Source organism: Phocoena sinus, chromosome 5 (genome assembly GCF_008692025.1).
Source record: "Phocoena sinus isolate mPhoSin1 chromosome 5, mPhoSin1.pri, whole genome shotgun sequence".
NCBI lineage: Eukaryota > Metazoa > Chordata > Mammalia > Artiodactyla > Phocoenidae > Phocoena > Phocoena sinus.
In genome coordinates, this window is record NC_045767.1 from 1,011,371 (window position 1) to 1,221,319 (window position 209,949).

Consider the following 209,949-nt stretch of genomic DNA (forward strand, 5'->3'; position numbering starts at 1 on the left):
AGGGCGAGGGGAGGGAGGAGCGGGCTGGGCAGGGAGGTGGCAGGACCACTGCGGGAGCAAAGAGGCCTGGGGGCGGGGAGGGGAGGGTGGGGAACGGTGGCTGGGAAGGGAGCCCTGGCCCGATAAGCCCCCTTGATCCACGTTGAGGTAGCACAGACGCTCATCCTGAGATAACCTTGGCCTGGGGACCCTGGGGCTCCAGCTTCTGGAGGGCTTCCCACCCCCACCCACCCTAGCCCTGGGCTGACCCTGGCCCAGAAGGTGACTGGTCCTCAGGGCAGGGACCCTGGAGGCTGGGGCGGGGTTGACCCGAGTCAAGAGGCCGCAGGGACCCCCCGTGGGGTGGGCCTGGCAGCGGGAGGGGCGCCTGGGCTGCTCACCTGCCCACGAGGCCACCCCCACCCTGACCTCCCGGGATCCAGCCCTCTCTGGCCCCGCCTCTAGCTCAGCTCCCTCCCACTTTCACCCTGAGCCTGCTGGGTGGCCCTGTGTGACCTGGGTTACAGACCAGGGTGGGCACAGGTATGGACCCGGCGACCGCGGCCTCAGTCCCTGCAGGGCAGGCCAGACGGACTCCAAAGCTGTCAGCGGCCTTGGGCGCTGGGGCCAGCACGCAGGGGAGGGGGGTTTTGGGAGGCCCCTCAAAGACGTCTCTATTGGGGGGCCGCAGACCCTGTCCCGCCCGGGGCCTCCGAGAGCCTGGGGGAGTGGACCAGCGTGGGCAGAGGTGGCCCTCAGGCCCAGGGCAGACACGGGGCTCACAGTGCACCAGGGCCCCCTGTCGGCCCCTAGGAGGGCGGGCCCACCAGGCAGAGGAGCAAACGGAGGCTGGGGCCTGGGTGGTGACGAGGGGTCAGGGCATCTGCTCTCCCTGCCCTGGAAGGCCTCCCTCTGAGGGGGACTGCCCTCGGCACCACTCTGCCCCAGGCCCCGAGCACACCCTCGGCAGCCAGTGCTGGGATAGACCCCTCGTGAGGTGCTCCAGGACACTGTACCTCAGTCCCCATCTGCAGGACAGGGCAATGCTGACGGCCTGGGCGACTTTGGGGCTTAAATCCACATGCCGCCCCAGTGCCCACGTGCACAGGGGTTCCAGGCATCAGGGTTTGGGGAAGCTCAGGGCCTGGGGTCCCAGAGAAGCGCCGATTTCCCGGGAGGTTAGGACTGGAGCAGCCTTCCTGCAGGAGTGCGGTCTCGGGCCATCACGATGCCCATGCTACCCAAGACCCCACACGAACAGCAGTGTCTCTCCTTAAAGCCCCCGCAGGGGAGAGCCCTGGGCTCGGGGAGAGGTCCCCAGGGAGCAGCCACCCCCCATCTCTCCTTGCAGGGGGTACAGGTGGGAGATGGGGTACCATGGGGGTCTGGGATCAGGATTGGCAGAGCCCTCCCCTCCCCCAGAGCCAAGCCCCCACTCTGGGATGCCCAGGAACCCCACGGGCCCATATCCCCCCACGCCCGTGCCCCCTCGGAGCACCTTCCCAGCACCCCTCCCTCCTCCCTGCCACCCTCGGAGCGGGCACTATTAGTGCCCCTGGACAGATGGGAGACCCAGGCCCTGGGTGAGCGGCCACTTGCCCAACACCGTAGAACTGGGCTGCAGGGCTGCTGGGCCTGATCCAGGACTCTGCCCCAGACACCAGGCTTTGACCTTTCACCCCCAGCCCACTCCCAGGCCAAGAGCTGCTACAGCCTCCAGCCCGACTGCCCAGCGTCAGTGGTGTCAGCTGGGCCTCGGGGCAGCCTACAGTGTCCACCAGGCTGCGTTCTCCTGAGCAGATGGCCCGGCCAGTGGCGGTGGAGGGATCGTGGCTCGCGGTGGGCCTGGCTGAGGGGTGCACACGGAGAGTGGGACCCCTGACAGTGGCTGCCCGGCGAGCCGGTGGTCTCTGCCCAGTGTCAGCGAGTTCGCTCTGCAGACAGCCCCTCCTCCACGCAGCTCTGCGCAGCCTGTGGGCCGGCCCTCCCTACGACTGCGGGGCACCTGCCTGAGGCTGGGGGGCCTAGCCTGCTCTCTGGGTGCCCTACACACTGCAGAGAACACCCACCTTTCCCAAGCTCAGCAGAAAGCTCCCCAGGACAGGGCAGCTGCACCCACCTGGTCACAGTGTCCCTGGGCAGGCCGTGTGCCTGTGTCCCCACCTGTCAAACAGGGCTGATGACGGGGCTGGTGTGAGGATCCGGCCCCTGCGGGTTCTTTGTCAGGAGCCACCATCACCTGAAAATTCAGTCTTTCTGTTCCCAGACCCACAGGATGTGGGTCGCCCCAACCTGAGCCTTGGGGGGATGCCCTGGCCCCAGCCTGGGCTGGATGGTGTCTCCAGCCTCCAGCCAGTCGACGCTGAGGCCCCCACTATCCACTGGACCCAGCTGGCCACTCTGACCTCGCAGGCGCTGGCTGGAAGCATGGCTGAGGTTTGTCCACGGGTGACCTGTGCAGGGGCTAGCAGGGGCAAAGCGCAGGGGCTCGAGGCCCCAGGGAGGGCATCTGAGGCTCAGGGCAGAGCTCGCTGGGGTTCCTGGAGCAGGTGACACCCACCCGGAAGGGTCAGCAGGACCCAGAGGAAGTGGCATCCCAAGAAGGGTAAAAGGTTGCTCAGTGGCAGGGAGGAGGGCATGACGTGGGGTTGGCCTGGTGGCCTAGGCCTGGATTCCTGATTCAGCCGGAGCCTGTGGAGTCAGCCTTGTTTATTCTTGGCAGCAAGGCTGGTGCTGAGGGGCGGGGATGGGGGGGCGGGTAAAGCCTTTTCAAAAAATAATAATCATAAAAACGCTCATTTAGAAGGCTCCCAAGATGTGCTGAACTCCAAAAGGGTCCTGGAAAAAATGCTGAGAAGGTTTAAGTGTAAATGGACCCAAAACACCATAATTAAATTTACCAGAGTTTGGGGTCAAAGAAAAAATAAAACTTAGGGAAAATACACTTGAGGTTTCAGGCAAATGCCAAGTGCTTAGGAAAATAGATTTCTGAGCTGCTCAGCGGCTACCGGCCTGGCCCCCGCCAGCCCCGGGAGCTGTAGAGGCCTTAACCCCTCCCTGGCCAGCAGTGGCCGCCTCTCCACTGCCCTCATTCCCAGGCCCACCCCCTTGGGGGCCTCCCCCACCCCCTGGCTGGCCCTCCCCACCCAGACTCTCCCCCCACCAGCACCTCCTGCCCTTCTGCACTGGGGAGCAGCCCTCTGTGCCAGGCTCCAGGCCGGGAGGTGGGCCCCCTGCTCCCAGCCTGGGGTGGTGCCCAGGAGAAGCCTGAGCTTTCATCCCCACCTCCCCCATACCACCACTCTCCTGTGTCTACAGACAGCACTGGTCTCCTTTTTTTGCTCATCTGGGAGCAACCACATTTTCCAAACCTAAAGTCAGGATTTGAGGTCTAGCAATCTGAGTGAACCAAAGGGCAAAAAGGCCAGAACGTTTGGACTGGGGCTGTCAGAGCACATCTGAGAAGACAGGCTCCCGACCGCACATGATTCATGGTCTTGCCCTTTTTGCTCAGCCTGCTGGGAAGCTCAGAGCTAAAATTAAGGATCTTGTACAGCAGTTAGTGTTGGCCAATGGACCTTGGAATATTTTCTCTTCTCCATGTTCTTTAAAATTTCTGTTACAATGAGCAGATCAATTGTGCTTTTTCTTTTAATCCTCCTCAGATTTTCTGAGAATGGATCTAAAAAGCAGAAATTACCCACAATCCACAACAGCCATGGTGTCTCTCAAATCTGCTTATTCTTCTTTGGGGGGAGGGGGCCGCCAGCTCAGCCCAGTTCAGCCGGGGGTCCTCTTCCTCCATCCCTTGGTGACCTGTCCTGGTCCCTGGGGCCCAACCCCTGGACCCTGACAGTAGTGGGGAGCTCCAGGAAGACCAAGCAGCCCCCCACTGGGGGTCCCAAGAGCCTCCTGGAGAAGTGGACTGGGCACAGGAGACCTGAAGCCCCCTTGGGGCCTGAGTCTCCCCCATCCCTGCACTGAGCCTTGTGGCAGGGCCGAGAGAAGCTCCCACCAGCAGCCCCTCCCTGGGCCAGGCACTCCATCCTGAGTCCCTGAGGGGGGCTCAGCAGGAAGCTCTGGCCAGGGCTCCCCCTGCCCCGGTTCCCAGGCCTGGCTCCGGCCTCGATGGGCACCTATCGGGTACCGTGGCGACCGCGGCCTGCCAGGAGCGCTGAGAATGGCAGGCGGGGTGGAGACTCCAGTCCACACCAGGAACATCCCCATTGCTGAGTGCACCACTGCCGTGATCCCAGCGTCAGCCCAGGCCTGGAAGGGGAGGTAAGGAAGGGCAGATGCAGGGGTGGCTGCTGACAGCCTGCTGTGATCCCAGCGCCCAGGGCACAGAGCAGCCCGCTCACCACCACAAGCCCCAACAAGCCGGGCCGCCCAGCTCTGACTCACCGACCAGGCTGGGCTGGGCTGGGCTGCCCGTCAGACCCCCACTCTTGCCTCGCCCTCAGCCTCACCTCCGCTCCCCGCGCTGCGGTCCTTGGGAGATGGGGTGGGGACTTCGCGGGGGAGTGGGGGGCGTGTCAACACCACACCTCGGGCTCCAGTGGGCCCGAGGAGTGCCTACCGCACCGGGGTGCCAGGAGGACTGAGCCAGGCCATTCCAGAAGGGTCTTGGGGGAAGTGCTCTGTCAAGAGGGCCATGATGAAACAGTGGCTACTAACGGCTCCTTTAGCGGCGGCTTCGCCCGCCCCGCGTCTGGGGAAGGCCCTGCGGAACAACTGGCTGCAGCTGAACGGGCTGACTTGGAAACAATAATTGTGAACAATAAAATTATTTTGTCAAGAATAATAAAACCGCCTTCAAGCAATTCCCTCCCCCCGGTGGCGAGGGTGGGACAAAATGGGCAGCGACTCCTCCGGGGTTCGCAAGAGGCAGTGCTCAGACCCTCTGGAAGCAACCGGGCAGTCAGCAGCCTAAAGCCGTGCAAATGCTCCTGAACTTTGACCTAAATGCCACCAGACAGTGCCACTGGAAACAGGCCGTAGTGAAGGGACCACTTCAAACTGTGGGCGGCACCAAAGAAACCAGCCACTGTGGGGTGTATGAAGGGCAGGATGGGGGCCTCCGAAAGGGAGATCCATGTCCTGACCCCCGGAACCTGGGAATGTGACCTTATTTGGAAAAAGAGTCTTTTGTGGTCATTATGTTAAGCTCTTGAGATCAGGAGATCAGCTTGGATCATCTGGGTGGCCCTACATGGATGACAAGTGTCATTATAAAACAGAAGAGAAGCCATGTGACCATGGGGGCAGAGATCTGAGTGATGCAGCCACAAGCCAAGGGATCCAAGAACCACAAGAGGCAGGAAGAGGCGGGAAGGATCCTCCCCTAGAGCCTGGGGTGGGGCGGGGGGGGGGGGGGGTGGGGGGGGGTGGGGGGGGCGGGAAGCAGGTGGGAGGAATGGCCCCACCCTGATTTCAGACTGCTGGCCTCAGAACGGGGAAAGACTAAATTTCAGGCAACTAGTTTGTGGAAATTTGCGACAGCAGCCCTAGGAAAGGAATCCAGGGTGTCTAGTACCCAGGGGTCAACCGAGGCCTGTCACTGGAGGAAGAGGGGGGCTCACACCCACCCTTCAGGAACAGTGGAAGTGCCCGTCTCCCTCTCGTGCTGCCCATTGGCCAGACCCACACAGAAGCTGATGATGCCCCTGGCCAGTCTGGGGGACATGGGTGTGACCAGAGCAGGCAACGAGGGCAGCATACAGCAGAGGCGCTCATCTGTCGGGTGGGCACAGAGGAGTGGGACCTTCCAGGGTCCTGAGGTCTAGCCTCAGAGGCTGGGGTGTCTCCAGGCTGCACCCGGAGCTGTGGGATGGCAGGAGCAGCAGTTCACACAGGGGCTCTCATTGTCCATTTCCCTGATGAGCAAACTGAGTCCAAGAAGCCACAAGCCAGGTGGGCCAGAGGCAGTTGGCTGGGGCAGCACAGAGCCAAGCCAGGTCACCCTCTCTCCTGTCTGGCTGCTGCAGGTCCCCGCCCCCCTGGGCTTGCCTGAAAGTGAGAGAAGAGCTCTCTTCCTTGTGAAGGGGGACACAGAAGCCACAGCCACACTGGGTCCTCCTGCCCTGCAGCGCCCCAGGACCCCGCACATCCCTGGCAGCTCAGGCTCTGCCACCAGCTCCCCCCTCGGCCTTCCTCCGAGCCCTAGGGTTGGCATTCCCCCACCCAGGGCCCCCCAGCGCTGCTCTCCATTCTGATGCCTGGCGAGTACCCCATCTCCAAACTTCTTCCTCCTGGGGTAGTGGGGGTAAGTGAGCCTCTCTGGCGAGGCACTCACGCAGCTGAGCTCCAGTCGCTTAATAAAGCGTGTGCAACAATCGCTTAATAAACGCAGGGGCGAGCCCGCAGCTTCCGGAGTCCCCTAGCGTTTCAACCCCAGACGGGCAGGCAGAAGTGTCCTTCGCCCCCAGGCTTTCTGTGCTGCTCACGCCTCCGGGCTCAGCCTGTGCAGCTCCTTCTCTGTGAAGCCTCCCTGACACGTTTCACCCACAGAGACCACCCCTCTCTACACCGCCCCCTCCCTCCCAGCCTTCCGGGGCCTGAGCCACTGGTGGGCGGCCGGGTGCTAACCGGGACTGCGCGCTGTGCAAATAGAAGCCTGCGCTCGGGCTCTCTGTGCGCCCGCCCCGCGCGGGGCCGCCCTCAGCGCAGGGCCCAGCGGTGCGACTGGGGGCCTCGCCGCGGAGCCGGGCTCCCACGCCCTCCGAGACCGCCGGGCGCCCCCGCCCCGCCCCGCCCCCTCTAATCCCCTCCGCGGGCAGAGGCGAGGCAAGCCGCGGCCCCGCCTCCGGACCGCCCCCGGGGAGGGGCGTGTCCCCGCGCCCGAGCGGGCCAGAGCGGGCGTGGCCGGGGCGGGGCGGGGCGGGCGCAGGCCGGCCCCCACTGGCTGCCGCGCGCCGGGCAGCCCGGGCTCAGTGCGCGGCGGCGGCGGCGGCGGCGGCGGCGGCGGCGGCGGCAGCGGCGGCGGCGGCGCGGGCAGCTGGCGCCGCGCGGTCCAGCTCGGCCGGGCGCACGGACGCACCGCCGAGCCGACGGCCGGTGGGACGGGGCGCAGGCGCTGGGCCGGCGGGCAGCGAGCGCGAGCCAGAGCCGCGCTCAGTGAGTCGGGCGCCCGCTGCTGCCAGGTCGGTGCGTGGGGACCCGGCGGGCGCGAGGGGACCAGGCGGGCGCGCGGCAGGTCCAGAGCGCGCGGCGGGCTCGGATCCCGAGCGGTCTCTGCGGCGGGGCCCGGCCGGGGCGCGGGCTTCCAGCTCTGGAAAGTTTGCAGCCGCCGCCGCCGCCGCCCTGGGAGGGCTCTGCAGCAGCCAGGGAGGGAAGGGGGAGGGAGGGACCGCGGCGGGGAGGCGGCGGCCGGCGCCAGGCGGCCCGGGAGCCCTGGGCGGCGGCGGCGGGCGGGGCGGACGGGGATCGGAGGGGCCGGGGCGCAGGAGCCCTGCCACCGCCGCCTCCGCCCCTGCGCGCCCGAGTAACGAGTTGCCTGCCTCCTCCAACAGACTCCCGAGTGGCGCCCTCCCGCCGGTGCCAGAACCGGGCCATGGGGGGCAGCATGCTGGCGCGCGCCGCCTGAGGACGTCGTAACACCCGCCCCAGCTATGGGCGCTCCGGCTTGCGCCCTCGCGTTCTTTGTGGCCGTGGCAGTCGTGATGACCGGCGCTGTCTCCGGGTCCCCGGGCATGGAGCAGCGCGTCGTGCGGAGAGCAGCAGGTACGGAAGGACCCGACGGGTGCTGGGGAGGGCACTGGGCCCCGGCAGGCAGAAGCGTCGGGGCCGGGGAACGGGCGCCTGGGTGGGTGTGGGGCGCCGGAGATCTGAATGGGCCCCAGGGCTTGCTCTGGGCTGGCATAGCGGGGCCAGCGTCCGGGTTTCTGCCGCCCTCCCTCCCCGGGGATCGGGGCCAGAGCTGGCGCGGCAGTTTGTGGGGCGCCTGGAGCCGCAGGGCTGCCACCCAAGTGCGAGGCTGCGGCGGCGAGCCGGGCACCGCGGTGGCGTCCGCAACCCCCGCCCCCAGCGGTTCCCCAGTGGGGCGCAGCCTGTTTCTGGGCGCTGTCGGGGAGGGCTCGGGGACTGCGTTTCCACGATTCCTATTGTTCCGCGGGTTCTGCACTGACGGACACTTTCTGCTGTTGGTGCCTCTCCCCCAGCCCCCTTCGGGCCCCAGTTCGTGGCCAGCTTCAGCCAAAGCGAGAGGTTGGACTTTGGAGGGAGGGTATGAGAGTGCGTCAGCCCGGGGCCGGGCCCCAGCCCCTCAGTGGCCTGCATGACCAGGTGACACCTAGTGCCTCCGTTTCCCCCCACCCAGCTCTCATGCCCTGTGAGTTAAGATGACTGCCCCCAGGGGTGTGCAGCGAACGCCAGGCGGGGGCCGGGAGGTGAGAGGGCGGATGTCCGAGCGATGTGGAGCCGCGGAACCCCGCTGGCGGTCAAGGTCCAGCGGGACGTCGAGGGTCTGCGAGGAGGGCCCGTAGAGCCTGGGCAGGGGCGGGGCGGGAGCGCGTCTTCGCACCGGGCCCTGACCCGCACACGCACAAGGCCCTCGAGGTGCAGCGCGCGCTGACCCACGCTGCGCCCGGCCGAGCGCTCCGGGTGCCCACGCCCCGCACACGCGCTGCCAGGCCCCCGGCGGCGGCCGGGCAGAGAGGGGAGGCCGTAGGGAGCCCGCCCCCTGGAGACCGCCAACTCCGGGGCGCTGGCGAGGACCGGCGCGGGCGAGGGGGCTGCGCGCACCGCTGTCCCCAGCCCGGCGGCGGCGTGGAGGAAGGCCTTCGCCCGGTGAGCTCACGCCCCACCCGGGCGAGACCCGAACAGCCGCTCCTTTGTACCTCGGCGCGGCCACAGACCGCGCATTGATGGCGGCCGGGCCTCGCGGGGAGGTGTGAGTCGAGCGGCTGCGGGCGCGCAGTGCCAGGGAGGCGGCGGCCGCGGGCTGGACGGAGGCAGATGGCGGCCCGCCCCTCCCTGCGTCCCCCGCGCCCCTTCCTCCGGCGGCGGCTGCGGCCTCTCGGAACAATGTCATTTTTTTATGAATGAAAGTGGGCTCGGCGCTTGAATGTGCGTGTCATTCAGCGGCGTGACAGAGGCCGTCGGGAGGTCAGGGCGCGCTTTTAGCGCTTGCTAGGGCGGCCCCCGCTTCCAGGGGCGCAGAATAGGCGGCCGCGGGGGGAGCCCCGAATTAGCATTTGCATTCAGATAAAGATATTACTCCCTACGGCCGGGGAATGTCAACTAGCCCCGGGGGAGGGGGCGGTGGGCGGAGCTCCAGACCTCCCGGACCCCCTGCGGCGCGGAGGTGGGGCAGTGGCCCCCTCCTTCCCCGCCTCGGGGAACTGGCAGCGCCCCCACCAGATGCGCGCCTGGGGGAGAGCGTTCTGAGGACCCCCCCAGGGGCTGGGGTGCCCGCTCACCGGGGCCCCTGTCCCCGCAGTAAAGTTGGTGAAACAGGTAGTGAGTTGATAGGTCAATAAACCTAATCCGGTTCCTGAAGGAGCTGGGCCACGGGCCAGGCAGTAAAAATACAAAGGCCTCGTGAAATTTACAAAGGTCCCAGCCTGGCACTTTCCCGGGGACCATAAATTACGGAGCCGGAGCTGGCAGGGGTCACGGACACTGGGGAAGGTGTCCGCCGCTGGACTGCCCTGGCCACCCCAGGCCCCGCCAGGGCGGCCTCCATCTCCGCACGAAGCCACTGGCCGGGGGGGGGGGGGGGGGGGGGGGCCCGCCAGGCAGGAAGGTTGTTGGGGGCCCACCCGGCCAGGAGGGGCCTGGCGGGGCGGTGAGGGCACTTCCCAGGAAGGCGCTGGCGGCACCCTCCCCCACCTGCTCCTCCTCAGGGCTGGACTTTGAGCCCCGCGGGCCTCTGGGTGGTTCATTAACCTGCGCTGAGCCTGAGGCTGGACCTCTGGCCTCTGAGCCCCTGCACTGAGCCAAGGGTGCCCCCACCCCCCCAGGCCCTCAAGTCCCACCTGGGGCCCTATCTGGGGCCTGGTGCGCCCCATTTTACAGTTGAACCTAGAGAGGAACTAGGGGTCTCCTTGAGGAGGTAGGCGGGGCGTCTGCCCAGGTACCGGTTTGGGGGAGCGGGTGGCCAGGCCGGCCTGAGTGATTTACAAGTGAATGAACGGTGAGGAGCCTCTTCAGGCTGGGGGACCGGGGGGCTCCCTGACCCCAGGCCCTGCTGGGCCTGAGGCTGCTGGCTGCCCAGCCTGGTTCTGGTTGCTTTCCTGCAGCCTCAGTTTCCTCGCTCGTGCAGGATAACGGAAGGGCTGCTGGAGGATTAGGCTGCATAATCCTGTAAGCCCTCATTAGCCCGCCAGGCCTCCGGATCCCACCCCTTTCTTTTTCTCACTTTGTTACGAAACTTTTCATATTGTTTCCGGGTGGGGAGGGGACTGGGGAGGCAGGAAGGCCATGACTTCACAGTCCCTTTGGGGCGCACCTCCCGGCCATTTAAAGCATGTACCTGGCATCAGAGACCTTCACCCACATCCAGAGCCAGAGGGCTTTGCTCTTCCTCTGTCGTCAGGTCCAGACGCCTCCTCTGAATCGGGTCTGGATTTGATGCTTGTTCCCTGGGGTCTCCTCCAGGCCCCTCTCGTGGAGGGTGGCCCGACCCCTGCACACCCCACATGCATTGAGCGGGTCTCAACTAGTGACCCCAAACCGGGAGCGAGTTCCCCCAGCAGGGGTCGCGGCCCTCCGGAGCAGGCTGGCTCCACTCCGGCTGCGGCCTGGTGGACATCAATCTTGGGGTGTAGCCCTGGGGCAGGGGGGTCTCGCGCCCCCTATTTTCACCAGCTCCAGTGCTTTAACTGCTTGTGGTGGCCCCCTTGGCCTGCCAGTGGGGGAAACTGAGTCACGGGGCCCGTGAGTGGCAGATTCAGGAGGATTCTGGGCCTGGGAGACGCACCCGAAGGCCCGGCTTGGCCCCTCCAGGACACAGTACCCCTTGGCGGCCCCCTCACCGAGCTCAGGCCTTTGGCGGGGGTGCAGGCTGGAACAGGTGCTGTGGGACCCACGGGGGCGGACATTCCACCTCTGCCCACCCCCGCATGGCACGTGGGCACCCACCGTGGCACAGAGGACATTTGTCTTCCGACGTGTGTGGCGCCAGTGCCTGTGTGGGTGTGGACGGGCCCCCTTTTGTTGATCAAGAAAGCCTCCTTCCTGAGGCCATTGTGGTGGGAGCTGAGGAGCCCACAGCATGTGCCCTCACCGCCCCTAGGCAGAGTGCCCCCTCGGGCCCTGCCCGTCACTCTGTCCCCCCGCCTGACGCCGCCCCCCCTTGGCGTTGCCTGGTCTCCCCCGGGTCCTCTGTGGTGCAGAGTGGATTGGATCTGCAGGAAGTGGAGGTGCTCCTGCCGTCCCGGCCCTGGTCCGGAGGTCCCTGGCCTCTACGGCCACCTAGTGGGGCAGGGTCCTGGGCAGGTCCGGGGCTGGCCCTCGGCGGAGTGCTGGGTCCTCCCAGCCCCCTGCTGGACCAGGTTGAAGTGAATACTTGTGCGGATGGCTTGACCTGCCTTTGCCACCCAGACCAAACCGGAACCAACCACTGTTGCCCTTGGGCCAGGGCCTGGGGCTGAGGCAGCCACAGCCAGCCTGTTCTCGGCCTTCTGGGGGGCCTCAGCCGGCTCCTGGCACTGGGTGGTCCCCACATAACACCGTGGCCGGGACTGGGGGTCTGAAAGTCAGGCCAGGAGCCCCCTGACTGTGGGGACCCTGGGAATGCAGACCCCATGGGCACTTCAGGGACCCTCCTGGTGGGCGCCGAGCTTGTGGAACCTCCTGAGGTGGGGGGCAGAATGGGGCCCGTCAGAGGAGCCAGGGACTGGCGTGGCCAGAACGGGCAGCTGGGCCCTCAAATCTAGGCCGTGCGTCGGCAGAATGACAAGTAACGGTGTGACCAACCCAGCTGGGTCTGCGTGGTGGGACCACCCACCCCTGTCCCGGGCCCAAAGCCCAGGCTGCCTGCCTGCGCCGTGCATTGTCCAGCTCTGGCAGGGAGACTTGGGGGGGCTGGTCAGCCCCTGGGTCCCAGGCCTTGTTGGCCCCTTGGGATCTGGGCAGCCACTGGTCAGGGGAGGGGCGCAGGGGCCACAGTGGACATCCGCCCTCGGCAAGGACCCTCCACCCCGACTTCTCGGCACCTGCGGGGAGAGGTGGGCTGGGCCTCCTCAGCCCGGCCTGGCGGTGCCTGCTCTGGCCTCGCCGCCAGCCGAGTCTGCAGTCTTCCTCCCCTCGCCTGTGTCCTCATCTGTAAGATGAGGGGTCCTAAGTCCCCTCACCCCACTGGCCTGTGAGGCCCCACTGGCCACAACTGGTACCGTGTCTGTGTATTTCTAGTCTCCTTCTGGGTATGTGTTCTCTCTGATTTACTGCGGAGGTGTAGTCGGAGTCGGGGCTTAGGCCGTCCATGCCCCTGAGAGCCTCCACTCTGGGCTGGCCTTGCCAGCGTCAGCTTGGGGCTCTTGTGGAAGGCTTGGGGGTGTTGTCTGACTGCGGCGCTCCCTTCTGGGGCTGGGCAGGTCCCGAACTGGTTTTGAAGCCAAGATGAGGGGTGGGGGGCCCCAGGTGGGAATCCCCTCCTGGGATGAATTGTCTTGTCACTACCCCGCTCGTCCCCACCTCCGAGCCTCTGTTTTAGCTGAGGTCGGCCAAGCACAGCACGCCCACCTCCTGCTTCGCTGCTGCCCGTGAGGTCGGAGCGGATGCTGCATTTCTAAATCACTGAAAAGAATCAAAGGAAAATTGGACACTCGGAAACTGGAGTGTTCCGGGTCTACAGACAGTGCTGGACTGGGGCGGCCCCTCCCGCTTCCTCACGTGTCCTCTACATAAGCGCTACCACAGCAGGGTCGTCCTCGGGACGGAGACCTGGTGGCACTATGAACAGTGCCCGTGCCCCGGCCCTGTGGGACAGTCGGCAGGACCACAGGCTCTTCCGTCTCCTGGGCCCACCTCAGCCCCCACAGGCCCCAGATGGCCCCTGGCGCGTGCGGTGCCACAGTGCGGGGTGCGGAGCCCCCGGCGCCCCTGGTTTGGGGGGCGCCTGCCTCATGGGCCCCCATCTTGCCCGCAGAGGTCCCGGGCCCTGAGCCTGGCCAGCAGGAGCTGGTCTTCGGCAGCGGGGACACCGTGGAGCTGAGCTGCCACTGGCCCGCGGGGGCGCCCTCAGGGCCCACGGTCTGGGTGAAGGACGGCGTGGGGCTGGCGCCCTCAGACCGCATCCTGGTGGGGCCGCAGCGGCTGCAGGTGCTCAACGCCTCCCACGAGGACGCCGGGGCCTACAGCTGCCGCCAGCGCCTCACGCAGAGTGTCCTGTGCCACTTCGCCGTGCGCGTGACAGGTAGGGCCCGCTGGGGCCCACGACGCTCCCGAGGGTCCTGGTGGTCTTGGGGGAGGGGAGGCCCCCGGGAGGCGTCGGAGCGAGGGCCCCCTGCCTGCTCGCAGGGCCACCTCCCATATTTCCCTCTCGCCTGCGCTACAGATGCTCCGTCCTCAGGAGACGATGAAGATGGGGAAGACGAGGCTGAAGACACAGGTGAGCCCGGGTTCCAGGCGCGCAGGGCTGCCCAGGGCTGGGGACCGACCTGCCACTGGGGCCCTGCTCACCAGCCAGGGGAGAGACCGAGGTCTGGGGGCCACCTCCGTGGGGGCCCCTTAGCGTGGGGTGGCGGCGATGCGTGCCCAGCTCTGGGCTCCGGGTGGCAGGTGACGGGTGGGATGGGGCACCGTGCTGTGGGGAGGGGACCGGGGACCGGGGCTCCAGGAGCAGCCGGGGGGCCGGTGTGGCCGGGGCTGGGGCAGTGAGGCCTGTGGGCGAGGTGGCCCGTCCCACGTGTGACTGAGACAGGGCAGGCGGCAGCGGACAGAGGGGTTAGGGCCGGTGGGGGGCGACTGAGGCAGTGCGGGTGGGAGAGGGGCGTGGCGCTGAGCAGCAGGGACAGCAGGTCCCGGCACATTCGCTGTGAAGGGGCTGCGGCGGTGCTTTCCGGTGACAGGCTGAGGGTGACAGCGCCTGGAACAGTGAGCAGCATGGGCTTTGCCCAGCGGGCGGGGGCCGGTTCAGGGAGGTGGCGTCTGGTTTTGGAGGAGCTGAGTTTGAGATGCCCCGAGATGTGGGACGGGGGTGAGGGCCCTGGCGGGCGCCCCGCCGCCTCCCGCCTGTCCCCTGTGTGTCCCGCTCACTCTGGCTGTCCCAGGCAGGGGGTTGGCGTTCTTCTTCCTGAGTGGGCTCAGGGGCCACTCAGCAGGGTTGCTGGCAGAGCTGCCTTCCTGAAGGCATCGCGGTCTCCAGTCCCAGGGAACAGCCCCTCCCTGCCGGGCTCCCTGGGCCACCCTGGGGTCTCTGACACTGGCCCCCGGAGCTCTGGAGGCGCCTCCCCCCGGCGCCTGCCCACACTGCTCCCCACCCGGGCTTCAGCACCCTCTCGGAGGTGGCTGCACGGATGGCAGCAGGGTCGCGGGGAAGGGCTCCCTCCCTCCTGGGGACACCCACCCAGCCTCCCCGTGGTGGGAATGCAGCCTCACCCCAACCCCAAGGGAGAAAAGCCAGTTGGGCTGTGAGGGTGGGGGTGGGATGGTCCTGGAAAACAGGATGGGGGAGCAGGGCCTCCCAGACACCCTTTCACCGCGTCCCCACCTGGTGCCCATGGTGTGGAGAGTGGCTCCTGGCCGGTCTCAAGGCTCCGGGTTTTGCGGGTGGCTGGGTCTTGCCTCCTGGTAAGCTCCCAAGGCCTGGCCCTGCCCGTGCATCCAGCCGGGCTTCCTAGCCCGGCGTGACCTGGTCCCTCTGCGGGCTGCGTCTCCCCTCTGGTGGGCCTGCCTGGGTGGGTGGGTGCTCCCCTGGGAGGACACCTTTGTGTCGTGAAGGCTCCTGGGCCGTAGTGTGGCGCCCGGGGTCCTCTCGGCTGGAGGAGGCGCTTGAGGGAAGTGGACGGGAAGGGAGGGGACCTGGCTTTTGAATGCCGGGAGGTGGCACTGAGGCCACCGAAGGCTCGTCCAGCCCAGGCAGGGGTCTTCGAAAGGCTGACCTTTCCTACACAGGAGGGGAGACTGAGGCTGGCGCGGGGCAGGCAGGCCTCTACTCCCACCCTGGTCACAGCCTTCCCGTGCCCCTCTGCCAGCAGGGGCCCCTTACTGGACGCGGCCCGAGCGGATGGACAAGAAGCTGCTGGCCGTGCCGGCGGCCAACACGGTTCGCTTCCGCTGCCCAGCCGCCGGCAACCCCACCCCGTCCATCTCCTGGCTGAAGAACGGCAAGGAGTTCCGAGGCGAGCACCGCATCGGGGGCATCAAGGTGGGCCCGGCGGGGGGCGCTGGGGCCTCGGCGCCGGCCAGCAGGGCACAGCCCGCCGTCCGCTCACCCGTGTCCCCCTGCAGCTACGGCACCAGCAGTGGAGCCTGGTCATGGAGAGCGTGGTGCCTTCGGACCGCGGCAACTACACGTGCGTCGTGGAGAACAAGTTCGGCAGCATCCGGCAGACGTACACTCTGGACGTGCTGGGTGAGGCCCGGGCTGGCGGGTGTGGGCGGCAAGCGGACGCGGGTCAGGCAGCCTCTGAGCGCCCCCTGTCCCGCAGAGCGCTCCCCGCACCGGCCCATCCTGCAGGCGGGGCTGCCCGCTAACCAGACGGCGGTGCTGGGCAGCGACGTGGAATTCCACTGCAAGGTGTACAGCGACGCGCAGCCCCACATCCAGTGGCTCAAGCACGTGGAGGTGAACGGCAGCAAAGTGGGGCCCGACGGCACGCCCTATGTCACGGTGCTCAAGGTGGGCCCCGCCGCGCCGCTGGCTGGGTGGGGCAGGCGGGCTGGGGCGGGGGGGGGGGGGGGTGCTCCTTGCAGGTGAGCCGTCAGGCCCGGCCCCGCGGGGGCCCCCTTCGCCGGGGACAGGGAGGGCATCCCAGGCAGGAGGCCTGTCGTGTTTAAAGGACGGGGGTCGCGGGGCACAGGCTTTGGACCTGCGGGGAGAAGCAGCGGGGGGTCGGCTCGGGAGATGGAGCCCGGCCCGGCACGCCAGGACCTACAGTGAGCCCTGTGTCCTTGCGCCCTTGTCTGCCTTCAGACGGCCACCCGCCCACCTCGCTGGGCCCTCAGGGCAGGACCACCTGAGCTTTGTTCCCACGGCCCCGGCGGTGGGGGACCCCCGAGTTGGGGTGATCGCGACACTTGCAGCCCAAAGAGAAACATCTGTTTAGAAACGAGATGGGCCTGCGGGGTGGGAGCAGGGGTCCAGACTAGCCGCGGGGCGGTACCCGGGTGCTCTCGGCCCAGCCGTGTGGCAGCCGGGGCCCCCGCGGTGGGCAGCTCCAGTGCCCTGGGAGGGCCTCTCTGAGCGCCACCAGCCAGGGCTGCGCTCCGGGCTGTTGGGGTGGATGAGGGGAAGGCGCATCTGCCGAGACGACAGCCGCCGCTGTGAGGTGCCTGCAAGCCGCCTCCAGGCAGCCTTCCTAGCTGGCACAGCCTAGTCTGCCCATCCATTCCTTGGGGGTCTCAGAGCCTCAGAGCCTGGGGTCTAGACAGGCCCGCTCCTGCGCGGCCACTTCCATGCCCGGCGGGGCTTCCGCGCCTGAGCCGGGTCTCTTGTCCCTGCAGTCGTGGATCAGTGAGAGTGTGGAGGCCGACGCGCGCCTCCGCCTGGCCAATGTGTCCGAGCGCGACGGGGGCGAGTACCTCTGTCGAGCCTCCAATTTCATAGGCGTGGCTGAGAAGGCCTTTTGGCTGCGTGTTCACGGGCCCCAAGCAGGTAACAACTCTGTCCCACGCCTGCCTGGCACGCCGAGCTCCAGCTCCGACGCCCTGGCCCTGCGCCCACCCGCACGCCCCGCCGCTCGTGCCCCGTCCCCGGCTCACACTCTGCTCCTGGCGTGGCCACATCTGCGCCGCCGCCTCTCTGGCCTCCGCCGTGACGGCCTGCTTTGAGCCCCCGTGGCCTGTGCTGACCCGCCTGCACCCCCCCCCCCCCCGCCCAGAGGACCTCAGCCCCGAGGCCGGGCCGGAGTCCGTCTTCCGCTGCTCTGGCTCTCGCGCTCTCCCTCCATCCCTCTCTCTGGCCCCTGCTCCCACTGCGGCTCACTTCCTGCCCGTCTCCGTGTCGCCTGCCCGCCCGCCTGCCCCTCCTGGTGCGCGCTAACCCCTCCTGCTGTGCTGCTGGTCGCACGCCTGGCTCACCTGGGACAGAGGACTTGCCGGTGGAGGGACTGGCTTCGGGCTCGGTGTGGACGCACGAGGCAGGGGGCCCCCGGCCGCCATGGCCGTGGCCGTGGTGGTGGTGGCGGCGTTTTCCTTGCAGCCTGGCTGGATCGTCGCCGCGTGGACTCTGGCTGTGGTGCCCGCGGGAGGTGCTGGCGCTCTCCTATCGCGCTCTGTTCTTTCTTTGTAGACGGCGGGCGCTAACACCACCGACAAGGAGCTAGAGGTTCTGTCCTTGCACAATGTCACCTTTGAGGACGCGGGGGAGTACACGTGTCTGGCGGGCAATTCTATCGGGTTTTCCCATCACTCTGCGTGGCTGGTGGTGCTGCCAGGTACCAGCTCCTGCTGCACTCGCTCTGCGCCTGTCCTCTCGGGGCTGCAGCTCGGGACACGCCAACGCCATCGGGAACAGGCAGGGGACTGCAGAGCCCCCGAGCCAGGCCCTGTGCCCGGTATGGGGACAGAGCCCACACGGCCCTGTCTTGGCCCAGAGGGCCTCCCTCGAGCGCCCCATCCCCACGGGGTCCCCAGCAGCCGATGCGATGGCTTTGGTGTCTCCCGGGTGGCGGGTGAGGGTGCCGCTGGCTCCGCTGGGCTCTTTCTGTCCTGGGTCTGCCCCTCCTGGCCCAGGTATTTCTGGCTGCTGGACCTTCAACGAGTAGGCCCTTCAGGCCTCAGCACTCGCACCAGGGGAGCTGAGCCCCCGGCCCGGCCCAGGGTGGCCCGCGGGGGCTCCTGAGAGGCTGGGCCAGGCCCCCAACGCCCGTGTCTTTGCAGCTGAGGAGGAGCTGGTGGAGGCTGGTGAGGCTGGCAGTGTGTACGCAGGTGTCCTCAGCTACGGGGTGGGCTTCCTTCTCTTCATCCTGGTGGTGGCCGCTGTGGCCCTCTGCCGCCTGCGCAGCCCCCCCAAGAAGGGCCTGGGCTCGCCCGCCGTGCACAAGGTCTCCCGCTTCCCGCTCAAGCGACAGGTAACAGAAAGTAGATACCAGGTTCCGAGCCGCCCGTGCCCCTGCCCCGGCCTCCTGGGCTCCCACGCTCAGTCCCCTTCCTAGTGTCAAGGCCCGGGGCCTGCCGGGGGACAGCCCCTCTGCTGTGGGGGGTGCCGAGCCCTCACTGGTCTCTGTGGTCACCGCACAGAGCCGGGTCACTCTGGGCACAGGACATTTTAGAAGTCTTCGCTCAGTGCTGTGCAGGAGTCAGGCAGCCATCCCAGGCCCGGCCTCGGCCTACGGTCCGAGGGGGCCGCACCCTCGCCCCTGCGCCCCGGTCGTGCGGCCCCGCAGCACCAACCTGCCCCTGCTGACCCAAGCAGGTGTCCTTGGAGTCCAGCTCGTCCATGAGCTCCAACACGCCGCTGGTGCGGATCGCCCGGCTGTCCTCGGGGGAGGGCCCCGCGCTGGCCAACGTCTCTGAGCTCGAGCTGCCCGCCGACCCCAAGTGGGAGCTGTCCCGGGCCCGGTCAGTGGTGTGCGAAGGCCTGGGGCCCTGGCCCGGGGGGGCGGGAGGCGCACACACGGTGGGGGCCAGTGGTGGGGAGGGGCCCCACTCAGACCTGGCTGCATTCAGATGGGAATCAGGTAGGCCACTGCCGGAGATGGGGCTGGGGCGTGGCGGGGAGGACCCGCCCCAGGAAGTGCTCTCATCGGCCCAGAGGCCGGGGTCAAGGTCCTCCAGCATGAGCACGGTCGCCGGGGCGAGGGTGGTGGGCTTCCTGGAGGCGGTGGCACTGCACCTCAGGCTGCCTAGGACAGTGCCTCGAGCGGGCGGGCGTGCTCATCGCTTCTCTGCTTTTGCCGCCAGGCTGACTCTGGGCAAGCCTCTCGGGGAGGGCTGCTTCGGCCAGGTGGTCATGGCGGAGGCCATCGGCATCAACAAGGACCGGGCTGCCAAGCCCGTCACGGTGGCGGTGAAGATGCTGAAAGGTGAGGGAGGGGCGTGGCGAGGGGAGCCTGGACAAGGCTGGGGCGGCCCAGCCTGACAGACCCCCTCCCCGCGCAGATGACGCCACAGATAAGGACCTGTCGGACCTGGTGTCCGAGATGGAGATGATGAAAATGATCGGGAAGCACAAGAACATCATCAACCTGCTGGGCGCCTGCACGCAGGGCGGTGGGTGCTGGGCCCGCGGCGGGCGGCGGGCGGCCCCCAGGTGCAGCCCGCTCTGAGACCCCGGTGCTCGCAGGGCCCCTGTACGTGCTGGTGGAGTACGCGGCCAAGGGCAACCTGCGGGAGTACCTGCGGGCGCGGCGGCCCCCGGGCACGGACTACTCCTTCGACACTTGCCGGCTGCCCGAGGAGCAGCTCACCTTCAAGGACCTGGTTTCCTGCGCCTACCAGGTGGCGCGGGGCATGGAGTACCTCGCCTCGCAGAAGGTGAGCGCCGGCGGGGCCGGGCCGGGCGGGGGGCGGAGGGAGCAGCCGGTGGCGACCGCCTCAACCGCCGTCCTGTGCCCAGTGCATCCACAGGGACCTGGCCGCCCGCAATGTGCTGGTGACCGAGGACAACGTGATGAAGATCGCGGACTTTGGCCTGGCCCGCGACGTGCACAATCTCGACTACTACAAGAAGACCACCAATGTGAGCCCGGCCTGGGGGGGTGGGGGGCTCAAGCCGGGAGCCAATGTGAGCCCGGCCTGGGGGGGTGGGGGCTCAAGCCGGGAGCCAATGTGAGCCCAGCCTGGGGGGGTGGGGGCTCAAGCCGGGAGCCAATGTGAGCCCGGCCTGGGGGGGGTGGGGGCTCAAGCCGGGAGGGCGCCTGGCGGTCAGCAAACCCCGTTCCTCCTCCCAGGGCCGCCTGCCCGTGAAGTGGATGGCGCCCGAGGCCTTGTTTGACCGCGTCTACACCCACCAGAGTGACGTGTACGTGGCCCCCCGACCCGGGCGGGGGTGGGGTGGGGAGCCGGGCGGGGCACAGGCCACACCAGGGCAGGGGCCGGGGAGCTGTGGGGCAGAGCCGGGCACCATCGGTAGCCCCCTGCGCCCCACTGGGGCCTGTCCTGTGGCTTCCGCAGGCACGGGGGACCGCGGGCGGCAGGGTGGGCTGACGGTGCCGCGCCCCCCGCCGCCCACAGCTGGTCCTTCGGTGTCCTACTCTGGGAGATCTTCACGCTGGGGGGCTCGCCGTACCCCGGCATCCCCGTGGAGGAGCTCTTCAAGCTGCTGAAGGAAGGCCACCGCATGGACAAGCCGGCCAACTGCACGCACGATCTGTGAGCGCGCCCTGCCTGTCACCTCGGGACCCCGCTGGGCCCCACTGAGCCCCGCCCCCGGGCAGGGGGAGGGCCGGCCTCGAGGCTGTTCCCAAGGGAGGGGGACGGGCGCGGTGTGCGGGCGCAGGGCAGGGCCCACCCGAGTGCTGCCCCCAGGTACATGATCATGCGCGAGTGCTGGCACGCCGTGCCCTCCCAGAGGCCCACCTTCAAGCAGCTGGTGGAAGACCTGGACCGTGTGCTCACCGTTACATCCACCGACGTGAGTGCGGGCCCCACCGCCGCCCCCCGCCCACCCCCCGCCCCGGGCCTGAGCGGCTCGGGCGTTGGAGGTGGTGTAGCACTGACCGCGCCCCCACCCCGGCCCGCTCGCAGGAGTACCTCGACTTGTCGGTGCCCTTCGAGCAGTACTCGCCGGGCGGCCAGGACACCCCCAGCTCCGGCTCCTCAGGGGACGACTCCGTGTTCGCCCATGACCTGCTGCCCCCGGCCCCACCAGGCAGCGGGGGCTCGCGGACGTGAAGGGCCGCGGCCTGCGGGCCAAGCCCCCATCAACGTGAGAGCGGACCCCAGCCCGCCGTGCTGCCGCTGGTGTGCCGTGACCAACGGGTCTCGCCGGCCTGGGCTCAAGACCTGGAACTGGTGGACAGATGGACAGACAACTTCCACATGTGTGCACTCGTGTGTGCTCTGGGGTCCCCGGTGTGCCCGCCCTGCTGTACGGTGACCTCCTGGCCACCTGGGCCGGCAGCACCGGTGGACCGGACGTAGAATGTAAGGGGCTCCTCCCGTGGGGCTCTCAGGGCAAGGAGCCGGGCCCCTCCCCAGGCTCCCCTGACCCCTGCTGCCACCCCACAGGGAGCATCGGGGCGGGCCGGGCTCCAGTGTCCAGAGTGGGCTGAGGCCCCCCCTCCAAGTGCCCAAGCTGAGCCTACAGGGAAGCCCCCGTGTGGCGCACCTCCTACCCAAGTGGCACCTTGCGCCTGGGGTGAGTGTTAGCGGCTCCCCACCTCCAGGCCTCCCCACTTCCCACCTTGACCCTCAGAGACTGAAATTACGGGTACCTGAAGGCGGGAGCCTTTAACTTCTATCCGAAAGGTTTATTCCAGAAATGAGTGTACATTTATATAAATAGATGCGTGTATATGATATACACATACATATATATATAAATATCTATATGGAAGAAGGAAGGCTGGTACAACTGAGGCACGGGGCCCTGAGGGTGCAGGGGCCGGGGTGCCCTAGTCGAGGGAGGCGCCCTGGGGGCTCGCTGTTGAGACGCAAAAACCAGCAGAGGTTGGAGGGGCTCTTCTGGCACCGCAGTTTTGTTTTAAAAATTGTTCCTGGACCTGTATGTTTGTAAAGCTATTTATCGACCCCCAGAGCCTGTGTCCCCGTCACTCCCCAGGCTCCTAGCATTCAGCCAGCTGCACGGCAGAGGCTTAAGTTTTAACTTATTAACAGTGAGATGGTTTATGCTTTGTTTAGGGGCATTGCTGAGGGTGTGTCCAGCCCACACCCCAAGGCCAGAGCCAGCCCCCTGATATCCTAAAGGGTCGTTAATAGTTTGAGATGATTCTGAGGGGATATTTTATTTCCTTTGGTCTTCTTTTGCAGGAGAAGTAGATTTCTATAGGATTTTTCTTTAGGAGATTTATTTTTTTAGACTTCAAAGCAAGCTGGTATTTTCATACAGGTTCTTCTAATTGCCATGTGTTCCAGGCGGGGAGGCAGTTTCGGGGTGGAGGGGGCAGCCCTGCATGCAGGTTCAGATGTTATTAGATGTTACAAGTTTATATATATCTATATATATAATTTATTGAGTTTTTACAAGAGGTATTTGCTGTAGATTTAACACTTCTTACGCAACGCTTCTAGACTTTTGTAGCCCGGACCGCTACCTTTCAAAGCTTGGGAGAGAAAGCCACAAATGCAGTTTTGTTACTTTTTGTACTGTTAATGGCCCTGAGTTTGGGCGGCTGTTCTCTGCTTGTCAGCGGGCTCGGGGTGGTCTCGGTTCTCAGGGCCCCCAGCCTTCTGGGGGCCAAAGGTGTTGGCCCAAACCAGCAGACGTGCTTTCCAAGAAATAAACAGACAACTGGTTCAGATCCATGCTTTCTTGTCTCCTGTCCTGGAGTCCCGGGCAGCTCCCGGGTACTCACTGCCCACCTGGGACAAGTCCTGTCATCTGTCCCCCTAGGAGGGAGGGGTCACTAGTTGCTGCTGGAGCAACAGCTGCAGGGGTGGGGACCCCAGACTAGACTGGATGCCTGGGTCTTGCGCTCTCCAAGGCTTTCCAGCCCAGGTCTTTGGCTCAGAGACGATGTGTCCTGGGCAGAGCTAGGGTGAGGGTGATCCGGTGTGCCCAGCTGCACGGGGGCCCGACGCTGGCAGGGTGGAACCTCAGGGTCACCAGTGGTCTTCGCTGCCTTGGTCGGGGGTCTCCAAGGGCAGGGAATGCAGGTGATGTGTTTGTGGGAGGGGGCAATGGGGAAATCCTCTGGGCCTGCCCATCCCCTATCTGTCCCCAGCTAGTGGAGTTCAGGGGCCCTGAGGGTCACATCCAGGTAACCTGTTGCTGGTTCCGAGGCCTCCCTCTCCTCACCCTGCCTCCTGGTGTCTGCCTACCCTGTCAGCTGGGGAGGGGGACGTTTCTAGGTGGGTCCCCCCCATGGAGCCCCATGTAAACAAAGCCCTCACCTGGCGCCCTGATTCAGTCGTCTGCACTCCTGGCCACACTCCTGCTCCTGGCTGGCTTCCCACCCCCTCCCGGGCCTGGCACCCGCCTTGGGCCCCACCATTGCCCCCTGCGCTCCGCCGCCACCACTCCTTCAGCTTTGGGCAGGTGCTGCATGCTGATGCCCGGCTCGTTGGGGTGCTGAGGACCCAGTGACAGCATCTGGGCCCGTCTACTGCACATCACAGCCCGAGGGAGAGGGAAGACCGAGAAGGGCACCCACCCAGCAGTGGTGGGAGTAAGTCTGGGAAGGCTTCGTGGAGGAGGCAGCAGTGCCCAGGCCAAGTGGGGGACTCGGGTGGATTCAGGGACAGGTGGCTATGCAGACTCACACCCTCCCTGGGACCCAGCGCTGCCCAAGGCTGGCTGTCCCTCCCCCCCAGCCCCTGCTTTGCCACCTGGTGCCCCTGCCTCTGTCCCTCGTGCCTCACGGTCTTAGACGGTGTGAACTTTTACTCTGGCTTCTAAGAAACTCGCTCCCCTTATTGCTGTGTCCAACTCACCTTCCAACTGAGGGGGTTTCTGGGGCCTCTTTCTGGAGAGCAGGGGAGGTTGCTAGGAGCTTGGTTCTGGATAACGATGCCGCCCAATACCTGACCCAACTCGGGAAAGCGCTCCCAGCCCCCAAGCCCCTCCAGCCTGCCAGAGACCCCGCGTTTGTGTCCAACGCTCGGGAGACACGCAGCGATAGTGACGGGGATGGCAAGGAGGCCAGCGAAGGCCAGAGCCTGGAGGGAGGCCAAGGCCAGGAGGCGGGGATGCGGCGAGGCGGGCGCAGTGCGGGGTCCTCTAGCGCAGGCCGGGCCGAGCCCCAGCTCTGCCCCCGGCCTCTCTCCTGCCTCAACCCGGCTGGGCTCCGGGTGCGCGCTCTGGACACCGAGGGGACTGGCTGCGGGCGAGGCGCGGCTTTCCGGGACACCGGACGGAGACCCGGGGGGGGGCGCTGGCCGGAGAGGGACGGGCCCAGGTGGGCAGGTTGGGGGGCCCGACAGGGGAGCCGCTCAGTCCTCCCCGGAACCTCCCCGCCCCTCCCCCGCCCCGCCCCTCCCCTCCCCAACACTGCCACGCCCCCTCGCCCGCCTGGCCCCGCCCCTCACCTCGGCCCCGCCTCCACCCGCGGCCCGGCGTCTTCTCAGAGCCCCAGGGCCGGTGGGGTCCGGCCCAGGCCCGGGGGCGGGCTGCTGGGGGGCTTAGGGAGCAAGGCGCCAACACTCCGCCCGCCCTCAGAGGGTCCGGAGCCCCCATTCTCAGACCTCTAGGTCCGGCCTTGCCCTCTGCCTTCCCCTCGCGGCCTGGGGTGACTCACCTGGTGTGTACGTCTGCACCTCTGTCCTGGCCCCCTGGCCTCCGGAATCTTGTCCCCCCCTGTAGTGTCGCCAGGCTGGACAGCGACCTCTCGGTGTCCTCTTCCCCAGGCGGGTGCCTGAATACACTCTGACGCAGTTGTCTACCTCTCGGCCCCATGGTCTTCAGGGGGCCGCATCACCACGTGTAAAAACACATGACGCCACCGGGAACAGAACGTCCCCAGTCGCCCCCCCACCACAGTTGATGCAGGTTTTAAAGGTTTTAAATCAGGACCCCATCTGGCTGTCCCTCCTCCCGCTACGTGTGGCTTTTGGAGGGGGATGGCCATGGACGTGCTGGTGGCTCCTGTGGGGGGTCATGAGACTTCCCCGGCTGGGTGTCTGGGGCAGTGCCTGGGGCACACAGCCAGTGGCCCCACACACCCAGCTCCCCACCCCCGCCCGTGACCCCAGGGTAGCTATCCGGCTACCGTCTGTCCACCACTTGGAATTCTCCCTGAAGAGCTTCCTGGGATGGGCTCTATTTCCTCCTGAGAAAACAGGGTAGTCCCCAATTCTTTCCTGTCACCTGTTCTCGCTGTTTTAGAATCTCCATCAGCAGGGAAAGACTTTCCTGAGGATCAACTGGGTGTGTGGATTTTTGTTTATGATCGATTTTGTCTTTTTTTGCTACTCATTCTGTCCTCGCTTTGGCCCGAAGTGTCCCTTTAGGTTGGCTGTGGTGTCCCTGGACTATATATAGCCCCCTTGCCCGCCCCCGCCCTGGGTCAGCCTTGCCAGAGCCCTTGGTGACCCTCGATGTAACCTTCTGAACCACAGAAGTGAGAAGCCTCGAATCCTGGGGCACCGGCTTGAACCTGAAGACTCGCATGGCCCCGACCCCGGCCACCTTCTCCCGGGGCCCGGCCTGAGGAGGGTCCAAGTACAGTGGACACACTCAGTCCTCAGCATGAGGGGACTGGGTGCCTGCCGGGGGTGAGATGAACCTGGACAGGAGCCACTGAGGCCCAGCAGCCCCCTGCCCGTGCCTGCACCCCCAGGAACATCTCCCTTCCACACGGGTCACGACCCACGTGCGAGCCCGCAGAACCCCTGGGGCAGACTGTGGCCAAGGCCAGGCTCAGGGAGAGATGGGGTGCAGGTGAGGACGTCCCTGGGCAAGGGGTCGGGGCTCAGCAAGGGTAGAAGGAGCCCCCACAGGACTTGGGGCCGGTGCAGGGGTGAGGCCGCCTGAGACAGGCTGGACGTCCCAGCTCACGGGGGGCGGTCTGTCCACGCTGGGAGGACGGGGAGGTAGGACCCTCTGCCTGGCGGCCCTCCAGCTGGGCCTCAGCTCTCTGCCCAGGGTAGGCCCCCCCGCCCCTGGAGCCCAGAGATGAGGGCCGGGGAGGCAGTGGGCGCGGGGCGGGGGGGCGCTGCGGGCTGGCCCCCGGTCCACACACCCCGTCGGCTCTCTGGGCCCTGCCCTGGTGTCGGGGAGACCGCAGTTCCTGAGGGCCCCCTCAGACAGTGGAGGGCACAGCCCTTAGGCAGTGCTGTCCCTGATCCCAGGGGCCCTCAGTCTCTCAGAACAGAATTCCACCCCCTAGGGCTGGCCAGGGTCCCAGCCCTGCCCACCAGGGACCACCCCCCGCCCCGGGGCCTCTGAGGGTCGGGGAGAGGAGAGCCTGGTCAGGCAGTGGCTGCCTCGCCGACCTGACAGACCGTCACAGGGAAGACAGGCCATCACGACAGCGCTTTATTCAACCTTCTCCTTACATCAACTCGAGTGCCTAGTCACCAGCACAGTCTGAGGGGACGGGCAGGGCACGCGGTCACAGCACAAGGGGACACCAGAGGCCAGGACCAGAGCGCTGGAAGGCCCTCTCGTCACGCTCTCCTGCCGCGAGGCTGGGACCAGACGCTCAGACAGCTCTGCCATTTCCCGCCCTGACTGCCGGTGGGCCACACGGTTCACAAATCTGGTTTTGAGCTGTTACAGGAACACGAATTTGATATTCTAATAAAAACACTATTTCTAAACAAGGTGTTTACACACAGCCCGAGGCGGCGGCCCTCAGGCCAAGCCGGCCCTGGGCCCCTGGCGGACACGCAGACAGAGCCGCCAGCGGCCCAGGGCCCGCCGTGAGGAGCACCGCCTAGAGGTTCTTCTCTGCAAGTTACCAGGTGCCCTTCCTTCTCAAAGTCTGGATTTGGATATTCCAAAGCGACTCTGGAAGCCACGTGCCAACTTCCTGAATCCCTAATGAAGAAACCAGTGTTTAGGTGGAGCGAAGGAAGAATTCCCATTCCGCGTCACAGATCCCGAGGACGTCGGCCCTGACGCCTCGCTCGTCACATAAGACTCTCGTTCCCAGAGCCGCGTTCCATACACCTGCACCCGGGCACCCCTGTCAGCGGCAATAAATAAATTTCAGGACAGGAAAAACAAGCAACGCGAAGGGGGAAGCCTGCAGCAGACCGTGGCCCACGGTACAAACACCAGCAAAGGATCCCGCTGCACCGGGGGCGCAGACACGCACGATCCGGGAGGGCGGGGGGGGGGGCGGGGTGGGTGTGCGACGGCAGCGACGGGGACGCCCCGGGCGCCTGGCGAAGGCAGCGAGGTGAGGACGGAGGCGGGAAGGATGACCCCATCCGCGGCACGCCGGCTACCACGAAGTTCACGAGCAAGCACGCTTCCGCAGCGGAAAACCAGGCCACTAAAACACGTGTGAGAGGACCCGTAAGTGTCAATTAAGCACGGGGAACGTGCCTCTTGAATAGCCGAACGAGGAACCCTTCAGAACCCACTGCCCCTTTACGAAGGTTTACACCTGAGAATACAGAATCTTATCTTGTCGAGTTTCTTCTTTAGCGGCTGGGTAAAAAGTTTCAAGTAACTTGGAAGCTATCATCTCGTCGTCGTCCTCCCTCAGCTCATCTGGCCACTCTAGGCCCACGTCTTCCGATTCCTATGTCTGTTTTCCCCCAAAGAACGTTCTTGCCGTACCTGACCCAGCCTTCGCGTGGGCAGCCGGACAGAGCTGGGGCCGCAGGCCGCCCAGCACCCCCACCCCCACCCCCGCCACGGAGCACCAGCCTCCCCGAGCTGCCGGTTGTGGACCCATCACCGGACACGCGGCGAAACCCGCTCCAAACACCCAAGGGGGCGGTGAGGCGCTAACACCCCAAATGAGGAAACTTTCTAAAAGCATAACAAATTACTGCACCCGAGATGCTTCATTTTCCAGGGCTTCATTAGCACCTCTCCTGGCATAATTTACATTGGATTTACTCAGGTGGGCAGACTGTCATGTGAGGAAATTCTGTACCAGTTAAGTGGTTAGGGTTAGGTGAGAATCAAAGAGAACTCAAGAAAGAGCTCGGATACACACGTCAGAGCAAACTTCCAGGAGACCTGACATCCGCGTCAGAGAACGCGGCCCTCCAGAGGCCACGGAGATGACGGGCGTGTTCGCTCACTCGCTGCAGGTGTGAGCTTGGGAGTGTGCACGAGTGGCTCCTGTTCACACTGATCTGTGGGAATCCAGACCCACGACTCACGAAGCGTCCTCTCCAGGCCGAGGCGGCTGTGTCTGCACGACCCCAATCCCGCGCCTGGGGCTCCACGGGCACAGGGAGTCCACGCGGCCGGTCCTCTCTCCTCCCGCAGCAGACACCGCCTGGGGATACGCGGGGAGGCCCGAGCCGCCTCAGGAGCCCAGGGGGCTGTGCGGGGCCACGACCCCCCGCTGCCGGCAGGCCGCACACTTGCCTGCCACAGCTGGGACCACACCAGCACTGGGCCACCGCGTGAATCCAGAGCAGACTCCCTGGAGGGGTTCAGGGATCCAGACTGGCTGAATCTTCGTGGAATGATGGAAATTTAAAATTACTGATTATGAAGTTTCTGATTTATTCCAGACAAAATATTAGATCTGTCTCTAAGAATCACTTCAAAGCAATAACTGTCACGTTAGGACCACTGCGGCAGACGCACGAAGGGCCACCAAGGCACCCGAGAGCCGGCGGGCCCTAACTCTTCACTTCTGCGGCCTCTTTCTCGGCCTTCTCCTTGGCCTTCTCCCTCTCCTCCACCTTCTCCTCCTTCCCCAGCATGGCCACAATCTCAGCCACCTGGCTGGTGGAGATGTGGATGTCTTCTTTGTCCACCAGCTCGATCACCTGCACACACGGGAAGGGACGAGGGCCTCAGAGGTGGCTCTGCCCCTTCACAGCATGAAATCTCCCCTCAGGACACGGAGGGCAGACGGCACACGGCCACCAGGCTGGGATGGCCTTTGGTACCCATAGGCCACGCTGTCCCGCCGGGGGCCCTGGGTCCTCCATCTGCCCCGGTCTTCTGAGGGCCAGACCCCCACCCGCACGGAGCCAACAGGCTCCACAGCCCCAGACCAGGCTATGAGCCGCCAGGGAGCGGGCCCAGGTGAGGGCGCCAGCTGTGCCTCCCTCGGGTCGCAGGGCTGCAGGAAGGTGGGATGGACGACACAGAGAGGCTGCCGGGCTGGGCCCTGCTCGGGCAGAGTGCCATGAGCACCAAGGAGGGGCCCCAGACGACAGGCCCCGCCCAGCCACTGCTGCCGCTAGGGTGATGGCGCTCAGCCCACGAGCGGGGAAGGCCGTGCTCCCGACCAAAGTGACGTCCACTGACATTCTAGGTAGACGTTTGAGTGGAAAGTCCCCGACGGGCTGGAGAGACCCTGGAGCCATGAGAGCTGCCGGCGAAGGCGTGCTCTCCACAGGAACGCCAGAGCCCGCGGCCATCCTGTGGAGGCGGAGCCCCGTGCAGGTCGCCTGGGCTGCCCAAGCTCCCGGCACCCTCTCAGGCCTCCGGCCACCCCCAGGGGTCCCGAGGCCCAGCCCCGAGGACCACACGCGTCCCCTCCGGGCTGCCATGGCCCAGCCCCCCCAACACCGTGCTCCGCAGACCCGGCCAGGGCTGGGCCAGGGGAGGCCAAGCAAGAGCCGGTGGCCTGCTCCAGACGGACGGCCTCACTGCCCTGACTCCACTCTGTTTGCGGCGAGGGCGAGACCAGCCCCAGGGGCCTCTCGGGTGGACGCACAGGTGGAAAAGGCTCCCCAAGACCCCCACGACCCACCTTGACGAGGTCGTCGATGTTGACCTTGCCGTCCTTATTCTCGTCCAGGGCCGAGGCCAAGCTGATGAGCTTGTTTTCGGGAATGTGCTTGATTTGCTTCATGGCACTGATGAGCTCAGCAACGCTGATGACGGTCTCCCTGGGGAACACAGCCCGCACGCGGCACAGCTGGCACCCCTACAGCCTCACTGGGGCCACGTGGGTCAGACCTGCCCCGGACAGCCCCTCCCTCCAGAGCTCCCTCGCCCCATCCTCTGGGAACACCCAGCCAACTTGGACACAGAAACAGAAACCACCGCCCCGTCCAGGGTCTCCTGTGCGTGTGCAGCCGCCCAGCGAGCCCGGCCTCTCCAGTGGGGACGAGGCCAGTGGGTCCCTCAGGCCTGCCTGCGCCCTGGACAGGGTGGGAGGGGCTGAGTATGGCCACACTGCCCTCCGACCAGGCGGAGGGCAGTGGGCCCACACAGCACAGCAGGTCAATCCAAGAGGGGACACTGGCCTCGCCCGGGCAGAAGGGCCGCTGACCTGAGGACAGCGGGGGCCCTGCAGCCAGCCCGCCTGCCTGCCCCCTGGAGACGTGGGCGCTTGTGGTGCGGTGTCTGGCCCACGGGAGCGCCGAGCGTCAGTCGCTACCACCTGGGGGGGTTTCATTTGCCCGGCAGCCACTCACATGACGCTGGCCCCCGCTGGCCGCTGTCCCAGGCATGTGGGACACACCAGTGCAGAGCCGGCCCCCACGCAGGGGGTCATTATTGAGTTGCCTGTGTGCAGGGGTTCAGGAAGAGGAAGGAGGCTGGAGGAAGGGGAGAAGGGACAGGGAGAGGCTGGTGGTTCCCCAGGGAGCTGTGATCCGAAGGACACTCTGGAAGGACCGGTGACGACAGCCTGGAGAGAGCTGGGGGAGGGGCGGTGGACACAGGAGAGCAGGCAGCCGCAGCCAAGGTCCTCCAGGCGTGGGCTGGCAGCGCTGCACCGTGTGCGCGTGTGCTTATGTGTGTGAGCACGCACGCGTGCAGGAAGACCCAACTTGGGGCCGCTTCAGTGACAGTGTCGTGGAGAAGTGGGGACACCTGGGTTCTGGCTGCAGCCGCCAGGTCAGAAGGGCGGGGCAGCTGGTCACCAAAGCTGAGAAACGTGCTCCGGTCAGAAAGGCCCTGGGCCCCCCGGGCTCCAGGCCCCTGGCGACCGCGTGGCACACTCACCCTGCAGGCGAGCCCTCGGCGGCCACGCCCAGCTTGCCAGCCTTCTGATCGGCCTCCAGCTGCGTGAGCAGGCTGTCGATCTGCCCAATCATCTGCTGTACCCGCTTCGTCAGCCTCTTGCTGGCTTTAGACTCTTCCACGTAGATTTCTTTGCCAGTCTTTGAAAGTTCCTTCTTGATCTCCTGCAAGTCCTAATAAAATTATTTGCTTGTAAAAAGACTGCCTTAAAACTAAAATAGAAACCTTAAGTTCACCTTGCAGAAGTAACTGGATTAACCCAGACAGACTCCATCATCAAGGTGGAAAGGTCTAGGCTGTGCGCGGAGCAGTCCCATGAACTCGAGCCACAAAGCAGCAGGCTTACTGCTGTCTATCATGCAAATTGGTTCTCATTGCAAACTCAAGCACTGTTTTTGTAGCAAAGGAAGTGAACTCTGTCCTGAACCCCGACTTTCTTCCTGACGGTGAAAGAATCCAGGAATGGTGAGTGCCTTCTTAAATTCCAACTTGTGGTTTTCCCTACGAGCAAGCGTCACAGGGAAGAACGGGAGGTGAGGTGGGGACTGGAGAACCCACACAAGAGGGCTGCCACGACAAAGTTCAGAAAATAACAGATTATTTTTACCAATCTTAAAATAAATAAATAAATAAATAGTATGTAAGAAAGAAGTCTCTTTCGGGGAATCATGAACAAAAATAAGATTTCATATACCAAGTGACCAGACTGTTTATCTGACACCTTCATGTGTTTAGAAACTAAAAAGATATATGCGTGTCATCGACAAGGGCGAATAGCCGGCATTCCAGGGGAAAGTGAGAGTGGGATGACTAGAAAAGCTACTGGATAAGATTTACTTAAACTCAGTTTTCTCTCCAAAGACCATTTGGCCAGCTTTTCCCTTATCTGATGGAGGCATCACTGAATACTCGGGGCGATGCAGCCTGGGTTTACTCTGTGTGTAGCCTCAGCCCCGCCCCCGCCGCCCCTCCCCCCACACCGCACCTCGCTGTAGTCCTGGACGTCCTCCTTCAGCAGCTCCAGCTCCTCCTTCTCTTTCGTCAGAGATTTCTTCTGACCCTTCAGTTTCGAGCAGGCATCACTGAGTATGTCAATTTCCTCCTGAGTTATTTCCTCTTCCTGGAAAGAAAATAAACAAACAAACCGAAACCCTACATGAAGGGGAGTAACTGGCTTTCCCCCGAAGGCTTGGCCACTTTTCTATCCGTGTCCCGTGTCCACACTGCACGTGCCAGTCTTGGGCTCTGGGCGAGGCGACAGGCACCTGCAGTCACCGTCTTCGCTGTCCGAGGGGCCTCCTGCACCCGAGCGCACCTGTGCAAATGTGTCCGGCAGACGTGCATAGCCACGGAGCGACGACCGCCCGACAGAGAAGTATCGTTACCCTGAAGGTTTCCTCGTGCCCACGTCCCCACCCCCACCCCACTGGCCTGCCTTCTGCCACGACAGCCTCGTGTGCTGGAATTCTGACAAACGGTATCACATGGCTTGAGCTCCGTCACCCTGAGATTCACCCACGTGACGGTGTGTTCCTTCTGACCGCCGTGTACGATTCCATCCGCAGATACGCCAAACCTGCTTCTCTCCATCGTCGTGGCTATTCTAGGTCCTCTGAATTTCCATATATGTTTTAGAGTAAGTTTGTCAATGTCAACAACAAAGCCTGCTGGGATTTTGATGGTGTTGAATCCACAGATCGGCTGGGGAGAATTAACAGCCTACCAACACCAAGTCTTCACATCCACGAGTGCAGTGAAGCTCTCCATTTAGTTACTGCTTTAATCCACCTCAGCAACACTTTACAGCATCCTGTACAGCTCTTCACATCTACTTTCAAACGTATCCCTAAGTAGTTCACTTTCTGGATACCACTGTGTGATATGCTTCTTAGAACTTCAACTTGATTGTTCGTTACTAGTACAAACAAGTACAACGACCTTTTAGGTGCTCACGTCATCCGTGAATAAACTTTCGCTTCTGTGTGATTTTACTTGTTTTTCTCTAACCATCCTGGCCAGACCCGCAGTCCGATGCTGAGACGGTGGTGACAGCAGACGCCCATGCTACCGTTAGGGATCCTGTGACCGCAGGTGCCACTCTGGCTGCTTTAAGTGGGGTTGAGAAGGTTCGCTCCCACGGGTTTGCTGAGAGACCTTTTCAATTGAGAAGAGATGCTGTATTCTGCCAAGCGCTTTTTGTGCATCTACTGAAATGATCGTACATGGTTTTTCTCTTGAGGCTGTTAATGTGCTCGTTACATCGACTAATTTTCTTGTATTCCTTGGACAAACCCCACCAGGTCACAGTGTATTATCCTTTCTACAAAACAGCTGCATTGGGCTTCCCTGGTGGCGCAGTGGTTGAGAGTCCGCCTGCCGATGCAGGGGACACGGGTTCGTGCCCCGGTCTGGGAGGATCCCACATGCCGCGGAGCGGCTGGGCCCGTGAGCCATGGCCGCTGAGCCTGCGCGTCCGGAGCCTGTCCTCCGCAACGGGAGAGGCCACAACAGTGAGAGGCCCGCGTAACGCATAAAAAAAAAAAAAAAAAAAAAAAAAAAAAAAAAAACAGCTGCATTTCACGTACTAGAAACTTGTTGAGAATTTCACACCTGTGTTCAGGACAGATACTGGTCTGTAGCTGTCTCGTACCCATCTGGTTTTGGCATCAGGGGATGCTCATCTCAGAATATCCTCTTCTCAACTTTCTGCCAAGAGCTTGTGTAGCACGGGAAGGGTTTATTCTTTACATGTTTGGACTCACCAGCAACTTCACCCCTGAAGCCATGTGGGTCTGGGGCTTGTGGAGAGGTTCTTCAGCTACCAACTCAATTTCCTAGAGCTATTCAGGTCTCTGTCCGAGTAAATGGTCAATACCAATAAGACCCAGCCTTGTGCTGCAAATAGGAAACGGCGGTGCCCCGACTCTTTGTGGCACCTTCCCAACAAACGAAGGTTCTTCAGTGTAAGCTTTTAAAGGTTTGTGCTCCTTGCTAAGAAATTCTTGGCGATCCTTAGTTCATAAGCTCTCCGGAGAGTTTAAATGTCCTTTCACGTCTAAGTCTTGAATCCACTGGAAATGGAATGCATCTGTTTCCATGGAGACAGCCAACCATCCTGGCCCTACTGCTGACGAGTGACCCCTTCTCCCAGACCACGCTCCATGGGCCCGACCAGGCCCCGCCTCTGTTCAGCTTCCTGGCCTCAGCCCCAAACTGCCTTCAAAATGACCCTGGTACCTTGGTTCCTGACCTTTCCCAGGGTCACCCTTCAAGCCTAGGTCAGCCCAGGCTCCCGGGACCCTCCTCCTCTCGGCCTCTTATCAGTGACAAGAGCGTGTGGGTCTTCATCTGTCTCCTGGGCCATCACCGGGTGAACAGAGGCTCACCGGACTTATCCCAGGCTATGCCAGCCCCTTTCCACCACAGCACACCACACCAGCCCTGCAGCCCACAGCTCCCTTCACCAAGACCCCCGGTGTTGATGCTTTATGATTTCTCTTCTCATACGCACAGGACTGGAGGAGGCTCCTCCCTGAGGCCCTGCAGTGGGGCCCTTCCCTCCACCTCCAATGACCCCCGCGGGGCCCATCAGGGGTCAGTCCCCATCCACCCGGCCCTCAGGACACGTGACGAGGCCCACCCCTCTACCCAGGTATCAACACACTCGACTTCACACGCACCCCCCACCACAGCCTCGTCCCCCCTCTGACCCCCTCTGAATGCGATGGTCCCCCACCCGCCCCACCCCGGGACCTCGCTGGGAATCCCCAGACATAAAGCTGCCGTCCTGGTTTCTGTCTCCTACTCCAGCTGCCCGACGCTGCTGCTGCCCACCTAGTAAACACCTCCTGCCCCCAACACGCCTTCAGAAGCTGTTCTGCCCATCATGCTCCGTGTGCCAGGGGCCACCTGGCGGTTCCCCTGGCGGAAGGCGTCTCACGAGGAACATGAGCTACAACCACGACGGCAAGGCTGCCAGAAGCGAGCACCCCCAGCGCGCAGCGCACATCGGGCCCCCTGCGCCGGGCAGCTGGGAAGGGGACAGCAAGGGGGGCTTCCCCGCTGGGGGCCCTGCCACGCGGAGCACAGGGGCTGCAGCCAGGGCAGGGCCGCCTCACCCTCCCCGGCCTCGCTCTCCTCGCCCCTCGACCATCCACCGTCACCCCGAGAAGCCAGGCTGCGGCCTTCCGGCCCCGCTTCCTCGGGACCCCCCCCCCGCTGCAGGCGGGCTCTCTGGCCCTGCGGTGCGGCTCCAACACCGCTCCCTCCAGGCGGGCGCCATTACCTTCAAGCCCTCTAGGACGGGTGCGCTGTCCGTCAGGGCCTCGGACGGCAGGGTCACATCAGGCTCTTCCGGCTGCGGCTCGACCACCAGCCTCCCAGCGGCACCTTCTGCCACCACTTCAGGCTCCACTTCCTTCTGAAACGCAAGGCCGCTGCCGGCTCAGCACCAACCGTCAGACCGTGGCCTTCCCAGGCATCCACACCGGCAGACGTGCCGCTGGCCGGAGGGCCGCCATGCGAGGGGCAAGGTCTACAGAGCTCGGCCGGCTGGCAGTGGGGTCTGCCTCCGCCAGGTTCCGCCGCAGGACCCTCCGCATGGGCGCAGCGCGTGATGAGCGCGGTCACGCAGCTTCTGCATCCGCGCCCCAGCATCTACGGGCTGCTGGAGGCCTCGGGGAGGCCGCCACAGCCTCGAACCCCAGCTCCAGGGCCTCAGGGCCGGCCGCTTGCGCTGACTGGCGCCCGAGCCGCAAGAGTGCGTCTGCCTCCCCGTGCCCCCACCCCACCCCACCCATGGGCCCAGCCCTTCCCCCGCCCCGCTGCCCGCTCACCGCCGCCTGGGACCGCCTCTGCAGCTCTTTCTCGCGGTGCTCCTGCTGGATGGCTGCCTCCTCCTGCAGCGTGGCCTCCAGCTTCGCCTTGTTGTCCACCTGCTCGCCCTCCACCTCGGCCACCTTCACCTGGGCCTCCTTCGCCTTCAGGGAGGGGACACCCGTGAGCACGCTTGGAAGCGGGGCAGGTGCGCCCCCGCCAGAGCAGCCCACACGGCGCCCGGCCCGGGTCTCGGGGTGTCTTGGCCATCAGGGCTTGCTCTCCGAGGAGCAGGAACCCCGGCTGCTGGGAAACGCCCTGAGGACCCCAAGGGCCACCTTCTGCACGCACCGCAGGGCCCTCAACGTGCAGAGGGCAGACAAGAAAGGAGGGGGCGAGTGGTGGGTCCGGGGGCTCCCCCAGAAGGGAGAGGGCCCCCGGCAGAGTGAGCAGCAGAAGGGGGCCTTGCAACACGCACCACAATCTCCGGAAGGGTCTGCAGGGTGGACTTGAGCTGGTCGGCGGGAGAGAGGGTGTCAGGAAGGTACATGGCCCGGGACAGGATGAGCAGCGACGTCGGGATCTCCTGGTGCAGGTGCAGCTCCAGCCACTGGAAGTGGGAGGTGGAGACCCAGACTCACCTGTCGGCCTCGTCCCACCCACATTTCCTGTGACCCGGGCAAGGGCTTCTGGCCCTGGAACTTCCCTCTCTGTTCTGGTTTGCGTAGGGGAGCGGAGGAGGAGGACACTGGTGGCAACAACCACGGCGGCACCTGAGTGGGCGGACCCGTATGTACCCCGAGCAAGTTCTCCTGGGAGAGACCCCGCAAGCTCCGAAGGGCCTATTTACCGCTGTGCTAACGCCCACTGCCCGCCTCAGTCACGTGACACCCCGCAGCGAGGCCACTGTGCTAACGCCCACTGCCCGCCTCAGTCACGGGAGCGGGAGACACCCCGCAGCGAGGCCGCAGGGCTTGTAAAGCACTGAGCGAGACGGCCAGGTCCTGTTCCCAAAGTCCTTCACCTAACAATGGCACAGAAAGTCCAAAGGTGGTGCTGGTGAATTCATTCGGCGTTTGAGGTTTGCACAGCTACCATGAGCTGGGCACTGTTTGAGGCTATTTTAGTGACACAGACAATGTTCAAACTGACAAAAGAGACCCCGACAATGCTTGGACACAAGGTAGACACAGAACAAAAGATGGGGCGAGAAGAACTCTCAGAATGGGGAGAAAACACCGAGCACAGGTTAAACGACGAGAGAAGGAAGACACCTGAGCCCTTGGAAACCGGAACACCCCGAGTCCTGACATCCCTCGGGCACAGTGCCCCACACTCGAGTGCCCCAGGTGTGCTCCAGCCCAGGCGGACCCAGGGCACCCCCCACAGAGGATGGTCTGCGAGGAGACCCTGTCGGAGACAAGAGCAGTGAAGACAAGGACAAGAATGCACTGCCCACTAAGCACCGTCTGTGTCAGCAGGGGGTGCAGCGGGTGTCAACAGATCTCTGTCTACACTGGGAAGACAACCCGAGGGGGTGCCCAGCTGGCGCCCTGCCCCTTTTGATACGAAGGCTGAGTTGCTGTGAACATTGCCTACCCATCATCGCATCCACTCAGACCCATGCCGGCGGGGCAGGCCTGTGGCCCTGCAGAGCTGGCCCCTGGCTTCTGCCCGAGGGCCCTCTGAGCGGCCGGAGAAGCAGGGTCACTCAGACCCAGGCTGCCAAGAGCAGGAATTTCGGAGGTCAGCCTGGCCTGGGTCCTACTTCCCCAAACCCCCCTGGCCTCAGTTGAGAGTCGTACTGGAATTTCAAAGGAAGCTGACCTCGTCCTCGTGAGTCCACAGAAGACGGGGCGGAGGGAAGAGCAAGCACAGCAAAGGCGACCAAGAGCCGGGGAGGGAGATCGGAGCGGCGCCCAGGAGCGGCGGGCAGCCACCGCGTGCGGAGCGCACACAGGCCCCGGCCCAGGCGGCAGCTGAGCCGGAGCGCCTCCCGCCCCCTGCTGGGACGGAAGGGCCCCCCACCACGCCGCAGGTACGCACCTGCTTCAGCTGGCCCCGCAGACGGTCTTCCGTGACGCCCAGGGCCCGCATGCCTCGCGCCCGACACGCTGCCTGTAGCTCCTTGACGTTGAGGCTGTCCACACCCTCCTCAGCGATCAGCTGTTAAAGGAAGCCAGCCAATTACCTCCTGCAGGGTCACTACGGGTCTGTGCTGTGTGCATTCGCACGCTTGGGAGCTAAGTGTCTGATTAGAAACCACCTTCCTGGGCTTCCCTGGTGGCGCGGGGGTTGAGAGCCCGCCTGCCAATGAAGGGAACATGGCTTCGAGCCCTGGTCCGGGAAGATCCCACATGCCGTGGAGCGGCTGGGCCTGTGCACCGCAGCTGCTGGGTCTGCGCTCTGGAGCCTGCGAGCGACAACGGCTGAGCCCGCGTGCTACAGCTGCTGAGGCCTGCGCGCCTAGAGCCCGTGCTCTGCAACCTCCCGCTCGCTGCAACTAGAGAGGGCCCGTGCGCAGCAATGAAGACCCAATGCAGCCAAAAATAAATAAATAAAATAAATACATTTATAAAAAAAAGAAAGAAACCACCTTCCTACTATGCTTTGCCAAACACAAGATAAACCCCCACTACCAAGGCCCCGATTCCAGGTTTGCAGCGATCAGACCTTCTGACAGAGGGTGGGACCTTAGGGTCAACAGCCAGGACCCACCCCGACATGCGAAGACACCCACTCAGGGCCTGCTCTCTGCCCACGGAGCAGCCCTGCTGCCCGAACCCCACGCTTCTCCCGTCCTGCACTGTGCAGGGACGAGGGGAGAGGAGAGGAGGAACAAAGGGCAACAGTGCCACCTTCTCCCCCCATTTAAACCCCCCAGTGACCCTGTGAGGAGGACACGACCGCTACCTGCGTCAACTGTGAGACAACCGTGGGTGGACGTGCAGCCACACGGCTCCTCCCCGTGGCTAACACCTTGCGACGTGCAGTATCAAACCACCGCCGGAACGCGATGCCGAGCCAGTCCAGGCAGAAGACACCTGTCCCCACGAGGACCTCACAAACACTCCCGCCCGCTCTTGACCCCTGGGAACCACCCACCAATCTGCTCTTCATCCCTGTGATTCTGTCACTTGAAGAGCATTACAGGGATGAGACTGCACAGCGCACAGCGCACAGCCTTTGGGGACTCCTTGAGGACCCACGTGGTGTGTGGAGTAATAATCCACTCCTTTCCTTAGTGAGCACCCTGCATGGTACAAACGTCCTGGTTTTACCGTTCGCCCCGTGAAGGACATCGGGGTTGTTTGTTTCCTTTCCCCATCTTCCCGTGGGGCACGTGGATCCCATCCGCACTTGTCTCCTGCGCTTCTGAGCACACCTCTGCGGCCATTTTCAGGGGCTGCTCTGGTATCACATGCTGCACCTACCTCATCATGGAGGGAACGTGGTGGCCTCCCCCGTTATCCTCCGCGACTGGTCAAGCTCATCCTAACGTCACCTACTGACACAGCCACATCACACAGTGCCCATTTCTAACGTCACCTACTGACACAGCCACATCACACAGTGCCCCATTTCTAACGTCACCTACTGACACAGCCACATCACACAGTGCCCATTTCTAATGTCACCTACTGACACAGCCACATCACACAGTGCCCATTTCTAATGTCACCTACTGACACAGCCACATCACACAGTGCCCATTTCTAATGTCACCTACTGACACAGCCACATCACACAGTGTCCATTTCTGCCTCCACCGTAAGACACACGAGCAGAAGCAAAGCCTGGTGCTTGCCGTGTCCTTTCTTCCTGATGCCCTAAGGTTCCTCTAGGCCCTGCTGGTGACAAGGTGTCGTAGTTTTCCTTCACCTGGGAGCGTCTTGATTCCTCCCTCGTTTTTATCTTTAATTTTTATTTTTGCTGAATCTAGGATTGAATTGACCGAGTTCTTTTTTTCAGCACACGAAAAATACTTTCCAGTTCCTTCTGGCCTGCATGGTTTCTGATGAGAAATGCACTGTCATTTGAATTGTTTTTCCTGCAGGTAAGATGCCATTCTCTCTCATTGCTTTCAAAATTATTTCTTCTTCTTTTTTTTAAAAAATAAATTTATTTTTATTTTTGGCCGCGTTGGGCCTTCATTGCTGCACGCGGGCTTTCTCTAGTTGCGGTGAGCGGGGGCTGCTCTTTGTTGCGGTGCGTGGGCTTCTCACTGCAGTGGCTTCTCTTGTTGCGGAACATGGGCTCGAGGCGTGAGGGCTTCAGTAGTCGTGGTGCACAGGCTTAGCTGCTCCACGCCACGTGGGATCCTCCCGGACCAGGGACCGAACCTGTGTCCCCTGCACTGGCAGGCAGATTCTTAACCACAGGGCCACCAGGGAAGCCCCTCAAAATTATTTCTCTGTCCTTCACGTTTGTTCACTTGACTGTGGGTCTCTGTGTGGACTTCTCTGCGTTTATCTGCTCTGAGGCTCACTCAGCGTCTTAAATCTGCAGATGTATGCCTTCTACCGAATCTGGGGAGTGGCCCACGGTCAGAATGGCGCTGGCACCCACTGCTTGTCTTCTTTTCATTCGCTTTGGGGTCCTCCTGGTTCTCAGCACGAGGAGTGATTCTCAGCTGAAGCTGGACATTCTGGGTATAACTCTGGGTATTACGCTATGCGATCCTGGAGCTCACTTCCATCTTCTGTCCTAACTGGTTTCCTCTTGACAGTGCTCTGGCATGGGGGTGTTCTACCCAGCGTTTACAGGTGGTGTACCTGACGATCTGGCATCTACGGATCCAAACTAATGGACAAAGTTGTTTACGTCTCCCCTGCTGCCTGGCTTTCCTGGGCGTGCTACAATCATATTTCAAATCCTCCAACCACAAACTCTGACCTCTGCTTCACGTCCTGCCCAATGAAAAACGCCTCCAGCTGACCACTCCCGCTGACCAGTGATGAAGGCTGTCTCGATTCCTCCCTCCCCTCACGTCCTGGTCCCCTCTTCTGGGGAACTGTGGGCACAGCTTCCTTCCAACGGCCCTGAGCTCTCTGTGGCATCACTCAGTCATTGTAAATTATATCCCGGAACAGAAGAGATCTGGCCTCCACTGAGGCCAGGGGGAGAGGTACTTCTGAGTCTACTGGGAGGGGTCTGGCCTCCCCGCTAGGCTCTGCATGCCTCCCTGGCTGGGAGGGGCGGGAGAACCTCTTACTGGCCTCTCCTGACACCACTCCAGCAGGGAAGTATGGAGAGTGCCTTGAGACTGTCGGGTGCGGGTGGAGGCCAGGCCCCCTGCTGGTCTCTACTGACACCACAGGGGGCAGGGGGCAGGGGGCAGGGGGCAGGGGGCCGGGGATGAATGAGCCAGCTCCTCGCAGCCTTCCCCGATACCATCCCAGCTGCTACAGCCTGAGGGTGGCGGCCCCAGCCCCACCGCCCCTGTGTGTGTGGGGGGGTCCGGGGAGGGTCGGGGTGGGGAGACACTGTTTCCTGTGGCGTCTGGCTGGAGCAGAGCCATCACTCTTTGAAGTCCTCTGTCCTGCTAGGTGGCCCCGTTCCTTTCCTCTGACCACAGGATGGGATTCTAAAGTCTGTCCTTGTTGGTGATTCTGGCTTCTTCAGCCCCATGGCTGGATCTATGAGGCACAGAGACCTCCTGTGTCATTCCTGGGGTCCCAGGGGCTTCTCTCCACTTTTCAGGATCTCCTTATGTATGTTTTTTACCATTTAACGTCCACGGGAAAGTATGCCCCCTCCACTTTCTCGACAGCAGAGGTCTGGCCACTGCCCCACCTCACAGGAATCTGAAGCACTGAGGTGAGGTGACTTGTTCAATTTCACAAAGCTAATGAGTGGCTGGGACACAACCCAGGCCTCCTGCCTTCATGCTGCCTCTCCCGAGGAGGGGCAGCCGCACGGCAAATTCTCCAGCAGAGCAGAGAGACAACTTCTCTTCATCCTTATAAAATGCAGTGATGATCTGCTTCTGGAGAACAAGAGAGACAGTTTTACCTGCAGACGGAAATCTTGGAGGATGGGTTTAAGAGTGATCAGACCAAGAAGAGAGGATAAGTAAACCACACGTACAAAAGGATGTAAAATACAGGAAGAGCATATGTGATGCAGGGACCGTGAGCAGTCTAAGGGGAACATAACCCATGTCGGGGGGGTGGGGGGGTATTTAATGAAATGATGGAAGCACCACAACCAGGAAACAGGATAAGCACAGACACAGACACGCCTAGGGACGTTACTGTATAGCTGCTAAAATCCAAACAAGATGTAACAAAATCCAAACATGTCGGATGCTGCCGGAGAAAGATGGACACCTTCAAAGGAACAATAATAGGCCTGCCAGCTGACATGCACTCAATGGCATCTTTTTTTTTTTTTTTTTTTTTTTTTTTTGCGGTACGTGGGCCTCTCACTGCTGTGGCCTCTCCCGCTGCGGAGCACAGGCTCCGGACGCGCAGGCTCAGTGGCCATGGCTCACGGGCCCAGCCGTTCCGCGGCATGTGGGATCTTCCCAGACCGGGGCACGAACCCGTGTCCCCTGCATCCGCAGGTGGACTCTCAACCACTGCGCCACCAGGGAAGCCCTCAGTGGCATCTTTAAATGTAGAAAAAAGAACTGCAAGCCTGGAGTCCTACACCCAGCAATACCCTGCAGAATGGAAGGTTAATACAGACAAATCCATACAAACAGCCACTGAGGGGACTCCTCAAGTGGAGGAAACGGTCTGGGTGGAAACTCAGGAAGGAAGGAAGGGGGTCAGGAGGGTAAATACGTGGTGCACACACATCAACTCAGCAGCAAAAGCGCGTGCAACGCAGAGGCGGGGCCGGCGAGTGCAGCTGGGGCCTGGCGCGTGGCAGGAAAAGCACTCGGTCCCGTTAGACTCCTGTGTGTCGAGGAAGCTCGTTGTAAACTCCAAAGAAATTGCTATAACAATAAATAAGGAGCAAGCTAATGGAGAGCGGATGGAAGAGTAAACATTTGATTAATCCAAAAGAAGGCAAGAAAGGAGATAAAGTGGAACATGAAACACACAGGACAAACAGGAAAAGAGTATGGACTAAATACTACAACTGTAAGACAGAGGGTCTTCAGAGCAGAGGAAAACAGTAACAAACACAAGGCAGAGAGGACTCAGGAAGCCTGTAAGTAACAAGAGGGAAGATCAGCCCCAAGGCAAGCTGGTGCAGCTATCGGAAGACCGGGCGCCACAGACTTCAACGCAAGCAGCGTCACTAGGGAGAACGAGGGACACTTCGTGACTTCCTGAGACACACACACTGCACGGGGGCAGGCAGGCGGCACAGCTCCGGAGCAATCTGGTCACGGGCCAGGACTTGCTTTTGGCCTCCTGCCCTTTTTACTCAGGAGCCGCAATTCTAGGTCACTATTTTTATAGGACCTATCAAAGATCTGGGGCATAATTCACATTAATACGTATTTATTAGAGGGTTCTTTAGGGTCGCAGATTAGCTAAAGTGACGGTTAATAAACTAGCACACGTTCATATGATGAAACATTAGGCTGCCTTTAAAATCCACCTTTTCAGCGACTACGTCCCACCACGGGAAGGTGTGCTGTCACAGCGGCTGGAAACCGTGTGATCCCAGCACTCACCCCAGGAGACACAGACGAGCCCTGAGCAGGCCGTGGGTGCTCACCTTGTCGTCGGCCTTGATGGAGCGCAGCCTCATGGTGAGCTGGAAGCGCAGGAAGTTGTTGGTGCCCATGGACTGCAGCTCCAGCAGCTTGCACAGCGCCACCAGCTGTAGGCGCGTGAGGTTGTCCAGGGTCAGCTCATCCTCAAACAGTTTGGAAAACCGCATGATTTCCTCGTTGCTGGGTCTCTCACCCGTCTCTCGGATCTGCGGGAGCCATGGTAAGGGTCACCACGGGTGGGCTGTGTCCCCCGCACCCCCATGGCCTCGGGTCACACACCTCAAGTCAGGAAACAAAGCAGAAGGGGCCACCCACACCCTCCCTCAGCTCTGCTCACATCTCCTACCGGGAGTGGCCCCTGCGACCCAAAGCCCTGAGCGCTGCCTGGCTGGGCTCCTGCGAGCGAGGCATCCACGCAGGGGATGGCATCCGGTCCCTGGCCCTTGTCTGCTACGCCAGCGGAGCCGAGGCGGCTGGCCGGGAAGAGGCTGGGGCCTCTCCATGCTGGGCTGGCCTCCCACACCGTGGGCATGGCTATGGGGCAGTCTGCCCCTCCTTCCCAGCCCAGCCCCCTGCTGGTCACAACTGTGGGGTCTTACGTCCCTGCCAAACTCTACCTCCCCCAGGGCTGCTGCAAAGTCCGGAGACCCAGGCCAGGGTAAGTTCACGTTCTCGGGGCAGCAGGCTTGACCTCCAGGAGCCCCGCCCCCATCGTGCACAGTGAAAAGGAGGGAAGAAAGGAGACAAGGCACGCTCCCCAGATAAGGCGGGCAGCCCCGAGGCGCTAACCAGCACTGGGGACCGACAGGGCAAGGCCTCAAGGGACGACGCATCACAGCACCTTCTGGAAAAACACGGCGAAGTCTTTGGTGGCGTCCCCCTTGGCTGCCTTGTTCTTCAGGGCCATCTCCTCGATGGTGTCCTGCAGAAACTTGGCCAGCTCCAACTTGACCCTCAGCTCCTTCTTCAGCCTCTCTTCCTGCGAAGTCAGAGAGGGCACTGCACTCCTGGGTTCCTGCCCGCACGGCTTCCTGGACGGCACCGGCCCGGCAGCTGCTCTGAGCCCCAGCACGAAGTGCGTGTACACCCAACCCAGCGCCGTCACATGCCTCCTGAACAGCGCTCCCTCCACCCACGAGCTCTGTGTGACCCTCCCCCCCACCGCCAGAGAAGGGCCAGCAAACTCCATAAAGGGCTGGTCTGTAAAGCTTTCAGGCCCTGCGGGCTGAGCCATGTGAAACGTGAAGGCCACCAGACAATACACACACGACAGGCAGGCATGTCCCCAGAAGGCCTTACTGACCAAAATGGCCCGTGGGCTGGAAGTCTGCCAACCCTGCCCTAGACCCGTCTCGTCCCCCACGAATGGGTCTCGACCTGTGGCTCAAGGAACACTGGTCTAGAGAAACTAGAATTTAAGACACATTTTAAAGAGAAGCAAACCTGAAACCAGCACCTATTAAATAATCACAGCACAGCATGACTGAATTATGAAGAAAACATAAAATTTAAAAACATCTAACATCTGAAATGTCAGTCATAAAACAATGCAGCCTTGTAGCTGCTTTCAAACTGGGTCAAAACGAGCCGGTCACCTTGATGGATTGGGTCTCGAACGTGGACGGTAACATGTTGGGGAAGAGCTTTACGGCAACAGGAAGCAGGAACTCCATGAAGGGCACCACCACGAAGACCAGGAAGGGCACCAGGCGGAAGAGGTCGGCACAGATCCGGAGGAACTGGAAAGGGGTGGAGGGACCAGAGGGTGACTGGGGAGCATTTCTTGCACAGCCGTCCGCAGGAACACCAGCAGGCACCTCGCAGGGAGCAGACAGGGCTCTGAGGCCCCGAGGCCAAACCACATGGGGACGGCCTTCGGAAAAGCTGGGTGGAAGCTACCTCCCTGCGTGGAGAGGCACCCATCACTGCATGCTGCCCGTGAGCCGCCCCGCAGGGCGTCTGCCAGGTGCCCACCGGCCTGGCAGACAGTTGGACAAGACTGACAGACGGAGGACCGGCCACTGCTGGCAGCAGCGAGGGCCTCTGGGGAAGGCTGCGGCCACACCACGCACTCCAGGCGCTCTGCGGAAAGGAGAGCCGAGTGCTGGCGGGGCACTTCTCTTGTGTTCCCTGACACAATCGATTAGATTTAAGACTATGTAACACAGCAATGATCGGGGAAAAAATCCAAGTGCCTCACTGATGTAAACAAACCACTGCTGAAGACATTAAAGAAACGTGCGACTTGAAATAATCGACAACCCCTGAGAACAGCGGACACTGCCAGGCCTCCAGCAGCTCACCTGCCCCTGCGCCAGCGCCTGCTCACACGTGCTCCTTCCACTCGGAACCGCCTGGGTGCACGGCAGCCGAGACTACACTCCCCGCATCCCCAGCTGTGCTTCCACCGTGACTGACGAGACTGTCTTTGGAGGAGTGACGTCATTTCTACTAAGGGCCTCGTTTCTGGCTGGCACCACTTTCCATGATGGTTGCCCTCCCCGGGGGTCAGGCGTCACCCACCCTGCGACAGTGGTCACTGTGATCACCTGGACAGGCTGTTCTCTCCACCTGTGAGGGAACGCCCTGAGAGCGCGCAAATAAACACCCACCTCTCTCCCTAGACACATTCATCACGGTTCCTCCCAAACCAGCCTCTACTCTGATGGCCACAAAACGGCAATTTCCTAACTCAAGCCCATCTCCCCATTTATCGACCTCGCTTTGCACCTTCATTTTTCTATTTATTACCAAAATGGACTCAAGGATTCCCACGTTTTTCATTTGTTTATAATTCATTATCATCTATATATATATATATATATATATTTTTTTTTTTTTTTTTTTTTTTTTTTTTTTTTTTGCGCTATGCGGGCCTCTCACTGCTGTGGCCTCTCCCGTTGCGGAGCACAGGGTCCGGACGCGCAGGCTCAGCAGCCATGGGTCACGGGCCAGCCACTCCGCGGCATGTGGGATCTTCCCAGACTGGGGCACGAACCCGCGTCCCCTGCATCGGCAGGCGGACTCTCAACCACTGCGCCACCAGGGAAGCCCTATCATCTATATTTTTATGCTCAAATGATCCCAGATATGACCCTTCAAGTTGGTGCCTATGTTTTTTAACATTCTTCCATTAAATTATTTTTAGCAGTTCTATCGAGGTTTAATTTACGTACCGTAACATTCACTCATTGTAAGTATGTAATTCAATAAATTTTGGTAAATTTATAGACTGAAACCATCTCTAAAATCCAGTTTTAGAACATTTTCATCGTGACAAAAAGTCCCACTGTGTCCCTCTGCAGTTAACCTCCATTTCCACTCTGGGGTCTAGGCAAACAGGGATTGGATTCTTTCTACAACTTTGCTTTTCCTGAAAATTTTCCATGCACAGAGCCAGCGTCCAGCTTCTGTTACCAGTGTATAAATGTCTAGGAATATCACGTCCTCTTGGCAACCTGACCCTCTCGTCACCATGAGTGACCTCTTCTGCCCTGGTAATCCTGCTCTAACGTCGACTCTGATATTAACGTTGGCTTTCCTGGACTAGTGTTAGCACCACTTACCTTTCTCCATTCTTTTACTTTTAACCTATTTGTGTCTTTACATTTAGATGTGTTCCTTGTAGAGTGCACAGAGTTCAGTCTTGCTTTTTTATTTAATCTGACAATATCAACCATTTAGTTAATAAAACTAGAAAAAGAAAACACCATACGACTATCTAAATAGACACAGAAAAGATAAACAACAAGAATTTACTGTATAGCACAGGAAACTATATTCAATATCTTATAATAACCTATATCATGAAAAATAATCTGAAAAAAATATATACATAATTGAATCACTTTGCTGTACACTTAAAACTAACACAATATAGTAAATCAACTGTACGTCAAAAAAATTAAAAATAAATAGTAAAAAAACTAGATGCAGAAAAAGCATCTGACAAAATCCAAAATCTGTTCCTGATAAAAAGTCTGATGGAATTTACAAAAAAGATACTAGAACTAATAACTGAGTTTGGTAAGCCTGCAAGATACAAGATCAATGTATAAAAATCAACTGTATTTCTATATACGAGCAATAAACAAATGGAAAATGAAATTTTTAAAATTCTATTTACCTACAACAGACAGAATGTGGAAGCAACCCAAGTGTCCATGGATGGATGATGGATAAACAAACTGTGGTCCATACACACAACAGAATATCATTCAGCCTTAAACAGGAAGGAAATTCTGACACCTGCTATGGCAAAGGTGAACCTTGAGGACATTCTGCTCAGTGAAACCAGCCAGTCACAAAGGACAGATCCTGTGTGATTCCACTGCTATGAGGTCCCTGAAGGGTTCAGATTAAGAGAGACAGAGAGTAGATGATGGATGCCGGGGGCTGGGGGCCAAGGGGTGGGGAGCTGTTATTTAACAGGTGCAGTGCCAGCTTAGGAAGACGACAAGAGATGAAGAGTTCTGGAGACAGATGGTGGTACCGACTTTACCCCAGTGTGAATGTACTTAATGCCACAGCCTGTATACTTAGAATGCTTAAAAAGGGTAAATTTTAGGTTGTGTATTTCACCACAGTGAAAAAATTCCATTCACGATACCATAAAAAATATGAAGCCACACACTATTGCTGAGGGAAATGGAAAAAGTCCTGTCTTACTCCCCACTGGCCATCCCCAGAAGGGCCCCCATTGTTTATTTTCCAGCCTTTTCTTATTTTCTGACACAGGTTATTCTAGTACCACTGCTGTCCCAGCCCTTGATCAGTTATGTTTCCAAACAGCCCCGGTTCCTCTTCATGGGGGTGGTTAGATGCCAAGGGCCGGGAGTCAGGGGTGCTCATTGCTACTGGGGTGTCACTGCTGCTAGGCTGGGTCCCCAGACTGAAAGGGAGCAGAAGGTTTGACAGCATGAAGGATCAAGGATCTGACGAGAGCAATTTAACAAAGGCAGAAACTAAGTCACAAAACAACAGCTTCATCTGTGACAACTCAAAGAAACTGTGGGGTAACTTTCAACAATGCACTTGGCATAAAAGGATGGATTAGCAGTTTAATCATTCTAAAAGAATCACTTATACGGTGAGGGTGCCAATCCTTCAACATGCTACACCTTAAGCAAGCAATTAAAGCTCCAAAGGAGGACTTCCCTGGAAGCGCAGTGGTTAAGAATCCGCCTGCCAATGCAGAGGACACGGGTTCGAGCCCTGGTCTGGGAAGATCCCACATGCCGCGGAGCAACTAAGCCCGTGCGCCACAACTACTGAGCCTGCGCTCTAGAGTCTGTGAGCCACAACTACTGAAGCCGACACGCCTAGAGCCTGTGCTCTGCAACAAGAGAAGCCACCGCAATGAGAAGCCTGCACACCGCAACGAAGAGTAGCCCCCGCTTGCTGCAACTAGAGAAAGCCACTCGCAGCAACGGAGACCCAATGCTGCCAAAAATAAATAAGTTTATTAAAAAAACAAAAAAACACCCCCCCCCCCCAACAAACTCCAAAGGAGGAGCCGTGAGTACACTTCAGGCAGAGAACAGAGCCCCGGGGAGCCCACCAACGTGGTTACGGCTGCACCTCCTCTACAGAGCTGCGTGAGCCCAGCGGAAAATCAGGAACCCGGAGGCGTCTGAAAGAAACATTCAGCTAACTCAGGCGAGAACTAAAGCTACTGCAGGACAATCTCTTGCTGTGACTTTAGACACTTAAAGCAACTGACAGGTGACCCCAGCGGGGGCACACGCCCATTACCTGCCTGCGCTCTCGGCGGGTCAGGCTGTGGCCATGGAGGATGCGCCAGAGCATGCGCGCGGCGATCTTGGTGTCGATCCAGAGCAGGCGGAAGCCGTGGTAGTAGTGCTTCAGCTCATCCAGGACCCGCTGCCCCAGGGGCTTTCTCACGGCCGCCTCTGCGGGGGGGCTGTACACGGGGCCTCCTTCTTCCAGCTTCTTGCTCTTGTCCTTTAGGGACCGGAGGGACTTCTCCACCACAGAGTCATCGCCCAGCGGGGGCGACGAGTGCCAGCAGCGCACAGGAAGGAGCCTCGGCCCTGCGACCACCACACATGTGTGCTTGGGCCTCAGAGTCCAGCAGCCGAGGGGATCGCCTCGCAAGGAAAGGTACACGGGGTGGATGGGACTGCAGCCGCCAAAAAGAAGTTTCCTTGAAGAGGGAAAAAAGAAGCCAGTGGTGAGGGGCCAGCCTTGCTATGACCTCCTGGCAGCAGCACAGACCACAGCCGGATCAAAACCTCACACCCAACGTCCCAGCGTGTAGGACAGACTCCCTGCCCCTTCCTGACGCCAGAGAAATACACCCACTGTGGGGAGCCAGTCCCCACGGCCTCAAAGGAGCAGGTCAAACACAAACAACCAGCAAGGCTTCACCTCCACACAAGACAGACCCAACCTCTGGGTGGGTCTCCCAGGCCAGCCCTCTCCCCAGCAGGTGACGTTCTACAAAAACCTGTAGTTCCTGAGCAAGTCTGTCATGAAAACCAGGGAGGATGTTCCAATCCGGGTGACCCGGATCTGTGCATCAGCTGACCGAAGGCCTCTGGGCAAAAGGACACAAAGCCCAGGCCTCCCTCTCCTCCCCCTGCGGCTCACTCGGCTCCCGCACTGGCCTCCTTGCCCACGCGCGGCGGCAGAGCCCAGGCCCAGAGCCTCTGCAGCCATGCCTGCCTGGACACCCCACAGGTGCTGGTTCCGCCCTGGGCTTCCTTGGGCCCCCCGACCTGCGGGGCTACCCTGGTGCCCACCCCTCTCAAATGCTCACACGCGGGCCATCTCCCACTGGACCATGGGCTCCACGAGGCCCAGTGGGGAGCCACCTCCACACCACAGCGGGAAGCTGCAGGGGCTTCCGGAAGTGGGCACCTCAGAGCCCTCTCCATCGGCAGCATAGCAGGCCTACAGGGCTGCCCAGACCCCCGGCCGCCAGAGAAGGCCAGTCTGCTCTGCCGGGCCCCAGGCAGCTGTGTCCTCGGTGTCTGCCTGCAGGACAGCCGCTCAAGGAGGGCCACTCGCTGCAGCCTGAGTTTCTGCAGCCAGGACCCGGCCCTCCCCAGCTCTCGGTGCCCACTAGGCCTGGCACAGCCCAAGGTCTGGGCATGACGAAGAGGTCCCCTTCCAATGGCAACACGTGATGGAAGGCCATTTACGACCCAACACTGGAACAATTTACCCACACAATTCTCCTTCCGTGTTTCACAATCTTCTCATCTCACGTGTCCCTTCAGAAACCTCTCCCTGCTCACGCACGAATCCACCACTGGGTGGCCAAAGGCCCACTCACTTGAGAGGCTGTTTATCACTGACACACCCCATTTTCTTCCCACCTGTCCAGTCATCCCTGCGCACCTGGCCTGCTGCCAGCAGCGAGGACCCGAGCTCTGAGCAGACCATCCCAAGTCAAACTCCAGCTCCACCACTGACTGCTCCGTGACCTTGGACAAGCAACCTCTCTGCTTCAAGAGCACCCCTAGTGGATGTGTGTGGGCTAATACACAGGAAGTACCCAGAACTGTGCGTGGGGCACAGCAAACCCCATTAAAGCAGTTGAGAAGCCACCAGTCGGGGCTGGAAGAAAGCTGGGACATGTCTAGTTTAACTGCCTTTTTTTTTTTTTTTTTTTTTTCCGTGGTACGCGGGCCTCTCACCGTTGTGGCCTCTCCCGTTGCAGAGCCCAGGCTCCGGACGCGCAGGCTCAGCGGCCACGGCTCACGGGCCCAGCCGCTCCACAGCATGTGGGATCTTCCCGGACCGGGGCACGAACCCGCGTCCCCCGCATCGGCAGGCGGACTCCCAACCACTGCGCCACCAGGGAAGCCCTAGCTGCTCCTTTTATGCACGGGGAACACTGAAGGACAAGCAGGGACGGCCCACCTTGGCTCTGGCCCGTATGGGCGGAGACAGCTGGCAGATGGCACCCCCTGCCGGCCTCTCTTCTGTCCCGAGCCCCTCGGCCCCGCAGGCAACACCTAAGCCAGGAAAGGCGGGTCCCTCGAGCCCGCCCTGTCCTGAGTCCTACAGGCTGGGGAACAGCCTTGCCCAGGGCACGGCAGCACCGCTGGCTCGGCCATTACTCTCTGCGCCTCAGTCTCACCTCTCAAAGCGGGAGATGATCACGCCCACGCCTCCTGTCTTCATCAAGCTTAATTAACCAGTTTTCCAACCCAGTTGCCAAGGAAGCAAGTGGCTTCCTCGAGGTGTGATGTCAGTCACGAGGGGCAGCCAAGAGGCAAGGACAGAGACCCATGAAAACAGACCAAGCAGAGAGACATGGGGCGCACCCAGCGAGGGCCATCAGGGCCCCCAAACCTGGCTGTCTTCACGCATGTTAGAGAGACTATTAACCATCTAGCCAGAGAGATTTAGCTACATTCCAAAAGCACAAAATAACAAAGCTAACGCGGGCACTGTTGCCTTTCCTCGGGGAGCTGGGACAGACAGCATCTTTGAGCAGGCAGCTCCTGCTCTGCCCTGACCCACCAGAGCCCAGGCGTCAGCCTCCTGGAAGTGCCCGCTCCCCTGACTGCCAACGTGTGGGAACGTCCCCTTCCCAGGGGGACAGCATGCCAAGACAGCAGCCTGAGGTTGGGCCAGGGAGGACGCCGACCCTCCACGTGCCCCTCAGCTCCTCAGGGAAGACAGGAAAGGGAAGGCGGGATGGAGCAACAGGCACTGCGACCCAGAGGGTGCTCCAGAAGTGCAGGTGCCCAGAGACAAGAGGGGACCCCACGACTGCCTGCAGGACAACATGCCCCTCAGCCGGGACCTGGAGCCTTCGGGGCCATAGGACATCCATGTGAGGGCAGCACCCGTCACCAGCAGCTCAGTATGTCCGCCACGAACCTTACACGCGCTCCCGCTAAGGGAGGCTTAAAAACAGAAGCAGCTCATCAGCTCAGCTTTTCCCACTGAATGGGGTTCGGCGCCTGCTGTTTTACGGTCTGACGGCTCATTCAAGTTGTGGGTGCTTCCTCTCTGCCTTTGTTTCTATGATAAGGGAGGTGAGAGCAGCTAGACAATGTCCACGATGTTATCTTGGATCAGAAACTCCCCCACTCACCCTTCAGGCGTCTGGACTGTTTCCATTAAGACTGAGATTGCAGGGCTTCCCTGGTGGCGCAGTGGTTGAGAGTCTGCCTGCCAATGCAGGGGACAGGGGTTCGATCCCTGGTCCGGAGGATCCCACATACTGCAGGGCAACTAAGCCCGTGTGCCACAACCACTGAGCCCATGCGCCACAACTACTGAAGCCCGCGCACCACAACTGCTGAAGCCCGCACGCCTAGAGCCTGTGCTCCACAAGAGAAGCCACTGCAACGAGAAGCCCGTGCACTGCAAAAGTAGCCCCTGCTCGCCGCAACTAGAGAAAGCCCGAGTGCAGCAACAAAGACCCAACGCAGCCAATACTTAAATAAATAAATTTATATATAAAAAAACCCCTGAGATTGCAAAATGACTGTTAAAAAAAACTAATACAAACGAGTACCACTTACAACCACTTATCTGTGTGACTCAAGATTTCTTACGTTGTGCGATCAAAATAAACAATAAAAATTCCTGGATGCTGAGACTGACATAAGACTTCAACTCTCGTCTATAATTCCTAACCTTAAGTGTGTGAGCTCAGGACGACAGCGTTACAGTTCTCACTGTTTCACTTTCTAATCAAAGTGTTTAACTTTCTAAACACCGTGAACTTAGAAAACACTAGAGTCTCTATCCTTTGCTGTCGTGATAATGCGTGAATGACTACAGCTCTCTGATAACAGAGCTGGCTACTGAGATGAAAGAAAACTGAAAAACTGAAGCAAACGCACTGGGAAGGAAGAGACAAAAAATCACTACTGTGCACTAGGCAGCCAATTAGAGCTAAAACAATCAACAGAGCTGTGTGAAGTGGCCAGGCACAAGAAAGCGTACCCAAATCAGTAACTTCCACGCCGCCAACAATCACTTAGAAAAGATAATGAAGAGCGAGCCCCCTCAACCCCACCAAGTACAGCGCATCTGGGAACTGTCTTAAAGGCCATGCACGTGGCCTGCATAAGGAACACGACAGACCCTTTTCCGAAAGAGGGAAAACAACTTGCAGGTGGAAAGACCACGTGTGATTTTAAAAGTTAATATTCCCCAATGATGTTATGGGTTTAACGACATTCCAGTTACAATCCCCAAAAGACCATCCTAGAATGGAAATAATTCAAAAGTTGGTCCAGAAGGACTGTGGAGAAAGGAGGCAGGGGAGGCCTGGCCCCCGGCAAGTGACAGGTGCAGACCGTCCCCTGCAGGAGAGGCAGGCACGCCAGCCCCGCAAGCGCCGGGGTCACTGACCCACGTGTGGCGCCGCCCCACCACCTGAAGAGCTAGGCCACACAGCAGAACTAACCTGCCTCAGCGCTCAGTACTTTAAAACCAGAGACTTCACACCGAGACCCAGACTTCCAGCTTCTCCTGAAAAACCCTGACAGCTGACCCTGCGGGACCACATCCTACACGGCAACCATGACCGCACCCCCAGGTCACCGGTCACCCGTTTCCAGCCACCCACTGGGCCCCAAGCCCCTGAAACGCCAGCCGCCGGCCTCCACATCACAAAAAGAGGTTTCGTGGAGACAAAGTCTGGTGACTATCAAGAGGAGCCTAATTAAGATCAAAGCCCAGAGCTGGCTGGGAGCGCTCGGCAGCGGGCGGGGCCTGCAGAGGCTGCTGCTGGGAGGGGCTTCTCAAAATACTGTGTCGTGTCCCGGCCAAACACTGCCCACGCGCCCATTCTGCTCCACGAAGACACCTGCTCATGGGTGGAAAGGCTGGGCCCGGCTACTCATTTTAGGACTGTATAAGAGCCAGAAAACTGGAAATCCGCTTACACACACTTTTGCTTTAACAGCAATCCAGTCTTCACGTACAGCTTGCGTACTGTTTGCTTTAGGGAATGAAATCTGTCCCAGGGAGCATCCTCCAGAAGTTTCATAGCCAAGATGAGGCAACACATCAACGATCTCAAATGAATGAGAAAACCCGAGGAGCCCACAGCTCTACGGACAAGGGGTGGTAAGGGCCCAGCACTCTCACAGAGGAAGGATCGGGCGTGTCGAGAGGCACGAGCTCCACTCCAGGTACCCGGGGCAAGTGGACATGGACCCGGTGCCGACAGTGGTCTGGATGCCCCACCACACAGGTGAGGGCGTCAGGAGACTAAGCTCAGGGGCTGGGCAGGGATGATGACTGGCGAGGAGAGTATAACAGCCCTGCGGGAAGCTCAAGTCCATGGGTGACAGGGGAGTGTGGGTGCCACTCCCTCCAGGAAGCCCTCCAGCCTCTCAGCAGTATCACAGAGCTCCCACCACACTCCAGATATGGCCCCAGGACCAGCAGGGCAGGCCCCGTGGCCAGCGGTCCATCCACGTGGCCTTCTCCGAAAGACCGAGCGCGGTGCCAGGGAGGGTTTGTCTGTGTGCTCACACGAAAAGCCACTGGAAATGGCAGCTGTGTGAGTGTGGAAAAGACTCGGTACTGTACGCAGACTGTGGTTACCACTGCATGTTTCAAAAAACAGATACATAAGGAAAAAAACCAGAATAAAATATACCAAAAGGCTAATAATTTCTGTAACAGGTACTGGGATTGTGAGTGTTTATTTTCCAAATATTCGCTAATGTATGTGGTTACGTATTTCAAGATGAAAAGATACAGGTTTAAAAGAACAAAGAGCAGGAACGTAGGCTCTACCACCTCCCCAAACCGAGAGTCGCACGTCACTTGAGCACTTTCAAGCCCCCACCTACAAACAGGCAGAGGGTGACGTTTATCTACTTACACGCAGCTCGTCAACCCCGCGGTGCTGGCACAACTGAGGCAGGCACGATCCCCCGCACGACCTGCGATGAAAACAGAAAAAAAAAAGTCAGCCTCAAACCAGGAGCTTCACACTGGCACCATCTTTTGTAGGCTAAGTCTCCGGAAGCTGAGTGAAGGCTCTGCCCCAGCTGGAACGCGGTGTCTTGGAGGCAGTCCCTGGGCACACGCAGCCTACCTGGGGGCCCAGGCCCTGGCGGCCCTTCAGGCCTCCCCAGCTGACCACCCCCCACCAGCCCCGGCTGCCTCTGGCGGGCAGACGCGGGGCGCACGTGATCCCCAGCACACAGAGCAAGCCAGGGCCCCGTCCAAATGTCCCAACACACCCCCTGCCCACACGAGCGGTGGGGGCCGTGAGAACTGCCAGGACAACCGATGCCAAGAGTGAACCAGTTCTTGGATAAACAGTACTGAGGAGTGTGCGGCACGTTTTCAGGATTTTCATGCACTTTTGATGCTTTCTCTAACGCTAGTTCTCAAGCCCTTCCTCCAGCTGAGGCGGATATGCCTTCCTTGTTCCCCCAACAGAAGCCCCCCCGCCTCGAGACCTTAACTCAGAAACGGGCCCCGCGGCAACCAGACCAGCTGCCGCAGCGCCCAGAGCCCCGGGGCCTGTCTGCCCCCCGCACGCCGCCCTGCCGGCCCCTTCCCATGCCCTCCCACTCTGAAGGCCTGGAGATCAAACCCGGGGGTGGGCTCCAGGCTCTGCCCGCCCCCCGCCCCAGCACAGAAGGTGGTGGGTGTGCCACCCCCTCCTCCCGAGGCCCTTCTGTGTCTCTTTCCCGACAACCACCCTGAACTCTGACCCCAGCTGGGTCTCCTACAACTCACTGCTACCCTAACTCCCCAGAGGTAGTCCTGGGCCCACAGACGGCCCGCCACTTCAAACACCAGTTGCAAGTGGGGTCCCCAGGCTACCCACACTCCTGCCAACTACAAATTCGGGGTATCCATGACCCTCTCAGTTTTGATAATTTGCTAAAATGGCCCACAGAACTCAGGGAAGTACTCTATTCACTACTGCGGTTTATCGTAAAGGATACAGATGAACCGCCAGACGGAAAAGTATACAGTGCAAGGTCTGGGAGAGTCCTTGAGCACAGGGGCTTCTGTCCCCACTGACCCGCACGTGCCACCAACCCCAAAGCTCCCCGAGCCTCCCGGTTCAAGAGCTCCTATCTTCACTGCCTAGACATGACTGATTACATCCTTGGCCACTGGCAGCTGAGCTCCATCTCCAGACGCCCTCCCCTCCCTGGAGTGTGGGTGTGGGTCTGGAAGGTCCAATCCTCTCATCACAGGTACCTCATTAGCATAAACTCTGGGCTGTGGGAAAGGGACTCATTATGAATAACAAAAGATATTCTTATCATTCAAGAAATTCCTAGGGTTTTAGGAGCTCTGCCAGGAACCCACGATGGGGCAAAAGAGACCAAACTTATTTCTTCCTATCCCACACCATTCTTAACCTGGCTTCCAGTACACCAGGCTCTTTGGGTTCTCCTCCCTAAGCTGCTCCAGGGAGGATCCTCCCTGCCCCATCTCCAGATCCTCCCCAGGCACTCCGTACCTGAACACCTGTGGATACACGAGACCCAGAAGTCCGATGGGCACCTCGCACTCAACAGCTCCAAGAACTCCCGGCCCCCCCAGCCTGCTCCTCCCCCGCGCTCCCGTGTTTCAATAATGGCCAGAGGCCGGGGCCTCTGCTCTCACACCCAGTCCTTGGCAAATCTGGTCAGCCCACCTCTACAAGTCCCAGCCCACTCCCAAGTCCGTGCTACACATAGCAACTTCCTCCCAAAGAGTACAGTGTGCAAAGGGCAGGAAGCAACTCTGGAGAAGACACCACCTTAGCCCAGTGATCGAGGTCAGCACAGCCATGGTCTTAACACCTGCAGGCACCCTTGACAGATGTGATGAGAAGGACACACTTCACCTCTGGGGTCTTCCTCCCCCAAACCCTTAACCCCAGTCTAACCATGACAAAAACATCAGACAAATCCCAATAGATGGGCATCCTACAGTATATCTGGCCAGTCTTCCTCAAAACTATGGAGAGTCTGAGAAACTGTCACAGCCAGGAGACCAAAAAGAAATGGTGACTAAATGTAATGGGTGTCCTGGATGGGGTCCTGGGACAAAAAAAGGACATCAGAATAAAGTATGTGCAGAATAAGGGAAATCTGAATACACTGTGGACCTCGGTTAATAACAATGTATTAATGTTGGTTTACTGATTATGACAATGACCCAAACTGATGTAAGATGTTAATAACGGGGGAAATGTTCTCCAAAAAAGGGCTGCCACACCCAGCTGGGAGCCTCATTTCCAAGGGTTCAGAGACTGGCTCCCCACGGTCCAGCCCTGGGTCTTGCAGGCTCTGGATGCCCTGTAGGTCCTACAGAAAATCAGTCGTCTGACCAACACTCAGCCCCTTAGAGTCTGTATAAAGAACAGTGCTAACCACGGGACACACCTGTGTTCCTGTAATGATACAACCACAAAACAAATTCAGCTGATTTTTAAACTGTAAACATGCTACAGAAACCTGTGTGGAGGGACTTCCCTGGTGGCCCAATGGTTAAGAATCCGTCTGCCAATGCAGAGGACATGGGTTCTGAGCCTGGTCCGGGAAGATCCCACATGCCGCGGAGCAACTAAGCCCGTGTGCCACAACTACTGAGCCTGCACTCTAGAGCCCGCGAGCCACAACTACCAGCCCACGTGCCACAACTACTGAAGCCCATGCACCTAGAGCCCGTGCTCCGCAACAAGAGAAGCCACTGTAGTGAGAAGCCTGCGCACAGCAACGAAGAGTAGCCCCCGCTAGCTGCAACTAGAGAAAGCCCGCGCAGCAACGAAGACCCAATGCAACCAAAAATAAATAAAATAAAATTTAAAAATATATATATCAAAAAAAAGAAAAAGAAACGTGTGTGGCCAAAGTATTTTTATCACCATACTTAAGAGGCAAGAGATATAGAAAGCCCTGACAGCAGAGGGAAGGACTAAAAGCTGGACTGGGCAACCAGACTACCGTTCACAAAGGAGTGCTTGCTGTTTCATGCCCTTCTGCCGGCTCCAAAGGTCTAAGCAGCTGATCAACCATTATTGTTAAAAAATGACAAGAACCGTGTTTTCCAGGGTGCCTTTACAAACTGTGAACACCTTGAAACACATAATTCTATGTGACAACCTCAATCTCATAGGACAAACAACAAGCCACAAACTCAGAAAAGTTAACGTAAAAAGAGACATGGAGTGAGGGTCACTGCAGGCACCCTACATGCGGGCCCCTAAGAGCCCCGCGTTATGTGTGATCTCCGTGTCACAGCTAGGATCACTGAGGCTCCAGGTACGGCGGGACCTGCCTGAGGCCACGCGAAAAGGCCTGGGGACCCTGCACGACGCCCGTAACACCATAAAGGTATCGGTCCCAGGAACGTCCGCCCTTCAAGCCGGCAGACTCTGCTCGCCAGTGTGTGCCAGACCCCGCCGTGGCCCCCGCCATCTCTAGAACCCCGAACGTGGCCCGAGGGCAAGAGTGTCCTCGCGAGTGGGCGCCAGGTCCACAGGGCTTAACCACGAGAGGAGCGCCGACACCGTCCCAGGGCTGGCTGTCAGCGTGCTCCCTTCAAAACTTTCCCAACCCCGCTCCCGAAGCAGCGGCCGGCGGCAGAGCAACTAAGGTCACGGCGCGGATGAGTCACACGCGGTCCCCGCGGGAAGTCACGGCCCGGCCGCTCCCCACCCCCGGCGACCGTCCGGCCAGGGCGGGGCGGACGGGCAAGGCCGCGCAAGGCCCCTCCCGGCGTGACCCCGACTCCGGGCTCGGTCCGAGTGCCGCGATCCACCCAGCGGGGAGTCGCCCGGACCTGGGGGCAGCGGGGGGCCGGCCCCGAGGCCCTCCCCGGTCCGCCCAAGACGGCCCCGGCCCCGGCCCCGCGTCGTCGGCCGAGAGCCGGCCGCTTACCCCTCGGAGCGGCGGCGCGGGGCGGCGGGAGGCGGGCGGGCCCCCGGCCGCGGCAACTCCTCAGTAAAATGGACGCCATGTGCCCTGCGCGGCGGCCGCCGGCCTTCTGATGCTGCTGCTCCTCCCCCGCGGCGGCCGCGGCGCCTCCGCCCGCCAGCGGAAGAATGAGAACGGCAGTTGGTTGCAGGTGGCGGGCGCTCAGCTCAAGGACCCGGCACCGGCGGCGTCCATGTCCCGGGGCCGACGTCCGGTAGCGCGGGGCGGGGCGGCCTGGCCGCCGCTCGCATTGGACCCTTAGGCGCCCGGCGCCGGCCAGGTGAGGGGCGGGCCCGCGCCGCCGCGGACTGCCCGTCCCGGCGTGCCCCGGGCGGCTGCCCCTGCAGCGCGCTGCATTCTGGGTCGCGGCTCGACGCTCGGCCCAGCGTGCCGGCTGCAGGGACTCGGGGAGCCGGCGGCGCATGCGTGCTGGGCCCTTCCGGGTCCGGGCGGCGGCGGCTGCGTAAGGCTTGGCGTGCGGCGGGACGGAGACCCGCACCGACTGGCGGCAGATACCTCCGGGACGTTTAGGGACCGTCCCCGTCGGGGGCTGAGGGGCGTCGGCGGCCGGGCCTCTCTGGCCGAGCCCCCGGTCGGCCTCCGCCCCGGGCCGCCGCTAGTAACAGTGAGGGCCCCGGCTTCCGGGTGGCGCCCCCAGTGCCGCTCACCGCTCGAGCGTCTGCCCCCGGGCGGGAAAGACCCGGCAGCCGTCATCTTTGGGCCCCACCTTCCCGTTCCCTAAAGGCGGTCAGTTGGTCGTGGAGGGTCGATGAGGTGATGCAGGGAAAGCACGCTGGGGGAATGTGGGGCTCAGCGGCTCCTGGGACCCCGTGGTCGCCTCCCCAGCAGGTCACGCCCACCGGCCTGCACCTCAATCCTTCCCTGGGACTCCCCACCCTGCTTCCCAGCCCCCGGCCTTTGCCGCTCTCAGGCCCTGCTCCTCCTGGAAGTGCTTTGCAGTCCTTCTCTCGCCCTCTGCCTGTCTTGTTCGCGGATGTGACCCCAGGGCACTGCTTGGCGAGGTCCTGCAGTGCACACTCAGCGCGCATCTGTGTTGTGCGGTGCGGGAGTGTGGAACTCCTGATCGCAGCAGGCGCCCGTCTTCGGGGGCTGCTTGGATGGCAGTCTCCCTAGGAGGCTCCCGCAGCACTAAGCCCTCACTGTCTGGAGGAAGTAGCCTGCCTGCGGTGGTTTTCCTGAACCTCCCTGAGCCAGAACTGCCAGGTGCTGGACCGGGATAGGCCTAGAGTCCCCGCCTCAGGTGGCGCCAGTCAGTGCAGGGCACTTTAAAGATGACATGAAGTGCCTGTATTGGCCCTGGGCAGTGAGCGCTCTAGACTTAGAATGCAGGGCTAGTCTAAGCTCACAGATGCCTGAAACCCACGCCCCCACTGCCAACAAACCATAAAGGCAGGCTCCTACCTGGCTTTATGAGCTTCGGAAGAGGGAGGGGAAGGGGGGGTCACAAGGAAGGACAGTCCTTGGGCTAGGCCTGAGCCAGGGCCAACAGGCGCTCGGGATTGGACAGGACAGGACTTTTAATGTCCAAAGTGTAGGAGTATGCTGGTCTTAGTACTAGTAACTGACATTAGCCCTGAGCTCCTGAGGGCTCTGTCCCAAAGCTGTCGAGGGGCAGAGACGGAGGCCGTACAGGGGGCCCAAGGATCAAAGCTGGTCCCTGATAATGCTTCAGGGTTCCAGCTGGCCTGAGACAGGGCAGAGCAGGAGGCAGGCAGTGACCGACCAATGGGCATGAGTGTCCGTCTGTTTGCAGGACTTTGAATAGCAACACTGCTCACTGCCCTTGGGTGACTCACCCCTGCCCAGCCAGGTGGGGTGGGAAGGAGAAACCAAAAATCGGGTCTTCGTAGAGCGGTGAGGGTGCTGTGTCTGGGGCTTCTGGGCAACCTGGGCAGGGTGGAGTTTTAGAGAAATTCATTTTTCAACAATCTGTAACTTTATTGGGTTTTCTGATTATCAGAAGAACATATGCTCGCTGTAGCCATTCAGGTCTATAAAAATAAGTATAAAGAAACGAGTAGAAATCTGGCATCCTGCTGACTTGCACGCACACCCTTAAAGTGATGAAAGGCTGCCTTCCTGCCCTGCGTCCCTTCATGCAAGAAGAATGCAGAATCATGGTGCAGCGAGTTTGTTTTAAAATTATGAACTCCTCCTGCCTTTTTTTCCTCTCTTTTTGGGCGGCTCTCTTTTCCTCTTCTCTGTGATCCCCACATACTGTACATAAACTTCTCTCGTCGCTGTGCATTTACACAAGTGACAGAGTCGAGAGAAACAAGGTGGGATGTCCAGGCAACACAAATGCCCCAGTTAGGGAGGTTAGAGAATCAGGTTAAGGAGTCAGGTTAGAGATCACGTAAGGTTAGGGATGAAATTAGGGACCCAATTAGGGGGTTCAGATTATAGATCAGCTTAGGGAATCGGGTTAGGGGTCAGGGTACCAGAGGAGGCCTGGGCAGGGCTGTGTGCTGTGCTCCAGCCACGCCTAGGTGCTGGGCAAGCAGAACTGGATTGGACCATGTTGGGGTTTGGCCCAGAGGTGTGATGAAGGAAGAAAGGGACAGTGGGGTCAAGGTGTGTGTGCAATAGGGTGGCTTATATAAGGCTCGATCAGGAAGCTCAAACTGGGGAGGAGGGGAAGGGGAAGGGGGAGAAGGTGGAGGCGGCTTGGGACAGTGGAAGGTGGCAGGATTATTGGCCTGTGGGGCCTGCTGGGCCTGAAGGGAGTTTGGAGTGGGGTACCAGAGCAAGTGAGCTGGCCCGAGAGGGATGCTCACAACAGGGCTGGTGGGCGTGGCTTGAACCTGTGGGCTGAAGCGAGGGGTAGGGTGTGAGCCCAGAAGAGGCTGAGGTGAGGCTGGAGAGCAAGGTCCTTGAGGAGAGGGGCCAGGTGCCTTTGAGCACCACGGGGAGAGGCGTGCCTTCCCCCAGCAGCCTCAGCCACGTTGGTGTACAGAGCGCGCTGATCAAGCGAGATGGTGGCTGTGGGCTGGATATGGGAGGGACATGCATTTGAGTCGAGAACCCAAGGATGGGGTCCATGGACCAAGGTTGCGCCTACTGGTTCCTCGCAGCGACACCCACCCTCTCCTTGCCTCTTCATAGCAGAACCCTGGGTTTACTGAAAAATCTTTTTGCAAACCTTTAAAATTAAAAGTTTTAATATTAAAATTAATGTTACTTCAACGTGTGTGTAGTGAAGTGGCCATGTCCCAGGTGTACAGTCTGAAGCGTTTTTCCACTGTACACACACCCACGCCGCCCTCACTCCAGTCAGAGCAGAAGGCTGCCAGCCCTCCAGCAGCCTCCCCATACCCGCCCCCCACCGACGTCCCCCCTGCTCAGAGATAAACTCTACTATGACTTCCACCTCAAAAATCACTTCTGCCTGTTCTTTCACTCTATATAAATGGAATCGAATAGTGTGTACTTTTCTTTTAATCTGGCTGCTTTCACTTAGCATTATGTCTATGAAATTCTTCAGCGCTGTGGGTAACGTTAGTTTGCTGTTCGTCATTGCTATGCAATGTCCCATTGTATGACTATACCACAGTTTATCAATGCTGTGGTTGACGGACCCTCCATTTTTGGCCCTTCTGACTAACGTTGCCATTAATATTCTCACACGTGGCCTTGCTGCACACACGTATGCTTTTGATAGTAGAACTGCGGGTCAGAGGGTGCGCTGAAGTTCAACGTTAGTAAGTACTGACAGGTGGTTTCCAGGGTGTTCCTCCCAGCTTACCCGGCCACCAGCAGAGCGGAAGCAGCGCTCCGCTGCATCCCCGAAGACCCTGGTGCTGTGGTTACTGTGATGGTAATCACTCCCGAAGGTGGGGGCCTAGGGTGGCTTCGTTTTGCATTCCTTTCATGACTAAGAATTTGGAGGCACTTTTTCATATGCGTTTGAACATTTGGACCTCCTCTTTCCTGGAGCGCCGGTGTAAGGCTAGTTTCTTATCCCTTTCTCCATTGGGTCATCTGCATTTTTCTTTTTGATTTCTAAGAGTTCTTTGTATACCCTTAGATTATATGCATTTCAAGCGTTTTCTCCCATTCAGGATTACCTTTTAAATTCCTAATGGTGTCTTTTGATGAAGAGAAACTCTTGATTTTAATGCTTTAGTATCTTTTTTGGTGAATGCTTTTAGTTTTTTGGTTTGGGGGTTCATTTATTTATTTATTATATGGTGAATGCTTTTTGTGATTGAAGAAGTCTTTGTTACCCCAAGGTCCTGAAGATATTTTCATATTTTATTCTAGAAACTTAATTGTTCTCTCTTTCACATTTAGGCTTATGATAATTTGGAATGGTGTTTGTTTTGTGTGTTGTGAGGCAGGGATCAAGGATTATTTTTCCCCTGTGGTTACAGAATGGATCCAGCACCGTTTATTGAAAAGACCATCTTCCTTCCCCTTCTGTAAGCGGAATAATGGTCCTCAAAGATGTCCACATTCCATCCTAATTCTGGAATTTGTGATTCTGCAGCTTTACACAGAAAAAGGGATTTTGCAGAAAAAGGGATTATATGAAGGATCTTCAGATGCAGTTTGCTCTGGTTTATCCTGCTGGGCCCAATGTAACCATGAGCGTCCTTAGGAAGGGAAGAGGGAGGAAGAAGTGAGGGGCGGAGGGAGGTCTGACCACAAGGAGGAGATCAGAGTGACACGGTATTAGGGGACTCAAGCAGCCATTGCCAGCTTTGGAGATGGAGGAGGGGCCTTGAGCCAAGGAACGCAAGCAGCCTCTAGAGGCTGCAAAACGCAAGGAAATGAATTCTCTCCTAGACCCTCCAGAAAGGAATGCAGCCCTGATGACACCTTGATTTTAGCAGATTTCTGACCTACAGAACTTTATGATGATAAATTTGGGTGGTTTTAAGCCACTAAGTTTACAGGAATTTGTTACAGAAGCAAATAACTAATCTGTCCCACTGAATTACACTCTCACTTTTGTTATAAATCAGGTGGCCACGTGTGCATGGGACTCTATTCTGTGACTTTTTTTTTTTTCCCTGCGGTACGCGGGCCTCTCACTGTTGTGGCCTCTCCCGCTGCGGAGCACAGGCTCCGGACGCGCAGGCCCAGCAGCCATGGCTCACGGGCCCAGCCGCTCCGCGGCATGTGTGATCTTCCTGGACCGGGGCACGGACCTGTGTCCCCTGCATCGACAGGCGGACTCTCAACCACTGCACCACCAGGAAAGCCCCTTTTTTAAAAAAATCAGATTTTAGAAATTTAATTTTTAGAACATATTAATAGCATTCATATATGCAATATAACTTAGGTAGTTTTTTTTTTTTTTGGTTGCACTGGGTCTTAGTTGCAGCAGGCGGGCTCCTTAGTTGTGGCATGCAAACGCTTAGTTGTGGCATGCATGTGGGATCTAGTTCCTTGACCAGGGATCAAACCCACATCCCCTCCATTGGAAGGCGGATTCTTAACCACTGCACCACCAGGGAAGTCCCACAATATAACTTTAGAAGTTTTATTATCACTTATTTGATAATGCTTCCCTGTAATTTAACATGCCAATTAAGCTTAATTAGTTTAATATCTCTCTTTGAGATGTTTAAGGGGCCCTGTGAAAACTGAATGTCCTTGATGTCCTTTGATGAACGCAAGTTCTTCATTTTAGTACAGTCACATCTTTCCTTTGATAGCTAACAGGTTTTTCCCCTGTCCTTTTAGTAAAATCTTCCCTGACCTAAGGTCCAAAGGGTATTCACTTATATCTCCTACCGAAAGATTTAAAGATTTTCTTTTACTATTTAATACCTTGATCCATCAAGAGTTTCCAGGAAATTTTGCATGTAGTGTGAGGTACAAGCCGAACTTCGTTTTTCGTACCCTACAGATAACGCAGCATTTTCCCAGGCCTCCTTACTGAACGGTCTCTCCTTTCCCCCAATCGGCCGTGGCCCTCTGTCACGTACCCAAGTTCTGTCTGTCCTTCTCTATCTTCTTTTGGCATATGGAAATTTATTACTATCCTGCTTTCATCATCAAAACTTATGATCTTGGTCTTTCCTTCTTGCCTTTGTATAAGGCCAAAAGAGAGACATTGGCTACTCTGACAACCTTAAAAGTGGACTCCAGGGCTTCCCTGGTGGCGCAGTGGTTGAGAATCCGCCTGCCAATGCAGGGGACACGGGTTTGAGCCCTGGTCCGGGAAGATCCCACATGCTGCGGAGCAGGTAAGCCCGTGCGCCACAACTACTGAGCCTGTGCTCTGGAGCCCACGTGCCACAACTACTGAGGCCCGCGTGCCTAGAGCCAGTGCTCCACAACAAAGGAAGCCCCTGCTCACCACAACTAGAGGAAGCTGGCGTGCAGCAATGAAGACCCAACGCAGCCAAAAATAAATAAATAAAATAAATAAATTTATAAAAAAAAAAAGTGGACTCCAGGAATGTCACCAATAGCATGACCTTTGCAACCAAATCCAGCAACCAGAACTTCATCATTTTCCTCAATAAAATTCAAACAACCATCATTGGGTACAAAGGCTGTTGTGTTTTTTTTTTGCCATTCTTGATTAGCTGAACGCTGACACACTTCCTGATGGCAGAATTCGGCTGTTTGGCTTCAACCCCTACTTTTTCAAGCACAATTCCCTTGGCATGAGAATCACCTCCAAAAGGATTGGCCTTCAGGGCTGTGCCCAAATGGGCTTTCTTGTACTGTTTATCATGCCACTTCTGGTCTTGTCGGTGGCTGTGGAGCTTCCTGGTAGTACGAAGACCGTGACACTTGCCCATCCTGTAGGTGCCACGGGCCTGAGTGAAAGCTGTCCTTCTTTCATTGGTCAGCTGTTCCCTGTACCACTACGCTGCTCATGGTGGGTCCCCATCAGAGGCACAGCCACCCGGAAGCTAAGGAGGCTCCTGCATGAGACCCAGACAAGTCAGTGTATTCACACGGCTCTTTTCTCTTTTGGATAAGTGGGCAAAAGAGTGATATTTGGATTGCTATTGTTTAAGTCCACTGTCTCTTTTCTTCCTGCCTGTCCCTCTGGTTTGACTATGAAATGCTTATGTGTGGTTTGCATCCCAACAGGCTGAATCCTGCTTGGGGCTCACTGAGCTTCTTGGATGGGTAAGTCTATGTTTTTGTCAACTTTGGAAAACCTTTGGCCATCATTTTGGCAAATATTTTTTTTCTGTCCCATTTCTACCTTTTTCTCCTTCTCAGATTCCAACACACATATGTTAAACCCTTTAATATTGTTTGCCAAGTGCCTGAGACTGTTTATTTTCTCCAACGTTTGCCTCTCTGATCGGATAATTTCTTCTTCAGATTGGATAATTACTGGGACTTCCCTGGAGGCACAGTGGTTAAGATCCGCCTGCCAATGCAGGGGACACAGGTTCGTTCCCTGGTCTGGGAAGATCCCACATGCCGCGGAGCAACTAAGCCCGTGCACCACAACTACTGAGCCAGTGTGCCACGACTACTGAAGCCCACGTGCCACGTGCCAAAAAAAGATTGGATAATTACTATTGGTCTGTCTTTTTTTTTTAATTTATTTATCCACTTACTTATTTTTGGCTGTGTTGGGTCTTCGTTGCTGCACGCAGGCTTTTCTCTAGTTGCGGCGAGCGGGGGCAACGCTTCATTGCGGTGCGCGGGCTTCTCATTGCGGTGGCTCCTCTTGTTGCAGAGCACAGGCTGTAGGCACGCGGGCTTCAGTAGTCGCGGCACATGGGCTCAGTAGTTGTGGCTCATGAGCTCTAGAGCGCAGGCTCAGTAGTTGTAGCGCACGGGCTTAGTTGCTCTGCGGCATGTAGAATCTTCCTGGACCAGGGCTCGAACCCGTGTTCCCTGCCTTTGGCAGGTGGATTCTTAACCCATGCGCCACCAGGGAAGTCCTATTGGTGTGTGTTTAAATTCACTGACTCTTTCTTCTGTCACCTTCAATCGTCTGTCAAGCCCATCCAGTGATTTTGTCATTTTAGTTATGTACTTTTCATTTCCAGAACTTTCATTTGCTTTGTTTAACAGCTTCCATTTTTTCTATTGAGATAGATTCCTTTTCACTCACTCACTAATTTTCTTTGAATTATTGAATATCTCAAAACAATGACTTTGAAGTCTCCATCTGTCAAATCTAATAACCCTGGGCTCAGGGCTGGTTTCTATTGACCGCTTTCCCCCTTGATTTTGGCCACATTCTCTCTTTTCTTTGCGTAGAGACTTTTTATTGTATTTTGGTTATTGTGGATGATATGTTACAGTCTCTAGACTCTGTTATCTTCCTCTGAAAATGAAAACATGTGCTTTCCAAGAGGCCAGACCACCAGAGACGGAAGCTTCTGCCTTCCACCCCTCTGGATTCCTGCTCTGGGGGAGGCCAGCCCCCATGTTAGGAGGACACTCGAGCATCCCCGGAGCAGCCCAAGTGGGGAAGAACTGAGGCCTCCGGCCAATGACCAGCACCACCTGAGTAAAGCATCTCAGCAGCCCATCCACAGCCCCAGTGAAACCTTTATTTATTTTTTATTTAAAAAATTTTTTTGGCCTCACCGCGTGGCATGCGGGATCCTAGTTCCCCAACCGGGGATCAAACCCACGGCCCCTGCAGTGGAAGCGTGGAGTCCTAACCACTGGACTGCCAGGGAAGTCCCCCTAGTCAAGCCTTTAGATGATGGAAGCCCTGGGTGACATCTTGTCTGCAACTTCATGGGAGACCTTGAGCCTTGAGCCAGAACCTTCCAGCTCCCCCACTCCCAAATTCCTGACAAAGCAATTGCATCCGATAATCGGTGTTCACTGGTGTTTTGAACCACTGGGTTTTGGGGTCATGTTATATGCAGCAGTAGGTAGTGAGACAGGGTGAGACTGGAGGATGTCTTGCTCCAGGGTGCAACCCCAGTTCCCAGGGCATGGATCCTGGTGTCTCAGCGGCTCAGCCAGGGACGTTCACAGGGTTTGATGAGGCCCCCACTCGAGCCAGGCCAGAGCTCCCACAGCAGTCGTTTTCTGGTCCGTCTGGGGTTCTCACCCCAGCCAAGGGCAGTGGAACATCTTAGACTCCCCTCTACACAGTGGCCTCTCCTCCAGTGTCCTCCCCACAGATTCCAGCTTCGTCACTGGCCCTCGGCTCAGTGGTACAGGCTGCCCCACTTGGACTCTGTCCCTCTGTGCCAGGAGGGGTAGAGAGCTGGGTGGGAGGGCAGGGGGCGGTCAAGGCGTGCCTCATAAAGTTCTCTTCCCTGGGGAGCGCAGTCCTGCCCTTCCCTTCCCCCACGACCTGAAAACGGTTGCCTCATCTCTTTTGTCCATGTTATGGTTGTTTACAGTGGGAGGTGCAGTCAGATCCCAGCTTCTGTTATAGCCCACAGCAGAAGTCTCAATCAGATTTGCTTTTTAAGAGAGTCTTCTACATTTGTGGGAAAACTGGTGAGCTCTGACTCAAGTCTGGGATTTAGTTAACGGTAATGACCAATTTTGGTGTCTTAGTTTTGACAAAGCTGTGGAAATGTAAGGTGTTGACACTAGGGGAAGCACCTAGTTGGCGGGGGGGGGGGGGGGGGGGGGGGGGGCGGGGGGGACTCTATACTATATCTGCCTCCTTTCTGTAAATGTAAAATTGTTCCAGTAAAAGAAATAAAAAGGACCTGTCTGGCTGGGCGGCAGGGGAAGGAGAGTGGCTCCTAGTGGCCATTCCTGCTGTTCCTGGTCAGTCCCCAACTCAGGCTGGTGAAGCCCCTCATCTGTCCAGAACAGAAGCGGTCCAAAGCGCTCCGCAAGCTGTTACCAGCGCTTATATCTCTCGCTGCAGGCCAAGGACTTAGGAAGAACTTTTATTTTCTCCTTTCTGCTGTTCTGGGTTTTAATTTCATGCAATTTTCACAATTAGAAAAAGAAGCGCTGCTTTAGCACAAAACAATGTTTCTTTAGCCAAAGCCTGAGCGAGTGGTGAGCGCCGGCGGAGGGCCCTGCCCTGGCTGGTCCTGGATCTGGGCAGTGCCGTGGAGAATCGGGGTGCAGGGGCCGCAGGTGGGGTGTTGGGCAAGGTAGAGGTCACCCGTCTTCTCACCATCGCTCTCTGTTCTCGGGTGTCCTTTCCTTCTCTCCGAGAGACCCGGAACTGCAAAAACCGAGCAGCACGGCTGGCCGCCGGGGAGAGTGCGGTCGGGGGCGGCGGGCGTGGCTTCGCGGCCCTTGGCCAATGCGGGGGCGGGACTTCGGGGGGCGGGGCCAGCGCGGAAGGAGCCCTGCAGCCGGCCCGCCGGCCCGCAGGTCCCTAACCCCGGAGCCCCAGCCGCTGCCGCGCCCGGTTCCCACTGTCCCCACCCTGCGGGTTCCGGAGGAGGGCAGCCTGGCAGGTGCGAGCTCGCGCCCTCCGGGGAGGCGGCTCTAACCCGGCGCAGCCGTTCCTGCCTAGCAGCCTCTCCCAAAGGGGACACTGTCCTAGTAGTGTCACCATTTCATACACACACACACACACACACACACACACACACACACGCCTTACAACCTGCCCAAGGTCGTGCAACTAGGAAGAGAAGGGCTGTGGGTTGAACTGTGTCCCCCCAAAAGGTGTGTTCATAAACTTCCGCCCTGTGAATGTGACCTTATTTGGAAATAGGGTCTTTGCAGTTATCATCAAGTTAAGACGGGGTCATCAGGTGGGCCCTAATCCAATCACTGGTGACCTTACAAGAAGAGAAAACAGAGACCAGTGGACACAGGGAGAAGGCCCTGTGAAGACAGATCCTGGGAGTGGAGTGATTCTGACTCAAACCAAAGAACACCAAGGACTGAGGCATCACCTGCAGCTAGGGACAGGCAAGGAGGGATTCTTCCGGAGAACCTTTGGAGGGAGCGTGACTGTGCATTCACCTTGGTTTCAGGTTTCTGGCGTCCAGAACTGTGAGAGAACAACTTTGTGTTGTTCTGTGGTACTTTACCAGCAGTCCTCAGGTACCAGCACAGGGGGAACCAGGACCGGAGGCCGGGCAGTCCATCCCAGTCAGCCCTGGCACCTGGAGATGAACATGGGCTGTGTGTACCCCCAGGGGACTCAGCCAGCCTGAGGGGGGATCAGGGAAGGCTTCTGGAAAAAGTAGTATCCCCGCTAAGACCTGGCATGGGGATGAGAAGGGGAGAAGTTCAATTTGGTAACTGTCCAGGGGTAGGTCCATGTGGCTGTCCAAGGGGACACATCCAGTGAGGAGTCAACTTTATTGGCCAGGAGCTCTGGGGAGAGGGCTGGGCTGGAGAGGCAGAGCTGGATGGCCTCCGCATTCCTGAAAGTGGGATGCAAGTCTCACTGAGGAGTGGGATTGGTGTGAGGGGCACTGGGCAGCCATAGCAGAATTTTAAGCAGGTGGATGACATGGTCAATTTTGTGGTTTAGAAAAATTCCCCTGGCTGGGTGCAGAGAATGAACTAAAGGGGTAGAAAGCAGGCGGGGAATCAGTGAGTCGAAAACTGCCTCTTTTTTAAAAAAAAATTTTATTTATTTATTGTTGGCTGCATTGGGTCTTCGTTGCTGCGTGCGGGCTTTCTCTAGTCGTGACGAGCAGGGGCTACTCTTCGTTGTGGTGCGCGGGCTTCCCATTGTGGTGGCTTCCCTTGTTGCGGAGCACGGGCTCCAGTAGTTGTGGCACGTGGGCTCAGTAGTTGCAGCACATGGGCTCTAGAGCACAGGCTCGGTAGTTGTGGCGCACGGGCTTAGTTGCTCTGTGGCATGTGGGATCTTCCTGGACCAGGGCTCAGAACCCACGTCCCCTGTGTTGGCAGGCGGATTCTCAACCACTGCGCCACCAGGGAAGCCCCCCCCCCAAAAAAACCTGCCTCTTATTTCCAAGTAAGAAGCTGAACTAAGGCCCTGGTCGGGGGCGGGGGGGGGGGGCGGCGGGCAGAGTGACAGGGGAGGAGAGGCTGGCTTAGAGGAGGGTTTAGGAAGTCGAATCCTGAGGAGGGGTGAGCCCTAGGCTGGCTCGGGTGCAATCTCCAGGAAGCAGCCTTTGGTGGGGGTGGGGGAGGTAGGGAAGATGGTCCTGAGGTTGCCCTCAGGACCCGACCATGGTCCTGGGCTGTGGTTTGTTCCTGCAGGTGACCACCGAGACTGATGACAGACACCTCAGGCCTCTCAGGGGCTCCTGTAGGTCAGCCCCAAGGTGGATGGAGAGGGGGTGGGCAGAGAAGGTGGGGAGGCCTACTGCTCAGGCCTCCCAGCCGGGACTTAGATGGGGGGCTTCTCAGCAGGGCTTCAGTCTCCTGGTCTATCTCCCAGCCTGACAGGGAGCCCTGCTCAGGGGAGGGTCAGCCCATGTGACCCAAGGGGCCTTACAGCCTGCTGGCTCCTGTGGGCTGGCCTGGTGAACTGCAGTGGTCCTTGGGCTGGGCAGGAGCTGAGGCAGAGCCGGGCCTTTAGAAAGGCAAGTTTCCAGCCTGGGGAACAGGGGGTCTGGGCTTGGAAGGGGCTGCCGAGAAGGTCTGGGGGTGGGAGGCCCTTGCCACTGCTAGGCCTGGCTTTGGGCCTGTCCTGGGCTGAGAAGGAAGCCTCTCTCCTCCCCCCTCTTGGAGAGAGGGGCCACCTGGGGCACGGGAGGAGGGGCAGCTTGAGACTGCTGGTTTCCACTTGGAAGCCCTCTTTATTTGGCCAGGGATGGAGAAAGGCTGGGGTCAGAGTGCATACATCCCCATGGAAACAGCGATGAGCCTGGCCCCTGGGGGACCCCGGCCCTGGTGGGGGATGCGGAGGCCAAGCCGGAGCTCGGGGGCTCCTTTGGCTAAGGGGCCTGGGTTTTGCCTTGGCAGCAGCTCTTACAGGGAGGTCTGGGCCAAGAGCTGCAGGACCTGTGTCGATGGGGAGCAGGGCGGCAGAGTGGGCTCCAGCCTGGGCCACACAGAGATCATGGAGTGGGCCGTGCCTTCTAGAGCCGTATGCCCCATGGGTGGTAACAGACGGCAGGCAGCCAGAGGTGGCGTGGCTACAGACCTTTCGGACAGGGGACTCCCAGTTCCGCTTGACCCCTTGATCTGCGGCTGCCGGGCTGGTCCTTGAGCTAGCAGGAAGGCCTGGGATACCCTGGTCCTAAATTCCTTGCCCAGTCCAGCCTTGGCCTGAGAGGCTGGGTGGGGGGCAGCAGGGGGGAGCTGAGATGGAGGGCAGCTGAACCCCAGCAGACTGCCCTTGCCCCCTGAAACGCCTTTCCTCTGTGCTCGCTACTTTATACCGGGAGTAGACTCCCAGTCCCTTGGTCTTCTGCAGTCGCTCCTCTCTGAGTGCAGAGTTTCATTTAGAGAAGTGATAAGAGCCTCAAAGAGACGGAAACAAGGTTCAGCCCCAGCTGCTGACGTCTTTGAGTGCCCCGCAGCCCTCTGGGCCCACCGAACTTGGGGCTTCCACTCCCATGGCCCTCCCCAACCTGCAAGGGGCGCAAACGTGCAGATGAGGAATCTGCATTCCTCATCACCCAGGAATCTACATGCCCAGGGCCTCCTTCAGTCCTGTGAGGGCCTCTTTTTCCTATGCACTGAGGGAGACCCAATCATCGGAAATCCACTCTCCACGGGAGAGGCCCGCAGTGTGTGCGGGACTGGGGCTGCCCAGCTGGCCGACTCGATGAAAAGGGCTTAGGACCCAACAAGACAGCAGGGCTGGGCCCAGGGAGGCCTGCCCTAGGCGGGAAAAGATCAGCCTGCCCCAAATAACTTTCTTCAAGAAAATCCAAACACACACTTCCATGTTTTGAATAAATTTACATGTTGATTGCACTATTCTAAATGCAGATTTTTTTGGTTTTGAAGAGGAGCCCTAATTCCAAATCTGTGAAATCAAATGAGATATGGTGGTATTTGTCTTGCACTGCAGGGATTTAAAGGTACTGGGGAGGTAGACAGTTTTCAGGCTTGTGCCCCAGAGGGATCCCGGGCCCAGAGGGGGCACCTGTTCTCCTCCCCACAGCCAAGAGATATGGCAAAATGCAAATGTGAATGGGCCAGCACCCAGCTAGACACCTTCCAGGGGCTCCTGGTGGCCAGAGGTGAGTCCTGGCAGTAAACGATGGGGGAAGGGCATCTATTCTGGTTGCTCAGGCTCCCCAGAATGCTGCAAGGGTGCAGCACACAGTAGGACCTCACCGTATAGCTCTTGGATGGAAGGGTGAAAAATTCTGTAATCCCATTCAGTTGGACACGGGGGAGGGTCTCCCCCCGGCTCTAGCGTCCGCTAGGCCACCCCCTGCTCTGGTGGGAAGCAGCTGAAGCTTGCAGCTGCTGGCACTCTTGGGCCTGCCCTGTCCCTCTTCCCCACCCCAGCCTCACTAGAATGGCACAAGCCCCAGCAGTTTCAGGGCCTGGGAGTCCCGCCTCTGTCCACGGTTACCCCACTGCTCCCAGATCCAGGCCAAACCCGAGCCTGGGAGGTGGAGGGAACGGCTGAATCCTCGCCCTGCAGATATTCTGCAGAAGACGCCCCCCTCTCCCTGCCCGCACCGCCCCGGCCAGTCTCTCTCCAGCCTGCAATCCCCGCTCCCTGTCGTTGTTAGTGACCATCTATGCCAAGTTTGTAATGTGCGATCCAGGAGCACAGACACGGCGGGACCTCTGCACCCTGCTCGGCAGTCCCTGGAGCTCCCTCCACAGTGCTTCCCTGCGAGCTCCAGCTGGGCCTCGCCTGCAGGGCCAGTTCAACCTGACCTCCGCCTTCCCGGATCCCAGCTGCTCGACCAGGCCCCGCGCAGAGCGCCTCCTGACCCGGGAGCCTTCTCTCCGCCCCGAGGCAGGGGCGTGGGTGACCACTTGGGTGAGGGCCTGCGGCCAGCGCGGGCTAACCCTGCGCGTGGTGCTACGGGCGCAGGGCCCGCGGGTCGGCCGGCAGGGAGCCGCCTCCCACTTCCCGGCTCCAGGGCAGCGCGGCCCGGGCTGGGGCCGTGATCGCGCGGGGCGGCCTCGCCGGCGGCGATTGGGCGCGCGGCCGTGACGTCACCACGCGCGCGCGCTCCGGACTCTGGCTCCAGGCTCCGGGCTTTCGGTTGAGCCGCCGCCTGGCGCGCGCCCGGCCGAGTAGCGGGAGCGGGGCGCGCGCCCGGCGCCGGTCTGAGGCGGCTCGCGGGGTCCCGCGCCCCCGGCCCCGGCCCGTGTCCTCGATCACCGGCCCCGGCCTGCGCCCCCGACTCCCAGCTTCCGGCCCACGCCCGCGCCACGGACCCGCCACCACCGCCCTGCCCCGCCCCGCGCGGATTTGAAAAGCCCGGCCGCAGCCCCGCGAGCGCGGCAGCCAATCAGCGGCGCGCACTTTCCCGCGGCTTCTGCGAGGCGGCGGCGGCCCGGCGGCTGCGGCGGCGGGCGGGAGGCGCGGGGGCGGGGTCGGCGCCGCGCGCGGAGAGCCTCGGCCTGGCCGCGCTGCGCCCGCCGCCGCCGCCGCCGCCGCCGCCGCCGCCGCCCCCTCCCCTCCCTCGGCCCTCCCTCCCTCCCTCCCCCGCGGCCCCGGCCCCGGCCCCCTCCCCGGCCGCCGCCGCCGGAGCCGCCGCACCGGAGAGCCGCCGCCGCCGGAGGATGCGCCGCACAACAGGTCACTGGCGCCACCGGCCCAACCGCCGCGGGCCTGAGGGGCGGAGGGCTGAGGGGCCGGGCGGGCGGGCGGGCTAACGGGGCCGGGCGGGCGGGCGGGCGCGGCCATGTTGGGCCCGGCGGCCGGCGGCTGCACCTGTGCCGGCCCGCGGGCCGGCGGCCTTTGTTCGCTGCGGCGCCCAGCGGGCCGGGCCGGCCTTTGTGAGGCGCTGGCCGGGGCCGGGGCCGGGCGGCGGTGGGAGGGGCGGCCGGGGCCGGGGAGGCGCTTTTTGTCTGCGGAGGGTCCGGGTGACACTCGGACGCCGGCCGTTGGTCAGCGCGGGCGCCCGGAGCCCCGGGCCTTGGCAGGTGGAGGCGCGGGGACCCCACCCGGGGCTGCCGGCCCTCGGCCCCCGCGCTTGGCCAGACGGCGGCCCCGAGGCCCCGGCCGCGCAGCGGAGCGGCCCGGCCGCACGGCCGACTCTGTCCCACTCGCCAGAAGGGCGGTTTAAAATCTCGGCGTTTAAGCGATGCTGCTGGTCTCGAGTCTGGGCAGAAGGCGCAGGACCCGGTGCAGCCTTAGTTTTTTCTCGCTCTCGCCGATGCCGGGACGTGAGTGGTCACAGGTTTGACATGCGGGGGGAAACTTGGTCTCACTGGGACGTTAATCATTCTTAGGCAGGTAATTAGGGCTCCGGGGTGTGTGCGCGTGTGCGCGTGTAGCAGAACAGGGGACCCATTCGGTTAGGGTGACTTCAGAGCGAGGTTAGGGAAGTTCTTCAGGACTGACAGCCCGCGCTCAGACTTTCAAGGCCTTGACTTTTAAATGACTTAAACGCCAAGATGTGTGTTCCCTAATCACGAAACAACTTACAAACCTCACGTTGCTACCACGCGTCGATTATACCGACTCTTACTTTATGTATTTTAAAATGAGATTATTAAGATGGAAAATAAGTTAGGAGCCATCTCATGTATGAAGCTGGGAATTTAACTCTTTTATTTTCCCAGCTGTTTTAAATATCCTCGTTACATATTTAAATGTGACGAGAGCACCATTAAAGAAGCACAGCTCTAATCACCACGAGGGAAACAAGTCCTGGGAGCACAGCCCTTTCCTGGCGTGGTTGCTGTGCTCCTGTACCTCACCACCGACCGTAGTTCAAATCTAAACTGCCGACTGGAAGTGAAGAGGACTCATGCCTTAAGCACGATTACTTTGAGTCATTTCCTTTCCTTTTCTTCCATTTTCTCAGACGCCCAGCAGCCTTCAGTTTTGGGCCAGTGGTTGGTAAAGTGAGGACTTTCTGCAGGGTTGTGAGTTTGCGTAAGCTTTTGTGAAAAACTGTGATCTATGTAGTACAAAAATCCTCCCCTCCTGACGGCATTACTACAGATCAGGCTGGCCTGGGATTCCAGTGGTAAACATTCCAATTTAAGAGTATTAGAAAAATAACTTTCTGAGTTTCAAAAAATGATGGGCATGGGACTTCCCTGGCGGTCTAGTGGTTAAGACTCTGCTTCCAGTGCAGGGCGCACGGGTTCGATCCCTGGTCGGGGAACTAAGATCCCGCACGCGGTGTGGCACGGCCAAAAAAGTAAATAAATAAAAAGTGATGGGCAGTTTATTATTCTGTGTGCACTTTTATGATATATTCATATGTAACGTCTAAAATTTGTGGAGACACAGAACAAAACAGCAAGGTAAACAGCCTACCACGTGTGGCTACTAGGCTCATGGTTTTTATTCAGCCGATTTACACAGGGCCGTTAAAATAGTACCCGCTCAAATGTGAGCAATCAAATGGGGAGAATAAGTCAGAATTGTGAGAATTAGAAGTTAGGAATTAGAGACCCTGTGGCCTAGTTACGGAAGAGTGGGCCAAGCCTTCCATTTATTCGGATGACTTCTCCTCCTACAAGTAGTACAATTTTAAAAGGTTTACTCATATGGCAGAATGTAAACTAATTAGTTACTTTTTTACGGTTTGATGCTTCAGTGTAAAACATGTAAAAATAGGCGGAATCACACTTACTAAGAAGTGCTGGTGAGAGGATAGAAAACGCTAATAAAACGTGTGCTATATGAGATATAGGATTGCCACTGAGCACACACGTTTGAAATGGATGTGCTAAGATGATGCTGAAGTTCCAAATTAATTTTGCCCTGCCCTTTTTAATCGACACAAATAACCTTTCTGAGTAAACACTTTAGTTAATCAGTGGGAACTGAAGATACAAGGCTTTTTGCATACATATTCTAGTATACAGTTTTTGGTTGGTTGGTTGGTGTTTTTTGGGGTTGGACTGCTTGGCTATAGGATGTATGCAGATTTGGATAAGCATCTTAGTCTTCTGAGCTTCACTCTTATCTCTGCTGGACTGCACTAAATGTGTCCTTGTTCCCCAAATATGTGGTGCCCTATCCTGACCCAGGCCTCTGCATGGACTGTTGTTGGGTGTGGACCACTGCTTGTCCTCCCTTTTGAGCACAGAGGACCCTGCCCTTCAGTGGCCATATGTAACTTTTCTCTCCTGTTGGAGAGCTCTTGAGGTAGGACTCTTATAGCCTTGGGCAGCCTGGCCTCTGCTGGTGCCTTCTCATGGCAGGCACTCAGTGAATGCTGAATAAATGGGCATATGACTTGGGATAAACAACCCATTTTAATGCCAGCATGTGGCCTGTTTGCCTCTCTTTTTTGTAAGTCATGTTGGAGCAGAAAGGGACCCTCTGGAAGAAGCTGAGTATGGAAAGTAAGGGGCTGGCCTAAGGTCACCCTACTTTAATTGGGGAGCTAAGACACTGTTTGCTAGGCAGGGCTGTCTCTTTTCCTTTTCTCATCATAGGTAACTCAAATGTTGAATAAAAATTAACTATGAAATATTGCAAACAAATAATAGAGTAGACCTGTATCCACCACCAGGATGAATCAAGCAGTGATGTTTCTGCTGTACTTCTCTGTATCCCTGGGCAAAGTAAAAAGAATATAAAGTACACAAAAGCAAGAGGTGACATGGAAATTCCCAGGATTATGCTTATACTTTACAAACTGCCTTTATGTGATTTGTTAATTTCATTTTTAAGGAACTGTTATTTACATAACAGGTATTTCTTTTGGAGAGAAAAAGACTTAAATTAGTTACCCCGGGGACTCGTCAGCATTTTGCATTTGTCTGTTGGTTGCAATATAGCTTTTGAAGGAACTGATTTGATGAGATTTGGTTTGCTACTTTAAAAATTCAGGCTGTCTTGAAGTAGTTTTGTTCTTGAGTTTGTCTTCCAGAAAACAAACGGCCAAAGATGAGTTTTCAAAGCATCTTAATGTCTGTAATACCTAATAGTTTCAACAAGACATACAAGGATGGAAACTGCTAAGTAGTGGTTGAGCTGAGTGCTGGCCTGCAGCTCAAAAGCCCCGGTAGTGAGACTTCCCTAGTGGGTGTGTAGAGAAACAATGTTTTATCTTACTGGAGGAGTTGGGAGCTCAATTTTTTAAAAAGATTTATTTATTATTTATTTATTTTATTTATTTTTGGCTGCCTCAGGTCTTAGTTGTGGCACATGGGATCCTTGCTGAGGCATGCGGGATCTTTCGTTGTGGTGCGCGGGTTTTCTCTTCTCTAGTTTTGGTGTGCAGGACCCAGGGCGTGCGGGCTCCAGAGCGCATGGGCTCTGTAATTTGTGGCACGCGGGCTCTGTAGTTGAGGCGCGCGAGCTCAGTAGTTGTGGCGCGCGGGCTCAGTTGCCCTGCGGCATGTGGGGTCTTAGTCCCCTGACCAGGGATCGAACCCACATCCCTGCATTGTAAGGTGGATTCTTTACCACTGGACCACAGGGAAGTCCTGGGAGCTCAATTTTTAAGTTGACTGGGTTGTCATAGAAAGAATTGATGATCTGGATGAAGTGTGTCATGCTGTCAAGGGTATGTTTATGTCAGCAGTTTTCACATCTTGGTGAGTTTTTCCCTTGGGCTGTGCTGCTGGTTACATAGGTGGACAGATCAGAAAGCATGTCTCTGACTCCAGTTGTGCGACCCTTGCTCAGCTCTCCACACCCTGCCTAGTCTGTCTAAAACGCACGTGTGATCATGTGAGGCCCCTTCTCCAGGAGCTCCAGTGCCCTTTGGGGTTCAAGACCAATCTCTCACTGGGTTTTCTGCCTCTCACTGCACTTTTTTTTTTTTCTTTTCTGGCCATGCCGCGCAGCTCGCTGCATCTCAGTTTTCTGACCAGGGATTGAACCTGGGCCCTCGGCAGTGAAAGCGTGGCGTCTTAACCACTGGACGATGGTGGGAATTCCCTCACTGCACTTCTTTTTTTTTTTTTTTAAGATTATGTTTTTTTTTTTTAATTTTATTATATTTTTTATTTTTGGCTGTGTTGGGTCTTCGTTGTTGCGCGCGAGCTTTCTCTAGTTGCAGTGAACGGGGGCTGCTCTTCATTGCGGTGCGTGGGCTTCTCATTGTGATGGCTTCTCTTGTTGTGGAGCACGGGCTCTGGGGTGCACAGGCTTCAGCAGTTGTGGCTCGTGAGCTCTAGAGCACAGGCTCAGTAGTTGTGGTGCCTGGGCTTAGTTGCTCTGCAGCATGTGGGATTGAACCCATGTCCCCTGCATTGGCAGGCGGATTCTTAACCACTGCACCACGAGGGAAGTCCCCTGCACTTCTTATTTTGATCTCACCTGACCTCTTCAGCCCATCTGTTGCTGCCATGCTTTTTCCTTGGGCCTTGGCATGGTCAGTTTTTGCCCCTGCTCTCCCCTGTGACCCCCATACACACACTTACACTTCAGTGCATGTGTGGGCACAGCTGGCTTTTCGTATTAATTTCTTCTCATTCAGCTCTCAGCTTGCACCTCACTCCTAGAAAATGACCCCAGACTCCCTGCCAGTCTTGGGAGCCCTTGTAGGTATGTCTTGAACACTTTGTGCTTCGCTCGCCTTTGTGCACTGCATTCTCACTCTGCTGTAGCCATTCTGGCCTCTGGCTTGCCTCAAGTACTGCATCCGTGCTGCTGTACCTGCTATTCCTTCTACTTGGACACCTACCTGGCTTCCTCTCTACCTGCCTTTAGGTCTTTGCTCAAACCTCCCCTTCTCAGGCACCGTCCCTGACCACTGATTTCAGACACCCTCTTGCTGTCTGGCTCTGCCCATCTGCCGTAGCTTCTTTTCCATGACTCTTATCCTCTGACATTCTGGGTGTTTTCCTTATTTGTCTGCCTGCCTGACTGCATCAAGATGTCTATAAGGGTGGAGATTTTTCTCCTTTCGGCTCTGCTTACTGTGATACCCCCAGTGCGTAGGACAGTACCCTAATGACTGTCAGACGTTGAGTGACTGCTTGCATGAACAGACTCTCAGCCCCTTGTGTGCTGGCTCACGTATAAGAAGTGGTGTGGATAAAGGGGATTGGCGTAGGTGTGCTTGCCCTAGTGTGAGGTTGGCAAGGTGGAGGGCCATGGGCAGGTGAGAGAGGTCAGAGAGGAGGCTCGTAGACCACTGCTAGAGAACGGTGGCCTTACCCAGGCACAGGAGGTGGGGTAGGAGGAGTGGGCAGATGCAGGAGAGAGGGCTGTAGTGGCATTGATGGGCTGGGGTTCAGCATGGGGGCTCAGAATAAGAGGGGAGGGTTGGGGACTTCCTGGTGGCACAGTGGTTATGAGTCCTCCTGCCAATGCAGGACACATGGGTTCGACCCCTGGTCCGGGAAGATCCCACACGCCAAGGAGCAACTAAGCCCGTGCGCCACAACTACTGAGTCTGTGCTCTAGAGCTCAAGAGCCACAACTACTGAGCCCACGTGCCACAACTACTGAAGCCCGTGTGCCTGGAGCCCGTGCTCCGCCACAGGAGAAGCCACCACAATGAGAAGCCCGTGCGCAGCTGGGAAGACCGAACACCTCCAAAAAATAAATAAATGAAATAAAATTTAAAAAGAGGGGAGGGTTGGCCCAGGTGATCCTAATATTCACAATTTGAAAGATTGGGTGGAGAGGGCACCATTTTTATCTCCCTGTGAACTAGTGAAACTGAAGGTGGGCCTCGTTTCTGATCTACCTTGGTTCCTTCCAAAAAGAAACTGATGTCACCTACCAGCTGAAAATGTGTCTCTTGTGCCTTCCTGTTCACCCAGAAGAGGAAGCCTTAGGTCTTGAGTGTGGCGTGTGGCCCCTTTGTGTTTTCTAGCATCTTTGCTCCCTGGCCCCTTGTAGCTGCTCTGAGATCTCATCGTCATGCTGCTTCCCCTCGGGGATGAGCTGTGCTCCATCTCACGGTCCTTGCATTGCTGTGGCTCCTTCCTAAGGCGTCCCGGTTGGCCTTGCTGAGCTGCTCTTACAGCTCCGCCTTCATTTGTTTCCTCTAGTGTTGCCAATGCTGCGCCCATGGCACTAGGTGTGTTTGGTTTTCTGTTCCCAGGTTGGTTGTTCCTCTGAGCACCAGGCCCTGTCATGGCAGCATGTTGCACATAAGACTGTCTGTGCTGTCTCTATATAAATAGGAGGGTGGGCCAGTGTATTTTGTTAGTTAGTATGGCAGTGTACTTCTGGCGACATTTCTTCATTCACTGAGAATTAAGAAATTAGCTGTGTTCCAGTGATGAGCCAAAACACCCATGTCCTTGGTCTCATGGACTTGACAGACCTGTGAGAGGGATGAAACAGGAGAAACAGTGGACAAAAGATTGCGTCTTTGAAAAACCTGTAACAGGGGACATGGGTTCGATCCCTGGTCCGGGAAGATCCCACATGCTGCAGAGCAGCTAAGCCCGTGCGCCACAAGTACTGAGCCTGTGCTCTAGAGCCCGCGAGCCACAACTACTGAAGCCTGCACGCCTAGAGCCCGTGCTCCACCAAAATGAGAAGCCTGCACACCACAACGAAGACTAGCCCTGCTCGCCGCAAGTGGAAAAAGCCCGCGTGCAGCAGCGAAGACCCAACACAGCCATAAATAAATAAATAAATAAATAAATAAATAAATAAATAAATTTAAAAAAATAATAAAAAGAAAAACCTGTGAAATAGTCTTGCTAAATAACTGAACCTGAAACTGATCAGCCCTTTACCTCCCACAAGCAATTAATAGGAAATATGGGCGTGGGGAAAGGAACACATTAAACTACACTGTGGGATTGCCACTGGTGGAACTCAGAACGTGGGAACCTGCAGGACCAGTGACCAGGTCTCTTCCACAAGGAAAAAGAAGGGGGTTGTGGATAAGAGGCTGATTGCACTGCGGAGGGCTTATGTGCATCCAAGACGGGCCAGTTAGTTAGAGATGTGACTAAACACTGTTTATGATATTTGGGACAATTAGAAATTGGAACACTGACTCAATTTGTCGTTAAGGAATTCTTTTTTTTTTTTTAGCTGCCATAGTGGTTTGGTTTTGTTTAAGAAAAGAATTTGTACCTTGTAGGCATGCATACAGAATTTATCAAAGAAATGATACACCATCTGCGATTGGCTTCACAGTTCTGTGGAAAGGGAGCCGTGAGGGTGTGGCTGGATCAGGGCTGGTGTGGGGTGATGGTGGTGCGGTACATGGGCCCTGCTTGTTCTCTCTACCTTTATGTGTGTTCAGAATTCTCCCTGATGAAGGAAGAAAAGTCACGAAGGAGAGGTTGGGTACATTTAGTACATCTATAAGGAGATTATGCCTAACTGTGGGTTGGGTGTCAGGAAGGACTTCCTGATGGGACTGAGGCTGGAGCAGAGAGCAGAAGAGGCCTTGGTAGAGGGTGGGCTTGGTAAGGGTGGTGTGACTGTTCTAGATAAGGGAGCAGGCAGTGCAGAGAGCCTGTGACGGGAGTGGACAGAAGGCTGACGAGGCTGGAGCAGAGGGTGAGGGAGCTATGTGTAGACCCGGGCTGCAGTGGTGGGCAGGCTCTCTGAGGCTGTAGTAAGGCTTTTCATCCAGAGAGCAATGTGAGGCCTTTGAGGGTTTTAAGCGGGTGTGTGTGTGTGTGTGTGTGTGTGTGTGTGTGTGACAGGGAGAGGGAGAGGGAGAGGGAGAGGGAGACGGACATGAATCTGTTTGCTTTGGGAAGTGCGTTTCTTGGAGTCCTCTCTAAGTTGGTGGTGGGAGGATTCCGGAGAGGGAAGAGGGTGCAGGAGACCGGCCTGTGCTCACTGTGTGTTCGGGTTAGAATCTTTCCAGCTGTCCCTGCTTTGGGTGCCTTGTAGGACTGAACAGCTCTGCCCCATTGAAATTTGGCGTGGCCACGTGATTTGCTTTGGACAGTGAACAGGGCCGCGTCATCTCTGACTGGGCGCTCTGAGAGTCGCGTGCTTCCACGATGTCCCTTGTTTCCTTCTCACTGTGGAAGCGCATGATACGCGCTATGAGCACGAGGGAAACCTCTGGGTTGAGCCAGGTTGCGGCCCCGTAACCTAGTCCAGGGGTTCTCAGTGGTCCCCAGACTGACAGCATCTGTCACCTGGGAACTTCTTAGACACGCGTATTGGGGCCCACCCTAGACCTACTGAGTCCTAAGCTCTGGGGTGGGGCCGGTGGCCTCCGATGCCCGCGGAGTGGAGCGCTGCTGCCTCGGGGCTGCTGGCTGGTCAGCCGGCTCGGGGCCTGTGGTGCTGGTGCAAGGTGGAGGTGGCCCGCCAGCGACGGGCTTCTGGCTGTGACAGGAGAGCCAGCCTCGTCAGATCAGCCGGGGCAAGAGCTCTGCAGGAAAAGGGCTGAGGCCTGTGGGCTGGGGGGGAGGGACGGCGTAGGGAGGGTGTCGGTGACGGCCCTGAGTTTTGTCTGACGAAAGCAGACAGGTAGAAGCGCCACTCACTGTCTAGACAGTATTTTTGTAAGCGTTACATTTACTTGGGTTTCGAGGTTCGGGAGCAAGGAAAAGCCTATTGAGGAATTAAACTCTCATTGAGTCCTTGACTCACACATCAGTTCTCACGTTGATCGCCCCACTTGGCATCGTGCCCTTTCTGCTCTCCTGACCCCCCGTCTTGCTGTCCCCCACCTGCCCCCACTCGAGTGGAAGCTCTTGCTCCTGGCGGTGCCCCCAGGACTGCGCGGCTCCTGCCCGCGCTCCGCCGCCTGGACTGGCCCGCGTGTCGGCGCCGCGGCCGCCCCTGTGCCGTGTCGGGGAGCAGACAGCCCGCTCCAGGCCTGCGTGTGACGCGGAGGGGTGTGTGGTCCGTCCTTGTGACCCGGGGGCTGGGCCCTGCCCCAGGCCCCTGGCTTCTCAGCTGCTGGATTCCTTCTGGGGCGGGGGGAGGCGGGAGCTGGCCTGAGCATGGGGAGGAGCTGGCGGACTTCAGGCTGCTTCCTCTTCCTCAGGTGAGGAAGGAAGGCTTGTTTCGGGGAGCGGCACCGCGCAGGAGGAGAGCTGCTGGGGAGGCGTGGAGGACGGTGCGTGTTGGGGTTTTCTCCCTTTTGCTCTGCATCTGAAGTTGTGTACCTTATTTGTGGAAGACGAGTGGGATCGAGCATCACGTTAACAGCTTATTGGATTCTTTTTGTTGAGTTCTGAAATCTATATAAAAAAGTATTTATTTCTTAAAATTCAACTTCTTCGAAAAAAATATTGGTGGTTCTTGTTTGTCCAACGTGGAGGCTAAGCTTGTGTGCATTTCTCAGATGCCAGTATGCTCTTGGCTGCTTTAGGGATTTCTGTGAATTAGCAGTTATATCAGCAAAGGGTCAGAGCACATCATAGGTAATTACCCTCTCTGCTTCCTTTGGAGAGGGGCCCTGTTCATTTTTGTAGGTTGGTAGACCTCTGAGATAGAGGAAATCTGTGTCTTGATGGCCCACTAGGAATGAAACGTGTTTCCATAGGACCTTGCCCTGGCTTTACAGCTCTACCTCTCGAGGACTCCAAGGTAACTCCTTGGGGCCGGGCACAGCACCCTGGGTGTTTGGGTGGAGCCTGGCCCCTGTTCTTGGCTGTGCCCTCGTTGTGGGCTTGTCTCCTAGAAGCCATTGCTGCTTCCCTGGGTCTGTACCAACTGCTTCTCTTGTTCTCTGCTATTGGCTGGAGGTCTCAGAGCTGGTCCTTCAGCTGGTGCCCAGATCCTGGCACCTTCTCACCTCTCTCCTCCCTTTGTGAGTTCCCAGCATGGGAATGATGTAGTAGAAACTGAGTTGTGAATTCCAGCCTAGAGTTTATAGGAAATCTTATTTTCAAGGATGTGCAGTTTCTTGATACATCATCAAGGCAAAATAGAAAGCTTAATCATTATTAATTTTATAATCAGAAAGTACATTTTATGGAAAATCTGTGATAACTGCAGTCTTACCAACCAAATGTTTAGGTGTATTTCCAGTTTACCTTTCATTGATCAGACGGAACCAGGTGCCCTAAAGACAGTTTCCTCTGCGAGGGTCATATCAAATGGTAACAGTCTGGGTAACTATTCCAAGGAGACAACTGCTCTGCTCTTCCAGCTGTTTCTTGTGGTATCTATCTGTACTTAAAAAAAATAACTTTCTAATTTTGCTGAGTTGAGAACTTTGTGGTTTATATGTTATGTGTTAAGTTCTATGTACAGGAGATAAGGATTTAGCTTTCTTTCCCGCTGGCCTCCCACTTCCCCTTCCCCAGTTCTTCCCAATATTGTGGTGTCTGGGTTATCTATTCCTCCCTGATAAGCTATTCCAGAACTTAGTGGCTGAAAGCACAACAACATTTATTTGTTTACAGTTTTGCAGTTTGGACGTTGTATGCCAGGGTTAGCTTGTTTCTGCTCTTGTGGTGTCAGTTTGTTTCATTGCTGTGGCTGTGTGTTGGAATTGGCTGTTGGCCACGGTCCACCGTTCTCCCCAACATAGGCCTCCTGTGAGGCTGCTTGGGCCTCCTCATAGCGTGGTGGCTGGTTCCTGAAGGAGGAAGTGAAGTTGCCAGTCCTTTTATTTTTTTCTTATTTTTATTTTTTTACTTTTAGGCCGTACCGTGCAGCTTGTGGGATCTCAGCTCCCCGACCAGGGATTGAACCTGGGCCATGGCAGTGAAAGCCTGGAATCCTAACCACTAGGCCATCAGGGAACTCCCTGTCTGCCAGTCCTTTTTTTTTAATTTCTTTTTGCGGTACGCGGGCCTCTCACTGCTGTGGCCTCTCCCGTTGCGGAGCACAGGCTCCGGACACACAGGCCCAGCGGCCATGGCTCACGGGCCCAGCCGCTCCGCGGCATGCAGGATCCTCCCGGACCAGGGCATGAACCCGTGTCCCCTGCATCGGCAGGCGGACTCTCAACCACTGTGCCACCAGGGAAGCCCTGCCAGTCCTTTTAAAGGCGAGGCTGGCTCTGGTCTGGCATCACTTTTGCCATATTCAGTTGGTGGGAGCAGTCACAGGCCCAGGCCAGAATCAAGAATGTGGAGAAATAGATTTTATCTCTTGGTGGGGGAATTACAATAAAATTTTGGCCATCTTTATTTTATTTTTTAGAATTTCCAGTTGCCTTTCTTCTTGCAACATCTTTTTCTTTTTTTAATATTTATTTATTTTGCTGCGTCGGGTCTTAGTTGCGGTATGCGAGATCTTCTTCTTGCGGCACGTGGGCTCAGTAGTTGTGGTGCACGGGCTTAGTTGCCCTGTGACATGTGGGATCTTAGTTCCCCAACCAGGGATCGAACCTGCGTCCCCTGCATTGGAAGGTGGATTGTTAACCACTAGACCACCAGGGAAGTCCCTGCTTTTAAATTCTTATCTCTCATGGTAAGTTTTCCTCACACGTCTGATGGCCTTCGACTGCCGGCCCACTGTTGAGACGGAGGTCTGGGAGCTGACGGCAGTTCCTGGGTGGAGGCTTCACTGAGGGCCAGTTGGTCAGGACCCACCGTCAGTATCAGCAGGTGTCTTCCCTAGATCTTGGCAAGTGTCCTTGTGCTGGCTGTGTCTTGTAGTTCACTGCCTTGAGCGCCCCCTCCGGTGTGCCCTGTCCTTAGACTACACTCCGGTTCTTCTCCTGCTGGGGTGGGGCTGGTTGCCAGGCTGTGGGTGGGGTGGGTCAGGGACTGCGCGTTATGTGGACTTCGATCCAGTTCTTTTGACTTAGGGTTCCCGGTGTGTGCAGCACATGCCCCTGCTATGTGCAGTGACTTATCGTTATGCATTAGGCATGTATTAGAATTAGAATAGGAAAATACATTACAGACATGTGAATGATACAACTTAATATGTTTAATACCTTTCCTATTCAACAGAAGATTTGATAGGTTACAAACTGAGATAAGATTAACCTAAAATTCATCAATTAAACTATTTTAAAGTATATAATTCATTGGTTCTGTAGTACATTCTCAGTGTTAATGCAACCATCACCACTATCCAATTCCCGAATATTTTCGTCATTTCAGTGAGAAGCCTGCTGCCTATTGGGCAGTCACTCCCCATTTCCCCTTGTTCCCCAGCCCCTGGCAACCACCATTCTACCTTGTCTCCAGATTTGCCTATTCTAGACATTTTACATGAATAGAATCACGTAGTATGTGGCCTTTTGTGACCGGCTCTTTTCTCTCAGCACAGTGTTCTCAAGGTTCATCCGTGTCGTATCATGTCTCCATACTTCATTCATTTAAAAAAAAATTTTAATTTTTTGCTACATTGGGTCTTCGTTGCTATGCACGGGCTTTCTCTAGTTGTGGCGAGCAGGGGCTACTCTTTGTTGCGGTGCGTGGGCTTCTCATTGCAGTGTCTTCTCTTGCGGTGGAGCACGGGCTCTAGGCACGCGGGCTGAGTAGTTTTGGCTCACGGGCTCTAGAGCGCAGGCTCAGTAGCTGTGGCGCACGGGCTTAGTTGCTCCGAGGCATGTGGGATCTTCCCGGACCAGGGCTCAAACTTGTGTCCCCGGCATTGGCAGGCAGATTCTTAACCGCTGCGCCACCAGGGAAGCCTACTTCATTCATTTTTATGACTGAATATCCCACTGTATGGATAGATCACACTTCTTTTTTTTCCCTGCCGTGCGGCATGTGGCATCTTAGTTCCCCGACCAGGGATTGAACCTGGGCCCCCTGGCGGTAGAAGTGTGGAGTCCTAACCACTGGACCATCAGGGAAGTCCAGATCACTTCTTCTTTTATCTGTTTATCAGTTGTTGGACATTGGGTTGTTTTTTTGAATAATTTAGTGAAAATTCTTGCACAAGTTTTTGTGTGAACATGTTTTCAGTTCTGTCTTGGGTAGATCCTAGGAGTGGAATCGCTGGGTCACATGGCAGCTAAGGAACTTCTCGATTGTCCCGCTGCAGCTGCACCACCTTCCGTACCCTGGCGGTGTGTAAGGGCCAGAGATTTGTCATATTACACTGGGAAGACAGAGAGGACAGGCAGGCATGGAGTCGGAAGACAGCAACTCACGCATCGCCACAAGGTTAAGGTTGGGGCCGTGGGGAGAGAGGCACACAGGTGGTGGGCCCAAGGCTGACCTTGAGCTCGTCTGTGGTTCCAAGCTTCTTTGCAGTGAAAACAAAACAAAACAAGGAATAGGTCAGTTATAAAGTCTTTACTGTCATAGGTGCATTTCTGCAGAAGAAGCAAGACTTCTGCTGTGAGTCAATTCTAAATTCCATAAAATAAATCTTCTCAGTAGAGAGTTCTTACGGAGTAATGGAGCCGTCACTGCCCTCAGCCCCTGTTCTGTAGCAGACTCTGTACTGATCTCATTGTTCTTTACAGAGAGCTCTTTGCTGTAAGACTGGAGGTCCTGTCATCATTCAGTGAAGGTGGGACCAAGATCTATTCCAGGTAGATTAGTGTGAAATGTTGGAAACAAAGGGGATGTTAGGAAATGTGTGTGTGTGTTTTAACCATACTTGCAAACTTGACTTTTCCATCTAAGTCTCTCTTCTGTCTCCAGAAGAAGGACTGGAGCTTGGTCCCTGTCCTGGCTGGGCTCTGGGGGACGTCCTGAAGCGCTTCCTGCTGTCCGGCATTGAGGCTTCTCCCTGATGACTCTGCTCAGATTCACAGAATGGACTCAGCGGGCTGCAGCTGGATTTCTGAGCAGCCGAGAGAGTGGGGCCCCGTGTGCCCGAGGTCGGAGCCCCGGGGAAAGGAGCTTGAGGGTTGCTCCAGTGACTCTTCCTGCCACTTTTCCATCCTCCGCCCCATCTTTCTCCTTCCTCTTTCCCTAATGTTATATCTGTATTTTTAAATCTCTGTCTCTCCCCTCTGGAATATTAGCTCCACAAGAATAAGGTACACGCTTTGTTTACTGCTCTGTCTCCAAGTGTTGGGACAGGGCCTGTGCTCATTGACTAGTTTTCAGTGCTGAGTGTTGTCATTCAGGTCACCTTTCCCTTCTTTTCAGAGTGGTGCCTTTCCCGTTATGTTGGAGACCCCTCCTCTGTTCCATGTGGCCCTGCAGGGGCTGCCTAGCCCCCCCAGCCACTTACCGTGTCAGCTCGTGTTGTAGGAGGCCTGTGAGATGTAAGGGATTAATTATATAGTTCTTAAGGCCTATGACAGGAAGGAGCACGATGATGCCGGCTCTCCCCACCCTGTTCCTGCTCCCCTTGGAAAACCACTGATAACTCTGAGCTGTTACTTTCTGTTTTAACTTCCACATGTTCATTTCTCACTTTTAGTGTGTCAGTGTCAGTGTTTTCTTTCCTTTGCACAATGATTGTATGTTACATTTTGTTATATTTATTTATTTTTAAAAAATCAATTAATTAATGTATTCATTTTTGGCTGCTTTGGGTCTTTGTTGCTGCACACAGGCTTTCTCTAGTCGTGGCGAGTGGGGGCTACTCTTTGTTGCCGTGCGCGGGCTTCTCATTGCGGTGACGTCTCTTGTTGTGGAGCACGGGCTCTAGGCACATGGGCTTCAGTAGTTGTGGCACATGGGCTCCATAGTTGTGGCTCGCAGGCTCTAGAGCGCAGGTTCAGTAGTTGTGGCACACAGGCTTAGCTCCGTGGCATGTGGGATCTCCCTGGACCAGGGCTCGAACCTGCGTCCTGTGCACTGGCAGGCGGACTCTTAACCTCTGTGCCACTAGGGAAGCCCCACCTTTAGTTTTTTTTTTTTTTTCCACCTTTAGTTTTTAAAAAATATTTATTTATTTCTCTTTGGTTGCATTGGGTCGTTTTTTAAAAATTTATTTATTTATTTTTGGCTGTGTTGGGTCTTTGTTGCTGCGTGCGGGTTTCCTCTGGTTGTGTCAAGCGGGGGCTACTCTTTGTTGCCGTGTGCGGGCTTCTCATTGCGGTGGCGTCTCTTGTTGCAGAGCACGGGCTCTAGGCGCATGGGCTTCAGTAGTTGTGGCACGCGGGCTCAGTAGTTGCGGCACACGGGCTCTAGAGCGCAGGCTCAGTATTTGTGGCACACGGGCTTAGTTGCTCTGCGGCATGTGGGATCTTCCTGGACCAGTGCTCGAACCCGTGTTCCCTGCATTGGCAGGTGAATTCTTAACCCCTGCGCCACCAAGGAGCCCCCACCTTTTGTCATTTTAGACATTTTAAAAGGGAAAGGCTTTGTGGGCAAGAGGAGCCCCGAGCCACGGGCCTTACTCCTGCAGCAGCGTGCCTCTCGCTGAGCGACTCTTCCCGTCGGCTTCCCCATTGTTGGCGTTTGGCGTCTCTAACTCATTCCTCTGTTGTCTTTGCCCTTGCGGGTTTACCCTTCCTTTGAAATTCCTTACTGTCATTTTAATTGGGGTTTCTGCACGGAGTGTAGGTAAATGTGAGAAAGGAGGCCTCACGTTCTTTTTAAATATAAAAATGGTTTTAGAATTACCACTCTCCCCTGTGCTCCTTCTGGGTTTATATCCTTGCTCTAGTACCTCTTTTAGCATTTCATTTGTGAAAGCGATATGTATATTAAACTCCCTTAGTTTTTGCATGTCTGAAAATACATTTTGCCTCATGTTCAGTGATAATTTAGATGAGAAATTATTTTTTCCCTTAACACTTTAGAGAGGCTCCGTCATCTACTCCTGTCTGTTGAGGCTGCACAAAGGTCTGTGTTTCTGTTTCTTTTCTCATGCTGAAGTCTGTGAATTAACTTATTCTTTATGGGTACTTAGGTTTTAAGGTTTTCTTTTTATCCTTCATGTTATGTGGTTTCAGAAATGATGTGTTGAGGTATTGATTTGCTTTTATTTATCTTGCTCAGAACCCTGGGTACCCTTTTAAATCTGGATACTTGAGTTTCCTTTCATCTCTGGAAAATTTCGATTATTATCCCTTTGAAAATTACCTTACCCCATCCTCCCTCCTCTCTCCTGGAACTCCACTGGAATGTAAACTCCCTGAGGGCAGAGTATTCTTTGCGTGTGTGTATGTGTGATAACATATACATGACGAAAAACCACCATTGCGACCATTTTTAAGTGTACAGTTCAGTGGCATTAAGTACGTTCACATTATTGGGCAGCCATCACCACCATCCACTCCAGAATTTCTTCATCTTGTGAAACTGAAACTCCCCATTAAACACTTAACTCTTCATCCTCTCCTCCCCATTCCCTTGCAGCTACCTTTCTACTTTCGGTCTCTATAAATTTGATTACTCTTGGGATCTCATATAAGTGGAATCAGGGAGTTCTCTGGTGGTCCAGTGGTTAGGACTCCACACTTTCATTACCGAGGGCGTGGGTTCAACCCCTGGTCAGGGAACTAGGGTCCCGCATGCCATGTGGTGAGGCCAAAAAGAAAAAAAGTGGAATGATACACATTTGTCCTTTTGTGACCAGATTCTTTTACTTAGCATAATGTATTCAAAGTTCATCCATGTTGTAGTATGTCTCAATACTTCATTCCTTTTTAAGGCTGAACAATATTCCATTATCTGGAGGTACCACAGTTTATCAATTCATTCATCTGCTGAAGGACAGCTTGGTTGCTTCCAGGTTTTGGCAATTATGAATGAAACTGCTATAAACCTCTGTGTGCAGGTTTTTGTGTGGACATAAGTTTTCCGCTTCCTTGGGTAAATACCAAGGAGTGGGATTGCTGAATCGTATGGTAAGAGTATGTTTAGTTTTGTGAGAAACTACCAACCTGTCTTTCCATTGTGGCTGCACCATTCGGCGTTCCCACCGGCAGTGATGAGGGTTCGCCAGCACGTGGCGCTGTCAGTGTTGTGGAGCCTGGCCGTTCTGACAGGTGTGGAGTGGCTGCCTTAATTACCGTGCCTTCACAGTAGGTCTTGCGGGAGGGCTGTGTGCAGAACCGCCCCTGAGCAGTTTCCCAGTTGCCTTTGCAGGGCTCTACCAGCGTGACTCATGCTAGACCCATTTTTACGTATGTTTCCTGGCTCAGGATTTGGGGCACCACAGCCTCTGAGGCAGAGCTCTCGAGGGTGATTCTGTCTCCCCAGTGGTCTCTGGTGGGTGCTTGCTGAGGGCCCAGCCCTGGGCTGGCTGGAGGTGCGGCTCAGGTGACAGCGCTGTCGCAGCTGACACTCTGGTCTGCTTCGGGTGATGCCTGTGAGCTGGAGGCTGGGTGAGAGGGTGTGGTCACTTGCCACAGCTGGAAGGTGGTAGGGCCAGATTCCAGCCCTAGAGTGGCCTCCACACTCTGCCCGGGGCCCTGCAGCTCCCCACGTCCTCCGACCGCTGCAGCTGTGTGGGAGCCCGGGCAGGCCGGGCCCTGTAAGGCTGATTGCTCTTCCCTCCTCACCTCTGGACCTGGAGATTTTGCCCTTTCCTGTTTTCAGTTAAGTGATGTAGCTAACTTTTTTTTGTTAAAGAAATAATAATTTGGCTACCTTCACCAGAAATCTTCTGAAATGTGTTAAAATGGTGACGGAATGTTAATAGAGTCCCTAATGTTGAATCAGCATTTTTGGATACACCCTCTTTAGCTGTGATATCTTATTTTAATATGGTAATGACTGGGTTTGATTTATTTCTATTTTGTAATTTTTTTTTTTTTACAATCATACTCTACTGATCTTGGACTGTAGTTCTTTTCTGTACTCATTTTTCTGGTTTTGGTATGAGAGTTATGCTAGCCTTATATAATGTTTGGGAAACTCTCCATCATTTTCCATGTTCTGGAATAATTTAAACAATAGGAATGCTGTTTTTATGTGATGAATAATACACAGCAGTCGGAAAGACTGAGCTACACTTGTTTACGTCAACATGGGGGAGATCAAGCTGTGTTGATTGATGAAATCGCAGAGCACAAGTCCAGTGGGGTAGCGTTGCTGCTTGGCATGCAGACCCCATACAGCAGCTCTCTGTTCCTGGGTACATCCCGTAGACTGGAAGGATGCGTAGTCAACTGGCGATGGGGAGAGTAAGTGGAACTTAGGGTTCCTGAAAGGCAGATGTCACCTTTGTTTTACTCATTCACCCTGAGCAAGGCTCGCGGGAGGTGGGAGCTGCAGCGGGAGCTTGTGTTTGGCTTCTCGCTGTTGGACTTGGGGCTCACGGTGGGTGACGTGGGCGTGGAGAACCAGAATCCCGGGATGCTGCTGCGGGCGTGTGGTGGGCGGTGGGCGGCCTGTGGGGGTGAGCCTGGCTTCTCCCGTCTGGGAGCCCTCGGGTGCCGTGCGCCCACTGTGCCTGTCCTCGGCTCATGCATCTGCAGTTGCCATTGTGCGGGGGTCTTCTTTTTTTCATGTCAAAAAGACATGAAGCAAATGTGGCAACATGCTGAAAACTGTCATTTTGGAGGGGTGAGTATACAAGTGTGTCCTGTTGTTCTTTGCACTTTTCTGCTTTTGAAGCTTGCCCCCCCCACTACCCAATATAAGAACGATTGGCCGTTGAGGGATCATCACATGAACCTAGTGAAGGTCTCTGGGCCTTTTTTTTTGTGGTTATTGTGGGCTCTGTAGGTTTTCTACCTCTTGGTTAGGTTTTATATTTTTCTTGAAATGCTAGACAAAGTGAAAGATTTTCTAGTTTATTGGTATAACCTTGATTGAAAAAACCAAAAACTCCTAGAAAGATCAAATTACTGGTCAGTGGCGTGCAGTGCCGTGTTGGAAGTGAAGGCGGACCCTCTCTGTGGGCCCCTGCCTTCAAGGGTTGTCCCGGGTGGAATCCTGGAAAGTAAGCAGCCCACAATCAGATTAGGAAGGGAAAAAAGACCAAACGCCCGAAGAAACAGGTACCATGAATGAAAATAAAAGCAACAACAGTAGACACAGGCCTGCAAAGACCAGATATTTAAAACGGTTATGTTTAATATATTCAAAGATTTAAAAGAAACCTGAAAATTCCAACAGGAACAAGCAATCTTGAAAATGTGGTTCACATACACGTCATGATTACCATGGACCTAGGCCTGGAGTTAGATCTGAACCCCATGACCCTGGGTATGTTTTAAGAGAAGCCAGAAATCTGAATTTTTGTGTAAAATGTCCCAAACTTTAATTGTTGGCAGCTAAAGCGTCTTGTTTATCTGTCTACTGGCTGTACTTCTTAATATTATTTTCTTAGCTGTGCTCTAACTAGGGCTGCGGTTTGCATCCTTAACTCGTCACAGGCTACTTGGAGTTAATATACCACTGGGTATAAAATACAAGAATCTTGCAACTGTCTAGATTGATTTACTCCCTTCCCCATGCTACCGTTGTCATATGTATTACATCTATTAAGTTATAACTCCAGTGTTATATATTTTGCTTTAATTATTTGAATTTTAAAGAAACTAAGAGGAACAAATAGTCTTTTATATTTGCTCATATATTCACCATTTCTGGTGCCCTTGATTTCTTCCTAAAGATCCCAGTTTCAGTCTGGTGTCATTTCTCTTCAACCTGAAGAACTTCCTTTAGCATTTCTCCTAGTGAAGATCTGATGGCAACAATTTCTTAGTTTGTATTTCTCTTAAAATGTATTTTGTCATCACTTCTGAAGGATATTTTTTCTGGATATCAAATTCCGGTTGGACAGTTGTTGTTTTTTTTCCCCATTACTCAAATCATATCTGGCTTCTGTTTCTCATGAGAAGTAAATAATCATCCACACCACTGTTTTGTATGTACCGGGTCTTTTTTCCCTCTGACTGCTTTCCAGGGTTTCTCTTCATCTTGGTTTCTAGGCATTTCAGCTGATGTGCACCTGGTGTAGCTTCTTTTATATACATCCTGCTTGAGATTTGCTGAGCTTCTTGAACCTGTAAATTGATGTCTCACTGAATTTGGGAAGTTTTTCTGGTTATTTTTTCCCAAATATTTTTTCTTTTTTTCTTTTAAATGACTGACTTTAAAAAGAATATTTATTGGGGGCTTCCCTGGTGGCGCAGTGGTTGAGAGTCTGCCTGCCGATGCAGGGGACGCGGGTTCGTGCCCCAGTCTGGGAAGATCCCACATGCCGCGGAGCGGCTGGGCCCGTGAGCCATGGCCGCTGAGCCTGCACGTCCGGAGCCTGTGCTCCGCAATGGGAGAGGCCACAGCAGTGAGAGGCCCGTGTACCGCAAAAAAAAAAAAAAAAAAAAAAGGAATATTTATTTTATTTATTTTCTATATTATTTTTGGCTGCATTGGGTCTTAGTTGTGGCATGCGGGATCTTTTGTTGCAGCATGCAGGCTTCTCTCAGGTTGCGGCGTGTGGGCTCCAGAGTGCGTGGGCTCTGTAGTTGCGGCGGGCGGACTTAGTTGCTCCGTGGCATGTGGGATCTTAGTTCCCTGACCAGGGCTTGAACCTGCACCCACTGCGTTGGCAGGCGGATTCTTAAGCACTGCACCACCTGGGAAGCGCCCCAGATATTTTTTCTGTGTCATTGTTCCTCTACTTTCCTTCTGGGTGGGAGTGGGAACCCAGACCTTTTGATGCTGGTCTATAGATCATTGAGGCTCAGTTTCTTTTCTTTCTTTTTATTTTTAATAATTTTTACTCTGTTTTTTAGATAATTTTTACTGATCTATTTTCAAGTTTCCTGACTCATATCTAATACGCTTTTAAGGCCATGCAATGATTTATTTTTTTAAATTTCAGATACAGAATTTCCATTTGACTCTTTTTCATAGTTTTTGTTTCTCTGTTGCCATTTCCAGTTTATTATTTTATGAGTATATTTTCCTTTATGTCCTTGAGCATGGTTATAATAGATGCTTTGAAATCCTGCTGAATTTCAATATTTGGGCCGTCTCGGGGTTGGTTTCTGCTGTTTCTCTGTTTCATCATATATTTAGTAATTCTGGATAATGTGAAAGATGTGCTGTAGACACTCTTTATCACGTTATGTTCTTAAGAGTGGTCGTTTGTTTTCAGTTGTGTTAAAATACACGTAACATTTACCATCTTAACCATTTTTAAGTGTGAAGTGCAGTGGTATTAAGTACATGCACGCTGTTGCAGCCATCACCAGAACTCTTTTCGTCTTGCGAATCTGGAACGTTGCCCCCATTAAAACACCACCTCCCTGTTCTCCCCTCCCCCAGATCCTGGTGCCCCCCATCCTACTTTCTGTCTTTATGGATTTGACTGCTCGTAACAGTGCAGGCTTACAGTATTTTGTGAGTGGCTTATTGCACTCGCTGTAATGTCCTCAGAGTTCATCCATGTCATAGCAGGTGTCAGAATCTTCGTTTTTAAGGCTGAATCGTATTCCACTGTGTGGATTCCACCTTTTGCCTGTTGTGAACATGCTGCTGTGAACATTGGGTACAGATACCTCTGTGAGTCCCTGCTTTCAGTTCTTTGGGGTGTGTATCCAGAATGGAACTGCTGGGTCCTTTTGATTCTTTGGGGAACGCCCCCTCCCCCCCCCCCGCTATTTTCCGGCAGCCACACCATTTTACATTCCCACCCATGTGCACGAAGTTTCCAATTTCTCCACATCCTTGCCAACCTGTTTTCTGTTTTTTTGTGTGTGTGTGGTACGCGGGCCTCTCACTGCCGTGGCCTCTCCCGTCGCGGAGCACAGGCTCCGGACGCGCAGGCTCAGCGGCCATGGCTCACGGGCTCAGCCGCTCCACGGCAGGTGGGATCTTCCTGGACCGGGGCACGGACCCGTGTCCCCTGCATCGGCAGGCGGACCCTCAGCCACTGCGCGCGCACACCAGGGAAGCCCTGTTTTCTGTTTTTTGTAGTAGGTAGTCATCCTCAGGGGTGTGTGTGAGGTGGCATTTCGTTGTGGTTTTGATACTTTTTTTTTTTGGCCTTGCTGTGGCGCTTGCGGGATCTTAGTTCCTGGGCCAGGGGTTGAACCCAGGCCCGGCAGTGAGAGCGCAGAGTCCTAACCACTGGCCAGCCCTGGAAGTCTGCTTCTTATCCTCAGAGTGGTGTTGCGGTTTGTTTCTGTCTCGCTTCAGCTGTCTTGTAAGCTGGGCTGCGTGGACTTCAGGGTTCGGTGGGGAGTCTGCGGTGCGTGGGGGCCCCCCTCGAAGGCTCTCCTTTCCCTGTTCACCCGGTGCCGGGCCTGCTGGGTGCGTTCCCGAGCCGCCCCCACGCCCCCTGCTCTGGGCTCTCTCCAGTGCCTTTAGGTCATTGTCTTCTCTTTTTGTCCCGTTGGTCTGATGCAAGCGGGACTGGGAACCCACTCGGATTTACCTGAAAAAAACACCGCGTGGGGCACACCGAATGCTCTGGTTTGTGCCGGGTGCTCCAGGTGTCCGGGGCCAACCCTTCACCACTGCCTGGCTCCCGCCCCGGCCTGGCGTCCTCGGAGATTGGGCCCTTTCCACCGAGGTGCTCTTGGGAGGGTTGTCCCGGGCTGCATCCTTGGCCCCTCCCCAGGGGGTGTAGCCAGCGGCCCCCAGGCGGTGACAGTGGCTGAGCACCTACGTCCTTGGGCTCCCGGTCCAGGCGCCCCACTTCTCCCTGCTCTCTCACCGTTGGCCCCCTTGGGGCCGTGGTGCACTCTTGGGACGTCTTCCCAGCGGAGTGGGCACCTGCCAGTACCCTGTTCCGAGCCGCCTTCGTGGGGCGTCCCCAGCGAGGGACTGCGGCTGTGTGGGGAGGAGATCCCTCTGCATGTGGACCTCGGGCGGCCCTCCCGTGGAGGGCGCTGTGGGTGGTGCGCTATGGCCTGGCCCTGCTGCCCAACTAGTGCAGTCCCGGAGAGCTGACTCCACTCGACGTTGCTGCCCTGCTGCTTGTCCCCGGCAGTTAACTTGGGCCTGGGTGGGGAGGGCCGGGGGGGCGGTAGAGGTCCGGCTCTCACCTTCCCCGGCCGTCTGGGCTGAAGCTTTGCCTACCGGTAATCGCGGGTATGTCCCGAGCCCCTGCCCGGAGTCCTCTTCAGCTGTGTCTCAAGTGCTTCCCTTTTGTCCTTTGCCCGGGCCTGGCTTTGTGCTGGCCACCTCGGGCGCTGCCCTTGCGGCAGGGGGCAGGGGGCGACCTCTGCTTCCGAGGGCTGAGGTCAAGGGGGGCACGGCCACACAGCTCATCAGTGGCGGTCCCTGCTTGACTCTTGTTAGGAACTAGTCCTGTTCCTTTCACTTTATCACTTTGTGATTCCTGTCATTTTTGTGATATTAGAACTGTCTCCTGTGACCTAAGTCATTATAGGAAACGCCATAAGTTGCCTCAGCCCCCCCAAACTCTGCAGACTGGTAGGGAGCTTCACTGGCGTACCCATCTTAGGTTTGAAATGTAATAGCTTTCTTTTCTTTCTCTTTTTCTAATGCTGCAGTGCTCTAAGAACGGAGGCATCTAGGCTGAATGGAATTCAGCATCAAAAAAAGTCCTCTTTCTGTTCCGAAGGTTGTAAAGTGCGTGAAGATGAAGCAGGCACCGGAGATCCTTGGCAACACGAACGGAAAGACTCCGAGCTGTGAAGTGAGTCGTGAGTGCTCCGTGTTTCTGAGCAAAGCCCAGCTCTCCGCCGGTCTGCAGGAGGGAGTTGTGCAGAAGTTCAATGGCCACGACGCTCTTCCTTTTATCCCAGCCGAGAGGCTGAAAGACCTCACCTCCCGCGTCTTTAATGGAGACCCCGGTGCTCACGATGCCAGATTGCGTTTGGAGTCCCAGGAGATGAAGGGGCTTGGGACACCACCGGACACTACCCCTGTCAAAAATGGCTCTCCAGAGATCAAGCTGAAAATCACCAAGACATACATGAACGGGAAACCTCTCTTTGAGTCCTCCATATGTGGCGATGGTGCTGCCACCGTGTCCCAGTCGGAAGACGATGGACAGAGACCAGCGAGCAAAGCGAGGCGGACCAGGAAGAGGAGCGCGAAGCTGCTGCTGGGGCGGGGCCTCGCCGAGGCGGCCCTGGCGTCCCGGGCCTCGAGCCCCTCGGCCGAAAAGGTATCTGCGAGTGAGGAGTTCTGGCTGGCCGGGGTAGAGGGCGGCCCCAGCTCCCGGCACAGGGGGGCCCCGGAGGATGCGTGGTGCACGGGGGGCGGGAGGAGGTGGGCTCAGCCCCCCGAGGCCTGCTCTGCAGCTCGGGCCCCTGGCTGTGGCAACGGCAGACACTCACAGCAGCCTGCCGAGCAGTGCTGAGGCCTAGAGATTAAGCATAAAGAGTAAACACGGGGACTTCCCTGGTGGTCCAGTGGTCAAGACTTTGCCTTCCAATGCCGGGGGTTCGGGGTCGATCCCTGGTTGGGGAGCTAAGATCCCACATGCCTCAGGGCCGGAAAACCAAACCATAAAAAGAAGTCAGAAGCAATAGTGTCACAAATTCAATAAAGACTTCAGAAAATGGTCCACATCCAAAACCAAAAACTTTAATTAAAAAAAAAAAGATGAAATGAGTGTCTGACCCCAGGCCTGGCCCGTTCCCAAGCCCTTGACCTTCAGGCTGTCCTGTCTTTATGGATCTCCTCTCCAGAGATGCCCTTTAGCCTGAATCTGGTTGGTGGAGGAGCATGGGGATCGAGTGGGGGCCTCCTCAGTCTGTGCTGTCCGAGGAGGGGAGCAGGCCATGCTGTGCAGGTGTGCTCCTACCTTCCCGCCCCGCGGTTCACCGTCACTCCCAGGTCTCCTCCCCCAGTGGCCCTGCAGATGGGCCGCTGCCTTGAGGGCTGGGGCTGCGCCTCAGGCCTTCACGTTCTTGGTTCCAGGACAGAGTGCACCACTTGAGTGCGCGTGAATGAGTGTTCACTCACCAAAGGCCGGGGTGGAGACCCCCTAACGTAGGACGACAAACGTGGTGGTTTATGCCACCAAGTCTTAAATGACACTCGGGAACCTTGACCTTGGCAGAAGGAACTGGGGAGGGCTCTGTAGCCGCCCTTGTTCACCGAGGGGCTGATGGTCTAGATTAACAGGGTCTGGAACACGTCCTGTGCTCGCTGGTCAGCCAAAGCTCCTGGCCCACTTGCAGGAGTGGGGAGAGGGGACTCGAGACCAGTTTGGGTTGTATCATCACTAAGGTTGGAATAATTAGTGTGACATTATAGTTGAGGAATCTTGGTTACAATCCCACAGGTGGGAAGGGAAAGGACCAAAATTTCCCTGAAATAGTTAAAATAACGAAGAACTTTGAGGGTTTAAAAAAATGTCTTTTGACTGCTCAAGGGCTCTAATGTAAGCATAATGGTGAATTATTTAAAAGCCTAGTTGAGTGACCTGGGCTGATACAATGGTTTTTCTGAAGTACCCACGATGTAGGGAACCTCACTCTTTTATGGGGGAAGAGGCTGGTGCAAGTTATCCCTAGCTCTCTGTCACTTGGTTTTGGTGAAACCTGGGTAAATCACCTGATTTTGACTCTTAGAGTCTCATTTGACTCTTCAGGGTGGGGACGATAATATTATACTTGTCCTGATAGGGTTGTCACGTGGCTTTGATGATACCGTCAGTGTAAAACTGGGATGTTGTGGAATAACGTGAGAGCCAGCATTTTTTCAAAAGCGTGTAAGGAGTGCTCGCTTTGGCAGCACATATACAAAAGCGTGTAATGTGACAGCTCTGTGTCAGCCCTCACCACCTGAAGTGTGTAACAACCGGGGTTCTCCTCGGTTTACAGATGTGGAAACTGAGGCCCAAAGAAATTCAGCGATTTGCTCAAGTAGGTGGCGGTCTTAGAGGGAGGCCTGGGGTCGAGCTGACTGGGCTCGTCCTCCTGGAGAGGAGGTTGTTCTTGCCAGCCTTCAGCCTCCTAATTGGCCTGGGCTCTAAGACGGAGAGACCGAGACTCCAAGAGCCCCAGGCCTTGGATGGTGGGTGGTGGGGCTGAGACTTGCTGCCAAGCCCCCGTGTCCTCGCCACCCCGGCTCCTCTCTCCAGCAGGTTAACTGTCAGACGAGGGCTCAGAAGGGGCGGGAGGGTCAGGGTATGAATTCCATGACAGTTCTTCTCCGGCCTGCGAATAAGCTCCATTAACGATCACCCACCAGGCCAAGGAAATAGATTTATGTGGAGATCCTCGTAATGTACACCTGCAGTCCTTTAGCTGCGGGCAAGAGACGAACGATTTTGATGAAGTGATGTCAGGGCTGTTACCTGAAAAACAGTGAGGGAAAGCATGCTTCTTTTTAGGGGTTTGTGTGTGTGTGTGTGTGTTGAATCTCTTGTCTGACTAATCCTTGGTCTAATATGGATAGGAGGCTGGATTTAGGGGTAGGTACTAGATGTATCTTTTGTTGTTATTCATTTTCAGATTCCAGCTAAGAAAGAATCCTGTCCAAATAGCAGCAGAGACAAAGACCAGCTGTTGAAGTACAGCGTCGGGGATTTGGTGTGGTCCAAGGTGTCCGGTTACCCCTGGTGGCCATGCATGGTCTCTGACGATCCGCTCCTGCACAGCTACACCAAACTGAAAGGTATTGCGTTTGGGGGGCTGTTTTTCCATCTTTATCTTCTGCACTTAATTGTTTCCATCTCCAAACTTCTTTATTACTCTTCCTTAAACAGCCCTACTGTGGTTCTTTCTTTCTCTTTTTTATTGTGTTAAAATACACAAACATAAAGCGTGCCATCTTAACCATTTTTAAGTGCGCAGTTGAGTGGGATGAAGTGCGGCCGCCGCCACCATCCGTCCCCAGAGTTCTTTCCATCCGGTAAATCTGAAACTCTGCCCCTGTTAAGTAGCAGGTCCTCAGTGCCCCTCCCCAGCCCCTGGCAGCCACCGCTCTACTTTCTATAGGCTGCTGCCTGTGGTTTTGACTTGCATTTCCCTAGTGATCAGTGATGTTGAGCATCTTTTCATGTGCTTAGTGGCCATTCGTACAACAAGGTTTGAATCGGCTTGGAGGTGGGAGTGGGGTGGGTTGTTAAGTTTTTTGTGGTTCGTTTTGCAACTTTGCCTAAAGTTAGTGATTCACACGTGACACGTTGCCTTTTCTTTTTGTATCCAAATTAGATGCGTACTTTATCTGATTGAATTAGTATTAAAAGAGAAAGCCGTCTTTGCCTTGTATCGCTTTTCAGGTTTTATGATAAATAATTTATTATTACTTAGATATACAGCGACTGCTTCAGCATGATTTTCAGAATTAGTATTTTATACTAAGTCTTAGTTTAAAAAAAAGTCCCAGTTTATTTTATTAGGTCTGTGGGAAGAAGGAAAAAAACTAGAAATGGCCATCTTTTTGGTGTCATGAAACTTGGGGACATAAATAAGTACACAGAATAGTTAAGAACATATTAAGAATGTATGTTATTGATTAGAGCAGATGCTAATTGAAGTAATAATTGGACAGTTCATGGAACACATAAAAACTCATGTGTTTTTGGAGGGAAAAAACCCCTCAAATCAGGTGGTTTTGAGATTCTCCTGAAGAGTTGCTCTACAGTTTGAATTTGGTCTGAGGGAGGTGAGAGGTGGTGACACAGAGCTGGAGGTGACCAAGTTGGTGCCCAAGTGACCTGTGCCCCCCAGAAGCGCGGGTGGCTGGAGCTGTGGGCTGGCCTTGCATGGCCTCAGCGTGAGTGCGTGGCCTCTCTTGGCCTCTGGATGGAGGCCTGAGCTCTCGCTGGGGCAGCGCTGCTGGGAGTGGGGTACACTGGTGGCTCCCTGGCAAACAGGCTTGAGGGGGTGCAGGTTCGGGATGAAGAGGACCTCTCCTTAGCCCCACGCGCCAGGCCTCCCGCCCCCTGGGTGGTTGGACCCTGCCCTGAGGCCCAGGCGTGCGCATGCACTCTGCAGGAAGGCGGTGGCTGGAGAGGAGCCTGTGGGCTGGCTTTGGCTCTGACTCGGTGTAGGGCATTTAACATCCTTAGCTTGCCAGCATCAGGGAGTCCCTGCCACAGGGCTTCAGGGGTCCCAGGGTGCACCCCTGCTCTCGTGTTCACCCTGAGGCTGAATCAGGGTGCCCTTCCCAGCCTCTGCGGTCTCGAGCAGCCCCACTCTCTCAGGCTGCTCTGGTCTCGTGATCGGACTCAGGGCGCATGGCCAGGCAGGAGTTGTTGTGGGAAGGTGCCCAAACTTGGAAGGAGGGGTGCAGCCCAACAGTGCGCTTCTCTAGGCATGGTTTTGGGTTGCCGGGAGGCACAGCCCCTGTAATCACAGATCAACTTCTGAAGACTGACGATGTGCATTTGCAAAGCAGCTCAGTAGGAAGAGAGCCAGGATGCAGGCCTTGCAGCTGGAAGGGGATTCAGATGACCTTTGAAAAGCAAAGGGTCAGAGGAACCCGTGAGAACCTAGGGGTGGCGGAAGGACACGTGCAGCCGGCGCCTGCCCAGGAGGTGGTGGCCAAGAGCTCTCCAGTGGGAAGGCACGGCCCCGCTTGTCATTGGTGAATCATCAGTGGCCGTGCTTGGGACCGGGCTCCCTGACAGCCTTACTTGCTCTGTGGTTTTAATCCTCCCTGAGGATCCATCGGCTTATTGAATGCTAGCTCTTCATTTTTACCATGCGTTTCATGGTTAAGGGGCTGGCGTTTTTCTGTGAAGGTGAACTCCCTCCTAAAAAATTACTTATGTATTACAGTCTTCACTCTTTTTAATGCGCAAATCGTCCCAGATTTGGCCGGTGGGAGCCCATGAAATCCCTTTCAGCCGTGTCCTTCTGACACGTCTCCATCCGTCTTGGAGCACTTCCTTACGTGTCGCCCAACTAAATACACTCCGGGCTCATTTTGAACTTTCTTTGCCCCAGTCCTGGAACCAGCTGTTTCTGAGAAGAAACCTGGTCCTTTTTTTTTTTTTTTTTTTTTTTTTTTTTTTTGCAGTACGCGGGCCTCTCACTGTTGTGGCCTCTCCCCTGTTGCGGAGCACAGGCTCTGGACGCGCAGGCTCAGCGCCCATGGCTCACGGGCCCAGCCGCTCCACGGCATGTGGGATCTTCCTGGACCGGGGCATGAACCTGTGTCCCCTGCATCGGCAGGCGGACTCAACCACTGTGCCACCAGGGAAGCCCCCTGGGTCCTTTTAGTAGAGAGTGGTGTATGGAAGCTCGGGTCTGGGCTCTGGTTGTGTCCAAGGCCATGGGAGACAGAGGGGCACTGAGGTGTGAGGCAGGTCTCCTGGCAGTGCTGAGCCCAGCTCCCTGTGCAGCACCCCATGCTGGGCGTGCCTGAGGGGCTAGGTGTCCTTGCAGGGGAAGGGCGGGGCTATGGTGGAGGGTCGGCTTTTGGCATGGGGCCGGCTGAGCAGGGGGTCTTGGGAAGCAGGAACTTTTTTTTCCCTGTAGGATGGAACTCCCTCACCCTACCCCTGATTCCCACCCCCGATTTTCTTTTTGCGTATGTGTACTTCTTTTTATTTATCATACTTGGGATTACTTGAATCTGGATCAGTAGTAATGCACTTAAGCTTTAAAAATTGAAGTATAATCTACATGCAGAAGAGAGCACAGCTCTTTGGAGAGTTCAGGTTTCCTTTGAAAATCTGATAGCATTTTCGTGATTTGTAGCAGCAGAACTTGTCTTGGTGACCGTCTCCCAGGGCATCTAGATGGATTAACCAGCAGCTTTGAGGCCTAACCCCTTAAGCTGGAAACAAGATAAATGTGTGTTTTGGGTATTATACTGTGAAGAAGACTGGATTCTTTTGCAGCTGGGAACGCCACCATCTCCCTGGTGCACCTGGGTCCTACTAGTCTTCTCTTACCAGGGTATTGAGTCACATTATCTTCTGTTGTGGAGATTTTTGTTTTCACCTTTTCTGTGTTATGGAAAGGAACCCTCATTGCTTTTTTTCTAAATCCCATCATTTTCTAAAAATATTATAGGTTCCCCGACTTTCTCATGTTCTGGGTTATTAGACACTGTAATAGGACTTTTTCCTCCTTGCTTGTTCTGTGGCTGCGAAGAGAGGTGTGTTGAGATCTCCCACTGTGATAATGGATGTGCCTTTTTCTACTTGAAATTTTGTCAGTTTCTGCTTTACCTATTTTGGGGGCTCTGGACCCCCAGGGACTGAACCAGGAAACTCACGCGGTGGTGATCCTTGTTCTTTGTTTCCTGTGGAATTCTGTGGGCTTTTGTCCTTGTGATTTTGTCCCTTGCTTCTGTAGACACCTGGCCTCGTGTGCATTGTTGTGGCTTCTCTTCCTCTCTGTATCTGCAGCGCTGAGGCAGCCTTATCTCTTTGTGGGGTCCATTCTGCATGCATGAATGGCTGTTGTCAACTCAAAGGCCCCACAGAATCTGGACAGAGACTCTGGCTCAGTCTAGCGCAGGGGGTCAGGGGCCACCTTGCATCTAATGTGCCGTGATGGGGAGGAAACGAAACATAGTACAAAATTAGGTTCCTGGGCTATTGGTGGAGGCCGCGTTCTCTTAGAAGGGAGAGTGGGTGGGGCATCAGTGATAAATGTTTTCATACCGACAGTGATTGATGAACATCAGAAGTCACAGGAAGGAAGGGTTACCAACAAATGGTGCTGGGACAGTTGGTTAATTACGGTGGTAAAAATGAGTGATTCACCTGTCAATTTTGGACCAAAAGAAAATTCATATGGATTAGAAAAAAAAAACTTAAAAATACAAGAAAGTTGGGTTACATTTGTTACCAAATTTCCAGGCAGGAAAGAACTTCAGAAACGTTTAATGAATTTTATAAACTTAGGATCAGCCTATCATGTTCTCCTCTGCTTTTTTTTCCAGCTGACATGTAAGGAGCATTTTTTCTGTGTCATTAACTATTTATTTTTAAAAATGCTGTGCGTTCATATTATTTCATCATATGTACTGTAATAGATTTTTCTTCATTATGCAAATGCTATGACATATATTTATATTCATTTTTATGACCAAGGGAAGTTCTTTCAAAGTATTAAAATAATTGAAGCAGACACAAATCTCTTGACGTATTTTTGAATCTTAGCTGTTTTAAAATCCAGTAAGTACACACACTTACAAACAAGTCAGATTGTACTGAGAGGTTAATAGTGAAAAGTAGTCCCCTTCCCTCCCCAGAAGGAATTACTTCTAACTGTAAACATTTTCTTCCAGTTTGAACTCTTTTTTGATTTATCATTTAGGTGTTTTCTTTTGACTTTCTGTTATGGAAGATGAAGATTGATCTCTTCAATCATTTCCTGTTTCTTTCCCTTTCATCCTCCCCATGTAATTAACTCACTGTTTTTATTACATCAAACTTAGTTGTTCACATAATTTTGACTATGTAAGTATCATTCAGTGAAAAACTGAGCTGTGTTCTTTAACTGCATTTTCTTTCTTGTACAACCTTTTGTTTTTCCTGGAGTTAATTATTGCCTTTCTTTTGAAATTGTATACTTTGCTGTCCATACAGCTTTAATTTTTTTCAAGTATTTATTTCTCTGCCCTTAAAACTCATCCTATTATATAGTTAGTTTTTCCGATTGGGGGAAAAAATGAAAACCTATGTTTGATTCCCATTTTCCTTTTCTGCTTCTTGGATCTCTCTCTCTTTTTTTTTTTTTTTTGCGGTTCGCGGGCCTCTCACTGTTGTGGCCTCCTCCTGTTGCAGAGCGCAGGCTCAGCGGCCATGGCTCATGGGCCCAGCCACTCCGCGGCATGTGGGATCTTCCTGGACCGGGGCACGAACCCGTGTCCCCTGCATCAGCAGGCGGACTTTCCACCACTGCGCCACCAGGGAAGCCCAGATCTCATTTTTTAACCTTTTTCCTTGCTGCCAAGATTTTCTTTCAGTGTGGAAGAATTCTTTCCTCTCATCTTTTCTTCCCTTGGAGCTCTCTCCTAGAATCTCCCTCTCTCCTACCTAACTCTGATTACTGGCACTCTGTCTTTTGTATAGTAGTAATCTTAGACTTTCTTTAAGATGCTTTACTGAGTTACATGCACTGTTTTCCAGGGTGCCACATTGTGCTCTTCCTTGGTCAGTTTTCCTTTTTTGTTGGAGTCCCTTTTTGGCATCCTAAGAAAGTGTAGATGGCGGGTATTGATAGATTTGAGTTCCTGTGGTTCGGAGGATGCTGCTTCGCTCTCCTCACACTCAATTAATGATTTGGCTAGGTGTAGAATTTTATGTTGAAAATAATTCTTCTCGGAATTTTGAAGGTATTACTCCATTTCCTTCTAGCATCCAGAGTTGCTCTTGAAGTACCTTGCCATTCTATTTCTCATTTCATGAACATGGAACCTTTTCTCTTCCCCTCCCCCAATAGCTTGAATGTCACAAGGATGTGCCCTGATGTGGGTCACCCGTTGGATGAGGCACTTAGGGGGGGGGTTTAGTTCTGAGACGTGCTCTTGTGTTGTTAATTCTCTGATGAGTTTCTCTGTTTCTCTCTCTAGAAGGCCAGTTATTTGGGTATCATACCTCCTGGATTGATTCTGTGGGTTTCTTATGAGAGTAGATTTTTTCATTTTAAACTTTTTCTTCTTTCTGGGAGATTTCTTAACTTTTTAATTTTTTTTGGATTTTATTTTATTCTTAACTTTCCATCCAAGCTTTCTTCTTTTTTCAATTAATTAATTAATTAATTTTTGGCTACGTTGGGTCTTTGTTGCTGTGCGTGGGCTTTCTCTAGTTGGGGCAAGCGGGGGCTACTCTTCATTGCAGTGCACAGGCTCTAGGCACACGGGCTTCAGTAGTTGTGGCACACGGGCTCTAGAGCGCAGGCTCAGTAGTTGTGGTGCATGGCCTCAGTAGTTGTGGCTTGCGGGCTCTAGAGTGCAGGCTCAGTAGCTGTGGCACATGGGCTTAGTTGCTCTGAGACATGTGGGATCTTCCCGGACCGGGGCTTTAACCCGTGTCCCCTGCATTGGCAGGCGGATTCTTAACCACTTTGCCACCAGGGAAGCCCCAAGCTTTCTTCTTGAGTTTTATTTTCATGACTGTATTTTAAAATTTCTCGTAGTGCTTTCTTTGTCTTTGTTCTCTTCTCATAGCAAACTAGAGTTCCCCTCTGTCAGGTGTCATCTCTTCCTGGCATAGTGTCTGTGGTCCTGCAGAGACTGTTTGTTTCTGTGTGTTTTGGAATCATTCATGTTAGAGGCTTCTCTGGGTCCTGCGGGGGCAGACCTTGGCGCTGCGCTTGTGTCTGAGATGGCTGCACTCAGCTGCCTGCAGCCCGTATGTAGGGAGACTGTTAGCTTATCTTACAGGGTCTGGCTGGCTGGTGGTTGCTTAGTTGGGGGAAGCTCCAACTTTTGGAGAAGAGACACAGTGGAGAGGTTTTTCCTCTGGTGCGCGGGTTCTGTAGGGAGTGTCCTGTGATATTTTGTGGCCGGTGCTCTGTGTGAGGGAACAGGGACTGGCATTTCCCCAGTGGAGATCTGCCTTTCTTCCCCACCTTGGCACAGAGGTCTGACCTTTGAACCAGCTGTTTTCAACCTCACTCCACCCCAGCCGAATCTGGCACTCCTCCTTCTGGGTTTGGGGACCAGGTTCCTTCTGTCTGCACTGAGGATGTAGCTGCTTCTTCCTGCTAAGAGTAACAGCGGTGCACGTGTGAGGGGTTACTCTGTGGCCTCATGGCTGCCCTGGGAGGTCATCGATGCCCTTGTTCCCCCTCTGAGCGCCGTGAGTGGGTGGCCGGCCCAGGGCCACCCAGCTGGTATGTGGGAGGGCTGGGATTTGAACCCAGGCTGTGAACAGTAGCCTGTGTCCCCTCACTGCTGCCCGGTCCCCTTTTGCTGTTGTCCTCTCTCGTCTTATTTATTTGGGGTCTTCTTCAGTGGCTCTTGGAAGGGAGGGGATGAGGAGTGAATCTGGTCAGCATTCTTTCCCAGTCGGTCTTGAATCTCATCTAAGTCTCATAAATGTGTTTCCCCTTTTGGGGTGGAGTGTGGTGGGGAGAAAAAGAGCAGGACTTATTTTGAGGTTAACGGATTCCAACAGCACCCAATAAAGCAACTTCAAAGCAGCTCCTAACTTTATATCAGTAATTATTAATAGATTTGCCTAATTTCATCCCAAATTCCAACTTTCAAGTTCTAACATTTTATTTTAAAAACTAGGTCAGAAAAAGAGTGCACGCCAGTATCACGTACAGTTCTTTGGTGATGCCCCAGAAAGAGCTTGGATATTTGAGAAGAGCCTTGTAGCTTTTGAAGGAGAAGGACAGTTTGAAAAATTATGCCAGGAAAGTGCCAAGCAGGCACCCACGAAAGCTGAGAAAATTAAGGTGATAGATGTTCCTTAAGTATAATTTTAGACCAAAACTTTTATTTCTATTCTTAATTATTTATCTTGTTTTGAACTTGTGGTTGGTTGAAATGTTGTAACGGCTTCTTATGTCTGTCACTGTTTACTTTTGCCAAGTGTGCTGTGTTATACAATATGGCAGGTTTCTTTAGAGACACAGGTTATCCTTTTTACTCCTTTGATGACTCCCAGAGATAATTTGTTTTATAATTTTTGTTTTCCTTTATAAATATCTATATATAAACATGTATATAATATTATATATGAGGGTTAGTTAAATGTAATTGGAATTGATTTCTAGTTTAAAGAAACAGTAGAGTTTTACTGGTCTGAACTCTGTCAAAAACCTTCGAGTTAATGGGTTTTTGTAGTTTTTGATTTCTATATTTATCTGAAATTCTAAAAGTATTCTTCTTTAAAGTGGGTTAACTTTTATGTTTATATAATGAAACTTACAATGTCTTATGTTCTCTTTTCAGCTGTTGAAACCTATTTCAGGGAAATTGAGGGCCCAGTGGGCAATGGGCATCGTTCAGGCAGAAGCAGCTGCAAGCATGTCCGTAGAGGAGAGGAAAGCCAAGTTCACCTTCCTTTACGTGGGGGACCAGCTCCATCTCAACCCCCACGTGGCCAAGGAGGCAGGCGTTGCTGTGGAGTCTCTGGGAGAAATGGTAGGGTCCTCAGGAGTCAGGGAAGAAGCTGCTGACAGCCCGAAGTCCACGAGGGAAGAGGGCGTTCCTGTCAAGAGGAGGCGGAGAGCCCAGCTGTCCTGCTCTGCGGAGAACCGAGACAGTGACCCGGGGACAGGAAAGAACACTCCTCAAAAGATGGCAGAGGCCGAGCCCAAGCGCGGAGTGGGGTCTCCTCCAGGGAGGAAGAAGGCCATGGCCTCCACTCCGAGAAGCAGGAAGGGCGACGCGGCGTCCCAGTTTCTGGTCTTCTGTCAAAAGCACAGGGACGAGGTCGGTGTTGTGATGGCTTCTAAGTTGTTGTGTTTCCATTCTGGGGAGCTTCTGCATTGGAGGGACATCCCTTGCAGTGCAGAGTCACCTGTGTCGCAGCATTATCCGCACGGTCTGTGGCGAGCCTTCTGTAGATCTTAGATCTAATACGCAGGCGTTGTTAGGGAGCGGCCATTTTAACTCTTGGGAGCAGCGATATTTGCCTTTGCACTCGGGTTATGAAAATACTCCCACAGGGACAGCGGGAGGCAGGCTGCTCGTTGCTGGAAGCTCGGCCTTATCCTGGACGTATGGTCCTGGGCTAGCGTCTTCTCCAGGAGGCGGTTACAGAACCTCACGCAGCCACTGGCGCCATGGCGTTTGAAGGGCAGTACTGTGTCAGTGACGAAGACATTTGACTAGTGTTCTTAATCATTTTTATAGAATAAACCGTCTCTTGGGACATAGTCCGGGCTTGATTCCATTGTAAGGAACTAAAGGGATTAGGCCGCCATCTTTGGTTCTTCACTGTTACTTGAAGTGAGTGGGTTGGTGGGACTTTTCTCAGGAACGTAAGGCAGGTGTAATGTTAGAAAATCTGTTATTGTGATTTGCTGTCGCACATTAAATGATCATCTCAGTAGGTGGAGAAAAGGCATTTGATAAAAGCCACGCAACTTGTGGGATCTTAGTTCCGCAACCAGAGATTGAACCTGGACCGTTGGCAGTGAGAGTGCAGAGTCCTAACCACTGGACCACCAGGGAATTCTCCAGAAGTCATTGTTTGAATTTATTTATTTTTGGCTGCATTGGGTCTTTGTTGCTGCATGCGGGCTTTCTCTAGTTGCGGCGAGCGGGGGCTACCCTTTGTTGCGGTGCACGTGCTTCTCATTGTGGTGGCTTCTCCTGTTGCGGAGCACAGGCTCTAGAGCGCGGGCTCAGTAGTTGTGGCGCACAGGCTTAGTTGCTCCGCGGCACGTGGGATCTTCCTGGACCAGGGCTCGAACCCCTGTCCCCTGCATCGGCAGGCGGATTCTTAACCAGTGCGCCACCAGGGAAGTCCCAAGTCATTGCTTTTTGATACACACACAGCAAGCCAGGATTAGAAGGGAACTTCCTTTAATCTGCTGAAGGGTGATTATCAGAAACTTTAAGCATCACACGTATTGAAGGAACTGTAGAAGCATTCTCTCTCTAATCATGAACAAAGCAGGATACCCTTCTGTCACCACTGACATTAGATGTTGTAGTGAAAGTACTGGCAGTACAGTAAGAGGAGAAAAAAATAGAGAGACCTGACTGTAACGGAGGCGGTGCATGTGGAGGCTCAAGGGAGTGTACAGGAGACCTTGAGACTCAGGAAGAGTTCCCAGCAACACACAGAGAGGAAGTGGAACGCCAAAAAGGTGGTGTCTGTGATAGTAACGAGATAAGGTACCAAGGGATAAATATGACAAAATGCGTCTAACTCTGGAGGAAAGTGGCTGGTATTTTAGCAGACCTGAACAGAGATAAACAGGAGGCGCAGGGTGTTCAGGAGTCGGCGCTGCCGCCTCTCCTCCGTTAACTGTAAATCCAGTATCATCCTGGGAGAACTCCCAAAAGGGACTTCTTTGCTTTTTTAAGTAGATGCTAGCATAGCCACGTTCGAAGACAAGCTCAGCTGGAGGACTTGCCCCACACAGAGGACGTTCTGTTACCGAAAGCTGCACAGAGCAGAAGCCAGAAGCAGACTCGCAAGCGTGTGGAGGCAGATGGCAGAGGACTGCTGGCCAGCTGAGTGGGCCGGCTGCTCAGGACAGGCCCTGGGACCGCACCGGTGAGGTCAGAGCTAGGCCGCCACGGGAGAAGAGCTTTGTCTCTTTGTGGGGGAGGGTTTCTTAAGGCAGACTGATCATAAAGGAGCTGCGTTAAAATGAGATGAAAGCTATATGTGCAGAGCTCAAGCGACCCTGAAGGACGGAGTGGAAAGGCTTTGAGAAGGACAGTTTACAGAAGAACCTGGATGGCCAGTGAGTTCACAAAGAGAGGCTGCTGAGCCCGGGAACAGCAGGGAACCTCGTGTCGCGGTCGTGGTGAGGCGAGTGGGCACAAGCCCAGCGCCTCTGTGGTCAAGGAGATGAAGCCACGGGGGGATCCCCATGCAGGGCTGGCAGAGGATCACTCCTTACACCGAGTTTCAAGAGAAATTTGGCACTGTCCGGTGAAATTGAAGATGCGCATTCTCTTTGTCTTGCAATTTCACCGCAAGGTGTTTACCCTTGAGGAGTTTTGCCCTTGCGCCCAAGGAGGCAGCACAGTGCTCAGAGCTGTAAGACGCTGTGGAAGGAATGACAGATGGTGGCACGTCCTGCCACGTAACTCTAGACTTACTGCACGTCCAGGAGGAGAGTAAGTTGCTGAAGGATGTGCAGATCCCGTCACCGAAAGTATGAAAAGTGCACTGTTTTGTTTGGCCTGCCTGCCTACCTGCATCCACGCAGAGTCCGGGTGTAGCTCCAGGTCCGTGCCTCTGTCCAGGTGCTGACACCTGGTGGGGATCTGTGGGTGGGGACCAGCCGGAGCATGGAGCAGTGTGCACTTACCGCGCCGGGCCTGCTGTGAGTGAGGTGCGAGCTGTAAGGTCAGGCTGTGCGACACCCGTGTTTGAAGCTGGACCCCCATCACGCCCGGGGAGGAGCCCTGCTCTCAGACGCCGGGAGCAGGGCGTGGCCGTGACAGCTCAGCACCGCCAGCCGGCTGCACTTGGCCTCTTCCTGGTCCCTGCGTATCTCCGCGCAATCTCCACTCGTTTGAAAGTGTGAAAGAGAATTCAGACCACTTTCCAAAGACCACCCATTTTACTTCTGCGGAACCAACTTGCTCTCCATCAACCCTTCCAGCACTGCGAGACGTACCAAGAAGTTTATCACTGTGGAGATTGCTCACGAGCTGTACGCCAGAGGCGGCCGCGTGGGGCTGTGCTGTGCACCCGGACCCCCTGCAGCTCGCAGCACAGCCTCTCTGCCTCTGAGCGTCCCTCCAGAGCCCATTCTGCACAGCTTTGCCAGGGCGTCATGCTCAGTGCAGACACCGAACTGAAGGCGCACAGTTACAGCTCAGTTCTGCTGCCTCTCCCTGCTCTTCGTGGGGGGGCGAGCCCCATGAGCCCTTCCCCTCCTGTCTGGGTTTGGGTGCTGGTGGGCTTTGATAATTCCATGTTGTCAGAAAAGTGATGGCTACTAGGATCTTCTTTATCTGTTATTAACAAGTGTGTTTGTGCTGGCTCTGTAATGAGTAATTCTAGACTTAATTGAATTGAGGAAGCTGCTCCCTGATTCCATCCTGTAGAATAATCTGGGTCTTTCTAGGGGTTTCTTTTTGGAGAGTGGTGGTGCACCCAAGGGTGGTTTCTGTTTGGTTGGTAATTGTTAATCAGTGGCCAGCCCTTGAGGGACAGAGTGGGGGGAGCCTCCTTTTCTGGGGTCACTAGATAGAAGACTGTGACTGTCAAGGACATTTGGTTGCCACTTGCCTCCTTTTTTTTGCTGCACATTTCCAGCTTTCTTCTTGCAAATGAAGAGCTTCTTGAAACGGGTTGAGCTCTTTGTTAACATGTTTTGATGGTCCGTCTTCGTCCAGCAGGCTTAGCTCGGACGTGCAGCTCCCTCTGCTCATGAATGCCGCTCCAGGGGCTGGAGGTGGGGGAGAGGCACGTGCTGGGAGACGGGTCCGTGGCCTGTGAGGAGCTGGCGGGGCTGGTGGACAGCTGCCAGCAGCCGTGCCGTGCCCGTGTGTGGTTTGCACACGAGGAGGTGAGAACGGCTGGGTGAGGCCTCCGCGAGGGGAGAGTTTACTAAAGCGCCCGTGTTGGCAGCACTCTCATCAGCAGATGTTTTTCGCCTCAGTTTCCGATTTCTGAAGCCTCTTCCCACTTTCTCTGACCCTGATTTTTACAGCTTCATTAGAGTTGCACCACTGTTTTAGGTCTCAGCTCCGCTTGAACATTTGTGTTCGGTGTCTGTTGCCGCGGAACAGGTCACCGCAAAGCTTAGCGCCTTAAGAGAGCAACACGCATTGCTTGTCTTGGTGCCTCTGGGTCGGGAGTTTGGGAGCAGCTCAGCTGGGTGGTGCTGCCTCAGGGCCTCTCATGAGGTCGCAGTTAGGGTGTCAGCTGGGGCTGCAGCGTCATCTGAAGGCCGGAGTGGGCCAGAGGACCTTCCTGCAAGGTGCCGCTCTCCACTTGGAGGCCGGTCGTGCCCCCAGCAGGTGGTCACAGGGGGCAGGTGGAGGCCTTCTACGCCCTAGACTTGGAAGTCCTGTGTGGCCGTGTCTGCACCGTCCAGTGGCTCTGCCGGATGGCAGGAGGGAGGCCTGGGGACGGAGGCGAGGCTCGCGGGAGGCTCTCAGAAGACGTGTGAGGAGGCGGGGGGTGGAGCGAGCAACCTCTGAGGAGCCCACGGCATCCCGGGTCGTGCTGGTGACATTTTAGCTCTGTGGGTTTGCCGGTATTTGGTTTTCCATATATTTTTTTTTTCCCAAGGAGTGGAAAGGCTTTAATGAACATTACAGAGGGACTGGGTGAGGGGGACACAAACCCCCAATCCAGCCTTTGTTGCCCATTTCAGCGGCTGAGGAGGAGGGGAGGGGCTCCACCCTGCTTAGCTGTTCCCAGGCCCAGAGGCAGCTGGAGGGCGGTCCCTGCAAGTCTCCCCTCCCCGCGGGAGGGGCTGAGTGCTGCCGGAGCCGGGAGGCCTGAGGCAGCCAGCCGACCTCCAAGGTCAGGGGAGGCCCAGGACCAGGCAGGGGAGTCAGAGGTTGGAAGGGTAGATGGACTGAACAGGAGGGGCAGCTCTTGGGTCCCCAGACAGCATTGTCATAGAGGGGCCAGGGCCTGCTGGCTCCAGGGACCGAGACCCTCACAAAGGAACAGCCCCCCTCCCCCTGATCAGCAATGGACAGGAGAAGGTCTGAGGGACAAGAGAGGACAGGGGCCTGGGTGAGCAGAGGAGGAAGAGCCGCGGGCGCGGGCAGGGTGGGACCTGCGGCTCCTGCTGGCGATGAGGTTGGCGGTGGGGCGAGCGATGCTGCCTGTCGGGGTCCAGGACTCGTCGACACGGATGCGCCCGTTGCAGTTGGGCGTTCAGCTCCTGGGCGAGCTTGTGGGCAGCCTTGCAGCCCGCCGAGCCTGTCGGCGTGTGGTCGGGCTTTTTCTGAGGCATCTTCCGGGGGCTGCCCTTGCTCTTGGCCAGGCTGTGCTTGGACACCTACTGTGGAAGTGTCCACCAGGACAACCACCGCCTCCCCCAGCCGCACTCAGGCGTCTCACCACCTCGCTCCACGCGGGGCCTGCTTCCCCCGACCCCCTCCTCCCCTGCGGGCGCTGCGCCTGGGCTCGAGGCTGCCAGGCGGCTGTGCCCGCGCCAGCCGTGGTGACTGCTGCTTGTCCGTACTGTTGTGTGTCTCAAACGGTTTATCAGAAACACGGCGGTGGCCGCGGTGGAGCGCTCCGCGTGTTGGAGACCTTGCCAGTACGCTGTTGTGAGGAACCGTTCGGCTCTCGTGACAGCACAGCGAGCCCTGTCTCCTGGCTGAGCGCGAGGAGGTGAAGCCACCCCTCCGCAGTGAAGTGACACAGGCGGGAGGCAGACCGGGACCCGGCCTCGACTGTGCCCGCGTGCAGAGCCTGTAGCGGTTGTGCTGTGTGGCGTCCTCATGAGACCTGTGCGTTGGGGTGAGCGGTCGTGGCCCTCGTGGGCCCAGCAGAGGTGAGGGTGAAAACGCCTGGGTGCTCCCAGGAGGCGGGCACCGCGGGCCGGTGGCAGCTGTGGCTGGCGCATCTCCTGTCCTGGCGGAGCGCTGCTTGCATGGGTGCGAGCGGGCAGCGCCGGGCTGAGAGCTGAAAGGACGCCTGCAGCCGGCCTGCGGAGGGGGAGGTCTCCGGGCACGTGGGCCCGTGCAGTCAGTGGGTCCAGCCTGCTGTGCGCCCAGCCTGCGGGCGGCCGTCCGGCATGTGGCTCAGGCGCACGGGTGCGGGCTGACGGGAGTGGGTGCACCTCTGCCTGGCTGGCGCGCAGCGGCAGGGGTCCCACCCGCGGCGCCCTGGGCTGGGGGCCCTCTGGGATGGAGCGTCAGCAGTGAGCGGACAGGATGGAGAGCCAGGAAGGGTGGGCGGGCACAGGACATGCAGGAGCGGAGCTGGCCAGCCTGGCACGGGCTTCAGGTGCGAGGGGCAGGGTGACCTCCGGGGCTTCGGAGTCCTGTTTGGGGAAGCAGCTGCGAGCACTTACATTACCCTTCATTCTGATCGGGGATGCTGTGGCCTGGGCTGGGCGACAGCCCCGCAGACGCGTGTGCTGTGCTCCAGGAGTCTTGGATCTGCAGCTCTGCGTGGAAGCCTTTGCCGCGAGGGTCTCAGATCTTTGATGCTGGAAGTGTTGGGGGCCGCGGGTGGGGTGGCAGGCAGGCTGGGCGGGAGGGGAGGGTGCCCCAAGTTGAGAGGAGAGAGCAGGTGTGTGTGGGGCTGGAGACACCCAGGCAGGCGCAGGATGGGAACAGGGACGCCCGGGGGAGCGTGGGAGCCGGAGCCGGGCTTTGACGTGCAGAGTTGCTGGGGTGCTGGTGTCTGGCAGGGCCAAGGTGGGCATGTTGAGGCGCGGGGACCCTGGAGGCCATAGGAAGCCATCTGTGGGGCGGAGTTGTGGATTGGGGCTTGCGTTTGGGGGCAGAGGTTGCCGTGTTGACTGGGCAAGTAGTAGGTCCAGGTGGTGACAGGAACCAACCCACTGAAGTGTCACGGTAAGTCCATCACAGAGGGCAGTGGAGACACACCTTCCCTTCCCCAAGTTACTTCTCAGAGCTGTGGCGGACGAGCCACATTGAACCTGGGGTCTGGCTCCCAAGCCAGCAGCCAGTGCTCGGACGCAGTCGGCAAAGCTTTCTTGGAAGGGCCTGGGGCACAGAGGTCTCTGTTGCACTTCCTCCGCTCTGCTGTCGTAGCCTGAAAACAGCCACAGAGGACTTGGGAGTTCGTGCCTGCGGCCGAGTTCAGAGAAGATTTTACTGTGGGCATTGATGCTCGAATTTCCTCTAATTATCATGTGCTATGAGATATTTCTCCTCTGATTTTTTTTTTTTTTTTTGCCACGCCGTGTGGCTTGCGGGATCTTAGTTCCCTGACCAGGGATTGAACCCGCGCCCTCAGCAGTGAAAGCGCTGAGTCCTAACCATTGGACCATCAGGGGTTCCCTGATTTTTTTCAACATTTAAAAATGTTAACTCAATTCTTAGTTCATAGGCCGTACGAAAACAGGAAGGTGGGTCAGATCTGCTCTGTGGCTGCGGTTTATGGACCTCGCAACCCTGCTATTGGTGGTCCTCAAAGTCGGGGCACATTAGAACCCATGGGAAACCTTTAAAATAGCAGAAGCAGGTCCGCTGGGTTGGAGCGGCCTTGGCAGGGACCTGAGCACCATAGTTTTACACCCTACCCGCCCCCCACACCACCAATTATCACAGTGCACGGCCCAGACCCACTCCTCACAGCCCGGTGACGGGACTCTTCTGGAGACTTTGTGAAGATGCGCGTCCCCGGAGCGGGGCCTGAGGATCTGCATTTCCCGTGTGCTGCAGGGCCGGGGAGCTCTGTGTCCTGGCTGTGAGGAGTGGCTGTCTCAGGGCGCAGCGGGGCGGGGTCCTTGGCCACGTCTACGCCCTCCCGAGCGCAGACCTGAAAGGAGGAGGGTTGGTGCTACAGCCAGCGAGAAAACCAGCCAAGGGCTCGCCCCTGCACCCAGAGGTGGTGTTTCCTCCTGCTGGCTACTCAAGGCTGCCTAGGAAATTGCAAGTTACCAGCAGTTTAGTGATTTTGGAAAAGTATACTTTTTCTCTTATCACTTATCATTGCCTGCATTTACACAAATACAGCTGGAATTGTTTCCACCAGCGCTGTTTTCAATGAGTTACAACATCAGTTAAACACTATTTTTTGTTTGAAGCCTTTATGGGACGTAGTTCCATGACGTGGAAGTGAGAGCACCACGTGCTGAGTAGCCAGGGGCCGTGCGCCGCGTTGTGTGAGTTCGGGCGTCCAGCCTTCCTATCGCAGCTTTCCTGTGTCCGCAGGTTGTCGCTGAGCACCCAGACGCCTCTGCCGAGGAGATTGAAGAGCTGCTTGGATCCCAGTGGAATATGCTCAACGAGAAACAGAAAGCACGCTATCACACCAAGTTTGCCCTCGTGGCCCCGTCCCCGTCTGAAGAAGACTCTGGTAACCGTAGCTCTGTGCTCATGTCCTCTGCGTAGCCGTGGTGTGTGCCGTGTGGCGGCCTGCGCTCCGGCTCTGACCCGAGTGCAGCGGTCACAGTAAAGCAACCTCCGCTGCCTGGTCTCCTTGCTCGTTGTCGCCAGAGCTGTTCCGTGATCCTCTGTGGCCCTGCGGGCCCCTCGCTCTCCTGCCCCTGCAGCCTGTATGGGAGGTGTGGTGAGGGAGCAGAAGGGAGGCACGGAGTCCAGGCGGCCTCCAGGGCCGAGGCTCACGTGATGGGCCGGGGTCAGACCTCAGGCCTTTGTCCTGCAGCGAGGCTGCCGTCCCGGCTGGGGCTGCGCCTGCACCTCGTGGGGGGCTTCCCACCGTGGGCAGGCGCTCTGGCCCTGGGGCTGGCCGTTCATGGCCTGTTGGCCTGAGAGCTCACAGGGTGAGGAGGGTGACCGTGGACTGATGTTGAATGTGGGTAGCCTCTGGTTCTTTTCTTAGGCCTTCAGGGCGAAAAAGCAAAAAGTGCCGCTCTGCCCTGGGCTATGGTAAGAGAAGGGAGGCTTAATGCTGTGAGCTCTGGGGAAGACAGGTCACCACGGTTGGGTGTGTCCTCCCTGCCTGTGGGAAACTGACACCTGTAATGGGAAGATAAGTGTGATGTGTTTGGGCATACAAAAGAATTCTGCATCTCTCAAGGCTCGTCATTGAAGAGTTGTGCAGAGGCCTCCAGACCCGCCTGACAGGGTGCTTCGTGGGCACGAGCTCGGTCAGCACCGAGGTGGCCTACATCCGTGTTGCCTTCCTGTTCTGTTCGCACGTGTTCCCATCTTGATTTTAGGGCTTTCTAGAACTCCACAGCAACCATCTAATGATATCAATAGTGAACTTCATTCAAGTTGTTCAGGGTTTGTTGCGAATACTACGATTTAGAATAGGGAGGATGTTTAGGATTTGTGTATTTTCTTTAAAAGGCAAAAAGTTTACCAGACTCTTCATCAGTACGCTAAATCTAGAAAAGTGTCCTTTTCAGTGACTGCTGATTTAAGAATAGTCAGGTTTTACTGAAGCCAGATTCACCTTATCCTTGAAGAGTGAGTGTGACTTGATTGTGTGTCCCACTTTGTCACCATCCCGAGTACTTGGCAGACAGGAGCATGGGTGGTCCCTGCCCCCAGTGTGTGTAAGGTGTGTGTTTGCCCTGCAGGCCTTGAGCCCTCCCTCTCAGGGACCCCAAGATGATGGGCCAGGCCATGGTGTCAGCTGTCCCATCCTTTCAGTGTCAGGAATTCAGACAGATGCCCATCTTGCTCATCTCTGTAAGAAACGACCGCTGCCTTATCCCGACACAGGGGGAGGACCTTATGTAGAGGGCGAAGGACTACAACTTCAACTCCCCTGGGGGCTGTACCTAGTGCACACGTGCCGAGGAGGTGCTGACAGGCCCGTGGATCTACAGCCATCGCTCCACAGGCCTCTCCTGGTGTTCCCCTGAGGCCGGCCCAGAGCTTAGTGAAGGCCACTCTCAGGCCGGCTTATGCCAGTCTGGTACTGGCAGCTGGTGAGGCCAGCGCTCCGGTTCTGCTCTTCTCTTGCAATGTTGGGCCTGGACCTGAGGCAGAGCCCCGGGCTCGTATCAGCCCAGGGCTGCTGGACGCAGGGACCTGAGCCTCCTGGCGGGTGTGCTCCGCCCCGCTCCGTAGGGTTTGAGGACAACACTGCCCTCCCAGGAGATGTTTGGTGAACAGTCCAGGAGCAAACCCTGAACCTCTGTAAAGCAGTCCTGCAAATGGAGACACTGGATTTGTGCTAAATAAACCTTGGCGTGTTCAAATTAGTTCTCTCTCTAGAATCTGCATTCTTACTTTACGTCTTGTTTTTCTGTCAGTACTGTTCGGACACCTTAAGTCTCAGATCAGGTGGTCTCCCTGAGGACACCTAACATGTGGCACAGTTAAGCAGACGTGTAGAAAGAAGGCGCTTAGTCTGCAGACACACATGGATTGTTTCGCTTAAGATGCTTCTTTAAGGAAATGTGTTAACGGATTTTGTAAAAATACTGGGTTATATTTAGATTTAATGCTATAGTACATTAAAGTGTAACAGATACCAATATAATAATCCCTAGATGAGACAAGGATTTTCTACTTGCTGTTTGGAAAGTGCAGAGAGATTTGACCTGTGGTACTTAGGCCCTGAGGAGATGAACAGGGTTTCAGGAGGCCCGTCACTGCTGGATCTACACGCTGAAGGTGCTGGGCAGCTGCTCAGTGCTCTAGAGGACAGCTTGTGGAGGGTTTTTCATGTAAGTTTCCCCCATCCCCATTCCAAGGTAACTTAAATGGGAAAAAAAGAAACCACACGAAGAGGACACAGGACCCTATAGAAGACGCTGAAGTTGAGGACGCTCCCAGGAAGAGACTCAGGACCGACAGGCACAGTCTTCGGAAGGTAATTACGTCCTGGGTGGGCCTGGCTGCAGGAACCAGTTCCCCCGGGCCACAGGCGGGATGCGGGGAGGCGTCCTCTGCAGGCGTCAGCTGGAGGCTGGGGCTGGCTTTCCCCTTGGAGCTTCCTCAAGAAGGCCGCTGAGGAGAGCAAGCTTTTATCTGCCAGGGAATTTAACACATCCCAACACTGGATAATTCTTGATGTTCAGATTCAACAAAATTGTGTACTTAAAATGACTCTTGAACGTAGGGAATATTATTCAGTGTATAAATAATGAGTTGACAGGAGAACATCAAACTCCACTGTATGTTATTTTTCATAAGAAGTTTAAAAATCCATTAAAGGCATTGAGATAGGTTTTATGAACTCATTCCATTTATCAGTAATTCATATTGTTATTTACTTAATGTGAATACTGAGCAGGCTATGTAGGCCTGTTTGATACAACAAAAAAGTATTGACGTAAAGGCCCAGCTTTTGTAAAGGCAGCCACAGGACCTCACAGCTCTAGCCGGTGCCAGCCAGTGCCAAGGGGCAGAGCTTGCCTGGTACCTGGAGGAGCATGAAACTGACCAAGGGTCAGACCTTCAGAGGACCTGCACTGTCGTGTCTGGCACGCGTGTAGAGAACGTGGGCTCTGCCAGCGCGCTCTGCGATTTGGACGCCGGGTTAACCTGTTCGTGAACTGAGAGGTTAGACTTTGTACCTTATATTTGAGTTTATGTTTATTTAATAGTAGTTCTGGCAGTGTAGCTGTATTCTGATTTATGATTTTGATTATAACCTCAAACTCTTCCCTTTTTTTTTTTTTTTTGGCTGCACCGTGCGGCTTGTGGGATCCTAGTTTCCCCAACCAGGGATCAAACCCGGGCCCTTGGCAGTGAAAGTGTGGAGTCCTAACTACTCGACAGCCAGGGAATTCCCCGAGCTGTCTTTTACTGGTCTAAATTGAGAAGTTATTTTTATTGTTTTATTTTGAAGAATGGAAAATAAATCTCACATATTGCTCAAGCATAAATATGTGGCCATCACGTCATCTGTCTTATTTCTTTAAAGGTATATTTGCAGTTCAGGAGAGCAGGCAGGCCCTGCCCCATTTTCATGGACAGGAGAGCACTCTGCCGGGGCACCTGTCAGGTGTCCAGCAATGAGCTAGGTAATGAGCTAGGTAACACTGACGTGTGCAGTTACCTGGGAGCACGTATTCAGTTTCTCCTCTGGCCGCCTGCCGTTGAAGTGGTCCTTTACTGGCAGTCATGCTGACACTGGTTGCTTTGAAATATTTGTATAAAGGATTTACCTAAAAAAAAAAAAAAAAAAATGTGTGTGACCCTGGACATTTGAAATACCAAAATTCACATTAAGGAGCTAGACAGAAATTTTACTAACTAGTAGCTCAGGAAATAGCAGATGATTTTTAAAGAGAGTAGTGTTTAGTTTGATTTTTATAAACCCAAGTTTATAAGCCATATCAGGTAAAATTCCTAATATGCTTTGAGCACTTGGATGGGCCAGGTAGCATTCCCAGTGCTGGGCACCTGTTACTTTGTCCCCGGTCTTGTGACCCATCCCTGCTGGAGTCCGGGGCAAACTCGGCCTCCTGGGCGGCAGGGTGGCTGTGAGGCAGTGGTGCCCCAGTGCTGTCCAGACTATGTTGTTTGAATTCTGAGCGCTAGACCAATCTTCATGATAGTTTTGTGTGTGTGCTATTTTTCTGTTGTGAAATGTGCTTTCGGATGATCTTTGTTTGTGAGCTTTGTCCGGGGCTTATCTCAGGATTGGAAATGGTCCGCCTGGTGGGCTGGAGCGAACCAGGCGCACTTCTCATGGACTGGGCTCCCCTAGGGCAGAAGTGGCGCTCCCTCCGGTTCGCTGCACTCTGAACCCAGAGGACGGTTGGTAGCATGTCGAGGAGCCTCATTCGAGGTTCTCAGAGTGGCTGGTTAGGTCCGGGTTGGCCTGGCCCCTGCCCCTCCCTCCCAGCAGCTGTCAGAGTGGGGCGGGTGGGCAGGGGAGGATCGGCCCAGTGACGGAGAGGGTGTCAGCTGGGCGGCCACAGCCGCTGACTGTCTGTGCAGAGCATGCCTCCACAGGAAGACGTTTCTGTCACACGGCTTTTCAGCAGCCTGTGTTCGTTCACATTGGAGACTTTTCCCCTTTCTTTCCTTTTTCTTTTTCTTTGTTCCCCCTTCCTTCTTTCCTCCCTCTGCCCCCCCCACCCCCCTTTTATAACAGAGAGAGACGTTCACAGACAAAACATCCCGCACAGGCTCTTGCAAGGCCATCGAGGCAGCCTCCTCGCTCAAGAGCCAGGCAGGTAATGTGGGCGGCGCTCCTTCCAGGTCCCCTGGGCTGGCGGTGGGCGGCCGGCCTGGTCCTGTCCTCGGGGAGCCCCCCCTGGGGGGTGTGGAGCCAGGGATGAGCATGTGAGCAGGAAGCTGGGACCTAGAGGGGGTGGTGGGAGGAGGTTCTCATGCGGTTAAGGGTGAAGTGCTTTAGTGTGAAGTTGTTTTCATGGTCAGCAAGTGTTATTGAAGTCACTCTTCTGCTGACTTCTACTTGGCTTTATTCTTTTCAGTTTAAATTATATTAGAGAGGTGATTCGAATCAGAAATGTCCAGGTTTCTGACTTGATGGTACCAGTTGTTGTAAATTCCACTGTTTTTAGTACCCAGTTCTCCATGTATATTAGCTAAGAAGCAAAAGTAATGACTGGTTATTTCTGTTCTGCATGTTGAAGAAACTAGCTTAAAATGTTTGTGAAAAATAACTGTCAAAACAATGAAGGGGGAATCAGGTTACTTTTTACCTTTTCATTAATTATCTTTTTGATGTATCTATCTGTCTGGTAGTTCATTAAAGAAAGCTTACCATCTCCAAATCATAATAAGAAAGGAAAATAAAATTCAGAGTAAGTGAAGATTGGAAATGGCTCTGTTTCCCTTATTTTGCATAAAGAGCTGTACTGGTTTTTAAAAATTAATTGAACAGACTGTTTTTAAAAAACAGACGTTTGTGAACAATTTGAACAGAGTGGACATTTGATGATAGAAAGGGTTGTTACTTCTAAGTGTGATAGTGCTGTTGTGGCCGCATTCAAACCTTACGTGCAGAGGTGCTCTAGCTTCCCACGGGTAAAATCACATGTCTGGGATTTGCTGCAGAAGAACCGGCAGGGGGACGCGGCACCAGGCGTGGGTGGACTGGTGTGGCCCAGGTGGTGGGTTGGGGGCCGGGCAGGGGGACCTGACATCAGGCTTGGGTGGACTGGTGTGGCCCAGGCGGGGCTTTGGGGGCGGGGTAGGGGATGTAGCACCAGGCGTGGGTAGACTGGTGTGGCCCAGGCGTGGGTTTGGGGGCCGGGCAGGGGGACGTGGCACCAGGCGTGGGTGGACGGGTGTGGCCCAGGCGTGGGTTTGGGGGCCGGGCAGGGGGACGTGGGAGTTCACTGTCCAGCTCATCAGCCCTGATTTTTCCACAACAAAAAGTTAAGCCCAGAAAATCCATCTTCAGAAACTTCATTTATTAGCGGGGTACTTTTAAAGCAGGAAAGAGATTGAGGGTTTAAGGTTTCAAACTTTACTTTATAAACCAAAATTATCTTACAGCCACAAAACATCTGTCTGACGCCTGCAAACCCCTGAAGAAGCGGCACCGGGCCCCTGCAGCGGCGTCTGCGTCGCTCGCCTTTAGCAAAAGCTCTTCTCCTTCTGCATCCTTAACTGAGAATGAGGTAAACTCATAATAATAGTGACCATCACGCACGCACACAGAGGCCGTTTAGCTACCCACACTGAAGTGTGATAAAGGGCAGACTTAATCAGCGTGACACGGGTGTTCTCCACAGACACAGGGAGGTTAGGTGCTCTGAGCCGTGTCTGTTTCAGAGAGAAATACACACGCACACGGTGTATGCGTAAATGTACGTGGCTGTACTTCAGTATTGATGCTTTTAATTGTGCTTGAAATCTGTCTTCAAGATGTTGGTTCTGTGATTTTTCACCCGGTCCTAACCTGACAGAGTCAGCGGGACTGCCCGCAGGGCTGGTGTGCTCACGCAGCGGGATGGCGGGGCCCACACGCTGTGCACGTGCCTTGTGCCTTCCGTGACTTTGGGTCCACAGCTTTGGTCCTTTAAATTCTGGCATGTTTTTAGGTCCCTGAGTGTCGAGGTGAGTCAGGACTGCCGTGGTAATGTGACTTCTCTTTTCTGGACTCGGAAAGTATCCGCTAGTGAAATTGTAGCTGTTTGAGGCTCTCACACATCACTGTATCATGACATCTAGAGCATCATCAAATCTGAAGTCTTTGCCGTTAATAAAAACAAAATGAAAAGCAGCCTCAGAATGTAGGAATGACCCTTTTTTGTCCAGAGGGAGTCTGGGATTCCCAGCTTTAGAGACTACCCAAGGAGCTTATTGTCGAGTTTTAATTTCTTGTTACTTTGTTCCCTGTGATTCTTTTTCTCATTGTAGCCGTGAGTCCTGTTTTTAGACTGTCTGTGAAGAGATGCTCACCTTGGGCTTTTTCGGAACAGGGTAGTGAGGCAGGGAGTGGGCCAGAAGGTGGCACTTCTGATGTGGTCTCCACTGTGGTCCGTGATGGGGACGGGGCGTCCCCTGCTCTCTCAGCATCAGCTGCTTATGCCCATTCGAGGGGGCCGGGCCTTCGGGGGTGGGCATCTGCTCTCGCAGGCATGCAGGGGCCTCGGGGCGGTGTGGGGTGGCGCTCTCGGCCAGTCTTAGTGGGTGTAGGTAACTGAACATTTCTTACATTTGGGCACGGTCAAGACAACACAGGAAGAATTCGCTGAGCTCCTGGGAGCTTACTGAGACATGAAAAGGCAAATTCTATACAAAACGTTTTTCCTAGTTTTCTTGTCCAAGTTCAGATTAGTATCCTAAAATGTTAAATAAAAGGTGGTCTGCAGTTCTAAAGAGGAATACTAAAAGTTTCAGTTCCATAGACCCTTTTACTTAAGGCAGTTTGTTTAAAACACTTTTTAATGAGTTTTTCTGGCATCATATTTTGGCCCACTTATTTGGTGGAGTTTTTACTTCCACTGCTGTCAGATACCATCAAAAGAAAAACACTGAGGCCGCTGGGATCTTGTCTGTTGTTCCTGGTCGTGAGTCGTGTGGGTTAGAGGTGTGGATCTAGAGCAGCTCACCGCGGGGCCAGGATGGCGGGTAGAGGGTGAAACATGTTTGTCAGACACACCTGACGGTGTGACGTTGGTTTTGACCAGGATGAGTTTCCTCTTCCTGGCTTAGACATTTGTTCTGAACTTGGGAAGACTTAGATGAAGCGTTTTACAATCATTAGGCTTAATCGATTTTTAATTCTTTAGAACTTCAGAAATAGATTATCAAATACATTTATATTATATATTAAATACATTAAAATCATACACCATCTTGCATTTTGAAGGTGATACATAGATTCCATAGTGTGCATTCTGTTCCTTACGTAAAAACCATTTAAATTACTAGGCTCTTTCTGTCAGGCCGCTTTCGTGCAGCTGATACAAACCTCACATTAGAGTTCACTTCTATTAAAACCGCTGCAGGTGAACAAGAAGGCCTGTCTGTTTCTGTGTTAACACTACTGAACTACAGTGCACATTTACGACGTCTGCCAGGCTAAGTGCCTTTTAGCACGCGAGACAAAGCGCAGTGTTGTAAAGAAACATTCTAGAAGCCGCTAGGTCCGGTTTTGGTGGGCACTGGGCGACCATGGGGCTGCTGTGTGCAGGGTTCAGACCGGCCCCTTATTCGGGGTGAGTCACATGCCCGTTGCATGTTTATATTCTCTCCTTTCAACACCATTGATTAAAATAAGGAATTTTCATAGGGTTGGTGTTTCAAGACATTTTAGGTCGTGTTGTGGTCTAAATTCCTCTCAAACAAGGTGTTACATTAGAATAGTTATTCCATAGCAGTACTGCATCCCCTAATGAGGCGGACAGATGAAAATCACACACTTGCATGACAAAGGCCTGGGAAGTAATTAATGTGATTTAAGTGTTTTGTAATTTCATTTCTTATTCCCTTAGTAGAGCAAATTCTTATTTTTTTCGCCTTTACTGGTAACAGCTTTTATGGGAGCCCACATCAGCCAAGTTGGATTTGAACTCAGCTGCTCTGTACTGCACTTAAAATGATGTAATTTTCCAAGATGTCTGCTGCAGGCGGCGTGTCATCGTCCACACTCAGTGGCATTCCTTTCACAATCAGTTATGGAAGATGTGTGATAATCTGTTTTTACTGGTATTAATAACACATACAATGAAGAAAACAGATAACAAATTTTAAGACCAAGGTAAGATACCTAATCAAGGCCATTTAACCAATCACATTCATCTCATAACAGAAACACATTCATATTCCAGTGGTCAATGTAGATTTCAAGTTGAAAGGATGCCCTCGATCAGGGGCTGTCCTGGGCGTGTGACAAGGACAGCACACTGAAGAGGTTCATCCTGTTAGAGGTCGTTTTTCTCCTCTAGTTCATAACTAAACTGAATTTTTATTGAAAAAAATGTCAGCACCTGTACCTTCAAAAACGAACAAACAGCACACATTAAAAAGAGTCCTCGTCGACTGTTCTCGTTGCTAATGGAATGTATTCAATCCTGTAGATAGTAAACTAATTTCCAACATAAAAGGCAGGAAGACTTTTGATTCTGTCTTTTTTTACTAAACAGTTTTACTATGACACTAGCTATAGTAAATTTGTAGGAAAAAAATGTCATTTACAGTATCATTGTGAACCATTTAACTCTTTTGATTCAATAACCCTTATCTAGGGGGGTCCTATAATCAGGTTGTTTACACCAACCTCTTCATTGGTTGCTTTTGTAGAACATGAGCCATTATATTAAATGTCTCAATCTTGGGTGACCACCTGGTGTGCCCCAGGGTGTCCGCATGTTTGCATGGTCAGGAAAGGCCTCCGTGCCCTTCAGGTCATAGAGGCGGGAGGGCTCTTCACGTTACCAGGCCGGTAGCGCTCGGTTCATTCCGAGTGGAGTCTTCAGGTGTGTTTTTCCTTTAATGAGAGTTTCTCACTAATACTTGTGTTCTAAACCATTAAGTAGTGTAACGCATGTAAAACACTTGGGGTGCCTGGCGCCTTGCAAGGACTTAGTGGTTGTGACAATAATGGTTATGACAATAAAAATAATAAAATCACCATCATTCCATTTTTATCCAAAAGTATAAATTTTGCTTCGGCATGCAAAGCAGTCCTCTTGACTGCACGGTGCGCGTGGGGATAAAGTAACCCTCGAAGCGGCACGCGCCGGGCTTGACTGATGCTCCCGGGTCCTGGACTGTGGCTGGGGGCGCGACTCTGCTCAGACTCCGTGGACACGGGGCCTCCAGGACGGCCTCAGTCACGCTGTCCCTAAGGGACGTGGAGGAGCTCGGGACTGATGAGGGTTCTCAGAGAACCAGTCACTAAATTTTAAAATGTGGAAGAACGGTGGTGCAAAAATGACCCTAGTTCAAGAAGCCATTACCCAAAGTAAAGACTCGAGCCTGGAAGGCCTTTGACAGTCAGGATTAAGAGACTTGTTTGAAATTATGGCATGATGGATTTTGAGTTGGTAGCCAGCCAGCGACCGACACGTGATGGGTGGGTTAGGAGCCAGCAGAGAAAGGGGCGCCTTCCTTTTTGATGGGGATGACTCGATGCTGTGTCCACAGGAGCAGCGTAGACTTAGCCTCAGCTGAGTAAATAGGGGTGCGTGCAGGAGAGGGGGAGGGGGCGACGCAGTGTGTCTCAGCGCTGGTGGGGGGGGGAAGGTGCCCAGCAGGCAGAGGCAGATGTAGTCAGCATTGTTGTGGTCTCGCTGAGGAGCGCTGGTGGGGGGCAGAGTTCCCGAGAGGGCCTGCCCACAGCTTCCCGAAGGAGGGGAGTGGAAGGGGCTCCCGCTTTGAAAGAGCTTAGGGTCAGGCAGGAGTTTGTCTGCAGGAGTACAGAGTCATTGTGCTGCTGTTTATCGCGGAATGTCTTCATCTCCTAAGGTCAGAGTAATGCTGACTCACCCTGGTCTTCGGTCATTTGAGCTGACAGTTGTTGAGGTGACTGGCTATACCATGCACAGAGTCACTGCCGTGACCGCTCCTTCCACGTGCCACGCTTGGGCCTGGTGGGGAGGTGGCTGCGAGGAGGGCCTCTGGAACAAAACGGGAGGCCACAGGCGGACACATGTCTGAGTGTACAGAAGCTGAGATGGTAGCTGTTCCAGAGATGAAGGTAGCCCGCAGTACCGGAGCGGCCCCCCAGGGCCCGTGCCGTGTCGGGTAGAGCTGCTCCCACTGCCTCCCCGGACTCCTGTCTCCTTGTGCACCTTTCCCAGAGTCTTCAGCTGTGGGGGACTTAGGTGAGGCTGCCTCTCAGTCCTCTCTTTAGTATCTCGCACATTTATACCTCCCAACTGAAAGTAACCTCACTATTTTAAAGAGGATATTCCTAAAAACCGACAAGAAACCTAAGTGAAGTTTCACAAGGAAGCGAAGTTTCAGAAACGTAAGGCAAAAGGGTGGCTCTTTGCCGTGTGTGAGTGCGGGAGGGTTAGCCTGCTCCCAGGGTGGTCTCTGTGAGGTCCCCGTCCCAGCGTTAGCTGTGCTTGATGCCGTGGTTTTTGTGGGAAGTCCACGCAGAACCACAGGAACGTTTCAAGTGGAGTGCTCAGGGCCGGGGAGAGGGGCGGGGGGCGGGGTTGGCCATTTCAAGAGGTTGCCGTGGTAGGGGACGGGAGCAGCTGAATACACCGGAGGAGAGGACAGCGGAAAGGCGAGGTTTGCCGCCCCTCTCGGTCTCCTGGGCCCTGGTCTGCTCCCCCAGGGTTAGGTCTGGGTTGTGTGAGCGTGGCCAGACTGGGGGTGACTCTCATACCTATCGAGTCTGTCTTAGAAATGTTCTAACGAAAAGCCAGACTGTAAATTAGCATCTACTTCCGAAAACATAAGAGGTGCCCAGGTGTGGGCTTAAAATTAGGGTTCTCCACCAAAAGCGGACGTTGGGCCCACTGTGGCAGATGAAGAGCTGAGATTTTGTTCATCATATCAGTAGCAGTGTAGTAAGTGTTTTAAATAAAGGAGCGTCCTCTGTCCATTGGATGAGTCCAGTAGAAGGAGCAGTGCTTGCCTGGAGGGTGACTCTTGGCTGGCTTGGGCGAGGCCTCGTGTGGCCCCAGGTGGGCGAGAAGGCACCCCCCCACCCCCGGCCCAGGAGGGACTCCTGTCTGAAAGGGGAGCTGGGGAGTACAGTCACTGTGACTTTGGCAAGTGTGCCTGATCCCTTTTCCATTTGGTTGTTTCTGACTCAGCTCCTTTCCGAAGCTCCTCTGCTCCTTTCAGGTGTTAGTTCACGTTGAACGTTGTTCTGGTCACGGCTGGTCGTTTGTACGTGGATGTGTGAGAGCAGCCTTGACTTAGTGTGGAACTAGCATTTCTGCTTTAAAATCAACAGCTTCACCACCTCAGCTTTTAGAAACCTGTGAACAGAAGTAGTAATTGTTGAGGACTCAGTTTTATCTTTTAGATTATGAATCTAAATTATAGTCTAATGCTGAAAGAACCGAAATATCACTATCTTATTAGAAAAGAAAGGTTTCTCAAAATGCTGTCAAATCTATGATTGGCTTTCCTTTTTTTTTTTTTTTTTAAGAAATATGCTGACTCCTGTATATTTTAGGATTTTCGGTCAGTGAAATTGATTTTCATCCTTTTAAGTACTGTTTTTGCTGTTTTACCTAGAATGTTAGAAATTAGTGCTGATTTACTTGCCAGTGATGGGAAGTTGGGTGTCCTTTGCAGGTAACAAACACATGCCTTGCATCCCTCCATCTTGTTGCTTGTACTGCCGGGGTCAGGGGCCACTCGCTTTGGGCATTTCCACCAGCGAGGACACGCTGGGGGGCCCTCCCGCCTGCTCAGTGTCTGTTTAGGAACCAGACAGGCCTCATCTTGTGAGATGCCTTTGTAGCTACCTGCTTACCTGGTAGATCCACGGCTACAGTTCTTTCTGGCCTGAATGTAGGTGTTGGGGTTTTGCATATAATTCTTTGGCATGTGTTTTGAAGCATGTGCTAACCGTCTGGGGCATATTGCACCTTCCAGAAACGGCTGAGGTTGGGGAGGGCAGCCCAGCCCATCATTGGGGGTGGGGTGGTTCGCTCAGCACTGGCGCCTGCAGCCACCAGCCAGGCCCCTCCCCAGCTCCCCTCTGTAGGTCACTCTCTGTGGGACAGCCCCCACTGGGGACACAGTTGGGACAATGTTGGGTTGATAGGACATTTTAGAGACTCATTTTATCTGTGACGAGGGCTGGCCTTGCGTCTGGAACGGCAGCCCCACGGCCTGCCTGGTCACCACGTGGTTCTCACTGTCACCTCCTGGGGCTGTCGGTTCTCACAGGGGCTGCCTGGTTAGAAGGTGGGTGTGAGGATAGAGCCAGGGTGTGTTCCCATGACTCGGACCTGGACTTCGGGGGCAGCTAGGAAGGGTCGAGCTGTGTCATCTAGAGGGGTTGCTTTAATACAAGTTCAATAACTTTTGTTTGAATTGTAGTATTTCAGGTGTGAATGACTAATTTGCAAATTACTTTAATCCCACCCTAATATTTCACTGTGATATTGACTTGGAAGACCTGTTTGAGATCAGTCTTTTGACTTTAAGCTCATTAACTCTCCTGGGCACGGGATTCGTATCATTTGTCAATCCAAAATCCTATGTGAACACACTTCTAGTTACCTGTTTCTTCCTTTACAAAAGCGTAACTTAAACATAAAAGTAATGTTGGTTTATAGAAATATCTGTTGTTCAAGGTCTGTAATTGTATTTTTAAAATGATGTAGTGTTCAACTTGTGAAGGGATGTGTTTTGTTAAAAGATTTGAACCTCACTGTAACTGTCCGAGGCGTAGGGGACTGCTCTCCAGCCCCGGCAGGGAGGGACCTGCCTGGGATTCGCACAAGTCGCTTCTCAAAGTCGGTTTAAATGTGTTCACTAGGTTACATTATGTTCGTTAATAATCATCCTGAAAAATCCCTGTAATGATCACGGAGACCGCATTCTCTGCCCGTAGAGGAATGTATTTCTGAGGCAAACGGGCAGTTCCGTGCTGTCACGTACTGAGTAGAGTAGAGTATTTTCAGACTGGAGGAAACTGGAAAGTCAGGAGCTAAGCTGCTGGTCGAGCAGCCGCAGGCATGGCTCTGGTGGATTCGGGCGCGGCGGGAAGTGCCCGGCAGTCCGCGTCCGTCCACTCAGTCACTGCGTTTTTCTCTTTCCGAATGCATCCTATTGGATATGGAATAGACCGTAGAGGTCGTAGCCTGAGATTTGGGACTGTGTTGGGACCGTGCAGGTGAATGTGTCGCTTTCACAAACGCATCTCCGAGTAAGTACCGGCCCCTGGTGCACGTGGAGGTGGAGCCTGCAGCCGGAGCCAGGTGCCCGCCCGCTCTGCCCTCAGACCCCCGGCCGGCCGTGTGCTAGGGGTCCGCTGAGTCGCGGGGAAGGGGTGCGGTGGGATGGAAGCTGGACCCTCCCGCGCCTGTCACGGACTGTGCTGTTGTAAGGTCTGATGCTGTGTGTGTATCTTAGACCCATCAGGACATGCGCCTCGTGTGTGTCGTGAACATTTATACTTCCATTCAAAATATGTATTCAGTGTTTATTTCCTCAAACCAGACTTTGTTAATTTAGGAAATATCTCCAAGTGGAAACGTGCTCACTTTTTCTGTAAATCTTAAATAAAAGGTGCTGTTCCTTCCTTTGACCCAGGACTGGTCTGTGTTTTCTGTCTTTCTCTCCGTGCATTTTTTCTTTCTCTTTTTTCCTTTTTCTTTTTTTTAGCTTTTAAATTTGTTGCAGCCACGTTGAGGGAAGAACCTGGGTTGGTGGGTCGGGCACCGGGCTCTTCCCTGGAGCCCACGTGAAGGCCCTTTCTTTGGGCCTCGGTTCTCAGGCGGCCTAGTGGGACCGGGGCCAGCGGGGCTGCTGCCCTTCCCGGTGCCCAGCTGCCCCAGCACCTGCTACAGACTCGCCTCAGGTGCTCGCCCCCATCTGTGACCCTGCATCTGACGGACACGTTGAATTGGGGTTTGAACTCAGAGCAGTCTTCCAGTTTACTGCCTTCTTTCGGGTGTCAGTGTGGAGGGTTAGGAGGTGAGCCGTAGGGGAGGGCTCCACTGGGCAGCCTCGCGGCAGCGGGCTGAGACCTGTGCTTTAGTGCCGTTCACGCTGTCAAGCCTAGGAGAGCGTCCAGGCTGGCACGGTGGCCCACACACCCGTCACCCTGCCACCGGTGCCAAGTCAGCCAACACATCCCTCGAAAAAGTCAGCCCACTTTGACACCAGGTTCTAAGTCAGCAAAAACCCCTTTGTTTTATCAGGGGTTTTCCTTCTGCTGCTCCCTGTAATTTCAGGGAGGTAAATCTGGGAACATTTCACTGGTGAGGCTACAGAATTGGGTAAATGGGCTGCTGGGGTTTCTTTTGTTTTTGGTGTTGTTTTTTTTTTAAAAACAGTGTGGCCCGATTCAATTTCTAGCTTTGTGTTCACTGGCAAACAGCAAGCCTAGATCATACTTACTGGTTGCTGTGATCATTGAGGTGTACAGGAAATGCAGCTTATACGTTTGCTCTGTTGAGAAATTCAGTTTTCAACATTTATTTGATAAACATCACGTAAATACCAAATGTGTTTGTAGGCTTTAAACAAACCTGAATTTTATAAATGAGAAAGTTTTCTGACTAAAGATTTATTGATTTCTATTTAAAGATTTGCTATTGCTGGTCAAGTGAGGGAAAAAGCCGTGTACAGTGATGAGGGGAGGCTGTAGCCTGGCCTCACTCATCGCTGGTAAATGAAGGCGAGACGGACGGAACACGGCCCGTGAGTCACCGCATTTGCTCCGAGTCCCCGTCTCTCCGCCTGTCGCGCGGACTGCCGTGGGCACAGGCGGCAGCGTGTGCCCCCTCCCCACCTGTCCCCGTGGGGGGAGGCGAACGGGCGGGCGGTCAGTTACGGGTGCGATGAGTCTGGAAGACCGGCTCCTGACCTCGGTGAGCACGCGCGTCCCGGGTCGCCGACCGTCCGACCACGGCCGGAGTGACACGATCGCGCCACCAAGGCCTGCACTTGACACAAAAGCGTGTTGGAGGTTAACTTGTTTCCCTTCCCTTAAGGTAGTTGAACCTTTAGCAGATCGGGTAAGAAAAGCCAAGATTCTGGGTCCCCAAGCCCGTCTTAGGTCACCTACTAGACCAAATTGGGTTTTCATAAAAGTTACTTCACTTCTAAGGAATGGGGAGAGGCTGTTAAGCCTTGTGCCCCTTGCGCACATTGTGTACCAAAAATCAAGCGGGTTGGAGCCCGTTTCCGAATTTGTACACAGCTTATCGGCAAGTGTGTTGTCACGGACACCAGTGGTGGCCGCGTGTGAGGGGAGCTGGCGGGGCTGCTGGCGGCCACTGTGAACTGTCGTCCGCCTCTTTCCTCCCAGGTCTCGGATGGCCCCGGAGACGAGCCCCCGGAGTCCCCAGACGAGAGTGCGGACGAAACCCAGACCGAATTGTCCGTCTCGTCTAAGAGGTCTGAACGAGGAGTGACCGCCAAGAAGGAGCACGTGTGTCAGGTGAGGGGCGGGCGGCCTCGTCGGCCCTCCTCCCTCCCCTCAGCCAGGGCCCCAGAGCCCTGGGGGTCGGGGGATTGCGTGGAGTTTTGTTTCTCACACCTGGTCTTGCGCCCCTGTCGCCTGCAGCTGTGCGAGAAGCCGGGCAGCCTGGTGCTGTGCGAGGGCCCCTGCTGCGGCGCCTTCCACCTGGCCTGCCTGGGCCTCTCCCGGAGGCCGGAGGGGAGGCTCACGTGCAGCGAGTGCACCTCAGGTACGCCCCGCCCCGCCCCGCCGTGTGCTCCGGCTCTCGGCTGAGGTCACTGTCCACCTCCCGTCCCCTGGCCGGACTCTTCACAACTGGTGCCGTGTCGGGAGGACACCCGGAGCCTTCCCGGGAGCCCCCGGGGCCGGCCGTGGGGCACCTCTGCAGTTGGTCTGCTGCCCTCGGAGGGAGGGTGGGAGCCTTTCTTGGGAGGAGCCCCTTCCCCAGAGCTCCTCGCTCGTTTGAGGATGTGCCCCGCCTGGTCAGATGAGCCTGTCCCTGCGGCCGAGCCGGGGCTCAGATGCCGGTGGGGTTGAAGGAGGAGCCGGTGCTCCAGCCACGAGGAGCTGCAGCTCAGGTCCTGTTCTGTGCCCCTCTCTCCGCCCCTCCGACCCCGTCAGGGATTCACTCGTGTTTCGTGTGTAAGGAGAGCAAGACTGACGTCAAGCGCTGCGTCGTGTCACAGTGTGGGAAGTTCTACCACGAGGCCTGCGTGCGCAAGTTCCCGCTGACGGTGTTCGAGAGCCGGGGCTTCCGCTGCCCTCTGCACAGCTGCCTGAGCTGCCATGCTTCCAACCCCTCGAACCCAAGGCCGTCGAAAGGTACAGACGCGAGCGAGAGCCTCCGTGCCGGTTTGACGCGGTCCCGGGCGCGTAGAGGGCAGGCAGGGGCTGTCAGGCCTGTCACCCCTGATGTGGATTTGGAGGAACGGTTGGTGGTTCTCCCGTCACTGACTCCACACGGGGTGGGGATGGGTGGGTGGGGGTGGTTAGGGTCTTTCTTGATATTCTCCTTCCTTCCTGCCCTAAGTGTCGTCTTAAAGATCCCTGGCTTTAGGAGCGGGAGGCCTTTGAGCCATTTTGATGGATTCTGTTTGTTCTGGCTTTAATGGTCCTTCACGTGCGAGAAAAATATTTTAAAATCCAGTCACATCTACGTTATGTCACGTTAGGTCTGTGGGATTGGGGGTGGCGGGTTACCTCTGCTTCCTGACGCCAGCGGTTCTCAGCCGGCCCTCCAGGGGACACACGGCCGTGTCTGGAGATGCTGCGGGGTATCTGCTGGCGCCCAGCGGGTAGAGGCCGGGGTGCTGCTAAACACCGTCCCGTGCACAGGACGGCCCCGCGGGCCCCCGCTGGGCCAGCAGTGCCCAGGCCGAGAAACCCTGGTTGACCTCATTTTAGAAAACAGCGTTTTAAATGCCTGACGGTTTTCTGACATCGTTTAGAAGCACCGTCGCCTTAAGGAAAGGTGTTTTCATGACGTCTAATAAATATCCTTACCCTCCCACTCTAGTTATTTTTTTCATCAACTGCTTCCAGTGTATTTCCGCAGCAGCCCTGCAAGCCCTGTGGAGGCTTGGTTCCTTGGGGTGCTCTGCTCAGTGCCTTGGGCTCTGGGGTGTCTCCCCTTCTCCAGGTAAAATGATGCGGTGTGTCCGATGCCCGGTCGCCTACCATGGTGGGGACGCGTGTCTGGCGGCGGGATGCTCGGTGATCGCGTCCAACAGTGTCATCTGCACGAATCACTTCACTGCCCGGAAGGGCAAGAGGCATCACGCCCATGTCAACGTGAGCTGGTGCTTCGTGTGCTCCAAAGGTGAGGAGCCCGCCTGCGTCCGGCCCTGCGGTTCCATCGGGTCCATCTGGACGGTCAGGGCGCTGCTCCTCCCGGCGCTCCCAGGGCCGAGGGTGGGCCCGGCTGCAGTGCCTTTCGGGCTCTGGCTCTCCACCCTCCTGCCGCCGCCCCGTGCTTGCACATGTAGAGTCACATACGTGGGACCTCTGAGTTGACTGTGACCGTTTCACAGGCTTGTGGGGCATCGTTAGTGGTGAAAACAAAACGTGCTTTGTGTTAACCTGCAGGTGACTCTTTAAGCTACTGTCTGAGGGTCAGAGGGTAAGAGCTGTAGACTGGGAAGGCCGCGGGGCTGAGCCGGGCGGGGCGGGGCGGGGCGGGGCGGGGCGGGGGGTGGCGGCTAAACGGCGCCCTCTGTGCAGGGGGAAGCCTGCTGTGCTGTGAGTCCTGCCCGGCGGCCTTCCACCCCGACTGCCTGAACATCGAGATGCCCGACGGCAGCTGGTTCTGCAACGACTGCAGGGCCGGGAAGAAGCTGCACTTCCAGGACATCATCTGGGTGAAGCTGGGGAACTACAGGTGTGGGAGGAGGCGCCTGCCCCTCTTTCCTTGTTCAAATGTCTTCTTTTACTTTACAGAACTTAACGCATTGAAATTACTGTCACTCTCTCTGAAGAGTCTGTGAATCCTGTTTTTAATATTTATAATAGATGGTGGCCGGCAGAAGTTTGCCATCCCAAAAATGTTCCCCCAAATATTCAGAAAATGAAGCACGAGATTGGAGAATTCCCTGTGTTTTTCTTTGGGTCTAAAGATTATTACTGGACGCATCAGGCGCGAGTGTTCCCGTACATGGAGGGGGACCGGGGCAGCCGCTACCAGGGGGTCAGCGGGATCGGAAGAGTCTTCAAAAACGGTACGGAGGCTGGTTCCCAGGTGGTCGGAGACAGCGCGCTCGGGTGCCCTTGCCAGGCCTCATTTCTGCTTCCAAATGTTTGACCTCTGTAGAAAACTGCTGGACTCAGCATTCCGGCTGTACTTTACGTTAGAAAAAAGTAGGTCTGTAGACCGGTTTGTTGAAGCAGAGGGTAAGAGGTACTGTTTAATGACTTTTCTAACAATGATCTGTGGTGACTTTCACTAACACGCATTAAAGCTATTTTTAAGAAATTATCTGCGTACTAATTTCCAGGAATCCCTTACCGCTTGCCTTTACGTGAGATGGCGGCGTGCAGGAAACTGGCCTGCGGTCCGGGCCTTGGGCACGGGCTTGCGGGCTCCCTTTGCCCATGAGCAGACACTCAGGTGCCCGGAGGGGCAGGTGTGGGCAGGTCAACAGGACGCCCTGCCCCCAACTCCACAGCCTGGGTGGGGACAGAGAAGACGGCACGCAGGTCTCGCTCGGTCGACCAGAGGGGACGGGACGGGCGGCAAGTGAGGACGGTGGGGAAGTGGGGCCTGTGCCCTCGCCCCCTCCGGGGAGGTGGCCGCGGGCCCTCTGCTTGCCTGGGGCCTCCGCACAGCTGACCCCTCAGCTTTCTCAAGGATTGTTACGTAGGGAGGTCGCCGGACGTGGACGCATGTGGGGGCTTAGGGTCGGCTGGCAGGTGCGGAGGGCGGACGCGCCGCGCTCCCTCGCCGAGAGGCCCCACCGAGCTGCCCCCGGGTTCTCTAGCCAGCAGGCGTCCCCGAGCTCCCGTCTGTGTGGATGCCGTGCGGCCCACCTCTGGTCTGAAGGAAACCGCAGACAACACTTAGCAGTGAGCTGGAAGTTTAGACTAAACGGTTAAAATACAGAGCGTAAAGGGCGGGTGTGTTGGTTTGCTAAAATCCTTCACTCACACATTGTTGACTTTTTAGCACTGCAAGAAGCCGAAGCTCGTTTCCGTGAAATCAAACTTCAAAGGGAAGCCCGAGAAACGCAGGAGAGCGCGCGCAGGCCCCCGCCCTACAAGCACATCAAGGTGACTATCCTGGCGGCGCTGGGGCAGGGGGTGGGGGTGAGTCGCTCTCAGGCCCGCGGACTCTTCCTCCCCAGGCTGGGCTCGGCGGCCAGGAGGCTGGCCGGAAGCGAGGGTCTGTGCCCAGGACAGCTGCACGAGGCGTCCTAGGCGGGGAGAAGATGCCGTCGCCACCCGGCGTGTCCTTTGCCACACGGGGGCACGGGGTGTGGGCAGGGGTCTCTGCCCAGGCGGTCTCTGCTTTGCCTCCGGGTGAGGCTCAGCCTGCTGGTCAGCGGGGGCTAGAACTACAGTCCTGGCCAGGCTGCCTGGGGCAGGAGGGGCAGAGGGACAGGCCGACCTCCCAGACCACGTACGCCGTCACCAAGTGCCGCAGACAGGCTCAGAGGAGCGGTGGCCCCCCCAGGCCAGTGCGCGGCCGGAACCCCTGATAGAGCGCCCTTCCGCCTCTGGGTGTGGGGAGCGCAGGAGGGAGGGCAGGGGCCGTGTTCCCCAGTGCGTGGGCCTGGAGCCCCGCAGCCGACCACGCTTGGCAAGCCGGTGCACCGGCACCCTGTTGTCCGGGGCCCCGCGGCCTCTCGACGTGTGCTGGCCAGCTTCTGGCAGCTCAGGGGCTCAGTCTTTGCTCCTAAAATCTGGACTGCAGTCAATGTCTGTGTGAAGGAAGCATTCCCTCTACTAATGCGTGTTTAGTCTTTTCTTTGGGATGAGTTCCCAGCCATGCAATTACTGGGTCAGAGAGCATGAAACTGGGACTCCTGAGGCCTATTCCGGATTTTCCCCCAACACGCTGGCATCACTGCAGTCTCTCCCCCAGTGGGGAAGAGGGCGTCTCTCACCACGGTTTCCCCAGAGCTGCTCATCTCTGCTTTAGTTTCTTTTCAGTTCTCGCTGCTGCTTTATCGTTTGCTCTGGTTTCTTAACAAGGAGCTGTGCGTTGATGAGGGTGGGGCCGCCGTGTGCCCGCCTCCTTGGGTGCCTCTGTGCGCTGGGTGAGGGGGTCTGCGAGGGGATCAGGTCTCGTGGTGTTGGCTGGGTGCCCCGCGTCACTGAGCGGTCCCGTGCGGTTCTCTCTCCTCCGACCACAGCCTGGCTCTCGGATGAACGAAGAACACAGTGCTAGGATGAGCCAGCACGGGGTATTGGGGGGACTGCCCTGCAGCCCACCTCGCGAAGCTCCCAGGGCAGGGCTGGGCCCGCCTCCGCCTGCCTCCCGGCCGTGTCCCCACTTGGCCCGAGTCCGAAAGGCCGCCGGGAGGCTTGGGTGGGTGGGGCGGGCGCGGCCGCCGGGATTCTGGAAGCGCTCGGGGGCGAGTGGGCTGAGGCAGCGGCTCTCGCCTGCAGGTGAACAAGCCTTATGGGAAAGTGCAGATCCACACGGCGGACATCTCTGAGATCCCCAAGTGCAACTGCAAGCCCACCGACGAGAACCCCTGCGGCTCCGACTCGGAGTGTCTGAACCGCATGCTGATGTTCGAGTGCCACCCGCAGGTGTGCCCCGCGGGCGAGTCCTGCCAGAACCAGTGCTTCACCAAGCGCCAGTACCCCGAGACCAAGATCATCAAGACGGACGGCAAAGGCTGGGGCCTGGTGGCCAAGAGGGACATCAGGAAGGTGTGTGTGCGCGCGCGCGTGTCCGTCCCCAGGGCTCGCTCGCCGCTTCCTCGGACTTGGCTTTGCCCGTGGTGCTTTTGCACTCATGTGAGAACAGTATTTCGAAAACAGTTTTTGAGTTGTTACAACTGAGGATTGTAAAACATTCCATGAAAGATATCTATCAGAGTGAAACCCTTAAATTCCTTGAAACGTGCCTTCAGTCAGAACTCTGACGGCTGCTGTTGGGAAGGGAAAGGTTTGCTTAGCAGGGCAGCCAGGAGGGTCGCCAAGCAGAGCGTCGTGGACGCAGCTCCCGTGGGGGCCGTCCTGGGACGGTGTGGGACCAGGTTGTCGGAAGGTGACAGGGACCACGCGCAGCCTGTCTCCGCTTGCAGGCTGAATGGCGGGATGCGTGCTGGATGCAGCGAGCGAGCGCGGCAGCCTCAGACCCAGGACTGTGCTCGGCTGATCCCAGCAGCGCCGAGAAAAACCCCAGCAGCCCTGTTCCTGCACCTGCCTTGCCGGCTGGTTCATCCGGGCTCTGGCAGGAGAGCTTGTGGGAGTGTTTCCACGCCTGCTCTGTCTCTGCTGGGGAGGTCGAGCGGTGAGGGCGGCTTCTGTGGGAGCTGGGGGCTGACGGTTACAAGCGCCCCCAAGACACGGGAGTGCTGGGAAGCAAGGGTTAGCGCGTTGCTGCTTCCAGAAGAAGGCTCAGGTACAGGCTTCAGTGACAGCCTCCACGAGACACGCGTAGAATCGCCCGACTTGGCCGTAACGTCCAGGGACCTGGCGAGCCCCCTGCCCGACGCCTGCTCCTGGCGTGGGCTCTGGGCCCCAGTGCTGAGGCGCGGCCGGGCCATTGGTCATCAGCAGCGCACTCTTCTGGTTTCCAGGGAGAGTTTGTGAATGAGTACGTGGGGGAGCTCATCGACGAGGAGGAGTGCATGGCAAGGATCCGACGCGCACACGAGAACGACATCACCCACTTCTACATGCTCACCATAGACAAGGTAACGCACTGCGTCCTCAGGGCCTGTGTCTGTTGCTCACCATAGACAAGGTAACGCACTGCGTCCTCAGGGCCCGTGTCTGTTGCTCACCATAGACAAGGTAACGCGCTGCGTCCTCAGGGCCCGTGTCTGTTGCTCACCATAGACAAGGTAACACGCTGCGTCTTCAGGGCCCGTGTCTGTCCGCACGGGGCTTCCTGTGACGTCAGACTGCACACCAGGTGACGCTGTCACGTCGTCTGCGTAGGTGTGTTTCAGGCACCTGTGCTTGTCTCCTTTAGCGCAGTGTCTTCTGGCCACCGCCTGAGGGCCAGGGTGACCGGCTCTTGGCGCGGGGCTTCCTGGAGCGTCACGTGTCCCTCTGATGCGTGACGGGCACACTGAACAGTCTTTCCCAGGGTCAGAGAAGAGCATGGTTAGGGGAATTGCACATCCTTCCAGGTACATAGTGGAGTCTTCTGGGCTGCTTGTTAGGTGTCTGAAGCCCAGGTTTGTGAACATTTGTCTGCTGGAGGGGTCAGCATTCTCAGCAGTTGGGTAAGACGATTTGTCAACACGTGCGGGTGGAGAAGAGCGGGCACGTCCGGGACACTGGATGCCCAGCTGAAAGGCCCCTTCTGGTCGCTCCAAGGAGACACAACCCCAGGAGGTGGCGAGTTTACGTACCCTCTGCCATCCCCCCTCATTTTTGGGTGGTGGCGGTGAGGGGGGTTATTTGATTAGAAATGGGAACCCTAGGCCTATGCCTTCCTGTGTTTAGGCGTCTTAAGTTTGAACTACTTACATGTTGTGAAAAATGCCAGGTTGTCACTTAACATACAAATTAGTCCCTGAAATGATAATTCACCGAGGGCACCTGGCTGAAGCCAAGAGAAATTCCATGACGCATGAGACGTTGAAACAATTCATACCTCATCCATTTCCTGCAAGAGTAAAAGATAAGCCGTACCTCCTTACACGTGTACAAGCGCAACAGAACAGGATCTCCGCAAGCAGACCCTCACATAGAAGGCTTAGCTTCGGTGAGAATCTGAGGGGGTAAGATTAAATCTGAAAGAAAGGATTAAATAAACATGTTACAGATGGTTAAAGCCATAAAAGGAGGTTTAGAGACACAGGAACAAGACATTGAGGGATAAATCAGGCAGATGTGAACCAACAGTTAAAACTGGGAGTTAACATATAGTCATTGAAAGTAACCCAGTGGATGGGTTAAGACAAGTTAGGCCGCAGCAGGGAAGTGACTGCAGCAGAAGGAGCATCTGCGAATCCGTCTGGACGCGCGGCACGGGAACATGGAGCGGTGAGGCTGGAGAAAGAGGCCGAGAGACGGGAAGACAGACGCTCAGTAGATGTTCCAGAAGGAAGACGGGAGGGAGACCTGGGGGAGAGGCGGGATGGAGAAAGAATTTATGGAACCTCTGTGACACGGATCATTTCATGGCTGAAGCTGAACAAGTTTTGGGCAGGACAGATAAAAATAAATCCATACGTAGGCATGCTGTTTAAACAAAAAGCCTGTAAGATGCCGTACACCACAAAGATGAAGAGCAACAGAGGGACTCCCCTGGGGGTCCAGTGGTTAGGACCCGGCGCTTCCACAGCTGAGGGCCCAGCTTCGATCCCTGGTCGGGGAACTGAGGTCTCACAAGTCGCGCAGTGCAGCCAAAAAAAAAAGAAAAAAAGACAACAGAGAGAAAAAAGACGGAGCATGTTCCAGGGAACGACAGTTGGATGGTCAGCCTCCTCCTAGTATGACGGAAACCAGGGACACTTCTACTCCTCAGGGAGAAAACCCCTCGACCCTGCACCTCGCACCCTCCGGACCGGGACCAAGCGAGCTGACCGTCAGCGTCACGTGGCGGAGGAGATAGTAAAGGAGGTTCTTCAGGGGCTTCAGAAGCTACGTGTGAGGCGCGAGAAGGATGGTGGACAAGAGGTGGCGCGCGTGCGGGTGTGGCTGTCACAGGTGCTGAGTGCTGGTGAATGCGGGGCAGCGGGGCCGGGATGGCAGTCACAGAGGGCGTCAGAAGAGAGACGAGGCCAGTGTGAGCTGCGTGTTTGGTGTGCATGGAGGGGAGACTTCACTAACTCGTGCTTTGTCAGGCATACACAGGAAATGACTGAATGAGTAGGAATGGAAAGTGTAACTTCCACCTTGTGAGAGAGTGGAAAAATGCATGAAGAAGAGTCTCCATCAATAGAAAGTGAGGGAGGAAGGAGGAAAAAAGGAGAAAAGATAGTAATCAGAAAACACGAGGTAGGGAGTTCCCTGGCAGTCCCATGGTTAGGACTCAGCTCTCACTGCCCAGGGCCCTGGTTCGATCCCTGGTCGAGGAACTAAGATCCTACAAGGCGCTGCCAAAAAGCCCCTTAATCTATAAAAATTAAATTAAAAAATCTATACGTAGGATCTTGGTAGAAGATGGCGGTGCTCAATTCCAAAGCAGCAACAAAAAGATACACCAAGTACATCTTCAGTGAAACTAAGGACCTCGTCACCCACGAGCAGACGGAAGACGCTGTCTGAGAGCAGGGGACTCGGAGGCTGAGGTGCTGCAGAGTTGACGCCGCCTCTAGGCGCCCCCCCCCCCCCCCCCCCCCCGCCCCCGAGGTGCCTGCTCCCAGCAGAACTGAGCGGTCCCGACTCGCCTCCTTACTGCTGACAGTCGCACAAGAGGATGAACTAGTACATGTATATCCAGCGGTCTCAGAAGGGGGCCTCAGAGAAAGAGGGGTGGGTGGGGTCCTGGGGACCTGTGGTGACAGGCCTCGGAAGGACCGTCTTCCAATGTAAGGCAGCTTTCTCTGAGGCAGAGAGGGGGGCCCAAGGCTCTAGAGTCTGGGGAGCTGTGGGCCATCAGGTGGCCACAGAGCAGGGAGCCCAGAGACAGGGCACCCAGAATGCAGCCAGCAGCTGCTCCAGGAGCCCCAGCACGTTTCGAGAGGATCTGACAACAAAGAGCAGCAGAACCTCCCTGCGGCTGGGGAGACACGGCCAGAGCTGGGGACATCGTGCCCCAGCAGTCAGCGTGCACTTCTGAAGCACAAGGTGTTAGAGACGGCCACTTAGCAAGCTGAGCTGGACCTCGAACTCAGAGACTGAGAGTGAAACGAGCCGCAGCCAGAGCATCTCTGAAGCTTAAACCGCCTGGAGCGGCACCTGAGCAGACGCAGGATGGACACGGCACGGCGGAAAGAGAGGAAGGTTAGAGAGAAAGCGTGGCCGGGGGACAGGCCGCGGAGGGTCTCTCTGCGTGACGGGAGTCTAGGTATTGAAAGAATACCCTGTGTTTCAGGGGCAGTCCGTCCAAAGTGGTCAACCTGATAAATACCTTAGTAAAGTTACTGGACATAGCAAGGAACCCTTCGGCCAGCTCGGCCAGAAAACTGAGTTCCTTGTAAGGGGAAGAAAGTGAGGCCATCTCGAGGCTTCTCATGGCAGAATCCAGAGCCTGAGCACAGAGGAGCACTGATAAAGTTCTCAAGGAAAGAGTGAACGGGAGACTTTCTCTCCAGCCGACTGGTTCTTTAGACGTAGATGTCAGAGTGACAGGTGTGGACACGGGAGCTGAGGGCACCGGTCCTTTGGGGGAAGCTGATGAAGGATGGGTTCCAGGTGACCCCCGCAAAGCGACTGGTGGTGGTACAGGTGTCGGGAATTTGTGCCGAACTGTGACTCCCGACAGCAACAGAGGGGAGGCCAGAGAGTGAGGTAAACTCACCTCTGATGCTGATGCCTGAGAGTCAGGCTGATAAGCCAAGTACGAGTAGTTTTCAGCATTTTTAAGTATTAAGGTAAGAATGCCACGGAAAACTGGGTTGTAAGGATGGAGGTGGGTCAGGGGAGACCACTGCAAGAGGAGGTTGCGGGCGTTGTATGCAGGCAGAGATGCCCTCGATAAAGGGCAGCCAGCAGGGAAAATAAAGTTCCCAACATAACAGGAGAATCAATCATTAAAAAACCCCATTACTTCATAGCAAAAGGCTTAAAACCCAAATAAACAAGCAAATTAGATTGATAGAATTGTGCCCAACATGAGTCATATTTGTAAAAGGGAGTTGGATTAACTCATCTATTAAAAGATTTCCAGATTGGTTCATAAAGCGAAGCCTATTTCTCTGCTGTATCTAAGAAACAGAGGGATCCTGAAAGTTGAAAATAAAATGGTGCACAAAAGTGTGTCAGGTGAAGTCAAATTAAAAAAGAATTGTTCTCAGACAAGGCAAAATTTGGGCCCCAGCGCATTCAGTGAGACAGAGGAAGGCCTTTTAACGTCAAAAGCGCCGCCAGGGACCAGGATACATCCTGCAGGGTGTGCCCCAAATAACAGAGCAGCCACACCCCCAGAGCCACAATTCAGGGAGGCACAGGAGACAGCCAAGTGAGGGAAAGTCTACTGTGGATTCACGTCTTGGAGCGAGAGGTCCTGGGCAGAGAATCAGCATGGACTTAGCGCCAACCACAAAGAGAAAGCCGTGCAGAGAGCCCGTGGCCGCAGCGGTGCGACAGCGGAAACGGGAAGCAGCGTCAGGTTCATCAGGAGAGGACGGCTGGGCACCAGCATCTCGGCACTGAGGAGCCGCTGCCGCTGCTCAGAGCAGGTCCGGTGGCTCCTTTCAGTGAGGCAGGGGCACGCTGCAGGGCACGCGCTTCTGAGACGTGTCCACCTTCAGAGCAGCAGCTAGCGTCCGGCTGGGAGCGTGTGACCGGGGCCCCGCCTGGGGCCGCCCGTCCAGGGCCGGGGAGCCTGGCAGGCGTCTCGATGCCACGCTCCTGGGGTGCCTGTGCACACGTCCTGTCCCCCACTCACAGACCCCGTGTGGCGTTACCGCGTGACCGTGATGCTTTCTGTGGCCTAGTTTTAAGTGCTCTCCCGCCTCCAGTACGTCTTTCTCCTGTCCCTTGCGGTCGCGCGGTCGATGAGAGACCCTTAGGGTGAGGAAGGCGAGGTCACCGCTCCCTGATGCCGGGCGATTGCATCGTCTGGGTTTTGCCACAATAGGAGTACATCTCCGCGTACACAGAGGTGCTTGCCTTTTGGGGGGTCAAGTCCCGGGAGCATGAAGGCGGGACCCTCATCGCTTTTGCCCGGGTGCGTCTGAAGACTGCTTCTGCCGCAGGGGTTGGCCCCCCTCCCATCAGCCAGTGTGGCCTCGTGGCCTCAGGACGTTCTCCTTGTTTCCTCCACCGCTGGGCTGTCTCGACTTGCTGGCCGGTTTGTGTCGTAAGCGGTCGGTCCTGTCCTCTGTCAGGCTGTTGGTGCCCGGCTCCCTCGCTTGCCGTCCGACGTCGGGGAGCTCGGCTCACTGCCCCCTGCTCACCAGCGCTCGGTCCCTCCGTGTGGTGTGACCTGCCTGCCCTCCGTGAGCAAGAGAAACAGGACTGGTTTGGGGGTGTCCCATCTGAGTGGACCTGGGAGACCACGGTTCTCAGTACAACACCAGTTGTCCAGCACGACGGTGACAGTTCCCTTTGAATGAGAACGTGATGGCTGAGAGTTGACCACGTATGTAGATGCTGCTTGAAACTTGAGTTGTGCCTTACAGGACCGTATAATCGATGCCGGCCCCAAAGGAAACTATTCCCGGTTCATGAATCACAGCTGCCAGCCCAACTGTGAGACCCTCAAGTGGACAGTGAACGGTGACACGCGCGTGGGCCTGTTTGCCGTGTGTGACATTCCTGCAGGTACGGTGCCTCCGGGGCTCCCCATGGGGCTCCCAGCCGAGCGGGCAGGTGGAGGGGCCCTTGTCCGATGCTGTGTGTGGCCGGACCGCCCGGCTCGGGGAGGGCGGGCGGCTGGCAATTTGGAAGTTGTGTTTTGTTTGGAACGTGCACCTTGCAGCGTGGAATCGAAAGCCGTGCGGGGACAGTACAGGTGCGCTGACAGGCGCAGGGCTCGTAGACCTGATGGCAGGCTTCTTGGCAGAGTCGGGAGAAGGGCAGTGTCCCAGTGTGGCTTGTCTCCCTCACCCAGGGACAGAGCTGACCTTCAACTACAACCTCGACTGTCTGGGCAACGAGAAAACAGTCTGTCGGTGCGGGGCCTCCAACTGCAGCGGGTTCCTCGGGGACAGGCCCAAGGTGAGCGGTGACGGGAGCGGAGTCTGCCGGGCGGGGCGAGGACGGCAGGGGAGGCCAGGCGCGAGACTCGGTGGCTGCTTGCTGCGCTCGCGGGCCGTGGCTGCCCCTGCAGAGGCCACAGGGTGCTGGGGCTTCACGGCCTGGAGCTGGGAATCCAAAGTGAGAGCCTCCGTACGCGCCTGGCGGCACGTGGCGTTCTGCCTGCGTGTCTGTTTCCGTGTCTCCTTCCCTCTTTCACGAGGACGCCGGTTGGTTGTGCAGGGTTAGGGCCGGCTGCTTTACATCTGCAGCGACCCTACTTCCAAGCAAGGTCACATTTGAGGTTCCGGGAAGGACATGGCTTTGGGGCGGGGGGTGGGGGGGGACACGGCTCCACCCAGCACACTTAGCCCCTTCCCGGGCCTGAAGCCTCTGGACGGCCGCAGGCATCCAGGCCCAGAGGTGGGATGTCCACAGCGGGCCTGCCGCTTCACCTGGCTTTCTTCATCTGTTCTCACAAGACGTGCCGCGTGGGGAAAGAGCCTGCCCTGGGCCGCATGCCCGCTGAGCGGCGCTGCGGCCGGCGGCCTGTGTTGTTTCCTACAGGCAGCAAACGGGAACAGGTCGGGCCCCTGCCTTTTCCCTGTCGGCTGCAGACCCCCACTCTTCTCCTGTGAGACCATCTTCAGGGGTCCCTGGCGCTCCCGACCTTGACCTTGGCCCTGGTGACCCCTCGGGACAGCTGGCCTCAGTGTGCGCAGTTCCCTTGAGCGAACTGCATTTATTTCTTCATTCTAGACCTCAGCATCCCTTTCCTCGGAGGAAAAGGGCAAAAAGACCAAGAAAAAAACCAGGAGGCGTCGAACGAAAGGCGAAGGCAAGAAGCCGTCTGAGGACGAGTGCTTCCGCTGCGGTGACGGCGGGCAGCTGGTGCTGTGCGACCGCAAGTCCTGCACCAAGGCCTACCACCTGCCCTGCCTGGGCCTGGGCAAGCGGCCCTTCGGTGGGTCCCCAGCCCGGGCAGCCGAGGCCAGACCACCCGGCGCAGCCCTTGGGGGCCGGCAGGGGCTGGGGGAAGGTGCCGGGAGGAGCTGCTTGGGAGCGAGGGGCCCCGCACCCCTGGGTCTCAGCTGGGAAGATGGGGAGGGGCTGGGGCTGGGGCTGGACTCTGCCCTTCAGAGAGATGACGGGCTCCGGCGTGCACAGAGCGGCCGTGTCACCTCGGGAGGGAAGCCGAGAGGCCCTCACCCGGAGACAGAAGCGGCAAAGCTAGAAAAGGAGACGTCAGATGTGTTTGACTGTGAAACAGAAACACTGTGGTGGCACGAGATGACGCAGCAGGGCCAGCAGGCGGCGGCAGAGTGGCTCACGGCGGGCGTGCCGGTCTCCCCAGACCGCACTAAGAGCCTTTGCAGGCGGACCCCAGAGGGATCGGGGCCCCCGAAACACTCGGCCCGGCTGCACACCCGTCGCCGGACAGCAGCCGGGGCGGCAGGGCCCCCGGTGCCGCTGGGCCATCTGGGCTCGGAGGTGGGGCCTGCTCGCCGCCCTCCGCCCCCAGGCCTCTGAGCACGCACTTTAGCTTCTCTTTACCTTTTGACACTTGCCTGGAAAGCGGTGTCTTGGTTTAGTTTGTGTTCATCTCACTAGCCTGAGGTTGTTTTGTGTGTTTTTTTTAGACTGAGTTTTAAAGTTAGTTTTCAACCATGGAAATGTTACAATGTTACAAGTTGCCATTCCTCTCTTCTGTCTGGTGATACTTTGTTTCGTTGCAGGGAAGTGGGAATGTCCTTGGCATCACTGTGACGTGTGTGGGAAACCTTCCACTTCATTTTGCCACTTTTGCCCCAATTCGTTTTGCAAGGAACACCAGGACGGGGCAGCCTTCAGCTCCACCCAGGACGGGCGGCCATACTGCGGCGAGCACGACCTGCGGGCAGAGCCGGCCGAGCAGCCCTGCCCGGAACCCAAGTCCAAGGGGAGGAGGAAGAAGAGGAGGTGCTGGCGGAGGGTCACGGAGGGCAAATAGCGCCAGGCCGGGGCGGGGTGAGATCGGGGGCCCCGCGTGGCCGGCCCGCCCTGTGCGCAGAGGGCCGGAGGACGCTGCCCGCAGCCCCCGGGACGCACGCACAGGCCTCCTCGGGAGGGGGCGCCTCCCGTCACTGAGCCATCCCAGCAGCGCCCGCTGCGCCGCACTGACCGTCCGAGCCGCGTGGTTCCAGCCGCGAGGTGCGGACGCCCCAGGACAGACAAGCCTGACTACACAGCATTACAGCTACACTTGAATCTCAGAACGTCAAGGTGCCCTCCCGCTCTACTTCCCTAGGTTAAAGTTACGACGGAAAAGTAATTGGCATATGAAATGTTTTTATCTCCCCTGAGATGTATAGAGTAGTGTTTTCTCGGTGGATCACTCTTACCTCTTTTAAAATCTTGACAACGTCACCCAGCCTGCTTCCCCGTTGCCATCACTCAGGAGAGGAGACCAGGGTGGGGCCTGGGCAAGGACTCAAGACCCCGAGTGCCCTGGGAACCATGATTCTGCCCTTACGAAACAGCTGTATGATTTCTTTTCTGTACTAATGTGAAGTTTTTCCTCAGAATGCTTCTTTCCCATCCTAGCGAGGAACCGGCCCCAGGACGGTGGCTAGTGTAGTGTTGTTGTGGGATCTCCCCTGTCGTGTTTCTCTCCGTGGACTTGAACCGAGCGCTGCTGCCGCGTCGGCCTTTAAAGCACAGGCTCACGTGGGGCAGCCTCCCCGGAGGGTCTCATCACTTGGGGGAAGAGTTTGTACATTTTTTCGGGTGGCTTTTCTTTACCAGTTTCTGGCTTTTATTCTCAATATATTTTTGCTAAACTTGTTTCACAAATTACCACCGACTGAAATGCGTGTTTACTGATGCGTGTGTGACCCGCTGAGCTGTGACGCGGCCACTTAGGGAAACGGTTTGCCCGGCGGCGTCTCGGTGACGGTCGCGCAGCAGGGCGCTGCTAGGTGCCCCTCCCACACACACCCCGGGACGTGGAGCTCGCGGGGGACGTGTGCGTCCGGGCACTCCTCCCGGGCGGAGGGAAGAGCGAGTTCAGGAGCATCGGCACCCCGAGTGACTGCACGCGCGCCGTGGGCCCGTTCCCGGGAAGCCTGAGCCGCGCTGGGCAGACGCCCTCGGCCAGGGCCCCTCGGTGGAGCGCTTGCCCTGGGACTCGGGCCGGCCTGCTGGGCGTGGGCACCCAGCCTTGGAACAGCCCGGCCGACACTGTCCCCTGGGAGATTTCCATGGACCGTTAGCCCCACGCAGGGAGAAGCTTCTGCGAAGCACAGCGTTCCCATGGACCCCGGGACGCTGGGAGCGCCCTGCCAGGAGCCCGTGTGCCTGCCTGTCTCCACTCGCGGTGGGAGGGAAGGGGGCGCTCAGCAGCAGGTGCTTTTCTCTAGCCTTTTCTTAAAATAACCTGAGGAGAACATCTCCTCTGCAGAAAAGTTTACACAACTGTTCTTGAAAACTGCCACGGAGGTCTCCTGTTTGTCTCTTACCGTCTTCGCCTCGGAGAATTGCAGGATATACCAACACTTGGACCCAAGTTCACTACTGCTCCGGGGTCCTGCGACGCGAGCTGTGGGGGGGGGGGGGGGAGGGGGGCGGTCTCGGCCAGGCCGGGACCCCTGGGGAAGCACCTGCTCCAGGTGCGAGGCGCCCGGGCCTCCCCAGGCACGGACTAGGAGAGTCGGCTGACCGAGGCCGTCCTGCTGGCCCTTCTCTGGTGACCCTGGGGCAGGTGACGTAGGACCAAAGGAAAAAGAAGCCGCGTCCTCAGCTGGTGCTTCCACAGGCGGCTCGGTTCTCTGGAAACGCGCCTGCTCGGTGAGACGCAGGGGCCGTGGGGTATTTCAGTTCAGAACTCTTGTTTCTCTCAAATGGTCTTTTAAGAAAATACTGGATTGACGTAGATTCATGCTCCTTAGGCCCTGAACCTGGCGCCTGCGCGCTCTGGGGCTGGGCACGAGGGGCGCCGAGGCCTGGTGCCAGCACAGCGGCCGCGGGCGCAGCCCCGCCCTTCAGAGCCAGGGGCCTCGGTGTGGGCTGACGTCACTCACCCTTTCCTGCCGGTGAGGGACTTCTGCCCAAGTCGGAACATCAGAATTGGTTTTACAGTGCACTTTGGGGAGCAGATTAACTTATTTTTGTATTTGACAGTAGTAAAAATTTTGTGTGATTTTTGAGTCACTTTGATATTACGTCCAAATTCTTTTATAACCTTTCTGAAGGAAATACTGGAAAACATTTTAGATATGGTTGCCCTCTTTCCAAAAACTGTTAAACTAATGAGCAAATAACACTAACTCTGAGAATCTCCAGAAAACCAGTTTATGGATCTGAGCACAAGGCATTGGAGGAGCAGTGGGGCTTGGTGGGGCCTTCCCGACGGGGCCGAGGCCTTTGCTCCGAGTCTGAGGGGAGCTTGCTTCGGGGGAGTCGGTCTTTCCTGAACGTCAGCTTCAGCCCTTCGTCGTTCATGTGAAGCAGAAACACAGTGAAAACCGCCCAAACACCTCAGGATCCCTCAGCATCAGGACCTGACCAGGACCCCTCGTGTGTCGTGTCGACGCCAGCGCGGGCCTCTGGACACGGGGGCGCTTCTCTCCGTGGGGGTCGTGGGCGCATGTCCAAAGCGGGCGATAAGCTGCGAGCACCACGGGGAGGCCGCCTGGCGCCCCCGCCCGGGGACCGTCCTCTGAGAATGCTCGGGACCCCCTGCCTCACGCTCAGGTCTGCGCCCCGGCGCCTTCCCAGTGTTTCCCTTGACACACGAACTGCAGTGTGAGCGGCGCCATCTTCTAGAACTGCCGCATGTCCAGGAATAAGACAAGACAGGCCTGTTTTTAAGAACGGTAACACACACACACGACTGTCAGTTGCCGAACTCTCGATCCTGTGAGACATGGAGCGTTTGATGAGTAAAGTGCTGTGTCCGCGGGCGTCGTGTCCACCGCACCCTGTTGAGATGTGAAATTAAACAGAAACCTCAACGTGCCTACTGGTGTCTCAGCGTCGCACGGAACGCGGCCAGGCTCCGCCTTTGGGGGGTGTACCAGGTGCTACCGCCAATTTTGACAGACTTAAAAAACTTGAAATTCACTTCTGGGGGAAGATACTGAAATGTAGATTTGAGAATTGCTGGTTGCGGGGAAATAGGATTTAAGGTCGGAAGTTGTGTTTGGAAGATTGTGTATGAGTATTTTTGTATTAAAAAATTTAAAGGCTTTTTTCTTTATGTGGAATTGCATTTTGAAGTTTGGGTCTCTCTTCCATTCCCCCAGTCCCTTTTCTTTCTTTCTTTTTTTTTGGTCGCGCTGTGCCGCATGCGGGATCTTAGTTCCCCGACCAGGGACGGCACCTACGCCCCCTGCAGCGGAAGCACCAGGGGAGTCCCGCTGCCAGTCACTGAGTTGTCTGTCACTCTGGAGCGTCTGGCGCAGTCCCCTGACATCTGGGGAGGCCAGCGCGGCCTTGGAAGCACAGCAAGTATCGTAGACAGTGCGTGTCGTTCTGATTTGGGGAAAAGGCTTTTTTTCCTGTTATAATTTGGTTCCCCAACCCCCGTTAAAGGTGACAGAGTCGGCAGAGGAAGCCGCAGACCCTTCTCAGCCCCGGAGGTGGTTGAGCCCCAGGCCCCTCTGACGTGCTCCCCACGCCCGCGTCATCCAGGAGTGACCCCTGGGCTGACCCCAACGTCACCCACCCAGAGACGGGCTGGGGCCCCAGAGCAGAGAGGTCGAGCTGGCTGGAAACACAGCTCTGGTGCTTCTTCTTTAGAAAAGCTAAACTTTAATTAGGTAGTTTTTACAATGAAAACAGGTACCCAAGGACTGGTCTTAAATGCTCACAACGGTACAAAAGACAAATAGAAAACCTGTGGGTGGTGAGCGTGTCCTGGCATCCCCCATCCCTGGGCACTGGCGGCCGTCCCCGCCCCGTTCTCAGACACACCAGGCGCCACCTTTGGTCCCTCAGCCGCGCGGGCGGGGAGGGGGATGCACGAGCAAGAAAGGCCCTCTCTCGCACTCAGCGGGACTGAAGAAAACACGAGAAAAGGCGGAAGTCTAACGGGCAGAGCTGGCGCCAAGATTAGGAAGTTACACCTCTCGGGGCTAAGTTTAGCATTCAGAACTGTAACACCGAATGCAGAGAAGTGTCTGAAGTCACACAAAAGGGACCCATGTTAAAATTTAGAAAGTCCAAAACACCCCAGAGAAACTGAATCCAGAGCTCAAGTGGGCTGGGCCTCGCTGGCACGGCGGCGGCCTAGGACGCGTTGGCCATGGGCTTGTACTTCTTGAAGCGCGTCCACTGGCCCGTGGCGTAGTTCATCTCGAAGACCGTGTCCACCAGCATGGTGGTGCTGCCCTGGCCGTCCGACTTGGGCAGGTCCTCTGTGTGCTCGCTCAGCTTGATCTGGATCACGTCGCCCTGCTCCTGGCACGGGTTCTCTGAGGGGGGCAGGGGCCGCTTGGGCGGGGGCCTGGGGGCGCGGGGGCATCCCCCAACTCCCGCAGGACCCGGGCCCCCCACCCCCCAGGGCCGGCCGCGGACCCACCTCGGGAGCCAGCCATGAAGCCCAGGATGAGGGCCTTCTCGGGCCGTGTGACCTTGTTGGCCGTCTTGAACATCTCCTGCGCGGCAAACATCTGCTCTCTCTGCGGTGGAGGAGCAGGGCTGGGTGCTGGGCCCTGCCGGCGCCCCTGCTGCGGGCGGGGCCGCACACACACACACCCCACCCCACCCCACCCCCGCCCCACACACCTACCGTGAGTGACAGGTTCTTCTTGGGCTGCTGCTGGGCGGGGGGCTGGGCCTGGGCCTGGGGGGCCACCATGGCCACCGGAGGCGTCTGGGTGGCGGGGGCGATGGCCGGGGGCGTGGTGGGCGTCAGGGGCGAGGTGGGCGCCGCAGGTGTGGGCGCTGCAGGGCTGAGGCCGCTGTTGTACAGGGGCGCCCTCTGCTTGAACTGTGCCGGCAGCGCGGGGCTGGGGGCGCTGGGCTCCTCGGGGGGCCGGCTGGCCTGCAGGCTGGCTTCCCGGGCAGGCGGGGCTGCAAGCAGAGCGAGGCCTGGGGGGCGGCCGGCAGGGCCAGGGACCCCACCTCCGAGAGAAGTGCCTGGGCCCTCCTGCCCGCAGCTGGGGTGCGAGCCCCGGGCGGCGCCTCTGGGCACGGGGCACATGCCCCCGAGAGCCCCAGCCGGGAGCCAGAGGGCTCAGGCCTTCTGAGACCAGCAGGTAAGACGTCCAGGTGCTAGTGGGCTCCTGGGTGCTGGCGAGGGGACGGAGGGCTGCTTCCTGGAGCCCAGCAAGCCTACCTGACCCCCAGGCCCTCTCTGGCCACCCTCTCCCCGAGGCCAAGCTCCCCCGCCCCGGGCAGGCGACGCTGAGCCCGGGGAGCAAACGCCTCGGAGCAGAACCCACGGATCCCCCTCTACCTTTCCTTCCGCGCCTCCTTTCTCAAACTGTAGGGCTACGTGAGGACCCCGGACCCTGAGGCACCGCAACCTCAGCAGCCCGCCTCCCGCTCACACACTGGGCCTCACGCCTGGCACCGCACAAGGGGCGCTGCCTGTCTGGCCCCGTGAAGGGCAAAGCAGCTGAAACCCCTGGGTTTACTTCTCGAAGCTCGTGCTGGGCAAGAGGGTCTTCCGGCCCCGGCGGTACCAGCAGAGGTCCTGACACCCAAGGAAGCACCACGTGGGCGAGTCCTGGGAAGATGCTGCTCCCTGCCTGGTAGGTGCTGGCCGCTCTGGGTGCCCGCTCACCTGGCGGGGCCTCGGAGCTGGGGATGTAGGATGAGGCAGGGACCACACTGGGTGTAGCCGGCAGGTAGCTCGTGGACGGCAGTGCAGGCTCGTTGTTCAGAGACCCGAGTTTCTAGAAGACAGAGACCGTGGTTCCTCTCAAAAGCAGCCCGGGGGCTCAGCGTGAGCCTCTCCCAGTCCTGGATGGGGCCGGCTCCTCTGTGGGCCTCAGCGTCTCGGCCCAGCGTGAACCCGAACCTCCAGCCCCACAGGAGGGCCCCCACCCCCCGGAGCAGGACCGGGGGCACTGCTGTCCCCAGGGATGGAGACTGCTCCAGGCCAGGAGCCCCGTGCTCAGCAGTGCTGGGCCCCAAGCATCCGGCCCCGCCGCCGCCCCCATCCTGGAGCTGCCTTGTTGGGAGGGCGCGGGGTGGGGCGAGGCTGTCCCTGTTTGGTTAGGGACCCTCCCAATCCAGCCATATTTGAGGTAAGAAGAAATTTTTTTTTTTAAACCACAAAAGCATATGAGAAAAGGAAGACACTCCTTTCAATAAAGTAAGAAAACACAGCTCTGCAATGAGAAGTTTCCCACCACCCAAAAATGACCGACGTGACACACGGCGCCTGGCTGCCCAGCCCCTCCAGGCAGGCCGCACCGGCAGCGAGGGGCCTCCCGCAAGGCCGCCCTACCACCCCTGCGGGACAGGGGACGCCGAGGAGCCCTGAGCGCGTGGCGCTGTCCAAACCTGGGCCCGCGGGCACGCCAGCGCCCCGCCGCGCCACCTCTTCTGCGTGTGTCCACGTACATACGTGTGCATCCACGCGTGTGCTCCCACGGAACGTGCCTCCGCGGCTAACGCTGGGAATGGGGGCACGTGCTCCGGCCGCCCGCCGCCCTGCAGCCCTCACCTGTGTGGACACCAGGCCGGCCGCGTAGTCGGGGGTGGCGTTCTCCACGACCGTCTCTTCCTTGGCTGGCTTCTCCACCGTCTCCGCGTCTGCGGTCAGAGCACAGGCCTCAGCGCCCCGGGCGGCGGCCCTCCCGGCCCGAGGCGGCGGTGACTCTGAGGACAGGTCTGCCCCGCAGGCTCGCCCCTCTCCAGCCGGAGGCGGTCTCGGTCTCGGCAGACGAGAGACCAGGGCCTCCGCGGGCGGACAGGCCCCAATACGCACCCAGGGTCTTCCTCCTCCTCTTGGCCTCCCGGCCGGCCCCGACCATATCGAGCTCGGAGATGTCGAGGAGCTGCCGACACAGACAGAAGCCCACCCTCAGCCCCGCGGAAGGAGCGCGGCTGGTCCCGTGCGGGCGGGGCTGCCAGGGGACACGCCCACCTTCACGCCCCTCTCCTTCCGCAGGGGCGTCCTGGACGGCGGGATGGCAGTGCGGTTCCCCGCGGGGCTGAAGACGCTGGGGGCGGTGGGGCTTCGGAAGGGCGCCTGCTTCGGGATGCCTTTGAGCGGGGCTGCGGAGAGGATGGGCCGTCAGGGGGCCTCGCAGAGCGGCTACTCGGCCACCGCCGCGTATTCCGCTTGCCCGTCTCTGCCAGAGCCGCCCCTGCCGGCCTGCCAAGTGCTCCCCCGAAGTGCTGCGCCTCCGCGAGGGCAGGTGCCAGGGGCACCTCCCTGTGCCCAAGCACCGGGGCATCGGGTCGGCCCGCCCACGCCGTGGCAACCAGCGACACCACAGCCAAACTGACGTCTCTGCCCAAGTTGCCAAACCAACAGAGACGCCACACCTGCACCCATCGACCGTAACACACCGAGTCCTTTATCACCACAGACAGGACTCTCAGCTTCCATTTCTTTCTTGCACCTCGGGGTTAACAGATGTGTTACAGGCTAGAGGCCCCACGCTGCAGCCAGAATCACCCTCCCTCTTCCCCTGGGCCCGGTCCCTCATCTCTCTCAAGGGGAAGGCACCTGACACATGAGGAACGGCTCCTTCTGAAGGGGGCCTGGCCCCTTCCCCAGGCATCCAGTGCCTCCCCATTCCTGCCACTGGGGCCCGCCCCAGTGCTCAGCGAGCAGACACCAGGGCTGACTCACACCAAGATCATGTACGGCATCCCAGGCCCGGTGCACAGGTGGCCCCTTGGCACGGCCAATGGGACAGGGCAGGGAAGCAGGAAGCACCCCTGAACCACACCGTGGGCACGCTGGGTCGGGGCGCCCGGCCGGAGTGTGGAAAGGAAGGTGAGGGGAGCTTTGTCAGGGGGACTGGCACGTGGGGGGCAGGCAGGGACATTACAGTGAGGGCCCCATGTCAACCTGATGCACTTCCAGGGGCACCCGGGGCAACAGCGGGCCCTGAGGAGACGGGACCGGGCCCCCCCACCACCACAGTGCCGAGTCGGCCGACACCAAGACGGCAGCTCCCACCTGAGTGCTGTGGGCCCCGCAGGGAGGACCCCCACGAGCCCCCTCAGGCTCCTGTGGCAGCCTGGCTGCAGCTCTCACCGACCCACCTGCCCTGTCCGGTCGGCCCTGGGCCTGGGCAGCGTGGGGTGGGCAGGGAGCAAGAGGTGCGCTCCGGCCCCGAGGGAGGGACGAGGGCGCAGACCCGACGACACGACGGCGGCCCGGTCAGCCTCGAGCTTGCAGAGCCCTCGCCCCACGGAGAACCTGGGGCGGGCACGGGGCCGCAGGCGGCAGGACCTGGGGCGGAGGCGGCGGCCCATGCCCTCCACGGCCATAAGGATGAGCGAGAACCGAGACTGAGCGTCTCCCTCCAATCCCGGTCTTTCCTCATCTCAGGCGGAGCCTTCCGGACCCTCCGTAAGCGGAAGAGCCCCCCTCATTTCACACAACAGAGCCGGCAGCACCGCAGGGCCCGTGGCCCAGTCAGGTCAAAGTTCAACGACTGTGCTCCCGAGGAAGGGCGAGCCCTCCCCTCCGACCCCGCAGCGGCCCGGCCTTACTCGTGGTGTCCATCTTCCGCAGCAGCCCCCGGCCCTTGGCATGGAAGGGCACCCCCGCACTCCTCTTCAGCTGCTGGGCGGTCTCGGTGGCTGTAAGACAAGGTGGCCTGCGTCAGTGCCCACCGATGACAGCGCCTCCATCCGTGGGATTTACAAAGAAGGTCGAGTTGTAAGGACTGGAGCACAAACGCTCGCTTGTCTGCTTTCAAACTTACAACTATGCTTTCTGTGTAGGGCAGCGGTCCCCAACCTTTTTGGCAACAGGGACCGGTTTCGGTTTCGTGGAAGACAATTTTTCCTCGTACTGGGGTTGGCGGGGGATGGTTCAGGAGGTAACGCGAGCGGCGGGGAGCGGCGGATGAAGCTTCGCTCGCTCCTTCGCCCGCCGCTCACCTCCTGCTGCGCAGCCCGGCTCCTAACAGCCCGTGGTACCGGGCCGTGGCCCCGGGGTTGGGGACGCCTGGTGTAGAGAACTACACTTGCAGCAAGTAGGGCCCTGGAGGCTGCACCTCCCGGGGTGGGGTGCGGGAGGGGCCCCGATGAAGCGTCCTCACTGGTGGGTGGTCGCCTGGCACAACCTCACCCTTCCCTTCACAGAAGCATCAACGCGAGGCAGGAAACAAGCTCGGGGAGGGACGGAGCCCCACGCCCACCCGGCACCAGGTTCTGCCGTGGGGGGCTGGGGGCCCGGGCCGCGCACTGCCAGTTCCATGAAGCCACAGCGCAGGGCTGACCCCAGGACGCTGTCCATCCGGAACCGAGAGTCACGATGGCTGCTGTGTTTTATTGGGGTTCTTTGAAAACAGGGCATTTATACGGGTTATTAATACCAACACCATAGCCACTTGCAGTAAAAGTTCTGCTACCAGTCAAAGGAATCCATTTCCTGGCCTTTTTCCGAGCAAGTATCGTCCATGTACATTTTAGAAACCACTACTTTAAAAAACATGAATAAAATGACCAAACATCTTTAAAGCCAAATTGAGATCATCTGCAAGAATGTGGCAGGGCTACGGGAGTTAGGACCCAGCCTCTCCAATCTCTTCCAGGCTGCCTGTCTCATCACCTGTGTGACTCAGTTGGTACAGATTTCATTTTTGGAACAAAGATTACAAATATTTTAACCTGAAAATTCGGAAGTTTCTAAAGTAGATTTTTAGAACACACAGTTTAGCATAGCAATCAATAAATTTCTAATAAAAAAAAAACTACGTAGAACTCTTGTCTTTAAAAGACAGTTAAGTACCATAAAACCTAAAAAGAAATCTAAAAATAAAAACTACAGACATGGAACAAAAGCATGATTTGCTCGGCAGTCAGTTTTCCCAAATCTGCTGGACCTTCCAGGCCGGGCAAGGCAGCCCCCGCTGAGGAGGGTCCCCACGAGTCACAGTGCCCCCTAGGCCAGGCGCACCCGCCCCACACCCGCGTGCCGACAGCGGGACTCACATTTCTGCAGGAGCTCGGCCCTCAGCGTGGCACTCTTCGGCTTCCTTTTCAACTGAAAATGTTTCACTGGGGGAGTGAGGGGCCCAGCGAGGGTCGTCAGGGCGTTTTTATTCAAGTACTGGCACTCCAGCGGGAGCATGGCCGACGCCTCACACTCGTTCACTGCTCGTTCGAGAACCAACACGTTAGGAGGTGCATTTCCCTTACACAGGCCCGATTTTCACCGCGAATATGAAAACGCACAGTTTCCTGTTTATAGCAGTGGAGCTTCTGCTTCGATCTCAAAACAGAAAACAAGTATCCACTGCCTGCCTGCCAAAGGCCACAGTCAAGGCCACCAACCTGGGCCAAAGGTCAAGGACAGGACAGGAGGGCTCAGCAGAATCCCCGTGGAGCTTTTTAAAGGCAGAAGCACCCGGGCCCCACCACAGATGTCCATCAGCTACGTTTGGAAGGGGCTCTGTGCACCCCTAGAGCAAGCACTGTAGGAAGGGGAAGCCCGTGGCCATCCTGGGTTCCCCCTCAGTCCCCACGGCCCCCACAGATGGTTTCTCCTGGACCCTCTGAATCCTGGCCCTCACAAGAAGCACCCAGGCACGTTCCCCACGTCTGTGGGTTTACCAGGCAGTTAGAGCTCGGGAGAAGGCCCTGGGTGGGGAGCAGACACCAGTGCCACCGCTGTTCTTCCTGCCCCCGGGAGGCACGCCCAGAAGCCCCTGGGTAGAAGACAGAGCAGGCCCCTCCCACCAGAGAGAGGACACCCAGGAGGGCGTGGACCTGTCTGGACCCTCATCCAGCTAATCACCAGGACAGAAACATCTTGGGTTTGCGTTCCAATGCTCTGGAAGCATCCATGTAGCTTGTGGGCAGTTACAAGACAAGCGAAAGCCTACAGAGTAAAAGCGATCATCTCGCAGTTAAGAAGAGGCACTGGCAACCACCCCTGGGGACGGCCAGGCCACTGCCCCTGCGGGACCGCAGGGGCACAGGTTCCATCTTTAAAGGGCTGCAGTTCCAATTCTCCAAACTAGGAGAGGAATTCCGGGGAGGAACAGACCTTCCCATCTTTATATGTTCTAAGTGGTTTTCAGTTCGTGTTCCAGACAAGTAAACTGCTGATATTTTCAACACACAGTTATGAGCATCTACTCCATGCCAGGGAACGTTCTAGGCTCTGAGTGGGCAGAGCCCGTGCCCTCATGGAGCTGAGTGCGGAGAGGGGTGCGTGAATGTGAAAGATAAAGCACGGACAGTGAGGAGGGAGCCTCTGGGCTGCTCCTGTCAAAGACTGGCCAGAAGCCAGCCAGCAGCGCCCGGGGCAGGGGTGCACGGATACAGCCAGCACTACACAGCACGGCACGTGACACTCTCGAAGTCAAACTCATGTTACAAAAGAGGGTTTAAAGGACGACCCATCTCCCTCCACCCAGCGTAAAGCAAACACACCCAACCTACCCTTTTCTCTAAGTTCTCCTAAAATATCCTGAACGTTGGGATTCTGCTCTTCGAGGTCAAGGTTAAGAGATCCGGTGTCAGGAAAGGACTTCAGAATGTCGGCCACCATGAGAACCCAGGGGTCCGAGTCCAGGGTGGCGAGCTGGATGATCTCTGTGAGGGCACCCTTCATCTGCCGGGAGAGGAGAGATGGCAGTCCTTGTCGCCGACCCCACCCTGCCACCCCTGGCTCAGGCCTGCGGGGCGCACCTTTGCTCGTTCAGACACGGGAAGGAGCCCCCTTCAAGCCCGCCGGAGCTTCTGCGCGCACGGGGCGGGGCCCAGCCTCTTCAGCCACCGCCCCCATGCCGGCCCCGCCCTCAGGAGAGCCACACCCACACACACCCCCCCCCACCCCCCCCCCCCCCCACCCCCCGCCGCATGCCCACACCTCGCCGGCTGCCCGCGCATCTCCCCACCGCCATCCGGTGCAGCGGCCCGGCAAACAGAAGGGCCGCCCAGGATGGGGGGGCCGTTCCCGCCCCCTACTGGGGAACCTGCCACTGGGGCGTCTGGGGTGTGGGGAGCGGTGTGGGGAGCACCGGGGTGGGCAGGCCAACGCCGCGGCTCGGCACCTGCGGCGGCTGGGAAGGGACTGGGTACGGAAGGCCGCTGGGAGAACAGGGCCAAGTCCCCACACGCCCCATGGCCATGTGACGGGCTCACGTGACAGAGGAGAGCCCGCAGGAGGCCGGTCCCCCCCGAGGACCTGGCTCCGGGGACAGGCCGTGGCCGGCGTGTCTGCTGCGCTCGAGGTGCCGCTTCCTCCCACAGGTTCAAGTGGCCACAGCGGCCCGCGGTCACCGCTGCTTAAGGCCCAGACGCGGGCCCAAGCCTGAACACGGCCCCCCTCACACCTGCCCTCTCCCACCCAAGCTCCTGGTCCACCTGTCACCCCTCACCTGGCAGCTCCCCCTCGCCTGCGCTGATACATCCATCCCCTCAGGCTCTGGCTGAACCCTCATGCCCAGCTTCCCACCACCCTCAGGAATCAGGATCCCCTCACCTGCCCCGGAAGCCCCGGCCCGCCTCCGGCGGTGGTCCAGACGGAATGCCTGGCTGAGCCCCGCATCCCCCCAGGCCCACGCGCAGCCGAGGTCGAAGCGTCAAGGCTCTGGCATTCCCGCCTGAGGCTGGGTGCCTCCCCTTGGCCAAGCACAGGGCCGGGTGCCAGCTGACCCAACTCTAAAAGGCTGTCTCTTGAAATACATGGAAATAAGTTCTTTTGACGTGTGGCAAAAATGGTAAACGCTTATTTACTTTTAACGTTTGTGCTGGGGGCTTTTTTGATGTTTTAGAAGGATGAGCCCGTCTACCACCTTCCCCCCTTGTATTTAGCTGAGCTATCAACTCTTTCCTACATTAAAAACAAAAGGCCAACAGTGAGAGGCCGGTGTACCGCAAAAACAAAACCAAAAGGCACGAAATGAAAAACAATTTTATCTGTCACTTACTATGAGTTAAAGAGTGAAAACGTGTCCCTGGCAAACTAAAGTTATATGAAAAACATAACAAAGAAGCCCCCCCTCATACCTAAGTCCCAAACTAAGTAGCTCCACACAGATGGCAGGCTGCGCCCTCGGCAGTCACCCCAGAGCATTAGGAACAAGAGACACACACACACTGCGCGTGAGGGGACGCCCAGGTGATGGGGAGGGGGGAGCCTGCAAATGGAACTGAGGTGGCCCAGCAGGAGGAGCTACCTCCCACGTCCGAGCCCAGAACTGCAGAGAGGGCCAAGGGGCAGGGGACCTGCAGCCCTCTGACGCTGCCTGGGGCAGGGCGCAGGCTGTAAGATGGTGCGGCCATTGGAGAAGCCATCTGGCGCTTCCCCAGAAGGACAGACGGGCAGCTCCCTGGTGGTCTAGTGGTTCGGACTCTGTGTTTGCACAGCTGAGGCACGGGTTCAACCCCTGGCCGGGGAACTGAGATCCACAAGGCCGCGCGGCCAAATTTAAAAGAAAAATGACAGATAACCACGTGAGCTAACAACTCCACTCCCAGGTACAGACCCAAAAGAACCGAAAACGTACGTCTACCCGAAAACTCACACGCGAATGGCTGGCTGTATTCGTAACAACCCCAAAGTGGAAGCAACTCCAAGGCCATCATCTGATGAATGGATGACCAAAATGTGGTTTATCTATACAAAGAAACATTATTTGGCAATAAAAAGACACACGACGTGACGATGTGGTGAACCGTGAAACATGAAGCTCTGTGAAAGCAGCCAGACCTGAGAGAGCACACGCCGGATGGCTCTGTGCGTGTGAAACGTCCAGGACAGGTCACCCACAGGCCCGGGGGGTGGGACGGTGGTCCTGGGGCTGGGGTGGGGACAGGGAGTGACTGCCAGTGAGCTAGGGGTTTCCTTCGCAGAGAGACGAAAACGTTCTGGTGTCAGGAAGTGGCAATGACCTGAAATCTGATGCACCGTGATGTACCATAACCACGGATTTGTACACTTTAAAAGAATGAATCCTATGCGAATATCTCAGTTTGAGAAACTGTATGAGGAAAAAAACAGGGGGCCATAAGGCAAGCTGCAGACGTCTCCCAAGTTGGCGTCACACCTGGGCTCCTGCCTGGAGGCGGGAGTGTCCCTGGCCCTGGTTGGGCACCATGTTCCCAGATGTCAGAAGTCCGGGTGCCCAGGAAGCACAGCTGAGCTGTCTCTGGAGGGGGCAGCCTGGCAGTGGGCCGGCAAGGGCAGGCCTGTGACCAAGGGACGGTCCTTGTCACCTGGAACACGGCTCTGGCCCTCCCTGACACGGAGCTCCTGTAAAAGCTGGGCCAGGAAGCATGTGCTTCAGTTCAGAGGAGTCACAATAGTGGAGGAACCAGCAGACAAGGAACCGAGAGTCAAACGGAAAGAGGACAGGACAGAAAACACCAATAACCGCTAGACACGCTTCTACTGAGCACACGACGCTTATGACCAGGTAGAGCGCCATGACTTTTTAAACTCTCTAAACTAAGGACATAAAGCAGAGAAATGAGCTCAAGACACAGCAAGACAACAAGAGGTAACAAAATCAATAAAAAGACCATACCTCAAAATAGACTGAAGACGTCACTAAATCTCTAAGAATGCATTACAATGACAAGGAGCCCCCCAAAATGCTTGAATGGATGACAAGGTGTATGGTGCTTTCAATACCATAAAGACAGACACTTTCCCTCAGTAATCTGTAAGTCTAGGGTGATCCCACTCAAGTTGCAGAAATATTTTCTTCACAGAACTGGACAATCTGATTCTAAACTTCCTATGAGAAAAGCAATAAACAAAAATAAGAAAAAAAATTTTTTTTAAGGTAACAAGAGGAAGATCGATTTTACCAGACATTAAAATTACAAATGCCACCTGATTAAATACGTTCCTTACCTCTCACTTTATTCCCAGATAAACTTCAAATGGATCAGATTTCAATTTGAGAAATGAGACTGTAAAAGCACAAGGAGAAACCATAGAAGTCTTTCTTTTGTATGACTGCTAAGGAAGAAGCCCTCTGTAGTTATGATTCTAAACCAAGGAGCCATAAAAGACATGAATTTGAATTTTACTACTTAAGTATTTTTCCCATGGAAAACCACCAAAAAGCTCCAAATTCCCTGAATTAAATCAAGAGAAATGGCAAACTGGGTGAAAAAAATACTTTGCAACTCCTATCACAGGCAATTAAAAAAAAATGCACACATATATATGAGTGTGTATATTTTATAGATGTCTATATATATAAAGAACAAACACACATATATAGAGATTGATCTTACATGTCAATTTTTTAAGTTTACCACTAGAAAAATGATTTAAAACTTTAAAAAATGCCAAGGATGCTCAGCCTCATTCAACATAAGAGAAATGCAAAATAAACGTAGGAGGAGATACAATTCCCACTTCAGGGATGGGCAGGGCGGAGCGGGGTGGCCCCTGCTGGCCCGCCTGGGAGGACGGGCATGATGGCGAAGGGCTCTGTGGCACACGCTCCAGAGTCCAACCATCTCAGGCCAAACCCCGAATCTGTCAGCACTCCCAGGACAGCCTGGCGGTGCGTTAGCAGCAGTGGCTCGCAGACATCTGGGGATTCAGCACTCGGAACAGCGTCTGGCAGGAGCGAGAACACCTCCCAGGGAGCAGGCGACCACACACTGACAAGAACTTCAATGGGCATAACCTCTACTAAGTTTATTTTATTTATTCTTTTAAATTTTTGGCCGCACGGCGCAGCTTGCAGGATCTTAGTTCCCCGACCAAGGATCGAACCCACGCCCTCGGCAGTGAAAGCATGAGTCCTAACCACTGGACCGCCAGGGAATTCCCTCTACTAACTTTATTTTAGTGATACTCATCACAATTTATGACGTATATGCTTTTTGCCTGAGCAATTAGCACCTCCTAGAATTTATCCTCTGGATTAGAGATCTAAATGCAAGACCCGATACTATAAAACTCTTAGAGGAAAACACAGGCAGAACACTTTTTGACATAAATCACAGCAATATATTTTTGGATCCATCTCCTAGAGTAATGGGAACAAAAACAAAAATAAAGGAACCATGAACAAAAAGACAACCTACAAAATGGAGAAAATATTTGTAAATGATGCAACCAACAAGGGATTAATCTCCAAAATATACAAACAGCTCATAAAACTCAATATAAAAAAAACCAAATCAAAAAATAGGTAGAAGATCTAAATAGACATTTCTTCAAAGAAGACATACAAACGGCCCAAAGGCACATGAAAAGATGCTCAACATCGGTAATTATTAGAGAAATGCAAATCAGAAGTACAATGAGGTACCACCTCACGCCGGTCAGAACGGCCATCATCAAAAAGTCTACAAGTAATAAATGCTGGAGAGGCTGTGGAGAAAAGGGACCCCTCTCCTACACTGTTGGTGGGGATGTAAACTGGTGCAGCCACTATGGAGAACAGTATGGAGGTTCTACAAAAAACTAAAAATAGAGCTACCGTATGATCCTACAATCCCACTCCTGGGCATATATAAGGCAAAAACTCTAACTCTAAAAGGTACACACACCCCAGTGTTCACCGCAGCACTACTTACAACAGCCAGGACACGGAAGCAACCTAAGTGTCCATCAACAGAGGAACGGATAAAGAACATGCGGTACATATATACAATGGAACATTACTCAGACATAAAAACAATGAAATAATGCCAGGGATGGACCCAGAGATTATCATACTAAGTGAAGTCAAAAAAAGACAAATATTGTATGATATTATTTATTTGTGAAATCTAAGAAAAATGATACAAATGAACTTACACACAAAACAGAAATAGACCCACAGACATAGAAAACAAACTTATGGTTACCAAAGCAGGGGAGGGAGAAATAAATTAGGAGTTTGGGATTAAAATATACACACTACTATATATAAAAGAGATAACCAACAAGGACCTACTGTATAGCACAGGAAACTACACTCAATATTTTGTAATACCCTATAAGGGAAAAGAATCTGAAAAAGAATATGTATGTATGCGTGTATGCGTGTATGTGTAACTGAATCACTTTGCTGTACCCCTGAAACACAACACCGTTAAGTCAATTATTAATATATTTCAATAAAAATAAATAAAAACTACAAAAAAAAAAGAAGAAGAAGAATGTATCCTCTAGTTACCTTGCACACCTGAGAGGATTCACTGCAGCAAAAGACAGGAAACAGCTGCATGTCCACCAACGGGACGGGAGACCAAGTAGATAAAGTAGGTCCTGTGAGGCAGGAAAAAGAATGCAGCTACAGCGTGGGCACTGGTATGGAAGCATCACCAAGACGGATTTGCAATTAGTGTGAATCTCTATAACTCATCCATCCTACAGACACGGGGGCCCCCTCCACTAAGGGCCTGGCAAAGTGGGGTATTAGGGATACAGAGACACACAAGACACAGGACCTGGTCTCAAAAAGCTCACAGGTGAGCACTAAAGAAACTGAGGACTCACTTGTGTTCACAAAAACCTACTGCTATAGGTTGAACTGTGCCCCTTCAAGATTTGTTGGAGTCCTTACCCCAGGACCTCAGAATCTGACCTTATTTGGAGACAGGGCCTTTATGGAGGTCATCGAGTTAAAATGAGGTCATTCAAATGGGTCGTAATCCAACACAACTAGCATCCTTATAAAAAGGGGGGGGCTTCCCTGGTGGCGCAGTGGTTGAGAGTCCGCCTGCCGATGCAGGGGACCCGGGTTCGTGCCCCGGTCTGGGAGGATCCCACGTGCCGCGGAGCGGCTGGGCCCGTGAGCCATGGCCGCTGAGCCTGCGCGTCCGGAGCCTGTGCTCCGTAAGTGGGAGAGGCCACAACAGTGAGAGGCCTGTGTAACGCAAAAAAAAAAAAAAGGGGGGGGTATCTGGACAGAGATGAACACACACAGAGGGAAGATGACATGAAGGCTCCTGTGGAGAAGCTGGTCACGGGACTAGAGCAATGCCCCTACCAGCCAAAGAACACCTGAGGCCACGAGAAGTTCAGAGAGAGGCATGGATTTGACTCCTGGCCACTCAGAGCTGTGAGATAACACACTTCGTTGTTCAAAGACATCTTACTCTATGGTACTTTACTGCAAACTAATATAACTACCATGAGGCAACTGGACAAGATTTTACAAAAACGTTTGAGGAGAAAAAAAGGGGAGGTTAAAGACAAAAAAGACCACTGTTGTGAGCTGAATGTTTGTGTCCCCCCTCAAGTTCACATGCTGAAACCCTAATCTTTGGGAGGTGACTAGGTGTGAGGGCTGGGCCTTGATGAATGGGATTAGTGTCCTTATAACAGAGCCCCCAGGGCAGGGCTCGCTCTCTCCTGCCACGGCTGAGCACACAGCCGGAAGGCTGCCATCTGCAAGCCAGGAAGAGGGCCCTCACAAGAAACTGAGTCAGCCAGCTCAGACGAACAGTTCATCGTGGGCTTTCTTTCCATCATCCAAAATTGTAAGAAAATAAATGTCTATTATGTAAATCACCAAGTTTATGGTATTTTTGCTATGGGAGCCTGAGCCTTTAGATTAAATAAAATCCTCAGTGAGAATCCTGCCTTTCGCACTCTCCTAGTAATAAGCTTTTATGGGTCTCTGGGGGGAGACAGATGCAGAGTAAGTGAGGGGCTCCCAGTTCTTGCCAAGAGGGCAGACTGGCGTGGGCTGCTGGAACATCACACACACAGACACACATGGCACCACAAATCCACAAGAAAAGGAGAGTTGGCTTGCATTTCAACGCATGGCTGGGAACCCTGGGCTCAGAACAGAGAAAAATAACACCTTCTCCCCATCCAACCACACAAATGAGGTGTAGGTAGTACTGAGGCATTAGAGGTGGATCTCTGAACAGGAGAGCTACAAAGTGAGGAGAAACAAAAGCAGCACATTTAATGACTTCTTAAACAAAACTTCAAAACACAAACCATGAGCCAAAAACATACTACTGTGCCTTAAAGGAAAGGTGATGAGCAAATGGGAAGTCTAGCAGGCAGATGGCTCTGTAATGTTCAAAACCAGCAGTGTTCAACATTAAAATATACAAAGAGGCCCCGCAAATCAACAAGAGGATAGCAACCCCAATAAAACACAGGCAGGGGTTATTAATGGGCAACGTACAAAGAGGAAATCTGAGACGGCAGCAAACGCAGCCACAGATACCTCAAATGAACTGGAAAAAAACCCAAATGAACACACCGCAGCACTTTCCAACCACTGATTTGCAAAAGCAGAAAAGTGGACAAGGCCAAGTGCTGGGGGGTGAGGGAGATGGCACAGGTGCCCACAGTGCGGGCACCTCAATGCCACCACTTACGCAAATACCTTCTATGACCCAACAATCCCACTCCTGGGCATAGATTCCAAGTAAATGTTCACAGCAACCCACGGGTAAGGAGCTTTGTGTCACAGCATGACTGCTGTGGCTGAGCTGCGGGCAGCCTGCTATCAGTGCTGGAGGGCGGCATGCATGGGGGTGGCGACAGTCAGGGTGCAGCTGAGCAGGTCAGGAGTTGGCACACTTTTCTGTAAAGGGCCAGAGACTGACTATTTCAGGCCCTGGGGGCTACGCAGCTCTGTCTCATCTTTTTTCACTAACCCTTTAATAATGCTCAAAACATTCTTAGTTTACAGACTGTACAGAAAACAAGTCACAGGCCTCAGTTTGCCAACCCTAGGGTTAGATGAACGCAACACAAGTGGATATTAAAAACACATTTTGTTTACAAAAACTGAGATATGTAAGACAACAGAATTTATATCAATTAAAAATACATGCATCCCCCCACCCCAATTTGAGCAAACACTTTACCAGAAAGCCTCACCACCTTTAGTCACCATGGAAACGTAAACTGAAACCTACTAGAGTGTTTGCATTAAAAAAACCCACCATGACCTTCACAATCCTCTGGGGATACTGAAATGATACAAGCACCCTGGAAAGCAGTTCAGCAGTCTCCTAGCAGGGGACCTGCCCGTCCTCTCCCAGGTGTCTCCTCTAGAGAAGCGGCGACAGTCCACACAAGGACCTGTCCATACATGTAAACATGTCCATTCAGAGGGACACTACTCGGCAGGAAGAGTTACGAGCTACTAATACACAAAACACAAGCGTGAACTCAAGATAAGGATGCTGAGAGCCAGACAAAAACAGCACTATTAATGTAACATTCCAGGAAATGCCAACCAAGCTATGGAGACAGAAAGGAGATCGGTGATTACTCAGCACAGGGAGAGGGACAGGACGGTTACAAAGAGGCAGGAGGAGAATGTTATCTTCACTGTAATGGCTTTACAGGTGTGCACATCACACTGTACACTTTCAAGGTTTATGTCAATTATACTTCAAATGAAAAAAGTCCCTAAAAACAATACACATTTTTAAAGAACACTCACAAAAAAACACGTAACAGAAGAGAAGAGGGCAAGTTGCCACCTATGGGGAAAGTGGAGTAGGATGTGGGAATAAAACAGAGAAGCTAAACAGAAGAGACTTTGAAGGGAAATCAGTAAATAAGTTTAACAACAGAATAAGAAAGAGACGGAATAAGTCCGATGCTACCCAGATCATAACAGGCAGGGAAAAAAACGGCTTGAAAATACCAAAGAGGCTGCACAGAAAACAGAGGGAAGTCTCCCACACACCTGACTGGAGATTCAGAGAGAAAGGGAACAGAAACTGGGACCAAGGCAAGGTCTATAGAGGAAATTGTTAAGAATTAACAGATGAAAGATAATCACAATTTCAAGAAGCCCAACAAACTTTGTAGGATAAATTTTAAAAAATTTTTTCACCAAAACACATCCTAGGAAATTGCAGAACTACAGAGTGAAGCCACTGTCCTGGGCCAATGGGCCCAAGGCCCTCAGGGGCAATCCTATGGCCTGACATCAAGTTACTGACTCGCTGGGACCACTGGAGCCCCACGCCAGAGGCACTATGGGCACCCGACCACAGAAAGGAAATGACTGAGGTACTTGACTCTGGGGGACAGTGGAGTTTAGGTAAAATTCCAATGAAGTGGTGAGTCTGTGTGTAAAAGGTCAGTGTCAGAACTGTCAGGTGGACCTGGGTCCAGTTTCCTTAGAAACAACAACAGTAAAAAAAAAAAAAAAAAAAAAAAAAAGAAACAACAACAGTGAGAGACGTGGGTGTCATGCTCACACACCCCTTATCCGAGCCTCTGCACCTGGGCTGGAAACTGAGGCTGCTTCTTTGTGTCAAAGTGTCTTAGATCCTCCAAGCACAAGTGGGATGTTTCACTATTACTGATATGACTTTAAACAGCAGTTTCCGAGAGTCTGTGATTTTCATTTTTTAAAAAATTTATTTATTTTTGGCTGCGTTGGGTCTTTGTTGCTGTGCGCGGGCTTTCTCTAGTTGTGGTGAGGGGTGGCTTCTCTTGTTGCGGAGCACAGGCTCTAGGCGCATGGGCTTCAGTAGTTGTGGCACGTGGGCTCAGTAGTTGTGGCTCACGGGCTCTAGAGCGCAGGCTCAGTAGTTGTGGCACACGGGCCCAACTGCTCCGCAGCATGTGGGATCTTCCTGGACCAGGGCTCGAACCTGTGTCGCCTGCGTTGGCAGGCGGATTCTTAACCATTGCGCCACCAGGGAAGCCCAAGTCTGTGATTTTTAGACAACAGAGTTTCTCAGTGAATAAGGCAGCCATAGTGATTAAAGGGCATGCTGTGACAATTCACAACTGTGACATGTCCTTGGGGAAACACTGTTTCTTATTCACTTGGCAGCTGGCCTGATCTGTTACCCCAGGTGATAAATACGTAGCTATCCCAGTCACTGATCACTGGAATCCCCAGGCTTCCCACAGCAGTCTCACGAGTTGGATAATTTTACATATTAAAGAGTTACCTCAGGCAGCCCTAAAACTCTCCCTAAAACTTCCTTTGCTGGCAATGCTAAGGACTTGGACAAGAGGGGTCACTGGTTTTATCAGCAGCAGCATTTACAGGTTCCTCAAAGCCCTTTCAAATATAGCTAAAACATTATGAAGTCAGTATTTACATTTTACGACACTCTGTAGTTAGCAAAACACCTCATGTACATTGCCTCCTGACATCATTCTTACTTCCTGGACCAAATTCTAAATTCTCTGAGAGCAGGGGCCCTAAATCACTTCTGTACCCCTCACTGAATAAACTAAAATACTGGACCATTAAAATCTCTTTTCCTCTTCCCTCCTATTAGTTAAGAACTGTTGCTGACTTAGCTTTTAAGAGAAATAGATACATCACAAAACAAGTGAACTGGTTTCGAGATTTCATTAAGAAACTCCAGTTGTAGCAGACGCTGTGTACGATGTTTACTTTTATATGTCCCGGCCAAGGGGTCAAAAGTTATTCTTGGTGTGTCTATGAGGGTGTTTCTGGATGAGATTAACATCTGGATTGCAGACTGCCCTCCCTAATGTGATGTCCCTCATTCAATCAATTGAAGACCTGAACCGAACCAACAGGCTGAGTAAGACGGAACTCCTTCTGCCTGGCTGTTGAACTGAGACTTCGGTCTTTTCCAGTCTTGGGACTTGGATGAAATACTGGCTCTTCTTGGGTCTCCGACCTGCTGGCTTTTTAGACTGGAACTACACTTTAGCTCTCCTGGGTCTCACACTTTCTGGCTGCAGCTCCCGGGACTTCTCAGGAGGCTTTTGTGAGCCAATTCCTTTCAATAAAAACCAGCAACTCTCCCCGCTCCCTCCCATATGTTATATATAGGTATACGTAAGGTACACACGCATCCTGTTTGTTCTGTTTCTCTGGAGACCCCTGGCTAATGCAGTGCCGAACACACACAGCCCAGCCATCTAGTCCCCCTGTATCTATGGTCCCAGGTAAAAAAGCTTAATCTTCAGAATGTTATCCCCTAAGGTATCAGACCCTAAAGAAAGATAATTAAAATAGCTAAGTGAATTGGGATGTTTTGGAAAGTTTGTTTTGTTTTGTTGTTTAACACTGAATATATACTAAAAATGCCTTTCAGGAAACTAAATTATCCAGAATGGCCTAGTTCATTTTCAACCTAGCTAAGCAAGTTCTTCATTATAATTTCTTGTAATGCAGACAGAATCCAAGAACAAACTATGTATTTTAAAAAATCAATGAAAGAAAGCTGGATTACCTATATCAATGCTGGACAAAAGTAGACAGAACATTACCAACTATAGAGACCGCTATATAAAGATCCATGGTTCAGTTCACAAGGCAACAGTAACAATTCCAAACGTGTGTGCACCTGATAACATAACCTCAAAATGTAGAAAGCAAAAGTTGATAAAACTATAAGGACTAGACAAATCCATAATCACAACAGAGATAAACACATCCCCTCATTAACTGATAAATTTTTTTAAATCAGTAAGAATACAGTAGACCTGTACAACACGATTAAACAAATTTGACCGAATGAACATATACTGGGCAATGGATCACAAAACTCGATCATAAAAATGCTTCTGAAACTCACTTGCAATGTTTACAAAAACTGACCATATATTTTGCCATTAAGCAAATCTTAAATTTCAAATGACTGAAATAATATAGACTATATTCGCTGACAAGCACTCAATCCAGCCAGAAATCACTCGTAAAAACATAACTAAAACCTCCCTCCCTCCAATGTATGGAGATTAAGAAACATTTCTAAATTACAAAAGGGTCAGTGAGGAAATCATCATAGAAATTACAAAATATTGTGACTTGGTAATGAAAACACTAACAAAACTCGTAGGACGCAGTGATTAGAAAATAACCAGGACTTCACTGGTGGCGCAGTGGATAAGACTCCGTGCTCCCAATGCAGGGGGCCTGGGTTTGATCCCTGGTCAGGGTTCGAACCCTGGGTTCGATCCCTGGTCAGGGAACTAGATCCCACATGCATGCCGTAACTAAGAGTTCACATGCCACAACTAAGGAGCCCGAATGCTGCAACTTAACTCCCAGTGCAACCGAATAAATAAGTAAAATAACCTGTGGGACCTCCCTGGTGGTCCAGTGGGTAAGACTCTGCACTCCCAGTGCAGGGGGCCCAGGTTCAATCCCTGGTCAAGGAACTAGATCCCACATGCATGCCGCAACTAAGAGTCCGCAAGCTGCAACGAAGACCCAGCACAGCCAAAATAAACATTTTTTTTTAAAATGATAAGAGGGGCTTCCCTGGCGGCGCAGTGGTTGAGAGTCCGCCTGCCGATGCAGGGGACACGGGTTCGTGTCCCGGTCCGGGAGGATCCCACATGCCGCGGAGCGGCTGGGCCCGTGAGCCATGGCCGCTGGGCCTGTGCGTCCGGAGCCTGTGCTCCGCAACGGGAGAGGCCACAACAGTGAGAGGCCCGCGTACCGCAAAAAGAAAAAAAAAAAAAAAATGATAAGAGAATGTTATTATCTGCTTTATGCTAATACATTTGAAGTTTCAATAGGAACTGCCAAATCACTAGAAAATATATAATATCCAGAAAATTTTACTTACGAAGAACATAAAACCAAGCATCAACACTAAAATATGTTCCCACAAAGAAAATCCAGGCCCCCAGATGGCTTTATCACTAAGTTCTACCAAACATTTAGAAAGAAATAATTCCATTGTTAGACAAACTTTCCAAAGAAGAGAAAATAGAAGATACATTACCACTCCTTTTATAAGGGTAGCATAACTTCAACACCAATATCTGACAAAGACAGTCTGGGAAAGTAAAATTAGAGGTTAATCTCACCCATGATCACAGATACAAGATTCCTACACAAAATACCAGAACAATAAAATCCTACATATAAAACGACCAAGTTAGGGATATGCCAGGTTGGTTAACAGCTAATGCTATTCTGGGACCTCCCTGGTGGCGCAGTGGTTAAGAATCCACCTGCCAATGCAGAGGACACGGGCTCCATCCTTGGTCTGGGAAGATCCCATGTGCCGCGGAGCACCTAAGCCCGTGCGCCACAACTACTGCGCCTGTGCTCTAGAGCCCGCGAGCCACAACTACTGAGCCCACGTGCCACAACTACTGAAGCCCGCGTGCCTAGAGCCCGTGCTCCGCAACAAGAGAAGCCACCGCAATGAGAAGCCCGCGCACCGCAACAAGGAGTAGCCCCTGCTCGCCACAACTAGAGAAAGCCCGCCCATCAGTGAAGACCCAAGGCAGCCAAAAAACAAAAACAAAAACAAAAAACACAATGCTATTCTGTAAATGTGGCAAACTATATGTCAATGGACATTATGAACATTTGATAAAATTCAGTATTCATTCATGTTCACATCTACTACAATTGTTACCCCCAAACCGGGTTCACCTCTTGATGAGTGTTGAGTCAAAAGACACACCAAGCCAAGAAGAAGGAAGGATGTATTCCTCGCAGCCAGTAAGGGGAACAGCAGGATCTTTCCCGGCGCCAAAAGTGAGGAAGTTTCAAGCTAAGGGTACATGCATATTCATGAGGGGGCTTTGGTGGTTGACGCAAGTCACATGGCTCAAGGTCATCATTCCACCCTCCGCCTGGGTGGGGGTCTTAGCTCTTGCAGAACTCAGAAGATGTGTATCAGATTATTACTTACATCCCTGGAGGAAGAACTAGGACTCTGCTTTATCGCCGAACTACCATTTCTTAACTGCTTTTCCTTTGTTCCTGCGTTCTCTCACTTCCCTTAAGATCCTTAATTACTGAGACCTGTTCAAGGGCAAGCATTGTGGCCAGGCTTCGATCCCAACACGGCTTCGGCCAAAAATGGCTTTTTCTTATTTAAAGTTTTGGCCATGAACTCAGGACAAGTATGGTTAATAAACAGGTTATGCGGGAGACAAACTTCCACCCACCCCAGGCCAGGTTCTTGGAGGACTCTGCACAGGAGAAAGCCTCTGTATAGGCGGAAGGCAAAACTGGACATCTCTGACAAGACAACAGGGAGTTCCCACCCTCGGCCCCCCAGCAGGGAAGCATATCCTAAGAGTACACCTGCTTAGATACAGCTAAGAGCTTCTGTGACTCTGAAGGCTCCATGGAGAAAGCTAAATCAAGACACAACTGGAAGAAATCTGCAACATACACATCCGAAAAAAGGCTGCTATTCAAAATTTACTTTTTAAAAAACTCGTACAAAGCGGGAATTCCCTGGCGGTCCAGTGGTTAGGACTCCACGTTTCCACTGCTAGGGTTCAACCCCTGGTCCGGGAACTAAGATCCTGCAAGCCGGGCAGTGCGGCAATAAATAAATGTTTAAAAAATAATAATAAATAAAACTCCTACAAAGCAATGAAAAAAATACATCGGGGGAAAATTTTTTCTTGAACAATTAACAAAAAAGGACATCAAATAATGAGCACATGAAAAGATGCCCAACCACTGGCATACTCAGAGAATGGGACACTAGTCAGCAGTGAAAATTAAACCACAGCGGGGCCGCAGGTTGGATGAATGTGTCAAGGTGTCAACACGAAGAAGACAGACACACCCACATCACTCACGCGAAACACACGATATGATACCGTAACATTAAGTTCAAGCCAGGCAAAACCAAACTGTACTGCTGAAAAACGCCTATACAACTGATAAATCACAAGGAATGGCAGAGAAGTGATCACCTCCCAAAGTGAGCGAGGGGAGAGGGCAAGGGTTGTGATCCGGAACAGGTGGGGGAGGTCTCTGGACACAACTTTATTCTGTTTTTCTTGTACACGTTATATATAAAAAAAACCAACTATCAACTACAATAACGGGGCAGTCACTGCGACAGTAGTTGGGGAACGTTTAAACAACTACGGCGCCTCAACATTTTGAAAAACTACTTACTTTGCGCACAAAGCGACACAATTTACCGTTAAGGAAAACAAGCAGAGAACAAGTCGGACAGACCCACTGATGAGGACGATGCAAGAACACGAGCGTGTGGCAAGAACCCAGTGCGCAGGGTGACCGAACCGGGTGGGTACCCCGACAGGTGAAAGCAAGAAAACCGAGGTGGGCGCTGAGCCCGAGGCGGGCCCCCGACAGCCCTCCCCCCCTCCCCCCGTCCGGGCACCTCGCCCGCGGCTCCGACAGGTGCAGGCGGGCAGCTAGGGCTCGCGTCCACCGCGGGGGGGCGGTGAGGAGGGGGAACGGGTCCGCGAACTGCGAGGGTCCGAGGGGCGGGAGGGGGGAGGGGAGGGGACGGGAGCGGGGGAGGAGGGTCCGCTAGGGCCGGCGTCTCGGGTCCCGGGGAGGCGCGGCCCCGAGGGGGAGACCGGCCCCGCGTCCGCACCGCCGCCCGCCTCACCTCGTCCACCGTGCGGCGCGGGAGGTGCAGCGTCCCGAGCAGCAGCTTGAGCTTCACGGCCGACGAGAGGCCGTGGAAACAGAGGCGGATGTTGTCGATAACCGCAGCCGTGAGCAGGGACGCGATGCTGGGCGGCGCCCACAGCTCGTCCGTGGCCCCCAGCTTGTTGTGCAGCCACAGGCCCGTGTCGCTCTCCCGCATAGACGCCATCTTGAGGGGGAAAAAGCCGGCCACTGCCGAGCCGGCATCTTATGAGGACACCTACGCGCCCGCGGCGAGGACCCTCAACATGGCGGCGCCCGCAGGGCGAGCGGCTGTGACGTCACCAGAGGAGGCGGGGCCTCGGAGAGACGCTTCGCGGCGGCGCGAGGACCGTCCGCCGGCCGCCGTAACGTAACATGGCGGCGCCCGTGGCCCGATCTCGAGGGCCGCGGAAGATGACGTTAGCAGAGGAGTGGGCTGGCTCGGCCGACCTACGCCCCCTTCAGCCCTGAAGTGGACGGAACCCCGACGCGGCGGCTGGCGAGGGGCCCCGCCCCTCCACGGACGGCCGCCGGGGGGCGGCCAGGACGGTGGGGTTCCGCGCCGCTGGGAGCGAGGTTGTCGAGGTCAGAAAGACATTTAGGGAAATATTTGCCAAATAGAGTCGGGTGGGGTCCAGCTCTCGTCCGTTCCCTAGACAGACCGCGTGCTCTGAACACCTGCGACGTGCCTGGCACAGTTCGAATTGCTGGGGACACAGTAGTGAGCGAGTCGGGCCCAAACCTTCGCCCTTGCGGGGTCGGCGATCCAGAGGAGGCGGGCGGGGGGACCGAGTGACGGGAGTGCCGCATACCCTGCACATCAGGCCTGCAGGCTCCTGGGTGAGCTTTCTCAAGCCTGGCAGCCTCTCTGGTCCCCAGTGCTTTGTCCCAAGACAGGACTGAGTGATGACGCCCGCGCCTGACCCGCGTCCTCGGGCTTAGCTGCAGGCGGCCTTCTCCAGGCAGCGCGCGCGGCCCCGCACCTACCGGGTCTGGGCCTGCCCTTTCCAGATGCCAGAACGGGGTGGGGGGGACACCAGCGGTCCGGCCCCCAGGGAGTCAGCCCTGCCTTGGGATGCGGTTCTTACCAGCCACAGACCCCAGCCAGGCTTGTGCATAATCAAGGACAGCACAGAACTGGGGCTTCAGCCCACAGCGGTGCCCTCTCCCTGGAGGGAGGGAGCTCCTGCCTGGCCGACCCCTTTGTTCACCCCTTTGTTCCCCGCAGGCCGGCTTCCTTGCCTGTGCCTAGAGATCTGTGTCATAGCGCCCAGAATCGGGCTAGTACCTCTTGTGGATGAGGACAGCAAACTTGGAGGTGCTCCCAAGCTTGTTGGCAGACCGAGAGGGGTGGGGACTGCTGTACCAGGTGTGGCCGGGGCCCTTTTCCGAGGAGGGCACGCTGCCCCTCAAGTGAAAAGAAGTCGCATGCAGTGAGCAGGAGAAAGGGTGCCCCAGACAGGGGACAGCTCGTGGTGCAGGGGGGTCCCCCAGCCCGGCCTCCTGGCTCCTCCCGTCCCAGCCGCTATATCTCTTCCTCTGCCCCCTCCCACCCACAGCTTGGGCCCGGACCTCATCATCTCCGGAAAGAGTACCTGTGTACGAGCCCCCCTTCAGATCCCCCTCTGCCACCAGAGCCACAGCGCCCCAGCCTTTCCACTTCATCCAGACCTGTGAGGAGAGAGGGTCAGGGAGCACCCAGTGCCTCACCCGTCTTCAGGTACCTGGGCGGTGGAGAGGTCAGCAGTCCAGACCCTTCCCATCAAGCCTGCTGTCCTCCGAGATTGGAGTGAGGCCCGACTCTGCTTTTATTCTACTTGAGTCGGTTTTTCTTCCTTCCGCCAGCAATCCCGAAGCCCAGCACTACGACGTGTTGAAACTGTGTCCTGATGTGTGTGTCAGACATAAAGTACTGTTACGTGTATGTTGGTGTCTTTGGTGGACAGGTGCGATTGTGCTGATCTTGGATCCACATTTTAGCTTTCCATCCCCCTAGGATGAAACCCTCACCTTGCTTCCAGTTGCCCCACCCTATGGACAGTCTACAGTGAGGACCCTCCTACAAGGTCCTCTCAGACTACATGTAAGAGTCTGGGAGGTGCATACCCCAGAGTCGGGGTGTTGGCCAGAGGTCACCAGGTAGTGTTAAAGAGGGCTGTTAAAAGTTCTCTAGGCGGACTGTGCTGGTTCACTTCCCACAGTTGACACAGGCTTGCGAGAGCCAATTGCTAAATTTTCAGGAATTTTATAAGCTTGTCATTAAACACTGCCATTGTTAAAAATGTAACTTCAGGGCTTCCCTGGTGGTGCAGTGGTTAAGAATCCGCCTGCCAATGCAGGGGACACGGGTTCGATCCCTGGTCCAGGAAGATCCCACATGCCGCAGAGCAACTAAGCCCGTGAGCCACAACTACTGAGCCTGCGCTCTAGAGCCCACAAGCCACAACTACTGAAGCCTGTGCGCCTAGAGCCCGTGCTCTGCAACAAGAGAAGCCACCGCAATGAGAAGCCCGTGCACCACAATGAAGAGTAGCCCCCGCTTGCCGCAACTAGAGAAAGCCCACGCGCAGCAACAAAGACCCAATGCAGCCAAAAATAAAATAAATTTTTTAAAAAAAGTAACTTCATTTTATTGCATTCATTCACTATTACCCATTTCTGTATGTCTGTTGTAACTGACTGGGATGGCGGAGGTCTGTATAACGTACACCGCGCTTCTCATCGAACCCCACTTTCACAGATAACCCACTGGCAGCTCGAACGCAGCAAAGGTGGGAGTACTTACACCACGGATATTGGCAAATGCCACAGATCAGGGCTTGATTATCTAGACTTAAAGTGATAGAGAGAATGCTAACAATGAAGATTACACTTAAAAGTATGTTGTGTCTGTAGTCATTACATTGTAAATAGCACGCACACGATGTATAAACGTATTCTGTAACCTAATTTCTTTCCTCAGTGGAGTACATGTCCAGTGAACCCAAACATCTTTAGTTTTTCTCTAATGAAAAGCAAAAGTAGCAAAACTTAGGCTTATTTAGCAGTTAGTGTTCCAGTGTCTTATTTGGGAATGACCTGGGTACTCGAGGAATTCCTGCTGTGAATGGAAGATATTACCTTTCAATATGTCATGTCAGTAAACAAAGGACGTTGTAGCCATCAGTCACTACAGCCGCATCCCGGACGGTGAGCCACGAGGGAGCTCAGGATGGAGACAGGACGCCACCGTCAAACCGTCAGCTGCGGCATGTGCCCCGACCCGCACAGTGCACCCGGAGGAAACTCAGGCTGCCAAAGCAGGGGATACTGGCCCCAGATGACTTAAGATGCGTAGCAAAGGAATGATTTCATTAACAGTGATCCTTTGAAGCTCCGGCTACCTGGTCTTTGTTGCAAAATACCCTTTGCATCCTGGCCCCTCCCTCACCTCTTCAGAGCAGTCTCTCTGCGTTATCTGAGATGCTGTGTCCTGGACTTAAGTCCTCAGTTTTGTCCACCAAATAAAACAACTCAACTTTTAGGTTGTGCTTTTTTTTTTTTTTTTTTCAGTCTACACCATCTAACTTAATTTAGCAGTTCCAAGTTACTAAAAATCTGGAGGAACCATTTTAAGACAGTCCTAGAACATAATTATTCCTAAAGAGTTCACCTAAAAACTCTTAGCTCATATACATTTAATTTACTTAAAAGTTTTGACTTGGCCTCTGTGCACCAGTGCCAAATCAAATCTTGGAGGTAGAGTTTTGGGTGAAGTAGTAAAGTGGCTTTATTGCTTTGCCAGGCAAAGGGGGACACAGGGGCTCATGCCCCTCAAAACTGTCCCAACCCGGGAGGATTTGGTGAGTTTTATAGCAATGGTTCAAAGGCAGGTTGCTGATAAGGCTCAGAGTGTGTGCAGGGCCTGCGCTCCTTTAACCTGTCCTCAGGTGGTCTCTTGATGAGCTTCTCTGGGAATGAAGAATGCTAACATCTTCCATTTGTTGGGGTTTAGTTCTGTAAAGAGCTCAAAGATATTGTTATGTGCATCCCTTGGGGGGGAACCAGGACCCTGCCCCAAGGCTGCACCATTGTTTCTTGGCCACTCCTCCCTTATTTCTGCATCCCCTCCCTTCCCTGATTAGCAACTGTTCAAATCTGCCCCTTGGGACTCAGGGAAGGTCATGGAGGCTGGAGTCTGATCTCTACAAACCAGAAACGGGGGACAAAGAAAGGTTTGCATGCCCAAGAGTCTCACAGGGTCCTGCTCTGTTTCAGTTTTATCATATCAAGTTATTTTTCTTGCTGACAAGTTTTGTAACAGGAATAATCAGATCTTAATTTGACTTGTAGTAAAGCTAATACAATAAAAGTATTACACTTAACGCTGGTGAGTCTAAAGACATGTCTGTATTAATTAAACCAAACTTGTTTTCATTCATTAAAAATTAATCCTAGATGATATCCTGAAATTCATTTAGGTTAGTCTTATATTTCTGAGTATCTACATAAGCACTTAATTTCCCTTAAGCCAATTAAATAGAGCTCTTTTACAAATTAGTTTTGGCAATACCACACATCCACAAAACACACATGCATAGATACATACAAACAGAGACCCTGCACTTCTGAAACCAAGCAGAACCCTGTGGGGCTCCTGGGCATGAAAGCCTTTCTGTGTCCCCCATTTCTTGTTTGTAGGAAATAGACTTCAGCCTCCACCACCTTCCCTGAGTCCTAAAAGGCAGGTCCAAACAGTTGCTAATCAGGGAAGGGAGGGGATGCAGAGACAAGGGAGGAACTGCCAAGAAACAATAGTGCAGCCTTGGGGCAGGGTCCTGCACCACAACTACTGAGCTCGTGTGCCTCAACTAAAGAGCCTGTGTGCCGCAAAGTACAGAGCCCAGGTGCTCCGGAACCCGTGCGCCACAACTAGAGAGAAGCCCACCCACTGCAACGAAGATGCTGCGTGCTGCGACCAAGACCCAATGCAGCCAAAGACAAGAAAATAAAAATAAATAAATAAGGGACTTCCCTGCTGTCCAGCGGGTGGGACTCCGCGCTCCCAGTGCAGGGGGCCTGGGTTTGATCCCTGACCAGGGAACTCGATCCCGCCTGCGTGCAGCAACCAAGAGTTCACGTGCCACAGCTAAGGAGTCCGCATGCCGCAGCTGAAGATCGGGCTAAGACCGGGCGCAGCCAAAATAAATAAATAAATGATAAATAAATAAATATATATTTTAAAATAATAAATAAATCTTAAAAAAATGAAATGAATAATACCAATTTCCATGTATGGTCATATGGCCTACCACTTTATTTTTTATTATAATTATTACTTTTTTTGCGGTCCACGGGCCTCTCACTGCTGTGGCCTCTCCCGTCGCGGAGCACAGGCTCCGGACGCGCAGGCCCAGCGGCCATGGCTCACGGGCCCAGTCGCTCCGCGGCATGTGGGATCTTCCCGGACCGGGGCACGAACCCGTGTCCCCTGCATCGGCAGGCGGACTCTCAACCACTGCGCCACCAGGGAAGCCCTGGCCTACCACTTTATTTTTAATTTTTGAAACATGACCATAAACCTTTATGAAAAATTATAACAAGGTCTTCATTTCATTTACTTTTAGCTATGTCATAAATACCAGAAGAGAAACTGGATGGTTTGTGAGGAAAGAGAAAACGTTTTCCATAAAGCAAATTTAGAAATCCTTCCCTTTTGGCTCCGTTTTCTGATCCCCCTTCACTGTGTTGAAGAGAGATCAAGTTCTTCCAGGTTTTTGCTTAGGTGGGTGGTTTCCAGACTGACCGGACTCTCCAGGTCCAGGTGGTTCCTGCACAGCGCTTTCCGGTCACTGGATCTATGACTTGTCCAACCTTGAAAATGGTCTCAGCCAGTTCACGCTCCGCCTGCTTTGTTCGCGGGACAGGTAGAGCTCTGAGGAGCACGATACCCCCACGGTGCACTGCTGGAGAGCATGGTGGGCAAAGTAGGTTTTTCGCTTATTAAGATACTGGTCCTCTGGAGAAAATCCTTTTGGAGATTCAGCTCAAATGTCTTATATAATCAAGAACGCTCTCCTTCAGCAACCTCTAATAAACAGGGATCCAGAACAAGCCTGGTCACTGTCACTCCAGCAGTTGTTTGCGTTGCTGTCCCGTGACAGCACTTGGCGTGGACAGATGAACGAGCTATTGACATTATGTGGCTTTGGTCACCTGGAGGGCTCCCACATGACAGCCTATCACTTTAAATATCGAAACATACTGGACAAAATATGAAACAAAGGTTTTCAGGCAGTAGACGACAGGCACTGCAGGACAGTGATCCTTGGGAGAAGGGAAACAGCAAGGTGAGTTCCGTGGTTGGCCAGCCTGCCTCTGGAGGAACGTACCAGGCTGCAGGACACGGAGGAAGAACCCAAATAAAGCTGGCTATGCCCGTGGCTTGAAGAGACAGAGTTCAGCGTCCGGGGAGCCCAAGGTGACTGGAACTTTTCGGGCAGAGTTGCAGAGGGAAAAGGCAAAGCTCTGGGGCTCTGCAGTGTGTCCCCTCCAGTTCTCAGCACATACAGAAGTGCCCCGAGGCTGGGAAAGACCCTGGAACAGGGAAAGTGGAACAATGCTCAGAGTTCACGCGGGCCAGAAGGAGGTTCCCGATGGCCACGGGGCACTGAGTACAGCGCTCAGAAAGCCACTGCTTAGTATTAAGGGCAAACTGGCTCAGACTCAGGGGTTTTCTGAGCCCACCTAACGAAACCTAAAAGGAAGACCCAAAGGATCAAATTATTTCCAAGTAACTAACTGCGTTCCAGAACAAAGCTCAAAAACATATAAAGAAGAAAAAAATCCCTATGACCCAACACTATAAAAATTACAATATCTGGCATCCGATAAAATTACCATAAACGTAAAGGAGCAGGAAAATACAACTCATAATAAAGGGGAAAAAAATCAATCAATTGGACCAGAACCAGAAATGAGACAGATAATAGAATCAGTAGACAAGGGCATTAAAGTTTATTATAACTATCTGAAATATCCAGGAAGGTAGGAGAAAGATTAAAAGATGTTAAGTAGGGCTATAAAAGACCTCAAATGAGAATACATGTCCAGGGACTTCCCTGGTGGCGCAGTGGTTAAGAATCCACCTGCCAATGCAGGGGACACGGGTTTGAGCCCTGTCCGGGAAGATCCCACATGCCAAGGGGCAACTAAGCCCGTGCGCCACAACTACTGAGCCTGCGCTCCAGAGCCCGCGTGCCACAACTACTGAGCCCGAGCACCATAACTGCTGAAGCCCGCATGCCTAGAAACCATGCTCCACAACAAGAGAAGCCACTGCAGTGAGAAACCCGAGCACCGCAACGAAGAGTAGCCCCCGCTCGCCACAATTAGAGAAAGCCCACGTGCAGCAACGAAGGCCCAAAGCAGCCATAAATAAATACATAAATAATAAAATAGAAAATGCATGTCCATACAAAGACTTGTGTGTGAATATCCACAGCAGCTTTATTTGTAATAGCCAAATACCGGAAATTATCCAAATTTCTATCAACGAGTGAATGCACAAACAAATTGTGGTTTTTCCACACAATGGAATACTACTCACCGATAAAAAGAACACACTATTGGTGCGCCCAACGGCATAGACAAATCTCAAAATAACTTTACTAATTTACGGAAGACAGACAAAGAATATATTGTATGATTCCACGTACATGAAATTGTAGAAAATGCAGGCTAGCAACAGAAAGCGGATTGGTGGTTATCTTGGGGGGAGGTGCCAGTGAGAGGCAGGAGGGGAGATTGCAAAGAGAGATGAAGGTGTTTGGGTGGCAGTGGGTATGTTCCTTGTCTTCATGGTGGTAATGGCATCACATGTGCATGCTGACCTTCAAAATGAAACAGTTGTTTTACCAGCAAAAATGGGTTTACTCGGGAATAGCAGAGAACTGTGACTTGGGACAAGCACGCTATACAAAGGCCAAAGGCAAGTCTAACAAAGGAGAGGAACATTATTTTACAGAGAAAAAGGAGGAAGTTGGGAGGGGTTGTTTTGAACCAAAGTCCATTGGAGAAAAGTGAGAGTTCAGAGTGGTGATGGATTCTGGCTGAGCTTCTGGGGAAGTGGACTTCTCGTAGGAGATGCCCTGTACATGTTTTCCTGTGGGGACCTGTAATTGATGATTCTTCCTGTGACCAACTTTGAGTGGTACTGCATGAGAGCTCCCCCTTCTGGCCTCCTGACTCCATTTCAGTGAGGTTTCCCTTTATTAATTTTCACATGTATACATCAAAATCGATCTAATTGTGTATTGCATGTCAATCACACCTGAATGAACCTGTAAAAGAGTGACAAAATAAATTTAATAATACTTTCAGCCTCCTACCAGATCCTTTGGGTATTTTGTCCAGAGCACTTTAACTCTATTAACCCCTCCCTGATTTATATGTTGCCACATATTTTAATTCTATCTTTTTATTACTGTTTAGTGGAGTCATGGCTTCTTTATACTGTATTTACCCCCAGATTTTCCTCTTCCTTTGCCCCCGAGTGAGTTCCAGATCTTCTATCTAGGAGCTCTTTATCTCAGCCTGAACTACATCCTTTAGAATTTCCTTCCTAAGGACATTCTGTCTCTGAGTAAACGTGTGTTTATTTTGTCTCATTCTTTGTTTAAAAATATAAGTAATCTTTTTTTTTAGTAAATACATACAGAGATGTGCAGAAATCATAAATATACAGTTGAACTTCCACAAAGTAAGCACACTGGGTCTCCAACATCTGAATCAAGAACCAGAGTATGACCCACGCCTTGGAATCACCCCTGCACCCCTCCCAATATAGTCCTTTTAACGTGCTTGTATTTGTTGAGGAGTTTTGCATCGATGCTCGTGAGGACTGTTGGTCTGAAGTGCTTCTCCGGCCTTGGTATCAGGTAGTGCTGGCTTTATGGAATGAGTTAGGAAATATTTCATACTCTTCAATTTTTTGGAGAAGTTTGAGAAGGATTGGTGTTAATACTTCTTTAAATGTTTGCTGGAATTCACCAGTGAAGCCATCAGGTCCAGGGCTTTTCTTTGTTGGGAGATTTTTGATTATTGATTCAATCTCCTCACTAGTTATGGGTCTATTCGGAATTCCTGTTTCCTCATGGTTTTGTCTTAGTAGGTTTTGTGCTTCTAGGAATTTGTCCATTTCATCTAGGTTATCCAATTTGTTGGTGTACGTTGCTCACTCTCCTGTAATCCTTTCATTTCTGTTGAATTGGTAGTGATGCCTCCACTTTCATGTATGATTTTAGTGAACTGAGTCTCTTCTCTCTTTTTCTTAGTCCGTCTAGCTAATGGTTTGTCAATTTTGTTGGTATTTTCAAAGAACCAACTTTTTGTTTCATTGATTTTTCTCTATTGTTTTTCTATTCTCTATTTCATTTCTCTCCACCCTAATCTACCCTTTATTTCTTTACTTCTAGTTTTTTGTTTTGTGTTTTGGCTGTGCCTCGCGGCTTGTGGGATCTTAGTTCCCCAACTAGGGATCAAATCCGTGCCCTCGGCAGTGAACCTGCCAAGTCCTAACCACTGGGCCACCAGGGAATTCCCTCCTTCTGCCAGTTTTAGGTTTAGTTTGTTCTTCTTTTTCTAGCTCCTTAAGTTGTAAAATTAGGTTGTTGGTTTGAGATCTTTTTAAAAAATGTATCTATAGCTCTAATTTCCCCCTTATCACTGCTTTCGTGGTGTCCCATAAGTTTTGGTATGTTTTGTTTTTGTTTCCATTCCTCTCCAAGTAATTTCTAAGTTCCCTTTCGATTTCTTCTTTGATCCTTTGGTTCTGTAATGTTCCACTTCTCCTTCTGTTATTGATTTCCGCATCATCCCGTAGTGGTCAGAGAATGTACTTTTTATGGTATCTAGCTTGGAAAATCTACTGATGGGAATTCCTTGGTGGTCCAGCGGTTGGGATTCTGTGCTCTCGCTGCCGAGGGCTCGGGTTCAATATCTGTTCAGGGAACTAAAATCCCGCAGGCCACACAGCACGGCCAAAAGAAAAAAACCTGTTGAGACTTAATCAGTGACTTAATATATGGTCTCTCCTGGAAAGCGTCCCATGTGCACCTGAGAAGGGTGTGTGTACTGTTGTCACTGGGTGGAGTGTCCTGGGCATGACGGTTAGATCTGGTTGGTTTACTGTGTTGCTTAGGTCCTGTTTCCTTACTTATTTTCTGTCTGGTTGTTCTATCCAATATTATGAGTGGGGTATCGAAGTCTCCAATTGTTATGGTAGAACTGTGTTTCTCTCTTTAATTCCATTAGTTTTTGCTTCATGTATTTTCATGGTCTGTCATTAGGTGTGTAAACATTTATATTTGTCATATCTTTTTGCCGTATCAAGCCTTTTATTGACGTGTAATGTCCTTCTTTGTCTCTTGTAAACTTTTTCGATTTAAAGTCTATTTTGCCTGATATCAGTTTAGCCACCCCTGCTCTCTTTTGGGTTTTATTTGCAGGGAATACCCTTTTTCATCCTTTCACCTTCAATCTTTTGTGTCTTTGGATTTAAAGCGAGCCTCTTGCAGGCAGCATAGAGGTAGGTCATGTGCTTTTATCTGCTTGGGTTTTCCAAGGCTTAAGATGAGGACGCTTCCTGCTAGGGATCATTTGAATTTTCTTCTGCCACTTGCCACGAGAATCATCACGAGTGCAGAACCATTTCCAGATAGTTTCCTTGTCTACACTTTCCTGGCGTATCCCGGAGCAGCTTCATGCCGGAGCCGGCTCTTGTGTTACAACCCTTCTTCCCTTCACCCTCAGTATCAAGACAGCTCACTGCCAGGCCTGCAGGCCAGGAGAGGAGGCCTGGGCCTACTTCTGGTGTCCCTTCCCTGCTGAACGAGTGGTGTGTGTGCATCAGACTTGCTCTGGACCTAAACCGCTAACCCCGGAGCCACGAAGCTCAGACTCTCTTGCCTCTTCTCCCAGCTCTGTTTGCTGGCAGGGCCTGGGCAGAGTTAACCTGATGACCTCTGCCCCTTGAACCCACCCCCGCCAGTCCCTCCCCACCACCTGCGGGGTCATTGGCAACTCGCCTGGGCTCCACCTCCCTTGGCGGGGGAGGTAAGTGGAAGGGGGAGGTGAGGGTTGGCGGGGAAGAGGTGAGGGTAACCTGACTGCTGAGAGTTGGGGGCAGTGGGCAGATCTGCTCTGGACAGGGGAGAAGGTCCCCGAGAGGCTGTCCTGGGCAGAGCCCATGGCAAGCACGAACAGCCTTTTCCCAGTGTCTGATGAGACGCCACTGGACCCCCACCTCTGCCCCACAGTGGTGGCGGCCGGGGAGAGTCTGGAGGGGATGAGGGCTCTGGGGCATCAAAGGGATTCATGCCCAGAGCGTCCTGGTGTCATTGTGCAGGCCACGTTCATGCTGACTTCTGTGCTTCAATCTCCAGCTGGACAGCGGCTCGGAACCAAGGCCCCACAAGGCGTTCACCCTGCACCCTTTCACTTGCCCACCCCGAGGGCTGCTCCTTTCCCCAGCTGCCCACACGGCCCTCCTCCCACTTCCTGCCCCCTTTGTCCCATCTGGTCCAAGCCCTGGACAAGCAGCTCCTCCCAGGCCTGGGCTGCACAGCCAGCGCCTCTCTGCCTGCCTAGGCCCATCTCCTGCTCACCTGGGCCCGCGCTCACGCAGTCACACTTCCTGCACATCTTCTGAGCACCCGGTAGGGAGGGCCTGGCCTTCTGGTGAGAAGATACAGACCGGGGCTCCTCAACTGCTGCTCCATCCACAGTTTGGGCTGGATCATCCTTTGTGGGGTTGTCCTGCTTTGCAGGCTGCTTAGCGGCGCCCTTGACGTCTGCCCAGTGGGTTCAGTAGCACCTCTCCTCCCAGCTGCAACCATCCAAAATGCCCCCAGATGCCAAGTATCCCTGAGGGCAAAACTGCCCCCCACCCCCAAGAGCTCTGGATACAAGGAACGATCAACGTACTTAATAAATTACATAGTGAGTCAGGTGAGAGTGTAAGGAAAAGGAAAAATGTAGGACGGGGTAAGAGGGACTGGAGAGGATGGGATGGTGTTATGGACTGTTCCCATCCACCACCACCCCCAATTAATGTGTCGAAGCCTTAATCACCAAGGTGGCTGTATTTGGAGATGTGGCCCCTAAGGAAGAAAACAGGCTAAATGAGGTCAGTGGGGTGGGGCCCTGATCTGATAGGATTAGTGTCCTTTTAGGAAGAGACACCAGAGGCTTGCTCCCTGGATGTCTCTCCTCTGTTTTCTCTATAGTACACAGGATGGGTGGGCTGGCTCTCACAGACAAGGAACTACTTGAGCAGAGCCTCAAGGGAGAGAGGAAGAAGGCTGTGGCATCCTTGGAAACAGGTGGGCCCAGCTCGAGGAAAGGCCCTGGGGCAGGAGCAGCAGAGTGTCCCCAGCGGCCTGGCAAGGAGGTTATGTGGCTGGCATGGCGTGGGCAGGTAAGGGGTGGGAGGGAAGGTTAGCAGGCAGACAGCCTCCCAGCCACATCAGGGCTTGGACTGTCACTGTGGTGAGACGGGATCCATGGAGGGCTGTGAGCAGAGAGGGGGCAGCATCTGATGACGATTGAAAAGGCCCCTCTGTCATAGCAGCACTAGTCACAACAGCAAAAGCATGGAAGCACCCACACGTGAATGGAAACAAAATGTGGTCCATACACACGGTGGAATATTATTCAGCCTTAAAAAGGAAGGGAATCTCGACACCTGCTAAAATGTGGGTGAAACTTGAGGACATTCTGCTCAGTGAAACAAGCCAGTCACAAAAGGACAAAATACTGTGCATTTCCACTTATATGAGGTCCCCGGAGGAGTCAAAGACACAGAGACAGAAAGTAGATGGTGGGTGCTAGGTGCTGGGGGAGAGAGGAATTAGTGTTTAATGAGGACAGAGTTTCAGTGTGGGAAGATGAAGAAATTCTACTCATGGGTGGTGGTGATGGCTGCACAACGCGGTAAATACTGTGAACCATACTTAATGCCACTGAACTCTACACCTAAAAATAGTGAATACGGTCAATTTTATGTTATATTTACTTTACCACAATTTAAAAAAGGAAATAAGAAAGGTCCCTCTGGCTGTCTTAGGGCAACTGGACCACAAGGAGGTGAGCTACACAGAGATGGTGAGAGGGCTCAAGAGTCCAGGTGAAGGGCTTCCCTGGTGGCGCAGTGGTTAAGCATCCGCCTGCCAATGCAGGCGACGCAGGTTCAAGCCCTGGTCAGGGAACTAAGATCCCACATGCCACAGGGCAACTAAGCCCGTGGGGCAACTGAAGAGCCCGCGTGCCACAACTAAAGAGCCTGCACACCACAACTGGAGAGGCTGTGCCCGGCAACTAGAGAAGCCTGCATGCCGCGACGAAGATCCCGCTTGCTGCAACTAAGACCTGATGCAGCCAAAAATAAATAAATAAAATATTAAAAAAAAAAAAAAAAAGAGTCCAGGTGAGGGGCGGTGTGGACCAGGGGTCTGGAGCCTAGCTCGGAGAATGATTCTGGTGGCTCTGAGAGTGGAGTGCACAGGATTTCTAAAAGGACTGCTGTGGGTTTGGTCTGAGCAGCTGCCAGGATGGACTGCCCTCACCAGAGATGGGGAAGGCTGTGGGCAGTTGTTGGGCTTTATTCTGGGGGGAAGAGGGACAGCAGATTTGGACATGCTGACCTTGAGAAGTCTATTCTCCAAGTGGAGACTTGGACCTCTCCAAGTCCAGGGCAGTTGGATGGGACACCTGGAACTGCATGGCTGGTTTTTACAGCTGCGATTGGACAAGGTCACAAAGGACATGGCCCTGAGGAGGGAACATGAAGAGGTGGGAGGCGAAGATGGAGCAAGGAGGGGGGGGGGCCACGGGGCCACTGATGGCCAGTGGGGAGGCCTGAGGACTGGCCCTTGGATGCTTTAGGTGGGTCAGGGCAGTGCTGGCTGGACAGGTGTGGGCTCAAGACAGAAGGGGAGAAACTGCACAGCCAGGAGAGGTGATGGGGGGAGGCAGGGGCTCATGAAGTTTGTCTTATTGGGATGTGAAAGAAATCACAGCCTACTTGCTGAAGAGCCAGTGGGGAAGGAAAATCCGTACCCTTGGGGAGGGGAGAGGGAGGAGGACGCAGGCTAGGGTGAGGGATGGGGGGCGGGGCGGGGGGAGGAGAAGAAGTGTGTGGCCGGGCACTCAGGACCCGGGCAGCCCTGGGGTTCCGCCCGGCGGACCGGTGGCGCGGTCCCCTCGGTAGGGAAGCACAGTTGCGGGGAGGATGCGGCCAGGGGCTCGAGGGTGTGCGGGGCAGGGATGGTCAGGCTGGGCCGCGCCGGGGAAGCGGGAGAAGGGACACTCTGATGGATCCACGCGTCCGCAGCTGTGCCTCCCACCGCACCGCCGCCGAGGTCTCCCCGAGCCTTGCCCGTGCGCGCGCAGGGACAGCGGGGCAGGAGCCGGCCGCGATCCGGAGGCAGCGGGACGTAACGACAGGTAGAAAAAGCCCGTGCCGTGTGGCGCCCTCCGGCCACACGTCCCAACCCAGTGGCCCCTCGGGGCTGCTGCTCGGGTCGGCCGCCGCGCCCCGCCCCACTTGGGCACTGGGCTCCGGATAAAGGGCGCGGAAATGCGCACGTCCGGGAATGCCGCCCGCTGGCCCCCGAGCCCCTGCGCCGGGCCGGCCCGCGTTTCCGGAGGCCCCCTGCCCAGTCCCGGGCTGCAGCGCGAGCCTGACCCTGAGCCCGACGTGGGGGAGAGAGTGGCGCTCACGAGCACTGCCCCCTCCCCTAGGTCAGCAAACCCTCGTCCGGTCGGGGCTTTGGTCATCCCATCCCGTGCCGGGGCGACAGCTGACCCAAGGCCCGGGGGTGGGGCGGAGGGCATCTGGCCCGGCGCTGCCCACCAGGAAGGGGGCCGGGCGCTGCCCCGCACAGCACGGGCTCCGGCACTCAGGCGGGGACGCGGGCCTGGGCGCACTCTCCGGAGGTCGGGGCCTCTGCATCAGTGCTGCGCCTCGTAGAGACCAAGTAGACGCCAAGTGGAGACCTTCCCTCTCAGAGGGGCCGGGTATCCCCCGCACGCGTGGGCCTGGCGGAGACCTGAAACCCGCGCGCATCGGGGCGCCCGCGGGGGCCACACTCGTCTCTTTACTTCCAACAACCTTGTGTGGTCACGAGGGAGCAAAGGGCATAGAGGGGCCAAGTGACCCCTCCGAGGTCATGCAGCGGGGGTGGGGGTGTGTGGCAAATAGGTGTCAGGGCGCGGAGTGGCGGAGGGGAGACCCGGCAGGCCGATAGGCTTCTCACCTGTCCCTCTCCCCTGAAGCGCAGGGGCAAGCCTGGGCCCGAGTCAGGAGCGGAGAGAGCGGGTCCCCACCGGCCCACGGGCCTGGGTCGCTCCCGGCCCCGATCTCCCCCGAGCAATCCGACCCGACTGGACCTCCCTGGCCCGGGAGCAGAGGCCGCGCCTTTGCATTCACTGGCCCCTAGTCCCTGGCGTGCCTCGAGCCCCTCCCTCAGGATCGGCCTAGGGACACCCCAAGCCCCGGGACCGCCGAGCTCCCGCGGCAGATTTCCCGCTTCCTTGGCTTAATTCCGGCCGGCAGTGGCTCTGTAGGAGTTATCCAGGCGCCGCCTCCTCCAAGCAGCCCTCCCCACTCCGTGGCCTGTGGGCCCGACGGTGCTCTGGGCGCAGATCCCGCCCGGGGCTGGGCACACGGAGCCCAGGAGCCACCTCGGTCCCTTTAAGCCCGCTGTTTTCGCAGTCCCGGGGTTTCCATGACGACGACGTCTGATAGGGGACCCGGGCGGGGTCGGAGCGCATGCGCGGTGCGCGCCGGACGCCGCAAGTCTTCCCGAGTCGCCGGCGCTGCTGTCGCGGCGTCCCCAACTGCGGTAAAGGCGGGGTGGGGGTTCGCTGGGCCGGGGTGGGGTGGGGAGGGAGAGGGAAGGAGTCGCTGGGCCCGGGGGGCGTGGCGGGGGTGGAGGGGCCGGGGTGGGGAGCTGCGAGACCCGGTGGGCCGGGTGGGGGGGGTTCGCTCGTCCCGGGGGGCGGGCCCTGGAGGTGGGTTCGCTGGTCCGCGGAGGTCAGGGTGGGGTAGGGGCTCGCGAGGCCGGGTCCCGGGGTGGGTGTTCGCTGGCCGGAGTTGCGGGCGCTGCTGACCCTCGGCTGCTGCAGGGCGCCCGGGCTCCCTCCGCTCGGCCATGGCCCCCTCGCCGCCGTGCAGGCCCCCTCGGTCGCCGCCGCCGCCGCCGCTGCTTCTGCTGGTGCTGCTGAGCGTCGCGCTGCTGGGCGCCCAGGCCCGCGCGGAACCCGCCGCCGGGAGCGCCGTCCCCGCGCAGAGTAGGTGCCGCGCGCGCGTGCGGAGGGCTCCCCCCTGGCCCTGGCCGCGCCCGGGCGAGCGGGAGGGGCGTGGCTCGCCTTTGTTCCTAGGGTGGGCCCCGCGCCCCCTCGGGTGGGAGGTGGGGGCGCACGGAGGCCGCCGCTCCGGTGGGTCCGGGCTGGGGGCGCGCCCCGCGTCCTGACCCGCGTCCCCCGCAGGCCGCCCGTGCGTGGACTGCCACGCTTTCGAGTTCATGCAGCGCGCCCTGCAGGACCTGCGGAAGACGGCCCGCGGCCTTGACGCGCGGGTGAGCCTCCCGGGGAGGGGGGGGTGGGGAGGAGGGCCGCCCCTCTCAACCGCCACACTCAGTTTCTGGTGTCAGTGTGGGAGAGCGGGGGCGGTCCCGTTCCCCTCCTCCCCAGGGCCTCGCCGGCACTTTCCCCGGGGGTCACCTAGTCCCAGTGCAGCCTGCCCCGGGTGGAGTGCCGAGGCCCAGTGAGGGAAGAAACTGAGGCGGGGGAAGGGGTGGTCGGAAGGGGGTGCGTAGGGCTTGCTGGGCACGGAACGTTAGCTTGGGCACAGCTGTCTGGGGGGTTCCTTGCCCCCGGCCTCACCTGGGGAGGGACGGGTGCGTGCGCAGGGGCCAGGGGTCAGCCCCGTCAGCCGACGGAGTTTCTATTTGTGACAGATATATGTACTCCTCTGGAGAAAGGGAGAGAGCATTCCTAGAAGTAGAAAGCAGGGGAGACCCCCCTGCTCCCCCTTTCTGGCCAATTCCCAAGGGCCCGGCCTGAGACCTGTGGCGCCCCCTGGGGGTCAAGGGGCCTGAGTTTCATTGAGTCTGGAGCTGGGTTCCCGAGAGGAGCAGCCCCAGCCCACCCTGGGGGTCGGGGGAGGGGTGAGAGGGGCCCCTGAGAGCCGAGCGGAAGCTAGGAAAAGTCGTCCCGGTGTGGGGCTGAGGAGGCAGGACTGGCCCAGGACCGCAGAGGCTCCGGGCCGGGAGGGGGGCGTCTGGAGGGCAGCAGAGGTCCCCTGCCGTCAAAGTCTGCAGAACTGGGGCTGGGGGTGTCCTCACAGAGTCCAGTTCAGGCCCGGAGAGTCTTGGGAACGGGTGGAGACAGGACTGCCAGTGGGTTTTGGGGGGAAGCCGGGAGCTGGGAGGCCCTCGGGAGCTGGGGCGGGGGCAGCGGGCGGTGCCCTGACGGCCCCGTGTTGCTCTTCAGACGGAGACCCTCCTGCTGCAGGCCGAGCGCCGGGCCCTGTGCGCCTGCTGGCCGGCCGGCCGCTGAGGACCCTCAGCCAGACCGCTTCCTCACCAATAAACACCTGGCCCGGCATGCCTGTGTCCTGTCTCCCTGCTCTGGCCACCAGAGCCCACCATCGCCGCCTTCGGGAGTCCCCAGTTGGGACTCTCTCTGGGCCTAGGTTTCTGCAGCTCTTCCGTGAGGGCTGAGGCCCTCGGGACACCTGTCCCACACCAGTGCCACAGTTGAGGGTATGCATGTCCGGCCACACTTGTGAACCTGCACCCACGGGCACGGTGGCCATGGCAAGTCCGCCTTCCAAGGACCTCTTTCCTGCCTGCCTGCACTTATTTTGAGGTGGGGGGGAGGGGAGCGGTGTAGAGGTGGCCTGGTCCCTGGAGCAGCTGCCCCGCGCCAACCCTCCCAAGGCTCTTCTGTACCGCAGTGAGGACGCCTGTGGTCAGGGTCTCCCTGGAGGTCCAGCCGGTGGATCCGACACGGCAAGGCCACTGTGACCAAGGAGCCTGAGGGTGTCGGGAGAGGGGTGATTGGGTGGCAGGGGAGGGCTCCTCTGGGAAGAGAGGGCTGGGCCCTCCCCCCAGCTTCCACCCTGCCTGCTGGGTCCCTCCTGCGCACCCCCGCCCAGCCCCTGGGCACCAGGAGCTCCTGGCTCAGACACGCATCCACACACGTGTGCTCACAGCACCGGGTGGGAGGCCTCCCTCCCTCCCTCCCTCCCTCCCTCCGTTCATTCTGGGAATGGTTTTTAAAGTAAAAATTAATACCTTTTTTTCACAGTAACGCATGCATGCTGTAAGGAACATCCCAGAACGCGGCAGGGCTGCGATTGGAAGTGGCCACTGTGGGACACTTGGCCTCTCAAGGGCTTTAGTTCCCTGGTTGTGGCCGCCTCAGTGCGACGTGCCCCCCCGCCCCGCCCCGCCCCGCTTCTGCTGTCTCGGGTGGGTGGAGCCGGACACTCCTGGTCCACTGCCTGGAGGACGGCACCAGTCCCCAGCCCAGCCTGGCCTGGCCTGTCTTTGTGATCTAAATGCACGCATCTGTTCAGACCCTCTGCCCCAGGCCCTTCCCTGCCCCAACGGGCTTCCCAACCCTTGACCTTGACCTCTTCTGTCCTCGGTTCTCTTCTGCTGGAAGCGCCCTGCGTGCAGGGGCTGATCCAGGTGTCAGGATCACAGTGAACAAACCAGATTCCTACCTTGGCCGTGGTGGGAGGCCGAGCTCTAGGTGTCTGGTGGCGAGGAAGCCTGTGAGCTTTACATCCGGCCAGAGAACGCCCGCGGTGGGGGCTGCTGAAGCCGTGGCAGGCCTAGGCCGGCCCTCGGGCCTGGCTGTGAGTGGGGTGCAGTGGCAGGGCTCAGGATCCACCTGTCCTGGGGCCCCAGAAAGGAGCGGAGGGTGGCAGAGGCAGGTGCCTTCCCATCAGGGCGCTGCCAGACGGTGCTCATGTCCCATTGGTTGGCCTCTGTCATGTGGCCACTCCTGGCTGCCTGGCGGGCGGGACGCAGCCTGTGTTGCTGGCCTGCGGCCAGATTCACAGACACAGAGGACCAGCGAGCACTTCTCAGTATGAAAAGTACAAGTACTTCTAGTATAAGTACTTTTTAGTATATGCATGTCCCATGCAATATGGGACGTACTTAAATTAAAAATTATTGGTTTATCCAAAACTGAAGTTTAACTGGGCATCGTGTATTTTGTGGGCAGCCATGAACCCTTGCCCGGACTGGGGTTCCTGTTACCATAAATGATGGGGGCAGCCGAGGGTGGCCGTAGAAAGCGTCTTAGGGGAGCTGCCCTCTGGGAGGGAGTAGGGGCACAGCCCAGGCGGACAGGTGTGGAACCACAGGCAGAAGGGCCGGGGACGCTGCTGTGTAGGGTCTGCCCAGCAGAGTCAGGCAGGAGGGCAGGGGGCAGCGTGAGGGACGGAGGCTCCTCGGAGCCCTGCGGGGTCTGGGCAAGCCCACGTCTGTTGGAACGGGACGTTTCTGGCTGCTGGTTGAAGATGGACTCTGGTCAGGGGCAGAATCGGGGCCCGTGGGGATGTGATGAAGCCATCAGAGCTGAAGAGGGCCCGGGGCTGGGCGGTGGCAGCGGGGACAGCAGTGAGAGGAGGAGCTGGGCTCCAGGTGTATCTGAAAGTAGAGCCAGTGGGAACTGCGGGTGTGTTTTTTTGAGAAAAAGGGATGAGGGGGTGAGGGGAAGAGGGATAGAGTTACAAGAGAGGTCCAGGAGGCTACCGGACAGACACACCTGGGAAAGGGGCTGGAGAGAGAGAAGGCTGGGCCCCAAGTGCTGGCCGAGAGCCCTGTGGTGAGTGTGGACAGAGGAGTGATGTGCTGAGCGGGCAGGGGGATGGGAGACCCCCGAGAAGGTGGGCTCTCATGAGACAGGAAGAGAACTGAGACTGGCCAGGGCTTAGGAAAGAAGTCAGCGTGTCCCACGCTCCCGACGTCAAGCAAGGCCCAAGGCTGGACCCCTGGGTCGGGCAGCCCTGGTCCTCGTCAGCCTTGCCAAGAGCAGGGTCGGTCGGGGGCAGGGAAGGCCTGAAGGGCGTTGTCACTAGAGAAGTAGATAGGAGAGTCAGCACAGATGACCCTGGCAAAGTCTAGCCGTGCGTGTGGTCAGGGCCCAGGGCGTTCAGGTTCTGTTCTGGAGCTGCCATACTGCTTTCTGGCTGACTGGGTCGAGAGCATCTTCCATGCTGGGAATGCATTACCCTTGGGACGGCATTTGTTTTCCCTAGAGATTGTGTCTGCCTTATTGTTCCCCTCGTCTGCTTCTGACGTTCTCTGGCAGTCAAGTCGTTCCCGTTACGTCCCCTCCCTGGCCCGTGCCCTCCTGCCCCCAGCCAGCTGGGCATTCCCACTGCCCACTGCCCACCTTGCACTCTTCTAGTTTGGAGCCACTGTTTCCTAGATTCCATGCCATCTTCTCCCTGTGGCATCCCTTCAGGTAGCTTCCTAGAAAACAGTGTGGTAAGTAAACTTTTCTGAGCTGGCCTGTCTGAAAGTACGTTATCTTCTGCTGGCACGTTCAACTCATAGCCCCTGCCACCCCAGGGCCTTTGTACATGCTGTCCCCTCTCCATGGGGTTCCCCCCTTGGCCTCCACCACCCACCTCTCTTTAGCTCCTTATCCCAACACATTTTTCTTTGTCCCAAAGGGATACTGGAGTGTTGATCTCTGTTATTGGTTTATTTCCTGCCCCACCCCACCCCCTGGCTTGTAAAGTGCCAGGAGAACGAGCTTTGTTCTTTTCAGGGCCCAATAGAGGTAGGCATTCACCCAACGTGTGTTGAAGGGAAGGATGGGGGGTGGGCCTTGGGCTCCTGGTGAGGAGGTGAGCGAGCGGCTTGGGTCCAGTGGCCGGCAGCTGCCCGCAGCAGGCGGGTCTCGGGAGCCTCGCTTCCTTCCTGCCCTCAGGAGGCTCTCAGAACTGCAGGGCCACTCGAGGTGCCGCACAGGTTCTAACCAGGAGTTTTTGTCTTTCGGTTGGGGAAATAGTGTTGATAATAACCTTTATTTTCTCGTTTCCTCCCCTTCGTGTTCTCTTGGAGGAGCTCCTGTTGGCTGCCTCTGATCTGGCCCTGGTTCCTTTTCCTTCCCACCCCCTGGCCCTCTGATCCACTCCCTCCTGCACTCCCACTGCCTCTGCCGTCCTTCCCAGTCCCTCCTCCCAGGCCCCCCTCGACCTTTCTGCCCGAGGGTCCCTTTCTTCATCTGGGGTGGAGGGCTGTTTTGTTAAATGAACCGGGGCGTGCTGGGCGCCACCTCCCCGCAGGAGCAGTGGAGGCCCAGGGCGCCCTCCCCACTCTGGCCTCTGGGATCTGGGGGCGGTGGTCTCGCTGCTGCGCCAAGGACCCCTGCCACCCCTGTCAGGGACCTGCGGGGCTGTGGCAGTGGTATCAGGCCAGGGAATCTCGGGGTGGTCAGTGCAGCCAAAGCGAGAGGAATGGGCGGAATTCGGCGGGGCAGGGCGGGGGCGGGGCACCCCGGCACTGGGAGGACAGACCAGACCCCTGACTTCGCCCCCCAGGTTTTCTGTAAAATGGGCTCCTGACGGCAGCACAGGGCGTGCTTCCCGGCTCTCCCACTCCGCCTGGGTCCCTGAGCACGTGATGCCGCGAGGGGCAGTCCCCTCCCTGGCCTCTAGGTGACTGCAGCCACCTCCCTGGGCTCCAAACTGAGGCTCATCGGCGGGGCTTGGGGCCACCCCGTTGCCTGCACCTGTTCCCACTCAGGCCGACCCCAACTCGCAGCCCCTTAAAGTCCAGGACCAAGAGCTCCCAGGTGGCCCTCCCTGGGGCCCAGCCCTGGCCCTTCCAAGCTGAGTCCGGCCCCTGCCCCCCACCTGGTGCTGGCACTCTCCAGGACCCTCTGGACCAGGGGCTGGACCACTGCCTCAAGGCCTCGGGGGCTCTCGGGGGCTTCTGGGGGGCTGAAGCGTGAGGTCAGGCCACCTGGACGGGAGGGCGCCCCACAAGGTCAGGCTGAGTGGGACCCCGGGTCGCACCCTCCGTCTTTGGGCCCGGCTGCTGGGGGTGGAGGAAGGGCAGCCTCCCGCTCAGGGCTGGGGATTAGGTGGGGTGGGTAATAGCCGGCAAAGGCTGTAGCCCTGTAGGGACCGGGCCGCTCTGCTCTGAGGGACCCCTTCACACCTGGATCTGGGGTCAGGATGCTGCCCAAGAGCTCCTGGACAATGGGCCTGGCTCTCTTCCCTCCTGGCCCGCATCAGGGAGCACGATGAGTGTCCTTCTGATCCCTGGCCTGGCACTCGAGCCCAGCCTCGCCTTCTTGGAAGCCCCTTGACCCCTGCAGGCCCCCAGCTGCCATCACCGCCCCTCCCCCACCCCCTTCTGGGTGTTTCCTTCTTGGACCCCTTGCATGCTGTCCTCTCCGCTCGAACGTGCTTCCTGCCGTCCGGCTGGCCATCCTCAGGACGCCTCAGAGCCTAGTCCCGCTGTGTCCGGTCAGCGTCACTCGGCCCCCAGGCAGCTCTTGCCCAGGCAGCACGTGGAGGGTTTCTGAATGGATGGATGAGTGTCTCTGAGATTTTCCGTGATCCCCCTTGGAAGGTCACAATCCGGGCCCAGACAAATCCTGGCATCTCCGAAGCACAGCGTGGGGGTGACTTCCCAGCTTGGCTGGCTCTCCCCCTACGACTTAGCGCTCGGGTCCGGCCTGTGGCCCAGATCAGCTCCTGGGTCCGGGGTCCTCCCTCTTCTCACTCCGCCTGGGTCCCTCAGCGCGACGCCGCGAGGGGTAGTCCCTTTCCTGTCCTCTAGGTGACCATAGCTGCCTCGCTGGGCCCCAACGGGGGCTGAGGGTCCTCAGACCTGGACCCGTAAGCCTCATCTCCACCTGCGCGGGTATAAACTCAGCTCCAGGCTGCCCTGTGGGGTCACCTGCGGAGAACTGGGGCGACGCAGGAAAGGGGATTCTGAGATGCAGGGGGCTGGGTTCGTAAAGTACAGGGGGCGGGGCTGGGACTACCTGTCCTCCCGCTTCCACCTTCCCCCTCGCCCCCGGCCCGCAGCTTCAGCGGGGCTCGCAGGGACCCGGAGCACGCGCCGAGAGCCCCCCCTGCACCTGCACCGAGATCGTGGGGCGCATGCGCGGACCGAGGAGGGCGGGGGCCGAGCCGGGATGGGTCCTGTGGGTCCCGCATCCCCGCGCCGGCGGTGGGGATCCGGTATCCGAGTGGGGCGTACTGCGCTGCGCTGGGACGCGCTGGGCTGCGGGCGACGTGGGCATCAGACCCCTCTCTGACCGCGTCCCCGCGCTTGCAGCCCGTGCGGCGCCGGGCGCAGGTTCCCAGGGGCGCCGGCCCGGGGAAGCCGGGGCGCCCCTCCCGAGGACCCCGGCCAGGCGCCGCGTTCAGACAAAGGGGCGGGAGATGGAGATGGAGATGCTTCCGTGACAGCGCCCGGCGGCCGAGGAGGAGGAGGAGGAGGACGACGAGGGCTGCGGGCTCCGGTGGCGCGGCCCCAGGTCCGGGCGCTCACAGGCCCGCGCTGAGCGGCGGCGACGCGGGGACGCAGGGGCCAGGCGGGAGGCGCCCAACCCGGAGCCCGCGGAGCGCCCGTTCCGGGCCGGGACCCCGGCCGCACGCTCGCTCGTTCGTCCCCGGCCACCTCGCGGGGCTCGGCCGCTCCGTCGCGCCCCGGGCCGCCCGCGCCGCCCCCTCCCGGCCGCCGCGCAGCGCCCAAGTGTGCCATCGGGCGGGCGCGGAGGCGGCGTCTGCTCCCACCCTCGAGATCACATGGTGACCCTCGGCAGCCAATGCAGTGGACGCTAGGACCCTGCGGGACCCCGGGCGCCGCGACTGCACCGGCGCCGCTGCATTATAAATACTTCTCCAAAATGCGGCGTAGCTCCCTGCGCGCGCCCCGGCCGCCCGCCGCCTCCGCCCCGCGCTCCTGAGCAGCCGCCGCCGCCGCCGCCGCCGCTGCCGCCGCCGCCGCCGCGGGTCCGAGGGCGCCGCGCCCTTGCCCTGGGCCCGGGCTGAGCCCGCTCGCAGCCCGGCCCGCGTCCCTGCGCTGCGCCGCCCGGCCGGGTGCATGCATTGTGGGCCTCCCGACATGGTCTGCGAGACGAAGATCGTGGCCGCCGAGGACCATGAGGCGCTGCCGGGGGCCAAGAAGGACGCGCTGCTCGCCGCCGCCGGCGCCATGTGGCCCCCGCTGCCCGCCGCTCCTGGGCCGGCCGCCGCCCCCGCCGCGCCCCCGCCCGCGCCGGGCCCCCAGCCCCTCGGCGGCGCGGGGGGCGCGGAGCCTCCGGAGGGGCGCGGCGTGTACATCCGCGAGATCCGCGCGGCGGAGCAGGAGGCGGCGCGCCGCATCTTCTACGACGGCATCATGGAGCGCATCCCCAACACGGCCTTCCGCGGCCTGCGGCACCACCCGCGCACGCAGCTGCTCTACGCCCTGCTGGCCGGTCAGTGCGCGGGGACCCCGCGGGGAAGGCGGGGTCGGGGCCGCGGCCGGCCGGGCGCACCCCCGCCTGCCGCAGTCTGCGCCCGCCCGGTCCTCTGGGGACGCGCGCGGGACTTCCTCCGGCCCGCTCGCCCCCGCCTCGGGCCCGGGCCTCGTCCTGGGACGGAAGCGGACCCCCGCCCCCCCTCGTACGCGCGCGGACACGCACCCGCGCGTTCTGCGGAGGCCCGGGGCGAGGTGGCCCCCAGCGCTGGGGCCGGCCCGGGCTCGCGGCCAAGGCGCGCCAGGCTGGGGCGTGGGAACCAGTGCGGGCCGGGGACAGGGGCTGCGGGCGGGGAACTGGGGTCTCCACCTGCGTCTCCTTCCTGGTCATCCCGGTGGGGGCGGGGTGACGGCAGGTAGCGGCCGCTGCCGAGGCCCAGCGCCTGGCGCGTGTAACTATATATAATTCGCGGGGCGGGGGAGGCTGCCTCGGCGGCTCTGAGCGCTAATTTATGAGGGGAAGACAGCCGGCTCCCTGGGGTTCCGGGGGAGGGTGTGCGCCGAGGATGCAGAGCGAGGGGGCAGTGGGCCCTCACGGTGGGCGGCCCCGACAGGGGCCTTGGGGCTTTGCCCCTTTAGGCTCTGCCGCGGGAGGGTGGTTCTCCCCATTTCAGAGGTGAGGAGCTTGAGGCTGCGGGGTGGGACTTTCCCAAGGTCACGCAGCAGAGGCACTTTCGCTGCAGGCACGTCTGCATCCTGGTAGCCTAGGCTGGAAGCAGTTTCCCCCGGCCCCTGTCCTCGCAGCACCCAGAGGCTGGCCCAGGGAGGGCTCTTGGCTGGGGCCCTCCTGCTGGAAGGCGGGGCCACCACTTCCCAAGGGTGGGACGGCCTGCAGATGCCTGGCCAGGCAGCTCTTTGGCCCCCTCCCCCGCTCCGCCCCGTGTGGGCCAGGCTGTGGACAGAGCCCCTTCCCCAGCTAGCGGGCCGGGGCGATGGGCAGGGGCCACCCCTCAGTAGCCCTGTCCTGGGCTGTGCCCGCCAGCTATTGAGGGCAGCCTGCCCAGAGGCCACTGCGGTGCTCAGCGTATTAAGAAATCCTATGATGTCAGGTTATAAAGGTAACGTGTCCTATGGTGAGAAGTTTGATAATAGGGAAAAGTAGAAGGAGCAGCTGCGATGTTCTTTGCTCTTCCGGAGAAAACAGGCCTGGCGTATTTGGCATGGTCTCTCCTCTGCGCATGTCCCTAACTGGCTTATTTACCAGGGGCTGGTGGGCCTGGGTCCGTCTCCCCCGCGCTGGTCTGCGGGGCTGTCCCCACAGGCTCTGCGCCACCGACCACTCACCGGGCGCCACCTCTCCCCGCAGCGCTCTGTTTTGCCCTGACCCGCTCGCTGCTGCTGACGTGCCTGGTGCCAGCAGGGCTGCTGGGCCTGCGCTATTACTACAGCCGGAAGGTGGTCCTCGCCTACCTGGACTGCGCGCTACACACGGACATGGCCGACATTGAGCAGTATTACGTGAAGCCCCCTGGTGAGTCCCGGGGGTCTCTGGACTCCTCCTCCCCCCCTCCCCCCTCCCGCCCTCCTCCCCAGCCTTTCCTGCTGGCAGAGCTGCCCCCAGCACAGCAACCTCGGGGCGGGCCTGGGGCAGGGGCTGGGCACAGGTCAGCCTGGGCTGGGGCACCCCCATGACCCGAGGCTTCTGGGTGCCCAAGGGCTCTGGCCGCAGGCCGGCAGGCGCTGGGGTTGGCAGGACTAGGCCCTCTGCCCTGAGTATGGCCGGGCTTCCGAGGGCAGGGCTCTGAGTGGCCTGAGCTGGCCCTGGGCCATGGGGTCCTGGCCCCGCTGTTTGTGCTGCCCTGGTGCTTCATGGGGGAAAGGGGGTCTTTCTCACCTCTCTCCGGTCCCGTTTGGCTGCCTTGTTGGATCCTGGGCCGGCCTGGAATGCTAGGGCCCTGTGTGGCAGAGGGCCACATGGTGGGGAGAGGGCAGAGGTCACTCTGGGGCAATGAGGACCCTAGGAGAACAGGGGTCCCACTTAGTAAGCCCAGAGTCTCGCCCCGGCCCTGGCCTTCTGTAGAGGGAGGGGCTGGGACCTGGTCTGCAGCCATTCTTTAGTCTCCAGGCTGGCCTTGAGGCAGGGTGGGTCCTGGGAGGCAGGGTCCTGCTTTTCTCCATGCCTGGAGCTGGGGCATGAGGGCCTTCCAGGTGCAGGAAGGCCCCTGAGGAGAGGGACAGAGTGCGCCTGGTTGGTTAGGGTCTAGCAGCATCCTGGTGGGTGCCAGGGAAGGGCAGTGGGGACAAGAGAGGCAAGGCGTCCCGGAGCAGCGGTGACATGCTCTGGCCCGGCCAGCTCCTGCGCGCTGGTGGCTGGTCCTTTCCCCGCCCCGAGGCTGCCTGGCTGGCCTTGGGCACCTTTGGCTCTCCTTGACCCTTTCCCAAGCCCAAACAAAGCATCTTATCAGCCTCCATGGAGCTCTGGCTTCAGCCTGGCTCCCCCCAGGACGGGAGGGGACAGAAGCGTGAGACCCACCCGGCACCAAAGCCCAGGCCGCAGGAGCAGAAGAGGGGTTGGGGCCCAGCGTGGCCCTGCCCTCATTGGAGTGCAGTGTCCTTGGGTGTGAGATGGGGGGCTGGGCCCTGCTCGCCCCTCCTGAGATGTCTGGTGGGTGTGCGGGAAGATCCCGCAGGGCCAGAGAGGCTGGACAGCGGCTGGTGGGGCCGTGCTGGACTTGTGGGAGCTGCTCCCGCAATGGGGGAACCAAGGCCTGGGGAGGCAGGAGGCTCGCAGGACTGTGCTGACCTCTGACCTGGGCCCGGGCAGGTGGGGAGAGCCTGAAATCCTGGACAGTGGGCAGGCCAGCCAGTGGAGGGGGCGGTCAGCTCCTTCCCGAGCTCGGGCCACGTGCCCGGTCTCAGTCTTGGGGTCTGACGGTGAAGGAGACAGGAGACTGCCTGGCAGAGCTGACGGGCTGCTGGGGGCCGCGTTGGCAGATGTGGTAGTGGGGGACCCCCAGGCGTAGGGCGGGGGTCCGGGGAAGGAGCGTTAGCGGGGGAGGGTTTGGCCACTGCAGGAGGGAGGCTGGGGCGGGGGCCTGGGGGGGTGGCTGGCGGGAGGACACGGCAGTGGAGGCTGGTGTGGCCGTGGGTAGGGCGTGTGCAGGCTGGGCTCCTCGGAGCAGGCACTGCCCCCTGGCCTTGCCTCCTGTAGCCCCTGGGCCCCCAGAGGAGATGGCTCTCCCCGCGGCCTGTGCCCTGCAGGCCTCTCCCCTCTGGTCTTCACTCCTCTGTCCCTCTTGCTCCCTCATCTCCCTGAGGTCTTCCCCCTCCTCCTCCTGCCCTGCGTGGGGCCGCGATTGGTCTGGGCCGGGGGTGGGGACGGCTGGCCTGAGCACAGGGCTGGCTGCCCAGCCTCAGGCCCGGGGTCAGGGAGGCTCCAGGGCTGCCGCAGGCAGCAGGCAGATTGGGCCCGGCTCCCTCTGCCGGAGTGGCTGTATCGTGCAGTAGCGCCAGTGGCCCTGACCGCCCCGTTCCCCACAGGCTCCTGCTTCTGGGTGGCCGTGTTGGATGGCAACGTGGTGGGCATCGTGGCAGCGCGGGCCCACGCGGCGGACAACACGGTGGAGCTGCTACGCATGTCGGTGGACTCACGCTTCCGTGGCAAGGGCATCGCCAAGGCGCTGGGCCGTAAGGTGCTCGAGTTCGCCCTGGTACACAACTACTCTGCGGTAGTGTTAGGTACGACAGCCGTCAAGGTGGCCGCCCACAAGCTCTACGAGTCGCTGGGCTTCAGGCACATGGGCTCAAGTGACCGCTACGTGATGCCTGGCATGACCCTCTCGCTGGCCGAGCGCCTCTTCTTCCAGGTCCGCTACCACCGCTACCGCCTGCAGCTGCGCGAGGAGTGACCGCCACCCACCTGCCCGCTGCCCTGCCCACCGCTCCGTCCGCCTGTGCCCTCCTGCCCGCCGCCCGGGCCGCTTTCAGACGCTCACCTTGGCGTTTGTGTTGGGTTTTTCCTTTTTCGGCACCACACGGTTCTTTGGCTGGTTCTTGGGGGGGTGCGGGGCCGTTGCTCATCCGTGACACTTGGGGAGGTGGGTTGTTCCCAGCCACGCCCCTTGCCCTCCCCAGTCTGCTGGGGCCGCATCCTGAAGAGTGACAGCGTGGACCGCCGCGAGCCCACGCGGCTGCCCGGCCCTGGCGCGAGGGGCCCCTTCCAGCCCACCCCCGGGGTGGGGGCGGGCCCAGCCTTGCCCACCAAGCACAGAGCCTCTGTAGTGAGGCCCCCGCCCGGCAGACCCCTGGCCGCCAGCCAGGCGGTGGCTCAGCCATCAGTCCCCAGCAGGTGTGGCCCGCTGCACCGGCCGGCCACTGCCCCACGGGGCGCCGAGCTGGCTGCGGGCCCGCTTTGCTCTGTGCATGCTGAGGCTGTGGCCTGGCTGCAGCATGCCGCATGCCCACAGCCTCCCGCCCCCTGCCCTGCCTGGACTGGACCCAGACTGGTGAGCGCCCCCAGCCCCAGCCCAGCCTCTTGGGAGGCCTGACTGTCCACCTTGCCCCTTGCTTCACCCAGTTCAGCTTTGCTTTGACATCGGATCACCTGTCTTTCCTTTTGGTACCTGCCCCTCCTCCGCCCGGGCTTTGCCGATGGGTGGCGGCGCCCAGGTGTGGTTCCCATGGCAACATGTTGTACAGCCGTGGTCAGGGCCCTTCAGGAGAGCAGGGTAGGAGGCGGTCATGGGGTCATCTCTCCCCCAGTGCCAACTTGACCCCGGTGGCCTCCCCCAGACCTCCCTGAGGACCTCCTGCCTTGCGGCTGACGGGCTCTGTCCTGTGAGTCTTACCAACCCAGGCTGCTGCCTGCACCACCGAGCCCGCAGCTTCTCCCAGCCTGAAGCCGCCCTATTTTTAATAAGTTATTTAGACAGAATAGCACTCTGCATGACTTCAATTCTTGGGACAAACGGTAGTTTATACCTTCACACACTCACACACACTCACACACACACACACACACACACACCTGTGTGGTCTAGAATGCACTGTTTCTGGCCCAGTTGGGTGGGGGTGGGTGGCCGGGTGGGTGGAGGGTTTCAGTTTGGAATCTGGAGGGAGACCCTGACTTAACATAATTTCTCCCCAAAGAGCATTCCTGCTTTGTGAGGAGGCTCCGGGCTACCCCTGTCGAGCTCTCGTGTTGCAGGACGGAGGGCAGGATGGGAGCAAGTTCCTGGCAGCCTCCCAGTGCAGGAGTTCACCGTGGGCTCTGGGGGACCTGTGCCTCCACCCTCTCCTTCTTGAGGTCTCAGGCAGTGGCCTTTGGGTGCTGGGGTGGCCCAGAGGGGGAGAGGAAGGTGGTGGTTGGCAGTGCCCGCACGTCCAGCCGTAAGCCCGGACCTCGCCTGGTGGCAGGAGGGCAGAGATGCCCGCCAAGACCCCCTTATTTGGGGATTTGGGGGAGGGGAAGTGGCAGGCGTCCTGGGCCATTGAGCTGGGTCCCACGTGCAGGACCGTGGAGGGAGCATTCTTAAAGAGGCGCTTTGGAAGTAAGCAGATGGACGGAACAAGCCTAGTTTCCTGAGGGGCCTTTTGTGCTGTCAGCAACTGAGATACTTGCAGAACACTGTACAGACCCCGTGCTCCCCTGTACATTCCCCCTGGTGGCGCCCGGTCCCCGCTCGGGGGTGGGAATTTTGTAGACTGTACAGAAATCGGCACCTATTTTCTTGCAGCTCTCAGATTTTGTTAATCCGGATTATACAGACAGACGTAAAGTGTTTTAGCAAAACGGAAAACAAACAGTTGTGCCTTTTTCCTCTTTCTGTTTGGTTCGGTGTCGGCTTGGGGTGGCCTTAGTTGGCGTGGGGCGAGTTGGGGCTGCAGCTGACCTGAGGCCTGGCCGGGTGGGAAGGGCAGGCGGGGGCCCGTGACGTCCGCGTGGTGGGTCGTGTCTTGTCAGGTGTCAGGCTGTGGCACTGGGACGCTGCCAGCTTCCTCTGATCCTGTGCCTTTGGACCTCCCGTCCCTGGGGCGGGGCCCGTGGGTGGGGCCGCCGGAGCCCCCGGGCTGCCCACGTCTGCTGGCGTCGACCGAAGTGCCTCTCTGGTGATGCTTCTGGCAGTGGTGTGGCCCCTCCCGTCCTGCTGGTGTCTGTCGATGCTGCGTCCTCCCCGCGCCTCAGTCGGTGGCCCGGAGGCTGGTGGGTGCTGGCTGGGCTCTTGACCTTTCCTTATGCCCTCTTGCTGCTGCCAGGAGAGATGCCAGGAGGGGTGTGGCAGGGTGGCCATGTGTCCGGAACTCTGCTGTCCAGCTGCTGCCTGGCCCCTGAGGTGGGCAGAGGCACCTGTGTGCCCCAGGCTGGGCGCGTGCTGAGCCCAGTTCAGGACCCTTGCCCGGCCGGCGTGCGGCTCCCGGGCTCCAGGGGAGCACGGGGGGCAGGTCTCCCATCCTCCCCCAGCCTGGGAGCTAACTGCTCCACAAACATGCACTGAGATGTGAATTTTATACCTTTGTAGAAATTCTGATGTTACTTCTTCTACCTCTGTGAAGCGTCCTCCTGGGGTCCTGCCCAGTGATGTGTCTGGGCAGCTTCTCTGCACTGGGCGGCCCTGGGCCCCCTCCCCTCCCTGCTGGCTCCTGGGCCTCCCCAGACTGGAAAGCCAGCCCTGGGCCCGGCACCCGTGCTCAGGGGTCGGGCTTCCAGGGCTTCTGTTGTCTGTGTCTGGAGCGGAAAGCGGGAGGCAGAGCGCTCAGGATGTCTGCGTTAGATGAGCCTGGAACACAGGCCCGATGGGCACGTCCAGGCAGTGGGATCCAGGGCAGCTGAAGGCTCCAGCACCTCTGGATGGCCCAGTGCCACTAGGGTCCTGGCATGTGGCTGGCGGGCCATCCCAGGGGTAGCTCCCCCTGCCCAGGTATGGGCTCTTCAGACAGCTGGCCCCTGACGGTGGGCAGCCAGGGTGGGTGGTGTGCGTGTGTTGAGGCCAGCCAGGTGGCCCGGCCCCAGGAAGGGCCGTGGCAGCGACTCCCACCCGGTACCTCCATCGTGTCCGGCCTGGCCTCCCCCTGCTGCCCTTGGGTGGAGTGGGGGAGGGACGGGGGGCAGAAGGCTTGGGCTGGGAGGCCACACGGTCCTGGGGCGGCCCCCACCCTGCTCTGTGTGTCCTTTCTCAGGTGGCCCCTCCGGCATCAGGCAGGTGCTTCGGCGGCTCTCTGGGCCACAGGGCCCGGCTCTGGTCTCTGGGAGGCATGTTGACACTTGTGGGTGTCTTTGCCCATCCTCGGGCGCTGGGCACGCCGCTGGGGCCGCCTTCCTGTCAGTGTCTGGGGGATGGCTGGACAGGGGCCCCCGGCCTTGGGAGCCTGCTGCCTTGCCCTGGCCGTGTCCTCCGTGTTCCTGCTGCCCCTGTGTCTGTCTGAAGCCGCTTCTCTGAATCACTTTGGCCACAGGCTGTGCACCTGTGCTGGTGGCCCTCTGGCCGAGGCTTTTGGGTTCGAGTTCTGGGCTGGGTGTGGGGCAGATCCTGGACTGTGTTTGCTCCATGGTGCCAAGGACAGGCTCTTAGTGATGGCGTGAGGCCCACTGACAAGTGGGCTGCCCGGGGTCAGGGAGGGGAGCCCCAAGCTAACTGTTGTTGGATGTGGTTTTTTAACAGCAATAATTAGCCGTTTTGGAGAAGGGGTGTGCCTGTGGGTACGCGCACACGTGTGCACCTCTGCGTGTGTGCGTGCGTGTGGGTGCAGGGAGGGAGCCTGGGGGCCAAGGGCCCGCTCTGGCTGGGAAGGGGCAGCCGGGAGGTGCTCGGCGGTGCGGCCGGCCTGAGGCCTCGTTCACGCTCCTTCTCCGGACCCAGCGGACCTTTAGCGCTCCTTCCTCCCTGGCCAAGGGTGCCGGACGGCCTGTGTGAAGGGGGGTGACCAGGATGAGCTTTTGCCCAGCTCTCTGGCTGTGTGGGGAGGGTGGCAAGGGCAGTGACACTCAGCCAGAGTGGCCGAGATCAGATTTGTTTGACCACGGCTGCCATGGACGCGGTGTCCTTGGGCAGGCAGAGCCCAGAACGTGTCATGGTGGCTGGTTTCACTTACTGTGTTTACCGTTTGTGAGCCCAGGACTGAGGCGTCTGTCCTGACATCCCAGGATGTACCAAACAGCCCCCGAGAGGGCCCGGAGGGGCCGTGCACTGCGTCCAGAGGAGACAGGCTGCAGGGCTGGGGAGAGGGTCCCAGGCTTCCTGTGCGTGTGTGAGCGACGGGAGGGGCCGGGAGCAGTGTCCCTCTGCCTGCCCAGCCCCCAATGCTGCTGTTTTTCAATAAAACCGGAGTTGATGGAACCGGGGTCCATGCTTTCTTGAGGTGTCGTCTGCGCAACGCTGGGCCCCTCCTCCTGGAGGCTGGAGCAGGTGCCTGGGTGACCTGTGGGCTGAGAGGCCCCCGTTTTTGTGTCAGCAGCCCCGGCCGGGCTCTCCTGCAGGCCAGGGGGTCTGCCCGTCTGTCTGACGCCTCCTTGGAGCAGGTCGGCTCTGAGGGATGCCATGAGGTGTGGGACCCCCAGTGTCTGTAAGGAAGGGAGGGTGATGGGATGGGGGTGTCAGGCTGGAGAGCAGGGCACGGGGGTGGGGCAGGGATGTTGGGGCTCAGGGTGGACATACACCCAGCCGTGTCCAAAGGCTCCTGCAGCCCACCCAGCATGGATGGCTCTCCACAGCAGGCCTTCCCCTGGCTGCGCTCTCCTGCCCTGGCCCGGCTTCTGGGTGGGAGGGAACGTCCTCGCAGGGTCCATCCACCGCCCAGCCCCGAGGGTGTCAGGCGTGTTCCCTTCTCGCGGGTCTGACTGGGACGCTCTGGGACGTGCCCACCCCACGTGGCTTCCCCCCACAAGGCACACGGCGGTCCGCGCTGGCCCAGAGATGTCAGCTCCCAAGGACGGTCGTTTGCTTGAGTGAGATGCTCCTTGTGAAGCCCGGCAGTGGTCTTGCTTCTGAGGTGACAGAGCATTAAGACAGGCTGCCACTCAGACATACGGACACACAACAGAGGCAGTGGCGTGGAGGGCCCTGGCAGCTCTCCAGGTTCTGGAATGTTCTATCACATGGCGGTCAGGCCTGGCCATCTGGACGCTGCACAGCCCGTGAGACCAGTGACGAGATCTTGAAGCCATGAGAAAAACGGGCCTGGGCGTGATAAACTGTGACGATCCACGTCACTCAGAAAAGACGATGCTGTGTCCCGTGGGCTCTAGCTGCCATTAAACAGGAGCGGAGTCCACAGCCGGAGGCGGGGGGACCCGTGCCCGCTCCTGGG

General features: G+C 56.4%; 6 protein-coding genes, 1 non-coding gene and 2 pseudogenes across 23 annotated transcripts; 5 read left to right on the forward strand and 4 right to left on the reverse strand.

Moving 5' to 3' along the window:
- Positions 1-6,986: 6,986 nt before the first annotated feature.
- On the forward strand, positions 6,987-22,514 carry FGFR3 (fibroblast growth factor receptor 3). Of its 8 annotated transcripts, none has more exons than XM_032633172.1 (18): positions 6,987-7,121; positions 7,491-7,701; positions 13,070-13,336; positions 13,478-13,531; positions 15,117-15,289; positions 15,373-15,496; positions 15,573-15,763; positions 16,588-16,738; positions 17,965-18,155; positions 18,497-18,645; positions 18,988-19,109; positions 19,186-19,296; positions 19,370-19,560; positions 19,643-19,765; positions 19,977-20,047; positions 20,260-20,397; positions 20,554-20,659; positions 20,773-22,514. In XM_032633172.1, the coding sequence occupies exons 2-18, from the start codon at positions 7,590-7,592 to the stop codon at positions 20,917-20,919; spliced, it is 2,421 nt and encodes an 806-aa protein (XP_032489063.1). In that variant the 5' UTR covers positions 6,987-7,121; positions 7,491-7,589; the 3' UTR covers positions 20,920-22,514. The 8 variants fall into 8 exon arrangements, with proteins under 8 accessions (XP_032489063.1, XP_032489069.1, XP_032489064.1 ...); XM_032633178.1 differs by lacking the exon at positions 16,588-16,738 and adding an exon at positions 17,375-17,519 and having other exon boundaries at positions 18,500-18,645; positions 20,773-20,999; XM_032633173.1 differs by having other exon boundaries at positions 18,500-18,645; positions 20,773-20,919.
- Positions 22,515-26,167: 3,653 nt separating this feature from the next.
- LETM1 (leucine zipper and EF-hand containing transmembrane protein 1) lies at positions 26,168-59,436 on the reverse strand. 3 transcript variants are annotated; one of them, XM_032632370.1, is made up of 14 exons: positions 59,108-59,436; positions 55,093-55,153; positions 49,014-49,425; positions 44,855-44,998; positions 44,101-44,238; positions 43,262-43,465; positions 37,628-37,747; positions 36,060-36,191; positions 35,602-35,745; positions 35,052-35,183; positions 31,752-31,886; positions 30,749-30,939; positions 29,547-29,685; positions 26,168-28,611 (listed from the first exon to the last, which is right to left on the reverse strand). In XM_032632370.1, the coding sequence occupies exons 1-14, from the start codon at positions 59,184-59,186 to the stop codon at positions 28,462-28,464; spliced, it is 2,181 nt and encodes a 726-aa protein (XP_032488261.1). In that variant the 5' UTR covers positions 59,187-59,436; the 3' UTR covers positions 26,168-28,461. The 3 variants fall into 3 exon arrangements, with proteins under 3 accessions (XP_032488261.1, XP_032488262.1, XP_032488260.1); XM_032632371.1 differs by having other exon boundaries at positions 35,052-35,186; positions 49,014-49,401; positions 59,108-59,435; XM_032632369.1 differs by having other exon boundaries at positions 35,052-35,186; positions 59,108-59,435.
- A 5,693-nt stretch (positions 59,437-65,129) lies between these two features.
- Positions 65,130-65,925, reverse strand: LOC116754466 (annotated as a pseudogene).
- Positions 65,926-74,635: 8,710 nt separating this feature from the next.
- On the forward strand, positions 74,636-151,998 carry NSD2 (nuclear receptor binding SET domain protein 2). Of its 8 annotated transcripts, none has more exons than XM_032633396.1 (22): positions 74,636-74,696; positions 98,179-98,798; positions 101,098-101,260; positions 108,794-108,960; positions 109,460-109,942; positions 118,025-118,169; positions 120,487-120,605; positions 122,841-122,922; positions 124,214-124,338; positions 134,127-134,258; positions 134,385-134,508; positions 134,901-135,101; positions 135,919-136,098; positions 136,500-136,656; positions 136,788-136,993; positions 137,938-138,041; positions 139,383-139,652; positions 140,528-140,644; positions 146,195-146,336; positions 146,626-146,732; positions 147,510-147,714; positions 148,487-151,998. In XM_032633396.1, exons 2-22 carry the CDS (start codon positions 98,208-98,210, stop codon positions 148,738-148,740), a joined length of 4,074 nt encoding a protein of 1,357 aa, XP_032489287.1. In that variant the 5' UTR covers positions 74,636-74,696; positions 98,179-98,207; the 3' UTR covers positions 148,741-151,998. The 8 variants fall into 8 exon arrangements, 4 of the variants coding, with proteins under 4 accessions (XP_032489287.1, XP_032489285.1, XP_032489288.1 ...); XM_032633394.1 differs by having other exon boundaries at positions 148,576-151,998; XM_032633395.1 differs by lacking the exon at positions 74,636-74,696 and adding an exon at positions 75,158-75,300 and having other exon boundaries at positions 148,576-151,998.
- On the forward strand, positions 145,962-146,088 carry LOC116754834. The gene has a single exon (XR_004350171.1).
- A 522-nt stretch (positions 151,999-152,520) lies between the features above and the next one.
- On the reverse strand, positions 152,521-176,415 carry NELFA (negative elongation factor complex member A). The gene is made up of 11 exons (XM_032633398.1): positions 176,127-176,415; positions 160,320-160,491; positions 158,865-159,026; positions 157,416-157,505; positions 155,830-155,960; positions 155,671-155,740; positions 155,407-155,495; positions 154,519-154,630; positions 153,520-153,803; positions 153,310-153,409; positions 152,521-153,202 (listed from the first exon to the last, which is right to left on the reverse strand). The coding sequence occupies exons 1-11, from the start codon at positions 176,334-176,336 to the stop codon at positions 153,018-153,020; spliced, it is 1,605 nt and encodes a 534-aa protein (XP_032489289.1). The 5' UTR covers positions 176,337-176,415; the 3' UTR covers positions 152,521-153,017.
- Positions 176,416-181,868: 5,453 nt separating this feature from the next.
- LOC116753837 lies at positions 181,869-182,336 on the reverse strand (annotated as a pseudogene).
- Positions 182,337-191,920: 9,584 nt separating this feature from the next.
- On the forward strand, positions 191,921-193,798 carry C5H4orf48 (chromosome 5 C4orf48 homolog). The gene is made up of 4 exons (XM_032633614.1): positions 191,921-192,033; positions 192,317-192,481; positions 192,680-192,768; positions 193,685-193,798. The coding sequence occupies exons 1-4, from the start codon at positions 191,961-191,963 to the stop codon at positions 193,748-193,750; spliced, it is 393 nt and encodes a 130-aa protein (XP_032489505.1). The 5' UTR covers positions 191,921-191,960; the 3' UTR covers positions 193,751-193,798.
- A 6,491-nt stretch (positions 193,799-200,289) lies between these two features.
- On the forward strand, positions 200,290-206,364 carry NAT8L (N-acetyltransferase 8 like). Its single transcript, XM_032633613.1, has 3 exons — positions 200,290-200,665; positions 202,013-202,177; positions 204,187-206,364. Exons 1-3 carry the CDS (start codon positions 200,290-200,292, stop codon positions 204,552-204,554), a joined length of 909 nt encoding a protein of 302 aa, XP_032489504.1. The 3' UTR covers positions 204,555-206,364.
- Positions 206,365-209,949: the final 3,585 nt, after the last annotated feature.

Excerpts from the sequence above, each read along its gene's own strand:
- FGFR3 (XM_032633172.1), top strand. The coding sequence starts at position 7,590 with ATGGGCGCTCCGGCTTGCGCCCTCGCGTTCTTTGTGGCCGTGGCAGTC. Across the intron at positions 19,297-19,369 it reads GGGCGCCTGCACGCAGGGCG|GGCCCCTGTACGTGCTGGTG; the intron begins GTGGGTGCTGGG and ends CGGTGCTCGCAG. Across the intron at positions 19,766-19,976 it reads ACTACAAGAAGACCACCAAT|GGCCGCCTGCCCGTGAAGTG; the intron begins GTGAGCCCGGCC and ends TCCTCCTCCCAG.
- LETM1 (XM_032632369.1), bottom strand. The coding sequence starts at position 59,186 with ATGGCGTCCATTTTACTGAGGAGTTGCCGCGGCCGGGGGCCCGCCCGC. Across the intron at positions 49,426-55,092 it reads GCGGGGTTGACGAGCTGCGT|GAAACTTCTTTTTGGCGGCT; the intron begins GTAAGTAGATAA and ends TCCCTCTTCAAG. Across the intron at positions 31,887-35,051 it reads CCGTCCTAGAGGGCTTGAAG|GAAGAGGAAATAACTCAGGA; the intron begins GTAATGGCGCCC and ends TTTTCTTTCCAG.
- NSD2 (XM_032633394.1), top strand. The coding sequence starts at position 98,208 with ATGGAATTCAGCATCAAAAAAAGTCCTCTTTCTGTTCCGAAGGTTGTA. Across the intron at positions 101,261-108,793 it reads CAGCTACACCAAACTGAAAG|GTCAGAAAAAGAGTGCACGC; the intron begins GTATTGCGTTTG and ends TTTAAAAACTAG. Across the intron at positions 136,657-136,787 it reads GTGAAGCTGGGGAACTACAG|ATGGTGGCCGGCAGAAGTTT; the intron begins GTGTGGGAGGAG and ends TATTTATAATAG.
- NELFA (XM_032633398.1), bottom strand. The coding sequence starts at position 176,336 with ATGGCGTCTATGCGGGAGAGCGACACGGGCCTGTGGCTGCACAACAAG. Across the intron at positions 159,027-160,319 it reads AGGAGAACTTAGAGAAAAGG|TGAACGAGTGTGAGGCGTCG; the intron begins GTAGGTTGGGTG and ends TCGAACGAGCAG. Across the intron at positions 157,506-158,864 it reads GGCCGAGCTCCTGCAGAAAT|CCACCGAGACCGCCCAGCAG; the intron begins GTGAGTCCCGCT and ends CTTGTCTTACAG.
- C5H4orf48 (XM_032633614.1), top strand. The coding sequence starts at position 191,961 with ATGCGCGGTGCGCGCCGGACGCCGCAAGTCTTCCCGAGTCGCCGGCGC. Across the intron at positions 192,034-192,316 it reads TCGCGGCGTCCCCAACTGCG|GGCGCCCGGGCTCCCTCCGC; the intron begins GTAAAGGCGGGG and ends CGGCTGCTGCAG. Across the intron at positions 192,769-193,684 it reads CCCGCGGCCTTGACGCGCGG|ACGGAGACCCTCCTGCTGCA; the intron begins GTGAGCCTCCCG and ends GTTGCTCTTCAG.
- NAT8L (XM_032633613.1), top strand. The coding sequence starts at position 200,290 with ATGCATTGTGGGCCTCCCGACATGGTCTGCGAGACGAAGATCGTGGCC. Across the intron at positions 200,666-202,012 it reads GCTCTACGCCCTGCTGGCCG|CGCTCTGTTTTGCCCTGACC; the intron begins GTCAGTGCGCGG and ends CTCTCCCCGCAG. Across the intron at positions 202,178-204,186 it reads GTATTACGTGAAGCCCCCTG|GCTCCTGCTTCTGGGTGGCC; the intron begins GTGAGTCCCGGG and ends CGTTCCCCACAG.